The sequence below is a fragment of the Brassica rapa genome, chromosome A09, assembly GCF_000309985.2.
Source record: "Brassica rapa cultivar Chiifu-401-42 chromosome A09, CAAS_Brap_v3.01, whole genome shotgun sequence".
Lineage (NCBI taxonomy): Eukaryota > Viridiplantae > Streptophyta > Magnoliopsida > Brassicales > Brassicaceae > Brassica > Brassica rapa.
In genome coordinates, this window is record NC_024803.2 from 31,733,972 (window position 1) to 31,972,775 (window position 238,804).

Genomic DNA, 238,804 nt, shown 5'->3' on the forward strand with positions numbered 1-238,804 from the left:
ATATTTATTTTATACAAAAAAAAATTTTTAAAAAAAGAGGTCCCACAAAAGTGGGGGCCCCATTCAAATGTTTTGCATGAATGGAGTCAAACCCCTCTGATTTTAGTTGAAAATAAGTGTAATTTCATTGGAATTATAAAGTGACATTTTTTGTGTAACAAGAAAAAAATGTTAGAATGACACTTATTATGAAACAGAAGGAGTTTATTAGTGCACATATTATGATAAGTTGGAATTAGTTCTTTAGGAGAAAACTTTGAATAATAACTGAAAATTTGCAAATACCAAACATTATGGTTTTACACCACGACATCTAGTAGGTATATAATAAATTATGATACGTTCATGTAACAAGAATGTACTTATATTGGCAGGGGTAAATATTGAAGCAATATTTTGCGTCTACGGTGAGTCGGTGATTACACGTACATTAAACGTATAGAACAGTTCTTGTAGGGACGAAAGCCATATCTTTGAGATAGACACATACTCTTTTATTATTATTTTTTTTTTGATAATCCAGGTACCCGAACCTCTTCACTTAGTCCGACTATCTCACCGCGTCCAACTGGAATTGGTGAGAAAGGTCCTGGAAACCAAACAAAAACCATGTTAAATCCGCTGTGGTCGGGGCTCGAACTCGTGATGGCAGGCACCTCAGCCGAGGTTCCTTTACCACCAGACCACGAGGCCCGATTCATACTCTCTTATTTATCAAAACAAAAGTAAACACATAGTAAAAAGAGTAAAACTAACAAGGATATATAAATGCAAATACTGTTGTAAGGGGCATATACATATGTGAAAGTGGAAGGCAAAAGAATTGAGAAGATCACATGAGCAAAACAGCTTACTTTATTAAAAAAAAAATGAGAGAAACAGCTTTACATAGTCCCCCGCACGCATGCAAGCACCCAATAACGACCATCCCTCTTTTAAACCCCCTTTTTTCTCTTCTTTTCTTATGCAAACTATTACTAAACCCCACTATCAATAATCTACATGAGTCCCGTTTGCATTTTACAATAACTATTATATTGAGCAGAATCAGATTGTATATAGATAACTGTGTAGTTGACCCAAAAAAAAAATGTATGTCATTTCTCATACCAACCTATTCATTGGTAGCTCTGATCAAATTATGGATAGAAAATGGCGGAAATTTTTAAGAGAAATTTTATATGAAAATGTTGGTTGATGACAACATTTGTTTGGTCAGCCAATAAGGATATTTGCTTGGCAATAAAGAGAAAAAGAAAGTGGAGCCAGTTTGCCAGCATGTCGAAAGAGGAGATAGTTGGAGTGGAGATTAAAGAAGCAGCATAAAAGAGAATTCGTGAACTGGCAGATCCCTCCACGTGGAACCTCCTCCTGTCATTATTTTATCTCCATTAGCTGTCTCTCTCTTGCACTAAATACGAAAAAATATATCCGTAAACGCAGAGTGGTTTATGTTCGAATCATTGATGTGTTAGCATATATGGGTGTAAATCTATATAATGTATGTTACTGATAGAAAAATGATGTGTGTACGCTTATACTTTTCTTGTTTATCGTTAAATATATAAACCTTTTATAGATAGTCGTTTTTTTCAAACCTTTTATAGATAGTCTTTTATAACAATTTTGGCTGCTTTTTTGTTAACGACGCTGGCTAATAGTAATAGGCTTTATAAAACTTTAAATTAATTTAAAATATTGATAAAACTTAAATCCGCTTCTACAAAATACTATAGTGTCGGGCTACGACTTAGGGTTAGGGAATATGTTGAAGAAAAGAGATCATGACGTCGACGATAGAAAAGTGTAATCATGCAACATCAATTATATTTGAGGTATTGTCTATATATGTTGAGAATATAAAAGAACTACAAACTGAAAACAGAATTACAAAAAGACTTCACATATTAAAGCTAACAACAATGGGGCGGTGGCGCAGTTGGCTAGCGCGTAGGTCTCATAGCTATTGAGTGATCCTGAGGTCGAGAGTTCGAGCCTCTCTCGTCCCAAATATTTTTCCTTTTCGCACATGATTGGCCCAAATTCAATACTACTTATTTGCCCAAGAATCCAATTAACCTTACCTGTGACGGAATGCGTCAGCATCACAAAGACAAAGCAATCAAACAGAGAAACAACGAAGCAGATGCAAGTAGACAACATTTGAGAACTCGTTACATATGACCCAGCGACTGGGGCCTCTTAGTAGCCCACAATATTATCCGTTGTCGTGATTGAACTGGCAAAACCGAACTAGCATGACCAATTAAAAAGTCAAAGAGCAGCGCACTCAACTGCTCGACTCATTGAAATTGTGGAAGCTCCGTTAATCTTTTTTTTTCCACTAAGAGATATTATTAGCAAAGGGCAAAGCCCAAAGGAAACATACAAAAGCCCAAAATGGCAAGCCAGACGAAAACCAACGAACAGACAAAGAGACCCACCGGCCCAAATCAAAAAAGCCCAAAGGGATAACGGAGAGTCATCAACTTTCCACGCGGCGTGCTACAGAAGCGGAAGGGGCACGTGTAAAAAAGAGACGAGACACGTCACCAACGACAAGAAAGTCGTCACCAGAACTTCTCATCAACGACCACCGGAACATACCGGAGACAGGCCGTCGAATAAGTAGAGACCGTCGGACGACTTTAGAAATTATGGAGCCACCACACCGAAGCCAAAGACGCCGGAACAACATAACCGGAACGCATCAAATCGGCCAAACCGAGAGCAAATCCGACAATCGGAGCCACCGTACACGTCAAAAGGCGAAGCCAAAATACCTCTGCATCATCAATCGACAACCCATGCTCCAACATCGATTTTCTGAAGGCGACAGCACAGAGGAAGTCGAAAAGGCAGAGGATGATACAATCCGGGAAAAACCCGAAGTGAAGCCGCCGTCATCACCGAAGTTGCAAGTGAGACGCCGGAGCCAAGTGCTAGCGGCCATCGGAAAGAAAGATGCACCGCCAGAGCCAAGTGCTAGCGGCCATCGAAGAGACAGATACGCCGCTAGAGCCAAAACCCGACAACCGATTCTAAGGAAGCCATCCGGTTGTCGGAAACGAGCGCCGGAAACCACCGTGGAGACCTAACCTAGGACGGAATTTCGCCGTAAAACACTGGCCGAGGTTTCATCTCATCACTTCCTCTGTGTCGAATGAAAGAAATGGAACAGAGCAAAAGGAGAGAGAAACCGCAATTCAACTGTGGAAGCTCCGTTAATCTATCGATCTTTTTTTTCGGTGTAAATAATCTATCGATCTTCATTAATACTTCTACATTAGATATCCAAGTTTTGAGTCTCAAAAAGACAAATTATACAAATTAATAAAAACATACTTACAAAATATCTTTATCATGGTGTAAAGAGTATTGTCAAACGTATATAATTGTCTAGTGTAAAATCGTTTATAATGTGTCCCAAAATTTATAATTACATAATTATTCAGCACAAAATAAAAATCATCAGAATTTGTTTATATTAATGGAATGGTTGCTTTATTTATAGTTCAGATTTTGCGTTTCATGCAACCAAAAGCATGTTTACACATCCAGGATATATATAGACTCTAAAAGGTACATGTACAAAACAGTTGACAGAAACCAAATGGTCCAAATGTTCTTCAAGTTGAAAGTTGAAACTAGTAATTCGCGAGGTGTATATGTTTTTCACCATACACAGCAAAAACCAAAAAAAAGTTTAAAATCGTACAAAATTTCTTCAAGTTAAAAAAACATTTCAATAATATTTTGTTTTGTACTAGTATTGAAAAGAACAAATCCTCATGGTCGACAAGAGGACGTGTCTCTCTCCGTTTGTCACGCACGTTAGTCTTTTTTTGCATTCTTCTTTACTTGCAAACCTTAAAATTTGAAGGGTTCGATTGAACAATGTCTTTAGTTTTGGGTATTTATAAGCAAAAACAAAAACCATTGAGACTACTTTATAATTTCAAAAAGTTTAGTATCTGAGTTAGTTGAACAGATCCAACGGCCCGTATATTAGCAGCATCAAACCATCCTAGGGTTACCACTAATCCCAAAAATCAAATCGAGCGTCCAGAGAGAAGAAAGAAGAAGAAGCATCCATGGAGACTGAGAGGGAAAAGCATGTTTACTTGGCCAAGCTCTCTGAGCAAACCGAGCGATACGATGGTATGAACCGTCTTCGATCCTTAGATCTCTACTGTTCCGACCAAAAAAAATGAACAGACCAAATGTGTCCGAAACTCAGATCCTTTTTTTTTTGCTCCTATGAATATTTTTGGTTCGTCTAGTTTTGTTTTTGCACACTCTCAGGGATTTGTCTTCTCTAGGATGTTACTTGATCTAGTTTTAGACGAGCTCTTGAGTAATCCTCTTACCATGTGTCTGTGCTAATCAGATCACATGTAGACTAAACATTTGCTTGGACCCTCAACATTTTAGTAGTTTATTAATTAATATATATAAATGAAACAATTTTTCTAAAAATCGGTTTAGATGTCCGCTTAATTAAAAATCTTATATAAAGCGCCTAATTAATCATTTATCCCTCATATGAATTAGAACAAAAAGATATGTATTATTATAGCTTCAAACTCCATTAATCTCAGGTTCTGTTATGGTGCTAATACGTTGGTGGATAGTTTGAAATAACTTTTTATGTTTTTTTTTGAAATTGATGTTTGCAGAGATGGTTGAGGCGATGAAGAAAGTAGCTCAGCTTGATGTGGAGCTCACGGTAGAGGAGAGGAACCTTGTGTCTGTAGGGTACAAGAACGTGATTGGGGCAAGGAGAGCTTCGTGGAGAATACTATCATCCATCGAGCAGAAGGAAGAGTCCAAGGGGAACGAGGAGAATGTCAAGAGGATTCAGAACTATCGAAAGAAAGTTGAAGACGAGCTTGCTAAAGTTTGTAATGACATCTTGTCTGTCATCGATAAACATCTCATTCCGTCGTCTACTGCTGTGGAGTCCACTGTGTTTTTCTACAAAATGTGAGTCATCCTTTCTTATGTTTTGTCCTAAAAATGAAGTTGTTTAATGGGTCTGAGATTCATGAGTACTTTTGTATATAGGAAAGGAGATTATTATCGATATCTGGCAGAGTTCAGTTCTGGTGCTGAACGCAAGGAAGCCGCAGATCAGTCTCTTGAGGCATATAAGGTATACTTGGATCATGTTCTGTCTTGTTTATTTTTTTAGTTTTTGGTTGTTTGTACCTTCCCTCTTAATTATGAAGCTGAACAATATGTTTGGTAATGGCGGATGTAGGCTGCTGTTGCTGCTGCGGAGACTGGATTGGCACCAACACATCCAGTTAGACTCGGCTTGGCGTTGAACTTTTCTGTTTTCTACTATGAGATCTTAAACTCTCCTGAAAGGTTTTGATTTGTTTTGGAGATATCATACAACAGAATCGGATTGTGTCACTTTCTAACAGTTTGAAACTATGTGTTGTGCAGCGCATGTCAATTGGCTAAGCAAGCATTCGACGATGCAATAGCTGAACTTGACAGCCTGAACGAGGAATCATACAAGGACAGCACTCTTATCATGCAGCTACTTAGAGACAATCTCACCTTGTGGACTTCAGACCTCCCTGAGGAAGGAGGTTATCTTTTTATTTTAATATGTATCTCCCTATCTGCCTCTCTTGACAATCTTAGCTCAATCTTAACTTTTTATTTTATCTTTTGTTGTTGTCTTAGACGAGCGAGCCAAAGGTGATGAGCCTCAGGAAGAGGTATGAGAAGCCATTTTTGTTAAATAGTTTTAAAGCTTAATTTTAAAAAGAGTATATGTTCATGGAAGTACTGAATCATTGCAGAACTGAAGTCCTGACTCCTCTGTGAGATGAGAAACAACTCTTGATGCAAGCCTCGTTTGCTCTAGATTGTGTATTTTTTTTTTTATTTTGTCTTTGTTGATGATGTTTTCAGATCTTTGACGTACTGCACTTGAACACTGCGTATCTTCAACTCTTATCACTTATTAGTTTGCTTCTTTGTTGTTGAATTGATACACAATGCATTTTGGGTTTTGCTTTCCACACTTAGTAACGAACTAAGAACTTTTAAGTAGTCAAATATAAATGTCATACAAACAGCAAATATTTGTTTAACAAATTCAAACCTAATACAAAAGTATTTTTCACATAATTAAAAGATAAACCTAATAAGAACCAACCAATAATAACACTATCCCATCACCTCACCAACTCATTTTCCTCTGCTTTGTCTTTTAAACCCCACAAATTTACACAAACAACGAATCCATTATAAAGCTATAGCAAGAAGCTGTGTCAGAAACTGAAACAAAATCATCACATTCGATTCCAGCGCAACCAGCTTGTCCCTGATGAATCTTGATTGAAAATGTAACCAGTCCACTCAATAGTTTGTCATCTGAATCGGACCACGACACAAGATATGTCGTCTTTGCTCTCTCTTCTCAATGCTTCAGCTGTTAGTTCCTTGGCCGCCTTCTGTGGATCTTTCACCCTCCTAGCTATCTCCATTGCCTCTTCATTTGACATCACCTTCATTTCAACAAATCAGTTAACAAAACAGATTAACACTTTTTATAATAATATACACAAGAAGAAGAATAAGATGCCATTTCATTACCTTCCAAATGCCATCACTTGCCAGGACAAGAACATCTGTCTGGCTATCAACATAAGCATCTGTAATATCAGGCTCTGAACTCAGATGCGTCTTAAGTCCCTTATCTCCAAAGGCACGAGACACCGCTAACTGACCATTCACTCGAGGAACATCACCTATTAAAAAATCACAACTCATTTTTACACACATAATCAAGAAATGGTTCAACTCATCAGATGATTTTCTCTGTTTACCTGGTAGATTGGATACAAATCCACCTCTATTCTCAATACTCGACCTTTCAGCACGAGGCTCGTGATCAGTACTCATCTGCATTGTCCTACCTCCTTGAGAAAGAAGCGCTCGCGAATCGCCAACGTTAGCTATCCACAACCTCCTCCCGTTAATCAGTATAGCTGTAACAGCCGTAGAACCACCACGACCCAAGTCAGAACTGTTAGAGAGAATGGCTTGGTCTGTCTTCTCATAAGCCTTTTGTATAGACCTTCGAGGATCAACCCAAAACTCTCCCTAAACAAAAACAAAAAAACATATAATTACACACAATCTCTTAAAACCACCGAACCTGAGCATAGTCTAGTGAATCATTGATTTATGACCCCCAAATTTATATATATAAACCCTTATTAAATTGTAACCACCAAAATCTCAGGACCGGCCCTGACCGCGAGATAAGAGAGTGAAGTAATAATCTTTTTTGTTTACCTCCTTGAGGATATTGGAGAAGAGGTGTTTCTGCAAGTAGGCAGGGACAGTGGGACCCATGTGACCGTCATAGATAGCGAAAAGACCAAGTTCATGGTCTTGGACGTTGATGAAGTTAGCGACGTGATAATCCTCCATGGGATGGTTAGCTTTGCCTTTGACTAGACTAAAGCCGTACTTGACCAAACCTTCACCACTTCTTCCTTTACCAGATCGAGATGATGATTGTCCTCCCACAACCTTTTAAATTAACCAAACCAAGAAAGCTAAAGCTCATAACTTTACACTTTATAACAGAACAAACATTGCAGAAACACTTGAAAACACACATCAATCCTAAAAAAAAGGGACAAACAATTAAATCAATCTCAAAATTAAAAAAAAAAAAAAAGTACCTCGGAAGAGGAAGGGAAGCAACAAAATTTTCCCATTTGAAATCGAAGAATATTGTTATGTCTTCAAAATTCACGAAGCAGAATCAAAACCTGGAAAAAAATTGGGGATAATCATCATTCAGCTGCTCGTATAAACAAATCGAAAAAGGGTGAGTCTTTACCTGGAAATAAAAACCCTAATTTGTGTTCAATCGCAAAGACAAATCTACGAGTCTTCTCTGCGACCAAGTCTCGTTAATGTCTTTTTTCTACGCGAAATTTTGTTTATATATATTGATTGAGTGAAGAAACAAAAATAATAAATAAAAATGAGAGCTATCTGTATTTTCCTGAACATTGCATTGGCGTGCTCTATAAATGTTATGTATTTGCTTACGCCCCATTACTATGTAAACTTAATTTTATGACCAGAAAGACTTCATTCTTGGCGTCCATTGTTTTATCAATACATTATAAATTTGAGTTTACCTTTCAATTTTCTTTTGTTTTGGTAATGAGTTTCATAAATACGTATAATGTACTAGTTGATGGTCTGGACTAATATATATATATATATATACCTAATAATTTTTATAAAAGAATAAATTATAAAATTAGATACACATTTTAAATTAATATTTTAAATTATAAAATTTCAATATTCATATTGATAATCAATGCATTATACTATAATATTTTGTTTCATAGTTTTATTTATTAAATGTAAATTTTGGATCAAAATTTTTTCTATAGTAATAATCAAATTAGGATACTTGGATTTGAAATTAAACATATTATATTAGTAGAGTGAAAAGAAATCCAGTGTCATTAAAATGATTATAAAAGATCACAATCCATAAAACATCAACAAAATAACAATAGCCAACAAACATTATATATTTTCTATAATTTAGATTTTGAAAACAGTGAGATAAAACCACAAAACTAATAAATAACACAAAATTATCTCTATATTCTCTTAGATTATATTTATATTATGTTTATTATTTGTCAAAAAATTTAGTGCTATTTAAAATTTTAATCCTAGTTTTCCATGCTTCCATATATATTTTTAATATTTTAGTTAATTTCCATTTCATAGTTTATATAATACTAATTTTATTTTGATTTTAAATATATTATTTTGATAGCATTTGTGATTTTACGGATAACATAAATTCATTTGTGATTTTGATGGTCGTCATAAAAAGATACAAATTAATTTATTTTAAGTTAGAAATATGATTTTTTAATATTAATAATTTCCAAAAAGAATAATAGAAACTGATTATAATATTAGTCATTAAAATCATAAACCAAATGTAAGATACACATAATTATGATATTATTGGTAGATATTGTTAATATTTATTTATTAATTAAATGTTTTAAATATCATATAGAATAGGCTAATGTCTATTAATTGTCTTAAATATCATGCTAAATATATATATTAAAATAAATTTAAATAATAATATTAATTAAACTAAAGACTTATCCTAATCATGAGAAAGATGACAAGTAAGAAAATTTATTTCACAACTAATAATATAGATTGATTAGGATGTGAATATGCAATATGAATTGTTAGACAAAAGTGTAAATGTAAATGAAATTAGAGAAAAAAAATGGGGATATATGGAGCAAGGAGTGGTCTGGTTAATTAAATATAATTAATAATTGTAAATATATAATTTTTATTTTAAAAATTTAGGTACCCATTTGGTTCTTAATTCGGTTTCAATTTCTTGGTTTTGGAGATATATGATATGTTCGGTTATTTATAATTTTTCGTTCAATTTTGGTTTCAATTTTTTTTAGTTTAGTGCGGTTCGCTATTCTGAATAAGTGTTTCAAAATTATACATTACTTATATAGAAATTCATTAAAAATCATTTAATTTCAAAAATAAACTCGTGTTTCCGCTAGTTTTTTTTTTTATAAAGCCATCAATTTAAAATTAAATGATTGGCATGTTGGCATGTTGGCTTCTTTCTTCCTTCGCATTTTGTCATGTCATTTAAAAGGTACATTTTCACGCCAACTTTAATGCGTGATATTAGCCGTCTTCGTGAAGGAAAAAAAAAATCATTAACTCGTTTACCCGATTTGGATTTTGGTGGCTTAAAGGATTGCGCGTGAAGACTAGCCTTTTGATGTTACCGTGATGACTTGACTGATATGGACCGTAATGAAGTTTTGAAAAGTTAAGGTATCCTAGTGAGAAAAGAGGTATCTTAAGCTTACCATAAGCAGAATCTCAACGTATCAACGAACGAATACGACAAGAAACTTGAAAGGGTCAAACCTCAAACGTTTGGACGCGCTTTCTTTTTAGCCATCTTTCTATTTTGGTTGATGATTCCCACACGTTTCATGACTTTTTGACCCTTAAATTAGGTTTTAAAATTAGACACATCACTAGCTAAAGCTAGTTCTTTATACTACGGCCGGGTAAACAAATAAAAATGATTAAAAAAACATATTTTAAATTTTAATAAAATTAAATTAGTTTTAATTATAATGTTCATTATTTTTATTAATAACTATTTTTTTCTTTTAGAAATTATATATTTGTTACTGTATTAAAACAAATATATCTATTTTACGGTGTTCACAATGTTTACTTTTCTTGTATTTAATTTATCCTTAAATTTTATAATTCTAACAATTATAAAAAGAAAAGCCAATTTATTATCTTTTTTCTTTAAAAATAAGCAAGTAGCATAAAATATGATATTAATTGTTGATGTTTAGTATTTATAAATAACATGTTGGGTTATATATTTATGAATTATTATATTTGAGAAAAATTATATTTATGTTGTTTTTATGTTTCTTCAAACTCACATCAACAAACATTTGATAAAAAAATAAGTCCGCAGCTGTTTTCCTTTTTTTACCATCAAAATCTAGGCTAAACTAATAAAAAATAGAAAATCATAACTATTTGATGTATTGTTAGCTATGAAGATTATTTATAGAGAATTAGGATAGGCCCGCCCTACGGGCGGGAAGTAAGAAAAAAATATTTAATTTATTCTCAACTTGAAAATGATTTTAAATATATTTGTTATTCAGTTTTGTTATTTTTATTGGAAATCATATGCTTATCTAGCTAATAAAGAAATTTTATTTTTATTTTATATACTGGCATTATTCAAAATTGCGGTTGAGATTCACATATATGTTTTTTTCTCTTTTATATATTGTTAGTATTTTTTTTACATTCTCTTTGAAATCCAATATTATTTTAAATTATGTAAAAAGTAAAATTTACCTATTATTTTTTCGCTTAGAGATTTACATATTTTATAGTTATCAAATAAACCATATCATCCAAAATAGTAAGGACTTTCTAAAAAATATTATTGTTTAGTTTTCAAGGGATAATTAGTGATTATATTATTTTGATTTCCTTTATTTTTTTGGTGGAACTATGATTAGTTAAAATTAAAGCAAGTTTACCCACCACAAAAGAAGGTCAAGTTTATAGTGAAAACACCTGATTTTGCAGAAGATACCTGATTTTGCCACTGCATCAGCCACTGCATTACATAATCTAGGAATACGATATAAAAATCAAACTTTAAAGAATCTGATAAAATGGTAAATACCACTAATATCTTTGCTGAGTCCTTAGCTTAGCAGAATTCCAAGTTTCTAACTAACAACGGTGAATTAGACGATAGGAATGCCTTAAAATCCAGATAAAAATCTGAATACTTTGTCTATCATTAGGAAGAATACAATACTTATAAAAAATACATAAATGATATGACGGAGCTGTTTTCATTTGAGGCATGAACCTAAAACATTCTTTGAATCAAGAAAAAAATCTAAAACATATTTTGTTTACACTATTTGACAGAACACAACTTTCAAAATAATCAACGGAGCTGCTTTCATTTGATGCATGATGAGTGATACCTACAAATAAGTAGGTTCATCTTTCAGATTCATCATAGCTAAGTCAATCTCCTCTCTAGATCATCCACTTCAGTAGATTCCAAGCTGCAAGAATATTTGAACACTGAAAAGAATGAGTTATCTATTTCTGGTAAACTTAATATATTAAAGTAAGCAAAATAGATTGTATTTCTTGTTCTTCATTATATTCCTGGTAAACTTAATAGATCAAAGTAACCAAAATATAAAAGTAAGAAAACAAATATACATGACGTTGTTTTAGTTTTGAAAGTCATCACTTTCCCTAGTTATATAATATAAAAACGTTACTTTTTTGAACATTATATAAACGTTATTTTAAATAAATGTATTGCCGTTCCCCAAAAAAATAATAATAGATGTATTGTCTTTGCGTAAATTTGTAGTGTGAAGAGTGCAACGAAGGGAGGAGGACTTGAGACCGAAGACGTAAGCAACTCTGCTGCATCTCCAAACGCATCCCCAACTTTCTCTCCTGTGTTTTCGATCAGTGTTTTGGTTGTCGCGTTTAAGGTGGTTCAACGCCTTTGGTGAAAGCTGTGCGGATCTGATTTTAACAACAGCATCGTTCGATTCATCTAAGAGAAAGAAGAGATCATCAACCGAAGATGATAGGAAGAAAGAGTTAATTAGTCCGAGATGATTGTTTTTAGAACGGCTAAAAGCTTGTGTGTGTCCTAAAGTTCTAATGATCTGAGATCCACCTGAGCAGCAGCTGCCTCTGAGAATGTTTTGAGATATTTCAGCTTCATTGCTAGCAGAAACCTTGGCTTCCTGCATCGCATCTACTATAATTTTTGTGAATGACATGAGCTCATCTTCTTCCACATGCAGTGCACATTTCAATTCTGAACTTAAGGGTCAAAGTGTAATAATAGAGACTTTTGGGTGATGTCATTAAGGACGAATTAAAAAAAAAATGGTTAGCTGTGTCCTAAATAATCGCTTTATGTGAGTGAAATCGACGAACAGATATAGCGTTGGAGGAAAAAATAGTAGCTTCTAATAGAAACATAAGAAGCACTACAAAATCATAGCTTCTAATACATTGGATATTTCAATTCAAAACTTAAGAATCAAAGTATAACACAGAAACTATTTGGATGATATCATCAAGGAGCATTAAAAAATTAAAGCTAGCAGTGTTCAAACCGTGGCTTCTAATATGAAGCTGGTAAGCACATAGATGGAAAAATACTCAACACATACAAAACTACCTCACAGCTTTAATGGTAGACTCTCCACCTAACTCTTTGCTTTCATCGAATACAACCTTTGGTGACGGAGGCAACCAATCGTCATCACCTGCTACAATCACTTTCACATCTTCATCTTTCTTTACAATCTACATAAAAGCAATTATTAAATGTTTCAGAAAAAAAAAGGTGTGGTTTTTACTAATCCATACAAAGATTCAAGTTCCAATAAGGTTATTGATAAGACCAAAACTAAGGACACGTAAACAGAACAAAGAACAACCGCAAGGATCAAACAACAGTTTCAGGTATTCCATAGCCTTTAAGCATATCAACTTTTTTTCTCCCATCTTTTGTGAGTTGTGAATTTCAATATACACAAAGAACTCAGTGAGCAATACAATCATAAAGATCAATGCTTAATTTGTGGCAACCTTTTGCTCTCTTCCTTATTTGTACTTCCAAGACATCAGCTTCAAGATTTTCAAACCGAGAAGAAGAATTTAATCTCTATATTTTCAAGCTCCGTCGCCAAATCAATAACAGAGACTCACTGTCAATGCAGTTACGAACTCAAGCGGAGGAACAGAGCAAACCTGGGAATCAAGCAGCAACATATCGACTCCCATGAGTTCGCCACCGCATCCGATGTTCCTGGCCTCCCAATAACAGAGCAACTGCACTTGAACGGTGGAATAGCATTAGCCATACTGAAAATAAAATTACTGGTTTCGGAATACGAAAGGAGGAGATGATTCTCATAGCATGAAAGCATACCCTTTTATAGTCGAAATTCCACCGCCTTTCATGAGTTAAGATCGCATTCAAGAGAGATCATGGGTATGTATTTAAGAAAGAGTTGAAGAGGGGTAATCTGTAACCGGTATCACTGCAGATTGATAAGGAAGAAGATGAAACGCTCGCTCTTGGAACACAGGTTAAGCCTCGATCTCCAATGGCGGAGAAGTATGCTTCAACCCTAATTGCAAAAACAGTTAATATGCGTTTAAACTAAGACATACTGGAATCGGGCTGTACCAATTTTGAGAATACAGATAAAGCCCGTAACAATGAAGCCCATAAGCCAACCAAAATTAATGAAACGCTGCGGATCAGAGTACATGACACGTGTCGAGCCGTCTGAAGCCGATTTTCTGACCTGGCGTCCGACGTGTCACAACCTGGAGAGAAAGAACTGTCTTTTATATATAAAGATATTTGATGTACTGTTAATAGTATGATAGTTCAATTTTTTAAAAGAAAATGTGAAATTTATTATAGTTTTTTAAAATTTACACTATGTTTTTTTTTCTCGTTAGTTGAGGTGGCAGCAAAAAAGTCCAAACTTATAATAGTACTTATTTTATTATTAATAATGATGTAATTGAGAAATAGATGTCTTATTCAAGAAAACAAAATTCCCAAGAAAATAATTTACTTTGATTAAATAGAGTAGTTGGTTGTATTTTGTAGTAATTATATATCACATCTCAAATTAAAACCAGGTTAATAATGGTGCGAATTACTGATCAAACATGATAAATATCCACAAACAAATATAGCAAGTCTTTGAAAAATAGAAAATGAATCCTCCAAAATATCATAAAATAATACTTATAAGTTACCAATATATTTTCTCAGAATTTGCATTTAACTCTTTTTAGTAACTATAATATCACTACAAGAAAACAGGGGGATTCTGATGGTCGAAATCGTCGGAAATTCGTCGGAATAGGCCTATTCCGACGAATTTCTGACGAACGCGTTCGTCGGTATAATTTCGTCGGAAAAAAGGATTCGTCGGAATTTCGTCAGACCTTCCGACGACTTTCTGACGAATACCGAGAAATGTCATTCTGACGAACTTCCGACGATATTCCGATGCGGACACACGAGACCAGAGTTCATCGGAAAAACTATATACCGACGGAGACGGATCCTCGGAAGATACCGACCAACGAAGTCCTCGGCAAATACCGACGGATTATGATTCGTCGGAAAATACCGACGGACTAAGATTCGTCGGTATTTTCCGACGAATCATAGTCCATCGGTAATTTCCGACGAATCATAGTCCGTCGGTAATTTCCGACGAATCATAGTCCATCGGTAATTTCCGACGAATCATAGTCCGTCGGTTTTTTCCGAGGCCTCAGTTCGTCGGAATATATCAATTTTAATAAGAATTAATTTTGCATTTTTATATATATTTTTTATATGAAAAATTAATTAATAAATAAATAAAATCTAAAATTTAAAACTAATAATATTATAGAATTTAAATTCATACAAACCGAAATAGAAAAAAACATTCAGAAAATTTAAAATTCATGTAAAACGAAAAAAAAACATTCAGAAAGTTTTAAAAAGCTGAAAAAAACTAAGAACTCGAAGACATCAAACGATCTAGCTTCTGCATTATCTCGGCGTTGAACTTCTTCTGGGATGCCAGCTCAGCAAGGATAGTGGCATTTTCCGAACGGATAGTGGCATTCTCAGAAAGGATAGTGGTGTTCTGCTCTTCCAATGCCCCAATCCGTTCATCTTTGTCATGTAGCTCCTCGAGAATCATGGGATCGGCATACGGAGCTTGCGAAGAAGATGCCGGATACGAAGAAGCACGGCGGGCCAACCCAACTAAACGGCCTCCTTTCCTTTTAGGAACCGCCTACAAAAATATTTAAAGTTAGTAAATATGAACAAATTAGTAATCGACATTATAAAAAAAAATATATTAATAAAAAAAATTACCTTTTCAACCATCTCATTTATTTGCAATAGGGACAAGTTGGTTGAAGCTCCCGTAGAATCGCCGTCATCAGAGAGAGGCTGAGATTGAGTTGCTATTTCAGCTTCCACCAAATCAACGACACCTTTGATCACGAGATCCTGAATTTGACCCGTCTTCTTGTTAGTGTGAGCCACCTTAATGAGTTGGAGATGATCAACGGGATTACCGTCATTTTCTTCTATCTAAAAAATCGCCATTATTAGCCAAGGAATATATAAAATATTTATTTAAAAAATATAAAGATAAATAATAAAAAAAAACTTACAAGTTCATCCTCCTTAGTAGACATAGAGCAAGCGCCGAGGTTGTGCACATACATACCTTTCCCGCCATGATCGCTCTTCCGGTTCTTGGAGTTCCTAGAAGACGTCTCTGCAGTTTCTTCCTTCTCCCAATGAACTATCAACTGCTCCCACACCGTCCCGTTGATGAACCGTGGCCTCTTGTTCTTCTGCCAAACTGTCTTCCACGCGTTTATCTGCTTCGTATAAGAGTCCATGGCCTTTTCGTTGAATTTCTTACGGACTGTTTCCGTGAGATCGGAGTGCCAGTTGAACTCTTGCTACAAAACAAACATAATTTAATAAGTAAATATATTTAAAAAAATGTAAATACTTTAAAAAAATGAAGAGTTTACCGCAAACTGACGAAACCACAACTCTCGTTCTTCGAAAGGAATCACACTCCACTTTGAATATCCAAAACGAAGCATGGAGTACATCATCTGGTTGATGCTCCTGCTAATGCCATTTTTCGACTTGGTGAACCTTTAAAAAAAATACAAGTTAGTTAACGAGTTAATTAATGGAAAAAAACATAATACTACAAATAAAAAAAAATTGATGCATAATTACATGACAATCATGACTCTTCAAGCCACTAAACTTTCCTTCGCTTCTATCAACGCAGTTCCCCAAATTTGGTGCATATCCGTCAGGAAATTTCACTTTATCTGTAATCCAATCAAAGAACTCTTCTTTTCTAGCACCATCCAGCCGATAAATGGGAAAAGGGGCCGTACCGTTCTCATCAACGTGAAGTTCAGAACGATCACAGATATCGACTAAATCCAACCTTGACTTCAAATTATCCTTCGTTTTACCTTGGATGTTAAGGACTGTGTTCATCAGATTGTCGAAGAAGTTCTTCTCAATATGCATGACATCTAAATTATGCCGCAATAGATGACTCTCCCAATATGGCAGATCCCAGAAAATACTCTTTTTGTGCCAGTTATGTAGCTCTCCAACCGCACTGACTCGAATGTTTTCATGTCCACCTACATCTGGCGTCCTTTCTGCATCAAAATCCCTAAACTGCTTCAACAAATCTTCCCCACTAACTTCCTCAGGTGGACCATCAAACACCTGCTTGTTCTTCGTAAACGAAGTCTTACTCCTGCGGTATGGATGATCAGGTGGTAGAAATCGTCTGTGACAGTCAAACCAACACGTTTTCCTTCCGTTCTTTAGTTGGAAAGCATCTGTGACATCTTGACAATATGGACATGATATCCTCCCATGTGTTGTCCATCCAGATAACATACCTTATGCTGGAAAGTCACTTATTGTCCACATAAGTACTGCCCACATCTGAAAGTTTTCTTTGCACGAAACATCGTATGTCTCAAAACCATGCGCCCATAGTTGTTGAAACTCATATATCAGTGGTTGAAGAAACACATCTAGTGATCTTTTAGGATGATCTGGACCAGAGACGAGAATTGAGAGAAACAAAAACTCTCGTCGCATGCACAAGCTCGGCGGTAAGTTGTACGGGGTCACAACAACTGGCCATAGAGAATACTGTCTTCCATGCTTTCCAAACGGGCTGAAACCATCAGTAGATAATCCAAGATAAACATTTCTTCTCTCTTCCGCAAATTCTGGATATGTTGTCTGGAAATGTTTCCAAGCCTTCGCATCTGAAGGATGTCTAATCTCACCATTTGTGGAATGCTCTGCATGCCATCTCATTGCTTTTGATGTGCGCTCACACTGATACAACCTCTTCAATCTTTCCGTCAAAGGCAAATACCACATTCTTTTGAACGGGATCGGAACTCTTCCCCTTGTCTCCTGATAACGAGGTTTCCCACAAAATTTGCATACATTCCGTGTCTCATCCGCTCTCCAGTAGATCATGCAGTTGTCAATACATACATCTATCACTTCGTACGGTAGTTGAAGACCGGCTACAAGTTTCTGAACCTCGTAGTATGAACCCGGTGCAAGGTTATCCTCAGGTAGAATACCTTTGACAAAATCAGTAATCGCATCCATACATTCTTCAGCCAAATTATAGTCTGTCTTAATACCCATTAATCTAGTTGCAGATGGTAAGACTGAATGACCATCTCTACAATTTTGATACAAAGGCTGTTTTCCTGCATCCAACATGTCAAAAAATCTCCTAGATTCGGGATTTGGTTCTTACCCTCTATAATGATCATGTACCATCTGCTCAGTACCTACACCATAATCTATATCCGTTCTAGGTTCTTCTAACCTAATATCAGGCTGAAGTTCACTAACAGGCTGAGGTTCGCTAGTACTACCATATTCATAACCAGTTTCCCCATGAAGGTACCAAACTTTATAATTACGTGAAAACCCTTTCATATACAAATGAGTCCAAACATCAAATTCTTTTATAACCTTATTATTATTGCAAGTAGAGCAGGGACATCTTAACATACCACTTTTCGGTTGCTGTTGAACAAGCCTCATGAATTCTCCAATCCCTTGAACGTATTCTTCCGTAAGCAAATTGGTGTTGGGATCCAAATGAGGTTTATCCATCCACGAACGATAATAAGCTCCTGAAGACATGATTTTTACGGAATTGTTATGACTAAAGAGAAAGAAGAGAGAATGAGGTGTGAATGAGTTGAATGAGGAGGGGCTGCATTTATAGGAAATTGCTTACGGACATCCGACGACTTTCCGACGGAATTCCGACAGATATAAAGCATTCCGTCGGAATTCCGGTATTTTCCAATCTCAAACGGCTATAAAACGGTCATATATATTTGTCGGCAACGGTCACTTGGTTCGTCGGAAATTCGTCGGAATATTCCGACGGAATACCGACGACCGTAACGGTTATATTTTTTAATCGGAATGTCGTCGGAAATTCGTCGGAATTTTCCGACGACTTTTCGACGACTACAACGGTTATATTTTTTATCGGAATGTCGTCGAAAAGTCGTCGAAATATTCCGACGACTTTAAATTTTTTGTTTTCGTTGGAAATCGGTCGGAAATCCGTCAAAAAAGTCTGACGCCTTTGGCGTCCGTCGGAATCTCCGTCGGAATTCGGCGTGTTTTCTTGTAGTGAATATATTTTCAGTATTAAGAAAAATATACATACTAAATTATCTATTATTTAAAAAGAAGTTTTATGATGTAAACCCTCCTAAGCTAATGTGTCTACAAATACGAACCCACTAACATAGAAGGTTGGTATTCCATAAACCCCTCTTGAACCGCTATTCTGCAACAACATGATCATTTTTCCTGAATTGAACAATCGTGATGTTTGGTAGGTTTCTAGGGCCTTTCACTCGTTTGGCATTGCATTCATCTTTGTACAAATTATATTGTATTAGTACGTGACCAAGACGTTTTGTTGTTATAAATTTGGTTTTCCTCATTTTTAATTTAAAGTACATAATCAATAGAAATAATGACTTTTAACTGTTACTATAATTTACATATTTCTAATAAATTCACATTTGTGTTCTAGTGTTGTTCATTTTGGATTTTAGTTGTTCATACGGAACCGGAAGGCATATATGATAAAATAAAACGATTAGTTAGTCTTGCACACTACGTTAACTAAATTTGCTTTACAGAGCAATATTGTATTAAGATTTCAGTAATGTTTATCTCAAGCCCAATGTGTATCAGTCTAAAACCAATTTTGCACTGTCGAAACCAAATACAATTTCATTGAAGAACAAAATCTTTGCTGTTGCTGTTTGGCTCATGAAGTTTTAAGCTCATTGAATAGAGAATTTATGAGCTTTTTTCAAAGTTCACCCTTATAATCCCGAAAACCATATAAATACAATAATAAATCAGAAGTCAATTCATTTTCTTCAGAAGCAATTAATCAAACAGGTGATAAACATTTTATTCTTAGAATAGAAACAAACACTTGATGACCCAATCAAACCTATGTAGCAGCTTAACATTCTTAACTAATAAAGTGGAATCTCTGCATTTTAGGGTTTTGTTAAAATGAAGGGGCCGGAAAGAAACAGAGGAAGAGGATAAGTTGTTCACATGTTTCTGTAGCATGTTTCTGAGTTATTCACCTGCTTCTGCAGTGCATGAAAAATAAGAGCCACTCTCTCTTTCCCTTTATATCTTCTCATCTCCACCCTTTTGCGAGCTCTTTAACTCTCTCGTCTCTATGCTCCTGGATACCTATATATGCATATCCCTGTCTGTCTCTAGATCATGAACGGTAGTGCAACCTCAATGGCTCAGAACATCGACCATCCTTGTCTCCGTCTCTCATATGCTTGCGCTTCTAGTCCTCTATTTTACTTCAGATTTGGCTTTTTCATCACCAACCATCCCCGTCTTTGTTCTCCAGGCACTCATACTCATCAGAGTCCATTTGTAGACATAACTTCAACAATCAATCGATCTACAAAACATATTAGTGTAAGAACAATCACAAACACAAAATCACTCTCATACAGCGGGTGTCTTTCTTTTCCTTTTGAGAGTTTCCTTGCTGTTTTTCCAAATAAAGAATCAACCAGACCCATGACACAAAAACAGAAAATACAGTTAAACGTCCAGCTGAGAAAACATGTAAATATAAACTCACAGCACATTCTTCAAAATATTGGTCTTCCATTGCACGAACGCTCGGTTTGGTGTATTGAGGCGGGAGCAGCAGTTCATATGCATCCTCCCAAGTTTGCCTCAGTTCTTAAACATCTACACTATCAATGACCAGTCACTTGCTCTTGGTGCCTATGTTTCTAAAATGTCTGTAGCAGAAATTAGAGATGGCTGAAGCAGTAAGGTATCCTTTCGCATGTGATGTCACCACATCCCGAACTCAAATTGTTGGAAAAGATGTTAAGATTCGGTTCACTTCTTCCACTGGACATCAGAAGAAACCACAAAGAAATCTTTCAGTATAATTATGAGAGAGCCAGAAAGAATACTCATAATTCAATACCTTAATTCACAGTTCAGTTTCTTATGCCCAAGTGGACAACTCCCTTTTAATTATGCGTTTCTGGTGTGTTATGATCACTTAAATATCTCGTAATACTTCCAAGTCGAAAGTATCTCTATATATATCGAGATTCAGAATGATAATCAGAAAAATGCTAAGATATAGAAATCAAGATTTGCACCTCCTACCATGCTCTACGTCAGCAAGATTTCTATTATGTTGTTTCTGAGTCTCCAAATCGTCATCAGAATCATCTTGTGATGAAACACTGGTGGTTTGCATGACTAGAAAATTTGGTTTCTTTTGAATGCTTGTTGATATATAATAGATAAAGCACCGGGTGAGGTATATACGTAAGCAAAGGAACATAAGTAGATATTTAGTAGAATGAACTATTAAGAATGGAGATACAAAAGGATGATTCTCATATAAACTCTATGATATGTGCCTTACTTTCTGGTAATTATAATCGTTTTTGTCGACGGCCAAACCTGGGCGTGTCTACTTGCTTACACGCTCTTCTTGATCAAAATCCACGGCTCTACGTTTCCAACAACCGTTACTTTCTTTTGCTTCACGTCAATGTTCGCTGTATATACACCTAAATAGTCACAATTGTTAGTCAGTTAGTTAATTAGTAAAGAAAAAAATGTTAATGTATATCATCGTCTATGAAAAATAATTAAAGAAGCAACAAATATGAAGAGACAATGTTTATATTCTCGATTTTGCTCAAATTTTTCCAGATTTTTCTCTTGCATCCATCATAATGGATAGAAACTCACACACACGTCTGCAGAAAAAAAATAAAGAAAAGAAGTTTAAACACAAAAGTCTGAATATATCTGAGATTAAATTCTCACAAAGAGTGGAAATAAAGATTCAGATATAAGTTTCTAAAATTATTAAGAATTGTGATGATGATGCTAAGGGGATGAAGGCTGACCTTTTTTTTATAGGTTGAAATCAACCGCCTGGAAGAGATTAGAAGATTGAATGATTAATTATGATGATCGTGGGTAGAAGAAGTGAATATGGTTGTTAATGGTGATGAATCAATGCATCTTGTAACGTCTTGGAGGTCTTGGAGGAGAAGAACATCAGCCGGAATGACGTGAAGAAAGCTCGAGCTAGAGATTCCCTCCGACTATTCGCCTCACACAATCTCTTGAAACTTTACTATGGGCTTAAGCCGTCATCGATCGAAGAAGATGACGAAGATGAACCCTAGATATCAAAGTTGCTATCGTCGTGGTCGAAGGCGAGAAGACAAAGGTAAATGTGTTGGATTTAACTTTTGTTATTTTAATCCAAGCCCACATCGTCATTTATAAAAGCCCATAAACAAACCAAACGAAAAGCAACAAAGTTTTTTAGAGTTGGACAGGTGTCATACTCTCCTTGACCTATTTTGTGAGGTGGCAGCCTAAGAAGAGAGTCAATCTCTTCTTTTCCGTGCTTATCTTTCATTGGCTACGCCCGGGTTTTTTATTTTTTTCTAATTTAAGTTGTTAAATTATTTATATTAAGGCTATGATTTATATTTATATAAATGTTAAAATGCATGTCATAATTAAAATTTATTTTTAAATTTTAACACGTTAAATTAACATATTTTTTACTATTTAAATATTTTTTTGTAATTTTATTGGCTATCTAGTTATCATATTTAGCAAAACTATCTTTTGAGTGTTGGAATAAATGTTTTAGAGATTTTATTAAACTGCAGAGTATTTTTGGATCGACCACATGCTCAACATTCGAATGATCCGTAAAAAGATGGTCGATCTCCTTGGCCAGGTAAGTATAATTTTAGCAAAAATATCTTTTATTTTCAAATATTAAGTATATAACTATTCTTTTTAATATTTTTTTAATTGTATTTTTGATTAAATTATTGTATTATAATGGTTATGTAAATATTTTTTGTGATGTTTGAATTTTTGTTGTTCGTATACTTAACCTAGATGATATTGATGTTTAACAATTTATTGTTTTCTGGAAATAAAAAATAATGATATATCAAAACGTATCTAAAACTTGTTAAATGATAGTATAATGTAAATTACATCCATTATTTGAAAATAAACATTTGTTGTTTTTATTTTTATTTTAAATCAGAAATTATTTTTATTTAAAAACATTATTCATATATAATATAATAGTTTAAGTTTTGAAGATTAATCTATATATATAAATTATGTATATTTTTTAAAACATAATTTAAGATATTATATATTGAGTATCTGAATAAAAGCTGAATTTCTTATCTTGAAAATCAGATATTTATATTTTTGTCTTCATGTTATACTCACCAATCCATCATTGATATGTATAACTCAGTATGTTTTTTTAAAAAAATTTAGTTTTAAGTAATAAACGAATTTAATAAATTAAATTCATCACCTATAATGTTCTGTAAACTATATTTGAAAACTCTCTAAAATTATATTTTAAGCATAATATTATTATTATTTAATTTAAGTTATTTTAAACATAATATATGCTAAACCAACTTAAATTATATTTACAATAGGATCATCCTAAACCGGTTAGTAAACCAAAAACAATACTAAACCAACATGAACCAATACCTGATTCGGCGAGGAAGGAAGTGTTTCGGGATAAACGCTTGAATGGTTATTAACTGAAATGGTTTGATCATGAAAGAGTTAGTATGAATATTAACAATAAAATTATAGATTACATTAATTTAAATTTGTAAGAATACCTTTGAGTCTATGAAAAGCAATTCAATTCCCGTGAATAAGTTTGACTTTTGGAAGTTGCGGGTTTCCCAACAATGAATCCACCTAACAAAAAGTTTGCTGTTATAAAAAAATCTCATTCAAGGTCATTAAAGGTTTCTGAGACGGCAAGAGTTGATAGTGAAACCATTTTTTTGCTCGAGTGCTTTGAAATTTTCCTTAATAGTGTGAGGTTGATGTGGATGGAATAATGAGTTTTATAGAGACTTTCTTGATGTAAAACTATACATTTTTTTTTGTTTAATGTGGTATTTCCATTTTTATATATTTTACTACCATTTTAAGATAGAAGTACATTTAAAGATAGATGCTTAAATCTTAATGTACTTTTTCCATTTTTTTTAATGTTTATTTCCATTTCTTATATTTTTATTTACGTAATATCTATATTTTATATTTTTAAATAGATATTTAAATATTAATGTACTTTTTCCATTTTTTAAATTGTGTATTTACTTATATTATATATTTTATATTTTAAGATAGATGTTTAATGCTTGATTAACTTTTTCCATTTTTTAAAAATTGTGTATTTACTTATTATTACATATATAATTCATATATTATATATTTACATTATTTAATTATTATTTATTTTCATGTATATGTATTTCCATTTCTTGTACTTTTAATTTACTTAATATCTCTATTTTACATTTTAAGATAGATGTTTAAATCTTAATGTATGTTTTCCATTTTTTTAAATTGTATATTTCCATTTGTTTTACTTTCTATTTACGTAATATCTATATTTTAAATTTTAATATATATTTTTAAATCTTAATGTAATTTCCCATTTTTTAAATTTGGTATTCACTTATATTATATATTTACTTATTATTTATTTTTCTTTATATTGTGTATTTCTATTTCTTATACTTTCTATTTACTAATAATTTTATATTTTAAGATTGATTTACATTTTAAGATAGATGTTTAAATACTAATGTATTTTTTCCATTTTTTTAAATTGTGTATTTCCTTTTCTTATACTTTCTATTTTCTTAATATCTATATTTTACATTTTAAGATAGATGTTTAATATTTAATGTACTCTTTCCATTTTTTAAAAATTGTGCATTTACTTATTATTGTATATATAATTCGTATATTTATATATTTATAATATTTACTTATATAATTCTATATATTGAGTATTTCTCTTTCTTATACTTTATATTTAGTTAATGTCTATATTTTATATCTTAAGATAGATGTTTAAATCTTTACGTATTTTTCCATTTTTAATGTAAAACGGCAATGTTTAATAGAAGAACTTGGACAAATAGTCAAATAGTTATATTTATGTTTTTTTTTTCTTTTTTTAATAAAATGGTAATGTTACATTATGAAGATAACCCTTTTTTTTTATTGAACAATGGTAATCTTACATATGTTTAATGTAGTTTTTCCATTTTTTTATGTTGTATGTTTACATATTATTGTTATTTTTAAATGTAAAATGGTAATTTTACATATGTTTAATGTAGTATTTCCATTTTTTATGTTGTATGTTTACATATTATTTATTATTTTCGAAATTATATATAATTTTTTTTTTACAAAATAGTAATGTTACATTATGGAGATAAGCCATCTTTTTTTTAAATGAAAATGGTAATCTTACATATGTTTAATGTAGTTTTTTCATTTTTTATGTTGTATGTTTATATATTATTTTCTTAAAATAAAAATGTAAAATGGTAATCTTACATATGTTTAATGTAGTATTTCCATTTTTATGTTGTAAGTTTTACATATATTTATTATTTTCAAAATTATATATAATGTTTTTTGTTTTTTTATAAAACGTTAATGTTACATTATGGAGATAAGCCGTCTTTTTTTTAAGTGAAAAATAGTAATCTTACATATGTTTAATGTAGTTTTTACATTTTTTTTATGCTGTATGTTTACATATTTTTTATAATTTTCGAAAATAAGTAATATTAAAATGTAAAACTATATTTTAATGTCATGTGTCATCTTTCGAGATTATATTATATATTTACTTATTATTTATTTTTCTTTATATTGTATATTTTTATTTCTTATACTTTCTATTTACTAATAATTTTATATTTTAAGATTGATTTACATTTTAAGATAGATGTTTAAATACTAATGTACTTTTTCCATTTTTTAAAATTGTGTATTTCCTTTTCTTATACTTTCTATTTGCGTAATATCTATAGTTTACATTTTAAGATATATGTTTAAATCTTAATATACTTTTTCCATTGTTTTTAAGTTGTGTATTTCTTTTTCTTATATTTTCTATTTACTTAATATCTATATTTTACATTTTAAGATAGATGTTTAATATTTAATATACTCTTTCCATTTTTTAAAAATTGTGCATTTACTTATTATTGTATATATAATTCGTATATTTATATATTTATAATATTTACTTATTATTTATTTTTTTAAATATTGAGTATTTCTCTTTTTTATACTTTATATTTAGTTAATGTCTATATTTTATATTTTAAGATAGATGTTTAAATCTTTACGTATTTTTCTATTTTTAATGTAAAACGGCAATGTTTAATAGAAGAACTTGGACAAATAGTCAAACATATTTATGTTTAATGTAGTATTTCCATTTTTATGTTGTATGTTTTACATATATTTATTATTTTCGAAATTATATATAATTTTTTTTTTATAAAACGGTAATGTTATATTATGGAGATAAGCCGTCTTTTTTTTAAAGTGAAAAATAGTAATCTTACATATGTTTAATGTAGTTTTCCATTTTTTAATGCTGTATGTTTACATATTTTTTACAATTTTCGAAAATAATTAATATTAAAATGTAAAACTATATTTTATGCCACGTGTCATCTTTCGGAAGAAATTTTTTCCGCTGATGTGGACGCCCTATGGAGCCTCAAAAGCTCCATTTTATTAGTAGAGTGAAAAATAGTAATCTTACATATGTTTTATGTAGTTTTCCATTTTTTAATGCTGTATGTTTACATATTTTTTACAATTTTCGAAAATAATTAATATTAAAATGTAAAACTATATTTTATGCCACGTGTCATCTTTCGGGAGAAATTTTTTTCGCTGATGTGGACGCCCTATGGAGCCTCAAAAGCTCCCTTTTATTAGTAGAGATTGATTTACATTTTAAGATAGATGTTTAAATACTAATGTACTTTTTCCATTTTTTAAAATTGTGTATTTCCTTTTCTTATACTTTCTATTTGCGTAATATCTATAGTTTACATTTTAAGATATATGTTTAAATCTTAATATACTTTTTCCATTGTTTTTAAGTTGTGTATTTCTTTTTCTTATATTTTCTATTTACTTAATATCTATATTTTACATTTTAAGATAGATGTTTAATATTTAATATACTCTTTCCATTTTTTAAAAATTGTGCATTTACTTATTATTGTATATATAATTCGTATATTTATATATTTATAATATTTACTTATTATTTATTTTTTTAAATATTGAGTATTTCTCTTTTTTATACTTTATATTTAGTTAATGTCTATATTTTATATTTTAAGATAGATGTTTAAATCTTTACGTATTTTTCTATTTTTAATGTAAAACGGCAATGTTTAATAGAAGAACTTGGACAAATAGTCAAACATATTTATGTTTAATGTAGTATTTCCATTTTTATGTTGTATGTTTTACATATATTTATTATTTTCGAAATTATATATAATTTTTTTTTTATAAAACGGTAATGTTATATTATGGAGATAAGCCGTCTTTTTTTTAAAGTGAAAAATAGTAATCTTACATATGTTTAATGTAGTTTTCCATTTTTTAATGCTGTATGTTTACATATTTTTTACAATTTTCGAAAATAATTAATATTAAAATGTAAAACTATATTTTATGCCACGTGTCATCTTTCGGAAGAAATTTTTTCCGCTGATGTGGACGCCCTATGGAGCCTCAAAAGCTCCATTTTATTAGTAGAGTGAAAAATAGTAATCTTACATATGTTTTATGTAGTTTTCCATTTTTTAATGCTGTATGTTTACATATTTTTTACAATTTTCGAAAATAATTAATATTAAAATGTAAAACTATATTTTATGCCACGTGTCATCTTTCGGGAGAAATTTTTTTCGCTGATGTGGACGCCCTATGGAGCCTCAAAAGCTCCCTTTTATTAGTAGAGACTAGGGTCGGCCCGCCCTACGGGCGGGATGTTTATTTTGTAAGTTGAGATTTAAATTTTTATAGATGTAAATTATGATAATTCTATTTAAAACTTTTAACCTTACATGTCACATTTTAGTTATTTTATTTCAGTGTTGTATTCATGTGATTAATACAAAGAAATCACAATGGTCTACTGCTGACTTATTTTCACTACAGAAGATTTTAAAATTAATGTATTTAATGTATTTTGAAGTTAATGTACTTTTAAAACTAATATATCACAATCATATAATTAATGTATTTTTATCATTGTCATAATAGAAATAATTTATAAACTGAAATGTTTCATTAAAAAAGTAAATATACATTTATAATAAAAATTACTACGACCACATGGAGTTAAATAATCTAGAATTATGATTTAGATTTAAGGGGTGAAAATTTGGTAGTGAGTTTTAAACTTTTTTAAAAAATTAAATTAAAATTTTTTTAAAATGGTTTCAAAAATTATTTTTGAATTTTTAAAAAAATATAAAATAATATTTGGAATTTTTTTAATAAAAAGTTCAAAATTGAAACATATAATTCGAAACTATAAATTTTATTTTATTTTATATCTTTTTATTTATTTATTTGTATTTATATATTTATAGTATAATTTTTTTTGTTATTTGATAAAATTTAATTTGGTTATTTTCTTTTTTTGGAACTCTTTTGTGACAACAAACTTAAAATGAATCTATTTTAGAGAATTGTCCTTGTTATTCATTGAGTCTTTTTATTCTTTCTTCATTAATTGATGTTACTATTTATATATATTTTTAAAAATGATGTTATTATTATAATCAGTTAAAACAATGTGTTTTAGATATATATATCATTTATAATAAATTAAATTAAATTTAGATAAATTAATTTTAAAAGCGAGCCTAATAATTGTTTCATTTATATTATCAATTTAAATTAATATTACTGTTTATAGATAATTAATATTAAATTTATCTCTGTAAAAAAATAAACTAAAATATTTTGTTAATGTATTTTTATACTTCTTTCCATCGATGGTACAATTAAAATGTTAAAACATGAAAAAGAAGAAAAATGAATTCAAAAGAAAATAATTACAAACAAACATAATTTGCCATTCTTCAACCAAAAATTTTCTTCTGCTTTTTGTGGTGGGGTTTTAAACCAACAGCTCCTTATACAAAACAAAATCATCTTATAAGAAAATTGCAGATTCGTATAAATTAACCAAAAGAAAGATCTGCATGTGACTGAGCAAGAGCCTCATGAAAAGCTATGCAGTCAAAACTGAGCAACAGCCTCATGAAAAGCTATGCAGTCATGTCAGCCTCCTCCACCGCAGCTTTCATTCCTCCATTGACAGAAACTTTGTAAGCATGAACCTAATTTTTTCAAAACAAAATCAAGTCAAACACAATCCTTCATTTCGCTTTCGTACAAAATCAAACCAAAAAAGATTGCAGCTGGTATAAACACACCCTCCTGTCATTGTTATTGACTTCCCCTGTGACAGCTTGAACTTCAGCAATTGCCTTTGCTATCTCTCGTCACACTCTCCGTACGCTTGTTCCATGGCTGTCCAGATCACTCTCTCCGTCACTTGCTCCATCAGCTCAATGACGATTGCTCTGTTACTATCCACCGCTGACCCAGTGTCACTCTCCACCTTGCTCTATTGACATTGTACTATTGTCTTAGCCATCTGCGAAGCTGGCTTGTCTGGTAATGGAGCAGAAGACAAAGTAAAGTCTAAATGACATGAAAAGCTACCATCAGTCTCCTCTGAAGATGATATCCTCTGCTGCAAGAGCTCCGCTACTGTGTTTTCATGTAATAGTAATATCCCAGGGCATGACCCAGTATCCGCAAGCTCTTGTGCTTCAGGTGCAAATGGCAAGCCTTCTCTTCTTGTTTGTGAAAGTTTTGGATCACTTCCTGATAGTATTCCCTGGGACTCGCCTACATTAGAGCTTTGTATACTGTTTAAAACCATGTTCTTATCCAAGCAGCAGGAGAAAGCTCTTTGTTGTTGATGATCAATACATGAATAAACTGAAATAAAATCAACAAACAAAATCAGAATCTATCTCCCACAAAAAAAAGTTTTCAAATTAAAATCTTGATAATCAATAAAAGAACAAACTGAAACAAAATCGAAATCTAAATCATCTCACATAAATAAACACTGAGTTATGAGGAGGTCTCGGTTCAGGTTCATATATATACTGAATGAAATGGGTGACGAATGCAGGGAAGACGGATCGTTGAGAGTACTGGACTGGTTTGATTGAATGATACATTAATAACAGTTACCTAATTGCAGGAAAGTGGGGGATAGGTTACATCTTAGGTCTAAGAAAATAGGTGGTTTCTGGAAACATCCAAAGCATAGATAACATTGACGTTCCCAAAATCCGAGAAACGGCGGAAGAACAGATTAGACTTTGCCTCCTCTGTGATATCTTAAGTACGACAAAAGTCTGATTGTGTAAGGCTTAAATGATTGGAGGTGAGATCGACGACTTTGGGAGCTAGGAGATACCGTAGCTTTTGGTTGCAAGCTTAGGAGGTCACGGTGGTGATACGATGAACGTGGGCTCACGCCGCAAAGGATGCTTGATCACGACAATGGAGGGAGTCAATCGCGGTTGGACCACCGGAGATCAACCGGAGCCGCGACAGAGATGACAGGAGGAGTCGCGGAATGCCATGGCAAGGAGTCGAGGTAGCGGAGAAGATGAAGTCTTTAAAGTAGAGATGGCTATGTTGGGCTGTGAAGGAAAATGAAGCCCAAGAAAGAAATTCATCAAAGACTAAAGTCGAACTATGAAACACAATATTTTAGCGAAGAGACACGTGTCGCCCTTATATTAAGATGTGCTATTTTATTAATTTAAGTACAGTTAATTTATTTGTAAGTAATTTTATTTTATTTTGTTTTTTTTGCTATACGACATAATCATGAATAAGTTGTATGCTTTTTGAGGTTTTCACCGGCTCTAATATTTGCATAATTCTCAATAAGAAATTGTCAGCTTTGATGAGAGATTGACAGTTCAAACATCAGACATCCAGTTATTGGTGCTCAACGCTTCCATTTCTTAAGTTTATAGTCAGGTGATACTCTGTTTTGGTAGAGTAAACTCTATTATTTGTCACGGACAAATATGATGATATCTAAACTATTTTCTGCTTGGCCTTAACTTTTAAACATGGAATTTCAGATTTCGGAATAAGTGATTCGTAATGGTATTTCTTTTTTATTCACCTATTTGGTTGCAGAAAAGATCAGTTACCAAGATATTTTTGTTGTCAAGATTTGGAAGACCCATTATCATTAAATTGATTTTTTAAAGAGACATGTAATTTCATTTGAACTAAGATACATTATTCGGATTTTCATTACTTAAAACTTTTACATTGTTTACAGGACTTTTAATCCTAATTTATAGCGTAAACTATATATTTAATATGCACATTTATGTATATTTTTTTATTAGTCAAAGGCTACTGTAAAGAATTTTTCATTTTTAATCATTTGAGTTTTTTTAAAAAAATTATTTATATGGGTTAGAAAAATATTTACGACCAAATAAATGAGAATATAATCTCTCCAAAGATTCATTTTATGACAAAAAACTTACAAAAGTTTTGAACGGTTCTGCATTTTTTAATCGCAAGATTTGAGAAAAGATCAATGTTTCTTTTTAATGCAAGAGACTTTTAAATTTCTTATACAACACCATAAGAAGTTGATTATCACATACAATTTTTTCTTCAAACGTGATGATTATTAGTAGGGCAAATGTACTTTAGTTCCATACTATAAGAGTATTTTAATTGTTTAATAAACATAATTGAAAAAAGTAATGCAAAAAACAATCCAGCAAGTTGCCACATTTTGAGTTTTTTTTTCACACAAACCATAAATATTTTTGCTTTGTTTTTGTTTTTCAAATAAATGTTTAACCATTCATATTTCTAAATCTGGAGTTATATCTTTATTTTAAAATAAATAACATTATCTTATCTATTAAAACAATAATCTGTTAAAATATTTAAAACTTAATAATGCAAATATAAATGTAAAACATATTAAAACTATAACAAAAAAAAAGTGAACTTTGATGGGGGCTTTGGAAACATAATTGAACGGCCCAATAGCCAACATATGAAAAGTCCAGTGGAGTGAAGTCGTAGGGTGATCTCAGAAGTTGCTGCGATTTATTTACCTCTAAAGTCACCGATCCACGACGGCCAATCCCTCTCCTCCACACGCGCCGATCACCATCTCTCTTTGTACTACTCTTTTCTCCAATTTTCTCTCTCTCTCTCTCTCTCTCTCTCTTTTGCAATTAGGGTTATGGTTTGATTCTCCACTTTCATCTCTCGCTTCCAATCAATGTGAAAAGCTCTTCTCTTTTAGGCAGCTCGCGATGTTTGGTCACCATACCCAACCCGAGATTAACCCTAATCAGATCGGTAGCAGCTCCGCCACCGTTGACGAAGACCATGTCTCTACCTCCGCAACCTCCGCCGGTCACATTCCTTACGACGATATGGACGATATCCCTCATCCCGATTCCATCTACGCCGCCTTCGATTTGATCCCCGATGGCTCTCACTTGGTTCCTCACCGATTCGAGGGCTCTGAATTGCTAGGTTCCCGGCCGATGGAAGGAGCTAATGAGCTAACGATCTCGTTCTGTGGTCAGGTTTACGTTTTCGATGCTGTTGGTCCTGAAAAGATTAATACTTTGCGTATTGGTAGTTGAAAGTTTTGTCCTTTGTGCTAGAAACGACGAATGGGCTTTATAAAACAAAAAGTCCGAACAGATTATAAAGCTAAATAAATGAAACGGTGAGTTTTGTTAAAGTGGACAGGTGTCGCTTCCAGAATGCATGACTTAGTGACGTGGCAGCACAGGAGAGAGGCAAACATTTTTATATATATATAGATAAGACTAGTTATATTGTGTTTTCCAAAAAGAATTCTTGCGATCAATTTAGTATCATCTATGCATTGTCTACTCTCGAATATATAAATATATATATTTTTGAACAATTAAATATTAAAATATTTTAGTGGTATAATTTAAACTTGGGTCTCTAGTCAAAAAAACAAAACTTGTTTCCAATTTTTATGTAAAGAATATTATTTTTTTGAATGAGCAAAGATTTAAGGATGGTTATTGTTTTAAGAACATTAACTTGTTATTTCTGAACAATTAAATATTAAAATATTTTAGTGGTATAATTTAAACTTGGGTCTCTAGTCAAAAAAAAAACTTGTTTCCAATTTATGTAAAGAATATTATTTTTTTGAATGAGCAAAGATTTAAAGATGGTTATTGACAAATAAATGTTTGAGAACTTTAATTTTTTTTTTTTGAGATTCTACTGCTATAATAGTTTAAGGGTTTTTGAAATATTACTAATTAATTGTTATTGATTCGGAAGATTTTTAAATTTCATCAAAATTCTTTATTTATTTATGATAATAGTTTTCATTCTATTTTATCAAAATTTAACGTTATTAAAATATAATTTACTTTTTTTATTCATAAGATACAACTTTCAAAATATTTTGGCAATTAAAATAATGGATGTAAGATTTAAAATCCGCTATGTAATTTGTTATTTGAATATCACAACAACAAATTACATAGCGACAGTTTAGGTTTTTTTAGCTTTAAGTTTTGAGATTATTTTTTAGTGTTTAGGGTTGGTAGAGTTTTAGGATTAGATGAGATTTATGGTTAGGTTTAGGTAGGGTTTTAGGGTTAGGTTTAGGTAGGGTTTTAGGGTTAGGTTTAGGCAGGGTTTAGGGTTTAGGGTTAGGTAGGGTTTTTAGGGCTAGGTAGGGTTTTTAGGGTTAGGCAGGGTTTAGGGTTAGGTAGGGTTTAGGGTTAGAAAGGGTTTAGGGTTAGGTAGGGTTTAGAATTAGGTAGGGTTTAGGGTTAGTAGGATTGGGTTAGGTATGGTTTAGGGTTAAAAAGAGGGTTTAGGGCTAGGTAGGGTTTACGGTTAGTAGGGTTTAGGATTAAAAAGGGTTTAGGGTTTAGGGCTAGGTAGGGTTTACGGTTAGTAGGGTTTAGGGTTTAGGGTTAGGTAGGGTTTAGGTTAGGTAGGGTTTAGGTTAGTAGGGTTTAGGGCTAGGTAGGGTTTAGGGTTAGGTAGGGTTTAGGGTTAGTAAGAGGAAAAACGAAGAGAAGAGTATTCAAGCAAGAAAGAACGTCACAGCTGACGTGGACAATGTGGAGTCAGATCAATAACAGTCACGGGTTGTTACAGGCAGTTACAGACGTTAGATAATTGAGTCATTCGTCTATTATAAATAGGAGTCTGTTTGTAAAGTCAAGGAGCTTTTTGAGTACTGAGTATCTAGGATCTAGACTAGAAGGTCTTGATCACTGGCTCTTGACGAGTGAGTCGTCTTGAGAGTTCTTGTATTGGCTTGTAACTCTGCGTGTAGAGTACAAGAGAGGGAGGCTGGGCGGAACTTCAATAAACATATATACATTCTCTTATCATTTGGTGCGGTGAGCTCTCGGATCTCGCGACGATTGAAGGCGATGACGAGATCAACGACTCTCGAAGAATCGATACAACGGATTGGAGCTCTGGACTCCAACGTCGACGATTTGCGACGGCGATTCGACAGCTTGGATGAGAGGTTCAGTCGATTCGAAGCTGTTACGGAGATAAACAATCAGTCGAAGGAAGCGAAGCTGGATGAGAGATTCGCGAGCCTCGAATCAACTTTAACTTCGTTCATCACCTCGATTCAACAACAGAATTTCAGATCTACGCAACCTGAGTCGAGCGAAGCGAATCAGACTCAGCAAGCTCCGATTCACACGAATCAGGTACTTCCTTCGACTATCGATCAACACCGGAGTGAAAACGAGCTAGGTTATCGGCAAATAGAAAATAGAGATGAGATTCGTAGAGGTTTGTATAAGCGTGTTGAGATGCCGATATTCTCTGGCCAAAATCCGTTTGGGTGGATTGCGCAAGCAGAAAGGTACTTTCGGGTGATGAACGCTACTCCAGAGTACAAGTTGGAGTTAGCTTCTTGAGTTTAGAAGAAGACGCACTCTGCTGGTTCAACTATGATATTGAATATGGGGATTTTGTGGATTGGATGGATTTCAAGAAGAGGTTGTTGGCCAGATTTGCAGAATCTTTTGAGAAAACTCCTGGGAAGAGGTTGTTTTGCTTACAACAGACGGGATCGATTGCTGAGTATGTTCGGGAGTTTCAGGAGTTGGTTTCTCAAATCAAATTGGCGGAAGCACATAAGATTGACATATTCTTTAATGGTTTGAAACGAGAAATGAAGGAAGTGATCAAAATGAAGGAACCTCAAACACTTTCAGATTATATTGAGACAGTCCTCAAGATGGAAGACAGTGAGTTTTGCAAATTGTTCGCTTCAGTGAAGGGTCAAGAGAATCGCGTGAACAAACAATCATCAAGCTCCACCTTTCGTTCATTACCATCGTCAGCTCAAAACAGCGTTAACAAGCCTAAACTTTTCGAGCAAGCTGCAAGACAATCAGCTCCATCGTTGAATCCGAAGCAAGGTCGAGTTAAACTGTCTGATGCTGAGTTTGAGCATAAGAAGAAGAATGGGATTTGTTTCTCATGCGATGAGAAGTGGTCTAGAGCGCACTCAAATACCTGTAAGAACAAAAACTTACAAGTGATGGTGGTAGTACAAGGGAGTGAAGTAGAGCTGGTTGATGAAGAATTCCATGATTCTTGTGAGGAATTATTCGGTACAACTACGGAGATTTGTGAACTAACGTTGTACTCGTACATGGGTTGGTCATCTCCAACCACAACAAAGATTGAAGGGAAGATAGGGAAAACAAGAGTGGTGGTTTTGATAGACAGTGGTGCTTAGGCCTGGGCATATTATCCATAATCGGGAACCGAACCCGAACCCGAACCGAAAAACCCGAACCCGACCGGTTATGGATCCATGAAAATACCCGATCGGTTTTGATATGCTGGTACTTTGGTTATTGGGTACGGTTCGGTTTAATCCGAAATCCGAACATAAACCCGAAATAACCGAAATAAATGTATATGTATACCAATGTGTATGTAATGTACTCAAGACACAAAGACACAAGTTGTAAGACGCGTTGTTATTTCCAAAGTTTCTTTCTTCATATCTTGTTCACTTCTCGAAAAACCTTTCACGGTGAGGCGATCCCTCTTCTTCCACTTCTCGAAAACCCTATTAAATTGAAAGAGTCTCTCATGATTGAATACCAAAACCTACAATTCTCTCTATCTCCACCATCTGCGATTTCCCGAAATCGATCTCAGGTACGAGTTGATATCATCTTTCAATTGTCTTCATCTCAATACTCTGTTTAGGCTCTGTTACAGGTTCTGTGTATATGAATGGATATTAGGATTTGGTTTATTTAGAATCGTTTTAGGCTATCATTTATTAGCTTTGTTCAATTGATAAACGATTTTCTGGTTTTCTTTTGTCTCAGATGGATTCATCATCAACTCCTCACCGAGTTCAACTTGACCACGAAGAAGAAGAAGAAGAATTTGCTACTCCTGATAGTGGAGGAAAACGTAAAGAATCCTCTGGAGCTAGTGGAGCAGCGGAAGATCGAAATAAAGTTGCGAGAGTTCTTCCTCCGAGGTCTAAAATCTGGAGCCATTACACAAGGACAAAGGAAAATCGGGACAGATGCCTTTGCCATTACTGCAAAAAGATGTTCTGTTGCAAATCAAAGTCAGGAACATCAAACTTATTGAAGCATCTCACTGTATGTAAGCAATACTTTGCGCATTCAGATGGCCAAAGCTCTACTCAACAAGTCATTGATGAAGAAGGCAATCTGGCGGATGCGAAGGTCAGTGAAGAAACTTTCAGAGAAGCAACCAATGAGATGATGGTGATAGGGGAGTTACCATTAGCTTGGATAGAAGGTGTGGCTTGGAAACACTTTTGTAAGAAGGTATGAGAGTCTAGTCTACTGTTATAAAAATATCCACCTTATACATAGAGAAGTTAACTAGTATCTAACATTATATGTCATTTATGTAGATGAAATTGTGGAAGCCTGTGTCAAGGAGAACATCAACCAGAGATATTGTGAAGATGTATTTGCAGAGGAAGGCTGTTATGAAGAAGTGGTTTAAAGCAAACAAGCAAAGAGTATCCATCACTACTGATATTTGGGTGGCTCAAGTAACCCGTAAGTTCTTCAATCTTAATGTGTCTGTTATTTTAAAATTTTGAATTGATCTTAATGTCTGTTATTTTAAAAAAATCGAATTGATCTAAATGTGTCTGTTATTTAAAAATTTTGAATTGATCTTAATGTTTGTTATTTTAAAAAATCGAATTGATCTAAATGTGTCTGTTATTTTAAAACTTTGAATTGATCTTAATGTCTGTTATTTTAAAAATCGAATTGATCTAAATGTGTATGTTATTTTAAAATTTTGAATTGATCTTAATGTCTGTTATTTTCAAAAAATCGAATTGATCTAAATGTGTCTGTTATTTAAATTTTTTGAATTGATCTTAATGTCTGTTATTTTAAAAAATCGAATTGATCTAAATGTGTATGTTATTTTAAAATTTTGAATTGATCTCAATGTTTGTTATTTTAAAATATCGAATTGATCTAAATGTGTATGTTATTTTAAAATTTTCAATTGATCTTAAGGTCTATTATTTTAAAAAATCGAATTGATCTAAATGTGTCTGATATTTTAAAACTTTGAATTGATCTTACTGTCTGTTATTTTAAAAAATCGAATTGATCTAAATGTGTATGTTATTACTCACAGGTGCAAGCTACATGGTGGTGACTGCTCATTACATTGATTCTTCTTGGCGCCTGAAGAAGCTCATCATTGGGTTCAAACATGTCATCGATCACAAAGGTCAGACAATCTCTAGAGTTCTTTTAGAGGTCTTAGCTGATTGGGGAATCAATAAATTGTTCTGCGCAACTGTTGACAACGCTACTGCGAATTCATCTGCATTGAGAAGGTTTCAGGCTGAATTCTCTTCACAGTCTCCAGATGCTTTAGTTTTAGATGGAGAGTTCATGCATTTGAGATGTAGTGCACACATCATTAACTTGATTGTGAAGGATGGGATGGCTGATGCAGATGAGAATGTGACTGCGGTTCGTAATGCTATAGTCTATGTTAGAGCTTCAGGGAATAGGATAACATCGTTTGAGCAGAAAGTTGATTCGGGTAGACTGACTAGAGGAAGCTTGCCTTTAGATGTTACTACTAGGTGGAACTCTACTTATCTGATGTTGAATACGGCATTGAAGTTCAGAGTTGCGTTTGATAAGATGGAGGCAGAAGATAAGCTCTACAACGATCATTTTTTGGAGCTGACCGACAAAGGAAAAAAGAGAGAAGGACCTCCACGTTACCATGACTGGAGATCAATAGAAAGATTATGCAGGTTTCTAGTGATCTTCTACAACTCGACCTTAGTTGTCTCTGCGTCTACATCTCTTAATGCTTACCGGTGTTATGAAGAGATTGTGACCATAGCAACTAACCTGATGGCGCTGAGCGAAAGCATGGATCATGAACTGAAGGATAAGGCAGTGGAGATGTTCAAGAAGTTTGACAAGTATTGGGATGGATTGAAGAACATCAACAAGATGTTAATTGTGGCAACAGTTTTTGATCCAACAAAGAAGATGGTGCTTGCGACGATGTGTTTTGATGAGCTTTATGGGGAGGACAGTTTGGAAGGGAAAGAGATGTACGAGTCTGTGATGAGTGTGTTGCGGAGTTTGTTTAAGGAGTACAGTGAAAGACATATGAGGTCATCAAGTGGGCAGACCGATCAAGCAACTACCAGCAACACTCAAGCATCTCAGAGTTCTCGAGAACTCTCCATGATAACACCTGATTTAGTTGATGATGGTATAGGTTATAAGAGGATTGACAGAAGGTACAAGTCCATGCTAAAGGAGATTGGAGTGAAAGAGAAGCGGGATGAACTGGATGTGTACTTGAAAGAAGGAGTTGAGAATCCAGAGTTGATTGTTGGTGTAGAGTACGATGTTCTTTCTTTCTGGAGGAGAAACTGTACCAAGTTTCCAATACTGTCACAGATTGCAAAGGATGTCCTTGCAATGCAGGTTTCTTCTGTCGCATCCGAGAGTGCGTTCAGTACTGGTGGAAGGATCATAGACCCATTTAGGAGCTGCCTTACTCACTTCATGGTTGAAGTATTGATGTGTACCGAGCAATGGTTGAAGCAAGACATTCATTGTGAGTCAAGGGTGCTTACAAATGAAGAAATTCTGGAGGACATTGAAGAGCAAGAAAAAATTGAAAGAGGTATGTGATCTAACATTATAACTTGTAATATATTTGCTTAAATTTGGTTTGTATATTGATCTGCCTATCTTTGTCTTTGGATCAGAGGAATTGATGGCTTATCAGGAGTAAGCTCTTCCCAAATATGACCAAGTTCCTTCGCCACAAGCTGGCTGCAGTTTATGTTGCAGTCTATGTTGCTGTTTTCTGTTTTCTGTTTTCTGTTTTCCTCTGTTTCTTTTCGGTTTGAGACTTTGTTGCAGTTTTCATTTTAAAAATTTGTGTTGCTATTTTTGGTTTGAGACTTATGTTGCAGTCTATTGGTGTGTTGTTGCAAACATTTTTACTAAATTTGAGTGGCATGTTTCTTAGTTATTAACTTGATCAATTTACTTTATGTTGCTAATATTTGCTATAATGTCCAAACGTGATCACTTTTCATGTTTCACTTGTCAATGTGATCAATTTGCAAACATTTGTACTAACTACTAAGCTTAAGTTACAAGAATTTTTTGTTTAGTTTGTCTTCTTTTGAATTTTACTTCAGTTAAATCCGAAACCGATACAGAACAACCCGAACCCAATTGATATATGGTTACTTCAGTATAATCCGAACCCAAACCGAAACCGAAGTGTTATATCCGATCCCGATCCGAATTTAAGAATTTCTTAAAATGGGACCTAGGAGGTGTTATAAAAAAGAACCGATATCCGATTTACCCGATCCGAACCCGAACGGGTACCCGAACGCCCAGGCCTAGTGGTGCTACTCACAACTTTCTATCTCCAGATATAGTGAAGAAGGCTCAGTTAACAGAAATTCAATCATCATCCTTTAAAGTGTTGGTGGGAACATATATCACGGTCAACGGTTCAGGATTCTGTAAAGGAGTCTCTCTACAACTATAATCAGTGCTTATCAAATCAGATTTTCTGGTTTTGGACCCGGGAAGTGTAGATGTGGTTCTAGGCATACAATGGCTACGTACATTGGGCAGATGTGAGGTCGATTGGGAGAAACAAGAATTGTCATTTTTCACACCAACGGGAAGAGTCACATTGGTGGGTGATAGAGACTCGAAAGCTAAGGGGTCAGCATTGCAAACAATATCAGCGGGTATATCCCTTCAACACGGGACTTGCTCCTTGTTTACAAGCGAAGATCAGAAGAGTGGTGTGATTCCACAATCACTAGAAGGATTACTGAAGCAATACTCAAGTATTTTTCAGGAACCTACAGAATTACCACCACAGAGGGGTTATGAGCATTCAATACGATTGATAGAAGGAGCTGGGACAGTAGCAGTCAGACCATATTGCTATCCTCATGCACATATGGAAGTGATAGAACAGATAGTTTCTCAAATGCTACAGTCGGGAGTTATACGTCCTAGCAGAAGCCCGTACGCGAGTCCTATATTACTGGTTAAGAAGAAAGATGGAGGATGGAGGTTTTGTGAAGAAAGGGTTTATGGCTAGGTAGGGTTTAGGGTTAGGTAGGGTTTAGGGTTAGTAGGGTTTAGGGTTAGGTAGGGTTTAGGGCTAGAAAGGGTTTAGGGTTAGGGTTAGGTAGGGTTTAGGGTTAGGTAGGGTTTAGGGTTAGTAGGGTTTAGGGCTGGAAAGGGTTTAGGGTTAGGGTTAGTAGGGTTTAGGGTTCGGTAGGGAGGGTTAGTAGGGTTTAGGGTTAGGTAGGGTTTAGGGTTCGGTAGGGTTTAGGGTTAGTAGGGTTTAAGGTTAGTAGGGTTCAGGGTTAGGTAGGGTTTAGGGTTAGTAGGGTTTAGGGTTAGGGTTAGGTAGGGTTTAGGGTTAGGTAGGGTTTAAGGTTAGGTAGGGTTTTGGTAGGTAGGGTTTAGGGTTAGTAGGGTTTAGGGAGGTAGGGTTTAGGGTTAGGTAGAGTTTAGGGTTAGTAGGGTTTAGGGTTAGTAGGGTTTAGGGCTGGAAAGGGTTTAGGTTAGTAGGGTTCGGTAGGGAGGGTTAGTAGGGTTTAGGGTTAGGTAGGGTTTAGGGTTCGGTAGGGTTTAGGGTTAGTAGGGTTTAAGGTTAGTAGGGTTCAGGGTTAGGTAGAGTTTAGGGTTAGTAGGGTTTAGGGTTAGGATTAGGTAGGGTTTAGGGTTAGGTAGGGTTTAGGGTTAGGTAGGGTTTAGGGAGGTAGGGTTTAGGGTTAGGTAGGGTTTAGGGTTAGGTAGGGTTTAGGGTTAGTAGGGTTTAGGGTTAGTAGGGTTTAGGGCTGGAAAGGGTTTAGGGTTAGAGTTAGTAGGGTTTAGGGTTCGGTAGGGAGGGTTAGTAGGGTTTAGGGTTAGGTAGGGTTTAGGGTTCGGTAGGGTTTAGGGTTAGTAGGGTTTAAGGTTATTAGGGTTCAGGGTTAGGTAGGGTTTAGGGTTAGTAGGGTTAGGTAGGGTTTAGGGTTAGGTAGGGTTTAGGGTTAGGTAGGGTTTGGGTAGGTAGGGTTTAGGGTTCGGTAGGGTTTAGGGTTAGTAGGGTTTAAGGTTAGTAGGGTTCAGGGTTAGGTAGGGTTTAGGGTTAATAGGGTTTAGGGTTAGGGTTAGGTAGGGTTTAGGGTTAGGTAGGGTTTAGGGTTAGGTAGGGTTTGGGTAGGTAGGGTTTAGGGTTAGTAGGGTTTAGGGAGGTAGGGTTTAGGGTTAATAGGGTTTAGGGTTAGGGTTAGGTAGGGTTTAGGGTTAGGTAGGGTTTAGGGTTAGGTAGGGTTTGGGTAGGTAGGGTTTAGGGTTAGTAGGGTTTAGGGAGGTAGGGTTTAGGGTTAGGTAGGGTTTAGGGTTAGTAGGGTTTTGGGTTAGTAGGGTTTAGGTAGGGTTTAGGGCTAGAAAGGGTTTAGGGTTTAGGGTTAGGGTTAGTAGGGTTTAGGATTAGGTAGGGTTTAGGGTTAGGTAGGGTTTAGGGTTAGTAGGGTTTAGGGTTAGAAAGGTTTTAGGGTTAGGTAGGGTTTAGGGTTAGTAGGGTTTAAGGTTAGTAGGGTTTAGGGTTAGGTAAGGTTTAGGGTTTAGGGTTAGGTAGGGTTTAGGGTTAGGTAGGGTTGAGTCTAGATGATAATGATGCAATACCATTAAACTATATGTTATAAAGCAGACAATTATTATCTTTACGCTGGTTCCAGCTATCCTATTTATGGGCCGGGCTTTCGTTACGAATGTTCAAAGAACGTATGATTTGGGCCGAGTAATAAAAACAAAAGGGCTTAACAGCAGCTGAGTAATCGTAAGGGTATTTCCGACCTTTCACGAAAAACCCTCGGCCGCATAAGAAGACTCTTCGTCTTCTTCCTCTGCGGACTGCGTTAGATTTTGACCAGAGAGAGTAAGCAACTCAAGTCAATAGAGATGAGGCTGATAACGCACAACATGCTCTCCTGCAACATCAAAGGAGTCACGAACGGCTTTCCTCTGAAGATCGAAGCGGAGAAAGTGATCGAGAAGGAAGTCGACTTCAACCCCGAGTTTCTCAGGCACATGTTCGCCAAGATCGAGTGGAAGGCTCTCGTGGAAGCTGCTCGTTCCTTGGGATACGCCGAGTTGCCGGAGGATTCCTCTGACGCGACGGCGATTGAATCCTCCGTCGACGACGAGTCCTTGCTGAAGAAACTCCACCACGCGTTGCTCGAGCTGCACCTGGAGGAAGGCGCGCTCGTGTGCCCCGAGACTGGACGGAAGTTTCCGGTTAACAAGGGAATCCCTAATATGCTTCTCCACGAAGATGAGGTTTAGTTAATTGGATTCAAAAAAAAGAATGTTCGATTAGGGTTGTGATGTGAGAATCCATTTGGTGATTATTTGCAATTCAAAAGCTTTGCGTTCTTGAAATTGATGTTTTCGTATATGATCAATAGTTTACTGATTGTTTTGTGATGTGAGATATGCAGTTCAAACAACATTCTTAAGTGAGTTCTGTTCTGAATCATAACAAAGTTACAAATTTTGATCATTGGTTACATGGTAGGCCGTTGAAGAAGGTTTCAATCCATATTACTAAATCAGCTGGCCACAAAAATCAATCGCTATACTAAATTGTATTCGGACAAGATTAGATTGATTCCCTATAAGGCTATACTAAATCAGCTGGCCACAAAAATCAATCGCAGTGGTTCACTCTAACGATGCAAGTAAATTTAAAGTTAAAAGGCATTTCAAACGATGGAGTGAAGGCAAAACATCTACTCTACCCGAAATTTTTGTGTAAATAATGAACGCAGGAGTTCTAGTTATATATCATCGGCCTTCTTTCTTGCTAGACTCTACCACACTATTATACTAACGCAGTTCATATATAATAATTATGAGTACATGTACATATCTAGTTTCACATTAATTCTGGGACCCATTAATTCGAATCAACATACATACCCTGAAAAAGGCAAAGACTAACATGAAAGCTTAAACAAACTCAAACTCTTAAAGTTTTTCGTGGAGCTGTGGTCATTAGGGTGCGTGAACTTGCAGTTGGGGCACACAAGAGTTGATTTGCAGAGCATAACCAGCATGTGACACTTCATGCACACCGTTGTTACCATCTCTTGCTTCTTCTGATCATCCTTATCATCACCACCTTCAAACGCTAGCCAAGACGGGGATCGACTTAGCTTTATATCACCTGATTTCCTCTTTTTACTTGGGCTCATGATCAAATTTTTGCCTTTTGAAGATTCGTCTTTCTTCACGATTGTTTTAATAGTGGAACTTGACGATGAAGAAAGGTTTAGCTCAAGGTCCAGGTATGTCCTGCGATCTTCAAACGTCTCTGAATGGAACTGCAAAGAGAAGGATTGAAACATGCATGTTTTCTGTGCATATCAATTTTCACGTCCATATATACTCCTTATGTTTCAATTTCATAATATAAGTTACTTTAGGAGGATTTTTTTTTTTGTTTTAAAATATAAATTGTTTTCACATTTATATGCACCTTTTATATATATTTGAAAATTGTGTGTAATTAAATTCTATAAACTTTTCATGATTGGTTGAATTTTCTTTGAATTACATACTAAATTGTACATTTTAGAAAGTAGTTTTTTTAATCTTTAGGCTTTTAACTAAAACAGTTTATATTATTGAATAGAGGGAGTACCTTAGTGTCTAGGTGAAGCTGAACATCAGGTTTTATCAACCTAGCGTTATCTGACTTTAATCTTTGATCGAACAGAGTACTGTTCTTCTCAAGTCTGGCTGGCGTTTGATCTTCTTGTTTGATCCGTTTGAAGGAACCGTGAAATGAATCTCCATAGTCTTTCATCTGGTCCCTCTTTGTGGAACAGAGGGTCCCATCATGTAGAGAAAACATAGTAGACCTTCGACTCTATTATGATGATTAAGAAGCTCTCACTTTGCTTTGGTGTATAGAGAATGAATGATCAGATAGAGGAACAGTTCGTGAAAGTCGTATATATATAAATAAGATGAACCACCCATAAGAGTTATTATCTCCACCGGTGCATGTAGAATAGTAGACAAGAGTAAATGAGTTAGATATACCAAAATAAATACTGTTGATAATCGAATAAATTAGGATTCATATCTTGATGTATGTTACTCAGGAAAGATTTACTCTCACAAATGATCCATGTTAGTGCTGATATCTAAATATTTTAGCCAGTGTATTAATATCTTGTTCTGTACAATACTAACGTTGGTGACTTGGTGCAGTCAAGATTTGTCAATTATACATCATGAAAAGGTATTAACTCCTAACGTGTTTTGTTTTAGAGTTCTTACTGAAAAAAGATAAATTTAAATGCAAAAGTAAAACTATAAAGGATTATGTGTGAGTTCCAAGTTGGTGTGTGTTCAATAAGTGAATGTATTGCTCCAAAGGACCTTACTGAAATGTGTAGATTTGTTGTTCTATTGAATTCATCTATCTGTTCCTTTTCTCTTTAGCTTTTCTGTCCCACCAATATCATCATCATGATGATATCATCGAACCATTATCTGGACGTATGATGATGCATGTGTACACGAGTTGTGTGTATTCTTGTTAGACATAAAGGTGTCTACATGTGTGTCTATGTGCGTATGATGTGGTGATAAAGAGTTATGTGATTCAAGAGGTCAATAAATATAAGTAGAAAGAAGAACTGAATACAGTTGAAGGGGGAAGGTTCATGACTTCATGAATGCCGATGCAACTTTAATATCACAATAACTCTCACTCCCACTTTTCAATATATAACACCAAAAATATACATCTATCTAGTATTATTATATCTTAATATTGAAAATATTTATAGTAAATTCCAAACAATTTCAAATAGATTGAAACCTTCTTCAACAGCCTACCATGCCACGACCTTCGCTTCCACATTTATTTTTAGGACTTTTTTTGGTCAGCTTCCTCATAAATTTTTCCACTATGTAAATTCAAACGAATGCATTTATGCATGGATTATATCTTCTACTAGTCTAGTAGTATAATATTAGAGTTAAGGAATCTCTGAAATTACTTTGAAGCTAGCACCATAAACTTAGAGTTTCTTGAAGTGAAAATTTTAATCAATGTAAAAAAGTATGTAACGAAAGCTCCAAGTAAAAAAGTTTTGTTCGCAGGTAAAATAGTTAATACTCTTGAATCATAACTATGGCCTCAACTAAATTTATTTGCTGAAAGGCTAAAATAGATACTAGTTATTATTTCCTGGTGGAAGAATTAAAGAGTCAGTACTTGTCTACCCGTTTCCACTTGAACAAGTATAAATGCGTAGTAACAATTAATACACTTGAATATTTTTAACGATGATTTTGTAAAACAAACATGCAAAGATATGTGTTAAGAGAAGATGACAGCGCCTGCATGTTTTTGTTATAGATCGACTGCGTCTGCATGCTACCATGCAGAATTTGGATTTCTATAGGATGGTTTATTTTATCAAGATACATCATTTACAGTATATAAGTTTTAATTAAAACCTTTCCATATCATCTGCATGCACATTTGACGATTGGGCATCAATGACCGAGGCTTTGTAGTGTTATATTTCACTAACCACTTTGTGATTTATTAGTGTTACAATCTAAAATTACTAATACGTTTTATCTAGAAGATCTGATTAGAAAGGAAAAAAATCAGATGGACGGTTAACTTTTGACCGTCATAGTGAACACAACGTATTTTAAAATAAGGCAAAAATCTAACAACTGTTTAAAACGTAAGCATACAAAATTTAAATATGATTTTGCTACAATAATTTATGCTACATCCCAAAGGTAATATGATGTAGCATATATCATTTTGTAACAAAATAGTATACGATCAAGATTTGTCTGATTATATGAATTGTTAAAATGTCACTTTAAAGGTTGTTTTTTTTTTTGTAAAATGTTAAATTTATACCATTTTCGAGATTTTTAAAAAATGTTGCAAATAACTTATTCAAAAAGAAAGAAACTACAACAACCAAAACTCAAGCAAGGACACGCCTCATGGAGGCCTAGTACACTAGAAATAGAATTGCAGCAAGGAGGGTGAGTGGTCTTGAGATGGGAAGGCGATTAGGCGATCACGGATTAAGCAATCGAGGGCGAGACGAAGACCTGCGGCTGAAGTGGAGACTGAGCTGAACACACGAGCATTGCGCTCTCTCCAAATAAGGTAGGTGGCTGACTGAAGGATGAGCTTGATCAATGGTCGAGCTCGAGGCGGAAGACGATGGCCAGAGATCAAGGCGGCCAAGAAGTGAATATCCAAAGGAGTAGCAGGAATGATAGCCTGCGCAAAATGCATCCAAATGCTGGAGGAGAACTCATATTCAAAGAATATATAGGTGATGATGTGTTTCGATTCCGGAGGAACAGAGAACGCATTCAGCAGGAACGTTTAAACCCCACCTTCTGAGACGGTCACGGGTTCGTAACCTCCGTAACAGAGCCAACCATGCATGGAACAAATGCATTACGAGGTATGTTCTTTGAACCATACTACCTTGGACCAGAACACAGTAGGTGAACGTTGACTTTAAAGGCTGTTGTTGACTTGTTGCACTAAACTCATACGTTCACGCAATTTAAGGAGAGCCCAGTGTATTCTGTCATGATTTTTGGATTTCGGGGGAAAATTATTTAGCTAATGATTTCTTAAAATAAAAAAGAAAAAAAAAACTAAAGATACAAGATATTGCATGAAGTAAAAAAAATATTGTTTACAATCCTTCTCTCTGAAATGAGTTGGGCCAAAATCAAGCCTACAAAAACTCTTTGGTATAAGTCACTACAAAAGTTTGATTTATAAGCGAGACTGCGAGAGTGTCATAGTATTTTACGAGGCATTGTTTTTTTTTTAAAATAAATTTTTTGGTAAACTCTCTATCAAAAAAAAGATATAGTACTAATAAATGATTAAATTTGTAAGACGAAACCGTTTAGAAATCCCTTATATATTAATTGAGGAACATTTGAAAAGATGTAACCTCAATTTTGTATTAATTAAAAGAGGCTCCAATGCATAGGTGTCACTCAATTAGGTAGTCAATTACATTCAATTGAAAAATAAGTAGGTCCACATTCGATTTTTATATGTTGTTAGATATATAAGTTGGTCAAACTATATGATATAATGATATGATATGATATTTTCTTTCCTTAAATAAAACCTACGGAATTACCATAAATGACTAATATATATATGACAATTAATGAGTTTAATAATAAAGATTTGATAACAATGTATATCTCCTCCATCATTTTTTGTTTAATTTTATATTATTAAAATAAATTAAACAATCAAATTAGCTATAAAAATAAATTTAGATTTTTTCGTATATGTTATATTTTGAATTTTTAAAAACGACAATAAATGACTAAAACTATTAAAATTATTATGTTAAAAATTAATGATCAATGGTTTAACATTTTTATTATAAGAAGATACACATGATTTTAAAACCATATGAGTAAAAAATATCATTTAATAATAAAATAAATATATATATATATATATATATTAAACACTATATACCATAAGATTACATAAATACTTTAATATTAAAACTTTCAATGAATTTTCAAGAACATTTATAAATTATAAACTTATTAAAGATTTCAGATTGAAAATTTTGTTATCGATGATTTAAATATTTTGTTATAAAACGATATGAACGATCATAGAACCGTATGATTATAAATTTTTATTTAATAAATAACTATACAAAATATACTATTCTTAGAAAAATAGGTTGGTCCATCTTAACTTATATTACACTTTTTATTAAACTAACTATCGAATTGATAAATAACGTACCAAAAAAATGTTTTGCACTTTCCTTAAATAAAGCTACGAAATTACCTAATATGATTAACGTATATGTGAAAATTAATTATAATGAATAATAAATATTTGATAACAATTTTTGTATCTTAGTTCTTTTTTAAATTTTATATTATTAAAATATATTTAAAAATCACATTAAATATATAATAAAAACATTTATAATTTTTCTTATATGTTATATTTTGAATTTTTCAAAACGTCTATAAATTATTAGAAATTTGAAGATCCTCACTCTGAAAATTTTGTGATCAATAGATTATTTTTTGTCATAATAAGTTACAAATGATCATAAAATTGTATTAATATGAACTTTTATTTAATATTATAAAAAGATACACATTATTTTAAAACCATATGAGTAAAAAAATCATTTAATAATAAAACATATATATTTTATATATATATATATATAGATTATACTATATACCATAAGATTACATAAATATTTTAATATTAAAACTTTCAATGAATTTTCAAAAACATTTATAAATTATAAACTTATTAAAGATTTCACATTGAAAATTTTGTTATCGATGATTTAAATATTCAGTTATAAGATGATATGAATGATCATAGAACTGTATGATTATAAATTCTCATTTAATAAATGACTATATAAAATATACTATTCTTAGAAAAATAGGTTGGTCCATCTTGACTTACATTATATTTTTTATTAAACTAACTATCGAATTGATAAATAATCTACCAAAATTTTTTTTGCACTTTCCTTAATTTGAAGCTACGAAATTACCTAATATGATTAACGTATATATGAAAATTAATTATTATGAATAATAAATATTTGATAACAATTTTGGTATCTTAGTTCTTTTTTTTTATATTATTGAAAGATATTAAAAAAGCACATTAAATATATAATAAAAACATTTATATTTTTTTTTATGTTATATTTGAATTTTTCAAAACGTCTATATATTATTAGAAATTTGAATATTCCCACTCTAAAAATTTTGTGATCAATAGATTATTTTTTTGTTATAATAAGTTACAAATGATCATAAAATATAACGCATATGAATTTTTATTTAATAAATATTCAAACTAAATAATATATATATATATAAACACTAATGATTTAAAGCAATAGGATTGACTGATCAATTTAGTCGTCCAGTTGAAATCTTTTAAAAGTATGTGAAAGACTAAAGTCAAAGTAAATATGGATTTAGAATAGTAGTTATATTTTACTAACCAAATACCAAAAAAACCGAATCGAACCGAAACTAACCCGATATTCGGATTGAACACCCGTAATCCAAATGAAGCCAAACTATTGTTTCATTCTCCAAAATATAATAAAAATAATAACTTAATATCGCGCAAGGCGCGGATCTTATCCTAGTACATTATATCCACCACAACATAAAATTTCGTTCCAAGAACTAAACAACAATAACAGCAACAACAAGAGACCATTGTCTTATGTCTGGGAGTAGACATTGCCTTAGAGAAACCAAGTAAGTAGGTTTGAGTTTTTTGATAGAACAAACTTGGACAAGAAGAAAACAACAACAGATTCTGAAGTTAAACAGTCAACCCACCACCACCAGAGATTAGATTACGATGTTCATTTCCTCATGAGATTTCTTGAGAAAATCCCTTTGCAATAAAGATTTCTACGTAGATTTGAGTGAGGCCTAATGACTTCAATGAGATGGGCATGAAGTGAACCCTGTTTCATTCCACATAATTCTTAATAAACCCTCAAATCAGAAGTTAGGGTTAAAAGAAAGTCTCAAAACTTGTACCTCGGCGACAGAAAGAGCAGCTTGGATGACAAAATTTGCATAGGGGTCTTGAATTAGAAGATCAAAACGATGGACAGAGATGAGTTCAAGCACTATCTGTGGACGGCTCTCTGCACAATGTGTTAAGCATCTTTCCACCAAATGGCTACTAAATTTCTGCATTGAGAGCTCTACATAATGCCCTTTTAACCTCGCAAGCACCATTGCAGTGGCTTGAAAATCCCTCATTTCTATAACGAATTGGACTGCATAGTTCCTGTAGTTTTGATCAAGACAGAAAGTTATCTAAAGTGAACACTCTCTTAGACTCAGAGGGTTTAGTTATTGTTAATATTACCCATAAGGGTGTTGGGCAAGGAAGAGACTGTTTATAGAGATTTGGGCTATGAGATTCTCTCGTTGCTGTCCAGTGGAATAAGCAACGCATTTTTGTAGAACACAGCATCCATGTTGATGTGTGGCGATATCGATGCAGAACCTAGTAGCATCTTCAAAGATGAACTACAAAGAGTGAAAAAAAAAAATTGGCTCAGTGATTCTTGATGAGTTTTAAGAGTGTAAAAAATGAAAAGGTCTTGTGTTTTTTTTTTTAAAACCTTGTTCTCTTGTGTAGTAAGGCACTGCAAGCAACGTTGAATCACATGATTCCCATTCACATTAATAGCCAGGTTGTGAAATCCAGGTCTCAAAGCTGATGTCACTATAGAAATCTGCTTCTTGGTTTTGATTGATTCCACTAACCTCTGGACAACTCGAGTACTTCAAACACACAACATCACAAAAAAGTAAAAATTAAAAACAGAGAATTCTAACTTAATATCAAGTTAAACATCATTATTATTATCTCTTACCCGTGAGGGTTGAGTGCTATCCGGACAAGCAGGCCTGGCTCTTGAGTAACGATGAGTATGATCATTGTCCTCTGTTCTTCATTACAAACATCTAATAGCTTTTGCATCAAGTAATTCCCAAAGGGATTTATCATAAGCTCAACAACATGAGGAATCACCTCGTTGAAAATGACCATAGCGTCTATAGAAGATCCATCTTCAAGGACCCTCTGCAAGGATCTGCATCCATGCTGATCTTTGGCCATCAAGTAAACATATCCCTGTAAATCACGAAGCCTCGGATGGATCTTGTTACCGCTGCTTCCTTGATGATGATGATCAGACGAGCTTCCAACGCAGCTTCTCCGAGGAGAGAAGGATGGAACAGAGTAATTGTTGAACTCTTGTTCTTCTTCTTCTTCTCTGATGTTCAAACGATGGAGGAGACTTTCACATAGACTCAAACCATGATCATACTTGGTAGTTGGCGTGAACTGAGAGGAACCGTTACACTGTCCGTTTGAGAAGTAGCTAGAGAGGGAGTAATCAGACGGTGATCGGACACTTAACCTACTCGAACTCGAAGAAGAGTCTCCAGGGAAGAGATTGTGATAATGGCTCCATGAGTTTTGCATATGAGAAGAAGGAGAATGTGAGAGAAACAAAGTTTCTTCTTCTTCTTCACAAAGTTCACCTCTCTTCATCATTTCTAACACTCTTTGATCTGTTCTTTTTTTTTTCTTAAAGTTTACTACAAAATGCATAAAGTACAACAACAACAAGGGTAAAGTTATATACAATGTACGTTCAACCAACATAACTTGTATCTCATGGAAACATCGTGGAAATTATTAAGTGTTTCCTAATGAAATAGATGCCGTCCGTTTAGCTGATTAAGTCTCTTGACTTTGGTCTTGCTTTAGTCAATAAGCTTCTCTGTTAGGTGAGTACTGACACAAGACTGACTTGGAATATCATTGAAGTTGGTTTCCAAATTAGGAAAGTCTGTCTATGAAAACGATACCTACTCGCTTTTTGACTTACCAACCAACATTCAGCTTCTTATTAGTTTCCCCGTAGTTTCCTATCTTCACGTCACCATCCTAATGTATCTTTTGCATCCTCCTCTAAGTAAAGCTTGTATTTATGTGTCAATTAGTGTCTTCCAAAAAATGTATCTCGTTCTTACATGATCAGATTTGTCTTGGGTCATTTATACATTTGGGCTTGAAGCATGTCATGAGCCTATCTTTTCTAGTATATAAATGAACGTTTAGTATTATAACGTTGTAAAGTTGTTATTGTTTTATTTTCAATCCAAATTATTTATGAAATAAACACGAAAACAGAGGATGAGATGTAAATTAAACAACAGAGCAAACTTTTTATAGTATATAAGAAGAAAAAACTGTAACAATTAGGTTTGTAATATACAGTGAAAAGACTAAATATAATTAAATTAGTTATCTAATGTTTTCAAAATGCACTTACCTTTTTGATCGTATAGTAAGAAATAAATACAAAGTTAAATTTGTTTGAGTTGAAGTTGTGGAATGACAAGTGACACATCGGAAAATGATTTGCAATATTGTATGAGTGAAGCCAAAATACCGAAAAAGTCATAAGATGACTGTAAAGTCAGTAAACAATAATTTCAAGCTTTCGAAAAGTTAAAACACCATCCGTTATATGGAATGGGATCCACGTACCGAGTGAACATGCGTGAAAAACTCATTTACCATAGGTGGTGGGACCATTATATAAACATTTTATGGAGATAGTCACAAATTTATTCACATGGATGTTTTATTATTATAAGAAAAGCTTTTACTTATAACTTAACTCACAAGAAAGTAAAAAAAAAAGGTATTAGTTTTACAAAGGGATTAACAATGATCGAAGAACAAAGATCATTTATTCCAGCTTCGACTTCGAAACAGAGAATCTTGAATTCCACCTACAACCCAAGTTTCCTTGGCTATGTCTGAAGAGAGTTTGTAATAGTTTGTGTCGTAGTCCATCACCACCCAGGGGCGAAGCTAGTAAGGAGAGAGGGGGTGCACATGCACCCATAATATTTTCAAAAAATAGTGTTTTCCTCGGCCTAATTTCATATATACACATATTGTCATTGGTAAATTTACATAATGTGCACCCAGTCAGAAATTAGTTTGGATTCGCTACTGTCACCACCCTATTCACATTCTCCTCCTCTTCCTCCTCCATCAACGATCTCAGATCCTTCTTCTTGCTCACTGTCTCCTTCTCACCTTCTCCGCTCTGTTTTCTAGCGTCTTCACATTCTATTTTCTTCTCCTCTTCTGTCTCTAACCAGTTCTTAACCGGCGCAGATCTGCACCGCATCAGCAACAACGCGTTTGGCGGCGGAACCGCAGTTTCCACGTTGTCCGAAACCGCTTCGGTACACTCTTCATTGTTTTGCTTTTCGTGTAGGAACGTCAACCAGTTTGAGAAAACTGTCCCTGAATATGTCCTCATCGCTGGACCTCCATCTTCATCTTCATCGTCTTCTTCTTCCTCTTCGTCCTCGTCTTCTTGGTCGGAGATTGCATCTACCGGAGGAAACGCACCGAAACACCGGAAATCAAAGTCACGGAGACAAGTCAAGAACCCCATGACATCTTTCTTGATCCCCAAGAACTTGCTCTCCGACTTGCTTCTATGTATCTTCTCTATCTCCGCCATCAGCGACTGCCAGTTCTTCCCTCCTTCTCCTCCGCGTTTGCTCGGCCGCACTTTGATCTGACCGGCACACGTGACTTTCGGCGACGTGGGTTCTTCCACCATCTCCCTTCCGCGACTCTGGCGGACGCCGCCGCTTCCGGAGAGCTTACTGAAGCTGCGGCGGTGTTGAGGAGCGGTTTGACGGCGGCTTAGAGAGTGAGAAGGGCTGCAAATGGATTTAGAAGGTAAAGACAAGTGTGTTCTTGATGGGAAACACACCATGAGATCTGCAGAGTAACCTGAAGACTTTCCTCCTCCTCCTCTGATCATCTCTTTCTTTGTGTGTTTCAACTTGATTTTCTCTTCTTATTGTTTACTTCTTATTAGATATATAGGAACGACCTTGAAGAGGATGCTTTAGCTTTTGATAATGTGTGTTTTCTTTTGGTTTAAAATGTTGCTTTTCTCTTCCTCTTTCTCTTTAGGTTTTGTTTATTTTTAGCCTTTTGGCAACTTCTAGCTTTCTGCCATTGCAAATTGTTTTTTCTTATTTTAATCAAAATTGTTAAAAGTAAGTTCGTAATCATTTTTGTAGTTTTTGGTTGGTAGCATATCAACTATGAATAAAAGTATCATAGTTGAATGATAGTCTCACATGCTTTTCTATCAACCAAAATTTTAACGTACTCGTAATTTTTTTTATTAAAAAAAAATCAAAGAATCCTAAGGTGAAATCTACACTAATCATTGGGATCTATGAAAAAAAATACGTTCTTGCTATTTAAAGGTGTTTATTGTTTGCCAACCATTATGGTGAAATAACTCGAATCATGGTCTTTCAACTAACAGGATAAATCAATTAACATGTATTGAAATAACTTGAATCATGGTCATTTAAAAGAATGTGTTGGGTTTAGTCATCATTCATACCTATGGGTAATAGTTGAGCTAATCTCCGCACTAACAAATCTTAATTATAAAAGATGTTATGTAAATACTATATTGGTTCAAAGAAAAAAAGTTTATTGGTAATCAACTAATCATGTAACGTGTATGAACCAGATATTTTCTCTTAAAAACCCCATGTTTATATGCTTGGTTTTGAAATTTAGAATAACGTGATTAAATTAGTGCCAGTGGCTAATCAACAATGTCCTTTGGTCATGATGCCCCTTAGTGGCTACAACAATGATTACTAGATTAAAATAGGTGTTCCTAATGATAATAAGATCAATTATTGTGAGATTCTTTATGCCTAAAAGTAATCTAAGACCAATATTCTCCCAAACTCGTCCACTGGTCATAACTTAAAAAAGAAGAAGGCGATGTTGTTTTAGCGGCTGAAAATGTATGTTTTTAAAACGTCTAAAGAATAGTTAAAATGCCAATGTTAGGTTGGTTTTAGAATACAAATGAATATTTACAGAATAAAATGTTTCAATAAGTGACACTTGTATATATTTTTCTCTTTAAAACAGGGTTGAAAACCCTCCTATCTAATGTGTAAAGTATTCATCATTCTTAAGAGTAGGTATTTATTTGCATAGCAAAATCGCAAATCAGTATGTCATCGGATAAAAATAACACGGGCCCTGTTCGTTTGTACATCTGGAAGGTGCATCCAGATGGATCAGTCAGATGGATCAGTCAGATGCTCTACCTGGGTGTTGTTCGTTTGTACATTTGGAAAGTGCATCTAGATGAAGCATCCGGATGCAGCTGCGTTCGTTTGTTCATTTTTTTTGAACTTACATTTGCATCCAAATGCAGTTGATGACAAAATGACTAAAATGGACATGTATTTAATTTATCTATATCTTACTCTTAAATCATGATTATTATTTATATTAATCCTGTTAATTTTAATATCTTATCTAAATTACAATTACAAAAAATAATTTTAAAATTCTTGTTTTAAAATTCATAAATTTATTTTAATGAAAATAAGACAATGAAATTATAAATAATGACTATAATTTTGCAAATTTGATTAAAATATTTAAATAAAAGTCTAACAATTGTTTGATATATGATAAATTTTAACACACTAAAATCCAACAATAGTTTTGATATATTGATAACTCAAAACCAATTTCAAAAATAAATAAAGATAAGATAGTCTCAAAAACTTTAAATAGATCATGGTAAATAAAAACATAAAAGGATAATGAGTTTGCATTATCAATTGGTCCAAAGGAAACAAAACTACAAACTCATACTAGAAGTGAATAGAAAGAAGAGGGAAACAAAATTACAAACCCACACGTAAGCTCCATAACAGCCCATCTTGATTCCAACCCCTTGTGGTCTCTAACTTTCTCAGCAAACAACTGAAACAAATCCTTCTTCACAGCTTGCTTCTAGTCACAAAGAAGAAGTAAAAAAACGAGAATAAGCATTTGCCACAAAGGGATCATCAATTCACATTACAAAGCCCAAAGAGAGAGAGCTTCAAAAGACACCATCAAATAATTACTTATCAAACAACTTACATCTAGTATGGAAGTCGACGTCCTCTCGCCATCTCTTCAGTAATGGAATCTCGCATAGCTTCCATGACTCTATCTCCAGCTGGTACGTATGCAACATGATCATCTTCATCCCCATGATGTTCATATTCTTCCACTCTTTCCCAATGTGAAAAATCACAATCCTCATGGTTTGAATCTCTTATAAAATTGTGGAGAGCCATTGTTGCTGTCACAATCTTCACCCATTTATTCAGCTCATACTTAGGGTGCTTCCTGTCAAGAATCCTCCACTTAGCCTTCCATATTCCAAATGTTCTCTCAATTACCGAACGCAAGCCAGAATGTTTTCGGTTGAATAACTCTCTGCTGTTTGTCGGTGGTCCTCCTCTAACAAACTGATCCAGGTGATATCTAGTTCTACGGTGAGGTCCTAAATAACCAGTTCTAGTTGGGTATCCAGAGTCTACTAGATAATACTTTCCAACTGGAGGATGAGGAAAAGAAGCTTCTTCCTTAGCACAATATGTCAACACTTTTGTATCATGTGCTCTCCCAGGAACCCCAACATAAGCATATATGAATTTCATGCTGAAATTACATATAGCTAAGACATTCATAGTTGGTTCTCCTTTTCTACCTCTGAATGGATCGGCATTCTCAGAAGGAGGACGAACCGGCACATGAGTTCCATCTAAAGCACCTATGCAATCCTTAAAAAAAGGATAATATCGCGGATCATCTACTAGAATAGGACTAGCACTTGCAAACTCATCCCTTTCAGGTTTCACAATGTCTGCTGCAAGTTTCAACAAAGAACTTAAAACCTCATCTATCTTCCTATTCACTGTGTCAGATGAATGTTGGTATCTCTCAGCTAAAGCCCGTACGGATAAATCTTGTCCAACCATCTCTAAAAACATTGCTACACTCTCCTCTAAGTAAACATGGCAAGTCTCTTCTAGCTGATACTTCTCTGATAGTATCTTACATAAGCTATTAAACGTTGCTTGGTTCATGCGAAGAATCTCATAGCACTGTACCTCGGAATCGTTCATGAAACGTTGCACTCGACGCCAACCTCCACCTCGGTTTGTCCTCACTAACTGTTTGTTAGTATTTGTTTCTGCCACTCCATACGTTTCTTCTAAAAGAGCAAACATGTGTTTCTCCTCATCTAGTATCAAATCCATGTCGTCATCTTCAACTAAGAACCTAAACGTGTCCTGAAACCACATAAAACATACAACCATCAGTAAAGTTTATCAAGATAAGAATCTATCTTGCTTAAGAAATAACAAGAGGCAAAAAAGGGAATGGTTGCAATTATGACAGTGACAATTAGGAAGAGGCAAAGTCCTATTAATCACCAACTGAAACAAAACTCCACAAGTTTACTCACGGACCAAAACTTAAGAAGCTTAAGACAGTGACAAAAACTCGCTATATAACTCATACCTTACTATTCATCATTTCGTATCTTGGAGACTTTAAGCTAGAAGTGTAAGAGCTGCTTGAAGGAACTGCTTATCCACTAGAGTTTCTGTAAATTCAAAATAAATATAAACACACATTTCAGCAGAGTGAAACTCATATTAATATTGTCATAAACATAGTCATTACAACAAGATTCATTCTAGAGTTCATACTATACTAAAACAAAGACATAAACGTAAACAGCTCCTCCTCATGCATCTCTGCTTTCTCCAGTTGCATATTCCAAGTAGAGAACCCTGTTCTCATCATCTCCATAGAACAAGAAGGTCTGACGATTTGCAGCATCTTGTTTGACGTGGTTAATGGAGGCCTTGTATAGAGGAGACCACATCCTTATAGCAGGCAGAGAGTGAAGAACCTCCATAGCTCGCAGTTCACTGCAACTAAACTCAGGATGGTTCTCTATCAGATGATTCTTGTGGGAAAGAATCTTGTCTCTAGACTCAACACTCTCCCTAATCACATCAGCCACAGCTTGTCCTGCTTGTACAGCCCTTGATCTTTTCTTATTAACCTTTGACCTAGAAGAAGAGGGGCCAACATTCTTTGATCCAACAGCTTCTTCAGTAGGAATATCACGCCTTGACTCAGCATCATCTTCACCATCAATCTCATCATCATGTTCTGAGTGCTTTGTGTCTAAAACATCTTCACCTTGCTGAGCAGACCAACCTTCACCTCCACTAATATAAACTGTCCCAAATACCTTCTCCATCAAATCCATATTTGCTACCGGCTTGTCTTTAAATTTTCTAGCACCTGGCCACTCCTGAAACAAGAACAAAATTCAAAGTGAGAACATTGTATTTTCATAGAGATACAAGATACAACAATACAAGTTATTTGAATTTTAAAATGGCCAGGAAACAGAGACAGTAACAAAGACAGAACTATGAGCTTGTTTCAACCAAGGACAGTAACAGAGACAGAACTATGAGCTAGTTTCAACTAAGGACAGTAACAAAGACACAATATTCCCTGTGTTCCAGTCTTGCTCTAGAATAGAAAATCGATCTCTCCTATAAATCTAAAGAGTTCTAACATTTGATATCTAGTTTTACCAGGCAAGTTACAATAGAAAAATCAGAACTTAGAATAAAAGGATCATAGAACTTGTACCTTGCATCGTTCATTCCACCAGTCCTCACTCATGTTGATGAATCCGGTTGAATCAAAACCAAGCCCCGTTCTGTTCCGAGTCAACTTCTTAAAAGACTCATACTGCTTCTTGCAAGTATTGTACTTTATCCCAAATTTTCTCCATGGAATTTTTATACCAAATGCCTCATAGAACTTATCCACTATTGCCTGTCTCCCAGCCTCATTAACCATCTGTTTTCTTATGTTTCCTTTCAGATTCTCATCAAGTCTTAGTTGAAGAAAGAAGCGTGTTTGTTCGTCACTCCATGTAATATTCTTATTTAAAGATTCAAGAAAATAAGAAAAGCATTTGACAAAACTGAGATGAAATAAGAGATTAGAGGGGAAGATACTCACATCAGTTCCAGGGATGGATGTCATTGTTTCTCTTCAAAGGTTTCTGCAACTAGCTTCCAAGTAAACTGTAAACATAAGAGTAAGCAATTGAGAACAAACACAGAGACTACTCAGACTGTAAACATAAACCCATTTACCAGAATACACATTGCAAAAATATTACATGAACACAGCTACCAGCATGACAGAGATGCAACCAAAGAAGAACAATTTATGAACAATCTACAGATGCAAACAAAACCCACAACATAACTTATAGGATATAGATTACAGAGATCCTAGAAACTCTTACCTGAGAGAGAGAGAGCCTGATAGAGAGGTTGCGGGAGAGAGAGAGAGCACGCCTGAGAGAGAGAGAGAGAGAGAGCCGTAGAGAGAGACTGAGAGAGAGAGGTCGCCGGAGCCTGAGAGAGAGAGCCTGAGAGAGAGAAAGCGCCTGAGAGAGAGAGAGCCTGAGAGAGAGAGGTCACTGGAGAGAGAGAGCGCCTGAGAGAGAGAGAGAGAGCGCCTGAGAGAGAGAGAGCCGGAGAGAGACCCTGAGAGAGAGAGAGCCGGAGAGAGAGACTGAGAAAGAGAGATCCGGAGAGAGAGAGAGAGAGAGCGTCTGAGAGAGATAGCTGGAGAGAGTTCACCGGAGAGAGAGGTCACCGGAGAGAGAGATCGGAGAGGTCGCCATGAGAGAGCCGGAGAGAGGTCGGAGGAGATCAGAGAGTTCGCCGGAGAGAGGTCGGAGGAGATCAGAGAGTTCGCCGCCAAGAGAGAGTACGTGAGAGATGAGAGTGAAAGCTCAAAAATTTTAGGGTTATGTGTAGCAGGGTTATTTTTGTCATTAACCATTTTTGACTGAATCAGCTGCAGCTGGATGCATGGTGAAGACTCAGCCCGTTTTTTTTTTAAAGTTCAGCTGAGTTTTCAAAACTCATCCAACTGATCCATCTGGATGTACCCATAATTCACACTAAACGTACACCAAAATTCACCTTCACCCAGATGGATCAGTTGACTGAGCAAACGAACAGGGCCACGATATCATGTAAATAGCGTATGATTAAATCACGTAACATTCAATTTATTTAATCAAGATTCCACATGTGACATGTTTAAGAGATTGAATCTTGCCACCAACTCATGTGCAAATAGATCTCCAAATTTTGTATTTAGCAAACTACCCCTTACATTAATGAAGAATTGTAACACGTACAGATCTAGAGATTCATCATTCTACATCAAATAACAAAACTAAAGAATATAGCACCACATGGCACTTGTCTGATATGTCATAAAATTAAAAAGAAGTTGTTGTTGAAGATTTGAGGAATAGACGCATCAACACGAATGAATTGCCCTTTTCAGTCTTGTTAATGACTTCTACATTCTATAACAAATACTCAGTTAATGAAAAGACGTCGTTAGTGTATCTCTGACGTTTATAGGCAGGATTCATGCCATATTATTGTATCCTTTTTGGTGACGAGAGAATCAAAATCTGTATACGCATCGTTGAGCTAGATCGTACGCTAAGTCGCTAAGTCAAGTGAAGCCAACTTTGTACGCTATATACAAAAAATGAGCACATGCACACACGTACAAGAAAAACATTTCTAACAAATGGAAAAAACGTAGAAAGCCCCCACAAGACCTATTAAAAGGCCCAACAAAAAGCTCAAAAAGAGTTCATTTCTAAAGCATTCTTCTTACACTTTAACAAAGCCACGACCGCTTCACCGTACATACAATTCCCGGCGAAAGCCTCCGTCGCCAGCTCATCATCTCCGTCATCAGAATATCCCTCACTCGGCCTTACGATCACAAGCGTCGCGGATTCTAAACATATACCACTCTTAAGCTTCAGCGATGGCGCGTGTCTCATGCTCATCCTCACGCTCGGGACCACACTTCTATTTTTCTCCACGCGCTCGTCAACTGCTGCTCCCCCACGCGCCGCCTCCATCTTTCGAAACTCTCTCAGCCCCTCCGTTCCCATCACCAACGTCCCTTCTCCTCCTCTGTCGCGTATCACCAAACTCTCCATCTCTTCGTGCTCCTTCACGACTTGGCTCATCAAGAAATGACGAGTCGACGCAGCCATCAAAGCGCTTATCGTCCACATCACGCGCGTTTTCAGCCCCGTCACGAACTCGGCGTCTGACTCGCCGTCGGAAGAAGCAGACGCCGGAGAAGACTCGGTGGAGGCGGAACGAAACGCGACGACTACTAATGTTTCGAGAGTTTCACCGTGCTCTGCTTTCCACTTGACGGCGGCGCCTTTCTCGAGGCTTGCATCGCCGCCGGGAAGCTCGACTTCGAGATTCTTGACCCGGTCAAACGGGGAGAGAATCTTGGAAGGGATGTTCGGAGAAAGATTCTTGATTGGAATCGGTTTAGCCGGTTTAGAGAATAAAGAACACAAACCGTGAAAGGACTTCAATACGGAAGTGAAAATGTTGCTGACGGGAGAATCGGGTTGTGACTCGGTTGTGCCGACCTGGTCGAGTCGGAGGATGAGTGACTCGGACTGAGGGACGAGCGAGTTAAATCGTTTTGAGAGGGAACTACAACGAAGTAAGGTTCTGACGTCACCAACTTTGTTCAAGACATCGACGATGATCGCATCTGGAAGTCCATCAAACACGTCCATCTTTGTTTATGACCTTTGGTCTGTTTCAGTTTCTCTCTTTGTGTCTTTCACTTTGTTTCTGTTTATGTCTGCTTCGAGTTTTGAGAGTGTGACTACAAGGGGAAGAGTTTAAATAAGGAAAGGGACGACGGAGCTACCGGCGTATGGGACCTACTTTGCCGTCTTTTAATGCTATTTTTATCGGCTACTAGAGATTTTTTCCGCGCTTCGCGCGGATTGTGTCTTATAAATTTATTTTATTTATAATATTATTTGTCGGTTTTTTTTTTTACATTAACTTCTTATTTTTCCAATATTAGTTTTTCTTAATTTAAATTTATATGTTTATAATTTTTTCATTTCTCTTGTTGTAGATGGAGAATTATATTTTTTATTGATTGTTTTTTGTATATGACATAAACTTTTTGAAATTTTAAAATAATATTATATATAGTACGATTAACACATTAAAGAAGAGAAATATATTCAGGCACATTTTACACAGGTTTTATATGCATAATTTTAAACATTATATATGTATATATTATAAGTTTGAAACATGTAAATGCTTTCTAAAGCTAAATACTTGTTCTGAGTTTACATAACTTATCGAAAGTTTTATCTCTATTTAAATTCAAATCACAGAAAAAAATATCAAAAAGTCAGTATATATGGGTTTTTTGGGCTTTTAAATCAACACTGGAAAATTACATGAATTAGATAACAATAGTTTTATAAACAACTGAATAAAATTTGACCGAGCCAAAGATTTTCACACAATATGTTCTTTCTTCTTCAAATTGCGAAGAGCCTATAGACACAAGAAAAAAATCATAATTTTTGTTTTCACTTATATAACATTTTTTCTCCTTTACACACGGAGTTTATTACACTGCTATAAGCAATGGAGAACTCTATTCATATAAGATTCACATCTATGCATTTTGACAAATAAGAATTTTAGCCATCTTTAGTTTCGGAATGGTCCAACTTCAGTCATATACACTATATTTTCCCTATGATTCAAATCTTACAATTTTAATATATGTGCAGATTTCCATGTGAAAAAGTATGTACGCCAACTATCATTCAACCTATTACTTTTTCCAAAGTAAACACTATAATCTTTGTTTGGTTAGCTCCACAAACTAATCTCTTTGGATCAGCTTACTAAAAAATATGGATACTAATGTCAGAAAAGAATATAAACACTATCAACAATAAATATTGGCACAAGACTATTTGGTTCAAGGAACATATTCCACGTAATGCGTTTATATCATGGCTGGCTTTGCGGAGAAGACTGCCAACCAAGGATCGCTTGAGGCGTTGGGGGTTAAATGTCTCAGGAACGTGCGTTCTTTGTAATCTGGAAATAGAGACTCACCATCATCTCTTCTTTGAATGCTCTTTCTCTCGCTTGATATGGGAGCCTTTTGCTGATGAAGTTTGGATTTCTCCTCCGGCTGATCTACACTCTGTTGCAACCTGGATCAATCAACCTCGCGTCAACGCAGATGCGCATGCTACTCCAGTCATCAAGCTCTACTTTCAGTCAGCCATCTACCTGTTGTGGAAAGAGCGTAATGCTCGTGTGTTCACAGCTGTCTCCTCACCTTCATCAGTCATCCTTGCCTCTCTCGACCGTATGATGCGTGACCGTCTCTTCTCTTACCCGGCACGTTCTTCTTTCTCCTCTTCTCTACTTCTTTTTATCTTTCTTGTATAAGACTTCCTTAAGGCTTTTTTTACCTTGAGTTGTTGTTGGTTGTTTTTGTTTCCTTTCTGTAATAAGTTGTTTAAAAACAACAGTGTAACCTTTCAGAAAATGATAATCATAACATCTTACCAAAAAAAAAAACAAATATTGACTTATTTATGTGAATATATATTTTATTTTAAATCATTATAGTAGACGAAGAAAGCACCATAATTTGTACAACAAATTTTCTTAGATTCACCTCATCATATGCACCATTTTACCATTTTAATTACATAATTTTACATGAGCGTCTTCACCCTTCCTGGTTATTTTCTCTTTATTTATAACTACAATATTAAGTTATAAACTATATATATTATAAATTAATCATTTATTTACCCTTAAAGTCTAACGATTAAAAATAGAACATAATTCAATATAGATTTATGATTCTATTAATAAATTAGCAGTTACAAATTTGAAATTTTTAGAAATATCAAAAGTCGTATGTTAGTTAATTATCTTTTAAGAAACATATATTTATAATTCTTTTTGGATAAGAATATTTTGGCTGAGGTGGATAGTCCCAAAAGCTTTGAATTTAGTCCCTTTTATATAGTAGAATACTAATAGACAAGCGTGGGTTTGATGTTTTCAACAGGATCCATCGGACGGTCTATCTATAAGCGTTTCTTGATCGACGCTCCACGCTGGTTTAACATATACTTTACCATTATCTTAATCCGTATCAGAAAAATCCAAGCAGACTCATATATGTTATAATAATATAATTTTCTTTAATGGAATCATATCTTTATGCCAATATGCTATCTCGTAAAATAAATTTATTAGAATAGTCTTATATATATGTCTACTAGTTACTGCTAAAGTTGAAATTTTCTTTGTTTTTCGAAGATTCTGAAGCAAAATTCAAATGGGTTAATTTGTTAAGTGGATACGTTGATTATAAGAACCAATTGGTGTTAAATGCAATATATTCCATTATTTACACATTTATAAGTAAGTTTCGCAAGACTTGTAAACATACTTCTATGTACGATGATGCAAGATTTTAACTCTTTGGCACTCGGAAGGGTCAAACTCTCTATATAAAATATAATTATAAATACATATACATATCAATAGTAGAATCATCAAGGACATTTCCGTTTTTTAAATGAGGAAAATTATAAGCATTAAAAATTGCAATGTTTCCGGAGTCACGCCGTGCAAAAACAATCTTAAATAATTTTATTGAAAGATCATTGGTCACTGATTATTGGTTAAGAATGCCCAACACATTTAGATGATTACATCACTTTAAAGTTCCAATGTTAGAATTATTAATCAAACTTCAAACGGTGGTGATCTAGTGACCGTGTATGTATTGTAATGAATATAAATACAATATGTTATTATTTGTTTTTTTTAAGAATATGTTATTATTTGTTTAAGAGTATTTGTTTTGTTTAAGAGAATTTATAAACGAATGATTCTAAATGGTATATTTTCACAAAGATTCTTTCAACTGTGAATAATATAAATGGAATATTAAAATCAAAGGGGTTGGTTGAATCAAGTTTTATAATTGTTTTGAACATTAAACAATGGAATATGCTTTTCTAGAAAAAGGATTACATTCTGTCGATACTATTTTAATTTTTGATTCCCTTTGCTTTCGGGAAATTAAAAGAAAAACATTTGTTGTAGTTCCTTTAGGATAAATTATACTATTTATTAACAATAACAACCCTATCATTTTAAAATGCAATCAATGTACAGTAGTTTTATAGAAAGTGGATATGAATTATACTAATTTATTTCTGGTACAACTCATACTTGATAACGACTAAACCATAGACTAAGACGATTTTAATCATTATTGAGTATAAGTTTATAGAGATTCAATGATTCACATTTTGTTTGAAACGCACAGCTAACCATTTTAAAAGGTTTTAACCTGGAAACATCATTAATTAAACGTGAACAACCAAAAATAGATTTGTAAAACCCCCAATTATTATTTTTAACTTTTGTAAAAACCATTCCTATACAGAATTTTCGGTTGTGTTACTCTAAAAACATTCCTGCTAACGATGATTCCTCCCATTCTTAGCAAGCTTCACTGGAAAAGAAAAATCAACACATTTTACTTTACTAAAACATACCCACATCATTCCACAAAATTTAACAAAGTTTTTAAGAAACAGACAGAGTGATATACTACATTCGTACCTTAAAAATATATGTTCTAATTTTTTACACATTAAACCATTGTCATAAATATATTAGGGCATAGACAATTTTCAAGTTTTGATCACAAAATAGACCACAAGGAAGAAAATGACCAAAATATTTTATTTAATAGGTAAAAAAATCTTATTACCCTAGATATATATATATAAAAAAAATTAAATTTTTTTATATAGTTTTAGATTATATGTTATCAAATTCAAACTTTTTTATAATTTTTTTTTTGAATTTTTTTTTTGAATTTTCTTTTTGTAATCCGAAAATACTTTTTGAAACTATTTTTAAAATTTTCATATTCAAAGTTTTAATATTTATTTTTTATTTTATAAAATTTTAAATCTCAATCTCAAATCTCCACCCCTTAACTCTAAATTCTAAGGTTTGAATTAGTTAATCATACGGGTATAAGTGTATATTTATTTTTTTAATGAAACACTTTAGTAATATTGATCCTTAGCGTCTATATTTGTTACATAAACTTTTTTAGTGTTATCCTAGGGTATTTCCCAATATATTATTTTATACAGATTTGTTTTTAATAACTTTTAATTGATGGTGTTTCAATTAGTTCAATTAATGTTTGAAGTTTTAAATTTTGCAGGGGCCTGGCTAAACATATTATCAGAAAAAATCATAATTTTATTCCAAAAAAAAACCATAATTTTATTCAAAAATAGTATACTTATCTTTTTAGAAATGTTAACATTGAAAATGAGAGAAACACATATCCATATGTAGATTACTAGATTGGATTCATATAGATATCAGGCCTTAATGATAACTAATAAAGTAATGTTGTAAGAAAAAAAGATATCAGGCCTTAATGATATAATGAGCCCAAACCTAAAACGACGTCGGAGTAAAAGCGCTCCGTCTAGTAATTCTCTTGCTTAATTTGGAAGAAGGAAAAATCGGAGAAAATAGATTAGAGAGAGAGAGATCCTCGTTGACGACGCATCGACTAGAGGTGGTCAATAGAGAGTCAGTTGATTGATTAACCCGTGGAATCATCTCCTTCTCCCATTGAATCAACTAATAGCGTAACCCTAGCAGCTCGAGCAGAGATACGAGGAGGGGAATTTAGTCGGCGTGATGAACAGGTTGAGGAATCTGGACGCTTACCCTAAAATCAATGAAGATTTCTACAAGCGTACACTTTCCGGTGGTGTCATCACCCTCGTTTCTTCCGTCGTCATGCTTATCCTCTTCTTCTCCGAGCTTCGTAAGTTGCTTTCAACAACACCCTCTGTTTCTGCTCTCTGTTTCTTTAGCTCGGAGAAGTTTAAAAAGTTCGATTTTCTGGGATTGAAGCTCGAAAGTTTTGTACTTTCCTTGTGGGTTTCTCTTATTTGTTAAAAGTTTTGATTTTTTTTTTCTTTTTGATTTTTAGGGCTTTATATGCACCCAGTGACGGAGAGCCATCTCCGTGTGGATACGACAAGAGGAGAGAAGCTACGCATCAATGTAATATCATTTTTTGCTTCCTAGTTTCTGTCGAGAAAGCGTTTTCTTTAAATGGACTTATCATAATTACAAATGTGCAGTTTGATGTAACATTCCCTGCGCTTCAATGCTCGATTATTAGTATTGATACTATGGATATCAGCGGAGAGCGGCACCTTGATGTGGTATGTCTGGATTTGTTCTTTTACAGTTACTTGTACGGTTTTTTCTGATTTTTCGATTCTGCACGTTGATGATATGTGTATTGTAGCGGCATGATATATTTAAAAGAAGATTAGACTCTCATGGCAACGTCATCGAGGCGAAACAAGGTGGCATTGGTCATACTAAGGTTAGTTTTCAATGACATTGACCTTTCTTTTTTCACGTGCTATCTCTGATTATCTCACTCCATCAACTCTTTAAGAAAATGATTTTTTTTATAAAATAATTTCCATAATGTTATTGTTTTTGTCCAGATTGAGAAACCTTTACAGAAACATGGTGGAAGGTTGGAGGATAATGAAAAATATTGTGGTTCCTGTTTTGGAGCTGAAGAGGTAGAAAATCTTCAACAGAGTTCTTTAGTGTTGATATTATTTTGCATTTTAGTCCTCTTTACATAATGTGGTTGCTATTCTTAAACACTTTACAGACAGATGATGCTTGTTGTAATTCATGTGAGGAAGTTCGTGAAGCTTACCGAAAGAAAGGTTGGGGCCTCTCAGACCCTGAATCAATCGACCAGGTAATACTAACTTACCTTCTATGACAACAAAGATTGTGTTTGATTGTGATACTTAGTTTGAAGAAATAGGACATGTCACATCTAGATGTATGATAATTTTTTACTCTTCCATGTCAGTGTCAACGAGAAGGGTATGTGCAAAAGGTGAAAGACGAAGAAGGGGAAGGTTGTAATGTTCATGGTTTCGTTGAAGTCAACAAAGTCGCTGGGAACTTTCATTTTGTTCCAGGACAAAGCTTTCATCAATCCGGTTTTCAGTTTCATGATATGATTATGTTCCAGCAAGGCAACTACAACGTAAGAAGAACTTCCATTCTTGGTTCAATCTCTCTTTATAAGCTCATAATTCAAATGGGTCTCTGACTCCATTGTATCTCTACGCAGATAAGCCACAAGGTCAACCGGTTAGCCTTTGGGGACTTTTTCCCTGGTGTAGTCAACCCTCTAGATGGGTAAAACCTTCTTTCTCTATCCCAACCCGTTACAACACTTTTGTGATTCCGTTTCCAATCATCTTATTTTCTGAAACATCCTCTTGGTTCTCTCTCAGTGTGCAGTGGAATCAGGATAAACAGAATGGCGTGTACCAATATTTCATCAAGGTTTGCCCCCATCTCTACGATATTGTTACTCTTTAGATAACATTCTAGAAGAGGTATCTGTGAGGTTCCTAAATTGTGCATGTTTAGCTTAGTTTTTACTGATAAATTTAAGTATTGAGGATTGTGGACAAATGAGGAAGTCTTATTATTCTCCATCGAGTTTAGCTTCTGCGTATGAGTAGAGTGATAAAGAAATGTGGGATTGTGCAGGTGGTACCAACCATATACACTGATGTTCACGGGAAAACTATTCAGTCAAACCAAGTGAGGAAGCTACTACATCTCCAAATCTCTGTTTAAAACCCCGTTTTTTAAAAATCTTTCAAAAGTTGTAACAATTGCTTTTGGCAAAAGTTCTCTGTGACAGAACATTTCCAGAACGCGGAAGCAGGTCGAATGCAATCCCCACCTGGTGTTTTCTTCTACTATGATCTGTCTCCCATCAAGGTCTGTTTTCTTGGTTACTAATAATACTAATGATTCTTTTTCATCTCGCTACAACACATTTTAACTTTGATTGATTTGTGTAGGTGATATTTGAGGAGCAGCATGTGGAGTTCTTGCACTTCCTAACAAATGTGTGTGCTATAGTAGGAGGTATCTTCACTGTATCAGGGATAGTGGATTCCTTCATATACCATGGACAACGAGCTATTAAGAAGAAAATGGAGATTGGTAAATTCAACTGAGTTTTTGTTTTTTTTCCCTATATATATTATTCTCCACAACTTGTTGGATCAACGACTGGAGAATCTCAGAATGGGTTTTTTACAGTTAGACATTAGGTTTTGAGAATGTGGCCACAACTTTGTACTCTTTTGACTTTCAATTATGTATCTCTCTTCCTCTGGCACAAGGTAAAATGATGTTGTGTTCTATCTCCGGTTCATACGAAATGTTTTTTTTTACTTCCAAACATCGTCTGAGCTCATTTTTTTTTTCTTAATTAAAAAAATTCTGTTTACAAGAAGATGCTGCACATGAAAAACAAAATAGGGCTCTTTATGAATATGTTGGGCTAGCTTCCTACAGATTTGATATACTGACTGTTTAGGACATCTTCGATGGGACACTAAAATTTATTATATATTTTACTATAAAATAGAGTAATTCTATTATAGAGTTGGTTTTGTTCTAATGGTTCACTCTATAATAGAGTGAAATATAGAGTAATCTTGTTTTTTTATTCTAAATATAGAGTGAAAAAATAAGATTAATTTATATTTCACTCTATTATAGAGTAATTTTTTTATAGAGTGAACCATTGGAGCAAATTCAACTCTATAATAGAATTACTCTATTTTAGAGTGAAATATAAAGTAAATTTTAGTGTGTCATTGGAGATGGTCTTAGTGCTTTACAACGATAATTACAGAATATTGTTTCGTAGTTGAAAACTGAAATCAAAGGACACTAGGCGTGATTATTAACTTAGCCTTTCGTGGACACAAAAAGGTTGTTAGTGCGCTGTCTTATATCATAATGAAACTCTACTTTTTTCCTTTTGCGTAAATTGAAATTCGGTATTAGCAAAAGTAATCATTTTTTAATCTGCATTAATGAATTAATAAAAATCTATACTATTAAAGCAGGATCATATGTCTTTTTTACCTTAGTCTGTCATTTTTTTTAATAACATTACATGTTTCATTAAGGGCAATCAAGTAATATTAATAACACATCTATATTAGGTCATTTTTTCGGATACAGCCCACATCAGATCTCTCTTGGGCCATTTGGATCGATTAATAAATCAGATCCAATTCTCATATTCTTTTTCTTTTGGGCCACTAAGTCCAAGTTCAAATAATTTTTTTTCAACTATTCTTAATTTTTTTTTCTTTTCTTAATATAATTTAAGCATTCATAAAAAATTATATTTTTTCATTGAAAAATATAAATTATTTTTAAAAGAATATATTTTTTTAATTAAAATATTAACCACATAATAAAATTAATTTATCAGAATTACACCAACTCAATTCATTAAAGAAATAAAGTTTAATTTTTAAAACATAAATAGTCATTTAAAATAAAATACGATAAATAAAAATATAAAGTTTAAGTCTTTTATAAAATAAAACATAAATATATAAAAATATAACATTTACTAAATATCTGTCAATTAAAAAAAAAAAAAATCTGCACGGATCAAAATCTAATTTGTACTTATTATTTCTACATTGGAAAGAGCATCTAATTCCAAAGCGTCGTCAGGTTACATGTACTACTACAATCAGATGCATTATTTATTACACACACTTTTTTTTTATTACACAATACGTATCTGAACTGGAAGCTAAAACACTTGGAATTAAGACAAGGAGAAAACTACAAAGTACATTAAAAAAAAAAAAAAACTCGCACGGTGTGAAGCATGACAAAAAAATCCAAGCTTCCACCGACGCAGAGACGTAATAAATAATTTACATTAAGGTACACCCACTTATTAATAATAATAACACAAAAGGACCCCACCTAACGTGTCTCAATGCAATGACCAAAAACTCCATTGCAGAGACCTCTAGTTTCCTAAAATACCCCTATGGCATCCCCTAATTTACAAACCATCATCTACGTTGACAGAATCGAGTCCCAGTCGATCTCGTACGACGGATACTTCTCCAACGCGAAGTTCACGTTCCACGGCTCCTGCTCCTCCTCCACATCAACGAACGTCAAATCCGACAACGGCGATCCATAGCTCTCCGTCGACGGCGGAGATACAACGCTAGAGTAATCCTCCGTCTTGACTTCCTCCGGTTGTTTCGCGGTGGATGAACGTTTCCGGGAAGAAGACTTCTTCGTTGGCTTCTGCGTCTCGGCCAGGCTCTTACAGATAGCTTCGAGCTTATCGTCGACGGGGGACTGAAGAGGCTGGTACTCGCCGAACTCTCCCCGGAGATTCGGGAAGTTAAGCCGGGCGAAATCGCCGCGGAGCTTATACGCCGCCTTGTCGTAGGCCAACGCAGCTTCCTCCGCCGTGTCGAAGGTCCCGAGCCAGAGGCGGGTTCGGTTCCTGGGTAGGCGGATCTCGGCGACCCATTTTCCCCAGTGACGCTGTCTCACTCCTCTGTATAGCTTCATCGGTTTGGGTGGAGAAGCGGTTTGCTTCATGGGAACCGGTTTAGGACTGAGAAGGTTGGAGTACGAGTGTGTCTGGTTTAGATCCGACGACACGTTTGGAATCGGTTGGGTCAAGCAGACGTCAGGGTAAGACGCAAACGCGAACGCAGACGCGGGTGAATCGGTGGGAGGGCTTTTGATAAAAGGTAAAAGCGCTTCCATTAATTCACCACCGAAAGGATCGGTTTGTTGAAACGTTTTGCTATTGTAGTAATCCATAGTAGTTGCCATTATAAATTTTTTTTATGTAAAAGGAAAATCGAAATCGAAAATAATAGATCGAAGAGATTTGAAATAAACAACCTCTTTGCAGATCCGAAAGGAGGGATATAAAAATAATACCCTCGGAAACTATTTTAAAAGAAAAACAAGAAGATCAATAATAAAAAAGATTGATCTCTCTGTTCTGGAAATACTAACAGATGCAAGATTTAAAGAAAATCCAGTTTCAAAAGTTTGCTTTGTTGTGTAAATAATTGATCAAAACCATTCAAACACAAGCCTAGAAATCGATTTTCTTTTGAAAATAAATAAATAAAACAGATACGGATCGAAGGGGAATTTGCACAGAAATAAAAATCAGGAGAAAACACACAAGAATGAATTCTTATCTATTGCACTCAAGTTTTTTTTTTTTTGGTATGTGATTTACTCTCAGCCTCACCGGTATACTTATCTCATGAGCTTTTGCTCTCGTTATATAGGAGGCGTGGCGTGTCCTCTCGTGTTTTTCTTTTTCTTGTATGCTTCTTATTTCTCCAATTTATTAATCTGAAATACGTCTGATACATTATTTTGTTTTCTTTATACTTTCATACATCGAATACTTCTTGTTAAAGACATTGCCTGTTGACAAAAGATATATAAGAAGTGTTACCTTATACTCCATTGATTTCAAAATACATAAAGCTTTGAATGGTGACCCAATAACGAAAGGGAACACTAAATTTCTTATAATTCCAAAAAAAAATCATCATTCGTATAGAATAGTTTTTCCTTCTCGTTCCTCCCCATTCCTTCTTTTGTAGAGAAATATAGAACAAAATCATTTCTTATTAAATTTGATAAGAAATAAGCATTCATTTTCATTCCTGCAATTTTATTCCTATACGTTCATTTCTTATTCGTTCTTCGTGTTCCCGAAAAGATCACCAGTCGGAGCCAAAGTTTTAAGATTGTATATAACTATTAAAATTTTTGTTTTTATCTTAAAAAAATATAAATTAAAAATTATTCAACCAATCACAAAATAGATTACAAAATATCATTGGTTACACAGTTTTTGATAAAGTGAAAAAATGCATTGATATATGAAAACATCAACTATTATGAACATCAAAAACTCCCTAAGACCATCTTCAACCCAAACCTATTTTTTTACTATAATTTTCACAAAAATAGAGTAACTATATTAGATCATCTCCAACAATCCCCTTTATTTTAAAGGAGGAACCCACTCAAAATAAAAGGATAAGAGGGTGGTTCTCCAATAGTGACGCTTAAATATTTTCTCTACAAACTTTACTTATTACACTTTAGTCTTCAATATTTTTAATAAATTAATTATAATCACTTAACTTTTATAAAAAAAAGTAATAAACATATATTTTAAATAGATACTCAATAAACATACTCTCATAAATAAACAATAACACCAAATTACTTATAATAAAAATAAAAACATAAAATATAGATAATAATAATAATACAAATAATCCAAATAACAAAGGTACATATAAAAATACAAAACTAATCAATAGGATTATTTTCGTAATGCTCTCATATATGATCAATCAACGCATTTCTTAGTGACAAGTGAGCTTCTTTATCTTTTATCTGAAGATTACGTGATAAAAATTGTTGAAACCGCATATCTTCATTTATTGCCATTTTAATGTTTGTTGGTGGCACTGGTCTTGCATCTCTAATCGGGGCGTTGACATCTCGTTCATTCTCAATAATCATGTTATGCATTATAATACATGATGTCATTATATCATGCAATACCTCTTTCTTCCAATAACGTGAGGATTCTACGACAATAGCAAATTTAGATTGTAGAACTCCGAAAGCTCGTTCAACATATTTCCGATATAATTCTTATCTTGCTGCAAACAATTTTTTTTTGGACCTTGGGGATCGCTAATTGTTTGGACAATTGTTGACCATTTAGAATATATACCATCGACTAAATAATAACCCATGTTATATTCTTGACTTTGAATTATGTAATTTGCTGGAGGAGCGGTACCTTGAGCAATCTTGGAAAATAAGTTAGAAGACTTTAAAACATTGATATCGTTGTTGCTGCCTGACATTCCAAAATAGGCATGCCATATCCATAGATCATAATCCGCAACCGCTTCGAGAATGATCGTGGGTGATCCGCTACGACATGGCCATACAGTTGGACAACTTTTTCACTTCTAGTGCATACAATCAAGACTGCCTAACATTCCAGAAAATCCACATTGTTGGTCGATGTTGAGAAGTCTAGAAACATCTTCTATTGTTGGTGACATGAGATACCACTCTAAAAACACATCCACAATTGCACGACAAAATCTTTTCATGTATTCAATTGTTGTGGACTCCTCTATTTTGATGTATTCATCGGTGGCATCAGCAGGCATCCCATATGCCAAGATCCGAATGGCCGTTGTAACCTTTTGTAAAGTTGATAATCCAAGTTTACCAGATGCATCACGCCGTTGGTTGAAGTGGTTGTCATGTTGTTTAACAGTATCGACAATGTGAAGAAATAGTCTTTGTGACATTCTAAATCGACGATGAAAATCTCTTTCACCATACACAGGATTATCAGAAAAATAATCATTGTACAAATTGCGATGAGCATTTTGTCTATCACGAAGAATAACTGCATGACCGACAATAGAACCGCGATGACTTACATGATTATTTTCTTGATGGAGTTGGTGAATAAGACGATTATTGTTGATAAGCAAATTAACTGCAATTTGTTGTTCTCTCTCCATTGCCTCACTTTCATCAGTAATCTATTGATCAAACTCAGAAGAGAAATTTAGAAGAGTTTTGGGTGTTAAAAAGATTATTATTAGGATCCAATTAACCAAAAAAGTTTAAAACACTAAAATAGTTGATTATAATGAAAAATGATAATTTTTTTCTGTATCCAAATGAAATGAGAGTAGCCACTATTTATAAATTAAAAAATCTTGAATTTTGATATAATTTTTATATTTTAAAAACAAATTTTATTATATAATAAACGCGTTTGCATTATTGGGTGAAATTAAATATCAAGTGAAATTTGCTCAGCCAATGAAATCAAAACATTTAAATCTTATCCAGACTAAAAAAAAACAAGTTAATCCGCGTGTGTGGCGCATGCGCTAAATGTTTCTGGCCATTCACAGAGCGACATGTGGCTGTGCGGGCCACAAATATTTTTTTTCAGCTGTTAAAACTTTCCAACGCTTGTTTATAACACGTAGAAAAACACACTTTTACAACACCCTCATTGCAAGGGTTTAAATTGTTGAAAGTGAGTTTCAACACCCTCTTTGTAGGTGGTCTTATAAGGTAAGTTTTGCTCCAATGGTTTACTCATAGTACTGGGCAAATAAACCGAACCCAAAAACTCGAACCGAATCTGATCCGATAAAAATGAATCGAACCCGACGTAAATACCGAATAGATCTTGTTTTATGGTATTTCAGGTTATAAGTATTACCCAAACCGAATGACCTAAATGGATACCCAATAAAACACGAAAGATTTCAAAATTCCAAAAAGAACTTGTACGAAACATGATCTCAATTCCTAATATGTATATAAGATACATTAAGGTATTATTGAACATCTAAAATAATTATCTATTACATGAAGACTGATGGTTGAATGTGGCGTTTGAAGCTTGAAGTTTTTAGATTTTGGTTTTGTTTTCATTGAATAATGTTTCTTACTTCATGAGAACTTAGTTTTCTTTTTATGTTTTCATTTATTTGGTTTTCCTTTTATCAATAACTATGTTTACCTTTCGTTTGATTTTGAATGATCACGTTTGATGTTTCTTTCGCATTTTTGAATTGATTTTACTTATGTTTTGATTACAAAATAGGTATAAATCAAGTACTTTTAAACCGAAGAACCGATTGGAACCCGAATCTGAAAGTACAATGGGTTGTACTGGTTCTTTGAAGATTTACTAACCCTGACCCGAACCAGATAGAACCCGAACCGAATTTTCTTATAACCCGAATGGGGCTGATTTTGATAAAACCGAAAAACTGAGATCCGATTAGACAAAACCAAAACCCTATTGGAACCCCAAATGTTATGCCTAGTTTACTCTATAATAGAGTTGCTCTATTATAGAGGAAAAAATAGAACAACTCAATTATAGAGTAAACCATTGGAGGAAAACTTACCCTATAATAGGATTATTCTATTTTCATGAGAATTATAAAGGAAAAAATAGGTTTGGGTTGGAGATCATCTATTTAAAAACGGAAGGAATATCAATTGCTGCGCTACTGGTGTCAAAATATTACTAAGTTGCTCCATATTCTATGTTTTTAATTAGGTTTGTTTAGTCTGGATTTCGGTCTGGTTTTAGTTCAATTTTCTTTATCCTTTTTTTTCGTATTTCAGTTTATAAATGTTGGTTACATATTGGTACATATCTAATTTGGTTTGTTTTGTTTATACACTATTAATTTTTAGTTTATTTGGTTTTATAACAAAAACTATAGCTATTTCTTGATTTTATAAACAAATTTAATTTATATGATTACCAATCAGATTTATTAAAACATAAATATATATATATATATATATATATATATATATATATATATATATATATATATATATATTCGTTCCTCTAACTTTTAAATATAATATTTCTATTATATTTAACTACTAAAATAAAAATAATAAATATAATATCATAATAATATTAAATAACTATATTTAGCACACATAATTACCAATAAAATATGTTTTATTTTGTTTGATGAAAATGAGAAAAACAAAATAAACTTTTTTAACTTAAAACAAAATGGCAAATTACTAAAATCAATGTTTTAATTATGAATATTATATTAATAAAACAAATTTTGTATATATTATTATTTTCTTAGAAATTTACATAGAAGTATACAAATATATTTTAACTATTCAGTTTATTTGGTTCTATTGGTCTATATACTGAACTATATCCATATAGTATGATTTTTAAAAATTACACATTCAATTTGTTCAGTATTACCAAATCCAAACCAATTTTTTCTATTTTGTTTCAGTTTTAATTGGTTCGATTTTACATATTTGAACACTCTTATTTTTAATCGTTGTTCCTCCTTGTTAGAAAAAAAATGTTCGTCTCTCCTAAAAGTTTGGAGAATTGCATCAAATAACATAAAAAACTTTAATTAGCTCTATACATATAACAACCTAATAGCTATAATATTTTACATATTAACTAAATTATGGATTAAATTTAGTTTGTTTTTTTTTGTTTTGGTTAACAAATTTAGTTTTAAAATATAATTTATTATAGTATTTAAGTATGCCAGAATTATATTTTCGTTTAATTTAATTGACCTTACTCTTTAGACTATTTGAGAGGCTACATCTAAAACCAGCTTTCAAAAAAAGAATTATGTATTAACTAATGATCAGCTGACACATGTATACGCCATAGCAGTGGAAACCCAAGTGTCCAGCTGAACCCGCCACGTTTAGTAGTGGAGTTTATGTATTTAGTGGATAACACATTTCGCACCTAAATAATTGGACGTTCTTCCTCAGTTAGTCAGTTCCATGTCCATAAAATTAGAAGTGATTTGTTCTAAAAATCATTCTTTTGGAATACAATGTCTTCTAAAGCAATTTTTTTTTTTTTTGGTAATCTCTAAAGCAATTGATTTGAGTCTAAGAATCCAGTTAATCGACCCAAGGTTATCACTACTAGTATATTTTAGATAAATATTTCTAACTATATTAATAAATAACAAAATATATATTCTAAAAGGTACATTTAATGTTTTTAATAGTAAAAATTTTGGTCAATAGAATGAGATGGCTTTACCAAATAATCAGTCCGAGAGTTTTCTAAACGAAGAATGAAATTAAAAGATATAGGAATGAAAAGAATACATGCGGTTTGTTCAAATCCGACCCCGAACACAGGGTAAAAATGAGGAGATGATAATTCACACATTTATTAAATATATAGAAACTAAAAAAAAAAGAGGAGATAATAACTCGGAAAATTAAAGAGGATGAAAAAATATAAAACTATCCGGTGATGCCGAATGTGACGCACGTAGATTTGCATGATTGTTAATAATTTTCGTAATGATGATGATCGTCGTAATGGGTGGTTTAGACTTTTAGTTTGATTAATAAATCAGACAAATGTAAACGAAGGCTCTAGAGCATTATAATGGATGGCTGAGAACTCCTCAAATGTCATTAGCATATTCTATCATTCATTTAATTAGTAGTATTAACCTTTTAATTATCTTACGACGTCATCGAGTCACATAACTTCATTTGTTGCTTCGTGTACAATCAATACGGCATTAATCTGACATATATTGCAAGATTGAGACTACGGTGCGGTAATTTCGTAATGACAATATTATTGACATTCGCAAATTACTTTGGTAGCGTCTTCAACTTAGCCATTCCAAAAATACGACAAACGCTTTGTTGATTAATAGTCTAGTGAATGTGCTATTACATAATATTCCTGATCTAATATGATTTCAACGTTGGTTGCCTATAAGGCTTGATGAATTTTTCAGTGTTAAAAAATATATATATGTTTCAAAATAGATGCAGAAACCAGGAAAAGATCAAAGATGGAACCCTGTTTGTCAACATTTAATTATTTTAACCATATCGTAGTGGTTTATTGGTTTCCTTTGAATTGCCCTGTAGGTTTAGGTCAGAGATTGATTTATTTTAGTACGAAATTATTAGTTTTATATGTGGCTATACATATATAAGTTCATTATTTACAGTCTATTTGAATATCCGAAGATAAGGTCTATACGTAGGATGCACTTTCTTTTGAGGATTAATATGGATCATTCTATCGGTTTGGAATACCTCTTGATTAATAAAAAAATATTTAATTATTTTTCTTTTCTTAAAAAAAATTATTTTCTTCTGAACCGAACAGTCAATGACAATTATTTTAAATTCAATTTCATTTTTACTTGTTTTATATAACTCACTTAATTAAACTGTTATTATTGAAAAAATTAATTTACAGAGTTAAATTAAGATCAACCAACTCGATCGCTAGAGTCAATTGTGTTGCAGGATTTTTTAAGTCAAAAGTCTCTTATGTTGTGTTGTGGTATATAATCTGGTTCGCGGCTGAATTTGCTTCGCTCGTCAGATTAGTTTGAATTATTTACAATGTTTTTGGTAAAGAAAAAATAAAGCTTAGTTTGAATTTTAGAACGTTACTAATTTTAAAACGATCACACGCACAAATCGAAAAATGATCTAAATTTTAGTTGACGAAAAAAACGTTGCCAAAAAAGTTATGTTATTAAATTATTTATAACGAAAAAGAAAAGAAAACTATTGTATTGAAATAGAGCTGTCATCAGAGTTTAGAAGAAAAAAAAAGAGCTGTCATGATAATCGAAGGGAAGACACGTAGAAGGAGGCGCCCATGTGTATAGCTCGTGGCAGTGTTACCAGTTCACCATTACGATGTTGATTGATTTTCATCATTTCAGCTATAAGTTTATAGAACTGCTTGTCTTTCATTAATCACAATACGTAAGTATTTATACAAAGTCCTAAACCGACTTGGTTTGGATAACTACTCCAACTAATACATCATTATCTCATAAACCTTATGTATATCTCTAAACTTCATCCTTATCTCCAATACTCCTCCTCAAATTGGGAATATGAAAATTTCTTACTCCCAACTTGAACAACAAGTTTTGAAACTGCACTTTCCCAAGTGCATTTGTCAACACGTCAGCCAGTTGTTCAGTTGTCCTAACATGAACCGTCTCTAACAAACCATCTTGAATCGCATCTCTCACCTGATGACAATCAGACTCTATGTGCTTAGTCCTTTCGTGGAAGACCGGATTCGCAGATATGTGAATAGCTGACTTACTGTCACAGTATAACTTCACTGGTCTCGTTTTCTTAGCTCCCAAGTCCTGTAACAGTCTTTGCAGCCACTTTATCTCTCTAGTCGCCATCGCCATTGACCTGTACTCCGACTCCGCAGATGAATGCGACACAACTCCCTGCTTCTTTGTCTTCCACGACACTGGTGCCTCATCAATCAGTGCTACATAAGCGCTCAACGATCGTCTAGTAGTGGGACACGCAGACCAATCTGCGTCACAGTAGACCGACAACCGCATTTCTCCTTGAGATCCCAACAAAATCCCCTGTCCTGGTGTTCCTTTCAGGTACTTTACTACTCGCAATGCAGCTGCCCACTGCAACTCTCGTGGCTTTTGCATGAATTGGGACAAAATATGCACCGAGTAAGATATATCCGGCCACGTTATTGACAAATATATCAAACGTCCAATCAACCTTCTGTATTTCTCAACATCTCGAAGAAGCGGACTCAAATCTAAAGCAAGCTTGTGATGCATCTCCATCGGTGTAGCAACTGGTTTGCAACCAAGTAGTCCAACATCCGAGATCAAATCAAGAGTGTACTTGCGTTGTGTAAGCATGAATCCTTCTTCTCCTCGTCCAACTTCTATACCAAGAAAATACTTCAACTTTCCTAGATCTTTCATATGAAAGCACCTCCCCAAGTGTTCCTTAAACTTGGTCAAAAACTCCACATCATTCCCACATATAAGCAAATCGTCTACATAAATGAGAACTCTCAACTCCACATTCCCTTTAGAATAAACAAACAGAGAGTAATCTGCATAAGAATGATGAAATCCAAATCGCTTCAGAGCAGTAGTGAGCTTAGCAAACCAACATCGAGGTGCTTGCCTCAGCCCATAGATTGCTTTATGCAACCGACACACTTTGTTTGACCCTGACGCTTGAAAACCTTGCGGAAGCTTCATGTATACCTCCTCTTTAAGATCACCATGCAAGAAAGCATTGTGCACATCCATCTGATGCACTATCCATCCCTTCCCTGCGACAACTCTCAACAAACACCGAATTGTCGTCATTTTAGCAACAGGAGCAAACGTTTCCTTAAAATCTCTTCCTCTGACTTGTCTGTTTCCCAAAGCTACCAGACGCGATTTGGATCTCTCCATAGTCCCATCTGCGTTATACTTGTATTTAAAGATCCACATGTTTCCAATCGCTTTCTTTCCAGGAGGTAGATCAACTACACTGAAAGTTTTGTTTTCCTCAAAGGCAGTGATCTCTTTTTTCATAGAATCCCGCCAAATCTCTTGCTCCATTGCCTCTTTAAAGTTCCTAGGCTCTCTCATGCTTGTTATTGACGCTAAGAAGGCTTTATGAGCAGGTGAGAATTTATCATCAGATATATAATTTGTAAGTGGATACGGCGTACCTCGAACCGTCGACAAAGACTCTGACTTTGGAATGAGCGCAGGGAGATCGTGATGGGGTTGTTCTTCTGTGAGACGACGAGCATTGTAGTTCACATAGTCATGTAGTCTCACGGATGGTCTCTTCTCTCTACAACCTCTACCTAACTCTGGTTATGTGACTGTATTTGAAGTGTTTGGAACATCAACTTCACCCGCACCAACTATTCCCACTTGTTCTGGTGCGTTCTGTTTTGTAGACTCAGCATGAATATTCTCATTCACTCATGTTCCTACTTCATTCTCGGAAGATCCACTTCCTCTGTCTTTTTCAACAACATCAATGATCCAATCATCATCTGGACCACCTGTCAACTCCCGGATTTCCACTTTACTTTCAGTATTTTCGGCAAAAGGAAACACCTCTTCTTCAAAGCTGATGTCCCTAGATACTAAGAACACATTACTGTCCAAATCATAAACCCTCGAGGCTTTCTTACCAAACGGATAGCCTACAAAGACACATCTTCTGCTCCTTTCCCCAAACTTATCCTTATCACGATCACGCCTGTGTACATGACACAATGATCCAAACACCCGCAACGAACTGTATGTAGGTTTTACTCCAAACAAGACCTCATACGGTGGTCTTCCCTGCAATATTTTGGTTGGTGTCATGTTGATAACATGTGTGGCTGTGGTTATAGCTTCTCCCCAAAACTTCACAGGCATCTTAGACTGAAACAACAACGCCCTTGCTACGTTTAGTATGTGTCTATGCTTCCTCTCCACACGCCCATTCTGCTGGGGCGTGTTGACACAGCTAGTCTGATGCAATATTCCATTGTCTTGAAAATATTCTCCCAAACACATAAATTCCATTCCATTGTCACTCCTCACCACTTTCACAGCTTGCCCAAACTGCTTCTCTGTGTAAGTACAAAACCTTTGCAATACGTTCTTAACTTCGGATTTGGCCAGTAATAAGTGTGTCCAAACCGATCTTGTATAGTCATCTACTATTGTAAGAAAATATGCAGCCCCACATGAGGAAGGAACCCTATAAAGCCCCCAAACATCCACATGAATTAACTCAAAACACTTGCTTGTTTTATTCATACTATCAGGAAAAACATCTCTTGTTTGTTTTGCTCTAAAACACACGTCGCTATGACTAGAACAATCCTTATTCTTAACACCAGAAATTGTAGATAAAACAGAAAATGCAGGATGTCCAAGCCGTCGATGCCATAAGAGTTGATCCTCAGCTCCCTCAGCTCTACTGGCTCGTGCAACTCTCACATCCTTGAAGAAATAAACCCCATCACGTTCTTCACCGGCTTCAATCAGAGTCTTCGAAGAACGGTCCTGCAAAACACAAATGGTGTCTGTGAACAAGGCAAAACAATTCGTATGTCTCAATAACTTAGATACTGATATAAGTGTGCAATCCATATTGGGCACTAGAAGCACATCTCTGAGTGAAATACGATCAGTAAGAACCATATCACCCATCAGGGTCGATACCGACGTCCCTCCATCTGCAAATCCAACCTTACATGGTTGCGTGCTTCTCACGTTTACAAGTAATGAGATGTTTCCTGTCATATGGTGCGAAGCACCCGAGTCGATGATAACATCACCAATAGGCTTACCAGAAAGCTTTTCAGAGTGACCTCCTGATCTCCCATCATTTATGATTTGAGTTATAGCCTTCCATTGCTCAGGTGACAAGTCAGACGCTCGTGATCCATGCGAGCTACTTGCATGAGCAACGTTTGCTGTGCCTCTACCACTGGCTCCCCCACGACCATAACCTCCTCGATCTGAGCCGCGGGTTCCTCTACCTGAACCTCTTCCTCTTCTCTCATTCATCCACTCCGGAAATCCTATTATCTGCCAGCAGTTACTCTTCTCATGTCCTGTCTTTCCACAGTTAGTACACACCTTGTCTCTTGGCCTGTTTCCAAAAGATCCACCAGAACCATCACTTCTTGCTGCTACGGCATTAGTATCACGACTGTCCCTTCTTGTTCCAGGGCTCAAACTTTCCTCCAGGAGTGCCTCTCTTCTACTAACAAAACCAATTGCCTCTTGTTGAGCCACCTCTCGAGATTTGGCTGTATTCAATCTTGCCTCCTCTCTGATTACTTTAGAATATGCTTTGCCTAAATCTGGCAACTCGTCTGCCTCGATAATAACAATAACTACATTACTGAACCGTGAATCATCCAGTCCCATGATGAACTGGTGCACACGTTCATCCTCTCTCTCCTTATCATATGTTGCAGCCGCTGAACAACTGCACGCCGGAGGTGGTTTGTATGTTTGCAACTCCTCCTACATCATGGCAAGACGCCCATAGTAATCTATCACAGGCTGACCATTCTGTCTACACGACGCTACCTGCTCCATCAACTGATGAACATGAACCTTGTTTCCTACTTCAAATCTCTTCTTCAGATTTTCCCATAGTTTACGTGCTTCAGTAATGAACGTTACAGTAGATCTCACCCTTGGCTCGATAGATGATCTGATCCACCCCACTATCATGGAATTAACACTCAGCCACGCTTCTAACTCTGTACTATCCTCACTTGGTTTAGGCAAAGTTCCATCGATGAAACCCATCTTCTTCTTTGCTCTAAGTGCATTCCCCATCTCCATTGCCCACTCGTTGTAATTATCTCCCTTCAGTTGAACGGAAGTGATCAAGGCACCTGGATTATCAGATGAAAACAGAGCGTATGGTGACGTAACCAAAGTACCACCCTGTTTTACCATAACTTGCTTATCCTCATCTCCACTCAGCATGTAACTTGAATATCAAATCGGCAATTCTGAGCAAAATTTTGATCAATGCTCTGATATCATATAAGTTTATAGAACTGCTTGTCTTTCATTAATCACAATACGTAAGTATTTATACAAAGTCCTAAACCGACTTGGTTTGGATAACTACTCCAACTAATACATCATTATCTCATAAACCTTATGTATATCTCTAAACTTCATCCTTATCTCCAATATCAGCTATCATTTTTTTGTAACTGAGGCTTCATTTCAACTATCATCATCTCTTTTAATTCCATGCATCAGGGTATATACATATTATTTGCTTGTTCAGTTTTTATTTGTTTTAGGTTTCAAATGGTAACAAAACGCACTGTACTACAGTTAATATTAACAATTTTTTTTGTCATATATTTATGTTTTATTACTATAAAGAATATATCTCAATCGTATTCTAGTTGTTACACATGTTACCATTTAGATCCTTATTGTCTTTTGACACTGAAAAACCTGAATTCAAGACACATCTCTAGTTAGTTCACGAATGATCACTATATAGAATATCATTTTAGTTTTATTTTTTTTACCCTAAGTTGCATGAATATATGATGTCCTGAGAGGTGATTATAATTTCGTGATCAGTTAGTTATTCCTGACGTTCACAAGGATATTGAAACTCAAGTGGAGATACTCAGCCACACCTGAGTATATATAATATTGCATGCGGGTTTAGGAAAATGATGATAACCTATAAAATGATCTATATATTTTAACAGTTCTTGATGTCCCTTGTAAACAGATTGCGATGGGAATGAAGTTTCTTTCGTGATGCCCCTTGTTGTAAAAACTGTACCTGAGTAGAACCGTCAAGTAACTCATTTTCTAGTTATATACATTTATACGCATGAACAAGAAAGAGGAAAAACAACAATATCTATATCTCATACGTACAGTAGTAAAGCTAATTGCCAAAAAAAAAAAATAGTAGTAAAGGTAAGCGTGTTCACAAGTAATATCAAATAGTCAACTACAAAAACCATTACTCAAGTTTTAGCTGTCTTAATACTTGACAGCCTTTTGCCAACTTTTTTTTCCGTCTTCCTTTCTTTCTTTTTTTGGTCAAAATGTCTTCCTTTCTTTTTATTTTCTTTAATCTTCAGATATTTAATAAGATAATTATGAATCTCAAGATCTCTGACATTTTGAAACACTTTTTGGAGTTGAATGACTGACATTTTGAAACACTTTTTGGAGTTAAATGACTGACATTTTAAAATTATTCCTAAACTTGTCTATAAGTACTACTACTAGGTAGTCGTTTGAACTGAAACCTTAGATACAGTGAATCTAAATCAAGTAATACTATAATACTAATACATGTCACCTCTCAACTGATTTTTTTGCAGGAATATTTTTAATCAAGTAAAAAAAAACGTAGATTCGGATGGTGACTAGTGGATCCGATTGCTTTCTGGCATGAACTGCGCGTGTGTCCTCTTCTTTACACTTTTCCATTTTACGCGGTTTGAGTCAAAAGCGTCCGTTTCATTTGTTGAAGTCCAACGACCGTTAATAATCTGCCACCGGTTCATGATCTAAGGTCCTTTACTCCTTTTTATACTGTCGTCTATCTATCTGACCGTGGACTCCACTCATGTGTTGTGGCCACTTCAGTTTTGAAGAGCTTTTCTTTTATTAATGTGGAATTGGTATTTCTTTCTTTTTTGAGAAAAATGAATTGGTATTTCTTACCTAATTCAACTTATAATAAAACAGAAAATAAGAATTATATAAGTAGACAAGTTGATAAAATACAAATGCATGTGAAAATGTGAATTTGGGGTAACGTGAAATGACAAAATAATTTAACCCTTTTAATTTTGTAATATCGAAAAGAAGGTGTCGTCATTTTGAGAGCAGATGCACGTTGCTTTGCGAGGAAAAGAGGAATCGCATGTGAATTTTAGGTAAACTGTCTCCGTTTTTTCTTCTAAATAAATTGTTTCCGTTTATTTTATTCGCATGATATATTAAAGGGGATACACTTTTAAAATTTACCTTAAAAATTTATTGGCAAAGAATGTGATGTAGTTTCACGAGAAGCTTTTATTTAGTAAAACGCTTAGGTGTCACGCAGAGAACATTTCTCACCAAAACTGTGAATTTAATTCTTTCACACTAACATTCTTTTAAAAGAATTTTATACCATCTATACTTTTCTCGACGAACACTTTTACGTGATAAACCTTCAGCTTCAAGTTCGATTAGTTGATTTATCAATATAATCGTAGCATCAATAAAGATTTCTTATACCCAGGGCCGGGCCTGGATACAAGCCCATCAAGCATTTGCTTAAGGGCCAATTTTTCAAAATGTTTTGATAGCAGAGATGGTGAAAGCAGTTGTTACATGAGTTGGACTTTTAGCAGCCCGGGTTCGACTTCAGACTAATGCGTTTTTTTATTACCATATTATTAAACGAAAATAAAGTTAACTTTACTTAAAGAAAAAGGAAATATAGTAACAGCAAAATAAAAAGGAAATAGGATAATGATCAGCATATTCATGAGGAAAAAAAAACTAATCGATTGTTTTCTAGTTATTCTCGCAATTCTCAGTTATTGTTTTGTTTCTCCTACAGGTTATATCATCTACGAACCATTATCCATTGGTAAAGTTTTGTTTAATTATTAGACTTTTAAAAGTCCACTATGGAGTCATCTCTTTTAAGCATCTCCAACCCCACTCTATTTTTCACTCTAAAATAGAGTTTAGAGTAAAAAATGTTCATTGGTACTCTATTTTTCACTCTATAATAGAGTAAAAAATAGGTTTACTCCAAATATAGAGTATTTTTTTTTTGTTCATCACTCTATTTTCTACTCTAAAATAGAGTACCATTGGAGCAAACTCAAACTCTATTATAGAGTTACTCTATTTTAGGGTAAAAAATAGAGTAAGCCATTGGAGATGGTCTAACTAGTCTTCCAATCATCAATTTTTTTTTATGTTAATGATATATTAACTTTACATTAAATTATAGGGGCCAATTTTTTTTCCTCGCTTCTAGTCTTGCAAATGTCAGGCACGGCCCTGCTTATACATCTATACGTTTCTGTTAAAAACGGTAACCCATCTGATCTATCGCCATTAAGTCGACAGATCCGTAAAGACGACAAAGTGACGAAACTTTAGTATGATGCCAAGTGTTAATAAAAGAACCCTTTTCTCCACACATGACTTTAGCAGATCACTCACGTTCTTGAGAACCGTCTCTCATTGCTGAAAAAGGACGTTTAAAATCTATTTCTAGATAATGTGTCGTACTCGATTTTGTTACTGCTCAATGAGGTGATCTCAATTTCGAAGAGATTGAATCACTGTAAATCGTCTCGGCTTAGTGTATTTAGTCTTCTCGGGCAAGCAATATAAGCATGCGAGTGTCACCACCTTAGCCGCTATGAGAGCTCTGCATTAGACGACCTTGAAGATGAGAAGAAACTTCCAGGAACGAACCACCAGCAAATCTCACGTGCTGGTCGCATCTGGAACAACCCTTATAATTTAAAAGGTCAAATAACCTTCAATTTATTTTATTATGCAACTATGTTTTCTGAATTTAAAAGAGCTATATTTTTTTTTCACATAGTTTTTGTTTTGCTTATAACATACTATTGATCCACCTTTTTTGTATGTGTTAATCCTTTAAGTCCATAACTACTACAACTACAACGTGATAGGGAAAATATAAAAAAATATTTTTCAAAGTTTCTTCTCAAACTTGCAAACACCATATATTAAATTTTAATATTAGTGAACCCATTATAAAAAAGTTTATGGCTTCGCCCCTCATAAAAATCATACATTTAGTTCTATCTGACTATCGCTTAAAGTATACCTTATGTTATACATAATCATAATATATAATTTCAACATTAATATAGACATCTTATCCCGCACACGCGTAAAGTATACCTTATGTTATACATAATCATAATATATAATTTCAACATTAATATAAACTTCTTATCCCGCACAAAAGCGTGGGTTACTATCTAGTTATATAACTATTTGGTAAACAAAAGGAGTTTGGTGCGGATGATACTGAGGTTGAGGTCGTATCTCGTTCTCGCCTGTTTCCGCCTAGACCGCCTAAGTTCTTTTTTTTTCGTCCATGTAAAGTTGAAACATGGTTGATTATTTTTTACTCATTATCCACAGAGTTTGTGTAATTATTTAGTAAAAATAATTACAATTAGCTAATCAAACCCAAAAATAAACACATAATTACTTCATTTAGGAATTTTTTCGTACCAAACATATGTTTGACAAATCAAAAAGAGACTGTTTAAAATTATATAAAAAAGTTATATAATTACGTTTAAAAAACATGTGTCATCATGTTTAAAATTAGCTAAATATATTGTATTTAAAACTAGACTCCGCGTAATCTCCGGGTACTCCCTAATTTTTTAGTAACTCGTTTGGTCCGGAATTGTCGCTCGACTAGCGCTTAGCATAGTTCCGAACAGGGGCTTAAACCAATGTAAGGTAGAAGTTGAATTAAAAAAATCATATGTGGATTTAAGTATTGAATATTTCAACTAGTTGAAAATAAATAAATTGTATCCTACCACACATCTTCTATTATTATTGGTATCTAGGTTTTGTTCTTTTTTATTTTTACCCAATAATTTGAATTTAATTAATTTATAGTAAAACACTTAAAAAAATAAAAAAAATTATACCAAGATTTAACATTTTCTATGATGTAAATAGAGACTAGTGTTATTTCATTTGTAAATAGAAAAAAAATGTCAACTTTTCTTATATTTTTATTTTTATCAATATTAATTTTATGAACTCAATTATGTCATTGTATATTTGTTTTAAAAATATTATTTAAGATTATTTTCTGAAAAAGGCAATTCTCATAAATAGACCATTTCATTTAATAGGTAAAAGGACACTAATACCCTAGATATATAAAAAAATATTTTTTGTTTTATAGTTTTAGATTATATGTTTTCAAATTCGAACTTTTTTATAATTTTTTCTTTTTTGAATTTTTTTTTGAATTTGTTTTTATTTTTTAAAAATTTTTTTAATTCAAAAATTCTTTTTGAAACTATTTTTAAAATTATATCTTCAAAATTTTAATATTTATTTTCTATTTTATACAATTTTAAACCTCAAACCCAAATCCCACTCCTTAACTCTAAATCCTAAGGTTTGGATTAGTTAACCCTTGGATTATATGTGTATATTTACCTCTTTAATGAAACATTTTGGTCATTTTGATTCTTATAGTCTATATTTGTGATAGAAACTTTTTTTGTGCTATCCTAGGGTATTTCCCTTCTGAAAATAGTAAATAATATAAATAAAATAAAATTATTAAAACTATGTCATTCTTAATTATTTACTTTAATTACAATCAATTTTTTGAATTACTATATGACTATTAAGTTATATAAATAAGAATAAAAACTAGGGTGTTGAATTTTTTTACACAAAACCATTGTAGATATAAAATTTGTATATGTGTTGAATTAATATGTGGAATAAGAGAAGATGATGTTGATTGTGAAAAAATGTAAGCTAGGGTGTTGAATTCATATAACCATTGTACATCAAGTGATTAAAAATAAAATACCTCCAATTTTAATATTAACATTCAAGCTTATGATTCTCTTGGTCTAGTTCATAGTCAGCTTATCCAAATTACCATAAAAGCTTTAAGATAACCTATATATATGAATTTATCTTATACTATTTAGGATTAGAATAATATAATTCAGAAAATGTCTTATTTAAAAAAATGACATAGTAAAGATGCCCTATTAACTCTATTTTTTTTTTCTTTTTCCAGTTGCCGTAAGCTTTATATTCTACAACGGAGGCACGACTCTGTATTCACCTAACCATCTTCTTATTATAAAATACGAAAGATCTAGTATGTAATATCAGAGCTCGCATGGACCATGATAAATGAAACATTTGCCATATGCCTCCAAATTTTTTGAAAAAATTACATACAAATAAATTCCATACAAAAATTTAAAGCTCCCAAATATGTAAGAAAAAAATTTTACATAGACAATGTCACATGTCCCCAAAATCTCAAGGCCGGCCCTGTGTAACATTATAATCTAAAATCGAAAATTTATTGCCAAAATAAAAACTAGAAATGGCTAAAAACAAATACCTAAAATGAAAGAAACCGAAATAATCAAGAAAGAAAGAGAATAGGATTACACCAAATCATATTAGTGGGCTGCTAAACTAGGCCCATTAGTCATGTAACAAAAGCTAGTTGATGAAAGCTCAAGTTTGGTATTTGGTAAGATGATTGCAACTATTATCAAGAAATTATATTTTTCTTCTTTGGTGTACGTTTCAGGATTTGCTAACAATTGTGTAGCCAAACAAACCGTTGGTCTGTCGTTTTAAGAGTTGAATGTACTAGGGTATGATTTACCATCAATGAATTTTTTTTTATGGCTTTGTCTATTAGCTAATGAATCATATAGGATATAGCAAGGTGTACAAATAAGTGGACATATATTTTGAGCTTTAGCACTAAAGGAAGATAAGACACTTTTACTGCTAACGGTTGTTTCATTTTCAATATCGTCTGCGGTTCTGCCATTCACCTAATCATCTTCGTACAATAGAATATGAAATTTATATCGAGCTAGTATTGTACTCTTAAATCTATAACCCACATATTCGTTGCCTAAGCTAAACAATAAACGACGAAAAACAACAACCTATAAACAAGAAAATAAACCAGTCTAATCGGAAAAGGAGTAAGGAATTACATTACACTAAATAATTTAGTGGACTGCAAACTAAACTAGCCCCATTAATCATGCAACAAAAGCTAGTTAGTGAACTTTACCTTATTAAGTTTTATAATTACATACAATATTTTTAAAACATTTTGGAAGTTCAATTGGCCAATTGATAGATATTAATATTATGTATGATGTTAGAATTTCCAAGAATGTGAACTAATGCAAATATTGATGTTAAGTGCTAACAGATATGAATTTACAAAAGTTGAAGTATGATGTATGTAGTATGTTTCATGTGGTCTACATGTTAACAATAAAATTGTTATCATGAATATGGTGCAAAAACATTCTTTTGCATATAGTTATCCGTAAAACCATCTGCCATGTTTTCATGTGTTGTACATAATTAATTTTGTTTATGATTCATGAATGATAAGATTATATCATTCTTGGATAAAAAATTAAAATACTAATAAATGGAAAATAAAAAAAACATAAAAAAACATAAAAAAAAAACAATTCATTTATAAATAAAAAAACGTTAAAATATCTACGCATTGATTGGTAAAAAGCATTAGCATAACCAATATGCTCTTTGTTATCCAATCAACAATTTAAAAAAAAACATTTAGAAAAATATTTAGAAGATGTTAATGTTCTACAAATGTTCGTTGCTCAATGCTCTCAAATAATATTTTTGGTAGAGCATTTACATATAAATATATATATATAAATTTAAAAATAATTAGATATAATTAAATTATTTATTTAATAATATAAAAAATTATGTTTATATCCAAAAACAAATTTTGCAATGAACATATATTTAAAAAAATTAAAATAATATTATTTCATATTTATAAGATAATTTAATTTATATAATCATGTATAAAAACATTGAATTATATATATATTCTAAATATAAATATATTTTTATTATTTAGAAATAAATAAATTATATACTTTATATTAATTTTATGATAATTTTGTATATGAATCATTTAGTGCTCTGACAATCACTTTATTACATCTATATTATTAAAACAGAATTACATATATAAATTTACCCTAAAACTTATAAATTATTTACATATCAATGTCACTGTAGTAATAACTACTCTAATTTAATGATTTTCCATGTCTTTTTCTTCTATTATATCATTTCCTAAATTAGTTATAAGAATAAAGAATTTGGCAACAATAATTTCCTGTAATATAGGAAACAAACATTATCATAAGCATGTGGAAAACACCGATTAATAAATCCAATCCATACCAGACTATACTAAACCAAGATGCATCTTCTGTGAAATTAATATTTGGTTCTATGTATATAATTATAATATGTACGTCCAACACAGTCCAAATTTTAAGTTTCTGTTTGGTTTTTGAGTTCGATTTTTTGGTTCAGTCCTAGTTCGATTTTTGGTTCTTGATTTTTATGCCCATGCCTACAAGTTAAAATATCAAGTTATACATAATTTTTAAAATTAGTTTGTTATATAAACAAAATGAAAATTATATAAACAGAAAAATATATCTGCACAGGTCAAGTTCTAGTAGTATATAAAATCAGAGCATATTGCTACTGCTTTATCATCAGTTCTAGCAATTAAGGTTTTGATACATTCAAAGTTTATATTATTGGAAAAAATAATAAATGTTTAAATAATCCAGTAAATGTTTCCTTTTGGGCTTAGTGGAGTTGGTGGTATGACTTATGACATGGGAAAATGTGGTCGGTATTTTGTAATGTCTGAGCGGCTGAAAAAAACGACCGAGAAGGTTGGTTAGAACGTCACATTCACGGTTGTTCAAAAAAAAGAAAAGGACGTCACATTCACAATTTACACAGCCAAAGTTCAAATCAAGAGGTCAAACCGGGTTTAATTCCCGGTTTAATTCACTAAGTCCACGTTGAATAAAGTAAACAGAATCTGCTTTGAACCAAAACGAAAACGAAAAAGGTGTTTGTGTCTTCCCTCAATTGCGCATCACGTGTCTTTGAGCTCTCATCACATTGTCCGTAACGTAGCCGCCTGACGAAACTCATGTTCTTCTTCTACTACTTCTCTTACAATTAAGTCTTTAATTTTTTCAGACGGGAGCTTTTAAGACTTATTGGTCTCAATTTAAACGCTCATCCATTTCTATGTTTTGAGTTATATTTATTATCAACCGGATCTCTTCGCTGATCGCTCCAATACAATTTTTTTATTTCGAAGGTGATTTCATGTTCTTTAACTTTTTAATTTCTGAGTTTATGTTGATTGTAGTTATCTAGGAGTAAGATCATAGGTCAGAATGTTAATTAGTTATCTTAAATCTTTTTATTTTATTTTTTAAAGAACTGTAATTTAGGATGTTTCTGTGATCTAATTCGATAGGTAACTTGATCAGAACCTGTTCTTGTGTTTCTTGATTCGTATTAATTAGCATCGTATTAGCTTAATAGCTTCTTAAGTTTGGCTAAAATCAAGCTCTATTATATGCCTTGGTTCTTGATCCCTGTTTGGGGCCAATGAGGCAATGAATAATAAATTGCAGTATGAATTTCCAGGAAGATATGAGTTCTGATACCAAAAGTTCACCTCCAAGTGAATCTGAGAAAACTTTGCCACCAGAGGAGTATCTAAACAAGGTATGATGATGATAAGAGGAATCACTAGCTGTGTTTGCGATGATGATAATTTGATGTGTGTATCAATGATTCGATATTATATATATCGCATGTTGATATAAATCTTGTGTCGTTGTAACACTTTATTGTCACAATTATAGATAAATGAAGTGAGGGGATTACTAGGGCCATTGACTAAAAAGTCATCTGAGTATTGTTCAGATGCTGCCATTGCCCGGTACTTAGCTGCACGTAACGGCCATGTCAAGAAAGCAACTAAAATGCTCAAAGAAACCTTGAAATGGAGGACTCAATACAAACCCGAGGAGATTCGATGGGTATGTATTCTTGAATTTGTAACCATCATTTTATGAACCATGAAACTTTTTCTAAAATGTTTCTTAAATATGTGAAATTACAGGAAGAGATTTCACGAGAAGCCGAGACCGGGAAGATATACCGAGCAAACTGTACCGACAAGTATGGAAGACCGGTTTTGGTTATGAGACCAAGTTGTCAGGTTTGGTGTCTTAAATTCTTGATCCCAATCTCTTGATTCTCTATGCCTGCAACCGGATTGTACATTTGTGGAATAATATGACCTGGAATGCTTTAAGCAATAACTGGTAGTCAAGTTTAGGAGTAGTAGGATGAATGAAAGGAAACTGAAAAAATGGAATGCAAAAGGCTGCCGTAGTGAAAATGATTTCATTCAATCTCATTCAGGAGACTTTTTATTCCTGAATATTTGATAATACATTCCATTTTTTTCCACATATTTCAATGGGATTTGTTTTGTATTTCATTTAAATAGTAGTTTTTTGGAATCGACATGAATAAACCTTTCCTACAATTTAATTCCACAAATTACTAAGCACTCTTATTCGATAAATTCCACAATTTTTTTTTATCATTTACCCTGAACGAAATAGAATAGTCATTGAATAAAATCCACAAAAATACAAATAAAAACATATATATACATTCATCTATAATTTGATAAGAAACAATTGGAATGAGTATCCAGTTTTTGTTCCATCCACGTTTATTCCACTAATTTCATTTTATGCCTTACCATGTACAGCCTATGTAAATTGTATTTTTTACTTATACCCATTTTTCGTTTTATTACAGAATACAAAATCTCCCAAAGGGCAGATTAGATTCTTGGTATACTGCATGGAAAACGCAATCTTGAATCTACCGGATCACCAAGACCAAATGGTTTGGCTTATCGATTTTCACGGTTTCAACATGTCGCATATATCAGTCAAAGTATCTCGCGAAACCGCTCATGTGTTACAAGAACATTACCCTGAACGCTTAGGCTTGGCCGTCCTATACAATCCGCCTAAGATTTTCGAACCGTTTTGGAAGGTAAAGTTTCAAAAAATCTCTCATGCAAGTCTCTTATGTACCATGGCACTTTTTATTACTGATAAAGATGAAATTTGTATAAATCTGCAAGATGGTGAAACCGTTTCTAGACCCAAAGACACGCAACAAGGTGGAATTCGTGTACTCAGATGATAACGTAAGCAAGAAGATTCTGGAGGATATCTTCGATATGGAGCAACTCGAGGTTGCGTTTGGTGGGGAAAACAGTGACTCGAGTTTCAACTTTGAGAAATATGCGGAGAGAATGAGAGAGGATGATTTGAAGTTCTTTGGAAACACCACAGTGTCGTCAACCTCAGCTCTTTTGACCAACTCGGATTCTGAAGTTTTGGACTCTGAAAAGAAGCACTTGGAGGACAAATAAGATGTGAAAATCAAGAACGGGGCCTCTTTAGATACAACAAGAACCTACTCTTGAAGCCAAGAATAGAAGAAACTTCTGGTTACTAAATTCAAACTGTAGATTCTAATATGTTTCACACAGTATAATGCTTATTTTTACTCTATTAAAATAGTCATTCTAAAAAATAAAAATCTACTATACAAAAGTCTGTTGTTGGACCATTTCACTACTAACTTAACAAATTCAATATATATAGACTATTAATATGTCCTACTTTTGTGGACACTTAACAATTATACTTTAATAAAATTGGTTTTGATACTAACTGAAACGTTATTTGCCGGTTTTACACAAACTTCAAGTCATCTATATCACAGTTTGTAAAATATTTTGTCAAACATTTTTCTTAACAGGCATAGCCTTCACTAACATCTAAGAATTTACGAAAAACATTATTTAGTATGTCATTCCATAATTTATCATTATTTCTTTATGATGAAGTTTATACAATAAATTATCCAGTATTTTACAAGAATAGATGAGGTATGTTTGACTATATCATGTATGAATTCTTAAAATAAAATATTAACTATAAACAATAAGTTTAACTTTGCAACACAAAGTTAAATAACCAAACATTTTTTTAATGGAACAAAAACACAATTATTTTATTTGATCAATTTTATAAATGAAAAGAATTATAACCAGCATTCTAACACGAGTAGTAGTATCCTAATGTTCTTTAAGATATTGGCTACGATTATTTCTTATCCAAGTTGGCGTTTACATAAAATTCAGAATTATATCACAACCATCATCTACTTCTACTACATGTAATCAATTTTTTTTTCTTATACAAGAGAGAAGATTCTTCTTATTTTTACACAAAACCAATTAGAAGAAATGTAAGAACGCATTGATTGGATTATCCAAATAATATTATGCTGAAACAAGAATTCAAGAAATTTATATTTTTTTCACAAGCAAAGAGGATCAAGAGAATCTCGGCCTTAAAAAGGAAGAATCTGCTAAAATGTTACCAGGGACCTAGTCAATGAGATTTCTTACTTGACTGACATCAAATCTATGTAAATTGTTTTTTTCAGATGAAAGGTCTCGAAGACCCGAATGCCCATTGACCCAGTTATATGCGGTGCAGTGCGGCTGCGGTCCGTGACCTTTGACATTCGGACCCGAAAAATAAAAAAAGGCTTTTGTTGAATCAAATATCGAAGCATGAAGTAAAAAACAGTTCGATTAGTATTTTTGGCGGTATATTGTACATGATGTCCACATATACATAAGGCAGATCATTGTCATCTGTATATTGTAACTTAACCTAAATTGATATACAATTATTTTTCCAAATTGACGCAAATACGGTTTTCGTACTCTCTGTATAGTATTTTACATTTGACATGCTTGTTAACTATTGGTGTTTTAAGTTTTAAATGTAAAAGTAAGTAGTTAGATAGTTAGAAATTAATCGGCATAAGTATAACACAATTATGCAAAGCACCATAGTTTTAACTCTTAAATTAAGTTTAAAAGCAAAGCTTAAGATGATTAACAAAGGTTAATCACGGTCAATGTGCGTTTAGACATAATAATAATAACCATATACAACATACGGATATAAATATATATAGTTGTAAAGGTGATCTACACGGCGGCGGAAACTCTCTCTCCTTTGCCGGATCCGGCGGCGACGGTGGACCTAACCAAGCCCTTCTCTTTCCTCTCGTCCACCGTAATCTGCTGTTGCCTGCACTCTAAGCTACAAAACGCCCTATCTCCTCTGCTTAAATTAACAAACCAAATTTAAATCATCAAAACCCCAAACAAAACCATGAAACTATAAGCTTACTTCATGTTTACTTCGAAAGGTAAACTCACGTAAATATGTAAGAAGAAACGTATACCTATACATATAGATGTCTCGGCCGGGAACAAGATTACGTTTACAGAGAGAGCAACACCTCAGAAAATCCCCGGCGTGAGTGGAGTAATCTTCTGAGTGTCTCCTTTGTGTACCTCTCGGCGAGACCATCGCTAAGAGCCGTTGATCTAACAGTCCATGATGAACCTGGCGATGTTCATCAACGGTCACGAGCTTACTTTTCCTTGGACTCAACGTCTGAACATGTTGATGATCGGACGGCTCCTCTGGTTCGCAAGGTAGGTTCAAATCGAATTTTATCTCCGACAGGCTCGTGGTTCTCTTTATCTCTGGTCTCTGTCTCTTCCCCAACAACATCATGTTCGTGTTTTTTTAGTTTCTTGCTCCTCTCTTTTTAGGGTTTATGCTCTGAGTGAACAGAGCAAAAGCGAAAGAGAAGAAAGTGGAAGTGAGAAAAAGAGAGGAGAGACAAAGAAGATAAAAGAAGAGCCATAAACTGAGGAGTAAATATTAACCGTTGATTATTTTGATCTGATTCTATTTTCACATCATGTTAACGACACGTCATGATTCGGATTCTCGATGTTTTATTCGTTAATTTAATTGCTTTTTGTCGTGTTTCGCGAATTATTTTGTCTTTCTTTCTTTTTCTCAATTATTTTGTCGAATTTCTATTATAATTTCGGAAAAAAGAGTGTAGAAAATATTGTTTTCTAGCTCCTAATGTCTGGGCTAAATGGGTCCACTTCTCGTGACCGATATCTCTTTGCAATAGTGAACAGACCTCCAACGTTTCACCACTTCCCAAATCAATTCACCTGTTTATATTTCAATTTTCAAAAAAAAAAAAATTCTTTTGATACCCATCGGAGATCTGGTCAGCTCCGGGAACACAATTAGTGATTCTAGACTGGAATAACCTAAAAACACATTGTCTGACCCAAATTTGAATATTTTTCGACTATTGCCAGAATATAAAACCGATTGTTTATTACGATTCACCATATAAACTATTTGGGTCGAAATGCAAACTTAAACTAGTCAACTGGTGATTAGCTACCAATGAGAATCAAACTCATGATCAACATGGGCACATTCTAAACCCTAAATAATTACCACTAAGCTACCAACCACTTGGTTTCAAAAATTATTATGATCAAAGAAAGTTTATATTTGAATTGGATGCGAAGATCAATTTATAGCCTCTTGTTTTCGTTTTATTATAAAAGAGTACGCACAAAAACCGAGAACTAATAAGCTTCATGTTAATTGGTGCATTAGGGGGGACCTCTTTAAAGTACAAACAGAGTGGCACATTGTACAAAAATGGTCGGTCTGAACATCCTACGTTTCGTACCAGTTTACTATTTTAATATGTTCGAGAAGAGATTTGAGCATCTTTCTACAGACGGTTCTATATTGTTATTGCACGGTGGTGATGTATTTTTGTTTTAAATCTGGAGTGGCAAAACATAGCATGTGTTCATCGGGTCGTCTAACTAACGCCTAGATGCCCCTAAACCATTATTAAAAAAAATACATGTCCTAATACCGTATACCAAATCCAAATGAGGAGTTTGGTTTGTGGACCATCGTTCATCCACAAGTGGGATTCAACTTCTGGCTCACTCATAATTTTGTAGGGACGAGTTTAAAATATATATATCATTATTGTTTTGTCAATGTTCGAATCTTTTAATACAAAATGTTTTGTCAAAGCTTTTCCACCAATAATCCGGTGTTAATGTTTGGGTACCGATTTTACTAGACTAGATCAACAGTTTTTAATAAATTTGTGTGCTAGTTAATGTTTGAAAAGAAAAACAAACATTAGCAAGTTAATCAAATAACGATTTAACGATATAGAAGTTACAAAAAAATGTACAAAAATGATCTGTGATCTGAGCAACCATCAACGCAAACCTCTCTCACCAACTCAACCATGTGAAAGATATTATAAATTCATTTAGTACTCACGGGTGATATAGGAATTGCAGAGTATTTTTCCACCGACACCATTGAATATTTGATTCCAGTACGTTAAAAGTAACACAAAGTGATAGTAGAATATGACTATATTTTGCAAATTCTTTAAGCAAAACAAATGAAAGCTCTAAATATAAAGGCCACATAGGTAGCCTACACGCTTGACATCTATGTCACACATAGCCATAAGGGGATAACAGCTAACAGATAATATCGAAGGCAAAGTCACTGACTAGTGACTACTCAACTCAGTCTATAAAACATACAACACTTAAACTTTTTGCTTCATCATCAAGATTCTTCACCGTTTCAGACCTCGTCAGAATGTTTGGGACAGCAAGAATTAACGGCTTCAGCCACCGTCAGAAATATTTTGTCGTATCCCAACATGTCTGCGAAGTTAGAGACGTGTAGCTTATCTATTACCACAGGTCCTGGATTCGCAAGAACCAACTGTATTTCCACACGAAAAAACCAAAAAAGGTCAATTATAAAACTTCTTTGTAATCTTTGCGGTTTATCTATATGGTTTTATGTTGTTTAAAAAAAAAGAAGCTATATGGTTTTATGGTGTGTACCTGAATGTCTCTCTTCTGGAGAGATTTGTATAAGTCTTCTAAGGCGTGAATACCACTAGTATCGATGTCTGTGACAGCTGAAGAACGTAAAATAGAACATCATTAATTGGCTGTAAATCATGTGCTCACCACGCTCTTAGTTAGTGATCTATAATGTATGTAAAGAAATATACATTCTATAGAAGATAAAAAATATATAGAGTTGGTTTAGTACGTGACATTTCGATGATCAGAAACTGGATATTTGGTAAGCTAACAGCTTTCACTTTCTCTTCTTCATCTATCAACCACCTTTGAATCCTATATATTTCAAAAAACAAAAAATAAGGTTGTTGAAAATGATTCTTGCGAACCAAGTAACCGTCTCTTACCTTTCTCTAACGTAATTAGAATTAGAGAAGTAAATAGCCGAGTCAACACGAATTATCATCACTCCGGGAACCATAGTCGCTTCAGGATACTGATGGATATTCCGGTAAACCGAAGTCCTCGGAATCTTTCCTAGAATCGCTGTCCTAGGTCTTGTAACTTGCAAGAGTATCTTAGCAAAAGATATGCCCACCTAAGACGCACACACACATACACATGATCAGCCAAGAAAACTACAAATTAAGCCGTTATATTAATTCACATATATGGTGTTTCCTTGAAACGTACGGAAATGAGAAGACCAATCTCAACAGATGCAAAGATGACACCAAAGAAAGCTCCCATGCAAGCAACGAAATCTAGCTTGTCAATCTTGAAAATCAAAACGGCGGCGTTTACGTCTATCAAAGGAATCACGGCGTTAATGATGATCGCAGCAAGAATCGCGTTGGGTGTGTATTTGAAAAGAGGAGTGAGGAAGAGAAGCGTTAAGAGGACGACCATTGACATTATGATGTTGGAAACTGCTGTTTGACATCCGGCCACGAAGTTCACAGCTGATCTTGAGAACGAACCGGTGGCTACGTAGCAAGAAGTCATCGAACCGATCACGTTCATGGCTCCTAATGCTACCATCTCTTTATTTCCGTCGATTTGGTAGTCTTTCTTTGCTGCAAATGATCTTCCGATCGCTACAGCTTCCTGTTTTTCTTAAATAAGTTTCTGTGTTCGGACCAAACATAATGAAGATTTTGTCTTTGTAACCAGATGACTTCCCATGACATCGCGGAATGATATTATTTAAATAGTAAATTTAGTATATATTTAAAATTGATAATAATTTTGACAAATTAAATTTGTTGATAAAAAAAATCGATAGAGAGCTTTTAGTAGTTTATATTAATCATCTTTTAACACATGCATCTCATGATTATGATAAAGTAAAAATTAAAAGGAAAAACTACCATAAATGAGTTGTATCTATTATTTATGTCAAATTAAAAATAATAAGTTCGAAAAGATTCTATTATATTACTTGGATGTATAATATAAATTTTGGAAATTTAACAATGTTAATTATTACGTTAGGGTTTTAATCAAAATTTACCTATAAACTTAGATAATTTGAAAAAAACTTCGAGATATAGATAACTTCGTTTGTTTTATAGCTACATTTTTTTTTTGATCAAATTTTTTTTTTTGATCAAACTATAGCTACATATTTATATTTTGGTAAAGATGAAAATTATGTAAACTGCAATCAAATATGTAAACTGCAATCACAAAGTGCTGGTGATTCATTACAAAAAAATATAAGACCATGACAAATAAAAAAACTTATTTAAATTTATGGAGAATATGACAAGTAAGCAAAATCACTTTTCATTTTCAAATAATAGTATAAATATATTATTTAAAATTTTTGTAACTAATAATATTTTTAATTAGTTGAATAATTTTAATTTATATATTAATAATATTTTTGGATAAAAATAACTTTAATATTTTAATAGTTGTATATTAATTTATTTACATTATGTATTTTGGAAAGAGGAAATACATACTGTTAAGGCGACCATGCCTGAGACAACGCCAATGCGGATGCCTTTAGCTAGGTAATCGCCGGAGAAATATATTAGACGCAACGAAGAAGGGTTTATGCCTTTATCGAGATGGTTCACCTATATAAGGAAAATCAAATACAAAAACATAATGTAAAAAAACTTGCCAAACAAGTAAACTTGGGGTTTATTGAAAAGTCAAGATACATACGGTTATGTGCTTACTATTTTAACACCTTTCCTGTCGGCTCGGGTTATGTAAACAAAGAATGTGGAAATAATAACTGATAGCAACGGCGCGACGGCCGGAATCCAAAACAGTTTCTTGTTCTTCTTGCCCTGTTTGTATCAAGAGATCAGATCAGAACAAAAAAACATAAATCGAAGAGAGACAACAATGGATGGTTTGAAGACTTACAATGAACTTACAGACGAGGAGGAAGATCAAGAACGATATACTAATGAGTATTGTCTGCCAATTCCACTGCAAGCAATGACAAACGTGTGAGGATATAGAGAAAGTGAAAGAAACTGAGCTGAAAACAGAAGTATAATTACTCCGTGATGGGCTGAGCTGAAGACGGATTGAAGAACCGCGACGATACTTGTTTTCTTGGTGAACTTCTTGATTCCAAGGAACCCTTTGAGTTGTTGAAGAGCTATGGTTATGGCTGCTCCGCCCATGAACCCAACCACCGCGGCATGGGATAAGAAATCAATCAAGAAACCTAATCTGAAAAAATTGTAAAATTATACTCACTCACGGCCGATGATCCTGAGATTCAAAAGGTTATAAACATTTCAAAGTAAAATCTGATAAAAATTATTTTAAAGACAAATATTTCAATTACATGTGTGACCGGGACCTAGATCAAGAAAAATCTATCTACGCTAAGAATACAAAAACTTCGATGTGAATGTGATGTGAGGTTAGTAAGTTACCTAAAGAATCCGAGTGTAACTTGAGTGACACCTGCGAAGAACGTGGCAGTGAAGGCTAGCCGGAGATATTCGTTAGGACTTGTGGTCGGGTCGATCTCAGCACGAAGCAGAGTGCCTAAAAGGAGTGAGACCACTGCGACGGGTCCGATCGCTATATCTCTTGAGCTTCCCATAAACGCGTACACTAACGGAGGAACAAAGCTTGAATCTAGTACATAGTTTAAAAAACAAAAAAAGTTATCAACCAGTATGTCAAATTATACTTCCATTTTCAGGGCTACGATTGTTTCAAATACCAAACTATGCGTATAAGTTCATCAACTTTTCATGTTTTCACGTTTCTGATAAGTGGTTTAAATACAAAACGTTACTAATATACTACAAATAGTGTTTTATGTTTTATGTTTTATGATTTTTTTTCCTACAAAAACTCTGTTCAGTGTTCTCGTTATTGGGTTATTTGATTATTCTAGTACTCATCTAACAAGCCAACCACATCTTATTTTTCTTTATGATCTTGTTTTAGGTTTACAGCTTATATGAAAATTTCAGTAAAAAGCAGTAAAACTGTAGTTCCATTTAAGGAAAACATACTAACCCAACGTACAATAATCTAGGCTTAATATATGAGTATCAAAAAAGATAGATACTGACTTACATAAACCATACTTAGGGTCGAGACCTGCGAGCTTTGCATATCCAATATCCTGAAACAATAATTCAGATGCATATTTACACATATGTGATTCTTGTGGAAGTATATTAATTGTGAGACAATCAATCAATGCGTATTTACCTGAGGAATGCACAGACTGGCTATGGTTAAACCGGCAATAAGATCTCCACGAAACATCTTGAGATTGTAGTTTCGTCCCCATCCGAAAACCGGGAATACGGACTGGAGCCCGAGCATTAGCTTCTTGGACAGTGACTGGTCCTTGAAATGCCTAAGAGGATCATCGTGGAAGAAAGTTTCTTTGAAAGTGTACATGAACTCATTGAACAGGTTTTGCTTCGGAGGAACTTCGACTTTATGGACAAACGGTGTGTTTCTCTGCCGGGGGGAAGACATATCAGCCGCCGAAAGCTCTCCTTCGCCGTCCATAGGGTGAGCACTACCGGACATTAATGCTATGTGTTTTGTAGCACCGCTGAAGACCTATTTATAGAAATGTTAAGATTTTTTTCCAAAAATAAAGTAATATTAAACCGTCTAGTTTTTCAACGTAAATAGAGTTAATTAAGAAAAAAAAATGAAGAATTCAAAAATGACTAAGTACTGTAGTTCTAGTTACCGAAAAGCCGTTCGTGTCTCTAACAATAAGATTATAAATAGTTTCCACAAATATGTTCGTCTACTAATAACAAGCGCATTGCCATTGTAAATTTTGCTACACTTCGTAGGCAAGGCACTTATAAAATTTGGAATAATGATTCTTATGCTGTATACGTCTTCATAGAATCACTTTAGAGAGACTATCAATTATTGGCTGATTATATCAACACGAACGTACGGTGATTAGAATTTTAGTTTTTAGGCCGTATAATGCCGAATATCCATGTATATATTTAAACTATAAAGACCTGCTACTTCAGAAAGGAGATCGAGGGGAAACACACATCCCCTGACAGATTAAAAAGAGAAGAGCAAAACCATTGATAGTGGAAGGTTAAAAGCATTGCATATACCTGGAAAAATGAATACCCCTTTCCTCCAAATTTCTTCAGTGAAGAAAATATATACTAAATTGTAATTTTGAAAAATGAAAAGAAAAAGATGTGGAAACGCCAGATTATTGTACAAAACGTATGTTAGCTATAATTTTTACCAAACTAAGAAAATAAATGCAAAGAAACCTAGAGTATATCCCAGGTTCACAGTACAAGCTGATGATGACCTCTCTAATTAGTATCAATGAGAAACCCTAATTTTAAGAAAAGAGGAAAATTACGATACACGTTACGTACATTATACAGAACCCAAAAAAAACAGCTTCTAATGCTGTTATAGATCCGAAATTTACGAATAGGACACTAGACACTAGTCATTTCGTTGTTGGTGATGCAACTGAAATAAATAAAAAGTCAAAAATCTAAGCGAGAAGGTTGGAGATTAAAACTTTCAGTTTATGTGTTCATCTAATGGCTCACGTTGGTTAACGGGCAGCCCCATAGATTAGCATTTCATATATTATATCATTGTTTCATAGTGCCTAAACATGATTGTGTTGTTGACGACGTACCTCGCTAATTAGCGACATATTCAAATTCTTAAAACGACATTAATCCCCAGTCCTATCTTTTAAGGACCGAACCAATCCTTCAAAATAATTCTGCCTACGTAAAAAAAAAAAGAAGCAATGTGGAAAAAAAACTACTAATTGGCAAAATACTCCAACATAGTGCATCAATAACGCACGAAGAACAAACCTCCTCCATTGAATTTCATATTCGTCCAAAACAAATGAAATAAAGAAAAGAAAAACAAGCATATAGAATCTTGTTACGTCAAAATTGTCCATTTGATAAAGTTGAGCAATATTTTATTTGTAAAAAAAAGGTATTTAACAAAAGGAGACCTAAAGGAAAATGCAGGGAGTTGCTAAAAACTGCCAAGGCACGGTGTTGGTCGGAGTCGAACAAAGTTTTTTTCTCACCAAACTATTAAATTTGGGTCTCTCAGTAAACGAATTATTCTCCTTGTCCAGTTTCAAAAGGAAACAAGATATGGGTTGGGCCTTAAGATTTATTCAATTGTTTTAACAAATATGTTTTCTAGGCCTAGTTTGGCTAGTTATATGAAAACTATCATGGGAAATTGCACCCCATTCACTAGACTTTTACCCTAATTAACCAAATACCTTAAATCCCACAATGTTATACTTTTTTCCATAGACACAAACTAGTCACATCATAGGTATTTTCATTTTTTTAGGGTTTTAAACCAATTCACCCAACTATCAAACCAAATTGATTTATACCAATTTACTAGGCGTTTTGACCGCAATAACATTTTCATAATTTTTGAAAGGTTCTTTATACTATATTCATTATACTAAAATAAATTTTAAAATAATTTAATATTATATTTTAATTATATAATTAAAAAATTATTTGATTAATATTTAATTATATAATTTATGTTTTAACTTTTTATTAAAATACTTTTTCAGATAACAATACAATATATATATATAAATTATCTTTTTTTTAATTATATTTTTAGATTTTGGATAATTCAATATTCTATTTTAATTATATAATTAAAAATTTTATTTGATTATTATTTAGTTATATAATTCATGTTTTTAACTTTTTATATATAATTCATGTTTTTAACTTTTACTAAAAGACTTTTTCTGATAACAATACAATATATACATAAATGATCTCTTTTTAAAATTATATTTTCAGATTTTGGATAATTCTTACTATTATTAATTTTAATCAATTATCTAATCAAATAAATTAAAATTTCGTTTTTGTTTTTTTAATTTAGTTATACATTTTATTCATTAAGGGTATAAACGATATTAACCACTCTAACTTTTAACGTGAGAAATTAAAAAAAATATTTGATTATATTTAATTATATAATTTATGTTTTAACTTTTTATTAAAATACTTTTTCAGATAACAATACAATATATATATATATATATATTATCTTTTTAATTATCTTTTTAATTTTTGGATAATTCAATATTCTATTTTAATTATATAATTAAGAATTTTATTTGATTAATATTTAGTTATATAATTCTTGTTTTTAACTTATTATACATAATTCATGTTTTAAACTTTTTACTAAAAGAATTTTTCAGATAACAATACAATATATACATAAATTATCTCTTTTTAAAATTATATTTTCTTGTTTTTAACTTTTTATATATAATTCATGTTTTAAACTTTTTATTAAAAGACTTTTTCAAATAACAATACAATATATACATAAATTATCTCTTTTTAAAATTATATTTTCAGATTTTAGATAATTATTACTATTATTAATTTTAATCAATTATCTAACCAAATAAATTAAAATTTCGTTTTTTTTTTAATTTAGTTATACATTTTATTCATTAAAGGTATAAACGATATTAACCACTCTAACTTTTAATGTGAGATCTCGATTCTAAACATTTATTTTGCAAATAATAGTATAGATAGATTAAGTGAACAAAATTTCAATAGAAAAATCGAAAACTTTCATTAACTAACCGAGATAACCTAACTAAATCGAAGAATATTTTTCTGGTTAATTTCGATAGAAATTTTAAGAAGTCAACTAATCAAAAACCGATCGGTTCCGTTTGTTAAACCGGAAATCCCAGCGTCGCAGGACAATACGCTGTCGTTTGAAAAACAATATTTTCGCGGAGTCTACGAAAGTAAAAGAGATCAAAAGATAAGAAAGAATGGGAGCAGAAGAAGATGGAGAGATTCGTCAAGGCAGCAATCAAACTACGCAAATCGCGATTTCGAGAGATCAGTTTCTCGCGTGGAAGCGCCAAAAGGTATCATCTATCATCTCTCCCTCCACTGACCAGGAGGTTATAGGAACGAAGAACCCTAGTTTTGAATTTTCAGCAGCTTTTTCTATGTAATTGTAGAATTGATTTTGAATCAGAAGAAAAGAAAAAAAAAAGTATTCAGATTTCGAAAATTTGAATCATAGTTGATAGCCAGCCCCATGATATATGTTTATTTTTTTTATTTGTTACAAAACATCTCTGAGTTTGCTGCGGTTCTTGTAAGGACGCTGAATCATCAGCTAAACAAGCTGAAGCAGCTAGGAAACGTGAACAAGACATAGCAGCAGGCCGTGTCGAGATGAATGGCCGAGAGCTTTTCTTGCACCAGCCTTGGGTTTTTGACGACACTCCTCACCTTTAGATTCTTCTACTCAGGTAATTGATTCGATCTTAAAGATACCATTAGAGATCCTCATTGGTACTAACTACTTTTGGTTCTGATTCTTTGTTTCACTAATCTTTCTAAACTAAATTTATATGTTGTCTATTTTTGTGTTGCAGGTGATTCAGACAAGATCAATGGGAGATCGATCGGTGACCCAACTCTGTTTTTTTTTCTTATGTTCCATTGTCATAGTGTTTTAATCATAAAATTTGTTGGATATTGCGACTGTTTATTATGGGAGATTTTGATCATATTTGCATTTATGGTTGCTATCAAAGTCCTAACTATTCTTGACGAGGTTAGATGTATCTTGTATACTGAACTAAACCTGAATTACATTGTGATAAGATACCTCAAGAATATATACTTCAGCGTTTAAGAAAGCATGATTATCACTAACCTAAGCCCTGTCTTCATCAAAACATTGATAAAGAAAGAAGGAGAAATCTTCAGAAACCTCCAAACGATAAAGTGAGGGCTGAAGAAAGATTTACATGCAATAGCCTTATTATACCTATCTTCTTCCACCTTCCGTATATTAACAATATACTCTTTCAGGACGTTTCTTTTTGAAAGTTTTGAAGATTATTGATCAGACAACAACTATTTGGATGAAGCGAAACGCAACGAGACAAAGTTTCTCAAGCAGTACTCTACTTGTTTCTTCAATATGGGTCGTGTGAAACTGGAGATCAAGAGAATCGAGAACACAACGAACCGACAAGTTACCTTCTCAAAACGTAGAAATCGTTTGATCAAGAAAGCTTATGAACTGTCGATTCTCTGTGACATCGACATTGCTCTTATCATGTTTCTCTCCTTCTGATCGTCTTAGCCTCTTTTCTGGCAAAACTCGGTATATATTGTCATTTACGCCTTTTGGTCCATGAACATTATCATATTGCTGTATTGCTTTCTTGGGTCTGGATACATACATTTTCATTCTATCATCAATCTAACAATATGGTCCATATGATTATAGGTTCTTAAATTAATCTTCAGGATCGAAGATGTTTTCACAAGGTTTATTAATCTTCCAAACCAAGAACAAGATAAGTAAAGCTAACCACTAGTTGCCTTCTTTTTTTAAATTTTGTTAAATTTTGACTTATGTTAATTATTTGTTTTTTGATTATTTTCAGTGTTGTTCTTGAGGTAGACGCCCGTATGTATTATATTCAACTAGATATGAACTCGTGCGTTGCAACAATTTTTGTTTGATGTTTTAATTTAATAAAGAAAATAATAGTAATAAATCATTTTATTATATTTCTATTATTGTTTTTGCATATGTTGTGTGAGATTTATTTTATAATTAAGAACTCGTTTTTACACATAAATTTCAATTAATATTTGTATTTTATAATCATGGAGCATATGCTATTTTTTATCAACTTTCTACTTAGTGCTAGAGGAAACACTCATACCTATAAATTTAAACCCAACCCAATCCGAATTAAGATTTAGAATGAAAAAAAAAATTGAAAAGTTAAATAAGGCTAATCAAGTCAATGAAAACATCATACACTTTCTTATGTAATAATTTAATATTTTATCAAACGTATTTGATGCTTAATAATTTTCTTAATTTATTATCTCTTAATGATACATTTCCATAATAACATTTTAATTAAAAATGAATAAGAAAAATATTACATAGTAAAAACCAAAAATGTAATAAGATGGCGATGAAACTTGATTGTTTTGACAAAATGCATATAAAAATCACTTCGGCGACAATAATAATAATCTATCTCTTATGACCAAACATGAAAATATGTATCAAACATGAGTTTGATTTTCGTATGATCAAACATGTGTATCATTTTCATATGACCACATATAAATAGCAATCATGACGATATCCTTATTTTTGATTTTTGTTAACTAAATAGTTTTAACAACATACTTGTCATCAAATTCTTTTTTGTTAGGATTTTTTTTAAAAAGGGCTCCTTTTCATTTAAAATTATATATATATATATATCAAGTACTCTTTTACATTTTTTTTTAGGATTTTCGGAAAGAAAAATACTATCATATAACCTTTTACAATTATCTTATGTTTAAAATTTTAGAAAAATTAAATTGTAATCAAATAATTATTTCTAGTTACTCTTAAATAAGTTTAAAAAATACTATTTATATAATTCGTATCAATAATAATTTTAAACGGAGGGATTAATTTTTAGTATCATGTTCATCATCAAATTCTCTTTTAAGAACATTACCAAATAACTTTTTACAATTTTATTTTGGTTAGAAACTAAAAATATGATACAAATCTCCTTTTTGATGATTTTTTTTAAAATATATCAAATATTATTTTATTAATATTTATAATATTTTAATTTTTTTATTTTGTTTAGGATTTAGAAAAATAAAACTACTATCAAATAATTATTTCCAGTTAATATTGACTATTTTTAAGCGGTACTATTTTCAAAATTCATTTTTTTCAATATCACTACTATTTTAACAATTTTTATTTGTTAATTAAATAATTTTTATTATCATGTTTATCATTAAAATTTTAAAGTGAAAATTACTATTAAATAGACTTTTACAATAATTATCTTTTATCAGGATTTTTTTTAAAGAAAAAAAATCTTATTTGGTGAAGATTAAAAAAGAAAAAATATTTTACAAATCTCTTTGATTTAAGATTTTAGGAAAAAAAAGTTATTTTCACATAACGGTAGATTTTTATTGACACATTAACAATCTATTTGGCTCATGTCACAATCATATCGGATGAAATATTTGAAGTTAGTTTTGGTTTATAATTTTGTTTTAGTTATTTATAAGAAAAATAATATTGTTTTTATTATTTTATTTTATTTATACATTTTAAGAAAGGAAACCTACTTATTTTATAATTATTTTTCTTTAATATTTTTCATTAAAACATTTGTAAAAGTTCATTCTTTTTACAATTATTTACTTGTTTAAGATTAAAAAAAAAATTACTATCCAATAATTTTAACCATATATAATTGTAGGCGACTATGTAATAGTAATTGTTCCTTTCCAAAATCTTAAAAATAAACATTAGAAAATATTTTTGTAATAATAACTTTTATTTTCTAAATTTCTTTTAAATCTAAAAAAAAAAGAGATATTATATTTTGACACATGTCACAATCTTAGAAAATTTATTGACATATGTCACAATAATGTTAATTAGCAACTTTGAAGAACCAAGTTTTATATAATAAGATATAATATAATTGTAAGAGACTATGTAATAGTAATTGCTATTTTCTCCAATCTTAAAAAGAAACATAAAAGAATATCTTTGTAATAATAACTTTTATTTTCTAAATTTATTTTAAATATTTAAAAAAGAGATATTATATTTTGACACATGTCACAATCTTAGAAAATTTACTGACACATGTCACAATCCTGTTAATTAGCAACTTTGAAGAACCGAGTTTTATATAATAAGATTTTTTGTTGCATCCTTTATATATTAAATGAGAAACATCACAACATTGTTTTGTATACACGTGTCACCATGAGGATGAAATTCAAAATTCTTAGAGAAAATATGTTGGTTTATCTTAACTTACATTATACTAACTATTAAATTGATAAATAGCGTACAAAATAATATTCTCGCACTCTCTTTAAATAAAAACTACAGAATTTCCTAATATAATTAACGTATACATGACAATTAATGATTATGAATAATAAATATTTGATAAGAATTTTAGTATCTTAGATCTTTTTTTTTGTTTAATTTTATATTATTAAAAAATATTAAGCAACCACATTAACCATATGATAAAAAAATAATTTTTTCTTATACGTTATATTTTTAATTTTTAAAACGACTATAAATTACTAAAATCGGTAAATGTCTCACACTAAAATTTTGTGATCAATGGTTTAATTGTTTTGGTAATAACAAGATACAAATGATCATAAATTGTATCAATATGACTAGACATTCATATTATATATTAATATAGTTTAAAATTAAATTATATAACATAAAAAAATACGTAAATATGATAATTTATAAATTTGTATTTAAAAAGTATTAAAACCTTAATATTTTAATTTTGCTATTTGCATTAAAGAAATCGCACATTAAAAATTTTGTGTTTATCGTATGAGTATGATTCTAAATAATAAATATTTATATTAAAATATACTATATATCTATATCCATGTCATTGAAATTTAGTTATATACTATATAAAACAAATAAAATAATTGTTTTGATTTATTTACCAAAAAAGTATCATAAACAAACAAGATGTATTGTTTTGATTTATGTGCTTAGTCTGATTTAATTATATACATAATAAATAAACGAATACAAATAAATAATACTCCCTATGTTCCTTAAAGTTACATATTCTAGATTTTTCACACATTTAAAAAAAAAAACACATTAAATTTACATATTTTTGTGTTTATCTCTTTCCATAATTTTAAGCCAATAAAAATTCAACTAGTGCAATTAAATTTTTTGAAATTTGCAATTAGTTAATAAAATATACATTAAAAATATAAAAAATAGATCTTTTTAAAATATTTTTTTCTTTAGAATATGTAACTTTAAAGAACGGAATGAGTAATATATATAAATTATTTTTATATATAACATTCATCCCGCGCAATTGCGCGGATCTTAAGCTAGTTACAATGATTGTACTAGGTGTGGGTCCGCATAATTTGTGCGACTAATATATATATTGAACTTAATATACAATTTTAAGTCAAAATAATATAATTTTAGTGTCTATATTGAGAATTTATGTGGTAAATTTTTTTTTGTCCTTTATCCTCTTACAAAATAGATGATTCATTATATCTTAATTAATATAGTCAAAAATGGGAGGGATCTCACTGGATCAAGGATTTAAGAGGATTTGATATTTTTTTCAAATCCCTTCTTATTGTACATATCATGAATAAATTATATATGAAATCTAAGCTTATTGGATTAGTCATTTGTATAAGTTCTCTCAAATTTTATCTTTTTTAAAAAAATGTATTTTGTCAATAAAATATATCAAAATAGGATTCGGTTGAGTTTGGATGATATATATATTATTATCTGAGAAGTGAATTTATAGATTCTTCATACTCTCCATAATTTTATATTTCGTCATATTTTATGTCACTAAAATTAGATTTGTCATATTCTCCATGATTTTAGATTTAGATCCGCGTTTTCAAAGTGCTGGCTATTTTCGTTGATAAATTTATCACCCTGTTTGTTGTTCACTAATATGTTCAGGTTTGGGCGTTTGGTTCTCAGTTCGGTTATAATTTTTTCGGTTCATTTTTGGTTCGGTTGTATTTTTAGCTTTTTGGTTTAAGACATATGGGAAAGAAACCTTTCAATTGTTTATAAATTATGGGTTTTGTTTTTGTTTTGATTCAAATAACAAAGTTAGGAATCTGAGACTATTTGATTCGGTTTCGGTTTCTTGGATAATTTTGAATAATTTCGGTAAAAATAGAATTTTGATTTTTGTAGATGAAAAATTAGGTAACTTGGATAAATTCAAATATTTCAGATAAAATATTCAGGTGGTTAGATTTTTGGCAAATTTGGATATTTCTCTTAAATATTTCGGAGAAAAATTAATAAGGATATCCGTTTTATTATTATTTCAATTTATAAGTAATTAGAAAAATCATATTTATTAATGATTTTTATAAAAGAATATATTTAGAGAAAAAAAACATATTGATTAATGAATAAATCATTTAATTGTTTTAACAAGTATTTCAGCATTTATAAATAAAAAGGCATCTTAATAATTATTCAAAATCATTTTGCATAGTTGTTATATATTTTATTGAAAACTATTTGTAAATATATTTTTCAACAATATCATGAAGTTACAAACATGATATTATTTACACTAAATAGTGGTAATAACGGTAACATTAACGTGTTGGGATTTTGTGATCAAGGTATTGGAAGCGCAACAATTCCCGCCTATGTTCATCTCTTGGATTACTGAGTGTATTTCTTCACCTAGGTTCTCGGTTGCCGTCAATGGTGAGCTAGCTGGTTTTTTCCAGGGAAAAAAGGGTCTCCGGCAAGGCGACTCGATCTCTCCCTACCTGTTTATCGATCTCTCCCTACCCGCTCTGTTCATCTCCTAAACTCACGCACTTATTGTTTGCCGATGATTTACTGGTCTTCTCTGATGGATCTTGTGCTTCAATGGTGGGAATCAAATCTGTCATGAGGAATTTCAAGGAGTGGTCAGGGCTTGATACAAATGAAACAAAAACAGAGATCTTCTATGGTGGTTACACTGATATACAAGCGTCGGTACTGAGTGATCTATCTGGTTTCAAGCGTGGGGAGTTTCCAACTAGGTACCTGGGTCTGCCTTTAAGCCCGAAGAAAATTTCAGCGGCAACCATGCAACCCTTTGTGGACCGTATAACGGCTAAGCTTCACTCATGGACAGTCAAAGTCCTTTCTTTTTTGGGTAAGGTTCAGATGATCACTTCAGTTATTTATGGCATGGTGAACTTCTGGTGTTCAGTATTTGTACTTCCGAAATGGTTCTACGCCAAAGTGGATTCTCTGTGCTCGGGTTTCTTGTGGAAGAATAGCACTTCTTCGGCGGCTGCGGCAAGAGTCTCTTGGTCGGATATTTGCAAACCGAAAACTGAAGGAGGATTGGGCATTAGGAGACTAGAGGAGTTTGAGATGGTGTTCAGATTAAAGAGGGTCTGGCTATTTTTCTCTTCCTCAGGGTCTTTATGGGTTCCTTGGCTGAAAAGCAACAGATTTAGAGACAGGAGTATTTGGCTTATCAATGATGCACCGAGGTTCTCAAAGACCGTGAGAAGCATGCTAGACTTGAGGCAGCAGCTCCATACTTATCTCCGTTGCAGCGTTGGAGATGGGAAAACGGCTTTGTTTTGGTATGATTATTGGACGGAGTTGGGTCCGTTACATCTACTTTTCGGAACCTCAGGTCCTTCAGATCTCAGGATTCCCTTTGATGCTACTGTCTCGCAAGCTGTTCGCAATGGTCACTGGAATTTACCACCGGCTCATTCTGAGAATGCTGAGACCTTACAAGTTATACTATCAACATTGGACGTCCCGACCGATGAGAAAGGTAGCGATGTATACTTGTGGAGAATTCAGTTGGGTGGATTTGCTGGCTCCTTCTCTTCTCGAGTTACATGGGAGAGGCTTCGAAATCCCAGTCCCCGTGTCCCATGGCACTCGGTTGTTTGGTTTAAAGAGGAGGTGCCTCGTTGCTCCTTCATTACTTGGACTGCTGTTCTCAAAAGACTTCCAACTAGAGACAGATTGATTTCTTGGGGATTATCACTTCCACCAGGTTGTGTTTTGTGTTCTGTTGCTGATGAATCTCACTCTCATATTTTCTTTGAGTGTTCGTTTGCTACTGCTGTTTGGAATCGTTTTTGTGGCAGGTACTTGGCGTCTCCACCTTCCTCTGTTGCAGCAGTGGTCGATCGTTGCCAGCTCCTCCAAGGACCTCATGCTACAAGGGCTGTAGTAGTTTTCAAGCTGTTAAACCAAGTCATTATCTACAACCTATGGCGGGAAAGAAATGCTCGAATCTTCAAAGGCGTGACGTCGACTCAACAGGCTTTCTTCAGGGTCGTGGATTGGTGCATGAGGGATAGGCTATTGTTGCTTCCTCTCCTTCCCTTCTTGAGTTGTATTTCTGGTTTGTATCCCCTTATAGTTAAGCTACCCCATTGCTACCTTCTCTCTTTATTTCCCTCCTCTGCTCTCTCTTTTTTGTAATAAGTTGTGTTTCCACAACATTGTAAAACTCAGAAAATGGTTATAAATCTTAACATTTAGACCCAAAAAAAAAACATTAACGCGTTGGTCAATCCTGCATGGAGGTATGGGACGACCCAGCACAGAGGAGATGATGCCTGGTCAGCAAAGTGAAATTCCAGCAATGATGAAGATGGAGGCACAACAGGCTAAGAGCATCTCCAAAAAGACTATATATTTTAGAGTTTGCAACTCTAAATTTGAAGTTTCAAAGTGTTTTTTTCCAAAAACAAAATTTCAAACTTAACTTCAAAATTATTTGTATTTTACACCATGGTCCTTATATTTGTTATAATTAATATAAATCCATTAATTTTTATAAATAACTAGCACATATATAAAAATATTAAAATAATATTAATAGTAAAATATTACACTAAATATATAATATTATAAATAGAAATACATAAATAAATATTAAATTACAAGCAAAATACCGCATTGTTCTATAAAATTATTACTGTAATGCTCCATCTTTAGTTACACAAAATTTGTTGGACAATATTGTAGAAATTTTGGAGGTGCTAGAGAAAATTTACTAGACTATTAGTGATGTTGTAATATTTAAACTTGTGCAATAATTATTTCTTCATGCATCTTTAAAAAAAGATTTTTTAATTAAGTTTATTTTTGTAATATTCTTGTTGTATAATTTTAGTTTAAAATATTATAAACCTGATTTTAAAAATTTTATTTAATTTTATGTGTAAAATTTGAATTTATAAAAATAAATTTAAAATATTTATGATATGTAAAATTTAAGGACTAAAACGATAAATGAAAAAATACTTAAGAACCATAAATATGATGTTTAATTAATTATAAGGAATCAAAATGCAAAAAAAAAAATGAGACTTCAAATTTGAAATTTTGAGTAGTGAAACTTCAAATATGAAGTTTCACTTCTCAAAACTCTAAATTTGAAGTTTTGAAGTTTTTTTTTGTAGAAAAAAAAATTATATATTAGAAGTTATAGAATTTCCTTTAGAGATGTTCTAAGCATGAAGTCGTCGAAGACTATGAAACGGGTTTCCTCACAGAGCCGTCCTAAAACTTGATGTGGCCTAAAGCTCAATAAAAATTATATGGTATTTTACATAAATACAAATGGAAAATAGTAATATAAACAACCCAAAAATGCTTAAACTCATTGAATATGGTTGAATCTGTAATACAAATGTGGCCCTAAAATTTGTTATATATCTTGTGGCCTAAAGCATGTGCTTTACTTGCCTTATAACAATGACAGGTTTGGTTCCTTCCTCAGTTCAGTAGACAGTAGCCAATGACAATTTTTTAAAATCTTCTAACTTAAAACCAATTGGCGGTAATTGGATTTGTCCAAATCCTTTATATATTACTCAAGTCTCTTACATATTTTCAATGTGGGATTTTCTATCCAACAGTCATGTCAAGAGAGATGATTCCATGTATTAATTTGTTTTATGTTGTACCTTTTTATTTTTACTTGTTTGATATGAGACGATGATGAAAATCACAAATCGTGTTATTTGTATACCATTTTCCAATAAAATTACCCTATTTTAAAAACTTCTTAAACGTAAGTTTAGTTAGAAGTTTTCCCCTCTAAATATAACATATTTTCAAAGCTTAATCATTTTCATATGTTTATCCTACCATTTTCATTTATTACCACACATTAATTAACTTAAAAAAACTTCCAGATTGGGTATTAACTAATCATCCACAGAAAAGATAATACAAACGTTCTATTGGAAGGCTTACTGTAAAAGAGGTTTTAGAAAACCAGATTTTTCTTACTTTAGAAAGAAAAAAATTCTTCTTTTTGTTGTGTTGTAAAAAATAAAACTTACTGAGTTGAAGTTTATAAAAGTTAACAGTATTAATTTGAATTTCTTCGAAGCACTTTTTAGAATAAAAATCTGTCAGTATTTCTCTAATTATAATTACATATCCAGATGTTGCTTTGTGAACGAACCAAATATCTCAACTATGAAAATAAGAGGAAAAGTATCATAAGATAATTTAGTAGTTAAAATATCAGAAATGTAGTATTCAATTTTGCCGGATTTCATATAAAAGCTAGATTTTGCACCACTATATGTAAAATAAAAAATTATCAAAGTTGAGCTATTTTTTCTTTCTTATTATGACTGTTTCAGATCTTGACAATCAACCCTCAGATTATATATATAAAGACATGCTGATCACTGTCCACACCCTCTCAATTTCTGACATATTCGCATTTGTTTCTGTAGAAAGGTAAATTTCATTTGTCACACAGTTTTAAAGAGGATATAACTTCTCACAGATTCATTTACATCTAGTTTAATATATATATATATATATAAAGAAGCTTCACTAAGAACGATGCCCAAAAGCTGTTCTCGTAAAATATTCATGCAAAAAATTTACTCTCATAGTTCATAATTTATCTTCGATATAACTTCTTTAGGCTTAAGGTGTGATTGTGAAAATTGCAGTGTTGTTAAGAATGGCTTCAAACGACGATCTTGAATTTTCTTTCGAAGCCAATTCCTTCTTGGATTCACTAGAAACTTTTAATGCTGTCACGGTATGCTTCTTCATTTCAAATGAGATGAAGTCAAGCTCTCATTCTACTAAATTTCATTTTCAACCAAATATTCAATATAGAGATCTCTTCAATATATTGGCATTTCATCATATATGGCTTCTGCTTTGGACTAATTATTTTTTTGTACATATATATAGCAGCATCAGGAAAATCCTTCGTTGTTGGCTTTTCAACATGAGCACCGTGAGATGGTTCCATATGTCCATGTCTCTGCTGCCACAAATGATGTATATCCACCATCATTGATAGAAAATCCGAACACTGATCAAGAGACATTAACAAGAAATCCAAGCTTTGATCAAGAGAGGGTAACACAAAATCAAAGCTTCCGTCATGTGGACGATTATTCTAGATCTATCAATGCATTACAGTTATCTCCCAACGTGGTATGAACATAACTTAATTACTATGACACCTCTTTCACTAATTAAAACGTATGATTTATTTATATTTTCTAAAGAACTTATACAGTAACCATCTTCTCTACCAAAATTAATGTATACTAATCTCATAAAATATGCAGCCATTATGTACATTCCCAAATGGCCAAAGAGAAAGTGTCTACAGTGGAAACTGTTTGCTAACCTCGGCCAATAACGCGATGATGAGCACTGGACTACAATCAGTTGGTTCACAACATGGATACGTAAACCAAAGCTATCAACAACCTTTGATGTCGCAAACAAATCACCACCTCTTTAACGATCCATATGTTTCACAAATGGTATAAATCTTGTATAACATTTTATCATTATTAAGCACAGATCATTTAAATATGTATATATTCAAGTTATTCAATATTATGCTAACTCAGATGGAAAGTAATGCACAACAAGTGGAGAGAGCTAATGGACTTACAAATTCCAATCCTATTTATGGCCTTCGAGATCATCGCGTTCCTCCTTTGTATATACTTCAATTTACAACATGTTACTGTCTCTTTAGATATTTGCAAAGGCTTATAACTAACAATATTAATGCATTTATCTATCAGTGGATGCAGCTTTCAGGGAGAACGGCATAATCTCGACTCAATAGTTGAACAACTCAAGCATATTCCTGGAAATGATCAGATGCAACAACCTGAAACGTCCAACAGGCATATTCCGCCATACGTGTAAGAAAACAACGTATTTTGGGTTTTTATACTAATCATCCACTTTTGATCAAAAAAAAATACTAATCATCCACATTTTAATTAAACGTAATTGTGTTTAACTAATCTGTTAAAATATTTTAGGGAGGCTTTGCAAAGCAATCAACTCCAGATTCCTTATGTGTCGTCTGCAAATACTATACCTAATCCAGAGTATCGTACTCCCATGATTTCAAACAACCAAGTCCTACAAACGTAGCTATAATGATTTTCTTTATTATTTTATTTCATACATACACTTAAATCATATTATCTTACGATTGAATAATATTATGAATGTTCACAGGCCGGAAAACTATCCAACCTTTGCGCAGACGCCATATCAACCTGATCCACTTGCTTTTAATTTCCAAAATTCAAGCTCAGTTAAAACTACTCGTCGAGCCCGGGGGAGGTGACATCCAGTGACATCATTATCTTATAAAACAAATGTTTGCTTAAGTTTTTCTTCTATGATCTAATGTTTTAAGTGATGATTTTTATTCTCAAATTTTATTAGGCCGAGGAAAAATCAAATTCCGTTGCCTTTGGTACCTACAACTCAAACGATTTTAACCTCTCCCAGGTACTTAATTTCTCTACTATAACAACATCTTTAATGGTTAGCTTCATGCATTTAAGTACGTGCTAATACTGCATATATCATACTCTTGTTAATGTAGACATTATGGCACACAAGATAAGGGAAAACAACCTATTACAGCAAGGCCGCCTCTTAATCCAAGTCTCTACGATCAATGTCAAAATTCATACACAAACACAATGATCCAGCAAGTGAGATTTTTTTTTTGGGTTGAATCTTTTGTAAAATGAGAAATACAACCACTAGAAAACAAGGTCCTTTTATCTTATTTAACATTTTACCAAAAAAAAAGTCCTTTTATCTAATACACACTTTGGTATTCTCAACTTTTGGTGTCTAATACTGCAGAGTGGAGTTATGAGGCAACGTAGTATTTATGATCATCAACTCGAAAATGAATGCTCATCTTTTAAAACAAGGGTACGTACACACATGCACTCTCAAATACGTAATTTATTTTCTCGAAGCATAAAAAGTTATGAGAGTGTGAATTAATCACATAAATATTGCAGAGGATCATGGTCCCATTTAAAGAGAAATCTATAGCAGATTCATCAACGGCTTCCTTTTGGCAAGATGGAAATTTGCGTTCATCAAGTGCTGCAGGCAGTAACCATGAAGAGAGGTTTGTTCATTCAAACTGTAAATATATTAACAAATTAATATTTTTGCAATTGCTTAAGGACACATACGTAATAAGATTTCGACTTTTTAATAAAAAGGTAGTAAGATTCGGTTAGTTTCTCGGTAAAATCTTAAATTCAAAGCTTACGCAAACAGTTCGAATATTAATTACTTATACTTTACTTCTTCTTTCAGGCCCATAAAAAATACAATGTATGATCCATTGTACGCAGGTGTTGGATTACCCATTGATCCTCATCTGAGGCTCTTTTAGTTAACTTTATTGAAATGGTAATTATCTCGTATATTTTACCAAGTCATTTAGGATCTGTATATATAATACAATATATACATTGTAATCTTTTGTGATTTTTCTCCTTTTCAGGACAACATATTTTGCATGTTTGAAGAATTCATTATGATGGAAAAGTATTTCGAGACCATCCCTCCAGATCAACCAGCTAGAATATATACAATAGTTTGTAATCTAGTGGTTTATAATAGTATTGTCAACATATCACTATCAAAATTTACATTCGGTAGTGGGCGATTTGTAGAAAGCATGCATGTACTAAATAGAACTAGCTATAATATAAAAATCTGAAGTAATTTACCAGCGTTATTGTGTGTGCATGGTCTTAATATATGATACTCTAATTTATGGATATACGAGTAAACAAAAAGAAGAAATTATAGTCTTCAAGGTAAGAAATGGCCGGAGCAACAATGATGGGTCGATAAAGATCCAACTAAACAATAGAATGGACCCTAGAAGAAATTATAGTCTCTCATGCGGTGGTCCTTCGTTATCCAAAAAAAAATACGAAAGACTAATGTGATCAATAATCCGACAAGTAGTTTGTACTAATTAAAAAAGTACTATGCTGAGTTACTAATTGAAATGCTGATTTTGTTTATGTGGTAGTTTGAGAATCAATTAAAAAATTTGTTAGTCCAAAACTAAATTGTTAGGAAATGTTACATTATATAGTATGTCCATTATGGAACTATTTATTTATCAAATTGAAATTATTTTATATTATTTCCTTAAATTTAGATTCATACAATCATATCATTTTTCCTTTTCGTTCATATTGTTTCTATGATGGTTACCAGTCAAACCCTAGGTTTAATGTGATCAATAATCCGACTAGTAGTTTGTACTAATTTAAAAAGTATTATGCTGAGTTATTATAACGTAATTGGAATGTTAATTTTGCTTACGTGACAATTTGAGAAACAATTGAAAATTTTGTTAGTCCAAAATTAAATTATTAGGAAATGGTATATTATATAGTATGTCCATTATGGAACCATTTATATATCAAATTGAAATTATTATATATTATTTCCTTAAATAAAACCTACAGAATTACCTAATGTGATTAAGATATATATGACAACTAATGATTTTAAATAATAAAGATTTGCTAACAATCTGTATACTTTCTATCATTTTTTAATTATTTATTATTAAAATAAATTACATAATTACATTAATCATATAATAAAAATTTAGATTTTTTGTATATGTTGTATTTTGAATTTTTTAAAACGAGTATAAATTACTAAAACTGTTAAAATTCTCACATAAAATATTGTTGTCAAGGTTTTAATTTTTTTCTATAATAAGATACAATGATTATAAAATCATATGAATAGATAATTTTATTTTAATAGGTGTTTATGTTAATATATATTATATATATATATATATATATATATATATATATATATATATATTTCATATTGATTAAATTAAATTATACATCATATAAAAATACATACTTATATTTTGATATTGAACATACATTGAAAAGTTAATATTTTAATTTTGAAATCTTCATTGTTTTTTTAAAATGATTATAAATTATTGAAACCACTTAACATTCCACATTATAAAAAATTGTTGGTGTAAAATTTTGTTACAAAAATATGCAAATAATCATAAAATCATATGAATAGAAATCCTCATTTAATAAATATTCATATTAAAAGTATACTATATATCTATGTTAATATCATTTAAATTTAATTATATATCATATACGATAGATAAGATTGATTGTATTGATTTATTTACCCTAAAATGATTTTGAATAAACAAGGGCGGTCGTTTGATTTATATGTGCATACCAATTTATTACATAATAGTAACTGATTTTTTAGTTATTTTATATATAATTATTATTTCATAATATGCAGAAAAACATAAAATAATTAATAAAAGTACGGATCTTAACCTAAGTATGTATCTCTTTAATAATTTTAAACATTAAATCCCCCTATATATTAAATGAGAAGTCACATTAGTGATTTCTGGTGACGTGTCACTCATAGGTGAAGTTTAAAAAAATTGTTATAATTTGATTAGTCGATTGTTTTTAATTTTTATTTATTCAAATTAGATATAAAAAATTTAAGGTAAGTCTAAAAACATTTAACATCACTTGCCTTATAATCTAAAGAATATTACAAATAATAATTTATGGCAACTAATTCTTGAAATTATAGAAAGATTAATAATGTTTTATTTATTACTTTTAATATTTATAAACTATAAAATATAATGAACAAAATTTTAAATAAGATAATTATAATAGTTTTATACTTTACTTGATGAATTGTATTCGAATATAATTATATAATAACTATTTTTAAATATTACAAAATCCAAAAATGTCTATTAATATGATTTTTAAATTATTTATCGTTGTTTACAGAATAAATTTATCAGAATTTTAAAATTATCTATATAATGTTATAAATTATTTATAAGAATATAAATCCTACTATATATTGATTGAGAAGTCACATAAGTAATTTTTTTATTACGTGTTGATCATAAATGAACTCTTCAAATTGTTATAATTTGATTTTTAATTTTATTTATTATAATTATATATAAAAGGAAAGGATAATTCAATTACCACTTTTCAAATAATCTACATTAGAAATAATTATTTATGGTAACTAATTGTTGAAACTATGAAAGAGTAATAATGCGATCAATTTTTTTAAATATTTATAAATTACATAAAATAATAAACAAAAATGTTTATTTGAATTGATATAATGATTTTATATTCGTATACAAAGAATTATATATGTATAAAAAGTATCATAATAACTATTAATGTCTAATAATTCAATGCATGCTTTATAAATCACTTATAAAATTATAAATACATTTATAAAATTATAAATACATTTATAAAATTATTTATATTGGCTTATCAGATGTTTTAAATTATTATAAGAGGTTATAAGTCGTTTATAGAAGCTTATACATTAATTTATAAAATGTATTTTGACAATTTATCCTCCTATTACAATATTTTGATTTTTTCATTTTTAATGGTGAAATTCCTCAACTATGTTTACTTAATGTAGAAACCCCTAAACTAAAGATTTATTAGTAGTAATGGTAATTATGACATGTTAGAGTTTAATTCATTAAATAAAGTTAGTTTAGGGGGTTTTTCGTTAAATACTTAGTTTGAGTTTTTTTACCCAAAACAAACTTAGTTGAGGGGTTTTAACATTAAAATTCCTTATTCTTTCTTTATTATCAATTATTTAAATCCTTAAAGTGAGATTTGTTTTATCAAAAACCAGTTGCAATCAACTGACGAGATATATTCTTTCCTAATATGTTGCATTTAATATTTAAATATATATATAGCAAGATTTGATTTACCAAAATTATGTATATATTATAACCAGAATATCTTTAAAATTTTATTAAAAGATATTCTATCTCATAGCTGAATAAAAATTTATTAGAGGATATTCTATCTCATAGTTTCTCTTGAAAGCTAGGTCATTTAAAAACTTAAACTAATTTGCTATATAAATATCACGCCACCCCATTAGTTTCACGCATCTATCTTTTAAGTTTTCATATGTTTTGATCGTTCTAATTTAAATTCTACTTTTGTAATCTTGCGCAGTTGTATGATAATCAATAAATAACTCATAGACGGAAACACCATTACTGATAATTTTATAGGGATTCTTCTTCTCCGTTTATTTTTATTCTCTTCCTCTCAATATTGTATATCTATCTATATTTTTGCATCAGTAGTGATTCAACTAACAAAAAAAAGACGACTATGTTTATCCAGGAACTCATCGTCCCTTTCGAAAAAGAAAATTCTATAAAGTTAAATCACTTAGCAAGAATATAATATAGGATGTGTATGCTAATCAAGTGCAATTTATTTATTGTGCGTGCTCCTCTTCAGGTACGTCTGAGAACTAAAGGTAATCTCAAAGCTTTTTAAAAAATTTGAAACTCATTGACGTTGTCCTACAAATTATATAATTTGTTATCTTTTGAGGATTGTTTACATCTTCAAATATTTTTGTTTGAATTACCTCTTTTCTGACTCAAGGCTTAGAGAAGGAAACCGTAAATCATCTATGCTGTTACAATGAAACCAATGATAATAAATCTTAGGTAATTCAAATCTCTTTTTTATATTTCATGGCTGGTTTTTTTTATTGGGGTTATGCGTGAAATATTTATTTTTTCTCAATTATATTTTTCTGATGTTTTAAGATTAGTGTTAAATGTGATCGTTTGAAGCATAATGCATTCTCAGAACACACTTCCATGATAAACACTTCTATGTAAATTGTGTCAATTATGTTAGTGATTTTTCATCTGAGTATTGTGACTGATGTTCCAAGAGAGAAAGCATATCATCTCAAACCGAGATTATTGGAAAAGATAATTGGTTTATAGATGTAATTAGATAATTGACATCTAAAGGATACATTTTATTAGATAGTACCAAGCAGTCCATTTAAACCTTTTGAACTCTAACTTTTTGAACTAACAGAATAATCATGTTTAACCTATAAGCAGTTCAAAGAGTTATGTATCTAAAGGATACGGTTTATCAGATATAAATGATACGTTTTATTAGATAGTACCAAGCAGTCATTTTAAACTCAAACAATACCATGTTCTGAGTTGTACACATTGTATTGACTTTTTTTTTCCTTGCGGTGTGTATTTAGATAGCAGTAGTGAAGTGCATATATGAAGTAATATCAACCAAAATTAAGAAAAGTCTTTTAAAAGCAGAGATAATCACATGGGCCTCTCTTGAACATGGCAAACAACCAGCAGTTTTGCCAGACCCGAATTTCTTAAAAAGGTTATCTACTTCCTATTTTCTTATTATTTAGTTTCACCTGATGAGAAGTTTGAATCACAGACTCTTGACATTTTAAAATTTATATTATTTGTTTGTGTAATGGTGCAGAGGTTTCAATGAGACCGGCTTATCCTTCTTCCAAGAAAGTAAAGGACTATGACAAACTTGAAGGTGAAGTGAAGAAGAATAGAAGGATGATAAGCTTGAAAGAGACGCTGCTTTGAAAAAGTTCTTCCGTGAGATATATTTGAATTCTGATGAGGATATGAGGAGGGCTAGAGCAAATCATTTGTGAGTATCTATCTATCTATATTCCTATTTAGTCTTTCTTCTCTCTTGGAGATTACAATGCTTTTGGCATTTTAATTGACTATTTTGCAATTTTGCACAATCAACAGGTGGAATCTATTGGGACAGTGCTTTCAATAGACTGGAAAGATGTTGGTGCTAAGAAAATCGAGAGCACTCTTCATGATGATCTGGCGCTCAAGACATGGAAAATATGATCTTATATGATGTGTGGGTTTTACCTTAATCTAGACAGAACTCGAAGCCTTGGTCTTAAGGTCTGGTTTCTCTACTTTATGGACTTAAGGTACTTTGTATTTTGAGTTGATAACGGTTTGGGACACTTTTTTATCTTTTTTAACACATTCAGACACAACTTGCTGGAGGGACACTTTCTCTCATGACACATCACATTATAGACTATACTGCCCCTCGCTGGCTGAACCGAACCATCCTTAGAATTTTATTAATTTTTAATTCTGACTGGTTTGTGGGGACCAAACATAATATAAATTAGATTCCTGGGGAGCCGTTGGATGTCAATAGATCTAAGGGTGATGAGCTTTTGTGTGTAAAAGAAGTAGATTTTAATAATAAATTCATGGTTTCGCTGCTTTTTTGAAACTGGAACGAGCTACAGCTAGGAGGAGAAAGGTAAAATTTTGTGGACGGGTTTTTGAAAGAACATACTCATTTTCATCTAAAATTTGAAAATAACGTATCATATTTTTTTTAATGGACGAGTTCATATCAAACATTTAAAGAGTTTTATTAATCCATATATTTTTTTAGCTTTTTTCTAAACCTACAATTTATATGTATGAAGTTTTTTTTTGTGTACAAGGAGTTCGATCCAAAAAAAAGTATTGTGGACAAGGTTCCATGGATAAGTACATTTACTCGTGGACGGAAAAATACATGTTTGATTTGTGGATACAATAGAAAATACAACTACAAACACAGTGGAGTCGCTAGAACTTGAAGATTATCCAAAAATTGTACCTTTCGAAGCATTTAAATGGTTTTGGGGAGTTCAATTTTCAATATCCTTATTCCTAGAGAGTGCTTTCAAAGCATTTGAAGATAAAGAGCAGAGGGAGTTCACGTCTTCGTGTTCGAAAGAGCAGAGCCTTCTAAGTTCACTCGGGTTTGGATGAAAGGAGCCATGTCCGTCTAGACACCAAGACAACTCCAGCCACCAGTAACCACCGCCCATGTTCTCTTCAGAACAGAAAAAGTCGTTCCACCGCTCTAACCTCCAAACAAAAACCCAGAAAAGATGAAAAAATGTTCAGACCAAAATTTTAATCTTTTAGTTCTAAACCTAAAATTCTCCGACGAAGACTCAAACTTTGACCCTTTAAACAGCAAGCGTACTTTGCATCTGAACAACCTTTATCTACCTAGGTTGTTGAATTTTAGAATGACCCAGAAAAAAAAACAAATTAATCGATTAAATGTTTATTGACAGAGTAAAAATGTGGACATGGATGTATATAAAACGTGGACATGGACACAATTGATCAAACCAAAATGTGGACATGTATATAAAACGTGGACATGGACAAAACCTCCTGCTGTGATTTGCGAGGGGTTGGTTCCTCAGAAGTCTTGGATTTATTCTCTTTCTTATTTGGCTTCAATTTCGTCATGGTTTGTTTGAAGATATCAAAAGGGTTTTCTGAGAATTATCGGGAAGCGGAGGAAGATGGGTAGAAAGTTGGAGAGGGAATCATGGAAACAAAACAAGCATAAAAAAATCTGGGTTCATGGTGTGATTCAACGAACGATGAAGGAAGAATGGAAGAGATTCGAAATTAGGGTTGGGAATTTGGGAAAGGGAAAGTAGATCTGAGTTTTGAAATCAGGAATGGAGAGAGAATATGTGACTCGTGACTTTTCAATAATAAGAAATAGTCTTTTCTCTTTAATTAATTAGATGAGATATTTGGTCTAATTTGAGGGCATGAAGGACAATACACATCCATAAAGTGCCTGACCAGCAGAATGTGTCTATATGTGTAATTCATAAGTCATAATGTGTCTTAGAATGTAAAAATTTCTTGTATTTTTCATAACTCATATTGTTTATACGAAACACTGAAATTTTTTAATCTAAACGTTCTACTGTATTCTTTGTTCATATGAACATAGTATAAATATCAATATGTAACATCGAACCTTTCATATTAACCACATACATGTAACATAAATATTATATAGTTGTAAATATGTAATTATCAATTTAATATTAATGTTAATGCCCGCACATGCGTGCAGGTAGTCCATCTAATATTTTCTAAATCTCAGGTCAGAACAAAACAACGAAATGAGAAAAAACACAAAAATCAATATTTAGCAATAACCAAAATGAAAAAAAAAACAACACAAAAATGAAAAAATAAATATTGAAGGTAGATAGGATTGGCACGTGAACGTAAACTTCTCATAACCATAATTAACTTTTAAATTGCTAAATCATAATATAAAATCGAGATGATATAGTTTCATTGTAACCAAATAGTAGGCTTGAGATTCTTCGGACTAAACGTTAGGTTCTTATGCGATAAGTGAGTTTTTGACCTAAAATATTTTTAAAAATACGATGAGCTCATCAGTAAACAAATTATGTAATTAACAAAAAAGTTTTTAAAAAATTATTTAAGTGCCAAAAATATTAATTCGATCAAGAATATAAATTTTATTTTTGCGTACGATATTTATTAAATAATTTTCATATAAATTTGCTATGCGCAAAAGACATGTCTTATCCTAATTTCTATTGTAGGCTTTCTTTCGTGAATCTAGTGCATCCACGGGGAACCCCAAATGGAGAGCTCGATCCTTTTTTATGTTTACGATTTTGAGGATCATCAATTCGATTGACCTCACTTGTCCATACCATATTCCAAAATGGCACATTCGATGGTTTTATATATTATCTCTTTTACAAAAGCTTTTGTGTTCTGAATTTCTTGGGGTTTTGACTGAAAATAAGGTGCTTTGGGAATCATCAAAACAAAAATGCTTATTCTATTCACAAAAAGCTTCTACTATTATCTATCACGAAAAATATCCTGAGAGCTCATCTCATCACATTTGACTTCATCTTTAAAAATCATTAAAATGTTTCGCTTTCAGATAACGATGGTCTCGGTACAGCTTGTGGCAGCACTTCACTTCAGCGTGTCATACCTGGTAAGTAACATATTGAACACATTATGAAATGATTATTGTATAAATTTGTCACAAAAAAAAATCACAAAAGAGAAAAATGACAAAAGTGTTTCATTAAAGAGACAAAAGACTCTTACACCGTATATATATAGATAGAAATTAATAAATAAATAAAATTATAGTTTTAAATTATTTTGAACTTTTTTTTATAAATTTGTTTTTGATTTTTTTATAATTTTTTTTCAAAAATAAATATTTTGAATTCGAAAATATTTTTTGAAACTATTTTAAAACTTTTAATATTTATTTTTTATTTTTAAAAGTTTAAAACCCAACCCAAAACTTCACCCTTTAAATCTAAACCATAAGATCTAGATTAGTTAACACTAGAGATATATATGTATATTTACCTTGTTAATGAAATATTTTGACCATTTTAATCTTTACGGCTTATATTTGTGACACAAACTTTTTAGGGTTAAAGGATATTTTATTTTATCTTAAAAATATTTTTATATCTGTTCCTTAAAAATAATAAAATTTATATAATAAGATAAATAATTAAATTTAAATCATCCTTCAAATAAGCTTTACATGATTGCAATTGTAATTGGATTCCTCTCCAAAAATTATAATCTGAATCCATTTTGTAATTTATTTTGGAATTTCTGTCATTGCGGCTATCAGTTTAAGCCTATACTAGATTTTGACCCGCGCTTTTTTCTTTGGATTGTCAACAAAGATTATGAATTTGTATTTTAAAATTGTTATGCATTATTATGTTACAAAAGTTATATTATATCGAAGAAGAAATTTATTTAAAATTGTATAATTTATGAATTAATTTATTTATGATTTTATATATATATACTCTTATGTAATTCTCTCTCTTAGATATGAACATTTTACCAGATCCGTGAAACCAAACTGAAATCGATTTGGAAATATTGGTGCTGTTTGGATTTGGATCTAGGGCAAACAAAGTACATATTCAGTTTTTTTTGGACCCGCAAGTTTTCTTTGAGTCAATATCCTAACCGAGACCCGACCTAATACCCAAGTACCTGAATTTTTGTGTATATTAGGTATATTCGAGTATTTTAGATATGTTTTAGCTATTGCGAATACTTTTTAAGTTTTGCGTTCAGGTTTTCGATTTTAGTTTCGGGTTTTGAGTAAAATTGTAATAAAAAATATATAGGGTATTCGGAAATTTTTTTGGGTATTTTTTGGTTCCTCGGGTCAGATTTCAGGTAAAATTTTGGATCTTTTCGGTTTTTCAATATTTTGGGTACTTGTTTGGGTTTTTGGGTATGTGTTTCAGTATTTTTTTGGGTTTTCAGGTACTTCGAGTATTTTTTTGGTTCCTCAATATCCAAACTAATTCGGACTTGTTACGTACCTAAAAATTACATGTATTTTATAGGTATTTGAATTATAGATTCGAACCGATCAGGACCTGAAAAGAACCAATCCAAACCTAAACCCAAAAATTAAATATCTAGTTATGTCCAAATATTTATGACCCGAAATGAACTCCACCTGCTGACTGAGATCAGACCTACACTCTCTGATTGTATTTTTTTTTTTTGACCTTACAATCTCTGATTGTATTTTGTATGCATTTTATAAGAGTTACATTTTTGAGTTGATTATCTTGAAGATGTACTTGAAATATTTTTGGCTAATTTAATAGTATAAATTTGTAAGGTTTTTAATAGTTTTAAAACTTATTTTAAATAACAAATTTTATGATAATTTAATAGTATATTTGGAAATATATAATGTATGATGACATGGTATAGTATGATGTATGATATATGTTAATTTTTAAATGAGTTATGAAATCTGTTAAGGTTGATAAAGTTATTGAATTTAAATAGCATATATGCGGTATATTATTTTTTGTTTAAAATATTTTGTAAAAATGTTGCTATATCTTGGTTTTTAAAATAGGATAAAAGTATAAGAATATTTAATTTTTGATTTGTTTCAAATTTAGATACTTTTCGAAGTAAGATATATTCTTAGCAAATATATGCATTAGTTTTTTTCATAATTTAAAACAGAAGTATAGAAAGGATGGCGTGTATTGTTACATAGTTAGTGGATCAAACGATTTATATAATTTATTTATATTGGGTAAAATGAGTCATTTATTAATTATGAGACTAATGAGACATGTTTAGAGAATAATATAATAGAATATATGTGGTACATTATTTTTGTGTAGGAAATGCACTGTTACCTAATAAAGGAAAGCATATATGTCGTATAACTTTGTTCTTGTACAAAATAATGTGGTCTAATAAATAAATGTATTATTAAATGTTTGTTAGAGAAATTTTTGGTTATTTATTTTTAATTAAATATTATGGTAAGATCAAAAATATTGTTAGTTAAGGAAAGAATCCAAACAACATTTTTAAGTAGATTTATTAAAATTCTTTCCCTTTTAATAGTATTGATCCTTTGGATGAGAAACTATGGAAAATAAATTTATAAAACTTCGTTACCATGCACTGTGAAAGTTTACTTTGGATCCCTACTGGTGTATCCCTTTTCTATTCTTTTGTTTTGATAATTCTCATTGTTTAGAACTTTTTGACTATAAGACTTAATAATACAATCCAGCGTTAAAAAAAAAAAGCACTGTGAAAGTTAAAAAAATAGTTAAAAGTCTTATATATATCCATAACCCCAAAAAGAAGGAAATAAGGATTTACAGCAGGCGAGAGAGGCACGGCCGACTTGGTTATACATCCTAATCTTAATTCCTCCGACTTCTCCTAATGTTAAGCATTAATTTCTTTCCTTTATTTTTGAAATTCCAATTATTATTTCTTGATTATCTTTCCTTAAACGATTAAAAATCAAATTAATTGATAGTATATATCTTATCGAGATTCCGTTTCGACGAATTAAATTCTCTTCTGTTTCGTTCTGGGACCGTGTATAAGAGACAAAAGTTCGCGTAACGTTCATCCTTCAACCTCAGATAAGAAAACTCCTTTGCTTATGCATGGATACAGCCTACAGGTAATTAATTACTCGATTTATTTCTTTTAAATTATTGTATCTTCTTAGTCATGTTTTTTTTTTCATTTTAATCTTCACATTCAGTCTGTTTCATGTTTGATCATTATTTTATTTGATTGATGATATATGACGATTCGTTTGAAAACTGATTAGGGTGTGTTCGGTAAGATTTTTTATATCAATCTCTCTTTTTTTTAATGTCAATCTCAATGATTCGTTTTTATTTTAGAAACCTTAATTCCTATAAACAACGTAGGAACATTCGTGAGTTTGGTTTCACCTCTTTGCAAGAAATCCAAGTATTGTAAATAGCGTAAGTATTTTTATTAAAAAAAAACATTGGTGAGTTTTTTTCTTCATTTCTTGAACTTGGGAAGATAGTTGCAAAAAGCTTTTAAAAAAATTATGGGAAAATATATTCGTCGGAAGTCGGCTTTGTTTTTCTTTAGGGAATAAAGCTACGCGTAGTTAATTTGTTCGATTTGACCAATGTGTTTATGATTTTTTATTTAACTCAAATTATAAACGTGTAGCTTTTTCTGCTTTTATTATAACGTTTATAAAACTTTGGCACCAGATTTTGGCTGTTTTAGCTTCTCATTTTTTAACGTTTATTAGTATTTGTAAACAATTTTTTTTGTCAATAGACGTTTTGAAGATCATAACTATTAGACCATCTCCAATGTATTTCTCTATTTTTACCTCTAAAATAGAGGAACTCTATAATAGAGTTGGGTTTTACTCCAATGTATTTCTCTAAAATAGAGATCTCTACATATAGAGCAAAATATAGAGGAATGCTATTTCTTCCTCTATAAATAGAGGAGAAAATAGCAATCTCTATTTTAGAGGCAAAAATAGAGATGGGTTGGAGTGATTTTGACTCTAAATGCTATTATAGAGGTAGAAATAGAGGTGGGTTGGAGATGCTCTTAGTTCTTACTATTGATCATATATTTCCACTTCTTGTTTAAATTACTTTATTTCCTTAAATAAAGTTTAGAATGTTTTTGTGTGTTTGTTATAAACTTATTCTGATATTTCAATTTGATTTGCCAAAATAACTTGGTAACCGATTATATCATTAATAGTTATAGGTTAACTTTATGTAGTTATACTTGTTATTTTGTGGTTAAAAATATCTTATTTGCTGCATCATCTTTGTGATCTTATAAAGTAATTCTTTATGATTCAAAAAAGAAAAATCACTATTCACAAGGGATAGTTTTTCCTTCTTAATCCTCTCTATTTCTTTTTTTTGTAGAGAAATATAGAACAAAAACATTTTTTTTTAATTTGATACGGAATCAGCATTATTTTTCATTCATGCATTTATACGTTTATTTCCTATTTGTTCATCATGTTCCCGAAAAGGTCATCAGTCGGAACCTTAGACCTTTAGCAAGCTACAAATGTATGATTATATATCATCAGTTGTGCAGAAAATTCTTAAAACTTCATTTCAAAATAATAATATTATAACTGCAAAGAGAATTTTGACGATCTTCATTAGTCAGTGAGATATAGCTACATTGTTTCTAAAACATAGTTTACATTTAAATAAATAATGTATAGATGAATTATATTCGTTGAGTGATATATAGTGGCATATAGTTTTAGTTATGCTATTTTGAAGAAATTATCAGTTTTGTATCTTCTTATAAATTGTTTATAAAAGAAAAGTTTCAAAATAGACTATATATTAATATGTTGTATACATTTTGGCCATTTACTCATTTGTTAACCGAAGAATTTGATTCATTGGATAGAAAAAAGGTGTGGACGGATATAGAATTTCTAAGAAACCTCCAGAAGCTTTATGGATTAGGACACTGGTTTTATAATTTGGTGATGATGACATATTCTCTGGAGAACAGATTTCTTTGGGTCTAATATATACATTTCATTATTTTTCCAATTGACAGGAAAAAAACATTGAATGTCACAGATTCTCAATAATATCTCAGAGACCATCCCTTCGATGATGTCACAACCTTCACATAGCTGTCTTCCTATTTAAAACCTCTCCATGCAACTCTAGCAACCCATTTAATAAAATAAAAACAAAACCCACCAAAAAAGTCATTTTGTTTGGGTTTTGTATTTTATTTATTTTATTTCTTCCTCCTCCAACTCATCCTCATACATGGCTTCCACTTCTTCATCTGATCAGTCTCTTTCCATCAATTCCCATCTAACCTCACCTTTATTGACGTCATCCATGCTTTCACGCACGTCATCTTCTTCCTCCGCCGTCGGAGACTATATAGGGACAGAGAGCTGCTTTGACGTCCTCTCCGCCGATGAAGAAAACGACGTTGTCTCCCCACAGGAGCCTTTGAACCGGTTTCGTTATGGAGGAAGGAGGAGAGAGGAAAGAGAAGCTAGAGCGGCGGCGGCGCGTGAGTTTCCTCCGCCGATACCGTTGCTTGCTCAGACGGAGAATCTTCTCCCGCACATGCCGTGGGTTCTGAAGCGTGTGGTGACGAGCGACGGGAGGCTTATCCTTAGAGAAGAGAAGGTTCGTCATCACGAGTATTTCCGTGCGCATAGATCCAATGGCCGTCTCACTCTCCACCTTGTTCCTCTTGACGACGACGTTTTCGAACTTCCTCAAGAGCCCTCTCATTACCCACCTGATGATGTTGAAGAGCATGATCATGATGATGATGATCACGAGTGTAATGGTGATGGTGTTGATGATCATCACGAGGTGAGAGATGATCTGGCGGATAATGTTGACAAGAGTGTTATTATTACTGTCCGTGATGATGAGGATGGTGTTGTCCGCAATTACGATGATGGTAAGGACAATGTGCATGGTGGTAGAGAAGAAGAATATAGGAGAGCGACATTAGCGGCGGTGGTGGATGAGACGGCGGTGGAGAGCGGAGGGATGGTTGGAGGAGGTGGAGGATCGCCAAGAGGAAAGTGTTTGAAGTCATGTTTTGTTGGTATAAGACCTCAAGAGATCAGACCAGTCCTTAGTTGATTAATTATTGTTAATTAGTCTTTTTTTGCGGAAAACAAATATTACTGTCGCAGAAGTTTAAAGAAACAACCGGCTTAGATTAGAGTATGAATTTGAGAGGGTTTTCTCATAAAATAATTAATTTGTTTCGTGTTTTGTAATTTTCAGAGTGTAATCTATCTTCTTTGAGGATTTTGTAGGTTATTTAAACATCTTTTTAGTGGGTTAATAGTTTTGTCGGCACGTGAGTGATGTTCTTTTTGTAAGTTTGAGTTTATCTGGCCGGGTGGATAGTGAATACTATGAGAAAGAGATACACTGTAAGAGAAAATATTTCAAATTCGAATCGTAATCTCCTTTAGAGGATATTAAGGATACTAGAGTCCGTGTCCGCGCTTCGCGCGGATTACATGTTTAATTAAAGAACAGTTTAATTAAAATTAGAAGTTTTAAAGTTTCTGAAAGTGTAAGTTAAGTTTTGTTTCTTTTATAATGCGAAGACGTTGGAAGCGGTGATCACTTTTTTTTATAAACTAAAGTAAGTTTGAATAATAAATTATGTTGATGAATTTAATATTCGTAAGAGAAAATAGTATTTGAGTGTGCCTATTTAATTGACGTAGAAAGCTGTAACGTAAATTTTAAAAAAGTTTACTGGTGTCGTTTGCTATGAGGCTTAGGATAGACATTTATTCCTCTTTTGGAAGCGTTGTATGATATCAATATTGTTGTCAAAGTAGAAGCGCGATCCAGGTGTGGTTGTGAGTGATAGTTTCCCTGAAAAAATGAAATATTTGTAAGAATTTAGTTTGACATAAACTTTATGTTTAGTTTATTACCTTCATGTAACCGTAGAATGATACTTGTGATGATTACGATTTAGTTTTTTCTGGTAGATATGTGATTTTACTCCCTGAAATTAGACGTCTCCTTGTCCCACAAAGTTAAACGTACCAGTTATCTACAAATAATTATTGTATTATATTTCAAATTTTTTATATTTTCTATATATCTAGGGTATTAGGGTCATTTTGGGCATTTTGCTACATGTCATCTCTACAATTAAAAAAATAAACATGAGACGGATAATTTTATTTAATGTTGGTAATATCTTATGCATCATCTATAAAATAAATATATATTCATATATACCATTCCAGATTTAGTAATATTATTATTTTTATATAATTATACAATTTGTATTACTAAAGCTTTTAAAAATATGCAATTCTTAAACATCTAATATCTAATCGTATGATATTTAGTTTCTTATATATCTACAAAATTTTAAAAATATTGTTTAGGCCAAATGTTTGATAATTATACAATTTTATATCATTTTTATTAGTTTTATATAATTTGATATAATATATATCAAATCTATATTAAATTTTATTAAGATAATAGTAAAATCTATAACATTTAATAAAATTTATTTTTAAATATAAGTTAGAACAACACTAAGAACCTCAATTGAAATAGTATAATAATGGGATGCGTGAGAAGCTTTGTGATTCAACACGCCTCCGGTCACTGTGGCGAAAGACTAAACAAAAGCATGTAATTTCATAAAATAGAATGAGCTTCTTAGTTTCTTGGTATCATATACCGTAAATGGATATTGGGCTGACTTCAGTATTGACTGGGATTTAAATAAATTGCTTGGGCTTCGTAATTGACATGGATATCAGCCTAGTTTGAGATGAGCTGTTAGATTGATTGGCCAGGAATTTTTTGCATATGTAGCACACTTTAGAAGCCTTTAAAATAGCTCCTTTTATATAGTAGGATATTCGAAAGATATAATGCAAAAAAAAAAAGGAAGAGAAACATTACAGCTAATATTCGATATACCATATAGTGCAAACAGCTAATATTGTTTTCATTTTTTTTGGAGAAAATTGATTTTGAATTGGCTTCAAATGTATCGATCTTCTTCTATGAGAATCTATCTATCACTTCAAAAAATAATCTGAGTTTATAGGGTGTTCAATCCGGATATCAGTTTGTTTTTTTTTTGTTTTTCGGTATTTCGGTTAGTAAAATACAACTACCATTCTAAATCCATATTTAATTCGGTTCGGTTTATATACTGTTGGTTTTAGATTTTTTTTGGTTTTATACCAAAAAAACATAATTATTTAATTTGGGATCATATTATATGATTTTAGAGTCATATTGTCAAAAAAAAGAGTCATATTGTCAACGCAGTTATTTATTAAAAAATATTATATGTTAAATAAAAGAAAGAAACAAACTGCTTCTACCATATAATAAAATAATCAAATCAAAATTCAAAATTCTGGAAAAAAAAACAGAAACACCAAAGAAATTTTTTTCTATTCTTTCATATCTAATGTTCATTAAAGTCATGTTGCTTCGATTGAATACGGAACTCTTTTCGTTTATAGATAAGAAAAAAAGTTGTGAAGAATTTCTACTAATTGTTGTCCATCAAATTTATAATCTTTACTTCAATTTAATCAATGCTAAAATAAAACAAAAAGATCAAAAATAAGAAGCCTCGGTTGCTATGAATTGTTACTTAATTAGAGTTCAAGTTTTTTACAAATTAAAGCTTCTTTATTGTTGTAAAAAAATCTAGTAATAGTTATTAACAAAAAATAATTTATATAACAAATAGATTTTCATTCGTCGTTATAAAATATATACATATTTACATGTTTCTACTTTTGACCGGTTATGTTTGGTTTATTCGGTTATAAACCAAACTATATCCAAATCCTATGGTTTTTATAAAATCACATCCATTCGGTTTGTATGGTATATACCAAAACCAAACCATATTGTCTATTTCGATTCGATTTGGTTCGGTACAGTTCGGTTTAGAGAAAGAAATAAGAGCACATATTTTTTATTTTCTTACAAATAACTGAAATAAGAGTACACTAGATCTCGACCTGCGCAACCGCGCAGGTTTTTGTTTTCATTTATTTTTATATAAATATTTTATTTTTAATTCTAAATATATTATAATATATATATGTGTCTATCAATTTTTAAAGCATAATAAGTTTACGGTATATTTTTTCATTGAATAGATTGTTTCAAACTTTCACATGTATTTGTATTTTCTTCTATATATATATTTTCGGATTATTATTTCATTATTAAAATCGTAACTATATATATAAAGATTAGTAAAATATTTTTTTATTATCATATTCAAAGATATTGTAAAATTTCTCAAATTTAGAATTTTTTTTAAAAATTAAACTTTTCGCTTCATAGATTTTTATTATCGAGTAAATAATTAAACATTTTGTTTTTGTTTAATTTTTAAAATAAACTATATAGTTTAAAATTTGTTTTCATTGGTTTAAGGTAGTAAAGATTAATCATTGTTAGATAATATAATTTTTGTTATTTAAAAACAAATATTTATAATTTTAAACGTTAACATCGACAAATATTTAAATATTTAACATATGAAAGTATAGTATTAAATTATATATATATTTAATTTATACTATCTATAAATCCAGTAGATCATCTATTGTTTAAATCCAATTATTGATAGTCCAATAAAAAATTTTGATAGACCTAAAATTTAAATGATAAAATTAGAGATTAAATGTAACATGACTTTCTAAGAATATATCAATTATGTCCATTTTTTAAAAAATCACACATGAATCAAGATCGTGATTTTTGTTTTAATATATAAGATATCTATATAGTAAATAAATGTACTGTAATTTTTTTAAAAATATCGAAAAGAGAAGCCAATGAGGGAGAATAAAAGGTACGGAGAAAAATGCAAGTACAGCTAAGTTAGAAAGATAAAGAGTTTCCCGATGAAGAAGAAGACTGATGTTTAAGACACAGTCTTCTGTTCTGTCTTTTATTCAGTTCCTCATCATTGGTCTTTCCCACCACCTGATCTCTTGTCTTCTTTTCATCCCCGGTTTTCTCTATTTAACCGGTCTTCCACTCTATAATCCTCTCATCAAATAACAATAAAATTCAACTTTCCCGGAAATTCGATTAATTAACTCCTTCACATTGTTAAATTTTCACAAACCTAAAACCCCTAATTGATTGTCTTAACAAAATCACATTCTAATTTTTACGAACTTAAATTAGAACTTAGAAGTACATGTTGGAGCAAAGAAAGAAATCTATAGAATTATAAAACAAATTCTAATTACTGTTGGTGTTAGTCATAGGGCTGTTCAATATGGTAAAACCGAACCGTATCGAATCGAACCGAATCGAAATAGACAATATAGTTTGGTTTTGGTATATACCATACAAACCGAATCAAAGTAGACAATATGGTTTGGTTTTGGTATATACCATACAAACCGAATGGATGTGATTTTATAAGAACCATAGGATTTGGATATGGTTTGGTTTATAACCGAATAAACCAAATAAAACCGATCAAAAGTAGAAAACATGTAAATATGTATATATTTTATAACGACGAATGAAAATCTATTTGTTATATAAATTATTTTTTTGTTAATAACTATTACCAGATTTTTTTTACATTAATAAAGAAGTCCTAATTGTAAAAAACTTGAACTATAATTAAGTAACAATTCATCGCAACCGAAACTTCTTATTTTTTCAGTCTTCTTTTTTTATCTTTTTGCTTTATTTTAACATTGATTAAATTGAAGTAAAGACTATAAATTTGATGAACAATAATTAGTAGAAATTCTTCACAACTTTTTTCTTATCTATAAAGGAAAACAGTTTCGTGTTCAATCGAAGCAACATGACTTTGATGAACACTAAATATGGAAGAATATAAAAAAAATTTGTTGGTGTTTCTGTTTTGTTTTTATTTTTATTTTCAAAATTTTGAGCTTTGATTTGATTATTTTATTAGATGGTAGAAGCAGTTTTTTTTGTTCTTTTATTGAAACATATAATATTTTTTTAATAAATAACTACGTTGACAACATGACTCTAAAATCATATAATATGATCCCAAATTAAATAATTATTTTTTTGGTATAAAACAAAAAAAAACCTAAAATCGACAGTATATAAACCGATCGAACCGAATTAAATATGGATTTAGAATGGTAATTGTATTTTACTAACCGAAATACCAAAATACCGAAAAACCAAAAAAAACCGAACCGATATCCGGATTGAACATCCCTAGTGTTAAACACAGCTTGTTTTGCGGGTCAACCAGCCCTGCCTGACCCGTCAACCCACGGATTGATATATTTTTTTACTCAAAATTCTGATCCGCATGACCAGCAAACAAAAAATGATATACCCGTCCCGCTGAGATTTGCGAGTAACCCATGGAATCCGCGGGTAATACTAAATTTAATAACATAATTATTTTTATTATATACTAATTGCTTTTTATAGAAAAAATAATATAAATTATATATATTATAAAAAAACTATATTCTTACAAATTTTTTTATTTTTATTATCACAATTTTTTATTTATTTTTTTTTTAATTTTGCGGATTGGCGGGGTACCTGTGACTCAAATTTGGTCGACCTGCACCCACCCGACTTAAAATTGACTCAACCTGCATCCGCATGTTAAATTTTTTTGATCGGTCGATCCACACCCGCCCTACGGCAGATCAAACGGGGCGGGACCCACATGTAATGACTCAGATTTCCAGCATTAGTGTTAGAGTCACTCATCACTAATCGAGATCATTTCCCTAATATTGATTTCTCCATGCAAAATATAATAATCTTCAGATTGCTTTTCTTTTGCTTCTCAATATTTTGGGTTCGATCGATGTACGCTGAATCTCTAAAGATCATTCTTATTGAAATTTTGCTTCTTTGTTCTCATAATTAAAAGGTATATACTGGGCCGACTGAGTAGGGGGACAAGCGGTATGACCGTCCTGGATCCAATCATGTATTTCCCGTATATTAATAGTTAAAGGGCCTAATTTTTTGTTATAATCTATATTTTTATGTTAAATCTTTTACAAATATAATAAATAAATTTGAAAAGGGTCCAAAATTATTTAATATGTATATAGTTCTATTTTCATCACAGAATATACAAAATATTACTCATAAAATTTTAAAAAAAATTTAAATATTATCTGAATATAAATTTTAGAAGGTTAAAAAATTTTTTTTTTGCCTTAGAGCCCATAACAGTGTTAAGCAGGCCCTCGGGTATGTACTTTGTTTTTATTTGAATTTGCATGCGCCAATTATTTGAATTTAGGTAAAACAGTATTGTAAAGAAGAGTTTTGTTTTCCTGTGTTGTCTTTTGATTCAGATACGGAGATTGGTTTGGAACCAATGCATGCAGTCGATTGGTCGTATAGAAGCGAAGGAGCTGTTAATTTGGTTCTTGTCTAACTTTACACTGGTTCCTATGTCTCCTTTTTTAGTCTTTTTTTTTCCTTTTTCCTTTCCCATTCAGTATCTTGAATCTTTTCTTAATCTGATCATCTTGGTTTTGTGAACTTGTTAAGAATGATTCTACGTTTTTCTCGTTCTAAAGTTGGGAATATAGTTGATTTTGGGTATCGCTGGATAAAACATTCGATTTAAAGTATTAAATGATCAAAAAAAATTGTTAAAATTGATCTAAAATATTTATGGTCATCTAAACTCAAAATCTGACCATTTGGAAAATAGTATGAGAATACACAAAATGTCAAATGATGAGAAAAAAATGGAGACACAAGTAATAATCCTCTTATAATTTACTATAGTTTTTTTCTGGGGAGAGGTTAATGAACTTGTTTCTTGCCAAAAAAATAAAAAGAGGAGATTTTTGGAGTTTGTGCTTGTCAAACATGTCATGAGACCTTAATTGGGTCATAAACATGTCAAATCCTGGTGTATGTTTCCCTCTTCATTTCCTTTCTCTTGTCATCATGATATGGAACAATATGCATTTTGGTATTTAAAGTGGTCTTGGACTCAACAACTGTTATATCGGTTGCTATTCTTCCAACAAAGCCATATTTATCTATCCCTTGAGAGAGAGATATCATCCTCTGCATACTGAGACAATTGTTGTAGGTTTCCCATCTACAACAATAATGACAAACTTTTAAAGCTTTTTTTGAGATGTGTTGTGAAGAGCGAAGACTGTGACATACTATAAAGGTAAAAATTCGTAGCAGACTTGAGGGTTGACATTAAATACAAATATTAACATCTTGAAATGTTTTCCACCCAAATTTACATCTTTATTCATTTCTCTTAACGAATTCATTTAAGCAAAACCAAAAACATCAATGAGTAAGATGATGCTCTAAAAAAAAAAAAAAAAAAAAAAAAAAAAAAAAGATGATGCTCTAATGGAGAATAAAATCACTCTACATCTCCATACACTTTTCACTCACAGATAGATAAACAAAGTCCCTAGCTAAACATCATTCGAGGTTTGCCTCGTTTTCCTTGTGCTTCCCTTCTCTTTGTTTTGACTCCTAAAACTTGTTTAAGTGCGTTCTCGTGGACGAGCTGCCCAAAGAGAACTCAGCGCACGGAGCCTGTGGAAGTACTCTCCTAAAGCGAGCAACCCTCTAGCAGCCTGCCTTGTCGTCAAGATCTTACTCATTTGCTGCAGAGTCTGCTTTCTCAGATGATCCGCCTGTTCCAACAGAGATGTTCCGGTTGAGCCAATATCAAAACACTGAGCAGACATGAAGAAACATGGGTACGTGTGTTACCTGGTTCACAAAACCCTCCAACGCCTGAAGATTCTCCATAGCTGAAGCCATCTGAGCTCCGTGATTCGCAGACTCAACAACTCTTATGTCAACTGCAATGTTCTCGACCAAACCTTGCTGAAGTTTATCCAAGCCTTGAGAAAGAGCTTCCTCTGCTTGCTGAGACGACTGTTGTAAGTTTCTCACCTCCAAGAGCTGCTGATCAGTTAACGGCTCAATGTATGGCATCACAACCTGAAAACAAAACAGGAACTCACTGAGTTTGTGTTCTAACGAGTGAAAAAACTGTAACGTGTAAAAGGGGTTTTACATTTAAGAGCTCGGAAGGGCGGAAACCTCCAATCCACTGGAAGAAGCGTTCGGTTGAAGTTCGCCACATACCGGATATCAAGAAGAAGACATCAGCCTTTGCAGCATCAGCTTTCATGCGGAAGAGATTAGCGTAGTGGTTTAAACATATGTCGACGAGCATTTTGAGCTCAATGTCGCTGATATGCGCTTGGAGTGCTGTTCGAATCTCGCTCACTCTCTTGTTCTGTTCTTCTAGCCAGTGTGTGTATTCCATCTCAAATGCAGCAATTCCTTTTAAAAACAGTTTCATTAGAGTCATGAAACAATGCTAATATATACTCCATTTGTTTAATGTTTCGTCTTCACTAATATTAAGAAAATCATTAAAATTTCTACTATACACCTAACTATTACATTCGTTTTATTTGATTTTATTAGTTAATGAGCTAACAAGTAAGGATTAAAAATAGAAAAACTATAAAACATATGCTTTGAAAATATAAAACGATAAACAAATTTTAAAGTCTACAACGACATTTAAAATGAAACGGAGGGAGTACTTATTTAGTGATATCAAACACCAACCTGTGTTCATGGTCCCAGCTGGTCCAAGATAACTAGAATCTGATGAATTGCGTACACATAATCCCTGTAACAGAAAGAAAACAAAGCCACTGAGTCTTTGATATGAAACACAGAACCTTATAACAAGGAAGCTTGAGCTAACCTGTTGCCTAGCTCTTGCAAGTTCCTGCTCAAGCTGTGATAACTTTAACCTGCTTTCTTCTAACTGCTGGACATGTGCCTAAAGGCAAATATACATAACTCTTTTTATCTATCTTTATTACCATAAAGAAAAATTTCCACCAAAAAGGACCATGTTCTTACCTTCTTTCTCAAACGGCTTTTGCGAGCAGCCTCTCGGTTCTGAGCCAATCGCCGTTTCATCTGTGCAGTGCATAAAGAGTGAGCAAACAACCCTCTAGTTCTTTTATCATTCAAATGCTAAAACTCTTGTTGTGTGTACCTTATCATTGATTTGGTCATCGTCCTGATCATTGTTACTAGACGGTTCTGCTTCAACAGAGTTATTATACATAGAAGTATAATTCGCCTGCGTGTAATTTAAGTAACCACTAGTTTAACAAACAAAGTAAAACATGAATCTAGGAAAAAAAAGGGAAATATAATCTGAACCTTATTGTTATCATCTGCTTCCACCTCAGGAACTGTGGAAGAGCTCGGATTGTTGTTGTTGTTTTGATTACTAGTACCTATAGTGTTGAAAGCATTCTCCCAACCAGACAACTGTTGGAACGGTTCGTACATCCCCATCTCTCTCAATGATACAACTTGTGTAGTAGAAGAAGAAGATGAGCTCATCATCTGTATAAAAACAAAAAAAAAAATCAATAAATTACAAAAACTCAACCTTAAAGAAACTTCTCTCGAAGGCACAAACAGATGATTTACTAACAACAGTACAAGTTCTGGATCAAATATTAGTTTTTTAGCTATTAAAGGTTGAGACTTTATAAAAAATAATAAAGACCAAAGATTGAGCCTTTGAGCAAAGATAGAGCCACAAAATTACAAACTTTGACCAAAAAAAAAGGAAACTGTAAACAAACCAAACCTCCATGGACAATTCATCACGAAGACGAGATATGAAGAGTGAATCTCTAGTTGAAACGCATTCTGACGAGAGTATATTCCAATAGAAGAAAATAACGAAGCTTTTGGTCAAAACTTAGAGGTGAAGCGTACACATCAATGAAAGAAGAAGAAGTAGAAGATATTTTTTTTTTTTTTTCTCTTTTTTTTTTTAATTTATATTTTATCTCTTTGGTTTGATTAGTCCTACGAGCGTAGAATAATAAGCAAGTTGAAGTAAACGAACGATGTACGACAAAAGCTCCACCGTGTGAAAAAACCAAATCGAGTGACAGAAGAAAAGTCTGACCTTTTTAACGTGCGCTTGTGTGTCTAAAATGCGCGTGAGATGACGTCCCCTCACTGGTGATGAGCTGGATTCTTCATAGTCGACCGACACGTCACTTCTCCAGAGAATATTCCACTTTTTTTTTGTTAAATTTATTCGTCTTTAGAATAATATAACTTATAGAATCTGAATCCAATTAGACATTATTATGTTCGTTTTCTGCTTGTATTTGAATTTTGAAGAGAGAAACCAAAACTGCTCAATAATGACATGTGGTTTACACTAAAAAAAATCATATTTAATAAATTTATACTTTAATAATAAATTAGATTTGTCAGAAAGTCCTTTAGTCCAAATTTTATTGTTATTTTTAATTCCAAAATTGAATAACTTTTCTTATAAATTAGGTCGCGTTTTATGGAACACAACACAAAGTGTGCAAGATTAATGCTTTTGATAATTTTAATTATGTATTCGCTTTATTAGGAAGGGTCTCCATAGTTAGTGCAGTGGCATCTTTTTAAGTACCACTCCCTTGGCTTAGTGAGAAATAATTGGACCTTTAATGACCTACCCAACTCCAACAGATTAACACTTTTATTTTTTTTAATTCTTTTTTAGCCTAATCATAAATTCATTCTTTAATTAGTTTGGCACCGCTTGTGTGTTTCTACAGAGAAGCATGCTGGTAAGGATTCATATAATACAGTATAGCTTTCAATCCTTTGAATAAGATTCATTATTCATATTGGTCGATAGCGAAACTACATGAACATGTTTGTTTCTTCTAGAACTTTAACATTAGGGTTTTTGACCTGACCAACTTTATCTTCCAAATCCCGAATTAGGTTAATCCCCATTTCACAGTTTTGATAAGTGCGGGCAAAGAAAAAAGGGGAAACGAATAGACGTTTTTCATAGATACCCCAACCAAATATGGAGATGTTCAAGTGCAACGCAAAAGCTCGAGTGAAGTTGGGCTTAGCTCATAAAGCCCGAGTAAAGTTGGGCTTAGCTCATAAAATTTGCTGATATTCTCGGGTACCAATTGCACATGGGAAAGGCAAGTTGAGTGGCTCACTGCCACTGGCGTACCAAAAGCAAAACAAATGCCAAGACCAATAATTTATTTTAAGGGTATGGTGTTTATTAGAACGTCAACTTCATTCAAAAAGAAAAAAAAACGTCAACAATATTGTCTTTTTTTTTTAACACTAGAATTTTATAGATATATAAACCTGAATTGTTACACAAGGAATAATTACAACCATAAAACATAGAGGATAATTTGACTTAAACAAAGAGATTAGTAAGCCAAGAAGGATGTCCTCTAGCAATGTAAGATTGAAAGAGATCCTTTTTAATCACACTTTCCGCAATAAGCATGGCTCCCTTAATGTTGTGTCGAGGGCTGAATTGAGCTTTCCGGTCTTGGAACTCATTCAAAAGTGGTAAAATCTGTGAAGAGTAGAACTTAAGAGAAGGCCAAGCATGAGGTTTAGAAATAGCTTCAATCAAGTCATGATCTTCACTTGAAAAGATGATAGAGTCATACTGAAGTGTTTTTAAAGATTCCATAGCCCACTTCCAACTTTCTAGAGAAGCATCTTATTTGTTTTGTATATTGGTGAATGATCTTCTTCCATGAAGAAGAACTTTACCTTCTCTGTTGCGAAGTATCCAAGAGGCTCCACTTTGCTTTCTGATCTTATCCCATGCACAACCAATATCACATTTTAGCCAGGATATAGGAGGTGGTTTCCAACCAAAAATGTTCTTCTTTTTCTTTTCCAAGTCAATGAGTTTTTCTTGTTTATCAATAGACTTGATAAGAAACCAATGGTCTACACTTTTGTAAATTGAGCTGATGAAGGGAGGCCCCAGATTTAAAGATCCTTCAAAAAAGAAGGCGTTTCTGTTTTTCCATAATTCCCACAAGATCCAAGCTCCTGCTCTTCTGATTTCTTCTGGAATGAGGTGATTCTTCCTCGTCTTTAGCACGTAGAAGATGTTTGAGAAGACTGAATCAGGATCAAAACCACTTAACGGGGAGGGGAAGTTACTCAATGCCCAAGTTTGCTTAGCAATAGTACAAGTAAAGAGAACATGATTCACCGATTCTCCTTCTAGACCACAGACTTGGCATCTTGTATCAAGCTTAATGTTCCTTTCAGACAGTTTGTCAGCAACAGGCAAGGCTCCACTAATTGCTTTCCATAGAAAAATTCTGATTTTTGGCTCTGTGTCAAGAGACCATATGTAATCCTTGATACCATTCAGAGAAGGAAGAGTGTTCCCATGAACAAAAGCTTCCTTTTTTGCCTCTTTTTCAGCTAGCCAGTAACCTGATTTCACCGAGTAATCTCCAGAACGAGAATGATTCCAAATGTAAAAATCTGATGAAGAAGTAACCGGTTTGATTTTGAGAATGATTTTTTTATCTTGAGGATAAAAAAGATCATCTAACAAGGTTTGATTCCACGCTTGAGAACCATCCAAAATTAAGCTGCTGACTTTGAGATTGAGATCGATCAATGTGTTCTTCATAAGAGGAATTCTCATTCGATCACCATCAACTAACCAAGGAGAGGACCAAACAGATAAAGAACTACCATCTCCAACCATGTGTCTGAGACCTTTACTTAATAACTCTCTACCAAAAAGAATACTTCTCCAAGCATAAGATGGCCGAGAACCTAATGAAGCAGGCAGGAAGGAGTTATTAGGGAAATACCTGCTTTTGAGAAATCTACTAAGGAGAGAGGATGGAGATGAGAGAATTCTCCATGCTTGTTTGGCAAGAAGAGCTTGATTGAAGAGTTCAATATCTTTGAACCCCATGCCTCCTAAGTCTTTAGAGATACATAGCTTGTCCCAACTGAGCCAATGTATTTTCCCTTTGTCTTCAGATGAGTTCCACCAGAAGTTAGCCATTGCTGAGGTGAGATTATTACAAGTCGTTTTAGGTAACCTGAAACAGGTCATGGCATGAATGGGCATGGCAAGGGCTACTGACTTCAAAATAATCTCTTTCCCGGCTTGAGAAAGAAATTTAGTATACCAGCTAGACATCCTTCCTTTCAATTTGTCTTGAATGTAGTTTAGGAGTTGAACTTTCGAACCACTAAAACATTCGGGTAAACCTAGGTAAGCACCTGCTCCGCCTTCAGACAGAATCCCAAGTGAAGTTTGAATCTGAATTTTCATCGCAGGGTCAATATTCTTGCCGAAAGTGAGAGAAGATTTTGCTAAGTTGATGACTTGCCCTGTAGCCTTTTCATATTTTTGTAGAATCTCTTGGAAAACCTGACATTGGAGAATGTCTGCCTTGAAGAGAAACAGACTATCGTCTGCAAAAAACAAATGATGAATAGCTGGGCCTTCTCTCGAGAATTGAATACCATGAAGACGACCTTCATCAGAAGCTTGGTTGAGTAAATAAGTTAAACCTTCAGCACAGAGCACAGATAAAAAAGGCGAGATGGGATCTCCTTGTCTTAAACCTCTTTGTGGAGATATTAAACCATGAGATTGCCCATTGATTAGAACAGAGTACTGAACAGAGGAGACGCATGCCATAATCCAAGATACCCAAATAGAGTGAAAACCAAGAGAAAGCAATAATGCCTTTAAATAATTCCATTCAACCCGATCAAATGCTTTCGACATATCAGTCTTGGCTGCCATAAAGTTGCTTGAGACAAACTCATGAGTGTTAAGACTATGAATAGCTTCATGCGCCATGATGATATTGTCGGAGATCAGTCGGTCTGAGACAAAAGCAGATTGAGATGGTGAAACTATATCTGGAAGAAACTCTTTAAGCCTGGAAGCAATAATCTTCGAGATTGTTTTGTACATGACAGAACAAAGACTTATCGGTCGGAGATCAGACATAAGAGTTGCATTCATCTTCTTAGGAATCAGAACTAACTGTGTGTAATTCCATTCAGTAGGCATAGCACCAGAATCAAAAAAATGCAAGACTTCTTTCGTTAGCTGTTCACCGACAATATCCCAATAAGATTGAAAGAAGAAACCAGACATACCATCAGCACCTGGTGCACTGTCTGGTTTTATAGAGAAAACTGCTTCTTTGATTTCTTCAGATGTTACCTTCCTGATTAACTGATGATTCATTTTCTCTGTGACTCTTGGAGTTAAACCTCTGAGCATAGTAAAGTAGTCTTCCGAGTTTGAAGATTTAAAAAGATCACCAAAATATTGTATTGCAACCTGAGCTTTCGAAGCTTCTGATCTTTGTGCATTGCCGTTTTTGTCTATGAGTTTGACGATTTGATTTTTTGCCCTTGATATTTTGACCGCAGTATGGAAGACCTTGGTGTTTCCATCACCATATAAAATCCAATTGTCTTTAGATTTCTGCTTCCAAAAGTTTTCTTCATCTCTATAAGCCAAAATAAGAGAACCTTTAAGTTTGCTGATCTTCGTATATGACGGGTTCATTGATGATTCTTCAAGTTCCAATTCATCTTGCAAGCTAGTAATTCTTTCCTGAGAGTTTGCTTTGTTAGCTTTTTTCCAGTGACTTAAAGCTTTCCTGCATTGTCTGATACGAGCCGAGACTGAATGTTGATAAGAGGCCGGGTTGTTCCAAGCATGAAAAATGGCTTCTTTAACTGAGGGTTTGTGAAACATTCTTTTATCAAATTTGAAAGACCCTCTGTAAGAATCTTGAGATGAAAGGAGTTTGATCAGAATAGGACGATGATCAGAGCCCCTTTTAGCTAAAAAAACTTGGTTAGATGCAGGAAATTGATTGAACCATTGCTTGTTACCGAAGGCTCTGTCAAGTTTACATTGGATCGAGAGATTATTTCTTCTACCGCCCCAAGTAAAACTATTCCCGGAGCTGGGAAGTTCAGACATGCCACATCCCTCAAGCATATTAGAGAACGGAACAAAAGAGGAATCACTTCTTCTAGGACCACCAGTTTTTTCCGAATTGTTGAGGATTTCGTTAAAGTCTCCAAACATGCACCAACTGTTCTTCCTATTTATCCCAATCCTTGTTAGACGTTCCCAAACAAAGTGTCTAAAACTGACATTCGGATTTCCATAGACACAAGACAAGTTAAACTGTTTTCCTTCATAGATTATATGTACATCCAAAAGATTCTTGTCTTCATACAGAAAGGTTACATCTACACTGTTCTTCCAAAAAAGGGCTAGACCAACACCTATATTTACAGGGTCAACAGTGAATAGACGATCATATCCTAACCACGCCTGGAGATCTACTAGAGTATTCCGAGAATTCATAGTTTCCATGAGAAAAAAAGACTTCAGGGAAGTGTGCGCTACGCAATTCCTTGAGTCGTTGAACTGTCAGGTCCTGAGTACGTCCCAGTCCCCGGCAGTTCCAACTGATGATGCTCATTTACGCGTTGGACGGTCCCTCACGCGGGACCATCTTTGGTGTATTGCTCTTTGCAGCTTTGGATACACCTGCCAAATCATCTTCAGCTTTCCTTTTCTTGCTCACATTTCCTTCAGTCACCTCTTTGTGATCATGAGCTTGAGGTAACTTCTGAGACTTCTTACGAGAGTTGTAAATTCTTTTGAATCTTCCTGGCTTCCTTATTGCCTTCTCTTTGGAGTTAGAAGGTTCAGCAGTGAAAGTAATCAGAGAGCTGGTTGGATTCACCTGAGACTGTTGAAGTGATGGTAGCGACAATTTACAGAAAACGTTGGTTGTAGTGTTAAACATCGTCTGTCCTGATGAGATTGCTGCTGCCATTAACTTAGGTTGCGGGTTCGGGATAGAAGAGTGTCCCATTTTTCCTTCATTATCATCAGAGACAACTATCCCTTTTCCTTTGTTTATGACTGAAGTGAACAGCGAAGTAGGGATGAGTTGCATAACTGATCTCTGTGAATCCAGTTTCATTTCTGCATCTTTCACTGAAGCAATGACCCTTTGTTCACGAACATGTCTGTCTTCAGAGCTTGAAGCTAGTAGATAATTGCGCATCTCTTGTAGAATCTCAGGAGCAATACGCGGGCGACCCGAGAGAGGATTAATTCCGACTTGATCTTCCTTTAAAATTCCATACAGAGGATCAGTAGCTTCAAGAACCCTTTGCGGAAGAGAAGTCTGAGAGATAGACATGAAACCCTTTGACTGATCACTAGATCCTTGAGCATGTTCAAGAAAAGGACAGCGTTCCTTTGCATGCGTTAATCTCTGACAGTGGAAGCATCGCATTTGAACTTTTTCATAATAGTAACGAATTGTTGTCTGTTCACCACCTGGGAGATTTAGGACCCTTGTTTTCTTTAGTGGTTTGGAGACTTCAATCCTGATTTTAACTCTAACATAATCTTGTCTCTGAGGTTTTTCAGGATCAAATAAGACCTTTTCAACATGCCCGATAAGATCTCCAAGCTCAGAGATAGCTTCTTTGGTGTAATGATTAACCGGAATGTTGCTGATTCTGACCCAGATCGAGACTGATTGCAGGAATCCAGGCTGAGGTTTCTCTACCCATCGATCCATTGCTAATCCCCAATCATCGAAGGTTTGCATGCCTTTTTCTAGAATTTCCTGAAGATCGTGTTCATGCATGAACACAAACTGAAATTTTTCTTTAGTCAAAGCAATTCCTCTGACTCTTTCTGACTTCTGCCACCTCCTTGGTAGTTCGTGGATCAATTTTGGCAGTCTTTGAAATTCTGGGTTAAGAAGTCGTCCTATTAAGCTGCATGCATTCCTTTCAGTTGCGAAATACTGCGGTAGATTTGGTAGAGTGAAAGGACCATCATCATCATCTTTGAGAGACAAGGCTAAGAGAGCTCTATCCATTTCAGCAGACATAGTTGGTAATTTTAAGAGACAGGAGAAAATTTAAAAGAGTAGAGTGGGGGAGAGATTGACAGAGTTTTTGGTCTAAAGCTCTTTCTGATTGAGGGAATCACGAAAGAGAGGCTGAAGCTCTAGAGAGGAAACTCTAGAGAAAGAAAAGTTAGAGAGAGGTGAGTCAACAATATTGTCTATGATGATTGAAGTTACAGAATAAATTCCATAACCATATAGTAAATGCTTCAACCATTGAACTACTGAAATGGTTCGTCACGGTTACGTATGCACCAAGTTTTTAAACGAGGTCATTATTAGCTATAGAAATTTTAAGTATTTTAAGAGAATCTCTGAAAATATTCTCTATTTATAGAATTTGCAAAACTCTATATTTGAAATTTCAAGGTGTTTTTTTCCAAAAGCAAAACTTCAAAATTATTTGTAATTTATACTATGATCCTTATATTTGCCATAATTAATATAAATTCATAAAACATTATAAATAACTAGAACATATATAAAAATATTATAGTAATATTAATTAATAAAATCTTACACTAAATATATAAAATTATAAATATAAATACATAATTAAATATTAAACTACAAGCAAAATACCACATTATTACATAAACTTATTTTCTTAATGCTCCATTTTCTGTTACAAAAAAAATTGTTTGGACAATATTTTAGAAGTTCTGCAGAAAATTTACTATACTATTAGTGTTGTTGTAATATTTAAATTTGTGTAATACATGTCTTCATGTATCTTTTTAATTTTTTTTAATTAAGTTTCTTTTTTAATATTCTTGTTGTCTAATTCTACTTTTAAAATATTATAAATCTTATTTTAATTTTTTTTTAAATTATGTGTAAAATTTAAATTTATAAAAATAAATTTGAAATATTTAAAATATACAAAAGTTTTAAAAATTAAAACGATGAATGAGAAAATACTTAAGAATTATAAATGTGATGCATAATTAATTATAAGGACCAAGATGAAACTTTAAATTTAGAGTTTTGAGGTTTCACTTTTTAAAACTCTAAATTTGAAGTTTTCAAATTCTTTTTTGGAGAACAAAAAATTCTATATGTGAAGTTACAGAGTTTCTAATCATAATTTTGATGCCTTTTTTATCACATCCATTGACACCAGAGACGTGCTCACCTTATCAATTTTGGGACATTGGCCCCAGGCCCCCTCTCACAATAGTACATTTTGGGGCTTCCATATTCATAAATCATATAATCAATATATGATAATATGATAAAAAACTATAATTATTTTTTAATACTTTTCAATAATATGACTATTTCTGCTTAGTTGTTGGGAATATTAATTTCATTGTATATTTTTTATTTTGAATGTCGAAAACATTTTCCTACATATAATTTGAGTTTGTATATACAATTTTCAGTTGTAACCAAAATATAACTTTTGCCATTAATTTTTATAAGATTAATTTTTCTTAAAAATAATTTTAAAATATAAGATAAGAAAACAATTTATTTTCTGGTTCGTATTAAAAAAAATTAATATGCATATTTGATATAAAATAAATTATTTTTGTCCTAGCCTTCATACGGCACTGATTGACACGTTAACTCGTGAACCAAGAGCTCGCATCGAAAAAATCTTCATAAATTAGAAGTATCAAATTTTGATCATCCACATACTAGCTCCATTATATACCTCATGGCGTTTAAACTGAATTTTGATGTCATCTGAACTTCATATTATTGTTATAATGTAGTAATGTTAATATCTCCTAAGGATGTATTTACCGGCTAGTTCCGAGTCTCTAGAGATCAGGGAGCAGCCTAAACATCATATATATAGGTCTTTGGCCCGGGGTCATAATTTTTTTTTGTATTTTCTATTGGAGTGATCCATGAGCTTTTAACCAAGATATGCATAGAAGTCATGTTGAACCGTTCGAAGATGAGTGTAAGCATTTCAGTTTAAGGAACTAGGTTAGGTTTTTTCTTTGTTTCGTCAAAGAGATGTTGGATTAGGTTATACATGAAAGTGTTGTGTATTAAGTTATAAAACAGCCAATATAAGATGCAAATTCCATCACAAAATCGATGCTTGTAGCATGTTCTAACTTCAAATTCGTGTACCAATAATTTGAATATCTGGAGAATCAAACCCTAGATAGGGTGGAAAGAAGCACTACACCGACACGATTCCATAAAACAATTAGCTGTTAATTTATAGAATATATACACACCATATTAAATCCAGCTAATTGTCTGCTTTTCAGTTATCTTAACAAATATCTGATATTTGTTAAATCCACAAAATGAAAATACTATTTGTCTGCCACATTTGGTTATTACATCAAATCAAGATGTTATCAATATTTGAGTATATACTAAGCTTATCTAAACTTAAAAACAGGTAATTACGTGAACATCCGGATTTGCTACGGGAAGGAGAGATGGTGGGTCTGAGAATAAATTTCAATACATTGCTAACTACCTTATATTGTGTGTGTGTTTGGGTCTTAAAACTCATCATGTGTAAAGTCAATTCCACGTTATCTAATCGTTAGATATATTTGTTGTCTAACCTGAAATATATACTTCAACCACATAAGAGCGGTCTAGTGGAATACGGAATTTGGAAAACTAAGCAATCTAGGTTTAAAACAATCCAAGATACTAAATCTATGTGATCATCAGGATAAAAAATCATACTTTAAACCTTATTTGAATATTTTTTTAAAAATATTCAAAAAATATCCATCTGTGGGTTACCTCTTCTTATACATTAATTTGGATGTTTTTATAAGTTTGGGAAAACTGAGATTAATATAAAAAGTGTAATATATACTTTTCGAGGAGATAGTTAGGCTTCGAATGTTTTAATCTTTCGTGCACTGCACTGTAATTAACAGTAACACAAATCTTTATATATACCATATATCTATACATTTTTATAACTGTTAAAATTGCAGTGTACCGTTTGTTTCGTACCGTTTAATTTGTTGTTACCATTTGGAGCCTTTGTAATCTACTCACATATTTTTCTTCTGACGTTTTTGTCAAAGTTTCCTTTAACGTTGTATTTGAGAAATAAAAAGCTGTATCAGAGAATATGAGTGCATGGTTTTTTTTTTTAAATGTTCTTTTATTTCATCATGAAAAGAACACATAGCAACGAGAATATGAGTGCATGTTTTTTTTTGTCTTTTTTCATCATAAAATCAACCATAGCAACGAGCTACAGAAGTTAAAGAAAATCTCATAGCTTTACAAAAAACTCTACACTCTAAATATTTATAAAAAGAAAACTACATCCAGAATATTTGTCAGAAATCCTCCACTCTAAATATTTTTAGTAAAACCAATATTCATAAATAAATTCATATGAAAGTCTTACCAAACATAAAGCAGAAAATAACGTAAAACAAGACCGGCATATAGAATACCTTAAATTTTTATTTCTTAGATTAATATTCGATGTGACCATCTTAGCTTATTATTCTATAGTTATAATATCACAAACTTTGGGCGAGTTTTTCTTGGTGCTCAGCTTTCCCCAGAACCACCGGCTGTATCCTCCACCGTTGTCTCCTATTCCTCCACCGACGGTTGTGGCTGTGCTTGCCGTTAAAATCTTCATGTTCTCTCTGTGAAACTTCCTTGCGGTGTAAGCCTCCGCCATAGCCATCCCTCCTAATCCTGATCCGTCTAGCGACATGTTCGATTAATCTAGGAAACAAAATATTTTTTTGGAAGAATATAATTTAATAATAAAAACAGACGAAAGTAGAAACAAAGAAGATTTATAAATGTAAAAGACTTTAGTGAAAGATGTGTCTTGTTTGGAGGTTACGGAGGGGTTGGGATGAATATATAGATGAATTTGTGGGTCCATTTTTGTTGAATGTATTTTCTCTGTTTCCCACTTATTATACGTGTATAATATAGTGGCTAATCGGAAATATTAGTGTTGTTGTTCACTTCATATGTAGTGGTGTCTCCATTCTCTACTATAATTCCTCTATCCCGAGCAGAGGGTCTGATATACATTTAATTCTAGAAAATATTACACCATCTTTTTGATCGGTTAACAATGAATTATTTAACTGAAATGAAATACTTACATCATCTTTTTGATCGGTTACCAATGAACTATTTAACTATTTTAGTGGCTCAGCATAATTTGTTTTAAACAAATTATAGTAATACTAATAATCGATCCAAACCGAACAATGGTTATTGCCTTATTGGTTACACAAAAATTGACTCGAAAGATGAAACCGGACTAAACCAAATTAAAAACCGAAAACCCTAGAAAGAGAAGTTTCAATCGTCCTAAAATGTCTGCATAACGGGTATCTCGATTTCTTTTCTAGTCAATTGAAACCACTCCATTAACAATCACACGAAAACGTTGGAGAGCCATCCTTATAAACTTCATATACACCTTGTCGAAGCTGTAAAAGTTGCCAGGACAAACAAACTTTACGGTATAGTGCAAATAAGCTTCAGGTAATATGAAAGAACATATTTGATCCTTATAGATTTGAATCTTTAGATGCGACTTTCTTTGTTATGTACTTACCCTAAGTTAATAGGGTTGAAACTCAATAACTTTATAATTAGGGTTAAAACTCAATAACTAAGAGCATGTTCATTGCAATAACTAAAGTACTGAACGATAGTCAATATTGATTTACTTAAAATTGGTTGTCCTACAATAATAGCTAGATGATAACCAACGAGTGATGGATGACCCCATTTCAAAACTTTACCGACGGTCATGCATCCCTGATCATTCAGCTACAGTATCCTGTTTATATGTATAGCTGTACAGAGCAAAGTGATTTTGTTTTGTTTTGTTTAACTGCAAATTATCAATAGAGGTCTTTTCTCAAAAAAAACTGCATAGTAAACATTTGTTCGACGACAGCATATACGATAAGTCGATAATCCTTCATTAAAATAAAAACTTAAAACAGTAGGCCATACGACAAACAAAAGAAAATATGTATTTGATGCAAATCCACGATATATCCGGATATGATTACACCCACTTTTGTGTATAAAATGCAAAAAGGCAAACGTAATAATTTACCGGAATAAACAGAAAAACAGACATAGTTACGCAATTATTCTTATCTAGATAGACTTATATGATTAATTAACGTCACAAAGACGAAATGTTAAGCATCGCATTATATTTTGTCTTTAGCAATTATTATTACAGTTGGCACGAATGTTGAAGTAATGAAGATAAGTCCCTCTCATGGCCACTGCTCCGACTCCATATAAAGTGACCATATAATACCGAGGAGGACTGTACACTAGCGATGTAATTAATTATAATTTGTCAACAATAAATATTTAATTTAATTATAAATATAATACCGAGGAGTTACTGCACACTAGCGATATATTATACTCCCTCTGTTTTTTTATATATGACGTTTTAGAGGAATTTTTTTGTTCCAAATTATTTGACGTTTTCGATTTTCTATGTAAAATTTATTACTAATTAATGCTAGATGACCAATGATATTATAGTTTCTATTTTATTATTGGTTAAATTGTGGTTAAATAAACAATTAATGATGTTTTTGTTTAGAAATTAAATGTTTCTTAATCTATGTGCATAATCCTAAAACGTCATATATAAAAAAACGGAGGGAGTAAAAAATTTGTTGTCAACAATAAATATTTAATTCGAATATATATTTTTTTTGGTCAAAAATTTAATTCGAATATATATATATATATATATATATATATATATATATATATATATATATATATATACCTACTGCACATTGGCAAATTGACTGTCTGAGAGTGTGTCGGTACCAGTTGATAAAAAAAAGTGGGTCGGTATCAATACACGTTTATCAGATATTCTGGAAGAAGTTTTATATCTGTCAAATCCCCGTTACACATACTTTATACTTAAGTGCTATTAGAAAATCATGTAAAGAATAACGATAATGCGTTTGTTCTTTTAACTCGTAGATTTGAAGAATTTATTTAAGCCTTTTGGTCCCATATATGTATGACAAACAGTATAAAAATAAATATTTAGAAAGATTAATACTAGCAAACTGTAATTTTTTTAATTGAAACAAAAATCCATTGTTTTGATAGAGTGATTCTATAAACTATATCAAATATTAAAGTTATTAGTTTACAAACACTTTTCATATTATATATTTTGAAGTATGTTTTTATAGAAAACAAAAAAAAAAGATTTTACAGTGTATATATATATATATATTGATTAAATTTTATAGTTGCAGATTTTATATTTATTTATTTAATTATTTGGTGTATAAAAATATGTACTGTAATGTATATATATTATTAAGTGTAAAATGACAAAAAACCATCAATTATTTTGAAGTATTTAATTTTTTTAATACAGTTATCGAATTTGGAATTCATGAAATTTATTAAATTATTCTATTTATTAATTTATCATGTTTTTAATTTATAAAGTTTCTACTTTTTATAACAGTTTAATAAAGTTTCTACTTCATTAATCAGAAATTTCACCAATAACAGAAAAACCAAAACTAAAAATTATCCAAAGTTTCATTTTTTCCTATTTTTCTCTATAAAACCATGCGCAATGTGTTTAAAATGTGTTAAGAAGGCAATTGCCTTAGGCCGCTGCTATATTAAATGATATATTTTAGCTCCCCCCCCCCCCCCTCCCCCATTTTAATATATTTTATGCTGTTTATTTAAGCTTTCTATGTATTATTAAAATTAATATTTATATTTGTATCAGAATTTTTTTTTCTCATATGTTTTTATTTCTAATATTGTAGTAATACATTTCTAACTCCACCTTTTAGCCTATCTAAACTAACATATATTTGATTAAATAGTTACAAAATTATCATAGATAGATTTAAATATGTGTAAGTTTTCTTAATATTTTGTTTAGTAGACTACGTAATTTATATTCTCTTAAGAAAGATTTTTTCTTCATATGAATTTATAAACATAAATATATAATTTTATAGGGGTTTTTGTAATACATGTTTACTATTCTCCTTGTTTCATTTTAATTGTCGTTTTAGATTTAGCCACACATATTAAAAAATATTTAATTTATATATTTACTAAATAAAAATATTATTACCAATCCACCTAACCATATTTCAATCAACAGAAAAATAAATTAGAATATAAAATTAATAAATTTTGCATTGAAATTATAAACCGATATTATTTTGAAACGAAAAATTTAATTTAGAAGACGGTTAAACTGAAAGAGAGGGTTTATAAATCACCGAAACATTTTTTTATTTTAGCTTTCGGCCTTCCAACACCTAGACATGACACTGTTTTTAATCTTTTCTCTAAAGAACTAATTTTGGATTTTTTTGGTTATTCATAAATAACCACTTCATTAATTCTGTTTTTACTTTATTTCTTCCTTCTTTTACTTTATCAGAAACATTTTTAGTAAGGTTAGTCACTAATCTGAACTTTCATGATTCATCTATATAATCACATACTCAGCTATTTGAGTATAGGCCCAAAAGAGCCCGTATCATCCAAGCCGGCCTCGTCGAATTGTGTAACACTCGGATCACCGCCACGTGCAACGATGTTGCACATGATCACATGCTAAAGCGTAAATAGCTTGGTTGGCTGTGCGACCGGGAGAAAAAGAGACCGGACGAATTTGAAGCCCACGTGCTTCCTGGTCCATTCTCTATCGCCGTTTAAGGGCCTACCATTACCATCTATTTTTTTACCTTTTAAAACTACAATTATTAGTGCACAAAAAAAAACTACAATTATTAATTAATCACATGTATTCATTTTTACATTTGGATGACATAACGCAACTATTTCACTAATCAATCGATAATCCACGGTCTGATTAACTGCAGAGTGTTGATATTTTATATTTTTAACCATTCAAGAGATTTGTTGTAAAAAGGTTAAGAGACCTAACCGTTGCTAAGTTTTATATTAGTGGATCTCGATTTACTTTTTAAGGTTATAAATTGATTTTTGTTCTTTAAATTAATTTGAAAACAAAAAGTGAACTTTTTAATGTATAATGTTATATTATGATACTAACGTTGTAGTCGTTAAATGTCATTAATTTAAAAAGCACATTTGGGGAAGTAGATTGGTCAAATCTTTGCTGGTTTTCAAACATGATTTCGATTTTTATCCGTTCTCTGTTAGCATAGTACATTATTTTTATCCATTTTTTGCTTATTTTATTTTAATTTAAAAATGTTCATTAAATTCCAGTGTATACTTAAAAGTTAACTATAAATAAATATGAAAAATGAAAATAAATAAATCTGAAATTGGTGACACACCTCAAAAAAGAATGAAAATATAGTCAGACATAATAAATCTGCAGTTCTTATTTATGGAAAAAAACAAAATGGGACCATGTGATTAAATAAAATGGGGGGAATTAGGGAAGGGGGATTAATAAGTGGCTTTGGCGGGATGTCATTGTTTCTTAATTAATCCTTCTCTTTTACTTAAAACCCCAAATACACACACACACACACACTGTTGTTGTGTTTGTGAGAGAGACCGTAATCAAATCATCATCTCCATCTGATATTTCACCAACACTTGTCAATTAATCAACCCTAAAACCTAATCTCAACCTCCTCCTCCTCCTCTCTTCCCCTAAATCTCTAGATCCGTAATGCAGCTTAATCCAACTTGATACTTATTAAGCCTATCCCAATTTCAAATTCACACTTTTTTTTTAAATATTATTTTTATTATTATTATTCTCAGTGGGAAAAGCTGGAGAAGAAGAGACATCGTGGTTGAAGAGATTCTCCATTGGTGGGCGTTGTTGCTTGCTTCCGACATAAGTACTCACTCCCCTTCAGATCCGGACATAAGGTGACTCATCATCTATCCTCTCATTAATGCACAACCAACCAATCCTTTTCTTAGTGTCTTGTTGTTTCTAAATCTGCTCATAAGAGTCTTGTTCTGGTCAGTGTTCTTAGCATTTTCGTCGCAGTTGGCTCAGTTTTTGAGTTTCAAGTTGACTAAAGTTTGGGGCTTTGCTTTGGATCTGAGGATTTAGCTTAGCAATTGGCACTTTTAGATTCCTTTTTTTGCCGAAAGCTCTTTCCTTTATTGGAATTGAGGAGGATTCAAATAGTTTAGTGAATTTAGCTTTTGGTTGAACAGCTGAGTGACTTAGATCTAAGCTTGTACCTGATGATGGTCTCATTGTTCTTCTTGTTTCTTGTTATGGTTGTTCTTATGGTAATTGGAAGATAAACATGGAATATTAAGAAAATTGAGCTCATTTTTTATTTGTTTGTTTCAGGTGAGGAGGCTCTTTTGATTCTTTTTTTGTTGAGTAATGTCGAGACTTGCGAAATGGAAGCTGGAGAAAGCCAAAGTCAAAGTGGTCTTTCGGTTGCAGTTTCATGCTACTCATGTAAGTCAGAATGACACAATCAGATACTTGTTGATGGTGTGCGTCAATGGGGGAATGCACATAGTAATCTGATGGATTGGTTTGTTTTTTATATAATGAAAAGGTTCCACAAGCGGGATGGGACAAGCTGTTCATATCTTTCATCCCTGCTGACTCTCTAAAAGCTACAGCTAAGACAACAAAAGCTCTTGTCAGAAATGGGACTTGCAAGTGGGGTGATCCCATTTACGAAACTACAAGGCTGCTCCAGGATACAAGGACCAAGCAATTTGATGAAAAACTCTACAAGATTGTTGTGGCTATGGTACACTTTCTTTCTTCCATCTGACTTGCAATTTCGGATTTTAATTTTTTATTCCCTTCTTATGTGATCAGGGTACTTCTAGATCTAGTATACTTGGAGAAGCTATGATCAACCTTGCTGAATATGCTGACGCCTTAAAGCCTTTTGCGGTGGCATTGCCCTTGCAAGGCTGTGATTCAGGAGCTATCTTACATGTATGGAACATTTAGCATTTTCTCTCATCCCTATAAAGAGTTTGACTTCCCTTTTTTACTTTAGAGATTGATTGATTGCTCAACTTTTCTGTTGTTATTTTCAGGTCACTGTACAGCTGTTAACTTCAAAAACAGGCTTTAGAGAGTTTGAGCAGCAGAGAGAACTCAGGGAAAGGGGACCGTCCACCACCCCTGACCATAGCAGTCCTGACGAATCCTCTCGTTCCAGAACTTCCCCTTCTGATGACTCTCTTAGTCATGTTGATAAGGTTAGATTGCACAATATGCTGCTAAATAATATATTTACATGTCTGTAGTTTGATCTCACCAATGTATAGGAAAATTTTATTACACAACTAGTTTTGGGTGTGAGGGGTGTTGACACAACTTATACTGTCAATACTTTTCTGCAGACAAATATAAGAGGGAGTTTCAGAGAGAAGTTCCGAGATGATTCTTTAGTGGAAGAAGCTGTGAGGCCAAATGACCCTGATTCATCAATGGGATTCGATGTCTCTTCAAACACATCAGGAAGCCTAAATGCAGACAAACATGATATATCCAGCACAAACGAAATTGACAGCCTCAAAAGTATGGTTTCCGGAGATTTGAGTGGACTTGCTCAGAGCCCTCAGACAGAGAAAGACGCTCGCGAGTGGCACAATGGCTGGGGTTCAGAGTATCTTAACAAGAATAGCGATTTGGGCAATGCCATAGAAGAGAACATTAAGCTTAAAGGCTTCGTGGAGGACATGGAATCATCCATTAATGAGATTAAGACTGAAGTGAACTCGCTACAGTGCCATGCAGATGATATAGGTTCCAAAGCTCAAGAGTTTTCTCAAATACTTATTTCAGAGATCAGTTCTGGGGATCGGTTGGTCAGGGAAGTGTCTGTGTTGAAATCAGAGTGCGCAAAATTAAAAGAAGAGATGGAGCGCTTGCGTAGCGTCAAAACACATGTTGGATATAACAGCAAAGACCAAGATAACGTTTCCCACAACCTACAGCTAAGATGGCTGCAAGGTCTTTCAGTTGTAGAGGATAACATCAGAGCGATTCAAAACAAAGTTTGCTATAGCTACCATGACAGGGACTTACGCTTGTTCCTCGCAGACTTTGAGTCTCTGCTCGGAGTTCTACTGGACTTCAAAAGGCAGATTAGCACAGTACCATCTGAGAAAACCACCACCTTAGCCAATAAAAATGAGAGAGGCATATCAGGTTCTCAGCTGGACACTGAGATTTATCAACCAGAGCTTGATCCCCTTCAGTATCTTGGTATGCCTGATCTTACATCTCGTGAACCCAATTCAGCAGATTCTGCAAATGCCATGAGAGATAAAATACTCGAGCTTGTGCGAGGGCTGGACGAGTCTAAAGCCGAACGTGATAGCCTTACCAAGAAAATGGATCAGATGGAGTGCTATTACGAATCTCTAGTCCAGGAGCTCGAGGAGACTCAAAGGCAGTTGCTAGTAGAGTTACAGAATCTAAGGACTGAGCATTCCACGTGCATCTATAGTATCACTGGCGCTAATGCTGAGATGGAAACGTTGCGCCAAGATGTGAATGAGCAAGCGCTCAGATTTTCCGAGGAGAAGAAAACTTTGGTTTCTCTGAATGAAGAACTGGATAAACGAGCTATGGCTGCAGAGGCAGCACTTAAAAGGGCCCGCTTGAATTATTCTATTGCTGTCAACCATTTGCAGAAGGATCTTGAGTTGCTTTCCTCTCAGGTTGTATCTATGTTTGAGACCAATGAAAACCTCATCAAGCAAGCTTTTCCAGACCCTGGTGATTCAAAGCCTGAGAAACAGGACACTCGTGATGTAAAACTCACACAGTTTCAAAATGAGAAGAAGGGGATGAAGGAACGGCCCTTAAAGGGTGATATTCTTCTAGAAAACTTGCAGAGATCTCTTCAGGTGCAAGAAAGCCTATATCAAAAGGTTGAAGAAGAACTTTATGAGATGCACTCAAGGAACTTATATCTGGAAGTGTTCTCGAAAATTCTACAGGAAACTTTCCTTCAAGCAAGTGTTGACATAAGAATAATGAAAGGGAAAATTGATGAGCTTGGATGGCAGCTTGAGCTTTCAACAGAGGCCAAGGAAATGTTGAAGCAGAGGCTGGATATTACGCTGGACGAGGTCTTCTCTCTGAATGAGGAGAAAACCACATGCATTGCCAAATGGAATGCTGTAGCTTTTCAGAATCAAAGTTTAGAGGCAAATCTGCAGAATGTTACTCACGAAAACCTCATCCTTCTGCAAAAGATGGATGAACTGGAATCTGTAGTGCTCGAGTCCAAGAATTGGAAAAACAGTTACGAGACATGCATTTGTGAGAAAAAAGAGCTCGCAGAGCTCTTGGAGAAAGAAGCGCTTGAAAAAGTTCATCTTCAGAAACGGTTTGCTACTGTGCAGGCTGAGTTTGATTCTCTGAGAGATAAGTTTGATGATCTGGCTACTGCAAATGAAAATCTGCAGAAGGACGTCGGCAGTCTGAAGGACAAGCTGATGAACACATTAGGTTGCTACAATGAAAAGCTCATTTCCTTGCCTCTGTGGGAAGGAGGAGTGGATCTTGATTTGGAGTCCCCTGATTTAGCAGAGCAGCTTGATAGATTCTTGTGTAAGATATGTGACAAAAGTCTTGTACTTATGAAAGAAAATAAAGATCTGGTGGAGGAAAAATCCAAGACAGAGTTTCATTTGAGGGCTGCAGAGGCTGACATTACTGAGCTCAAGCAGAAGCATGAGAATAATGTGCGCCTACTCGTGGCTAAGAATGAGGCGCTTGGCCAAGAGATCTCAGAACTAAGCTCTGTAACTGTTGAACATGGAAGAGCCAAGCTGCTTGTTGAAGAACTAGCTGAAGAGAAAAAAGGTCTTCAGGTTTCTCTTATGGATAAATCTCAGGAAACGTTGGGTCTTGTGCGTGAGCTTGAGAATTTAAGGACAACATTTGATCAAGAGTTGAGAATTGAAAAAAGCTCCAGGCAGGAATTAGAAACTAAAATGCAAGATCTTACTTCTGAGTTGACTGCTAAAAGTTCCAAATTGCTGAGCTTTGATGAGCAAAGCTCTGAGTTAGTCCATCTGAAGCAAATGGTTTCGGATTTGGAGTTGGAGAAAGCAAATCACACTCATCTTTTGTCAGGATATGAAACATCTCTGAGAAGCTTGAATCGTGATTCATCATATATTTCCGATCTGGAATCTCAGTTACTTGAAATGGTGGAATTTTCAATAGCAGCAGATATCCAGATTGTTTTCACAAGAAGTGAATGGGAGACTTATGCTGAGGAGAAGCGCAAGGAACATTTTGAGGTACTGACTGCACTCAATGGCTCTCGTAATGTAGAAGCTCAGTATATGGATAATAATATAAAGCTATTGACAGATCTCGACTCTGTAAAATCAGAACTGAAAATTGAGAGAAGTTTGAGAAACAAATTAGACAGCAGAATCGAAGAACTTGCGTCTGAGTTAGATGAGAAGCACCTGCTGTTGGATAACTTCGATTCTCAGAAATCTCAAGTGAAACTTTTGGAGAAGATGGTAGCTGAACTGGAATATGAAAAGTCTTCTCAAAATTTGGAGTATGAGAGAAATGCTCAGCGAGAGTCTTCTTTCATTGAAGAACTGTTTCAGTGTCTAATAGCTGGAGATGTTCAGCATGTTGTTACAAAAATCCAGTCTGAGACCTACATCGACGACCTTGCAGAACAACTTAGCTGCTGCTCTAAGAGCCATCTTGAGTTTCAAAAGAAGCACGCTGATATGGAATCTGCCCTCAACCATTGTCTAGTCAACGAGAAGCGGTACGTGGAAGAAAACAATCAATTACTGGTTAATCTCGAAGTCTTGAAGTCTGAGCTAGAGTCTTCCACGGCTACAAGCAGAGCTCTTACTGATAGAAATGAAGAAATGTCAGTCGAGCTTGAAGAATACACAAATACGCATGGGAATGCAGAAAGAAGTTACTCTGAGAGAAGCCTATGTGCTAATGAGGTTGAGCAATTGAAATCTTTGTTGGTTGAGCATGAAGAAGAAATAGAAAAACTGATGGTGTTAAAGGCTGAGGCGGAAATAACAATCGAGGTACTGAAAGATAAACTAGCTGAGCTGTGTGGAAAAGGTGGCAGTGAGCTTGAGAAACTGCAAAACAGGTGCGGTGATCTCACTCAGAAGCTCTCTGGGCAGATTCTGAAAACAGAAGAGTTCAAAAGCTTGTCCATCCATTTGAAAGAGCTTAAGGACAATGCAGAAGCTGAATGCACTCGTGCCCGTGAAAAGACGGACTACCAAGCCCCGCTAACTCCACAGCAGGAGTCATTGAGAATCATTTTCATCAAAGAACAGTATGAAACCAAGCTGCAGGAGCTTCAACATCAGCTGACCATGTCCAAGAAGCATAGTGAAGGAATTCTGATGAAATTACAAGATTCCATTGATGAGAATGAAGCTAGGAAGAAGGCGGAATCCAGCTATTTAAAGAGAACCAAAGAGCTGGAAGATAAAATATTGGAACTGGAGGCTGACATGCAATCTGTTATGAACGATAGACGTGAGAAGACAACAGCTTATGACATGATGAAGGCTGAGTTGGATTGTTCATTGCTTAGCCTCGAGTGCTGCAAGGAAGAAAAACAGAGGCTTGAAGATTTTCTGCAAGAGGAGAGACTGAAAATGTCTAAAGAGCTAGAATCAATGAGAGCCTCGAGTACTCAGGGTGTAACGGAGTTGGCTGACAAAGATATAATTGCAAGCCCCAGGCCGAAAATTCAGGTAAACGTCTGTCCCGTTTATACTAGCATTTATCGGGAAGTTATTTTATGTATCATAGAGCTCATGTTAAAACTAGTTTTGCTCCTAGCTTTCATGTTAACGTATGTCTATTGTTCATCAGGGTGCTATTCAATCGAGGGGTGTAAATGAAAACGGAGACCAATCACCTTCGGGAGAAGCAATGGCACTGGACAAGAGTGAAGAAAGCCTAGCTTTGATCAATGATAGCTTTAGGGCAGAGACTTTAAGGTCTAGCTTGGATCACTTAAACAATGAGGTAATATTGCATTGTTGTTTAAAATGTCTAAAGAGTGGAGTCAACGTAATTGGAGATTTTAAATAGCAGTGGCTTAGTATTAGATTTGATGGCAATTCTGAATCAGAAATGTATACTAGCTGGTTTTGAATCCTTTTTTGTCTCCTATACAGCTAGAAAGGATGAAGAATGAGAATCTACTTGAATCTCAAGATGATAATGATTCAGAAACCAGATTCCCGGGTTTGGAACAAGAGCTGATGCAGTTGCGTCAGGTGCGGAAGCTTACCTTTCTACAGACTCTAATATATTAAAGCATGTGTGTATCATCACAAGTCTTATGATCATCTTTTCAACAGGCAAAAGAAGAACTTCAAAGCATCTTCCCTCTATCTCACGAGAATTACAGCTGCAGGAACGCATTGGAGAGGGTTCTTGCACTGGAAATAGAACTTGCTGAAGCATTACGTGGAAAGCAAAAACACTCAACCATCCATTTTCAGAGGTACATAATGATCCTGGAGGAACGAGAAAGAACTATACTAAACACTGAACTTACACCTTTTTTTTTTTGCCTGAAATTGCAGCTCTTTCTTGAAGCAACACACAGATGACGAAGCAATCTTCCAGAGTTTCAGAGACATAAACGATCTAATCGAGGAAATGCTGGAGACCAAAGGCCGGTATGCATCTATCGAGACAGAGCTCAGGGAGATGCATGACCGCTACTCTCAGCTAAGCCTCAAGTTCGCAGAGGTTGAAGGAGAGAGACAAAAGCTGATGATGACTCTGAAGAACGTAAGAGCATCCAAGAAAGGAATGGTATTAAACCGTTCATCTTCAGCAACTCTTGGTGAACATTAATGCACAGATGATGATACTATGTATATATATGTCCCCAAGGATGTTGAATAATAAGTCCCAAGTTCTAACAGTGGTCTCTCAAGTTATAGATAGCTTAATATAAAATGTTCTTTAATTCAAAGATATGGGGTTCTCAAAGTGATGTCTTCTCTGTATTGTACAGAAACCGCAACTTGTTCAACTCAGAGAATCAAACTGTAATTTTCAATTATACTAGAAAACTCATGTTATGTTTTATCTTTCAAACTGTTTGTTCTGCACGTATTGTATATAATTTTTAAAAACAATCATCCTTCAAGAATCGTAGTACATTTTCTTGAGCCATTTTTGATAAACAATGAAGAAAAGATGAAAAATAAATTATCAACCACACAAATGTAAACAAGTTCTGTAATGAAGATCCTTTGTTTTTTTTTTGTTTTTCATGTCTATGCCAATAAGGGAACTTCTCAGCTGTTCCATGGAGCAGCAATCACCCAGTGCTATATATTATCATGAAGGATAAAAATCTCTATATGATCCAATTTACTTGCAGCTACAAAATGGTGCATGCGCAACGATTCTTCATGGGAGGATCATTCTGCAGTTTTTCTGTGTAACAGATATAAAAATACATATAATGAGATGATATAACCCCATCATCTCAAAAAACCTTTTGGAAAACAATGGAAGTTTGGAATCTGAATACCATATCCACAAGCGAGTAGAGAATATATAGGAAACCTATTACAATAAAGAAAAAAGTATAGGAAGGTATTGAAACAGTTACCGCTCTTTTTGTCTAAAGTAGGAGGGCGAAGAACAACATGCATAGTGATGACCATTCCTGGAAGTTCACCAACGGGAAGCCTTGATTCAGCAAGTGTCCTGTTGTTGTCCAGTATCTTCCCGGCGTTGATGAGCTTCACATCATTTACAGTCTTTGGAATGTTTTCTGCGTCTGGTCAAAACAGAGAGACACACTTGAGAACTGCAGTTCCAACACAACCTTAATATACCCATTCTTGTTAAATTCTAAAACTATACAAAGCTCAGTACCTAAACTTAGGCGAATAAAAGCGTTCGGTATACATTAAATCATTACAGAAACAAGAATCAAACTTCTTAGCAAATCAAATTTCAATGATGGAAAGGCAGAAACAAGAATCAAAGAATATGAAGTTTATTTTTTAAAACAATCAAAACATAATGATGGAAAGGAAGAGAAGCACATATGTTACCTTTAGGCCATTGAGAGATGATCTTCTCTTTGAGGGAAGAAACAGTCATAGATTGATTGTACTTGCTGGGACCTATGTCAGTGCCATCAGCGAGTCTAAACTTGAGTTCTATCCAATCTTCACCTGCCATCTCTCTCTATTTCCCCCCACCACCACAACACAACACACAAAAAAGATTCAAAAGTCTTCACCTTTTCTCTCTCTGGGGAATATCATCGAACACAAGACGTGCTTTTTCACCAATTCGACCTAAATAACGAAAACCCAAATCAAGTTTTGTTGAAAACTTCAGAACCCAGTTGCTGAAAGAAACAGACTTTATCCTCTTCTTGACGGTTTCTGAAGAAGAACAGATCCAATTATAATTGAAAGGTTTATATGATTAAGAAGAAATGAAAGAGAAAGAAGATGAAGAAGAAAAGAGAGAGGCAAGGCTGTGTCTTTGAGCAGCACAGATTTTAATTTGGGGGTTTCTTTGTCAAAGTGAGATTCTTCTTCGTTTTGACTTTTCTACCCCTCTTTAATCTCACACAATTAAGCTGACTTTTTCTTTTAATTATCAAGAATTTTTGTCTAATTAACCTCAGATTGCTTCATGGTGATGATATATATTGACGATATATAAGAATATAGTTTTTTTATATGTATAATGCATATATGATTAACTCTAAACTCTGGCCATGTTGTACTATATCAAAAATGTACTAGTGGATTTCTCAATTATTTGATTTATGTTAAGTGGGTATTGATACTCTTCTTGACATTTTTAAAAAAGAAAGATATTGGGCTTATTTGTGGGTTCCCTCCATGTCATCTCTCAATTATTTTATAGCATTTTGTTCCTTTAATACTTTGGGCATATATGCCAAATTTTATATGTGATTTGTAACAAGGGGGTAGTCCTGGCATTTAGGAATGGTTAGAAAATGGCAGCCACCAACTATATAAGCCTAACTACTTAACTAATTTAAAGATGGGAGTATTTAATAACATAATGCTAACTCATAAATATGACAATAGTTTATTGTTATTCTTTTCTTTATGTGAAGTTTAAACTTTCAAGATATCTCTTCTACATAAGCTGAATTGTGATTCTTCTGAGTTAGCACTATAAACCAACCTGCAAATGATAAAATTTGGTATAATCGGTTTGTTCAAATAATGTGAGGATATAAAACCAATGCAACATAATTTGATTCTGGTTAGATTCGGTTCAATTTCCAAATGTCATCCTATTCGCCAACCGAAGTATAAGTTATGAAGGAAAATTCGTTCGTGCATTCCACAAAACACCAATACATCTCTTGAATGAAATAAATAACATCCTAGTGATGTTTTAGATAATATATGCATTCAGGAAAGGAAAAAAAGAGGACTTTCTCATTCACATCATATTAAAGTAATACGAAAATTAATCACAAAAGAGATTCGTTGAAATCAAGAACCAACTTTCATTATAAGCAAAAAAGGAAGATATAAAGAGAGGGTGAAATGTCAAATGAGAATCAGGAGATGGTTTTATAGCTTTATGAGCATATGAATATGATACGTTCTTGATTCCAACGCATTAACGATATTATCAGTCTTTCTTTTTACCTGTTTTCTTCTTCTACCTCCAACATCCATAGTGTTAGGTTCTTAGGTCCACAATTATTGAAAGAACCAGAACCGAACCGACACTTCCGGTTAAGCAAAATGATCAATAGCTGAAACAATTCATTTTTACTTACAGGAACTGCTTTAGTGTATACTTGCACATATCAAATCAAGAAAACAGTGACCATATCTATATATTGTTACACAACTTTTTATTGCTCAAGCTTACATGCCACAGCCAAAGCTAGAAGTATACAGAATCTGTATATCATAATTGAAGAATTATACTTATAAAAAAATATCTTTGCGAATAACATATCATAAACCTTCACACTTTGGCTGTACACACAAGATTTTCTCAGTGTCAATGTTGCTTTTCAAATATCTATAACTTGGCAGCTAACAAGCTCAGCAGCACCCAAGTCCTTACTTGCAATAACCTTCCAAATAACAGTATCTGACTTGTTAACTGCATCACCCTTCTCCTTCAAAGAACCTGAACCCACAACACACTTGAAGCTAGAGCTAGAGCTAGAGCCTGATACGTCAGGCACATCAGCTCTCAACACCGTAACGTTACGGTTATGATCTCTAGTAATAAAATGAAGCTTCCCATGAAACCCAGCAAGCAAATAAGGAGACTCCGAATCCGTCATGTCATAAACAGGCACTTCCCCTATAACAACTTTCCAAGCATCTTCCTTCTGATCATATACCTTAATCTTCCCGTTCTCCATCGAGCTAGAAGGATCAAAAGCATACAGCTCCCCATCCACCACAACGCTCAGCTTCGTCCCCGCCTGCCTCGCGGGCCAGCCTTCACCCATCCCAGACGGCATCTCCCCCCAGAGCTCAGTCTCAGGATCATAAACCTCACCACCAACGTCCACAAAGAAAGGCCACGAGTAAAGACTCTGAGGCACGCATAACCTACCGTTGTAACAAGTCATCCCCGTGGCGATGGGCTTCAGAAGGTCAGCCAAGAACGCGTTAGGCAACACTTGGGCCTTAGTGAAAGGCATGCTAGGGACTTCAGACCAAACGTCGGTGGTTGGGTCGTAAACCTCAGCTGTCTGAAGAGGAGATAAGCCTCCACGTCCACGGTCAACGCCTCCAACAACGTAGAGCTTCTTGTCCAACACTCCTGTTTTGGAGTAAGCACGGTTGGCCAGCATAGAGCTCACTTCGCTCCACGAGTTAACAATAGGATCGAATCTCCACACACAGCTCACGGTTTTAGACTTGGACAGACCTCCTAGAACGTAGAGACACCCGTCGACAGAACCAATAGCGCATCCACAGAACGGCATCTGCTCGGAAGCATCTCTTCTACCGAGCAAGCTCCTCACAATCTCACCGACTTTGAGATTCCATGAGCTTCTTCTAGACTCCTCTTCGTAGACGATAACAGGCATTGGAGGCAGTCTCTGCCATCTAGTGGAGACAGGATCCAAAGAGTACCATAGAAGCTTATCATCTTGGCCTTTGGTAAGCACGTAGAGCCACTCCTCGGTTATACCAAGCTCTTTCCTCAAAGCATAGACCTCGGAGGTGGATACAGCTGTTCTCCACTTCCGTGAGACAAGCCGAACGCTCGAGTAGGAGATTCTTGGGAGCCTAGCGAGAATCTGTATAGATAGCTCATCAGGGAGGTTAGGAATCAATCTGCAGTTGTAGTCTTCTTCATGGTTTGAAGAGGATAACTTTCGTCTTTTGCGAGATGAGTTTGAGGGTTCCTCGTCTTGGCTCGTTGCTTTCCTCTTGGAACAGCTTAAGCTCATTACAGAACCCATCAGAGCTTAGCTTCAGATCAACAGTCTCTGCCGAGCAAAAACATGACTTTTCACGATTAAAAGTAACAAACTTTACAATCAAAGAACACAACTTTACAAGCAAGAACAAAACTTTACAATCAAGAACACAAACCCACAAGCCCAAATTACATACTTAGTGAGGAGGAATCAGAGAGGATCAAGGAGACAAAATGAATTCAATCGATCAAGGATCATCGTTGGAATCTAAACTTCAGAGAGTAAGGAACAAAGCTGGGAGATGAGAATCTCTTACCGAAGACGAGAGAGAGAGATCGAGGAGTTAAGATAGAAGAATCTTGAGATCTATCCGAACCACACGCATGTTTTCGGAATTGTCTTTTTTGGATTGCAGATTGTGTTTTTTTATTTTTATTTTTTATTTTTGGGTAGTTGAATCATTCGACGCACGGTTTTTTTTTAATTTAATTTAATTTGTTCTGGGGACTGTGTGACATTTAATGGTGGCCGTTGGATTGATGAGATGATGTGTAAGTTGATCGGATTTTTAGGTAATCCGGTCTGCTTCTTGCCTTCTTCTAGAAAGTCAACTAAACTTCTTCTTTCATAGTCAACAAAAATTAACATTAGTTTTGTTGATTATTAATCAGTGAAATAAAAAATTCTTTTGTGGTGAATGAAATTGAAATAACAAGCTGTTGAAGAAATGCTACACTCTTGAATGTTCTCTCTTCTTTGGTTTTTAAATTTGCATATGATACGGTTTCTTTATTTATCTGCGTTAGAAACAAAAATTATGAACCGCGTTGGTGTTTGGTTTGCTATCAAACCTCCTCTTCCCGCCAATCTCGCTTTAACTGATTAGTCTACTGGAATTTTTTATTTGATTTCAACTTAGAAAAAGCTCTTTTGTTGTTTTTACGACATTGTTCTTCTTCTAAAGCATTTGTAACTTCATTTCCTTGTGGCGTTATCCATTTGATGTAGTGAATAATTAATCATAAGCAATGGATAGTGTGTCTTCTTCTTAGCGAGCTGTGAGTCTACTGGTAATAAAGCACTGGCTAGTCATGAGATTTTTCGCTTTCTGGCATTTTTGTTTTGCTTGGGACATCCGATTAAACGTGTCTGGCACTGCTTGTTCGGGACTAAGTGGAGCCATACTTCCTACACTCACAAGGAACACAAATCTCTGTAGCAAAGTTGAGGAGGGATCGATAAAAGATCCAAAAGCTTTGAATATTCTTCTGTTTTCAACTAATATGAGAACATCGTCTGATCTGTTCATATAACAGAAAAAAAAAACATTGTTTCGTTGACTAGGACAAAAATTATTGAGTCAAAGTCTTATTTGGTGTCAAGATAATAGCTAAGAATAGTCATTAACTCCTCTCAAACACAATGAATTATAGATTATTCTATTCCATATTAGAAAAATCAAATTATTCTATCCGTTCCTTAAAGTTACATATTTTAGATTTTTCACACGTTTTAAATAAATACATTAAATTTACATATTTTTTTGTGTTTATCTTTTTCCATAATTTTAAGCCAATAAAAATTCAACTAGTGCAATTAAGTTTTTTGAAGTTTGTAATTAGTTAATAAAATATGCATTGAAAATGTAAAAAATGGATCTTTTTGAAACAAATTTTTTTCTCTAGGATATGTAACATTAATGAACGAAGAGAGTATTTAATAGCATTGTGACATATTTATATAGAACTTCACTCATGAACATATATATGCAATAGATCAGTAGATAGTCAAGTAAAATCTAATCCACAAAATAGTTTGATAAAATGGCTGCATCATTATAATAAGGATATTGATGCCAGAATTACAGTAAGACATCACGGTCCAAAAGATCCAAAAGCTTGAATATTTATCTTTCTGAAATACCAAAGAGTATCAATCTTTCACGACAATTAATAACATTGTTTCAATGATGCACGTGAGAACAAACATAAAACCAGTGTCTTGTTAAATCATACAACGTAACAAAAAACGCTTAAGGTTTAATTAAATAAAAGGACAAAAACTGGAAGGAACAAAGAAGGGCACTCTTGTGTGTTCAAAAGGAAACTTTGAAAGGGCCACATTTTGCATGGATGATGAATCTTATAGTTAAGTCTTAGTCTTCGCTATGATTTTAGGAACACTTAGTACAATGTACTCAGTACCACATGAAATTATTCAAATTCACACCTCACACTCTCCCATCATCTACATAGGCGCAAGTCTAGTTTTTCACCACTTACTTGCAGTCTGTTATATTTTTCATCTTTCTAATGCTCTGGTGTGGGTAAGGAAAAAGTGCAAGGTAGAATAATGACAATGATGACAAATAGCTGGTGAGAGAGAGTAGTCGTAGTAGAATGATAAGGGGCCGACCTTGATTTATATATAGAGATAGGTACACTCGTTGCCCAAAAAAAAAAAGATAGGTCCACTCAAAAACGTAGAACTAATGATGATATTTTCTCAATTTACTTTTATGTTTAAGAGCTAGTAAACTCTCCTAAATGGAAACTTTGACTACTAATTCAAACATAAAATCGCACCAAAGTCCAATATTGTGTACCTCTTAAACCCTTACCTATTAACTAATGAACCAATACCTCCTAAGTTTTTTTTTTTTAAAAGCCTGCTTCTCTCTATAAACCTAAACCATAAGAGATAACGCAATTATTGACTGATAGAGAAGTTTATTTATCTTTCTTCGTTTGGTTAGTAACTGAGATACCAATTGCTAATCATATGAACGAGAGGGACTGGGTTGGGCCAACCTATGGTCTACCGGTTGTTATGGCAATAGCAACACCGAAAAGCTAAGTTGGTATGGAAGAACTGCTGCTTAGCTGGAACTCCTTCTCTAGCGCCATCGTAGCCAATGGGTGGTTTTCTGGTATTGAATGAGCTCGAGTAGTTGAGTAGCTATAGTTAATGGTACCAGCACATTTGCCGCTAATAGCTATTTCACTATCTTTTCTTGCTAAAATGTACTTATCGATTTGTGTCATCAATTGGATTCTCTATGAACAATGAAGATCCTTTTCTAACAATGTTACACTTCCTTTGACAAATCTGGCCTCTCTCGATTTTGTCCACGTCTGATGATGTAATATAATATTGATTGAGTCTAAGTGAGTACAACAACTACTACAACAAAAATAGAAGCAGAGATGCTTTTGGAAAAGTAGTAAATTTTTATATTAAAAAATTATTACCAACCTTAAGCATCACACTTCAATCTACCACTTGATGTCTTTATGAAATTACAGCTGTCTTTTCTTGATATGACTTGTTCTGCCACTTCCTTCTCGCTCTTCTGATAATTACCCTTCTCTGTCTCTCCACAATATGATTGATCTATTTAGATTAATAATATCTACCATTAGATAAAAAACCTCTCTACTCCTCTTGAAGAAACCCTAGCCGCCACCATCATCAGCTCCGGCTCGGCGTTGATCTTGCCGGTGCCGGAGGCTTAGCCCTCTTTCCCCTTTTCTTTTTTTCCTTTTGCTCTCTTCTACACTTCCTAATCCCCATCCGATATGCTCTCTGCTCTGTTTTCGCCGGGAACCTAACGCCGGAGATCTGCTCGCGAGGATTGAAGGCCTTCAGTTACTGACGGACATGGAGCAGCGGCGAGGTGGAAGGAGCAGGGGGTGTTGAGAGAGTCGGCGTTTAGGGTTGACGGCTCGTCGGATCTATTTTCCCCTTCAGATCTATGGCGGTGCTTTCGCGGCAGTGGCGCGTGGTTTGGTTCAGGAACTTCCTCCATCTTGGACCTTCCGTTTTCTGTAGCGGTGAGGTATTCAAAGGAGTGGAACTTAGGTCAGAGGCGTTATGCTCCGATATGGTGTGAACGCCTCTCTAGACCTTGTTCGGGAAGGATTCTGGTGGTCATGCCTCCGGAGACGCGTGCAGGAGAGCTTGATTGGCGTGTGCTGATGGAGATCCCCTGAAGACGGCGCGTGTAGTTCATCCGACTGAAGCTGGAATCTGAGTCGTCTATGGCTCAGTTCTGTTCAGAAGAATGGTCTCTCTCTCTCTGGTTCCTCCAGTCACGGTGTCAACACTTCACCCCTCGTTGTAAAACCACAGTGTGGCAAACCGAGAGGAGAAAGTTCTCTTTTCCAGTGCGATTACAAGCCGGTATTCACCTTAAGGTGTTGGTGAAAGACTTGAGTTTGTTGGCCGGTTCTCGGCGATGACATATGGCAGGCTCTCACATCTCAGAAGTTGTCAGCTGGAGGTGTGGAGCTTTGATAAACCATATGGTGGAGCTTCAATATCCCAGCGCTGGTCTGGCCCTCGTGCTAACCGGTGGTTGAGCTCTTCACTCCTGTCTAATGTGGACTCGGATGAAGTGATGATATGGCTGCCGCCAAAACCCGAGTTTTAGGATCCACAGTTCCCTTTTGTGCCTAAGTTCAGAGGCAGTGACCTCCTTTGGATGAGCCTTCACTCGGGACAATGCACCCCGGTGTTGTTGCTCATGGGCCATGTACCTCACTCAAATTTTATGGAGCCCTAAAGCGGGAGTTTAATTTGATGTCTTGAGTGGACGCTGGATTCCTCAGGTCGAAGTCCCCTCTTCTGTAACGATTTGCATTGAACTGTGGATCGTTTGCAAGATGCAAATCCTGAGCTTTTCGAATTCCAGAAGCCCTATTGGAGAAATTTCACCAGTCTGGTGTTGATGCGGTTGGTCTTGCGCTCCACTCCGACCTTGTGGTACCACAGCTCTGAACTTCAAAATGAGCTCTCTGCTAGGATTTTATGGAGTACTTGGACAGTTTAGGATGAACTTTGTATTCTTGCCTGTAGAGGTAGAATTAGTTTGGTGTAAGGGACGGTTCATTTCGAGTATTGGAATGGATTCGTTCTCGTTTGTGGTCAAAGAGTACAACCAAGTTTGATTGGGTAGCGTAGGATCCATATATGTGTTCCTAGGTGATACTAGATCGCTTAGTTGTCTTTGTGGTTGAAATCTTTATAGGTCAAAATCCATTGTAATCTCTTATCGGTTAATGAAAGTTGATGTTGAGCCAAAAAAAAAAAAAAGATTAATAATATCTACTCGATACAAAAATACTTGGAAGTCTAGCCCAGTTCATGCATTTTGTTGGTCACCATTCTTACTCAGTGCCTCTGTTCGAAATCTTTCTTGTCTTAGAGTAAAAGTTACGGTCTTGATCTATTACTTTCAAAACAAGTTTAGGGTACTGTTCTTTGTATATATAATTATTATACATAAACACTTGAACAATTTTCATGTACATGGATAAAGCACTCTCAAATCATCACTTCTAATCGTTTTTATATGAAGTAGGACCACATAAAAGAAAACCAGTTTGTTATGTGTACGAATATATCATAACCACATACCTAGATACATATCTGTCTCCAGAAGTATACAAAACTGGCATTTATCATTTGATCAATATTTAGGTGTATGTATATATTTGGCTACATCAAAACAGTTATGATTGGCTTTCATACTTTTAATTCAACATTTTTCCAATTTTCCTTATGATTACGTAAAGCATTGGTTGTTTCACAAGTAATTTTACATTGATATCTTTTTAACAAATATTTGTTTGACAGTTCTTTACCAACAATATTTAATTACTGAAACTAAAACGGTTTTGCTAACCAAACTGGTGAAACATATTTTGCTTATGATGAACAAAGATTACTAGTGTTGTGTGACAGCATATCTATACCTTTGTTGTTTTATGTTTACAATTAACAGAAACATATTGCTTATGATGATTTGTAAACTATAAATCATCACTTCCGTAACTTGTTCTTCTACCGAAAACGATATTGTCTTATCACGAACTTATTTTGTGGAAACAAGGATTTTTTAGAAAATAGCATATCTCAAGATCTCAAGTGGGGGCTGGTTGACCCTCTTAAAAGAATCAAATTATTCCACATCTCGCTTTCCACCGTCCGATTAGAAATCACTGATTCAAAGATTAATCAGTACTTATCAGTTGCTTGCCACCTTAATTAATTAACAATCATAAGTTCTCCTCCTGGGTAGACAGGTAAAAAATATCACTAGTCGTAGTCGGCTACATTCAATTTATACTATAATAACGATTAGGGAAATGCTAAAAAAAAAACGAAAAGTGTTTTCAAAATTTCAAAATTATGTTTTTATGTCTACAACTCGGATTTCCAATATGCTTTCATCTTAATTAATTTTAAATATTTCTAGCACAATACATAAACATAATCACATCTATTCAAATATCAATGATTTAAAAGAAATAATTCACGATATCGTATGAACAAAACCAAAACATTAAAAAATCATGTTGATATTTGTATGATCAGTAGATAAATTTACCAAACTTACCAAAACTAACGCTGTAACGCACCAACTATAACTCTAAAAAGAGAATTCACAAATCGAGCAAACATATGTAATAATCCTCTAACTTTAGGTGGTTGAAGACGTTACAAACGTAAGTTTTAATAAAAATATTTTATAAGTGTAATCAGTCTCGGATAGTTTCCACTTCAGTTTCTTATTGCAATATATCTTACATATAAATTAAATCATTCATAGCCAAAATTAACTAAAATACCGAAACTGACACATTGGCGATCGATTGCAAAAATTGAGATCAACATGCCGAATAAGCGGATGTAACAGCTTACCAGCCATGGACGGTTAGAAGCGTTACAAATTCAATGATTTTCTACCGGAATGTTTTACAAGTGTTACATCATCAGCCTTTTCGGATAGTTTCCACATAAGTTTCTCATTGTGATGAATCTTACGTATAAATTAAAACATTCATAGCCAAAAGTAATTAACATAGATAATATACTTCTCCTTCCATTTAGCTTTATTTTATATTTCATACGTTAATTTGTAAATTTCTATGCAAATTTTGGTGACATTTAAATAAACTTTTTATCAAATCCTTCTGTAAGAGTATGAAAAGGGTAGACAATTAAGAAAACTATGTAAAGGGAAAGATTAATAAAACTGAAAGAAGGGAAAGTCTCTTTATAAACCGAGGTTTTGAGTTGTCCGACGCTTCCCATAGATTTCATGGTCCCCTTCCTCCACTGCCACCACTCATTTCTCTCGCACCATCCTTTGTATTATATACACTAATCATACATTTTTAATCATATCATTATATTTTATATAAACTAATTACTGAGCATGTTTTAGTCTTCATGCGGATGGGGTTCATCCAGTGAAGCTCCTCTCGATGAGGTTTTTTCTCTTGGAAATTTGTCACACTGGTTTGTAAAGCGCCATCTTTAAGACTTGATCATTGGTTCTCTAGCAACAACTGTTATTAGGCTACTACTTAGGTAAAGAGCCAATTTTTAAGCCATATTTCCTGAAAGTTAGATTTTAAACAGTTCGTAAGTAAAATAAATAAAGAAATACATAATCTTAGTTTACTTTTTCACATTTAAAAATGTGCTGATTGAGTCGTAGAAACTGACTTTAACTTTAATACTAATTTACAACATTTAAATCACCAATAATGATTTATTTTGTTTTTTAAAGTTACAGTAAAAAATAAAAAAAATGACTGTAAAAACTTTATTTTTTAAAGTTTCATCTTTTTGCTGTAGAAAATATATTGATGTATCAATCAATTTTAAAGCTACATCATTTACAGCTAAATCAAAAAGTCCTACGTTCTAAAATCTACAGTGAAGTTTCTAAGTTATAGTTCAATCCCCGTATACTCTTAGCTTACAAGATGTATTAAATTTATGTATTCTCCCTTTTGCATTTATTATATATACAATTTGCACACCAACTAATTTATTAGATAAACATTCCTTTTGATATATCCGCCGTTAAATGGGTCCGAAATGCCACTTTCAAAATTTATGATTTATTCTATAAATCAATTACGATTTCATTAAAATAGTTCCCAACGAATCTATCGTCGTACTACTACATAATCAATCTCGATCAACTAAGTCACTAGTGCGGCATCTCTTTTTATTAATTTTTACAATACAATCTAAGGTATTGACTATTTTAATATACCAAGCAAGGTTTACTCGGTTAATATATCTAATTGTTGTGCTAGAACATAGTCTTATGCCGAAGAAGCTATTTGTTAAGGGAAAAAAATAAATGGTTGAGATAAGTTTTTCTAGACTGATGATGGCTTGCAAACATCACAGAGACCTATGTCCTAAAAAGAATTTTGAGTATGTGCATGAAACTAAAAGGATACATACAAAGAATCTCATCATTCCTATTTATTCTTTTTTGGCAAATGTTGCAAACTGTATAAAAAGGAGTTATCAACGAAAAATAAAATGAATTGGGTGAATAAAAAATATAATATTAAGTATAAATCGTTTTCCTTATTTCTATATTCTTGGAGAAAAACCCACAAAATCAGTAGCTCGAGGGAGGAAAAGAGGGAAGAAGCACCATCAAAGGTGAACACCAAACCCATTGTAAAATATATAAAATTATTGAAACCCCACTCAGACCCCTAAACATTCAATGGCTCCTTCCTTTTATTAATCTTTAGCAAAGAAAGGGACCAAATATACGTTAGTGATTAGTATGTTTTAATGTTCATATCTTAACATTTAGACCAAAAATGTTTGAATGTTCATCGTTGGAATCTCAGTATAGAGACTTCACCATGAAATTTCAATGTCAAATGTAAAATACCTTTTGAAAAGACCTCAAGAATTTTACCACCAAAATAGACAGAAAGAATCTTCTTATGGCTCCCTTATCCTTTTTTTTTTTTGAGTCAGTTAGTTTAATATATAAGTACTTCCAGTGCATAAACTCGACAGATGCCAAACAAGCAGCCTTGTAGTCGATATAATTTGTAATATAGTATGCCATAATATTACTTAAAATCATCCAAGAATTGGTTAAATATCACAACCCGATATATAAATCAAAAACGTTAGATACAAAAATGCCACACTTTTAAAGTTGCCTGACATCAAGAGTTTTGTAACTAAACCTAAATACTAAATGTTGAAGATGGAAACTAAAAATGAAAACTCTGAAGTCCTATAATCATATATACATCCAAATACTAGGTATTTGGGCTCAAGATTTTTTTTGTTTCTAATCTTTCTCCATTATTTTCTTGTATGTTTATATCCAACCATTATAAATTTTATTCAGAGAAAGAATCAATTTCTCCAAAGACCAGAGAAAAGAGAACTGATGGAGCAGCTTCTACGCAGAGGAACAAACATATTACAATTTTCAATATATTTCTCAAGTGTAGGAAACAATAGACCCACAAAATTAGATAGATCTCATGAAAACAAATGTTGTCCAGTATGTCTTACTTTCTTGTTTTCTTCAAAAACATTTCTTCTCCATACCCTTTTTCCTTTCATTTTCAATTTTTCTTCTTCATGTATATTCCCCATTTTTTAAGAGAAAAAAAAATCAGACAAAATTACCAATCATCTTTCCTCCTCAGTAGGAAACATTCATCATTGTACCCAACAATCACTTTCATCCTTTAGAATCAAAAACTTCAGCTTCCTTCTTTCTTCTACCTTTCACTCTTCTTCCATCTACACATTTACATTTACACTCATACATATATATATATATATACATACGACACGTATACATACATACATACATACATACATTCACCTTCCACTCTATATAACCTTTTGATTCTCCCCTTTCCCTTTTCCCTCTCCTCCAATTTCCTCACCTCTCTCTCTCTTAAGTCTTATAACATCTTTTCAATTAGATCATCGACCGACCAAAGAAGAAACAACTTAAAAAAAATCAGATCTTTTTAACATGGATCCGTCCTCTGCAAGCTCAGTGAACGGATACTACTCGTTTCTAAACAGATCAATGGATGATCTCGAGAGGGTTTACCTCTCAAACAACTTCATGTCCGTACACTTTTTACAGAGAGCTCTCTGTCTCCTCCGCACCTCCCACTCGCATCTCACTCTCCTCGTTCAGAAACTTAACCTCCCTGTCGGCGACAAATGGCTCGATGAGTATATGGACGAAAGCTCCAAGCTTTGGGAAGCTTGCCTCGTCATCAAGTCCGCCGTTTCCTCCATCGAAAACTTCTCCTCCGCCGGTATTTCAATCGCCTCCACCCTCGACGGCCACTATCACCACCGTCGTCTCTCCCCTCAGCTTTCTCGTCAGGTGGGTACTCGTAAAAACTGAATCTTTACGATCAAAATTCAAAATCTTCAATTACTCTGTTTTTTTCAGTTACTCTGTTTTTAAAGTACTCTGTTTTTGTTGTGGTTTGAATGGTGGTTCAGGTGATAAGAGCGATCACAGGGTGTAGGAGAGAGGCGATTGGGATAGAGGCAGAGAACAGAGCGTTGATGGAGAATCGTGTTCAAAGGTTTCCGTTTTGGTCGGAGCAGGCGGCGGCGACGGTGATGGAGTCGTCGACGAAGTTACAGAACGGGTTCAGTGGTTTCCGCGGCGTACTGTACGCGACGAGGAACATGAGCTCGCTTCTACTCATGGTGTTGATGAACGGTCTCGTCTACTGTGTTCCCAGCGACGCAACGTTGTCGCAAACGCAAACGCAGACGCAGAATCAGGTCAGCGGCTTCGCTGGAGCGATGGGGAGGTTGCAGCAGAGGGTTGCGGCTGAGGTGGGGAGAACGGGGATGAGGAAGGGGATACTGATGCATGAGTATAGGAGGAGCAAGGCGGCGTTGGAAGAGCTTAAGGCGGAGCTTGAGCGGAGAGGAGGAGGAGGAGGAGGAGGGGGAAGCGAGGAGGAGGAGGAGGGAGAGAGGGAGTTGAGAGAGAGAGTGGAGAATCTGAAAGGGTATTTTGGTAATTTGAGGAATGGGACAGAGAGTATAGTGTCGCAAATCGATGATTTCTTTGATGAAATTGTTGAAGGAAGAAAAAAGCTTTTGGATTTCTGCAGCCATAGATGAGAATATCAAAAGCTGACAATTTTTTCAGTTTCATAAAGATGAAAGAAAAAATGAAAAAATTTGGGTAGACTCTAGGCTTAGACGAATCATTCGGTAGGAGTTGTTGTAAGTTGTAACTTCTTTTTTTTTGTTATGAAAAGAAAATGTTAATTCGTCAATCTGCTCTACTTTAGTATTTTGATGTTTATTTCTATAATTCTAGAAATGGAGTTTATTCTCTGAATCATATCTAAAGTAAATGTCTCCTTTTCAGTTTTGGTTCCAGCCCGTTGAAGATGTTTGTTGTTCAATCATATTTGAACACATTAAAAAAAAAAAAAAAAACAAATGTTAGCTCTTTTTCAGAAACATATACTCAAATACGGAGCTCAAATATGTGTTTTGAATGGATATCAAAAGCCTTCAAGTCTATATACGGGTTCATAAGAAGATAACCGAATGGTGAGGGTTATCTGATGTTTTTATCATACAACGTCAAGACATTTTAAGCTGTAATATTATTAGACTTCTCATAGATTTATGGAATTCATATGGTATACTTTAGACTTATTGTATATTTCACTCATGAAACTCCATTAGAATCATTTCAAATGACTCGATATTCATAAAGTATATGAAATTTTAACGTACACAAAATGTAAAAATATTATTAACATGGTTTACAAATACATATAAGATCTTACACTACCATATATTAAACACACAATTTAGAATCGTTAATTAGTAAATACCATATTGTGGTTAGATTTAATTATATGGCTGGATTACAACAGTCATGTCTCAAAAGTGATAGTTCAGTGAGTTATTTTTTATCATGCACCTTCACTAAGAGGACCATATATCATTGTCCTATCACAACTTAATTAAAAACAATGGGTTGAAAAAGAGGTAGTCAAAAGGGAGTGCTTGTTGTCTCTTTGAGATAGTTGGAGAAGAAAGGTGAACAAAGCCAATGATCAAAACTAGAATTTGATTTGATTTGATTCACATAGAGGAGGAAGTAGAGAGAGATTAATTTGAATGGTGATTTTGTGGTGTTAATCAATAATAATGATGAAAATGGATCCTTTCTAAAGCAGATTTGTCTTTTGATTCTTTGGCACTCTCATCTAAGTTTATATGCTTTGGGCACACCTTTGGTGGCTTTTGTGTCAATTAATTATGACTATTACCAATTTCACACCCTAAATCCTTCCCCACCCACTGTTTTAAGACACTCCATCTTTACTTCTTTAAGTTTCTAATACTTATTTTAATATTTGCTTTACACACAATTCACTCATCTTTGCTTTCTCCTTTTTCTACACAAAAGAACATCTTTGACAAAATATTCATTATTTGTATCTATGAGTAAATCTCAACCCTTGAGAATCACTTGGTATATGTGTATCAATCAAGTACCAAAAGCGTCAATTCACTTGGTATTCCTTGGGTGTCCAGGATTAACAAAAAACAGTTGAACCCACTAGAAATATTATTGCAAACACCAATAATGTCAAACCTATTTTATTGAAATATCAAAAACGAGCCCAAAAACAATTCATTTAATATATGGCTACAAAATTGTTCAACCATCTCTATAAGCCATAATAATAATCATCCCAAAACCTAACTTCACTAAGTGCATACAACAATAGAATTCACATGATGTTTGTAAATCCGTTTTAGTCAAGAAAGCTTTCTGTTTTCAGTCTAGAAAACTTATTTACTAAATATAAAATGCAAATTTTCATCTGTAGGCTTACTAGCTGTAAGAACATCATCAAGATTATTGGCAACAATTAAGAAGAGATGCGTCTTTGGCCTTCAAAATTTTTTTATTTTGAAAAATAATTTGGTTGCAAAAACCATTAATCTAATAAGTAGACAATATGGAAGACAGAAATATATATATATATATATTAATATAATATTATAGATGAGGACATAAGTCACTATCCAAAACCAAAAACATGCAGAATCTAAATGCTTTTAGAGACTCTCACCAGAATTCCATGCTTTGCCTCCCAAGTAGGACACCAACTTTCTCAGCTGATTTACCAAATAAACATTACAATTTACCAAATGCAATGATAACAGCAAAACATATTCATAACAAAACTCTGTATTATTCCTTTTGTCACAGTTTCTTTTTTCTTTCGACCTCAGAATGTAATGATTTTCCCTTGGTAAAAAGCAATGATTGAGGTCAGAAGCAAGTTTTCCTCTGCTTACAGACATTATTTCTGTTCCCCAGCACATAAACATCCTGAAATTACAGCTAATTTTCCAGAATTTGTTTGTTTTCTTCCATTTTCTATTATTATTATTATTTATTACCATATGAAAAGATCATAAAAGGATATACTAAACACACCTCCAATGACTATGTACACAAGCCTTGAAGAATTACAACCATAGCAAGACAGGGAAGTTTGTTTATTTCCCCCACAAATGTTGATCTAAGTTTAGATGTAAATAGATGACATTGTAAAATAGAGAAATGGGTGCGTGGATTTAGATTACCATGGCAACAAAAATGAGGGAGGTTTGTGCTATCACATTCTTTGCAGGCTGACTCACATGTCAAACGCAGGCATTGCAAACTGAGAAGCAAAAGCCTCGACTTGGTTCCTAAGATCTGCAATGTCCTTACAGTGATAGATGCTTTTGAGTGACTTCCCCTGCTCCCTCTGTGCAGCACTTGCTATCAGAGCAGCTCTATACAGAAACTCAGCCATTGTCTCAAAATCTGATTCTAGACAACCTCTCGAAGTCATAGCCGGACTACCTGAAACACAGATTACATGAAGCCCATGTCCAGAATCAGACAGGAAGAAAAGACACAATCCATAGTATTGAAGTTTCCTCAATCAGTTGATTTGCTTTACCTATTCTCACTCCTCCAGGGGAAATAACACCGTTTTCACTGAAAATGGCGACTTTGTTGACCGTGATATGGCACATCTCGCATACTTTCTCATACACTTTGCCTGAAAATCACAAGCTTAAGGATTTGAGTCGCCTTTGGACACATAACTAGACATACTTAAGTCACATAGAGCAGCTTATTCCAGTGTTAATAATAAGAGGAACTAATCAGATACCTGTCAAGCCCAAAGGAGTTAGATCCCAGAGCATCAAATGATTATCAGTGCCATTTGTGACCAACTTGCAATTTTTGCTTATCAAAGCAGATGCTAAAGCCTTGGCATTTTTCTTGACCTGTCGCATGTAAGCCTTGTACTCAGGTGAAGCAGCCTGCTTGAGGGCAATGGCTAGAGCAGCTATATGGTTATTGTGAGGACCTCCTTGCAGCGATGGGAAGACAGAAAAGTTTATTTTCTCCTCAAAATCATATTGGATATTGGTCTCACAGTGATTAAGATTTATGCTTTGCTTCTTGCCCTTCAAGCCTCTCCTGTAGAATATGATACCGCCCCTAGGTCCCCGGAGAGACTTGTGTGTCGTTGAGGTAACTATATCGCAATAATCAAATGGATTTGGACTTTCCTACAACATTTACAGAAACAAAAACATTCATGAAAATGATCAATGTCCAAAGAAATCGCCAAGTGGTAACTAGACAAGCCACTAGACGGATTATTTGTAACATAGTGGATAACGAATTATTGATTTATTCATATATATATATATTTACATTTATGTAAGATATTTTAGTTTTTGAATTTAACTATAAAATTATTTTGATGAATTATAAAAATTAGATAAACAAAACAAAAAAAAAACTAGACAAATTAATGGATTTGTACTAACATTATTGCTTAGTTTAATAGATTTAAACTAATTTAAAATATAGTTTCAGCGTAGGCGGATTTTAAGAAGATTGATAATGATACTTAAGCCTCAAGTTCAATGACTGATGGATGCCAAGGAGTGAGAATGAACATATACCTTGGCAGCAACAAGACCGCTAATCTGTGCCATGTCAAACATGAGAACAGCTCCACATTTGTCAGCAACATACCTAAACCTAGGAAAGTCCCAGTCTCTAGGATACGAACTCCCTCCACAGATAAGTATCTTAGGACGATAGTCAAGCGCCTTCTCCTCAAGCTTGTCGTAATCAATGTACCCTGTACGAGGATCCACCTTATAGGGAAAGCTCTCAAAGAATATAGACGCACCAGAGACTTTCTTCCCACCAGGCGTGTAGTACCCATGACTCATATGACCACCCGAAGGCGAATCCAACCCCATGATCCGCTCCCCTGGCAACAAAAGACCTGAGAAGACAGCGAAGTTGGCGGACGTGCAAGAGTACGGTTGCACGTTAACACCCCAATGCTCAGGATGTAGACCGAAAGCTTGCAGGGCACGTTCTTGGCAAAGGATCTCGATCTGATCGATGTACTGGTTGCCTGTGTAGTATCTAGCTCCAGGGATGCCTTCGGAGTACTTGTTAGTGAGATGGCTTCCCAAAGCTTCCATCACTGCTCTACAGACGAAATTCTCGGAGGCAATGAGCTCGATTCCTCGGAACTGTCTCTGCTTCTCCTTCTCCATGAAGTCGTGAATCTCGGGGTCTGCTTCCGAGAGTGACTGGTCGCCCCACGCTTTGACGGCGGCTCGTCTAGTTTCTGGATCGGCTGCGAATCGCTTACAAGGGCTTGGCGATCGCATTGAGCTGGTGCTGCCTCTAGAGCGTTTTAGCTTCAACGGTTGTCCCAAGAGGATGAACTCTTCCCTCTGATCATCATCATCATCATCAAAGTCTTGGTCTTTATGGAGGCGATGCGATCCTCCGGTGGCATCGAATCTCTGCTCGAGGAGCTGGAGGGGGACAGGGGGCATCGGGTTAGAGGAAGGAGGGCGGAAGCTGGAGTCGATTTGAAGGGTGATGGAGTCATCGGCGATAGGGATTCGCGGCAAGGCGTGGGGGCTGGTGAATCCCAAGGAGAGATCCGATTGAGCAGCACGGTCCATGATCGAAAGCTAGAGGGAGGAAAGGTTGTTCCTTTGGATGGAATCAATCAAGAGAGAAACTTATGTGGCGGAGGAGGCAAAGGAAGCTTCTTTTAGGGTTATTATTATAAACTGAAGTTTCCATACAAATTTGAGAGAAACCCTAAACAGATCAAAGCAAAGCCCTGAGGAATCGAATTCGGATGGACGGGAGCTTAAGCTTATGGATGATGGGGGCCGGAAGAAGAGAATTTGAGGGAAATTAAGAAAATTTAATAATGAAAATGGTTTATTGGAAGGGCTACCGGCTGAATAGGCGGCGCCTGCCGTTCTAAACCAGGGTTAGGGTACGACTGGTTTCTCAGCTATCACTTGTAAACACGTAAATTTTGCAATTGGTAGTAGTTATTGACGTTTTCCAACAATCATGTTTTAAATCGTTTCAAACCGTTCTAAATTTTATCTATTCAAAAGCTGATTTCAACTAGCATTTGCAATTGCACGCAGTTGTGTGAGGATAATTTTTTTTCTTTTCTTTAAACAATATAAATACAAAAATAAAAATATTCAATAATTTTTTTAATTGGAATTATAAATATATCTATTATATTTTAACTAATATGTTAAAATTTTAAAGTAAAAAAAATTTTCTATAATTTTAAAAATTTTAAAACTATAACTTTCTAAATATAATTTTTATATTTATTATAATATTATGATTTTTGATATTTTTATAATTATATAAAATATAAATATTGTTAATTTATTATTTAACCGCTGATGCATTTGGTAGTTAACCAATCATAAGTAAACCGCAAACGCACTAATTTATAACCGCAAAACCAGTCGTAAAAATCTTTTAAAATCGCTAGAAACCGCAACTATCCGCAGCCGCAACCGCTGCGTTTGAACGAGTCAGGACCTTAATGATTAAAAACCGGTAGTACGCAGTGATTTCTTTCGGTTTCTGTAGCTAAACCAAACAAATCCTTGTAGGATGGGCATTAGGGTACCCTTCGGATACAGTTCGAATCTAATCGAGTTTTCTATTTTTGAATTAAAGATTTCATTTCTATTTCAGTATTTACAAATTTTGGGTTTGGATTCGGTTCGTATTTTTGTGGGTTCGGATAAACCATTTAAATTATTTTTAAAAATTCAAAATTTATATATGCTTTAAATTTATCAAAATCTAAAAATCAAATTCATATATACATATTTGAATAATGTATGTCAAAATACTTAAACTTAACATAAACATTAGTTTGGTTTAAATATTTGGATAGGAAATCGATATATATATTTCAAGTATTTTGGATGTTTCGAATATTGTTTAGCTATTTTATACGTTTACTTTTGACTATTTGTATAGATTTCAAGTGTTTTGGACAACTTTAAAATATCTTATATATTTTGGATATTATATGGATATTAAATCTAAAATAATTAATATATTTAAATATATAAATTTGATTCGGATACTCGAAATTTTCCGGTTCGGATCAGATTTGGTTTCGATTCTCTAGATATCAAAGTTTTGAATCCATTCGGATGGATTCGATATTACTTTTTAGATCGGATTTGGATTTGTTCCCAAACCCTAGCTATAACAATATTAATTTGTTAAGTTATTAGTATCAAAAATGTTACGAGTAGTTTAGTCATATTAATAAAGCTAGTCATAATTCCGCATTGTTTTTACACATTGATTTTTTTTATTAACTAGCGGTATCTCGAACTTGATACCGAACTTGTAGAAGGATTCAGACTAATTCTCTTGAAGAGATGCAGTCCACAAATAGAAATATAAGTTATAAGTAATAGACCCATATCCGCATGATTACATAATAGAATGTATTGAAGTGCCTTCGAATGACTATACAATAGAATGTATTGGAGTCCATTCAAATCCAAATTACTTACAATCCAAAGGCCGACTACCACTAAACCACCATCACATGGTTTACATATTTGATTTTCACTACCGGATGTAAACAACTTCAAAGCTACTCATATAACTATGATATATTCATTTTAACAAATAATTCTGAAAGTTTGATATAATATCGTGTTTATCAACAAAAATAAATAAAATTTGATATTTCATTTTTTGTCAACAAATTTGATACTACATTTAAACACAAGAAGTTGACAAAAAAGTTAAAATTTAAACACAAAAATATTTTATTTTTTGAAAGAACTTTTTTAACTGGGTGAATTTGTGTATAAGTCATTGGAATAAACAAAATTACAGAAATAACCATAATCATAAGATGTGACAAATATGCAGATAAATGATATTTTATTTTCACTTCAAGTGGACGTATGAAAGATAAGTTACTGAGCTCTATTTTGTTATGTAATTTCAATATAGATGATGTTTTGGGAAAAAAAATTGTTTCATAATATAAGATATATGCACAAATCTAAATAATTTTAAATTTATCAAAAACTACATAGGTAGCCAATTATCTTTTTATTATATCTATTTGTAATTAGATAAACTAGTTTTAAATTATATTTTAGTAATACTTTGATAATTTTTTTTACATATGTGCATTGAAACAAAAACATCATGTAATATGAAACAAATAGAATTCTATTCTCTACAGAGTACAATAAATCAAAAAAGAGATTTGAAAAGTTAAATTTATATTATATTTTCTAAATGGAATAGAAGATAAGGAATTAGAATCTCATTTGAAAATGAAACTAAATTCTATCATATAAATGTATAATATAATATAGATTTTAAACTCTTTATGTAATATATGTCTGATTTAAGTTTTCAAAACATATATTATGTATAAAAAATCTATATATTTTCCATGTAAACTATGAAATTACATAATTGTATTTTTTAAAGTTAAAGTTGATTAAGTTATAGGAAAAAAATCTTTTTGTAGTAAATAGAAAAACATCAAATTAGGTGAATATGTATATAATAGGAGGCAAAATGATAATAAATACACATTATAGATAGTGCATTATAGTATATAGATCAATATGGTTATTTGATAAATTATAGTTTTTTTGTTATAGGGTCAAATTTCCTATTCAACAAACCATTTGTAGTTATCGACTTATTTCACTTTGGCTTCAATTGGTGACCACATTTTATGAACAAAATAATGGTGAAATTCTTATTCCTCAATTTTTATACCAATCATGTTGAATTTTTTGATTAGATATAGGGTCCCACTCTATTATTCTTATTTCCTTTAGGATGAAAAAAATTATGAAAAAAATTCCTTCTCCAATTTGGATGGGGAATGAATTGAATATAAATTCTTATATTCATATTTTTTTCATTTCTTCGACTGAATTTTTGTTCATTATTTTATTCATTTTTCTGTTCAATTAAATAGTTCATTTTTCTGCTCAATTAAGGGGGCGACTGGTTTTTCCGCTACCACCCGCAAACGCAGCTTTTGCGGTTGGTAGCGGTTGTCGGTGGTTTGCAACAATCACTCAAATCGCTCTAAACCGCTTCAAACCGCTTCAAACCGCTCCGAGTCTCATAAATTCAAAAGCTGGCTCCAGCTAGCGTTTGCGGTTGCGGGTGGTTGCGGGAGGGTAAAATTTTTTTCTTTTTTTAAAAAATAATATATATACAAAAGTAAAAATATTTAATAAAAATTTTAAAATTGAAATTAAGAAAATATTAAAATATATCTATTATATTTTAATTAATATTATCAAATTTTATAATAAAAACAATTTCAATAAATTTTCAAAAATTAAAATTATAACTTTCTAAATATAAATTTTATATTTATTATAATTTTATGATTTTTGATATTTTTATAATTATATTAAATGTAAATATTGTTAATTTATTATTTGAATGTTACCGTATTAGGTAGTTAACGAGTATAAGTCACCCGCAAACGCACCAATTTTTAACCGCAGTACCAGTCGTACAAATCTCTTAAAACCGTTAGAAACCGCAACCGCCCGCATCCACAAACTCCTGCAAGCACAACCGCAACCGCTGCGTTTGAACCAGTCAGGCCCTAAATGGTCACTAGTTGAAGCCGTCTCTACTCGTGGTCAAAATTTCCTTCTCTTAACATCTTGTTGATATTTTAAAACTGGAAGTAAATCACCTGACATCTTAGATACTTTGTAAGAACAAATAGTCAAACATGCATGTAATAAAAAGGATTGTTACTTAAAATTTACTGACCTTTCCGTTAATAATACACGACTTGAAGTTTTGTTCAGGTCTTCTCTCGTTTGTATCCCATTCTCTTGTTTATTCACACCAATGAAGCACAAAGCCTCGAAGAGACTATCATTGACATGGGTTTCACTTCTCTGCATTTCCTGCTTTTTCCTCGGAGTAACCTTCACGTCCAGGTTTCTTGGCTTTTATTGAGATTTTTTTAGTTTTCTTCTCCATTAATCTTTACCATTATAAAATCACGTCTTCTTGCATTTAGATATTCAATTGTTATTCAGTTTTCATTTTGTTTGTATTTTCAGATTTCGTGTGTCAGACGATTACGGTCGTGAGAAAGTATTCCTTTAAAACTTTGATCTGATTGTCTGAATCTGTATTCATAATATGAATAGTTTCGAATGTTATTATTGTTTTTTAAAAGCTCGTATTTATAATCTTTGAATTTCGCCAAAATGCAGGAAAAATCACATGAAAAAGATGTAACTGAAGAGGTTCTGAAAATCCATAAAGCAATAGAGTGAGTGTTGTAATATTAATATTAATAATATTATTAATAATAATAATAATAATAATAATTATTATTATTATTATTATTATAATAAAATGTTTTTTTGTACGTGTGTGTAAATCTTGCACTTGCATGTTAAAAATAGTTTGATGATCGTATATCTTGTGCCCACAGAGCACTGGGTAAGTCAGTTGCTATGCTTCAGAAGCAGCTCTCTGTTAGACACAGCTATCAAAAGATTGTGGGTGTCTCAACAACAAATACTTCAACAGGAGGGAACCAAATGTCGAAAGTTTTTATGGTGATTGGTGTCAATACTGCATTTAGCAGTAGACAACGTCGTGATTCGCTTAGAGAGACTTGGATACCTCAGGGTTACATTTTGTGATGTCCCTCTTTTAAATCTCTTGTTCTTTTCATGCTTCATTGTCTCTAAACTTAGTTACCTTTTTAATGTATATATCTATCACAGGGGAAAAGCTTGAAAAACTGGAAAAAGAGAAGGGAATTGTCGTCAAGTTCATGATCGGACACAGGTTAATTCATGGAATAGTAAGAGAAGGCAATGTAGTCTAATGCTTTTTTTTATTATTAGAGTGAAACTCTTACTTGAGTGTATGTACAAAACTTGTTGGCAGTGCGACACCACATAGTATATTGGATAAGGAAATTGATTCAGAAGATGCTCAGTACAAAGATTTTTTTAGGCTGGTGAGATTCATTAGACATCTTTATTTTTTTCTAGGATTGGTTTACGTACAGTGTTTCTTGATATTGTTTTGGTTTCTTTGCTCGTTGCAGGATCATGTTGAAGGATATTATAATTTGTCTGCCAAAACCAAAACCTTCTTTTCCAGTGCGGTTGCAACGTGGGATGCTGAGTTTTACGTTAAGATTGATGATGATGTTCATGTCAACCTTGGTAACAAACTATGTTTCTACCATGTTTTTTTATATTTCTCCTCTCTTTGAATTAAATCTTTCTTTGAGGTTTTAGGTATGCTTGGTTCCACATTAGCTCTTCACCGTCATAAGCCGAGGGTTTACATTGGATGTATGAAGTCCGGACCTGTTCTTACTAAAAAGTAATAATCTCGTTTTTCTCTTATAATTTTATATATCATCTTTTTGGATGTTAAAGCAGATTTTTTTTCTCTTTTTAAAACATGCAGGACAGCCAAGTATCGTGAACCCGAGTTTTGGAAATTTGGAGAGGAAGGTAACAGATATTTTCGACATGCTACAGGACAAATCTATGCCATCTCAAAGGATCTTGCTACATACATATCTAACAATCAGTAAGTGACTAAGTATGTGTTCTTGAATTATCAAGATATGAGAAAATATGTTTTACCAAGGGAAATGGTTACTATCCAAGCACATATATATTACATTTGATTTGATGTTTTACTTTGCAGGCCAATTTTGCACAAGTATGCAAATGAAGATGTGACGCTGGGGTCATGGTTCATCGGGCTTGAGGTTGAGCATATCGATGATGGTAATTTCTGTTGTAGTACTCCAGGTAATCAGCTATATATATTTTTGTATGCTTCAGAAGTTAGTAAATAATGTTTTTCTCATGTAGTTTCTCTTTTTCTTTTGTTTGTTTCTTTATCTCTTTCCAAAAGATTGTGAAATGAAGGCGGATGCTGGAGAAGTGTGTGTGGCGTCATTTGATTGGACGTGCAGTGGGGTATGCAAATCAGTCAATAGAATGTGGATGGTTCATATGATCTGTGGTGAAGATGATAAAGCTGTGTGGGATGTAAATTATGACTCTCTTAGATAGGAGAAAGAGACAAGAGGAGATGACCATTTTGTTTTGTAAAGAAACAAAAGGAATACAAATCCCCTGAGCAAGACCTTTTAGTTCAATTTTTTTTTTTCAAAAACAAATGTGGAAAAATAAAAAGAAAGACAAAAGGTGAAACTTTTGATTTTATAAATTCATGCGTGGAAACATTGATTATCATAAAGTCATGACTAAGATGAAAAAAATATATTCTTAACTATGATAGTTGAAAATTCAGTTTAGAAACTTAGCGTTTTTATCCATATAAACTAATGGCCAATGAGCCCTGAGTTTCTACTCTTTAGGTATCAACATTTGATGTTTTACTTTGAAGGCCAATTTTGCGCAAGTATCCAAATGATGTTATCATGTTAAACTAATATATTAGAATGATCACGAGATATATTAAGTTTGATAATCATGTTTTGACACACATCAAATTTATTTTTACTTAAAATTCTGATATAATGTTAATACTATAATATTCTTTTGAAAAACCGCGATCTTGATAGATGCTCAATCAATATTCAATTTGAGTCAGTTGTGTTTTCGAGAAACATGATATGTATGTTTCTATTCGTTATATCTATAACTGTGAAATGTGAATGGACCTTTCACCACATGTAAAACAACAAACTCAAATGCCACTGCCTCACATATAGTTATGCACTTATGCTGAAATTGTCACTTCGCAGAAACTTCTGGCAAGAGATAACTTAGTTTTCTTGGAAACTAGTTATAGTGATGTTCTGATTCAGTGAAGCAGGAAAGTCTTGTATTATGTGGAAGCTCTTGGAAACGTTTTGGGCAAGGCACTTCCATATCTTGATTGTGTACCTCTATGCTTGTGTCTCACATTCATAGATGATTTTAAAAGTTGAGACGCTTTCAAAGAAGATGTGAGGGTTTTGGCATGAGGGCCATAATGGATGGTTTTGAGAAAGACAATTAACGAGAACTCGAGAAGGGAATATTAGGCATGCAACGATTTGACGCACCTAGCTGCTCATCAGCGTACTTTCGTTTAGCATGTTCATTAATAGGGTCGACCACAAATACTCGTTACTCATCATGTACCGGATTTAATCTTTAAGTACTCATCGTTATCAAGTCAAATATCAAATAGTAGAATATAAATACTTTCCGATACAAAACAAATAACAAGAAAACTATTCATTGTCTGTAGAGCCTAAAATAATATTTTTATTGTTGTGAAGAATAATATATCGAAAGATTCATCATTTTGCTCAATCTTCTTGTTTATAATATAAAAAATATTGTTTAGAATAATTCTTATGTTTTTTTCTATTACCGTGAAAAACAAAACTTTATGTACATTTAAATTTTTAATATTATGAATTATGTAACGTAAGAAATTTTATGTGTCATCTTGTAACGTTTTATTTTTTAGAGGAGTTACACCCTCCACAAGACGCATATCTTATCTATAGTAGAATATTATTTAATAAATAGTTTAAAAATATTTACAAATAACTCACAAATAATCACATATTCCCTTCGTTTCATATTAATTGTCATTTTATAGTTAAAATTGTGTTTTATTTTAGGTGTCGTTTTATGTTTTCAATGCAAAATTTATTAACATAATTCGTTTTTTATTTTTCTATTGGTTAAAATATGGTTAGGTGTATCGGTAATGATGCTTTTATTTTGAAAATATGCAAAATTACATGTTTTCTTAATCTGTTACATTAACCTAATAAGTTAAGTAAAATTCATTTTTAACGAGTTAAGTAAAATTCTAAATTATTCACATGAGACCAGTCAAACATCTTTAATTTCAGAAAACGTATTTCAAAGAGTCAAAAGTCTTTCATCTTATGATAACATCGCATGAAAAACGTTTTTCCTGAGAATGACCTCAAATTTTCAGCGAAGCCTATAAATATTGGCTGCCGTTGACAGTGCTTGAAGAATTTTTTTTGGTTAGGGACTTATATATTCTCTTTTTTTTTTTACAAAAAAAAAGAGTTAAATCCGAGTCTATTAAAAACAAATACCTAACCCTTGGATGGAAGTACAGTCCACGGATAGACTTTTTCCTGGGCATTCAAATGAGCCGAAAGCAATAGTCTATATCTGTATGGTCAGCGGGGTTCGAACCAAGATTCGCTGTATTAGGTATATTCTCACTTTTTGCTTTGTCTTTTATTCCACGTTTTATTAATAAGATACATACATATAGTTCAAAAATATTAGGAAAGATGAAGTTATCTTTACCTATGTAAGTTTGTTCATATATTTTAGATTGGTTAGAAAGCTCTTAATATTAAAAGTGCTTAAAAAAAATCTTAAGAACTTGATCCGCGCAGGCGCACAGGTGTTGGTTTTTATTTTTTTTATAAATTGTTTAGTGACTTTTTAGACATATGAGTTATTTGTCTAATATTAGTTTTCTATGAATCTACATGGACCTGTAAGAATCCGATTCGAACCCTGTCAGAAAATTTTATTATATACGAACGAAGTTTAATTTTAAATCCAAAAAATCAATACCCGAAAACCGATATGTACTCTGAATATCCTTGTCTAACAAATTATGTTTCAATTCTTGTCATGAAATGGATTAACTTCATTCAAACCTATGAAATTATGTAAAATAAATTATGTCAAATTATTAAGGTAAATGCAATTAATGAAGTAGTTTCGAAAAGTAAAAAAAGAATGTATAAGATGTAATAGTTATGTTTTGTAATTCTGAATGAAAACAAATTAATTAGAGAGATACTAAATGAAGTGGTTAGAATTAGTTTAAAAAGGAATGAAAATATGTAAGAAATCACTTAAAATTAGACAATTATTATTTTACACTTCAGTTTTAATAGAATAAACTATATTTTGATCTGCACTTTAAAAACGCAAGAATTTTTATTTGGCAAAAATATATTAAGTAGACATATAAAATATACCTGTTTTATATATTTTTATCTTTCAATATGCATAATTTATATTTCTATGAACTCATAAATAGAAATATTATATTTATGTAACTTTATTTTAAATATTTTGATTATTTTTTTGATTTATATTGTAATCTCTATTTATCTTTCAACCAGCACTTAACGTTTTCATTATTTTAACTGAATTATTTAAATTACTGAAATAAATATTTTCATATCTATTTTAAACATGCAGTTTCACCGATGAAGTGACTCGTATATAAACATGTTTAGATATAATTAAAAAAAAAACTAATAATTAAAATTTTGTTAGAATATCAAAAAACCGTTATCAACCCAGGATCTGATACTATGCCACCAAAAAAATTTGTGATATAAAGAACTAAAATTAGTTGGATGTAATTTCAACATTAACTTTAAAATAATAATTTTAATTATTTATTATCTTATCTTGGCATCATGATTACTAATTTTTTTTATAATAGTTACTTAATTAAAAACTGAATGTGAAAGCATAAATTTCACATTTAATTGTATTTTATAAATTATTATGTATTTATACTTTATATTATTTTTAGTAGAATTTCTGTTTTATTTATATGTATATATTAAATTTTATTATTATTTTTGTTTATGGATCATTTTCAATTGATCCAATAAAATGTGAATCCAAGAAGTAATCCGGTTTAAAATATCGATTGAATTTAAAATATTAGATGAAATTAGTTTGTTAAGTTTTTACAGTGTTTAAGATATATTCCATCCGTTCATAAAAGATAGACTTTTTAGTATTTTCACATATATTAAGAAAACACATTAAATTATCATAATAAATGTATCATTTTCTGTAATTTTCAATTTTCAATAACTTTAAACCAATAGTAATTCAATAAAGTCAATTAATTTTCCTTAAGTTTACAATTTTTTCATAAAAAACACAAAAAATACATCTTTCTGAAACAAACATTTTTTCTAAAAAGTTTATCATTAAGGAACAGAGGGAGTAATAATTTAGTATTAGTTTGAAATTCTTTGTCTTAGAAATCTTAGCTTAACTATATCTCACGGTGTGCGAGTTTCGATTTTTTTTAAAAATATTTTTTTATAAAAAAATTCTATTTTCCAATGTATATTTATAACCTATTTTGCTTTATTAAATTTATAATTCTATAGTCCAACGAAACCAAAATATAAATGATGTGGGTCACACAAAGAGATATATGCAATATTTGTATGGAATGATTACAGGTAATTAGTTAGATAGTATCCAAAAATATCTTTAAAATAATTAATGTTGTTATTCATAAATGTAAGAATGACATGCAATTGTAAATTTTAAGAAAACTAATGGTAGAATCCTATGAGGGATCCTGCTTTAATAATATTCTTAGAATTCTTTTTAATAGTATAGATTATGAATCTAATTAAGATGTAATGGTCTAGACTATGTGGTATTAGGATACCAAAACACAATTATGCTTAAACGATGTAGATGATGTCTATCTTGCAAAATTTAAATATTTATACTATATTTTACATAATAGATTAAAACTTGTATTTTTTTTGGTTTTACAGGTGATTATGCAAAATTGATTTTATAGCTCTCGGTTTGCAATAATAATAGCTCCAGGTAGCGAAGAGCCGACATCGAGTTGCCAAACTTTTCCGTGTGTTTACACATTTAAGCTGTCCAAAGCACAAGGAAATAACAAATTTTTACCCGAAAAAGAAGAAGAAGAAACAATAAACAATATTGATCTTTAACTAATCCTAAAACAATAAAGCAAATCTCTTGAAATAGATAGACTATTTTAATATATAAATCACCTAGAGCAGCCCAAAAGCTTTCATCAAACCTATCGATCTTGTTACAAATTTCCAATCATAACCAAAAGAACGAATCTTTAACGTGTTAACAAATTTTGTAATCATGGTGGGGCAAGTTTTGGCTAAAAGATGCAGTGTTCTCATGATGATCATGTTTTTCTTGGTAATATTTATGGGACACGTATCTAACGCAAACATTGCAAATTGTCTAAAGAATTGTCAGGAACAATGCATGAAAGAGACCAAAGATGCGCCTCATGATGTATGCGAAAATGCTTGCAACAAATTGTGCAATGAACTTCGGTTTACCCAAGCACAATATTTCAACACTCAACCTGAATACAAAAGTATCGCGTGTAGAATGATTAACTGGGGATGCCCTTAACTGATTTTCTTGCTGAAACAAATGTATCACTTTAACAGTATTGTTCAAATACAACATGTGTTTCGTATTATCGCATTGGATATTTCATGTGTTTCTTTAACAAAATATTTGCATATGTTCGTATATAGTTACTTTTTATTTTGATATTCTGGAAAATATATAATTCTTATAATTGCATCAATTGTCATCGTGTATCATCAACTCATGATACATTTTGGAAAAAATATACCAAAATAACATTTAATAAAATAATAACTTCTTCAGTAGAATAACACTCAATACAATAAAACATAAATTTTATTATATTATGATAAATAATTAGAAAATGACACATACATCTTTCTCCGCCAATCAATCTCCGCCAATCAATTACACTAGGATCTTCTTGATTTAGAGCTGGGCATTTTATCCATTAAACTGTTTGATTAGTTGTTCGTTCTGATCTGAATCCAAAAATTTGGATATCCGTTAAACAAATCAATCAAAAATACTATTTTTGAAAATCCAAATATAAAATCCAGTTTATGTGTTTATATATTATAATATAATTTTGGTTCTTTTACTCTTTTCAAGCTATTTTTTTTAAATTTTAGTTTTGAGCTATTACACACACCCACTCTAGTTTTTGTGTTAAACCAAATATTAACATATGAATATTCTTATTTGGCTCAGCAATATTGAATTATTTGATTTTGCTTTATAATTTTGCAGTAAAATGTTAGTTTCTAGTTAATCATATTATTTGTTAGTTTTTTTAAACGCTGATTTATTATGAAATTACAATTACGAGAAAGATTACATAGATGATTCGACAACCGACAATACGATATGTCTTATGAGGATTTATGCGTAACTGCATCACCTGAGCCGTCCAATAAAGACCCATGCCTCTCGAGATTTATTTGCACCATGTTGAAGATCTTTTGTAAATATTTTTTTGTAGTCTGCATAAGTCTTTAATAAATTGTTTTCTCTGGGAATTGAAACCAAGACCTCCTATAATATGTAATCTACAAAAAATTGCATAGTCTCGGATTTAAATCCAGAACTGGATGTAGAAGCCTTTAAATCTTGAGCACTAGGGTATGATGCTTCCAATTTTTTTCTTTTTATTATGATTGCATGTTTATTTATTTTTTTGTACCATATATTATTTTTTATTTGACTTAATACTAAATATTTTTTAATAACACTCAATATAGTAGAATATAAATTTTATGATAATATAAACATATAATTAGAAAATGCACATAAATCTTTCCCCGCCATTCAATTACACTAATATCTTCTTTATTTATAGTTGGGCATTTTATTTGTTAATTTGGTTAGATCAGTTAGTCGTTTTGATTTGATTCCAAAATTTTAAATATTTCTAAAGTTTCTGATCGAAACAAATAGTAAAATGTAGTATCCGTATAAATAAATAAATTAAATTATTATTTTTTTGAAAAGCCAAATATTTGATCTAGTTTGTATATTTATAGATATATAATATAATTATATATACAAGTCATTAAATTTATACAACTCTTCTAATATAAGTTTGCTTCTTTTACTCTTTTAAGTTGTTTTTGAAATTTTAGTTTTGAGCCATTACACACCCACTCTAATTTTGTGTCACACCAAATATTAACATATGAATATTCTTATTTGGCTCGTCAATGTTGGATTATTTGATTTTCATTTGTGATTTGCATTAAATTGTTGGCTTCTAGTTAATCATATTATTTGTTATTTTTATGATGTCATGTTTATTTAACTTTTATTCCTACATATTATTTTTAAATTTTTTAATATAATTAACTAATTGAATTGGATAATCTACAAATACCAAAACGAACTCCGAATATCCTAATTTCTAGATTTCTAAAACTTTTTGGATCGAAACGGATCGTAAACCTAAATATTTGATTTGAATGAAACATATTACTTTTTTTTGTCAAAACCAGAATTTTCATTAGATAATTAGAATGGGTTCAAGGCCGATAAAGCATGTTTGGCTACAACATCAGCTCTATCATTAGCCGTTCTAGGAATAAAAGTAAACTTAATAGCTTTAAAGGAACATGAAAGGAGGTAGATATCACGGAGAGTTATGAAGATCTCTAGATTCATCTCTTTCTTGTTGATGGTCTTGATGAGGGTTTGTGAATCAGATAAGATCTCAATGTTATCAATACCGCATGTGAGGGCAATGTTTATGGCCATACGAACGGCCAAGGCTTCTGCCAGGAGGGGCGACGAGACGTGTAGTGCAGTCGCAGAGTGTTGGGATGAAGTAACTAGATCATCAATGATCCAACCGAATCCCGCAGAGCCCGTGGAGGAGTTCCAAGCTACATCAGTGTAGATCAAGGTTACTCCAAGTCGCCTGGGGTAGGAAGTTGAGCCATCATCCACTCTCTAGCTTCTGAGATCGCTTTGAGGAGGGTTTCCTCTGGTGTGAATTCCCTCTTTTGGAAGACTAATTGGTTTCTGGAGATTCAGAGGTTCCAAACGATCGATGCTGCAAGGGTTCCAGTGTCAAGCCCCACCGGGGGAAGAGAGTGAGTCTTTTTGACGATTTCCCAGCCCCCATGGAATGTGTCGAAAGTTTCTGTTATGATCTATGTGGCTACGGGATCTAGGTCCCAAACCTTTGCTGCATATGGACATTGGAATAGGAGATGGGGGATAGTTTCGACTGCGTTACATCGCACACAGAGGGGATTCACCTGAATGTTTCGAAGAGCGAATTGTTCTCCTACTGGTAAGCCTCCATGTAGGGATTTCCAGATAAAAGTCTTTATCTTCTTAGTTGTCTTGACACTCCAAACGCTTGCAGACCAATTGACAGAGGCAAGACGGTCCATAGGCGCAGCATTGAGCTTTTCCTCCATTATGGCTCGGTATCCAGATCTTGTAGAGTATTCTCCATTAGGGTTTTTTAGCCAGACAAGTTCATCGGGGACTCTAAGTTTGCTCGGCTGTAACTTCAGTATTTGTTCGCTATGGAAAGGTAGAATCTGCTCTATTTTCTCAACATTCCACTCAGCTGTGTCTGGAAGGAGTAAGTCTGATACTTTTAGTGTTGTGTAGCCCTCAGGTGATGGTCCCATGGGCCGGAGTTGTTCATTGTGGGAGAGCTATGGGTCATCCCAGATGTTGATCTCTTCACCAGTACCTATCATCCAGCCAAGTTGCTTGAGCAGAACGTCTCTGCCTATCATGACACTTCTCCAGCCGTGTGATGCCGTAGTAGTGGTCTTGCAGGTTAGGAAAGGTTCTCAGTGGCAGTATTTACCTAGTAAACATTGAGCTAGGAGTGACGATGGGTTTTTTCAAGATGCGCCATCCCAACTTTGCAAGCAAAGAATCATTGAAAGAGGTAATATCTTTGAATCCAAGGCCCCCGTTTCTTTTCGGTCTTGTCATTTTTTCCGAAGATATCCACACCATTTTGTGTTTGTCAGGTTCAGAGTCCCACCAGAAGTGTTGGATTGTAGATTGGATGCTCGAGCATAGGGATTGGGGTAGTTTGAAGCATGACATGGAATGCAAAGGCATTGAGGTTAGCACACTAGTTAGCATTGTACTTTTTCCCGCGCTTGATAGATATTTTGAAGACCAACTGACTGCTTTTTGCTTGATTTTGTCAACCATGGATGCAAACAGGTCATTTTTTCTTCTACCGAAATATCCTATGAAACATATTACTTATACAATTTTTTTTGGATATCCAATTGGCCATGCCTATTGATTATGAATGTATTAGAAAGTATGTAAACAACTATTAGAACTGAGCCTCATAATCTTTTTCCTTTAATTTATTTCTAAACACTCTTAACTTTGGTGATAAGTTAAATTAAAAACCAATGAGAGAAGAGCAGTGGGGTTAGTTTGACTGGCCCCTAACCAATAAAATCAGCCAATGGGCGATAGAGAGATATAGAGACCTCGTAAGAACCGCCTCCTTCGCCATTTGTATCATCTCTCTATAAAACCATTAAGCCATCAACCTCTCACTGCATTCAACAAATCATTCAAATAAATTTTTCTAAAGAACCCCAAAAAAAGACTTGGCAGAGAGTCAATGGAACGTGGAGTTCCTCTATCTCACTATCAACTACCCAACTCCAACTCTGGTAATAATCAAATAAGAAATGCCTATTTATATATGTACGTGCATGCATGTCTTTTGAGATTTTTCTCTCTTTACAAGAAAGAAGTAGAAATGGTTATGTCTTCTTGATATAATAGAGATTTTGGTCTTAAAAATAATTAGAATTTGTTATAAGTATGAGGAAGATGCTTATATATATGCATGCATGAATGAATTTGATATATGTATATGTCTAATCGACTTGCGTATTCATATATACATCCGAGCATGAACCAATGTTTCATATTCCGATATTTCATGCTATGTATTTTTAACATCCTTCAATGGCGGATCATATATATGTGTCCTTTAAATGTACCGGTGCATGCACAAGGAATGTTTTGAGTTTCACTTTTTTCCTATTTACCAGATTTTGATTTCGCCTTCTTAGAAATAAAGAGTCACTCATAATCGAAGTTTATATTAAAAGGAAATTTAAATTTCTTACAATCTTTTATTTATTAGTTTGTTTGCTGTAACGTCTGAGTTTTTGTTTTTCTTTTCGTTTCAAAACGAAAGTCTCGTTTCTCCACCTTTATTTGGAAATATCCTATGCAAATCTAAATACTCTTTTTAGCCAAAAATAAAATAAAATAAATTCTAAATACACTTGAACTCCGTTAGTTAACAGATATACATACTCAAATTAAGTCATTCAACTATATGTCAATTCATTCTACAAACTCACTGCTTTTAGATTTTACCACCGGCGTTAACTTATTTTTTTGGGGGGGGGTGGGGTGTCAAAACCACCGTCATTAACTGTATTCTTGTGTTTTTCAAAAAAAAAAACCATTGGGAACCTTCATATGACTTTATTTCGAGAAGAGCAAAGATCCTTTTGACTTTAATTTTCATTCTATAAATATGAACCTAACACAACAGTTTGAACAGTTTTATTTTATTGGTCTCTCACTAGCGTGTGTTTTTACTTGTTAGTACATCTCCAACCCCCACTTTATTTTCTCGTCTAAAATAAAGTTTAAAGTAAAAATACTCTAATGGTATTCTATTTTCTATTTTATAATATTGTAAACCTATTTTTTACTCTGTATATAGAATAGTTTTTTTATTTTTTATTCATCACTCTATTTTTCACTCTAAAATAAAGTACCATTAGAGCAACATCCAACTCTATTATAGAGTTACTCTATTTTAGAGAAAAAAATAAAATAAACCATTGGAGTAACTCTATATTAAAGTCGGAATTTGCTCCAATAAAATTTTATTTTAAAATAAAAAATAGAATGATAAACATAAAAAAAAAATTGCTCTATATTTGAAGTAAATTTATGTTCCACTCTATTATAAAATGGGAAATTGAGTACTTTTGCAGTATTTTTATTTTAAACTCTATTTTGGAGTGAAAAATAAAGAGGAGGATTGGAGATGCACTTATTAGTCCTTGCTTTTTACTATTTGAAAAAAAAAACTTTAATTTTCTTTGCCTTTTTTTGCTTCTTATTTTTATTTCAACTTAAAATTATTTATGAAACAGGATTGAACATGGACCATCAAGATAACTCAATCCCGGCAGCGACCGGCAACCTCATTGCCTGCGACGACAAGAACAAGAGTATCGTGCAGAAGCAACAACCATGCATGGCTCGTGAACAAGACCAATACATGCCAATCGCTAACGTCATAAGGATCATGCGTCGGACCTTACCGCCGCACGCCAAAATCTCTGATGACGCCAAAGAAACGATCCAAGAATGCGTCTCAGAGTACATCAGCTTCGTGACCGGTGAAGCTAACGAGCGTTGCCAACGTGAGCAACGCAAGACCATAACTGCTGAAGACATCCTTTGGGCTATGAGCAAGCTTGGGTTTGATGACTACGTTGGACCACTCAACTTGTTCATTAACCGGTACCGTGAGTTCGAGACTGATCGTGGGTGTTCGCTTAGAGGTGAGTCATCGTCGTTTAAACCGGCCTTTGGAGGAAATGGTTTTGGTTTTCACGGCCCACCTCAAGGCCCACCACACCCTGGTCGTTATGGTTACGGTACGTTGGATCAGTCTATGGTTATGGGTGGGGGTCGGTACTACCAAAACGGATCGGGTGAAGATGGATCCGGTGGTGGTGGTGGATCTTCGCCTTCTATGAATGGAATGCCGGTTTTTGACCAGTATGGTCAGTATAAGTGAAGATAACAATTTCATTATTTTCAGCATGCATGTCTGTTCATGTATTGAATAATTATGTCTTACCAAACATATCTATTTGTTGCGTCCTGAAATAAAATGTTAATTTTCAGCATGCATGTCTGTTAGGATATTTTTTACAAATTAAAACAGATATGAATGAGGCGAACAAGTGTTTTCCCGGTTCAGCAGTGAACCGGTATTTCATAAAGCAGACTGTTAATTTGTCCTGTCGTTCGTCACCATCTTTACGGTCATTATAAACCATGGATCACGGTCAAATTTAACCATGGTTTGGTTAGATAAACCCAAGAAGTTAAAAAGAAAGGAACCCACACACACTCTATATAACGTTCTGTTGACTATCATCCTTTTTCTTGTTTTCTCTCTGCAAGATTCGATACCAATGGAAGAACGTCAAGAGCTTCGTCGTTTGATCCCTCGTCAACTCGTTGCAACCGTGCTCGGCCTTTACACAATCTACAACGAAGGAGAGTCTGGTTTCGACCTCTCACCAGATCCAAACACTGCAAGGGGAGGCGTTTCGTTGGCTTGTGCATCGGGGTCCAACACGTTAGCTCGTATGTTTTTTATGATGGTCATCTTCAGAATCACTGTAACGCCGGTGGTGCTGGAACAGCTGCGGAGGACAAGAGAGTCGTGTGATGTCAACCTTGTGCTCGGTTCTATCTTGCTCTTGATCTCGTTCGCTATCTCCCCGTATCTTCGCTGAGTGTGAGTACTTTTCTACGTCATCTGGAGAAGCTTTTCTCTATGGAACTACGTCGTTTAATGTGGTCATCGTCGAAGATTACAAACAGCACAAACTCTCTTTTTTACGCTTTTCTTTGTTTCTTGGCACTTTCTTTTTATTTCTTTGGTTGAACATGATTTGATTAATAACAAATTGATTTTGGAGTACTACTTACAAGGTTTATATCCGTCCTTGGTAAATAAAATATTGGTTCAAGTATCAATTTTGCGTTAAGAGGCCTCGTTGTAAGGAGTAAGGGCAGTGAACCATTTATCTGACTTGATTATATGACTCCATAGCATATAAGTTATAAACTGAACCAGAAGCATGAGGTCTAGGTGAATTGGTAACAGTTGTATATATAATATTATTGCTAAACCATGCATATATATTTTCTAAATGGAAACACTTGAACCAATCTTGTATAAAATTTTCTTTTTGACGATTGCCAGTACAAAATAGCACTAGTGCGTATCCACCGTGTGATATTGTTGTTAAGATGAGGTATTTCCCTTTTTGTTGCATTAAAAAAAATAGAGAAATTTTTTGTTTATGATGGAACTAAACCAACAGTTCTACACATAGGGTGAGTGACTAATATTTATATTAAGCCTACGCTTCTAACGATTTTTTCAGAAATAATCAATTTTGGGGACTTGGATCGTTGTATTATGTCCTAAATAAATGTATTTTAATTTAGATATGGAAAGTAAGTATAAACTTTTTGAACAATGACTATGATGAATGAGACGTACTTGTTATTGAAATAATAGATTATGATAGATTGGTAATGGACCAATAAAAGAATGACTTGAAATTTAAAAATTACGTAAAGGATAAACTGGGGAAGGTTCTCAAATGTAAACAATAGCAACGGATGTGAAGACTCCAGTAAGGCACAAGTGTTTTCAACCCGGTAAACAATTTGTTTAACCAAATGATCGATTTCGGGTTCCGGTATTTACTAAAACCATTTCTACAGCGTCCGAGCGCTCTTTCTGTCCTTTCGTCCAGCCTGGTCAGGTGACACCTCTCGCTTTGAAACTTTATCCAAGCAGTTACAGCTATTATAAACCATGACGCACGGTTAAATTTAACCAAGGCTAGGTTAGATAAATCCACGTAGCCACGCTCACTCTTTAACGTACTACGAAACTCCAACAAACTCATTCTCTCCCGATTATATTAATTCTTTCTCTCTGCAAGCAAGATTCGATCGGTACCAATGGATGAACGTCAAGAACTTTTGTGATGTGCAGTCATTATATAAAATCTCAATATTACTAAACCATGTTAATATTTTTTATTCATAAAACAAAACAAATTTCACCGTAACCAATCCGTCGTTCGTCCCTCATCAGCCACTCGCTTTGAAAGTTTGAAACTTGCCCAACTTATGCCGTTAATTAGAGTACGGTTAAAATTTAAACCATGGCAATATGTTAACAAACCCCATATATGTTATGTTTATCACCTTTTTTTTACTGCAAAGTGCGATAAGGCAAGAGCGTCTTAATGCAGTGCGGCAAGAGCGTCTACATATCTCGTTTCCGTTGTAGTTACATAGTTACATAACATACATACATATATGATTAATTATTTTAGTTGAGAGGATTTTATGTAACATGTTACATGAGACCACAAACTGGCGGTCAACAACTAATAAATGAAGTAATGAACCAAGGAATATATATATAACCGTTGTCTCACAGAACCATTCACGGTCACGAAAGTAGTCTCTGGTTGTTAGCTCTTACTAGTCTAACTAACTTACGCCGTTAAGGAAAATGCCAAATTGGTTATTGTGAACCATTGTACTTAATTAGCTAGCTGTTTAACCATGGTTAGGTTAGATAAACCCTATAAAACCCCCTCCCTTCCCCTTACTCTTTAACGGATCTTTAAGTTTCCTTTTCTCAAAAAGACCAAATGGACGGAGGAGTTCTTGAGATACATGACGAGATGCGCCGAGTAACCGACCGTTTCTACGTAGCAGTCGTGCTCGACATTTTCACAAGATACTGCAAACGACGCTTTGGTTTGGACCTTAAGGAAACGAAGGAGGAGCACGTGGCAGTCTACTGGGCGAAGGAGTTCAACCTGTTAGCTCATCTATGTTTTCTGACTGTGATGATCGGAATCGTTCAAGTGCCGGCGGTGGTGGAGCGGATTAGAAGAGTGCAACCAGACGCAGACATAAGGTTGGGGCTCGGGATCATCTGCTTGTCCATCTCCTTGTCTTTCTCGGCTTACCTTCGCTGGTTCGTTCTCGCATGAGTGTGAGTCTATTCCATCCATCCCACGTCGTCGTTTACTGAGATCATTGAGTCTCTCTCTCTTTATGTTTTTTTTCTTTCTTTGGTTTTTAAGCAAAAGATATTTAGAAACAAGAGTCTGGCGTTGTCTTTTTTTTTATTATTTCATTTTGGCAGAATCATCAAAAAGCTTTCGTCTTTGTTCTGAAACAAGTTTTTGATCATAACAAATCTGACAACAAAAGAAACCGTAAGAAGAAGAATTTAGGAAATGGAATCGGTGTCTGCGTTGTTGTTTGTTTCGGCGTTCTGAGAGTCTTGGAGCAACTTCTTTTGGTGTTCCGCGTGTTCTCTCTCGCACTGAGTTACGCCAATGATGATGTCGAGCATGGTTCCGGTTGTGCCGAAGAACACGAGTGGACCTAGAGACTTGCGTTTTATTCCTACCGGGATAGCAACCAATGCGCCTACCACTGAGAATACCCATGTCCCTAGTGCACTGCACCCACCACAAAATGTCGTGTGTTTAAGCAATACTAGTATGAACAAGACTAGAGTGGACTATATAACTAACGACGACTCAATGATTCCTTACAACTCAAGAAAACAACATCAAAATCAAGAAAACACACACTGGAACTGTGTTCATCTCTATCTCTCTCTTTCTAATGATTATTAACAACCAATGAAACTTTATAGTAGCTGTAAGTAAGGAACTCACTTGGAGACGGTGCACTCCTCGAGGTGCTTCTCATTGCCTTGAGCTCCCATCTATCACCTGACATAAGTCAGATAAGACACACTAAAAAAAAGCACTCTTTCACAAATGAAACTAAAGAAAGCTTTCATAATCTTCGGCACAATACAAATATGTCCCCTAAAGAGTGAAACTAAAGCCAATTGCGAGGATTATTGAAAAAGTTTCCAACTTTCTAACGAATCAGCCATTATAGTAGATAGCTCGCAATCAACCTTTAGTTTCTGGGAAGATGAACAAACACCAATTTACCCAAGAACACGAGAAACAAAATCAATTACATCCGATTAAAAAGAACGAAGATGGAGCAAAGTACCTTTTCTCGATTGATTCGACTTGGAGAGAAACTCGAACGAAAGGGCCAAAAAGAAGAAAAGTCAAGCTTCGATTGATAAATCTAATAAGTCGGGTCGGGTCAAACCCGAGGGTGACTTAATTGGGTCACATAATTCTGTTAACCGGAATCATACAGCTCGTTGTGTAGTGGTTGGTTGGTTTTACAACTTCCACAGACTAAAATTGACGTGAAAAATTAATCAATTATTTTCCTGAAATGTAGGATTAGCCAACAATTAGTTATTGTTTATTCTGTTATTCATAACAAAATAAAACATTTTAATTACAGACGTGAAGGTAACCTAAAAAGAAATCATTTTTGAAAAACAATTAAACTTCCATTCATTAACATTAGTTAACCATTCCAAATACAAATCAAGGTCCAATCACATATATATATATATATATATAGGACTCAGACTCAATCATAGTCCAAAAGAGAAATCAACCGCAACAAAACTTAACCTTCAAACTATTTTAAAAAAAAACATTGTTCTAAAATGTAGATGACCATTAATTTACCTTGCCTATTTCAATTATGATAAATTATTTAGAATATCTCAAGTTGATTACTAATTTTCAAAAATCATAATATTTGAATTTAGAATTTAGTCATTATTGTTTAATATTTAGTATTTAGGGATAGGATTGTATTTATAAACTTCTATAAATATTTTATAAATAATTTTTAAACATTTATAAATGAGTTAGAAGAGTTAAGTATCTTTTATAAATTTAAATTATTTAATTATTATTTAAAATATTTTAAAAAATTGTTATTAGTACTTTTGCTATCAGCTTTTATCGATGATGCTTTGGTTCTTCGTTCGAATGTAACTAGTATGGCCTCCTTCCTATCTCATTTGTTCCGGTTTATGGCCCTCAAATCAAAACATTGGGCTTCGAATTAGAATTCATCTAAATTAAAGTCACTTTCTACATTGAAGCTGTTTGCAAGTTGGTGATAGAGTCGTTAAGGGAGTAATCTTACTAAAATGTTAACGAATGGAAGTTTGCGATGAAAGTTCAGATTAGTGACTAATCTTACTAAAATGTTTCTGATAATGTAAAAGAAGCTTATGTACCCGTATTTTGTGGAAGCACGCAAGGGCGAATCCAAAGATTATTTTCAGTGGGTGCACAAATTAAAGTGTATACTTACGTATGATCGTAGGTGTATACATCAAATTTGTTAAGAAATATACTAAAAAATTTAAAATTATTATGGGGGCAAGTGCATCCATAATCCTCTACCTAGGTTCGTCAGAACATCGTAGTCTATTGATTAAGGTTCAAAAGCTTATACACTTAAGTCTTTGAATTTCAAACTATGCATTTTTTTTTGCCGATTAGGATGCGAAGCTCATCAGAAGTTTTAGAGTATTGTAAGTAGAGCTGTTTGTTGTGGTGATGGAAAGAGTTTGTCTATCGCGGATGTCGTACATGCTGGACCGTCTGTCGATCCAAATGTTTCGGAAAGAACTTTATCAGAAAATTCTTATCCATCATCAATATTGCATATATTGGAGGTAGTTGAGCAGCACATTTAAAAAGTTAAGTAGAATTTTGATCGCGGTTTTACCTACAGAAGCTGGCGAGACACTAGTGTAAGAGAGATTGTATTGAGTGAACATTTGATATTGATAGTGGATTTTCCAAAACTAACCACCTCGTGAGTATATGCTGCAATCATTTTGATTAGACACTGAAACAAGTAATCTTGTATGTCTTTTCGATTTCAACTTATGCTTATTATCAGGCCCGGCCTGTCATGTGTGGGTGCCTAAAGCAAAAAATAACTTGGCGCATATATACACAAAACATATTAACAAAATGTGACATGTAGGTTTCGAACACAGGGCAAAACATAGTTATGACTTATGAAGTCGCTAATAGCCACTAGACCACATATAACTTTTAACAAATGACTGCCCCTAAATTTCTATATATTTTATGGCGCCTAAAGCTGGTGTTTTACCAGCTTTACCCCAGGGCCGGCACTGCTTATTATCGAGAGAGAAAAGTAAAAAGATCAACTAACATTGCCTTTCTATCTTTTACGTCTTTCATGATGGATGCTATATACTATATATAAGCTAGGCCTATGCAAAAATATTTACATCTTCTTTAGGTTTTGAAATGTTTCTATTACGATTTGCTGCAAACCGAATATAATTTGTCAAAAGTTATTTGTATAAAATGCTGATTTGCCAGTGTGTCGTAGTTGTTAAAGTAACAGAAAACAAAAACCACTGAATTAATATATGGTATAACGTGCAAGCCCTAAATATGTTTGTTTTCTGTCATAGTAGGTAAGAATGAGATCGATGGAGGATAACTATGTCATTCGCCTATAAAAGCAACGGAAGAAAAGACATTCATAGTGATTGTGCTTGATATCATCTATCCATGATTAAATCTCTAATAATCTGCTTGTACATGCAACTTATATTTTATAAGAAAAGTAACGCTTTTTCTAACTGAATAATCCGAATTGATATTCGAAATCTGTAGATTTGGATTTTTCTTATATATATAATTTAAAAGGGATATATTGAGGCCAATAATGATAGATTTTGTAATAGATTTTTTTTATCCCAGCTTTTAACCGGATAAATCCTAAAACCACCATAATTGGCTATTATTGATTTATTTATCATATCCACGTAATTTATCATCGACTAAACCCACGTAACATTTTTAAGAAAATAATATTTCCTCTGTATCAAAATAACTGGATTTTAAAGTTTTTTCACAACAATTAAGAAATTACAAAATTTTATTTAATCTTTCATGTTTGTATAAAAACAACAATAAGTACAGATAAATTCAACCAATAAAAAATCATACTGCAAAATACAAATAGTCAAAAACATAAAATTGCATTTTTACATGGAAACTTGAAAATATCAATTAAAATGAAATAATATTTTTTCTTAAAACAACACTTAGGGGTGTATTCAATCTAAAATTTGAGATGATTTGATTTTTAATAAGGTTTTAGATGATTTTAAGGAATTGCAGAGAATAAAATGATTTTTGTTAAACCACTCTAGAATATCACCTAAAACTATGGGATTTGAGTTTTAATTTTTATAAATAAGAAACTCCACCCAAACACTCTAAAATCACTTGAAAACTTTATAATTTCACAACTTAAAATACTTTTAATAACAGTGGATTTCAGAGTACTTTATAAAATATCTTTTATAATTTCGAAAATGAAGATCCTGTAAAGATCTTTTAAAACAGATTTGTTAGATTTTTAAAATAAATATATTTATATTTAAAATAAAAAGGATATCAAAAGATATTATGATAAAAGTATTTTAAAAATTCTATGTATTATTAGTCTTAATAAAATACATTTAATAAAATTTCTAAGTGATGGTCCAAATTAAAAAAAAAATCACACATGAAAAAAGTCATGACTTCTCTTTTAATATATAAGATATACACGAACTCATGTTCTCTGATCAACTTTAGCATGTGTATTCAAAAAGCCTTTGTCATGTGCAAGTAATGAAACGTTTGCTTACGCCGGTGCTCTTTTGTTATTTTTTTTTCATTAAGACCAAAAGCGAACTTTGAAAGTTAAAACTTTTTAAAAGAAAAATCAATACTTTTGAAATTAAGTTACCAAAAAAGAACGATGGATTTAGTCCAAAATTTAAAAGATGAAAATCGAATATCTTACCACAAGGATTCACTGATTCAAAATAGATGGCCTTCATATTACTTTACATGCAGACCAAACTCCATATTTAAAATCAATTAATTACCACACTAAAAATAATGGCAATTGGTTTTCGTTTCAAAATTGTGGTCCGGCAACAAAAACTCGTGTGATCGGTTTTGCATATACAAATCTACATTTGTAATGCTTGTGAGTTTCAGTTTGATATACAAGAGAGTAACATTTGACAAGTAAGAAACAAACAAAATACAAACTATGAGCTTTTAAATGTGTGATAATAAATTTAGACCAAACAAAAAAAAAGTGTGATAATTTCTAGCAAAATAACTGTATGCATGCATGTCTTTATTCTAATTGTCCTTACCGGAGCCGAAAGTTACATGAACGTGAATACACAGAGTTTTGACTTTAGATCTCGTTGAAATAGACGTTGGTTTTACATGATAATATACTGTTTGAATCCATTTTTAATCCAAATGTCGTTAGCAATAAGTAGTCATCGTTTAATCAAAGAAACGTAGTACGCATTCATAGATTTATACGAAGATATCAAATGGAGATAATATCATGACAACTATCCTATATATTGTTGTGTGATTTTGATAAGTACGCCTCTATGTTTCGGTTATATAGTTATTTTTCATTTATTTATTTACAGAACAATCAAAGTTTATTCATTTATACACTTCCTAACACCAAACGGGATGTTGGTAAGAAATGTTTGCTCACACAGTAACTTGATCTGATCCAACTACTATTTCTTTATTTTCTTCGCTACTAATATTTCTTTTGACAAAAAGAAAAACATTTTCGTGTGCATATTGTAATTACTCGATTTCAACCATCCTGCTGTCAGACCACTCACCAGATTTCTTACCGAAAATAAACTGAATTCATCGACGTTGTTTTTTTTTTTTTTTTTTTGGTAAAAATGTTAAAGTATATTTACCATTTTTGAGTTTTTGACAGAACAACATAGAAACTAGGAATAGACATACTGAAAGTAAAGCTAAAAACAAAATAACAACAACAAATAACATAAAGTAAAAACGTAGGTAGCCTCACCCCGCAAGACATCAACCACGGAGCAATGCATCGACTGTAGGGAGAGGAAGCAAGAGACACCAAATGCAGCCGTTGGATGGAAGAGAGTCGCTTTAAGCCCGAGAGCACGAACCCGGTAGAGTTGGCCCATTCCCGGTGTTCGCCTCTATAAAAGATGAGCAACTAACCCACACAAACCACCAGACCGGGGAAGCCACTACCGCAGAGACACCATCACAGAAGCTAGACTACACCAACGCATTTATTCAGCAAGAGAAAACAGACCATGCTGCCACCGCTCCACCCCAACCAATACAAGACAGAGACCATAAGAGAGGCGGATGCACCCTCAAGTCTCCACACGCATTGCAACAGAAGTCCACTCCGCTCAGTTGACAAGACCGAGGGAAGGGAACTCCTCACACGTACCCACCGACGAGAACCATCAGTAGGATCTCACAAGGAGGAAGATAGAGCTCCACAGGCCGTCATCGATGCCAAAACAGGGCTGATGAGGAGGTAAACCGAGACTCCATTCTTCATAACCTGCAAAAGAGGGGAGAGCAATCTACCTAATCGACCAAGGGGGCAAAGAGGCACTGGGATGATGACTTTCCACACAAGCTACACTGAGAGAAGGACCGATGACCATCAGAACTTCAAACGAGCACCTTGCACCGTCGCAGAGAACCTGGACTTGACTCTTTTGCGCCTCGATGGAGAAGCCGTCGACGGGGAGTCGAGACAACCCATGAAGCGGAATGAAGAGGCTCTGAATCTAGAAGAAGCAGAGCACTGGAGAACAGCAAAGTGAGAGGGACAGACAAAGATCGAGCAGTTAACAGAGTAGAAGAAGCTACAGCCATGGACGACAGAGCTTAACAACCAAACTTTTAACGGCACACGTAGTCTCACGGAGTAGGTCGCAACCACGCAGCAACAATCCATCCGTGCACGCCCCGACAGGATGACACAGAGGGAGACCTGTCGCCGATCTTGAGCCGAAGAAAGCCTCGCCTCCACAGCAAGACGCCAAGCTGAGGATAAACAAGAAGAGCTCGACTCCACTCGCCAACGAAGGGAAACTTCGGACAAGCACACGATACCAGAACATGGAGAGAGTCCGTCACCAAAGCTCACATACCGCCAAACCACAAGGAGAAACCAGATCTGAAAAAGAGAAAACCCAGATCCAGCCAACACCCAAACCCAAAAGCCGACTATAACTACAGAAACCTACACCCAACTCGCGTCGATACTCCAACACCTAGCAGATTTTCACCGAGACTGGAGCTTTCCTGCAGTAAAGACGATGTCGGGGAGCCTCCAGAAGCAGAGCGATGGACAAGGCAGAGAAAGTGAGTGAGACCGCGTTGTAGCAAAGAGAAAATGAGCGGTTGAGAGAGAAGGAGGAGCTTCCGGACGCCGGTACGCGCCGCCACGCGCCGTCCGGGCCGGAGCATAATAACTTAATACATACAAGTTGATAATACATTATCGTACATGCCTGAATACTAGAGCTGCCATATTGTTGGTGACGTGGTGTATGTTGATTATGAAAAAGTTTATGTGCATAAATTCATTTGATCTAATTTATTTTAACCGGAAGAAAACTTTATTTAATTTGAAACCAATTTTTTTTTTGTTCCTAATCCAAATTAAGTCATACTAATTTGGTCGTATATCTGTTGTTGTAAAGTGAACCTAACACCAAGTTCAACCAAAATATTCAAAATTTAAACTTTTGAAATTATACGTTATTTCTAAATTATTAAACCAACTCAAAACATAAACCATACAGCTGGCTTTATGTATGATTAAGGGAAAATTATCTAAATCACTTCGTTTTAATTTCTCATCTCTAAACAGCACCTGAATGTCAAAGTGACCAAATTAGACTTTCATAAATGAGTAAATGACAATTATATCATCATTTATAATTTTATTTATTTAATTATTTATTAAATATATAAAATAAATAAATATTTAGAAATATTTAGAAAAATAAAATAAAAATTGATTTTCAAAATTCTTTTTAGACAATTACACCCCCTAAAGTGCATTGTTTTCCCCACTTCAAATTAGTCTTGATTAAGCTAAAATTTCATGTGATTATGTATGATTTATTATAGACATCTTTAAAGAGATAATCATATATTGGAATAAAAAATATACTAAAAATGAAACCGTTACATACAATATATTTTGTATTCAATACGTTGTACTTTGTATTTTTTAACCTCAAACAAAATTGAAAGCAGTATAGAAGAAATATACAGTCTGGAAAAAAACCAAAAATTGTAAAATTCATCGGATGTCCAAATCAAATTTTGTTTTGTCAAATTAGTTCTATTTTGGAAAATAGAAAGTTTGCAGAAAAGCAGAAACTTTTTCTGCAAATCAGTCTTTGTTTGTAACACTTTCTGCAAATCAATCTATTAAAAATATAATTACTTAAGAGCCAAAAAAAAAAGAGAGAAAAGAAAGAAACTTTTTTATAGTAGTATGAATCTGTGAACAGTGTGTGTAGTGGCACGTGCCAGCTTTGCAACAGTAAAGCTAAAAAACCGTTCATGTTTGGATCCGTCGACCAATATATTCCCGTCATGACAGGGGAGCCTCTCTTCCTTTCATCCAACGGCTGTCTTTAACCTCAAGGTAAATCAACCGTCGGATGTTCATCCAACGGCTCACAATAAATCTAACCTCATATCTCTCTCTTTTAAAATAAGACCAAACCTGTTCTCTTCCACTCTCCTCTCCTCTCTCTCTCGTTAAAAACACAGTGAGCTTCGCCGTTAAATTTCTCCGGCACCGGAAAATTGATAAACGAGGATAGCACAAAAATCACTGTATACTGATCTTCTATCTCTCTCTCTCGTTCGTGATGCTTGTTACGACGGCGACGCGGTGGTTAGTGTATTGCCGGAGATATCAAGAACCGGAGGATTAAGGTTTCGTTTTTTTATAAAATTGTGTTTCGAGTTTTGGAGGAGATGGAAGGACAGGCGAAGCTGACGAGGACGCAGTCATCGCTGCTCCGGTCATCGTCGACGGTGCGATCATCTTTTCTCAGCTTAAACGGCGATTTAACCGAAGTCCCTCACCAGAGACAAGATCTTGAAGCCGGAGAGAAAGAAGAGAAACAGAGGAGAAAACCGCCTAAACCATTCGGGTCAAGTCCTCGAACCGGGATTAACCGGATCAATCCGGGTCTAGCCTTCACCATGGTGTCTCTCTCGTTCCTAAGCCTCTCGTCTTTCTTCTTCTTCGTCGTGTTCTCCCAAACCGAGGAGCTTCTCACCTCCGAGAACCTCCTCTTAGCTCTGATCTTCGTCGCCGTCGCTCTCTTCTTCGCCTCCAAGAACATCGCGCGTCTCAACCGAACCGTACACGCGGTCAAACAAATCTGCGACGAAACCACAAAGAGCTTAGGCTTTCAGAGGAAGAACCGGTCTAAACCGGTACAGTGGTACATCGGCGATTCCGATACCAAACCGGAGAAGAAAACCAAGCGGTTAGTTAAAGAAGGCGTGCAGTTCTACAGCAATGGAGATTTCTACGAAGGGGAGTTTCACAAAGGGAAGTGTAATGGCAGTGGTGTGTACTACTACTTCGTGAGAGGGAGGTACGAAGGTGATTGGGTCGATGGGAGATACGATGGTCATGGGATCGAGAGCTGGGCTAGAGGGAGTAGATACAAAGGTCAGTATAGGCAAGGTCTTAGACATGGTTATGGAGTTTATAGATTCTACACTGGTGATTGCTACGCTGGTGAGTGGCTAAATGGTCAAAGCCATGGGTTTGGTGTTCAGTCTTGTGCTGATGGTAGCTCTTATGTTGGTGAATCAAGATTTGGTGTCAAGCATGGCCTTGGATCTTACCATTTCAGGTAAATATTTTTTTTAATCAAATCAGGTAAATAAATTATTTTGTGATATTAATTGTTGAAATTTTGATTATTAAAACTATTAATTTTGTTTTTTTAAAAAAATATTTTGTAGAAATGGAGATTGTTATGCCGGAGAGTATTTTGGAGACAAGATTCATGGGTTTGGTGTGTATCGTTTTGCTAATGGGCATTGTTATGAAGGGGCGTGGCATGAAGGTCGTAAGCAAGGGTATGGTGCTTACTCGTTCAGATCCGGTGATGCTAAATCTGGTGAGTGGGATTCAGGGAGTCTTGTAACTTCTCTACACCCTACGAGCGAGCCGGTTTGCAGAGCGGTTCAGGCTGCTAGAGAAACGGCTAAGAAGGCAGTGAACCGGAAACGAGTAGATGAACAAGTGAGTCGAGCCGTGGCTGCAGCTAATAAAGCTGCAACGGCTGCAAGAGTGGCTGCTGTTAAAGCCGTTCAGAATCAGATGGATGGTAAATTTTGTCAAAGTTGAAACATTTGGGTGAAAGAAAGAAAAAAATTGTAAATCTTTTTTTTTTTGGTTTGATGTTGATTTCGGTTTTGTTACCGGTTTCTTTGTAACCCTGATTGAGCTAAAAGAAATGGAAAGCTTGTTTCAGAGGTTTTTAACATAGTAATTTTCGATAGTAATTACTTCTTTGACAACAATCTGTACATAGAAGAAGTATAAGAAGATGAAAATGGTTGTCTTTTGTTTTGTAAATCAACGGCTTTATGATGGAATCTTTGGGAAGAAGTGATGTTGATTGATATTATGATCTTGATCTGGATCACTGACATGTCTTTCTTTTAGATATTACACAATAATGGTAATAGTTTATTGTTACTTGGTTGCCCAAGAAAAACTAAAAATTTAGGAGAAGGATGAAGAAGATTCTTGTTCGGCGCTAAGCTTGCGATTCCCCAAAACCTATCGATTAAACTAATCCCCCAGTGTCCTAATCCAAAAAAAATATTAACTGCATTTGCATTGATACTACAACATGTTTATGGTCTATGCTCGTTAGTGTCAAAATACAATGTGCAATAATTCTATTTTTTTGTACGTTGAGCTACTTTTTCCGTTTCACAATACATGATATTTTCGTTCATGCACAAAGATTAAGAAATTATTTTTTTCTTAAAAAAAAGGTTTTAAAAATATAGTTTAAAAATTATTCAACCAATTACAAAAAAGACTACAACATTTTATTGGTTACACAATTTTCAATAAAATTAAATTAACATATTTTATTTTGAAACAACAAAAATCTTCTAAAACATCATCTATTATGAAACGGATGAAGTATCTCCAAAAATATATTCTATTATGAAGTTTCCAAAACTCTATATTTGAAGTTTAGGAATGTTTTTCTCTAAAAGCAAAACTTTAAACTTAAATTTAAAACTATTTGCATTTTATCTTATGGTCCTTATATTTGTCATAATTAATTTAAATTTATAAAAGTTTGTAAATAACTAAGCACATATATAAAAATACTAGGTTAAGACCCGCGCCTTGCGCGGAATGAACGTTATATATATAAATTATTTTATATATTATATGTTTCTAACCTATTTTGAAATAATAAATATATATTGAATAATTAAAAAGTCAGTAACTATTACCTATATAATTAAGTTGATGCGAACATATAAATAAATTTTATTAATCCAAAAGAATATTTTTTTCTATTTGATATAGTATATAATTTAATTTAAATGATAGTAACATATATATATCATATTTTAATATTAATATTTATTAAATAATGCTTTTTGCTCATATTTTTTTATCATTTGTATCTGTTATAGCAAAAAAATTAAATTACTAATAACAAAATTTTCATTGCGGGATTAATAGTTTAAGTAATTTATTATATTTTTAAAAATTAATTTTGTCAATATTTTTTCAAATTTTTTATCAAAATAAAATTGTTCAAAGTAAATTTCAAAATTAAGATATTTATTTATTTTCTTATATGACATATAATTTAATTTAAAATGATATATATATACAACCATATATATATTATTATATTTTATATTTTTAATACTTATTAAATGAGACTTTCAACTTATATGATTTTTTAATTATTTGTATCATGTCATAACAAAATTTTTAAACCATAGATCACAAAATTTGAATGTGAAACTTTTAATGGTTTTAGTAATTTAGACTCGTTTTTAAAAATTCAAAATATAACATTTATAGAATTTTTTTAATTTTTATTAAATGGCTACTATGGTTGTTTAATTTATTTTAATACTTTAAAATTAAACAAATATAATATAAGATACACTTATTTTTATCAAATCTTTATTATTCAAAGTCATTAATTGTCATATATACTTTAGCCATATTAGGTAATTTCGTAATTTTATTTATGGAAATAATGAAGCACATTAATAATGTATTTATGGTTAGTTTAATAAAAAGTTTATTATATATTTAGATGGACCAACCTATTTCTCTAAGGATTCTAAAAATCATTCTAATGATGACATGTGGCTACAAAAAAATGTTGTAATGCTTCTCAAATAATATATAGGGGATTACAACATTATTAACTAATAAAATGTTATATAAAAACACAAATTTTAAATAGAAATAACATATTAATATTAAACTTCAAGAAAATATCATATTATTCCATAAAACTATTTTCGTAATGCATATATGATCAACTAGTGTACTTCTAAGTAAAAAATGACTATTTTTTTTTTTTAATTTGTAGATCACAAACTAAAAATTGTTGAAATCATGTGATTTTAAACTTGTAAATACATTAGATCTGAACAAAAAATTAACAGAGAAAAATAAATATTGTTAAAAGACTTAACTTCTATCAATGATATCAAAACTCAGTGAATACATTCGATCTGACAAAGAAATCCTACGAAATAGCCATCTTCAGTTACACAAAATTTGTTTGGACAATATTTTAGAAATTATGGAGGTTCTGGATCAAACTTACATGACTACGAGTGTTGTAATATTAAAATTTGTGTAATAGTTATGTTTTCAAGTAATTTTTGTAAAGATTTTTTGTTGTTAAGTTTCTTTTGTATTGTTATTGTCTAAATCTAGTTTTAAAATATTTTAAATCTTATTTAATTTTATGTGTAAAACTTAAATTTATAAAAAAAAATTGAATTTTTTTATGAGATATTAAATTTTGTAGGATTAATACGATAAACGAAAAAATATTTAAGAATAATATATGATGTGTAATTGTAGGGACCAAAATACAAATAAAAATATGAAACTTTAAATTTGAAGTTTTGAAGTTTTTTTTTTAGATAGCAAAAAAATTTATATTCGAAGTTACAGAATGGTAAGAATATCTCCAATGTATGCCTCTATATTTTTTTAAAAAAAATAGAGATCTCTATTATAAATGTGGATTTATTCCTATGACTATAATAGAATTTCTTTGTTTTAGAAGAAAATATAGAGGATTGTTACTTTTTACCTTAATGAGTCATACACTGGAGCAAATCCACCTTTATAATAAAGATTTTCTATTTTAGAAATAATATAGAGATGAAAATAGAAATGAGTTGGAGATGGTCTAACAAAACAATATGGTGGTTTGTGAAAGAGGTTGCTTTGGAGAAAAATGTAAATTTGTTGGTTTTGAGACTGGTTTCTGCGGATATTATTTAGCTAAAGCTAGTTAAGTATGCTTCAGCCAAACACTTCTAGTTATAAAAAAGTTGTATTAGCTGAAGTTTTGTTATCTTCAAAATTTTCAGTTTTTTTTTTCTTTTTTGCAATATCATAGTTAACGTTTAGCAGTTAATTTTTTTTTCCAAATACTAGGCTAGATTGAATCACTCTGCAAATACACATCGACTGTGGTTGGTAATATTTGGAGTAAAATGGTGAAATATAAAAAGTGGAAATGAGAGTAAATAAAAAGTGGGAAAGAGAAAAAAAAATAAAAAAAACAAAGTTACTCTGGCATCTTCAACCCAACTGCAAAACACTATTTTAGTGTGAATTTTACACCAAAATTTTCTCCAACCCAACACTAAAAATCACACAATTTTAGTGCAACACTATAATTTCACACCAAATTTGGTGTGACACTATTCACCACACTAAAATACTATTCACTCTACTAAAACATTATTCACTTATTTTATTAATAAATTATTTTATTAAAAATGAAAAATTGAAAAAATAAAATATATATAATATCATAAAATAGCTTTTAGTGTGAAGTTTAGTGTTGTGGTTGGAGATGAATTTGTTTTTAGTGTTGAAACGTCACTAAAATAGTGTGGTTTTGACATTAAAATAGTATTATGGATTAGAGATGTTTTAATGGATGTGTATATTCTCTTGTGTAAACACTAAAAGGAATAAATACAAAAAAAATACAATTTTATCTGATGGATGACAATTCAGCGCAACTGAGAGTAAAAAAATTTACGCTAACTTTTGTTACTCTATTCATACCATTCAATCATACTCATCATCTAATTGTATCTGATTTTTGTAAAATGCGGCTGCCAATATGATTTTTGAAAATGTTTAATAACTTTATGTAGTCACATTGAGTTTGCGAATCGGCGTCAATTTCTAGGCTTCATTTGTATTGCTTTTACTGGAAAAGGCAAATTTGAAATCAGTTTCTTTTTGATACTTTGAAATTTGAATTTTTGGTGACAAAAATTGTACTTAGTTACATTATGGATATGTATAAGGATTTACAATAACACATCTGATGCATACATATTTCGTCGGATAAAAGAAATGTCGAAGAAGCCATGTGTCCTTATCGATCATGATATACTGAAGATATCATTTGGGACTTATATATATGATCTTAGATCCTTATCCTTTTCCACTCTTATGTTTTATATACGTCATTGAACACATGGTTTCTTGCTGGATTGGCCTCCCTTGGCATCAGAATACTCCAAGCATAGTTTTTTTAAATAACAACATATTAATATCAGATTTTTTTTTTTAACTCAACATCAAATTTCATTCAAGTACAAACAATTTAACCTCTACATAATTTGACCATGCAATGATGTAATCTTGTAACACCCTAAATCACTTATTTGGATTCAAACTACCCGACTGAAACACCATTGCATTTTCAACCACAACGAGAATGAGCTCACTCCACGACTCGAAATGAAACTCACCTCTTAGACCCCTGCATTCAACCACAAGACAAAGAAACAACTACTACCACATCAAACACAAGTTTAAATCAAAAAAACAGTTCAATACCAAGCTATGACCTCATAGGATCGTCATTCTGTATGTGGTCAATAGCATCTTCACCCGAAGGCGCATTTCTGAGAGAAGCTTGTATCCGCTGGCGTTCAATTGTTACTGTCTCTAGCCCCAAACGAACATAGAATCCGACTGAAAAACTACTCCTAAAAGACCATGTAATGCAGAAGCCATGAAAATACTGCAACCAAGAATTAAAATGGATTCCAATACAAGTTCAAAATTGAGGATTCCATAGGATATGAGTCGAGTCCGTAACACAGCAGCATCATCACCTAAAGGCGCAGACCAACTTCGATTCATGCCACTGTCGTTCGCCGTCTTGCACCATGGCCAAAGCCGGACAGTAATCCAGACTGAAAGACGGATCTTGGCAATGGAAAAACGCAAGCGGGACCCTGTTGAAAGCTTCAGGATACATCATCATGTCCAAGCCTCCTACGTCTGTTTATCACACCTCTCCTCCACCATTCTCACCATCATGTAAGGAGGTGATTTCAAGCTAAAAGAGTCGCCAATCTCGATTCACGTGCCATCGTTGGGAAGGATAAACCCTAGATCTGAAAAGGGAAAATTAGATCTGACATATCCTTCAATCCTAAAAGCCGATCCTCCTTTTCTCAGCCTAGCCCTAGACTCGCCTCCACTCCAAACGAAGAGTACCGTCTCCGACCACAACACGAGCTCCGTAGGAAACGATCACGTCAGAATAGCATGCATATCGTCTCGGTCTTGAACTGGGGAAAGGAAAGCAAAGAACAAATGAAGAAGGGGAAGGAGAATCGCCTCCGACACAGCCAAACCGGCCAGCCAGAGCTAGGGATTGAAATCGCTCCGGCGTTTTTCTCTCGCTCTCTCTCTCTCTCTCTCTTTTTTCGTTTTTTCTTATATCAGATTTATTTCAGTCAGAAGAATTGCGTATTTTATACATTGTAAACTAAAATAATAAAATTTATTTTTGTCAAAGTTTGATACAAGTACTTCTGTACAACACTATTGTGACAATTCGTCTCGCGGATCCAGGCTGGCTCTGTAGAGTATCGATCCTAATCTTTTATCTGTGAACTCTCACTGACTTCTCAGATAGGTTATTGGTGCGTTTGGCATTTTTTGAACCTAAAACATCTCCCTTTAACAACTCTTCCGTATGACAAGTTATTACTAATAATCTGTAGTTCAATCGGTGATAACTTGTCTTGTAAAAATATTATTAAAGGATAAAGTCCTGGATCCGAAGAATGCATGACGGATTGTTAGAGCTATTTTACCCTTTTCCAAAATATTTACAACATTGATCTAAACTGTTTTAGTGTCTAAATTATCAAGCTATTATGTGATGAATAGACCATTCGACACACAAAACGATCAAATATTACATGATAAAGTAATCACGTCCTCTGATAAAAGGAAAATGATTATTCAAGTTCATAAATATGTAAAGACATGTTACAATATTTGATATATTTCCAGTGCCGTGCGAAGGCTATTAGGGGTCTAGGGCAAAAATAATTTATTTTATATCAAATATACATATTAATTTTTTTAATACGAACCAGAAAATAAATTGTTTTCTTATCTTATATTTTAAAATTATTTTTAAGAAAAATTAATCTTATGAAAATTAATGGCAAAAGTTATATTTTGGTTACAACTGAAAATTGTATATACAAACTCAAATTATATGTAGGAAAATATTTTCGACATTCAAAATAAAAAAATATACAATGAAATTAATATTCACAACAACTAAGCAGAAATGATTATATATTATTGAAAAGTATTAAGAGATAATTATAGTTTTTATCATATTATTATATATTGATTATATGATTTATGAATATGGAGGCCCAAAAATATATTAATGTGAGAGGAAGCCTAGGGACAGTGTCCCAAAATTGATAAGGTGAGTACGGCTCTGTATATTCCTAATTGTTGGGGAAAAAGCATCCCAAGTAATATGATACTTTTCTCTGAAAAAAGAGAGAGAAGTTAGACTATGAAAATCTCTCTCTATTTGATAAAGAATTATTTTCTATACATTTCACATAACGTTTGGTTATACTATAAATTACTTTCTCACATTAGACATTTTCCGACAACTACTAATTAGATCATTTTCTGTAAAACAAGAAAAAACCAAAAAAATTTCTTTCGAAGAGGGAGTATGAGTTTTCATCTCTATTTTGTAGCAATAAATTACTAATGTGTTTAAAAGAAACACATCTATTCGTGTAGCTCTGTTTCTTTCTTACATCCCGCAACACATATATTCATGTAACTATGGCTATGAATGTTAACTGCGGATCACCAATACGCACATAACGGTCCAAATATGTGTTTCCATTCAACACAATTTTGAGTTGATAAATTGTATATAAAAAATAAATATAAAATATGTAATAATAGAGAAAGCAAGAGTGCGGGAAGTGGAACGCACATCAAACGCAGTAGAAGGAAAAAGGTGTGGTCTATGTACTGTACATGTGTTTACTTAATTGAATTTAATTTTTAAAACAAATAAAAATATATATTATATTTTTCTATGTAATATTTACACAAGATTGTGGTAATGTTTTCTCACACGTATTTTGGGTAAGCAACAGAAAGGGGAAACAAGCTTTGGATTTTTTTTTTACATATTTGTTTAAAAAGAGCTATAGTAAAAAATAAGGATTATAAATTCTTTCTTTTTTAACTTTAGAAATATGTTTTAAGTTAGCTTTCTACATTTTCTCTTAAATTATTTAAAGCAATTTTTTTTTAGAATAACATCAAAACGCTTTATCATAAATATATCACATAAAAATCAAAATGACTAAAATATTTCATTAAAATGTTAAAAAATACTTTTACTCATATGATTAACTAATCTAGACTCAAATAAAAACTCAAATTGTTCAGATAGTTTTAAATTTTTTGGATAAAAGTTATTAAAGTTATTCAGTTTTTAGCGATTTCTACTTATAAATAATTATTTAAATTATTTTGATTATTTTAAAACCAAATATAGTTAATATTTATAAATATAGACTATATCATAAACATTTATGTACCTATTCGGTTTTTGGTTCGGTTTTGGTTCGGTTTCGGCATTTCGGTTCTAGAGATATAGAATCCAGTATAACTAATATGATCCAAACCTAGCCTTGCTTTTTGGTCGATTAGGTTTGGTTCCAGATAAATGTGCCCAGACTTAGCTGGAGTTTTAAAATTTGAAAATACAATATTTTAGATGAGAAACTAAGTAAAAATGATACAATTGAAAATACAATATTTTAGATGAGAAACTAAGTAAAAATGATTATTGTAATATAATTAAAATATTTCTATAAATTAAATAAAAAGTTTCAGATTCTTAATTTAATATCACTAATATTTTAAAGCTTGGTTTGCAGAGTCTTCATGAGTCTATTTATGTTGATGACAAAAAAAAATTAAATGAAATATTTTCAGATATCTTAATTAATTTTAAGACAACTGACGCAATTATAATTTTTTAAATAAAATAATTGGTTATAAATTTTAATAATAGTATATTAAATTTCATATTTGAGATATATAAAATAACTTTTAAATAAAATTTGTATTTTTAAAAATTATATTAGTATCACTGATATTTTAGTTTGTAAAATATAAAAAATATTATATGTATCCCGCAGTTACACTATTTATGATACATGTCACCATTCATACTTTATTTTAAACCGCTTATTTTAGACAAACCGTATTTGTCCCGCAGTATGCATTTTTCTAACATAAACCACACTTAAACCGCACCGCACTAACCAATCCGCTTGTCCCGCACCACCCAACCCGCTGTTACCATTCGGCATCTAATTTTTCTGACCGCATCTAATTTTTCTGACCGAATTTTGACTCAATTGTTGAATTTCAGACTTGGAAGTCGCTAACAACTACACATAAATTAATTATTCTGCAGAGAAAAATTTACTGGTCTTCATATTTCCCAAAACCAAAAAGCACTGCGCCATCCAATATTATAAATGCATCATATTAGTTTGAATCTTAAGCTACGAGTAAGCTTTTACAATATAAAAGGAAAAAAATGATATGCATGCATGGAATATATTTTAGGTTTCTCAATGGTCGACAATATAGGAAGGTTACATAACGTACCAAATAAAGACATATACATACCGCCAATAATTGATCAATAAGATCTAAACTTTTTTTATTAAAACATCGACATATACTTTACATTATTTGCTCTTAACTATGATAAAATAAATTATCACCTTAGGATTCAAAAAGCTAAAAGATTGTGGATGAGAAAAGTCAGAAGAGGAATGCTTGTTTCGGCATGCATGTCTCCGCCTCTTTGATTGCAGAATTTATTAAAATGTAAATGGCAGGTACTCGAATAATAATCATTGTTATGACTTGTGCGTTTTTAATGTATTGAAATTAATTTTTGTGGATGTAAATTTAGTAATTCATAATTTCATATTGATAGTATATTAAGTGTAATAATGCATGGATAGTTGAAATTGTTGGTCAAATGGGGTGCCATACTGACAACAAAATTAATAACTCGGTCAATCAAAGTCTTCTAAGCTACGCTTAGCGAAATACTAATATATAATCTATTAAAAAAGGAGTACAAAATTAAACTAATCTTTACACTTGCCCAATATTTATAATAATACACCATTGAAATAATTAATATTTAATAATATATTTACTTTAAATATTTCTTGGCTTTTCGTAATTTAATACACAATTACCTAAACTAAATTCACAACAATTATATTTTTTTGTCTTTTCATAATTTAATACACAATTACCTAAACTAAATTCACAACATTCACAAAATTACCTAGATCCACGTTACTCTTTTATTTTTCTAACAAACTCTTCTTTTTCACTAATATAAATATTACATGCACCAATATAATTGTTTATCAAATTTAATGCAAATAATCTATTTGTGCTTTATTTATACTTTCTTGGAAGTTATTGTTAATTGTTTGTATATTTTCATATACTATATAAACATAATAACTTAAACCGCTTTTACATAATATATAATCTATTAAAAAAGGAGTACAAAATTAAACTAACCTTTACACTTACCCAATATTTATAATAAATCACCATTGAAGTAATTAATATTTAATAATATATTTACTTTAAACATTTCTTGTCTTTTCCTAATTTAATACACAACTACCTAAACTAAATTCACAACATTCACAAAATTACCTAGATCCACGTTACTCTTTTATTTTTCTAACAAACTCTTCTTTTTCACTAATATAAATATTACATGCACCAATATAATTGTTTATCAAATTTAATGCAAATAATCTATTTGTGTTTTATTTATACTTTCTTGGAAGTTATTGTTAGTTGTTTGTATATTTTCATATACTATATAAACATAATAACTTAAACCGCTTTAACATTTGGTGATCCCCTTCCCACATATATATAAATCATCAAAAACATTTTTTTGTGATTTAAATTGCAATATAACTTAACAAACTATTGATTTTTGAACATACAATCTTTAAGAATATTCTCTATTACTAAAAATTGCACAAGTTGTTAAAAAACATGCTCATTTCTTATTTTTTTTTGGGGGGGGGGGAATATGCATACTTTTATAATTTATTTAACAATAAATTAATTCTAGAACTGATTTAATATACCACTAGATTATGACCCGCGCTTAAAAGCGCAAAATTTTTTTTTAACAAAATATAATTTATAGCATCAATAGATTTTAACATTTTTTGATAAGTAATGTTTAACATTTTTATATTAGTGTTTTCGAAAACTCTATAATTATATTATTTTATATTTATATTAAATAGTTTTTAATTATTTCAACTCATTTCATTACGAAGTTTTAATAAAATATTTGTAATTGTTTTGATTAAATTTGTGATATATACTTATTTGATAAATTTTTAATTATAAAAGTTATTTGATGTTAATTTATTGACTTTAGTATTTTATTTTTAAACGATTCTGATGTCAACTCAAACCAAACATAATTTCGAATATATAATTATATGTTATTAAGAATAAAAACAATTTAAGTATATGCTCTCGCCTATTAATTTGACTTTTTTGTATTATGTAAACCCGCATAAATAGTTATATTTATTTTTATAAATTATTTGAATTTTTTAAATCAAATAATTTAATAAAAGATAAATAAAAATTATTAAAAAGTATGACCTAATTTTTAATATTTTTTGGACACAAGATTCGTTATTGTGTTGTTTGCAAACACATTTAGTAGTATATTGTCATTTTCCATAATTACAAGCTAGTCACATATTATTCCTACGCATCAGCACTCACTTCCAAAAACAAGATTCAAAAGTAATATGCTTCCATAGCTCAACAAACTAATGCCTCATCTCCATTACTTCTTTAGATATTCTACACAAAACAAGACATATTAGACATGAATTTCATAGAGTAGCAAAACAGAATGTTACACTACTAAAATAATAACCTTCCACTTCATATACTGCAGATACTAAATCTTGCCAGTAAAACTACAACTAGAAGTGTTGTATTAGTGAGGTACTTGATACACATATCACCACACATATTCTCCACAACATCTTTTAAATCCAAAAGCTCACAGCACACCTTTCTAATTCCATGTATTGTACAACATTACCAAATCAACCAAGAAGTAATCTTACTCTGGGTGGTGTTTACCAAATCAACCAAGAAGTAATCTTACTCTGGGTGGTGACGCTTTGGATGAGGCTTGGGTGGTGTTTACTCTGTGGAAGTTTGGCATCGTCTAGAGTGTTGTAGAAGGTTGTTGGTGCTCTTGAGCACATGCCTCAGAGCTGAATCTTCCAGCTTTGCGATTTTGGTGTTTAGATTTGTTGTGATGCGACAAACTGTGATGTGGCGTTTGCGAGACCTCTCTCCGGTTTGAGGTTATGTTTGCGCCCTTGCTTCGGTTTCACCGGCTCAGGTCTGTATGTGCTTGGTTTAATGTTTTATCAAATGGTTTTTGGTTGATTAAGCTAGCTATGGTTCTGCTTCATGGTGCTTTTGGAAATTTCAAGTGGTGGTGAAACTTTGTTTTGGATTACACTTTCCTCTCTGTTTCCCACTGAGAAAGTGTTTTGGTTTCCTCAACTTCAGATTTCAACAGCAGAGGATAGAGAAGACTATCTTCATTGAATTAAGACATGTTTCTGGTGACAGAGTTTTCTTCATATCAAGCTGAGCTCTACTCAAGCTACTAGTGTAGATAAAAGCAGAGCATCCATTTGTGAAGTAAAATGAACTTTGCACAGTGCAGTCTCATTTGTATCTCAAGAAACCTTTGTTTGTGATAGTTTGAATGCTTGGTCGCTGGATATGCGCAAGCAAGTAGGAATGTGATAGCTGTGAACATTGCAGAGTGTTGCCATTGACTAAAGGTACCAATCTACATCGCCAACAATGGTCCTCACTAGGTCCTCCCTTTAATCTCTGCAGAAGATGTATCACTGATTACATGATCTGGAAAAGGTACACCACCGGATTCCACCTATTGGGGGTGTGTACGGTTTGTCTTCGTGTACTATTGTCTGGCTAAATAGCCTCTATGTACTGGCTATTTTCTTATCATGCCTATTGGTGTGTTTTGAGTTTTTGTAGCAACATTATGCAACTTTTGCCTTGGTGGCTTTATAACATTCAGTGTTAAAAAAAAAAAAAGGTTAGTACTTTCTCCTGAATTAAATATATGTTAATATCTATGTCTTTTGATTCCTAAACAGATCAACAGTAAGATTTGAAAAGACTCAATTGAGAGAACTTATTAAATGTAGCGAGACAAAGAGAGAGAAAGAGAGAAAGAATGAAACTTTTCGATAAGAGACAGATGAAAAGAATTGATCTTTGATTAAAGAGTTATGGTTTCAATAGATGTGAAGCCGTCTTCGTCCTTGCTAATCTCCATGACTATCACTTTCTCATTCTTGCTCGGAGTCTCAAACAGTTCATCAAAAAACACGATAATGATGGTTGTTCAAAAAATGTGGTTTTTATCTCGCCGAATTCACCGGAAGTTCGTCAGAGATGGCCGAGTTCGCCGGAGATGTCGTCGGAGCTCATCTCAAACTGATCTTGTGACAGAGATTTGGAGGAAAAATAGATCTAGGTTAGATTAATAAAATGAAAGGTACAATGGTACTTGCAGTGCCGTCCCATAAATTTGGTGGCCTAAATATAAAATAGAAAATAAATATTAAAAATTTTAAAAATAGTTTCAAAAAGTATTTTCGAAATATAAAAAGAAAACTTGAAAAAAAATAAAAAAAAATTCAAAAAAAGAAAATTATAAAAATCTTTGAATTTGAAAAAAATATAATCTAAAACTATTAAAAAAATATTTTTTTAATTTTTTATCTTTTTTTATATATATATCTAGGGTATTTGTATTATTTTACCTATTAAATGAAACATTTTGGTCATTTTCTTTCTTGTGGTATATTTTTGTGACAAAAACTTGAAAAATGTCTATTTACGAGAATTACCCTATATACTATAGGTTTATGATTTTATGTTGGACATTATGGTTTAAGATCCTGTCACGCCTTTAGTTTAATTTTTTATTTCTCGTCATAGCAAAATCTCTTCTGAATTGGAGTAAGTTGGTCTGGTTCTCGCAAGGGATTCCTCGATATGCTTTCATCACCTGGCTAGCCATCCGTGATAGGCTTTCCACAGGTCGACGTACAAGCAGTTGGGGGCAGCCGCAGAGCTGCATATTTTGTATGGAACCAGATGAGACTAGAGATCACATATATTTCGCTTGCCCCTATACGTTCATGGTTTGGTTGAAAGTAACAGGGAATCTTTTTGGCTTGGACCCTGATCCTGATTGGGACATAACGATGACGCGTCTGCGCACTGGTTCGTACGATCGACTCACATTTATCCTTCTTAGACTGGTTTTCCAAGTGTCTGTTTACCTAATCTGGCGTGAGCGTAATGAAAGAAAGCACAACACCAGCTACAAGTCAGTGGATCAGCTAGCTAAGGTGATTGACAAAACCGTAAGGAATCGTATCACTTCCCTCAAGTATGCCTGCAACCCGCGATTGCGGGGCTTGATGATTAGATGGTTTGAAGCACACCACACTACAACTTAGTCTGCGTAGTTTCAAGTTCCTTTTTTAAAGGTTCTAGTTTCATATTTCAGTTTCCTTTCTAAGTTTACTCTTTTGAACTCAATATAGCTGTACATATATTCTTTTTAAAGTGATCAATAAATTTAACATTTCATCAAAAAAAAAAAAAAAAACTCTTTTGAGCACTTAATTACCATATGACTCGTAAGTTTTTTTGGAAGGAAGGTTGATATGACTTATAAGCAACAAAAGGAAATGGACAACGAACTTCTGTAAAAAGACAAAGCACATGACATGACCTCTAACTTTAATCCAGTTATACATGAATATAAAACTATCTTAATTTTACTAGCAAACAATTCTTTGCTACAAAGTCTCTTTTCTAAATACGAAACTGTTTGCCTGCTAAGCTTGGCATCGCATGTTTGGTAGCTACTGATTCTCGAAAGCGACCAAAGAAAAAAAAATCAATACCATGTCATAGTTATATGATAACAAAAGACGATTTTTTCTTATTCAATACGTCAAGTAAATAATAAATCTGTCATCTGCAGCCAATTTTCAGAATCAGGGTAAGTAGAAGTAGGAATTTTTTTTTTTTTTTTTTTTGAACTGAAGTAGGAAAATTTTGGTCGAGCCTTTTAAAAACAGTGATTAAGAAAAAGATAATTAAAACCTAATCCAGTCGACTATATATTTACTTTGCTACTTGTTATCGATGACTTTATTAAACACTGTATATATTTGAATTCGAAAACTGAAGCTCTTATGTTGTGCATCGTAGTCCACTAAAATTCGAAAACTAGTAGATCAGATCATTGCATATTTATTGGTAACTGGAAACTGGAAATTAATAATTCCGTCCAGTTTATAAAAGGCTTTTTACAAAAATCTCTAACCGAACTCAGTTAGCGTGTATGCTTGTAGTTCAAATTGAAAAGGTGGGAGGGTGAATAAAAAACTGGGCCTTTAAAAGGCCATGGACGCTGCAGCCCATATCACCAAAGAAGTTGAGCAGGAGACAAGTCATGTGGCTTCAATGTTTAATGCCAAGTAATGGAGTTTAAATGCCCCTTTGACAAATAAATGCTCAGAAGACTACAATCTACAAACTAATATACAAGTTGAAGCGGTATGAATCATATGAATGTCTTATCAAAATACTTTATCCTCTTAAGTATGGGGTCCCATATAACCATGTCCTTCTATGTTATATAGTCTTTAATATCTTTTTTTTTTTTGTGAGAAAGGGCATTAGTCTATAATATCTTTCAAGATTTTTGTTATGCTAAGACCAATATATCATACTTTACTCAAACAACTTATTATTTATACATGTATTTGATATTCGTATAATCTAGATTCATGGAATATGATCGGAATACTTAACGATTAGACCAACTACTTCTCCTCTACACAGAAAATAATATCGAAATCCTTATACCCACACACTGGGAACAAGAACCATGTCTTTTTTTCTTCTTAGAACCATGTTAGTATGAGTGTAGAGGTTTGAGAAAATTTGATAATTGGTAAGGTGCAAACTGAAACTCAATACAAACTTAATTCAAAATTCATTAGTTATTGCACTTGACACTATGGATAGCAAACCTTCAAAATACTATGATACGACACATTATTAGACAACATGCAACCAGAGCTGGCTTAATACTGTTATGGGTCCTAGGATGAAACTTTTTTTTCGCCCTTTAAAATTTATATTTATATAATGTTTAATATATTTTTAAAATTTAATCAATAATATTTTATATATTTTGTGATGAAAATAAAACTATGTATATATCAAATATTTTTGGGCCCTTTTCAACTGTAGTTTTTATTTTTATTTTCTGTACGAAAATATAGATTTAGAAAAAAAATTAAATTAGACCCCTTAACTATTAATTTACGGATAAATACGGGTTTGTATCCGGAGCGGTCGCACCGCTTGTCCCCCTAATTAGCCGGCCCTGCATGCACTATCCAGTTAAAGGGTAATAAAACAATATGGCTTGAATGATCTGTTTGTCCTATTCTTTCAACAACTTTACATAAACTAAAACTCAAATCTCAATTTTTGAAAATTATCACAATTCGATGTCGATTTTATAACTTGCGATCGGTTGACTTTTTGTAATAAGCTTGTAATATATATTTTTTTTTTGGTAAAAAACGGCTATTCCATTACTCAAACTTAGGTAACCAGACCGGAATAGAACAACCAACAAAACACAATGATCTATGAAAAGAACGGGTATTCCTAGCTAACTTGTAATATTTTGTTGGTAAAACCAAAATGACAGTAGTTACGAAAATAAATTTTACTATTAAGTTTACTTGAATTGTAATCAGTTTAATTTCATGATTCAAATTAATCTAGCTTTCTCTGAAACATTTAAAATCAGTTTGAAGCAGTGATTATATATAGTAATATCATATAAATAAGTATGTTTGTCTTATCTCTTAACTGCAGCTCTGTTGTACCTCCATGAAAGAGGAAAACGAAAACAAAACGAGACAAATTATTTAAAAAAAAAAAGATACATATGTATACAGTAGTTCAAGTTTCCAAGATATGAACTTTGTCCCCAAGCAATGTATGCATTATTAGCCATACCAAACTTTTCCACGGCACATGAAACAGTAAGATTCCTCTGAATATAGTACTATGCATAATAGTGTTTAATTAATCAACTAATGAATTAATTAGGAAGATAGATCGGAAAGTTGCTCACAGCTAACTATAGCAATTAGTTGTATATAGTTGATAATTGCTATCTTACATTCTAAAGAAATTTACCATTACCAACCATGTCTTGTAAATAATGATGTTTAATTTTTTTTTGAACAATATATATATATTATTGCGTTTAATTATATATATCATTGCGTTTACCACTTACCAAAATAAGAAATTCAAAGCAAAGGTAATGCGCTGGATTTCAAAATCATTACATTTTGTTAGCTACTCGGCACATATGACATATGTACACGTGAATCCTTTCAAATGTGAAACAAAATCAGATCAAGTATTAACATCAGATTTCTTTCACAAACATACTGCAAAATATATGTTTTCAGTACAACACTATTATTATTTCTTCTTGATAAAATTGATTTGAAAAAGTCAAAGAAGTGACAAAAAGGGCCTCTTATTCATGTGCTCTTCCAAGCACATATATAAATTAAATCCCAGCGTATTGAAATCTTCATATATAGGTCCCAGTACAGTATATAAAACCTTGAATAATATTACAGTCAGTTATCTCGTCGTCAATTTTCTCCGAGCAACAAAAAACTTGGAAAAAAATTACGACAAGGGTAAATTAATAAACATATTAAAAGAATTTTTAAAATGATACATATATATAAAGTATGTATTCTGGACCGTCGGATCAACTGAAACTCCAAAGGGGAATATAAGCATCTTCGTAATAGTACTCATCGACCATATTTGTCATCGAGTTCAACTGAGGAGAGTAATTGAACGGAGCTACATCATCGAAGGAGAACATCCCATTATGTTCATCACCATACCATGACGATGATGGATCCATCAAAGACACATGGTTATCGACGAAAGACCCTATCAAAGATTGCATCCCATCATCATCATTTTCATCATGATGCTGTTCTTGATCCGACGGTGACGAGGTAGCAGATGAAGAAGAAGTTGAGGAAGAAGGGGATAAAAGGTCAAATGAGCTGTTGGCAGCTTGTGCGGCGACTCTTTGGATGGATTTTGGGGACAAAATGGTATTTTCATCAAGAAGATGTTGAGAAAGAGAATAAGAAGATGAAGTAGGGAAGTTGAGATTGGCTCGAGGGCCTTTGAGACACAAGAGTGCAACATCATAAGCCCTAGCTGCTGCCTCAGCTGTTGAGTAAGAGCCTAACCAAATCCTTGTCTTTTGATTTGGTGCCCTAATCTCAGAAACCCATGATCCCCAACTTCTCATCCTCACTCCTTTGTACTTCTTAATCTTACTCTTCTTGTTCTTGTTCTTGATCTTAGGGGAAGAGGAAGATAATGATGAAGAACGATATGGTGAAGACAGAGACATTTCTTTCTTGCTGCTGGTTTGAATCTTGGGTTCTTGTTTCACCATGGTACTTAATGTTGCTGTGTATATTGACTGGGCAATGTGGTAAATGATCAAGTGAAAAGATATTGTTCTTGAGTTTGTGTTGTTTTTGTGATGGATAGATAGTTTTGGATGAGTTGAGTGTTAATGTGAGGTGGGGAGATTATATATAGCGAAGGATTGAAATAGAAGGGGTATGGGTGAGGAAGGGATGAAATACTATTTTATGAGTAATTCTTGGGTTCACCCCCTAAGGTGAACCTTTAGGTTCACCAACCAATAAGATTTCATTATTTCAAATTTGATATCTTCTAAAAAAGGAAACAAAATATTGTTAAGTTATATTACGTTTTTAAAATAAAAAGGTAAAAAAAATAATAGTTACCAAAAAAAAGTTTTTTTTAAAAAATATTGTTAACGTCGTCAGCAAAACACTAAACCCTAAATCCTAATCCCTAAATCCTAAATCCGAAACCCTAAACCCTTGGGTAAATTATAAATCCTTGGGTAAATCCTAAACCCTTGGATAAATCATAAACTCTAAATCAAAAACACTAAACACAAAAATCCTAAACCCTTGAATGTTTTAGTGTTTAGTGTTTTTGATTTAGTGTTTATGATTTATCCAAGGGTTTAGGGTTTATCCAAGGGTTTAGGGTTTCGAATTTAGGGTTTAGGGATTAGGATTTAGGGTTTAGTTTTTTTCTGACGACGTTAAAAATATTTTTTGTAATTACTACAATTTTTATTTTTAATTTTTATCTTTTTATTTTAAAAACATAATATAACTTGACAATATTTTGTTTCCTTTTATAAAAGATATCAAATTTGAAATAACATAATTTTATTAGTTGGTGAGCGTACAGGTTCACCCTAGGGAGTGAACCCAAGAATAAGTCCTATTTTATTGACATATATAAATCTAAAATAGGGTCAAATGTAATATAGTATGGTTTATTGTGTATGAATGTGACATTTTGGTGCATGACAGGTGTTTTTTTATAATAGCAAAATGGCAATTGTCATTAATACAATATTGTTTCTTTCTCATTTAAAACAGAAATAAATTTATATCTTTCGAATCTAATTATTAATTGGAGTTTGGATGGATGTTAAGGCTTCACTCAAGTGGTCGAACAATGAACATGAACATGGCCTTCTTTTAACCTTTTGCTAGTTTTTTTCATCTTCTCACTAAAATCTGAATATCAATGTAAAATATAATAACTAATAATCTTGGAATTTAGAGGAAAAATATATAAAGATGCCAATCGGTTAAATGGCATCACGTAAATATTTTTAATAAAACAATTTAAGTGTTTTGAATTCGTAGGTTTAGTGAAAACCATTATATTAAATTATTTTGTTATTCTGCCATGTGAATATTTCATATTTTCACTATTAAATTCTTCTTGTAAAAAATCTCTCAACTTCAGGACGTCTCCTTGTTGTAGACTTCAACACACACACACCAAAATGCAAACTTTACATTGACCTGATCAAAATTTGAGATGCTAATAGTTATGAAGCCTCAAGAACATAACACCAGAACAGAGTAAACAGAGCAACACACAAGATTGTTAACCCAGTTACATCCGTTAAAGAGAGTGTTAGTCTGGGTCGGGAACTGTCTTCCAAAACCCATTAGATATCAGAGATTACAAGTGTATTTTAACCTCGAGATCTTTGTAGTATCTGTCTTGATTTAAATTTAGATTCTACTCTCTCAAGAACACTCACAAACTTATACTTTGAAAAAGGCTCTCCCTTTTTGCTCACACCTATCTCTCTCTACAATGTCTGCTTTAAATACAACTCACACTTGACCTAAAGCACCTTCGGATTGCACCAGCTAAGCATGCCTCATTCGTACGGTTCATTAAAGACACAACGTTAACTTCTTGTACAGA

General features: G+C 33.1%; 30 protein-coding genes, 6 long non-coding RNA genes and 1 other non-coding gene across 60 annotated transcripts; 16 read left to right on the plus strand and 21 right to left on the minus strand.

The window, feature by feature from the left end:
- Window positions 1-1,924: 1,924 nt before the first annotated feature.
- TRNAM-CAU lies at window positions 1,925-2,009 on the plus strand. The gene is given in 2 exon segments: window positions 1,925-1,962; window positions 1,974-2,009. It is a non-coding gene; the product is annotated as a tRNA-Met (tRNA).
- Window positions 2,010-3,926: 1,917 nt separating this feature from the next.
- LOC103869057 (14-3-3-like protein GF14 epsilon) lies at window positions 3,927-6,039 on the plus strand. Its single transcript, XM_009147105.3, has 7 exons — window positions 3,927-4,161; window positions 4,680-4,986; window positions 5,068-5,155; window positions 5,264-5,373; window positions 5,455-5,603; window positions 5,701-5,735; window positions 5,820-6,039. Exons 1-7 carry the CDS (start codon window positions 4,095-4,097, stop codon window positions 5,823-5,825), a joined length of 762 nt encoding a protein of 253 aa, XP_009145353.1. The 5' UTR covers window positions 3,927-4,094; the 3' UTR covers window positions 5,826-6,039.
- A 31-nt stretch (window positions 6,040-6,070) lies between these two features.
- LOC103869058 (probable protein phosphatase 2C 9) lies at window positions 6,071-7,973 on the minus strand. Of its 2 annotated transcripts, none has more exons than XM_009147106.3 (6): window positions 7,880-7,973; window positions 7,719-7,808; window positions 7,324-7,563; window positions 6,852-7,128; window positions 6,619-6,773; window positions 6,071-6,530 (listed from the first exon to the last, which is right to left on the minus strand). In XM_009147106.3, the coding sequence occupies exons 2-6, from the start codon at window positions 7,752-7,754 to the stop codon at window positions 6,393-6,395; spliced, it is 846 nt and encodes a 281-aa protein (XP_009145354.1). In that variant the 5' UTR covers window positions 7,755-7,808; window positions 7,880-7,973; the 3' UTR covers window positions 6,071-6,392. The 2 variants fall into 2 exon arrangements, with proteins under 2 accessions (XP_009145354.1, XP_009145355.1); XM_009147107.3 differs by having other exon boundaries at window positions 6,083-6,549; window positions 7,880-7,966.
- An 11,728-nt stretch (window positions 7,974-19,701) lies between these two features.
- On the minus strand, window positions 19,702-22,272 carry LOC103869060. Of its 5 annotated transcripts, none has more exons than XR_001958462.2 (4): window positions 21,784-22,272; window positions 21,547-21,630; window positions 20,838-21,438; window positions 19,702-20,758 (listed from the first exon to the last, which is right to left on the minus strand). It is a non-coding gene; the product is annotated as an uncharacterized LOC103869060 (long non-coding RNA). The 5 variants fall into 5 exon arrangements; XR_001958463.2 differs by having other exon boundaries at window positions 20,838-20,952; window positions 21,026-21,630; window positions 21,784-22,271; XR_001958470.2 differs by having other exon boundaries at window positions 21,623-21,630; window positions 21,784-22,270.
- Window positions 22,273-28,279: 6,007 nt separating this feature from the next.
- Window positions 28,280-32,868, minus strand: LOC108871969. The gene is made up of 2 exons (XR_004451898.1): window positions 29,257-32,868; window positions 28,280-29,160 (listed from the first exon to the last, which is right to left on the minus strand). It is a non-coding gene; the product is annotated as an uncharacterized LOC108871969 (long non-coding RNA).
- Window positions 32,869-34,863: 1,995 nt separating this feature from the next.
- LOC117128518 lies at window positions 34,864-40,664 on the plus strand. The gene is made up of 3 exons (XM_033281123.1): window positions 34,864-35,682; window positions 39,888-39,979; window positions 40,073-40,664. The coding sequence occupies exons 1-3, from the start codon at window positions 34,926-34,928 to the stop codon at window positions 40,601-40,603; spliced, it is 1,380 nt and encodes a 459-aa protein (XP_033137014.1). The 5' UTR covers window positions 34,864-34,925; the 3' UTR covers window positions 40,604-40,664.
- Window positions 40,665-42,341: 1,677 nt separating this feature from the next.
- LOC103869062 (multifunctional methyltransferase subunit TRM112 homolog A) lies at window positions 42,342-43,016 on the plus strand. Its single transcript, XM_009147109.3, has one exon. It carries the CDS (start codon window positions 42,460-42,462, stop codon window positions 42,841-42,843), a length of 384 nt encoding a protein of 127 aa, XP_009145357.1. The 5' UTR covers window positions 42,342-42,459; the 3' UTR covers window positions 42,844-43,016.
- A 370-nt stretch (window positions 43,017-43,386) lies between these two features.
- Window positions 43,387-44,497, minus strand: LOC103869064. Its single transcript, XM_009147111.3, has 2 exons — window positions 44,204-44,497; window positions 43,387-43,883 (listed from the first exon to the last, which is right to left on the minus strand). The coding sequence occupies exons 1-2, from the start codon at window positions 44,414-44,416 to the stop codon at window positions 43,497-43,499; spliced, it is 600 nt and encodes a 199-aa protein (XP_009145359.1). The 5' UTR covers window positions 44,417-44,497; the 3' UTR covers window positions 43,387-43,496.
- Window positions 44,498-47,463: 2,966 nt separating this feature from the next.
- Window positions 47,464-52,542, minus strand: LOC103869065 (putative pumilio homolog 8, chloroplastic). Of its 2 annotated transcripts, XR_004451834.1 has the most exons (6): window positions 51,018-52,542; window positions 50,763-50,925; window positions 50,504-50,667; window positions 50,167-50,422; window positions 49,764-50,090; window positions 47,464-47,496 (listed from the first exon to the last, which is right to left on the minus strand). XR_004451834.1 is itself a non-coding variant. In XM_009147112.3 (5 exons), exons 1-5 carry the CDS (start codon window positions 51,812-51,814, stop codon window positions 49,986-49,988), a joined length of 1,485 nt encoding a protein of 494 aa, XP_009145360.2. In that variant the 5' UTR covers window positions 51,815-52,542; the 3' UTR covers window positions 49,470-49,985. The 2 variants fall into 2 exon arrangements, 1 of the variants encoding a protein (XP_009145360.2); XM_009147112.3 differs by lacking the exon at window positions 47,464-47,496 and having other exon boundaries at window positions 49,470-50,090.
- Window positions 52,543-52,784: 242 nt separating this feature from the next.
- Window positions 52,785-59,553, minus strand: LOC108871894 (putative nuclease HARBI1). Of its 8 annotated transcripts, XR_004451840.1 has the most exons (5): window positions 59,436-59,494; window positions 59,144-59,208; window positions 58,766-59,062; window positions 57,608-58,415; window positions 55,793-57,375 (listed from the first exon to the last, which is right to left on the minus strand). XR_004451840.1 is itself a non-coding variant. In XM_033281148.1 (4 exons), the coding sequence occupies exons 3-4, from the start codon at window positions 57,620-57,622 to the stop codon at window positions 56,176-56,178; spliced, it is 1,215 nt and encodes a 404-aa protein (XP_033137039.1). In that variant the 5' UTR covers window positions 57,623-57,692; window positions 59,144-59,208; window positions 59,436-59,553; the 3' UTR covers window positions 55,791-56,175. The 8 variants fall into 8 exon arrangements, 5 of the variants coding, with proteins under 5 accessions (XP_033137041.1, XP_033137039.1, XP_033137037.1 ...); XM_033281148.1 differs by lacking the exon at window positions 58,766-59,062 and having other exon boundaries at window positions 55,791-57,375; window positions 57,608-57,692; window positions 59,436-59,553; XR_004451839.1 differs by having other exon boundaries at window positions 58,766-59,208; window positions 59,436-59,471.
- Window positions 59,478-69,426, plus strand: LOC103869070 (endoplasmic reticulum-Golgi intermediate compartment protein 3). Its single transcript, XM_033281158.1, has 13 exons — window positions 59,478-59,536; window positions 66,645-66,937; window positions 67,106-67,179; window positions 67,260-67,343; window positions 67,430-67,510; window positions 67,638-67,718; window positions 67,814-67,906; window positions 68,024-68,203; window positions 68,291-68,358; window positions 68,457-68,508; window positions 68,719-68,772; window positions 68,863-68,955; window positions 69,039-69,426. Exons 2-13 carry the CDS (start codon window positions 66,808-66,810, stop codon window positions 69,195-69,197), a joined length of 1,149 nt encoding a protein of 382 aa, XP_033137049.1. The 5' UTR covers window positions 59,478-59,536; window positions 66,645-66,807; the 3' UTR covers window positions 69,198-69,426.
- On the minus strand, window positions 60,666-66,628 carry LOC103869069 (F-box protein At1g22220-like). The gene is made up of 2 exons (XM_033281170.1): window positions 64,087-66,628; window positions 60,666-61,968 (listed from the first exon to the last, which is right to left on the minus strand). The coding sequence occupies exon 2, from the start codon at window positions 61,779-61,781 to the stop codon at window positions 60,807-60,809; it is 975 nt and encodes a 324-aa protein (XP_033137061.1). The 5' UTR covers window positions 61,782-61,968; window positions 64,087-66,628; the 3' UTR covers window positions 60,666-60,806.
- A 1,310-nt stretch (window positions 69,427-70,736) lies between the features above and the next one.
- LOC103869071 (ethylene-responsive transcription factor RAP2-13) lies at window positions 70,737-72,436 on the minus strand. Its single transcript, XM_009147118.3, has one exon. It carries the CDS (start codon window positions 71,863-71,865, stop codon window positions 71,083-71,085), a length of 783 nt encoding a protein of 260 aa, XP_009145366.1. The 5' UTR covers window positions 71,866-72,436; the 3' UTR covers window positions 70,737-71,082.
- Window positions 72,437-89,170: 16,734 nt separating this feature from the next.
- LOC103869072 (phosphatidylinositol transfer protein 3) lies at window positions 89,171-95,374 on the plus strand. 2 transcript variants are annotated; one of them, XM_009147120.3, is made up of 7 exons: window positions 89,171-92,764; window positions 92,844-92,967; window positions 93,303-93,383; window positions 93,524-93,700; window positions 93,784-93,882; window positions 94,497-94,739; window positions 94,831-95,374. In XM_009147120.3, the coding sequence occupies exons 3-7, from the start codon at window positions 93,309-93,311 to the stop codon at window positions 95,122-95,124; spliced, it is 888 nt and encodes a 295-aa protein (XP_009145368.1). In that variant the 5' UTR covers window positions 89,171-92,764; window positions 92,844-92,967; window positions 93,303-93,308; the 3' UTR covers window positions 95,125-95,374. The 2 variants fall into 2 exon arrangements, with proteins under 2 accessions (XP_009145368.1, XP_009145370.1); XM_009147122.3 differs by having other exon boundaries at window positions 92,755-92,773.
- Window positions 95,375-96,609: 1,235 nt separating this feature from the next.
- Window positions 96,610-97,494, minus strand: LOC103869073 (FCS-Like Zinc finger 5). Its single transcript, XM_009147123.3, has 2 exons — window positions 97,026-97,494; window positions 96,610-96,901 (listed from the first exon to the last, which is right to left on the minus strand). Exons 1-2 carry the CDS (start codon window positions 97,361-97,363, stop codon window positions 96,766-96,768), a joined length of 474 nt encoding a protein of 157 aa, XP_009145371.1. The 5' UTR covers window positions 97,364-97,494; the 3' UTR covers window positions 96,610-96,765.
- A 1,177-nt stretch (window positions 97,495-98,671) lies between these two features.
- Window positions 98,672-105,550, minus strand: LOC103869074 (sulfate transporter 1.3). The gene is made up of 13 exons (XM_009147124.3): window positions 104,130-105,550; window positions 103,237-103,599; window positions 103,099-103,147; window positions 102,441-102,648; window positions 102,057-102,231; window positions 101,917-101,982; window positions 101,724-101,837; window positions 101,502-101,618; window positions 100,225-100,638; window positions 99,939-100,129; window positions 99,782-99,867; window positions 99,568-99,644; window positions 98,672-99,442 (listed from the first exon to the last, which is right to left on the minus strand). The coding sequence occupies exons 2-13, from the start codon at window positions 103,564-103,566 to the stop codon at window positions 99,299-99,301; spliced, it is 1,971 nt and encodes a 656-aa protein (XP_009145372.1). The 5' UTR covers window positions 103,567-103,599; window positions 104,130-105,550; the 3' UTR covers window positions 98,672-99,298.
- A 1,203-nt stretch (window positions 105,551-106,753) lies between these two features.
- Window positions 106,754-107,657, plus strand: LOC103869075 (zinc finger CCCH domain-containing protein 15 homolog). The gene is made up of 3 exons (XM_009147125.3): window positions 106,754-106,960; window positions 107,202-107,353; window positions 107,480-107,657. The coding sequence occupies exons 1-2, from the start codon at window positions 106,862-106,864 to the stop codon at window positions 107,337-107,339; spliced, it is 237 nt and encodes a 78-aa protein (XP_009145373.1). The 5' UTR covers window positions 106,754-106,861; the 3' UTR covers window positions 107,340-107,353; window positions 107,480-107,657.
- A 9,033-nt stretch (window positions 107,658-116,690) lies between these two features.
- LOC103869233 lies at window positions 116,691-121,006 on the plus strand. 5 transcript variants are annotated; one of them, XM_018659025.2, is made up of 14 exons: window positions 116,691-117,426; window positions 117,648-117,739; window positions 117,898-118,146; window positions 118,284-118,484; window positions 118,575-118,666; window positions 118,755-118,877; window positions 119,001-119,111; window positions 119,203-119,310; window positions 119,416-119,481; window positions 119,579-119,690; window positions 119,848-119,919; window positions 120,012-120,124; window positions 120,319-120,414; window positions 120,509-121,006. In XM_018659025.2, exons 2-13 carry the CDS (start codon window positions 117,659-117,661, stop codon window positions 120,395-120,397), a joined length of 1,407 nt encoding a protein of 468 aa, XP_018514541.1. In that variant the 5' UTR covers window positions 116,691-117,426; window positions 117,648-117,658; the 3' UTR covers window positions 120,398-120,414; window positions 120,509-121,006. The 5 variants fall into 5 exon arrangements, 4 of the variants coding, with proteins under 4 accessions (XP_018514541.1, XP_018514542.1, XP_009145550.3 ...); XM_018659026.2 differs by having other exon boundaries at window positions 117,901-118,146; XR_004451835.1 differs by lacking the exon at window positions 116,691-117,426 and adding an exon at window positions 117,520-117,553 and having other exon boundaries at window positions 120,049-120,124.
- A 2,690-nt stretch (window positions 121,007-123,696) lies between these two features.
- LOC103869076 lies at window positions 123,697-131,215 on the minus strand. Its single transcript, XR_633112.3, has 2 exons — window positions 127,151-131,215; window positions 123,697-126,830 (listed from the first exon to the last, which is right to left on the minus strand). It is a non-coding gene; the product is annotated as an uncharacterized LOC103869076 (long non-coding RNA).
- A 288-nt stretch (window positions 131,216-131,503) lies between these two features.
- Window positions 131,504-135,097, plus strand: LOC103869077. Its single transcript, XM_009147126.3, has 2 exons — window positions 131,504-131,795; window positions 133,721-135,097. The coding sequence occupies exon 2, from the start codon at window positions 133,942-133,944 to the stop codon at window positions 134,785-134,787; it is 846 nt and encodes a 281-aa protein (XP_009145374.1). The 5' UTR covers window positions 131,504-131,795; window positions 133,721-133,941; the 3' UTR covers window positions 134,788-135,097.
- A 208-nt stretch (window positions 135,098-135,305) lies between these two features.
- LOC117128538 lies at window positions 135,306-136,886 on the minus strand. The gene is made up of 2 exons (XR_004451879.1): window positions 135,606-136,886; window positions 135,306-135,543 (listed from the first exon to the last, which is right to left on the minus strand). It is a non-coding gene; the product is annotated as an uncharacterized LOC117128538 (long non-coding RNA).
- A 4,971-nt stretch (window positions 136,887-141,857) lies between these two features.
- On the minus strand, window positions 141,858-144,601 carry LOC103869078 (transcription factor TGA3). Of its 2 annotated transcripts, XM_009147127.3 has the most exons (10): window positions 144,356-144,599; window positions 143,917-144,105; window positions 143,747-143,833; window positions 143,608-143,667; window positions 143,447-143,524; window positions 143,305-143,368; window positions 142,739-143,010; window positions 142,429-142,662; window positions 142,046-142,349; window positions 141,858-142,002 (listed from the first exon to the last, which is right to left on the minus strand). In XM_009147127.3, exons 1-9 carry the CDS (start codon window positions 144,359-144,361, stop codon window positions 142,197-142,199), a joined length of 1,143 nt encoding a protein of 380 aa, XP_009145375.1. In that variant the 5' UTR covers window positions 144,362-144,599; the 3' UTR covers window positions 141,858-142,002; window positions 142,046-142,196. The 2 variants fall into 2 exon arrangements, with proteins under 2 accessions (XP_009145375.1, XP_033137044.1); XM_033281153.1 differs by lacking the exon at window positions 141,858-142,002 and having other exon boundaries at window positions 142,043-142,349; window positions 143,305-143,524; window positions 144,356-144,601.
- A 5,461-nt stretch (window positions 144,602-150,062) lies between these two features.
- LOC103869234 lies at window positions 150,063-151,499 on the minus strand. The gene has a single exon (XM_009147303.2). It carries the CDS (start codon window positions 151,497-151,499, stop codon window positions 150,063-150,065), a length of 1,437 nt encoding a protein of 478 aa, XP_009145551.2.
- Window positions 151,500-154,824: 3,325 nt separating this feature from the next.
- On the minus strand, window positions 154,825-155,324 carry LOC103869079. Its single transcript, XM_009147129.3, has one exon. It carries the CDS (start codon window positions 155,191-155,193, stop codon window positions 154,972-154,974), a length of 222 nt encoding a protein of 73 aa, XP_009145377.1. The 5' UTR covers window positions 155,194-155,324; the 3' UTR covers window positions 154,825-154,971.
- A 4,693-nt stretch (window positions 155,325-160,017) lies between these two features.
- Window positions 160,018-167,475, plus strand: LOC103869080 (myosin-11). 2 transcript variants are annotated; one of them, XM_033281067.1, is made up of 12 exons: window positions 160,018-160,161; window positions 160,260-160,370; window positions 160,810-160,923; window positions 161,027-161,227; window positions 161,299-161,421; window positions 161,526-161,690; window positions 161,835-164,465; window positions 164,517-166,217; window positions 166,339-166,494; window positions 166,647-166,748; window positions 166,833-166,978; window positions 167,061-167,475. In XM_033281067.1, the coding sequence occupies exons 3-12, from the start codon at window positions 160,846-160,848 to the stop codon at window positions 167,335-167,337; spliced, it is 5,580 nt and encodes a 1,859-aa protein (XP_033136958.1). In that variant the 5' UTR covers window positions 160,018-160,161; window positions 160,260-160,370; window positions 160,810-160,845; the 3' UTR covers window positions 167,338-167,475. The 2 variants fall into 2 exon arrangements, with proteins under 2 accessions (XP_033136958.1, XP_009145378.1); XM_009147130.3 differs by having other exon boundaries at window positions 161,835-166,217.
- Window positions 167,476-167,630: 155 nt separating this feature from the next.
- On the minus strand, window positions 167,631-168,972 carry LOC103869081 (membrane-anchored ubiquitin-fold protein 6). The gene is made up of 3 exons (XM_009147131.3): window positions 168,558-168,972; window positions 168,107-168,277; window positions 167,631-167,928 (listed from the first exon to the last, which is right to left on the minus strand). Exons 1-3 carry the CDS (start codon window positions 168,685-168,687, stop codon window positions 167,873-167,875), a joined length of 357 nt encoding a protein of 118 aa, XP_009145379.1. The 5' UTR covers window positions 168,688-168,972; the 3' UTR covers window positions 167,631-167,872.
- A 1,347-nt stretch (window positions 168,973-170,319) lies between these two features.
- LOC103869082 (F-box/kelch-repeat protein At1g22040) lies at window positions 170,320-172,619 on the minus strand. Of its 4 annotated transcripts, none has more exons than XM_033281121.1 (2): window positions 172,089-172,619; window positions 170,320-172,039 (listed from the first exon to the last, which is right to left on the minus strand). In XM_033281121.1, exon 2 carries the CDS (start codon window positions 171,944-171,946, stop codon window positions 170,531-170,533), a length of 1,416 nt encoding a protein of 471 aa, XP_033137012.1. In that variant the 5' UTR covers window positions 171,947-172,039; window positions 172,089-172,619; the 3' UTR covers window positions 170,320-170,530. The 4 variants fall into 4 exon arrangements, with proteins under 4 accessions (XP_033137012.1, XP_033137011.1, XP_009145381.1 ...); XM_033281120.1 differs by having other exon boundaries at window positions 170,320-172,042; window positions 172,092-172,617; XM_009147133.3 differs by having other exon boundaries at window positions 170,320-171,973; window positions 172,101-172,613.
- Window positions 172,620-178,204: 5,585 nt separating this feature from the next.
- Window positions 178,205-183,121, plus strand: LOC103869083. The gene is made up of 2 exons (XM_009147134.3): window positions 178,205-182,108; window positions 182,231-183,121. The coding sequence occupies exons 1-2, from the start codon at window positions 181,743-181,745 to the stop codon at window positions 182,867-182,869; spliced, it is 1,005 nt and encodes a 334-aa protein (XP_009145382.1). The 5' UTR covers window positions 178,205-181,742; the 3' UTR covers window positions 182,870-183,121.
- A 2,045-nt stretch (window positions 183,122-185,166) lies between these two features.
- Window positions 185,167-188,108, minus strand: LOC103869084 (serine hydroxymethyltransferase 6). The gene is made up of 4 exons (XM_009147135.3): window positions 186,764-188,108; window positions 185,956-186,361; window positions 185,740-185,841; window positions 185,167-185,639 (listed from the first exon to the last, which is right to left on the minus strand). The coding sequence occupies exons 1-4, from the start codon at window positions 187,793-187,795 to the stop codon at window positions 185,428-185,430; spliced, it is 1,752 nt and encodes a 583-aa protein (XP_009145383.1). The 5' UTR covers window positions 187,796-188,108; the 3' UTR covers window positions 185,167-185,427.
- A 4,304-nt stretch (window positions 188,109-192,412) lies between these two features.
- On the plus strand, window positions 192,413-194,260 carry LOC103869235 (probable beta-1,3-galactosyltransferase 5). Its single transcript, XM_033278486.1, has 9 exons — window positions 192,413-192,477; window positions 192,643-192,842; window positions 192,941-193,004; window positions 193,107-193,179; window positions 193,270-193,390; window positions 193,466-193,553; window positions 193,641-193,766; window positions 193,887-193,993; window positions 194,100-194,260. The coding sequence occupies exons 1-9, from the start codon at window positions 192,413-192,415 to the stop codon at window positions 194,258-194,260; spliced, it is 1,005 nt and encodes a 334-aa protein (XP_033134377.1).
- A 9,115-nt stretch (window positions 194,261-203,375) lies between these two features.
- LOC103869085 (nuclear transcription factor Y subunit B-9-like) lies at window positions 203,376-205,800 on the plus strand. The gene is made up of 2 exons (XM_009147137.2): window positions 203,376-203,520; window positions 205,036-205,800. Exons 1-2 carry the CDS (start codon window positions 203,469-203,471, stop codon window positions 205,686-205,688), a joined length of 705 nt encoding a protein of 234 aa, XP_009145385.1. The 5' UTR covers window positions 203,376-203,468; the 3' UTR covers window positions 205,689-205,800.
- Window positions 205,801-205,927: 127 nt separating this feature from the next.
- Window positions 205,928-208,895, plus strand: LOC103869238. The gene is made up of 2 exons (XM_033278487.1): window positions 205,928-206,368; window positions 208,346-208,895. The coding sequence occupies exons 1-2, from the start codon at window positions 205,975-205,977 to the stop codon at window positions 208,714-208,716; spliced, it is 765 nt and encodes a 254-aa protein (XP_033134378.1). The 5' UTR covers window positions 205,928-205,974; the 3' UTR covers window positions 208,717-208,895.
- LOC103869086 lies at window positions 208,819-209,923 on the minus strand. Its single transcript, XM_009147138.3, has 3 exons — window positions 209,768-209,923; window positions 209,416-209,472; window positions 208,819-209,193 (listed from the first exon to the last, which is right to left on the minus strand). Exons 2-3 carry the CDS (start codon window positions 209,463-209,465, stop codon window positions 208,959-208,961), a joined length of 285 nt encoding a protein of 94 aa, XP_009145386.1. The 5' UTR covers window positions 209,466-209,472; window positions 209,768-209,923; the 3' UTR covers window positions 208,819-208,958.
- Window positions 209,924-216,042: 6,119 nt separating this feature from the next.
- LOC103869087 (radial spoke head 10 homolog B) lies at window positions 216,043-219,151 on the plus strand. The gene is made up of 2 exons (XM_009147139.2): window positions 216,043-218,420; window positions 218,533-219,151. Exons 1-2 carry the CDS (start codon window positions 217,525-217,527, stop codon window positions 218,918-218,920), a joined length of 1,284 nt encoding a protein of 427 aa, XP_009145387.1. The 5' UTR covers window positions 216,043-217,524; the 3' UTR covers window positions 218,921-219,151.
- Window positions 219,152-223,289: 4,138 nt separating this feature from the next.
- LOC103869088 lies at window positions 223,290-225,944 on the minus strand. Its single transcript, XR_004451878.1, has 2 exons — window positions 223,963-225,944; window positions 223,290-223,868 (listed from the first exon to the last, which is right to left on the minus strand). It is a non-coding gene; the product is annotated as an uncharacterized LOC103869088 (long non-coding RNA).
- Window positions 225,945-225,957: 13 nt separating this feature from the next.
- On the plus strand, window positions 225,958-232,982 carry LOC117128546. The gene is made up of 2 exons (XR_004451905.1): window positions 225,958-230,612; window positions 230,808-232,982. It is a non-coding gene; the product is annotated as an uncharacterized LOC117128546 (long non-coding RNA).
- A 2,959-nt stretch (window positions 232,983-235,941) lies between these two features.
- On the minus strand, window positions 235,942-237,039 carry LOC103840896 (ethylene-responsive transcription factor ERF012-like). Its single transcript, XM_009117410.3, has one exon. The coding sequence runs from the start codon at window positions 236,916-236,918 to the stop codon at window positions 236,205-236,207; it is 714 nt and encodes a 237-aa protein (XP_009115658.1). The 5' UTR covers window positions 236,919-237,039; the 3' UTR covers window positions 235,942-236,204.
- Window positions 237,040-238,804: the final 1,765 nt, after the last annotated feature.

Excerpts from the sequence above, each read along its gene's own strand:
- LOC103869057 (XM_009147105.3), top strand. The coding sequence starts at position 4,095 with ATGGAGACTGAGAGGGAAAAGCATGTTTACTTGGCCAAGCTCTCTGAG. Across the intron at positions 4,162-4,679 it reads GCAAACCGAGCGATACGATG|AGATGGTTGAGGCGATGAAG; the intron begins GTATGAACCGTC and ends TGATGTTTGCAG. Across the intron at positions 5,604-5,700 it reads AGACCTCCCTGAGGAAGGAG|ACGAGCGAGCCAAAGGTGAT; the intron begins GTTATCTTTTTA and ends TTGTTGTCTTAG.
- LOC103869058 (XM_009147106.3), bottom strand. The coding sequence starts at position 7,754 with ATGGGAAAATTTTGTTGCTTCCCTTCCTCTTCCGAG. Across the intron at positions 6,774-6,851 it reads ATTTGTATCCAATCTACCAG|GTGATGTTCCTCGAGTGAAT; the intron begins GTAAACAGAGAA and ends ATTTTTTAATAG. Across the intron at positions 6,531-6,618 it reads CAAGTGATGGCATTTGGAAG|GTGATGTCAAATGAAGAGGC; the intron begins GTAATGAAATGG and ends GTTGAAATGAAG.
- LOC117128518 (XM_033281123.1), top strand. The coding sequence starts at position 34,926 with ATGGATTTCAAGAAGAGGTTGTTGGCCAGATTTGCAGAATCTTTTGAG. Across the intron at positions 35,683-39,887 it reads GGTGGTTTTGATAGACAGTG|GTGCTACTCACAACTTTCTA; the intron begins GTGCTTAGGCCT and ends CCAGGCCTAGTG. Across the intron at positions 39,980-40,072 it reads TTAAAGTGTTGGTGGGAACA|GGAAGTGTAGATGTGGTTCT; the intron begins TATATCACGGTC and ends GTTTTGGACCCG.
- LOC103869062 (XM_009147109.3), top strand. The coding sequence starts at position 42,460 with ATGAGGCTGATAACGCACAACATGCTCTCCTGCAACATCAAAGGAGTC.
- LOC103869064 (XM_009147111.3), bottom strand. The coding sequence starts at position 44,416 with ATGTTTTCTCTACATGATGGGACCCTCTGTTCCACAAAGAGGGACCAG. Across the intron at positions 43,884-44,203 it reads AGCTTCACCTAGACACTAAG|TTCCATTCAGAGACGTTTGA; the intron begins GTACTCCCTCTA and ends TTCTCTTTGCAG.
- LOC103869065 (XM_009147112.3), bottom strand. The coding sequence starts at position 51,814 with ATGTTGGTTGAACGTACATTGTATATAACTTTACCCTTGTTGTTGTTG. Across the intron at positions 50,423-50,503 it reads CTTGCCCAACACCCTTATGG|GAACTATGCAGTCCAATTCG; the intron begins GTAATATTAACA and ends TCAAAACTACAG. Across the intron at positions 50,091-50,166 it reads CTGCTCTTTCTGTCGCCGAG|GGTTCACTTCATGCCCATCT; the intron begins GTACAAGTTTTG and ends GGAATGAAACAG.
- LOC108871894 (XM_033281146.1), bottom strand. The coding sequence starts at position 57,402 with ATGGTTGTATGTTTTATGTGGTTTCAGGACACGTTTAGGTTCTTAGTT.
- LOC103869069 (XM_033281170.1), bottom strand. The coding sequence starts at position 61,781 with ATGGACGTGTTTGATGGACTTCCAGATGCGATCATCGTCGATGTCTTG.
- LOC103869070 (XM_033281158.1), top strand. The coding sequence starts at position 66,808 with ATGAACAGGTTGAGGAATCTGGACGCTTACCCTAAAATCAATGAAGAT. Across the intron at positions 67,719-67,813 it reads CCTGTTTTGGAGCTGAAGAG|ACAGATGATGCTTGTTGTAA; the intron begins GTAGAAAATCTT and ends AACACTTTACAG. Across the intron at positions 68,956-69,038 it reads ATGATCTGTCTCCCATCAAG|GTGATATTTGAGGAGCAGCA; the intron begins GTCTGTTTTCTT and ends TGATTTGTGTAG.
- LOC103869071 (XM_009147118.3), bottom strand. The coding sequence starts at position 71,865 with ATGGCAACTACTATGGATTACTACAATAGCAAAACGTTTCAACAAACC.
- LOC103869072 (XM_009147120.3), top strand. The coding sequence starts at position 93,309 with ATGAGTTCTGATACCAAAAGTTCACCTCCAAGTGAATCTGAGAAAACT. Across the intron at positions 93,701-93,783 it reads AACCCGAGGAGATTCGATGG|GAAGAGATTTCACGAGAAGC; the intron begins GTATGTATTCTT and ends GTGAAATTACAG. Across the intron at positions 94,740-94,830 it reads TTTTCGAACCGTTTTGGAAG|ATGGTGAAACCGTTTCTAGA; the intron begins GTAAAGTTTCAA and ends TAAATCTGCAAG.
- LOC103869073 (XM_009147123.3), bottom strand. The coding sequence starts at position 97,363 with ATGATGTTGTTGGGGAAGAGACAGAGACCAGAGATAAAGAGAACCACG. Across the intron at positions 96,902-97,025 it reads CGAGACATCTATATGTATAG|AGGAGATAGGGCGTTTTGTA; the intron begins GTATACGTTTCT and ends TAATTTAAGCAG.
- LOC103869074 (XM_009147124.3), bottom strand. The coding sequence starts at position 103,566 with ATGTCCGGTAGTGCTCACCCTATGGACGGCGAAGGAGAGCTTTCGGCG. Across the intron at positions 101,983-102,056 it reads TCAGCTCAGCCCATCACGGA|TGGAATTGGCAGACAATACT; the intron begins GTAATTATACTT and ends CATTGCTTGCAG. Across the intron at positions 100,130-100,224 it reads AGATTGGTCTTCTCATTTCC|GTGGGCATATCTTTTGCTAA; the intron begins GTACGTTTCAAG and ends TGTGCGTCTTAG.
- LOC103869075 (XM_009147125.3), top strand. The coding sequence starts at position 106,862 with ATGGGAGCAGAAGAAGATGGAGAGATTCGTCAAGGCAGCAATCAAACT. Across the intron at positions 106,961-107,201 it reads TCGCGTGGAAGCGCCAAAAG|GACGCTGAATCATCAGCTAA; the intron begins GTATCATCTATC and ends GGTTCTTGTAAG.
- LOC103869233 (XM_009147302.3), top strand. Across the intron at positions 118,667-118,754 it reads GATCATCGCGTTCCTCCTTT|TGGATGCAGCTTTCAGGGAG; the intron begins GTATATACTTCA and ends TTTATCTATCAG. Across the intron at positions 119,112-119,202 it reads AACAACCAAGTCCTACAAAC|GCCGGAAAACTATCCAACCT; the intron begins GTAGCTATAATG and ends GAATGTTCACAG.
- LOC103869077 (XM_009147126.3), top strand. The coding sequence starts at position 133,942 with ATGGCTTCCACTTCTTCATCTGATCAGTCTCTTTCCATCAATTCCCAT.
- LOC103869078 (XM_033281153.1), bottom strand. Across the intron at positions 143,525-143,607 it reads AAAGCCGTTTGAGAAAGAAG|GCACATGTCCAGCAGTTAGA; the intron begins GTAAGAACATGG and ends ATTTGCCTTTAG. Across the intron at positions 143,011-143,304 it reads AGCTGGGACCATGAACACAG|GAATTGCTGCATTTGAGATG; the intron begins GTTGGTGTTTGA and ends TGTTTTTAAAAG.
- LOC103869234 (XM_009147303.2), bottom strand. The coding sequence starts at position 151,499 with ATGTCTGCTGAAATGGATAGAGCTCTCTTAGCCTTGTCTCTCAAAGAT.
- LOC103869079 (XM_009147129.3), bottom strand. The coding sequence starts at position 155,193 with ATGTCGCTAGACGGATCAGGATTAGGAGGGATGGCTATGGCGGAGGCT.
- LOC103869080 (XM_009147130.3), top strand. The coding sequence starts at position 160,846 with ATGTCGAGACTTGCGAAATGGAAGCTGGAGAAAGCCAAAGTCAAAGTG. Across the intron at positions 166,495-166,646 it reads TGGATCACTTAAACAATGAG|CTAGAAAGGATGAAGAATGA; the intron begins GTAATATTGCAT and ends TCTCCTATACAG. Across the intron at positions 166,979-167,060 it reads TCAACCATCCATTTTCAGAG|CTCTTTCTTGAAGCAACACA; the intron begins GTACATAATGAT and ends CTGAAATTGCAG.
- LOC103869081 (XM_009147131.3), bottom strand. The coding sequence starts at position 168,687 with ATGGCAGGTGAAGATTGGATAGAACTCAAGTTTAGACTCGCTGATGGC. Across the intron at positions 168,278-168,557 it reads CATCTCTCAATGGCCTAAAG|ACGCAGAAAACATTCCAAAG; the intron begins GTAACATATGTG and ends TGTTTTGACCAG. Across the intron at positions 167,929-168,106 it reads TACTTTAGACAAAAAGAGCG|AAAAACTGCAGAATGATCCT; the intron begins GTAACTGTTTCA and ends TCTGTTACACAG.
- LOC103869082 (XM_033281121.1), bottom strand. The coding sequence starts at position 171,946 with ATGGGTTCTGTAATGAGCTTAAGCTGTTCCAAGAGGAAAGCAACGAGC.
- LOC103869083 (XM_009147134.3), top strand. The coding sequence starts at position 181,743 with ATGGATCCGTCCTCTGCAAGCTCAGTGAACGGATACTACTCGTTTCTA. Across the intron at positions 182,109-182,230 it reads CCCCTCAGCTTTCTCGTCAG|GTGATAAGAGCGATCACAGG; the intron begins GTGGGTACTCGT and ends ATGGTGGTTCAG.
- LOC103869084 (XM_009147135.3), bottom strand. The coding sequence starts at position 187,795 with ATGGACCGTGCTGCTCAATCGGATCTCTCCTTGGGATTCACCAGCCCC. Across the intron at positions 185,842-185,955 it reads AACTCCTTTGGGCTTGACAG|GCAAAGTGTATGAGAAAGTA; the intron begins GTATCTGATTAG and ends TGTGATTTTCAG. Across the intron at positions 185,640-185,739 it reads CCCTGGAGGAGTGAGAATAG|GTAGTCCGGCTATGACTTCG; the intron begins GTAAAGCAAATC and ends TCTGTGTTTCAG.
- LOC103869235 (XM_033278486.1), top strand. The coding sequence starts at position 192,413 with ATGCAGGAAAAATCACATGAAAAAGATGTAACTGAAGAGGTTCTGAAA. Across the intron at positions 193,005-193,106 it reads AAGTTCATGATCGGACACAG|TGCGACACCACATAGTATAT; the intron begins GTTAATTCATGG and ends ACTTGTTGGCAG. Across the intron at positions 193,391-193,465 it reads TGATGTTCATGTCAACCTTG|GTATGCTTGGTTCCACATTA; the intron begins GTAACAAACTAT and ends TTGAGGTTTTAG.
- LOC103869085 (XM_009147137.2), top strand. The coding sequence starts at position 203,469 with ATGGAACGTGGAGTTCCTCTATCTCACTATCAACTACCCAACTCCAAC. Across the intron at positions 203,521-205,035 it reads ACTACCCAACTCCAACTCTG|GATTGAACATGGACCATCAA; the intron begins GTAATAATCAAA and ends TTTATGAAACAG.
- LOC103869238 (XM_033278487.1), top strand. The coding sequence starts at position 205,975 with ATGGTTTGGTTAGATAAACCCAAGAAGTTAAAAAGAAAGGAACCCACA. Across the intron at positions 206,369-208,345 it reads TGATGTCAACCTTGTGCTCG|TTTCCTTTTCTCAAAAAGAC; the intron begins GTTCTATCTTGC and ends CGGATCTTTAAG.
- LOC103869086 (XM_009147138.3), bottom strand. The coding sequence starts at position 209,465 with ATGGGAGCTCAAGGCAATGAGAAGCACCTCGAGGAGTGCACCGTCTCC. Across the intron at positions 209,194-209,415 it reads GAGGAGTGCACCGTCTCCAA|TGCACTAGGGACATGGGTAT; the intron begins GTGAGTTCCTTA and ends TGGTGGGTGCAG.
- LOC103869087 (XM_009147139.2), top strand. The coding sequence starts at position 217,525 with ATGGAAGGACAGGCGAAGCTGACGAGGACGCAGTCATCGCTGCTCCGG. Across the intron at positions 218,421-218,532 it reads CTTGGATCTTACCATTTCAG|AAATGGAGATTGTTATGCCG; the intron begins GTAAATATTTTT and ends AATATTTTGTAG.
- LOC103840896 (XM_009117410.3), bottom strand. The coding sequence starts at position 236,918 with ATGGTGAAACAAGAACCCAAGATTCAAACCAGCAGCAAGAAAGAAATG.